At 42.8% G+C, this 284360-nt stretch overlaps 18 protein-coding genes and 1 long non-coding RNA gene across 28 annotated transcripts in view; 9 read left to right on the top strand and 10 right to left on the bottom strand.

Moving 5' to 3' along the window:
* The window catches only part of cbx3a (chromobox homolog 3a (HP1 gamma homolog, Drosophila)), a 2572-nt gene extending 1143 nt beyond the window's left edge, over window positions 1–1429 (bottom strand). Inside the window, exons 1-4 of one of the 2 annotated variants that reach the window (XM_056415045.1) lie at window positions 1321–1428; window positions 1180–1245; window positions 303–456; window positions 1–101 (exon numbers count right to left, since the gene is read on the bottom strand). The exon at window positions 1–101 is cut by the window's left edge and continues 56 nt beyond it. In XM_056415045.1, the coding sequence (XP_056271020.1) occupies window positions 1–101; window positions 303–456; window position 1180 (256 nt within the window). In that variant the 5' untranslated portion in view covers window positions 1181–1245; window positions 1321–1428. Of the gene's footprint in view, window positions 102–302; window positions 457–1179; window positions 1246–1320 lie in introns of both variants that reach the window. The other variant, XM_056415055.1, reaches the window with a different exon arrangement.
* A 273-nt stretch (window positions 1430–1702) lies between these two features.
* Window positions 1703–7966, bottom strand: nfe2l3 (nfe2 like bZIP transcription factor 3). The gene is made up of 5 exons (XM_056415042.1): window positions 7108–7966; window positions 5265–5345; window positions 4584–4697; window positions 4019–4481; window positions 1703–3915 (listed from the first exon to the last, which is right to left on the bottom strand). The coding sequence occupies exons 1-5, from the start codon at window positions 7621–7623 to the stop codon at window positions 3146–3148; spliced, it is 1944 nt and encodes a 647-aa protein (XP_056271017.1). The 5' UTR covers window positions 7624–7966; the 3' UTR covers window positions 1703–3145.
* A 43527-nt stretch (window positions 7967–51493) lies between these two features.
* On the top strand, window positions 51494–53266 carry npvf (neuropeptide VF precursor). Its single transcript, XM_056419387.1, has 3 exons — window positions 51494–51729; window positions 52715–53091; window positions 53197–53266. Exons 1-3 carry the CDS (start codon window positions 51550–51552, stop codon window positions 53264–53266), a joined length of 627 nt encoding a protein of 208 aa, XP_056275362.1. The 5' UTR covers window positions 51494–51549.
* A 1970-nt stretch (window positions 53267–55236) lies between these two features.
* On the top strand, window positions 55237–57392 carry LOC130195131 (cytochrome c-a). Its single transcript, XM_056416446.1, has 3 exons — window positions 55237–55450; window positions 55574–55812; window positions 56553–57392. The coding sequence occupies exons 2-3, from the start codon at window positions 55644–55646 to the stop codon at window positions 56696–56698; spliced, it is 315 nt and encodes a 104-aa protein (XP_056272421.1). The 5' UTR covers window positions 55237–55450; window positions 55574–55643; the 3' UTR covers window positions 56699–57392.
* A 397-nt stretch (window positions 57393–57789) lies between these two features.
* Window positions 57790–65871, top strand: LOC130194648 (acetylcholinesterase collagenic tail peptide-like). Its single transcript, XM_056415687.1, has 18 exons — window positions 57790–58072; window positions 58685–58799; window positions 58891–59000; window positions 59135–59245; window positions 59463–59507; window positions 59645–59671; window positions 61052–61123; window positions 61221–61283; window positions 61401–61427; window positions 61506–61550; window positions 61810–61845; window positions 61918–61998; window positions 62233–62329; window positions 62580–62719; window positions 62846–62965; window positions 63573–63702; window positions 64195–64297; window positions 64969–65871. Exons 2-18 carry the CDS (start codon window positions 58703–58705, stop codon window positions 65036–65038), a joined length of 1374 nt encoding a protein of 457 aa, XP_056271662.1. The 5' UTR covers window positions 57790–58072; window positions 58685–58702; the 3' UTR covers window positions 65039–65871.
* A 120-nt stretch (window positions 65872–65991) lies between these two features.
* On the top strand, window positions 65992–68806 carry LOC130196515 (peptidyl-prolyl cis-trans isomerase FKBP14-like). The gene is made up of 4 exons (XM_056418745.1): window positions 65992–66269; window positions 67007–67158; window positions 67647–67774; window positions 68237–68806. The coding sequence occupies exons 1-4, from the start codon at window positions 66076–66078 to the stop codon at window positions 68393–68395; spliced, it is 633 nt and encodes a 210-aa protein (XP_056274720.1). The 5' UTR covers window positions 65992–66075; the 3' UTR covers window positions 68396–68806.
* Window positions 68807–69431: 625 nt separating this feature from the next.
* wipf3 (WAS/WASL interacting protein family member 3) lies at window positions 69432–76664 on the bottom strand. Of its 3 annotated transcripts, none has more exons than XM_056418713.1 (8): window positions 76365–76664; window positions 74730–74822; window positions 73838–73985; window positions 72303–72464; window positions 71472–72182; window positions 71171–71308; window positions 70436–70540; window positions 69432–70348 (listed from the first exon to the last, which is right to left on the bottom strand). In XM_056418713.1, the coding sequence occupies exons 2-8, from the start codon at window positions 74802–74804 to the stop codon at window positions 70308–70310; spliced, it is 1380 nt and encodes a 459-aa protein (XP_056274688.1). In that variant the 5' UTR covers window positions 74805–74822; window positions 76365–76664; the 3' UTR covers window positions 69432–70307. The 3 variants fall into 3 exon arrangements, with proteins under 3 accessions (XP_056274688.1, XP_056274698.1, XP_056274707.1); XM_056418723.1 differs by having other exon boundaries at window positions 70436–70537; XM_056418732.1 differs by having other exon boundaries at window positions 72315–72464.
* Window positions 76665–77525: 861 nt separating this feature from the next.
* Window positions 77526–79623, bottom strand: LOC130195568 (proline-rich protein 15-like protein). Its single transcript, XM_056417169.1, has 2 exons — window positions 79326–79623; window positions 77526–78840 (listed from the first exon to the last, which is right to left on the bottom strand). The coding sequence occupies exon 2, from the start codon at window positions 78818–78820 to the stop codon at window positions 78464–78466; it is 357 nt and encodes a 118-aa protein (XP_056273144.1). The 5' UTR covers window positions 78821–78840; window positions 79326–79623; the 3' UTR covers window positions 77526–78463.
* A 6379-nt stretch (window positions 79624–86002) lies between these two features.
* Window positions 86003–87094, bottom strand: LOC130196689 (uncharacterized). The gene is made up of 2 exons (XR_008832291.1): window positions 86734–87094; window positions 86003–86448 (listed from the first exon to the last, which is right to left on the bottom strand). It is a non-coding gene; the product is annotated as an uncharacterized LOC130196689 (long non-coding RNA).
* Window positions 86471–93530, top strand: oxnad1 (oxidoreductase NAD-binding domain containing 1). 3 transcript variants are annotated; one of them, XM_056419006.1, is made up of 8 exons: window positions 86471–86598; window positions 87111–87210; window positions 87639–87705; window positions 87804–87907; window positions 89912–90053; window positions 91397–91642; window positions 91786–91894; window positions 92092–93530. In XM_056419006.1, the coding sequence occupies exons 2-8, from the start codon at window positions 87122–87124 to the stop codon at window positions 92247–92249; spliced, it is 915 nt and encodes a 304-aa protein (XP_056274981.1). In that variant the 5' UTR covers window positions 86471–86598; window positions 87111–87121; the 3' UTR covers window positions 92250–93530. The 3 variants fall into 3 exon arrangements, with proteins under 3 accessions (XP_056274981.1, XP_056274975.1, XP_056274966.1); XM_056419000.1 differs by lacking the exon at window positions 86471–86598 and having other exon boundaries at window positions 87104–87210; window positions 87642–87705; XM_056418991.1 differs by lacking the exon at window positions 86471–86598 and having other exon boundaries at window positions 87104–87210.
* A 1354-nt stretch (window positions 93531–94884) lies between these two features.
* Window positions 94885–115410, bottom strand: rftn1a (raftlin, lipid raft linker 1a). Its single transcript, XM_056416858.1, has 10 exons — window positions 115342–115410; window positions 110036–110187; window positions 103485–103668; window positions 100076–100184; window positions 97529–98288; window positions 97219–97422; window positions 96395–96504; window positions 96107–96210; window positions 95598–95673; window positions 94885–95298 (listed from the first exon to the last, which is right to left on the bottom strand). Exons 2-10 carry the CDS (start codon window positions 110181–110183, stop codon window positions 94885–94887), a joined length of 2109 nt encoding a protein of 702 aa, XP_056272833.1. The 5' UTR covers window positions 110184–110187; window positions 115342–115410.
* Window positions 115411–118331: 2921 nt separating this feature from the next.
* dazl (deleted in azoospermia-like) lies at window positions 118332–122781 on the bottom strand. The gene is made up of 8 exons (XM_056421184.1): window positions 122719–122781; window positions 121017–121139; window positions 120440–120531; window positions 120097–120148; window positions 119944–120010; window positions 119691–119830; window positions 119026–119106; window positions 118332–118376 (listed from the first exon to the last, which is right to left on the bottom strand). Exons 1-8 carry the CDS (start codon window positions 122779–122781, stop codon window positions 118332–118334), a joined length of 663 nt encoding a protein of 220 aa, XP_056277159.1.
* Window positions 122782–123253: 472 nt separating this feature from the next.
* Window positions 123254–146727, top strand: dnah3 (dynein axonemal heavy chain 3). The gene is given in 62 exon segments (XM_056412880.1): window positions 123254–123271; window positions 123426–123527; window positions 123637–123844; window positions 124019–124063; window positions 124161–124336; window positions 124435–124627; window positions 124903–125098; window positions 125477–125602; window positions 126304–126499; window positions 126602–126781; window positions 126880–127010; window positions 127102–127207; window positions 127307–127485; window positions 127646–127830; window positions 127999–128122; window positions 128764–128917; window positions 129026–129170; window positions 129322–129533; window positions 129688–129779; window positions 130167–130281; window positions 130513–130629; window positions 131173–131352; window positions 131453–131589; window positions 131791–131992; window positions 132149–132241; window positions 132470–132580; window positions 132694–132808; window positions 132900–133098; window positions 133333–133441; window positions 133579–133692; window positions 134702–134878; window positions 134993–135084; window positions 135197–135416; window positions 135515–135649; window positions 135865–135976; window positions 136112–136353; window positions 136474–136574; window positions 136690–136795; window positions 136960–137089; window positions 137179–137412; window positions 137509–137612; window positions 137701–137995; window positions 138131–138310; window positions 138400–138523; window positions 138614–138770; window positions 138853–138996; window positions 139276–139942; window positions 140020–140185; window positions 140305–140521; window positions 140613–140795; window positions 140907–141105; window positions 141222–141735; window positions 141831–143458; window positions 143620–143845; window positions 143934–144178; window positions 144332–144448; window positions 144853–145010; window positions 145301–145468; window positions 145575–145717; window positions 145806–146010; window positions 146121–146258; window positions 146374–146727. Coding segments are annotated over 62 exon segments (12141 nt in total).
* A 3390-nt stretch (window positions 146728–150117) lies between these two features.
* LOC130196214 (inactive phospholipase C-like protein 2) lies at window positions 150118–171031 on the top strand. Its single transcript, XM_056418143.1, has 12 exons — window positions 150118–150363; window positions 157735–157836; window positions 158246–158395; window positions 158945–159105; window positions 159947–160415; window positions 160563–161777; window positions 161856–162105; window positions 162253–162539; window positions 163218–163421; window positions 165200–165275; window positions 170441–170550; window positions 170756–171031. Exons 1-12 carry the CDS (start codon window positions 150118–150120, stop codon window positions 170903–170905), a joined length of 3420 nt encoding a protein of 1139 aa, XP_056274118.1. The 3' UTR covers window positions 170906–171031.
* Window positions 171032–173707: 2676 nt separating this feature from the next.
* tbc1d5 (TBC1 domain family, member 5) lies at window positions 173708–193721 on the bottom strand. 4 transcript variants are annotated; one of them, XM_056414697.1, is made up of 23 exons: window positions 193669–193721; window positions 188058–188109; window positions 187703–187821; window positions 186803–186860; window positions 186522–186630; window positions 186237–186326; window positions 185798–185872; window positions 184950–185017; window positions 184716–184818; window positions 183802–183890; window positions 183630–183680; window positions 183407–183476; window positions 182873–183045; window positions 182627–182769; window positions 181828–181934; window positions 179399–179484; window positions 178440–178750; window positions 178214–178276; window positions 177033–177235; window positions 176775–176874; window positions 176039–176118; window positions 175675–175941; window positions 173708–174930 (listed from the first exon to the last, which is right to left on the bottom strand). In XM_056414697.1, exons 3-23 carry the CDS (start codon window positions 187800–187802, stop codon window positions 174664–174666), a joined length of 2613 nt encoding a protein of 870 aa, XP_056270672.1. In that variant the 5' UTR covers window positions 187803–187821; window positions 188058–188109; window positions 193669–193721; the 3' UTR covers window positions 173708–174663. The 4 variants fall into 4 exon arrangements, with proteins under 4 accessions (XP_056270672.1, XP_056270686.1, XP_056270697.1 ...); XM_056414711.1 differs by having other exon boundaries at window positions 178214–178270; XM_056414722.1 differs by lacking the exon at window positions 178214–178276.
* A 2486-nt stretch (window positions 193722–196207) lies between these two features.
* On the bottom strand, window positions 196208–208404 carry satb1a (SATB homeobox 1a). The gene is made up of 11 exons (XM_056421923.1): window positions 208047–208404; window positions 207209–207435; window positions 206940–207116; window positions 206728–206854; window positions 205399–205522; window positions 204056–204167; window positions 203035–203573; window positions 201538–201735; window positions 200267–200422; window positions 198555–198758; window positions 196208–197652 (listed from the first exon to the last, which is right to left on the bottom strand). Exons 2-11 carry the CDS (start codon window positions 207420–207422, stop codon window positions 196747–196749), a joined length of 2757 nt encoding a protein of 918 aa, XP_056277898.1. The 5' UTR covers window positions 207423–207435; window positions 208047–208404; the 3' UTR covers window positions 196208–196746.
* Window positions 208405–215198: 6794 nt separating this feature from the next.
* kcnh8 (potassium voltage-gated channel, subfamily H (eag-related), member 8) lies at window positions 215199–257866 on the top strand. Its single transcript, XM_056415074.1, has 17 exons — window positions 215199–215274; window positions 228915–229148; window positions 231729–231860; window positions 234680–234807; window positions 235596–235833; window positions 235943–236100; window positions 239751–239955; window positions 242297–242506; window positions 244903–245102; window positions 246304–246553; window positions 250298–250512; window positions 251195–251233; window positions 252198–252281; window positions 252318–252511; window positions 252809–252924; window positions 253188–253267; window positions 257279–257866. The coding sequence occupies exons 1-17, from the start codon at window positions 215199–215201 to the stop codon at window positions 257864–257866; spliced, it is 3147 nt and encodes a 1048-aa protein (XP_056271049.1).
* A 5916-nt stretch (window positions 257867–263782) lies between these two features.
* Window positions 263783–271563, bottom strand: LOC130193869 (polypeptide N-acetylgalactosaminyltransferase 15-like). The gene is made up of 10 exons (XM_056414674.1): window positions 270244–271563; window positions 269951–270117; window positions 268547–268739; window positions 267506–267685; window positions 266839–266956; window positions 266220–266411; window positions 265989–266120; window positions 265702–265803; window positions 265484–265627; window positions 263783–265384 (listed from the first exon to the last, which is right to left on the bottom strand). The coding sequence occupies exons 1-10, from the start codon at window positions 270774–270776 to the stop codon at window positions 265193–265195; spliced, it is 1953 nt and encodes a 650-aa protein (XP_056270649.1). The 5' UTR covers window positions 270777–271563; the 3' UTR covers window positions 263783–265192.
* Window positions 271564–276258: 4695 nt separating this feature from the next.
* Window positions 276259–283511, top strand: gpnmb (glycoprotein (transmembrane) nmb). Of its 2 annotated transcripts, none has more exons than XM_056418662.1 (12): window positions 276259–276487; window positions 277702–277857; window positions 277939–278100; window positions 278480–278653; window positions 278755–278916; window positions 279047–279370; window positions 280193–280255; window positions 280968–281186; window positions 282110–282215; window positions 282494–282714; window positions 282843–282933; window positions 283024–283511. In XM_056418662.1, the coding sequence occupies exons 1-12, from the start codon at window positions 276418–276420 to the stop codon at window positions 283157–283159; spliced, it is 1884 nt and encodes a 627-aa protein (XP_056274637.1). In that variant the 5' UTR covers window positions 276259–276417; the 3' UTR covers window positions 283160–283511. The 2 variants fall into 2 exon arrangements, with proteins under 2 accessions (XP_056274637.1, XP_056274646.1); XM_056418671.1 differs by having other exon boundaries at window positions 276261–276487; window positions 277939–278079.
* The last annotated feature ends 849 nt before the right edge of the window (window positions 283512–284360 follow it).

Genomic DNA, 284360 nt, shown 5'->3' with positions numbered 1-284360 from the left:
CAGGAGCAGGCTTCTCCTTAACGGTCTTCTGTGCTTCTAAAAACGCTGAGATTAGCTCTGGACAGTCCAAGTTATCCTCTGGTTCCCAGGTATTGTCAGCCCTAAAGAAGAAGGGCGAGGGGTTACCATTTGCACACCTTATCAAATCCATCCAGATGTAAACAATATATTAAATAGCTCCCATGCAGAACAGCAGCTTATGCATACAACCAAAGAGGTAGCTACAGACAAAAGCAGAGCACAACCCCATACCAGGGAAGCCCTTACAACTCAGCAGGGGCCAGGTGGCCCAGGCAACTTACTCTGTAAATCCCTTCCACTTCAAGAAGAATTCTACTTTTCCATTGGCAATACGTTGGTCTAGCACTTTCTCCACCACAAACTCCTCAGGCTCGTCTTGTGTGTCCATTGCATCCTTCTTGCCCTTGGTGTTCTGCTTCTTGCCCATGTTGTGCACTAAAAACAAGGAGTGTAAAAACTTCAATTGTTTATAATGATATTGTAATGCCATCATAAGTCACATGGACATGTATAGAGCTATTGTTCTTATCCACATTTGAGTTGAAAGAAAAAACGTAGACAAGTACGGAATCCTCCACAGAACAAGGGGCCGTAAACCATATCGGTGTAAAAACTTTATTAGTATCGCAGAGTATCCAGTAACATAGAGCTATATGAAATAAACAGGTTCACATACATATTAGTAATGCTCAATTACAAGTCATTTCCAGGTTGTGTCCAAAGAATATATGAAAGTAGCCAAATCGCAACATAACGGTATGTAGGTTAGCCTGCGTGCTAACTAACGTTAGCTCGTTAGAGGATTTCAGGCCTGGGCGGCTCAGAAAAAAATCTTGACTTTTCTTCGTCGTGTGCAAAACATACATCGATTACAAAGACAGATACAGAAAAAAAAGTGCACATCAGTTACGTTGCATTTTCAATAAGCAAATTGCGAAGGACACCAAACTCGCCACGGTAAAGAAGCTAAAGGCCCGAGGATGAAACAAAACCCTGAAACACAAATGCATACTTTTCGCTAGCTTAGCTGTGAGCTAATACTATTTTAACTTAGACTAAGACGTAAAACTGTAGTGCACTCAGCATATACCAACAATGTACTCATGGAGCCAGGCTTAAATAGTATAGTTGTTAAGGTAACGTAACGGTGTGGCTTACTTTCTGCGCAAACTGCGTTTCCTGCCACAAGGTCCAAGTTGCAAAAGAAAGCTATCGTTTGCCTGCCTGGATCAATCGATTAGAAATTACGCCAAATATTGCATTAACATCAATTAAAGGGAATTATTTGTGCATACACACCTTTAAAATAAAGAGGAGCTGCTTCAGTGATGTCGTCTAACCACGCGGTCAGTTTCCCTTTATCTCGTATGCAGCAGTGCAGGAGGCGCCAAAAGCTAAAGCAGTCGTAGGTCTTCTACGGAAGCCGCAAACGTAAAGGCACTTCGCTTTTTTTATCGTAGCGCCTTGTCGCTGGTCTTAGGTTACTATATTTGAGCCCTACGTCTTTCTCAGGTTGTGGTTGAAGAATCAATTCAAAGACTATTGGTGTTCGGTCTAAAGTTTTCTACAAACACTTGCAGCCTACAATCTGCCATCAAAAGATACTTTAGCTCGAGGATACACTGCCATAAATGCTCGTTTTTCAAAGAGGGAGTAGAAGTAACAAAAGAATGAAACGGGCCGTTTTATCTTTTTCCATTTTTAAATCAGAAAGAACAATATCTGCAAGAGCATCTCAAATTCGCTAAACAAAATCATACTATCAACAGTCAACAATCACCATGCAATCAAAAACATTTGCCCCCAAAACATGACATTTTAACAAACAGAAAAGTAAACTCTTGGTCAAACCAGATAATTAAATAAAAGATTGAGGGACAATGAAAAAAAATTAGTCATGAGTTACACTATTACTTTATGCTTGTTTCTCACTCATCTGACTGTATAAAGATAAATGCCAATGAATAAGGTGGCAACTTTTACTAAATACTTATTTAAATTCTCAGATAATCTCAAGTATATAAAAAGCAAAAGCCAAATGACAACCTTATTTAATAGAGTTGGTGATTGTATTTTTTAAAAACTTTTTTTCAGAAATTGGATGGTTTAGGTCCATTTTCATAATGACGAATTTGTAGTCAATGAGTGCATTTAAGTCCCCCTAAAAAGGAATTTTTTTTTAAAAACTTAAATCTATAACATAAACCAAGAGGTGAGGTAGAATATAATCTTGCCTAAACTCTTTAGTATTTAAAATGAAAGGGTTAAGAAAAAAAGTATGCTTGAAACAAATGACTCAATAAAAAACATGAAGTGGTAGCCTCTTAAAAATAAAATAGTTATGATGTGCACTCACAATAACTAAAACATGTATCTAATGCAAATGAAGGCCTTGTCAATAGAATCATTGGTATATTTTGTCCTAAAGACATAAGGAAAACATTTCAGTACAAATTTCTACTGAACAGTACATGCCCTCAAATATCTAAAACAAAGTTGTAAACTTTAGATAGGCAATGTCCCAATATTCTCACCACGTTGAGATCAACTTACCATTATGAAAGAAAGATACTGCCATTGACAGTCTCATGATGCATGTAAGCATTTCAGGAACCTCAGAAACTTTAATAAATACAATCTTCAACCTCCTTATAGTGAATACATTGAGAGGGAAGATCACATGAGACGGACATACACAAAAACAAACAGAATCCTCCTCTGAGATCCCTATCCAGTAAGGGTCACACTGCTGGCCATGTTGACTCTAGGCATGTCTGGTTGTTAACAGGCACAAGACTGGGAGCATTGCTGGCAGCTTAGCTGATCCCTTAAACTGCCCAGGGTGCCTTGTCCATCTTCACAAAGCATAAAATGTCCAGTGTGTAAGCTACATTTTTTTTCCCCCGCATGAGAACATTTATTTACAGAGATTTTTGTATTATTTCTGCTCCGAGTGTCTTTTCTTTTTGCGGCGTTTGCAGATTTAGGCTCCCAACAGCGGTGAATCCATACACACATACACACGCACGCACATACACACAAGCAAAAGAGGAGATCCCAAAACCAGAGTCAGGCAAGCAAGTCCAAAAATCTAAAAGGTCATGTCTCAGCTGGCACAACGGCATCATTGCTTTTTGTCCTTCTTCCTCTTGTCTGTTTTGTTGCCTGTTGATGTGGCAACAACAGGCCGCCTTACAGGCTGCACTACTACCCTCCCATTAGCCCCGCACTGCAGGGTGAATCTATCTGGGTTCAGGGGCCGTCCTGAACTATCTCTCAGCCGGGCCAGGACATCTCTAGTCAGCTGCTTTATCTGCTGGCCCACAGCACCCATTGTCTTGGCTGTGAGCTGTTTCTCCTTCAGTAGCCGGCCTCTCTGGGCCTGCAACCTTTCCACCTCCTCCTGCAGCCCTGTGATGGCATCTAGTTTGCGCTTCCGGCAGTTTTGCGCTGCCAGTTTGTTCTTTCCCCGTCTGCGAATATCCCTCAGGAGGGTCACCTGGTCGGGGGTGAAGCCGTGGCCTTCAAGGACCTCTAGGAACTCCTCCACAGGCATGTTGACAATCTGTAGGACAGAGAAGGGGATGCACATGCTACGGGCGCGCAGCTCATCGCGACTCAGATCCCTGTCGTCAAACCTTGAACCCTCATCATCGCTGAGAGGCTCCTCTTTGATACCTTTGTGAGGCAGTGTTACGGACGGATGGTTGAAGAAAGCAGGAGAGGAGTAGCTGTGGTCATGCCACACACTCTCACTCAGATCAACGGGTGACCACGTTGTGTTGTAGTCCGTGATGCCTTTTGAGGGGACTGAATCCACCTCGCTGCTGTAGCCTGTAGCTCCACACTCATCCTCACAGTACGAGCTGGATGACGACGACATCTCGGATGAGCCTGGACGAGTGAGGAGTTAATTGATGCATTAGTATTTAAAAAACAGACAGTTTCTTGACCGAATAAGCCATGGCAGTAAAGACATGGAATAGTTTGAACCAACCTGGGGAGACTGGACCTCCAGAGCTGCTCTCCAAGGAGAGACCCGAGTCAGAGTCCAAGTCCTCGAGGACCTGTGGGTTTATGCTCTCCAGAGAGCCCATCAGCTGGGTGTCCAGGCCTTCCAAAGCGAGCTGATTGATCTGGTCAAACACCGCCTCGTCCAGACAGCCACCCAATGCACTATGCGATGACACATTTCCAGTTAAGTTACATACTGAAGCAAACGGGAGAGCGGCCAGGCCCACTGCCATCCCTGGGGACGGGTCCGAGTGCGAGGAGCCTGTGGATTCCAGTCGAAAGAGGGTTCTTTGCTGTTGGGCGACGGGCCTGGACTCAGCTCTTTCAGTCGCCACACCAAACGCTCTGGTCACCATTGCATCATGCAAACTGACATCCTGGCTTATGGCGCTGGGGATATCTGTGTCCAGGTCTGACAGATGCTCGGTAACAAGGGAGTCCAAGTCCTAAATATGAGACGCACATTTTAGCCGATTTAACTCTTAGCAATTTAGAAAAAAACGAAAAAAAACTCTGCAACATATCACTCATTACAAGACCAAACTTACGTCAAGGTCAGTAACAGAAAGAGAGAGTAAATTGCTCCAGTGCTGTTCAATATCAATGGTAGGAGGCTGATGGCGGGCTGGATTAGACAGTGCAGTGATGCCTTCAAGAAGACTCTGAAATATGCAAAATAGCAAATACATAGAATAAAGCACCGACACAGTAATTGGTATGGTTATGCTATGTCTCCAATGTGAATTAAAGTATTTGTGTCAGAGTTCAACATCATACCACAGTACGGTATATGTGAATAAAACACAAAATGAAAGAGAAAAACTGTTGAAATCTCCAATTTATGCTGTTAAATCCTCTTGAAAAAGCTTGCTGTAAAGATTATTAGGATCGTCAACTTTCCCTGTAAGACGTTGAATAATTATTGTGCTTCAACATCCCATAATGTTACACTGTTCAACCACAGCAGCAATTTGAGTCATGTGAGCGCATACATTTACGGTTAAAAATAGGACACGATCATTTTTAACACTGTGACTGTAAGTCTTATTCAAGTGTGACTTGCGTGTTGTCACAGACTGACAAAAATATTATTGTGCACGACAAGAAAAACAACATCGCTGTGTTTCAGTGAACTGGAACTTTTAAAAGCAAATCTTGCAATGTCCACATTTTTAACAGGATACAGTGACAAATGAAAGAAACTACAACAACAACAAAAACGATTATACCTCTTGTTCCAGTGTGGAACTGTGAGCCAACTGAGTGAGCGCGGCAGGTTCTTCCTCCTCTTTAACTCTAACATCATCCTCCTGGTAGAGAATGGCAGATGGAGGAAAAAGGGATAACATAATTGGGGATCAGGACAGTCAAAGGTTAAAGAGAAAAATATTGTATTTGTTAACCAACATACAGATAAACAGATAAAATGCATGTTATTAGCGGTTGTAGCATCAACGAAGGGACCAGAGACCAACTGTACAGACTACATGAACACAAACTCCTTTCATCGTCCTATCAACTGTGGTCAATCTTTAACGACACATGTTAGAAATGCATTAGCAGCTGTATTTCTCTACTGAAGTGGGGCTTAGGATTCTTTTTATTATACTAACGGTTAAGCTAACTCCTCTCAGAGATTATCCAACCCTGTTAGACGTTGTAAGACACTCCTAATAGACGAAGTACAGCATGTCAAGCGAGGCAGCAGCAGTCGGCCACAGACACAATATACTTGATATATATCAACAGACAATAATTATTTTCTGTGCCCAAGTAATAACAGGGGGTGAATCCTTACCCATTCTAAAAGAGAGAAAGACTACTGAGTTAGTTTTTACTTAATGCTGGAGGAAAAAAAATATGACAGCCGAGCTCCGTTTAAACTCGTCGACTTCTACTGGAGTAGCTGTTCCAGCTCCGAATGGCCCATTGAATGTAGATAGGTATTGGTGTTTTCAAATAGCACCACTGTAGTCCTCTCCTTTGAAGCATTGTAAAGCCAAAAAATACAACATCTTACCATACATGCAGCCAAGCTACTACTTATTTGCCAAAAGAGTGGGTAAAAAATAAAAGATGTGTCAACATCTCATTATCCATGCAAACAAGAACCCTGGGAGGGGGTAGTGTTCAAGTATGGACCACCACTTTTGTGTAAGCAAACAGGGTGTGGGTCTAAACCTCTCAAGGCCCACAGCTGGTGGTTGAGTCTGAAGAAAAGGGATATAGTTACACAATTGGCGACATCAACTGCCCTCAGGACATAACATTCACAAAGCAGCTGTTTCTACCCTGAGCTAGAGAAACTGGATTGCTGGTAGGAATATAATGGCAGTCACAGATTACAGTTGACAGTTAATACAACATCTGAAACACATTAGAAATTTGTTAATACTGGAAATTATTTTCAATGTTTTTATTAACAATAATGACAAGTGGGGGAACCTTTCGGCAAATAGTAGTTTCTGTGTGGTCACCCAACACACTGGTTTTATGAGGGTCTTATCTGTGAAGTTAATACCGTCCCGACTATTCACACATGGCTTAGGTCCCATTGTGAAGAGTGACAGGTGCAGAAGACAGTTAACCCAATACTGTACCAATGTTCGGCTGCATTTGGTTACAAATTACCTGTTTAACTGGGCCGGTTAGGTATTCTTTAGACAGAGTTATCAAATCACCATGGGGAAATCAAACTAGGATAGAACATAAAGATTGAATTGTAATGTGTGACCCAGGACAGGAAGAGACATACCAAAGTAAAAGTGACTGAACAGATCAAGTTTTGTCAACAGATCATTTCATTTCGTGTGCGTCTCGTTTCCTGGTGCTTCAGAAAAAGGCCACAACACAACAGCTTACTGGTTGGATGTGCACCCATCGTTGTACAACATGGGTTCGTGCTAAGGGTTAGGCAGTGGCTAGCATTAGCTGGTCAGCTAACTGGGGATGTCTGTCAACACACTTTACTTTCGCTGGAGAGACAACAAGCTCGATCACATAGCGTTAGCTTCGACAGCAGTCTGAGAAGTACGTCGAACTCTCCGGTACATTTCACACACACACACTTGCCTCTTTAAGAAACGCGCAAGCTCCAGTGCTACAAGGCCTTTGTCCGAGTTCATGGGTGGTTTGGCAGCCCTCTTGGCCGCTGCCGGGCAGGTGTTCACTATCATCCCTGGCTTCGTCCCTGGGCTTCTCTAACCCCGAGCTGGTGGAGGTGTTGTTGCTGGTCGAAGGCCCACAGTCAGCCTTGTCAGTGGCGGAGACTTGGTGCACGAGCCATGCGTTCAACTGTGTGGGGAAGCGCCGCGAGCCGAGGGTCCTCACCTCGTCGAGCAGCCGGCGACTCGCAAAGAAATCGTCCAATTCGGGACATTTTGGGTGCACACTATATCCGTCAAGAGTGTCTCTTAAATTATGAAAGGGTGTCTGGGTGTAGCCTAAGCTAGGACCCAAGTTAATCTCTATCAGAGGCGTATAATAGCCGCTCAAGTAGCTGTCGATATCCACACGAACTCCAATCAAACTGAGTAAGATCGTTAACTGTATCAGGCCTTCTGAGAAGTACTTTTTCGCGATTTGCATTTTCTAAATGCTTTTAGGCCTGCAGATAACGGTGAAATACTGACCCAAATAGTTCCTCTTTCGCGAGTGGACAAAGGGAAAAGCCTAACAAAAGAGCACGCCTTCCCCTGTCAGACAAAGAGGTCCGCCTGTGCCGGCGAAATCGTGAGATAGGAGCGCTAGTTAGCTAGCTGTTAGCAGTTAGCCATCAGTTTAATCACCGGTTAATTGGAACCTGTTGGCGCAAACATAACGAACACGTTTGTCCGGCAGTTGCTCGTCGGCGACACTTGGCAATCAAATCCTTCCTGGCGTTGCTAATTCAATAGAAAATGAAACATCTGAAGAGCTAACCGCTGTCACTGTGTGGCGTGCTGCTACTGGGGAAACGTCGCTTTAGGATTTGCATAGCTCATGCAGATTGGACCAAAGCGCTCTCCGGAACCGATTGTCATTGGACGAAAAGAATGTCACTTGTAATTTGACCAATGAGAGAGGGGGACAGTTGTTAGCTATCGCAGCCCCCACCTCACTTACAACAACACATGTTTTCACAGAAATAATAGCAGAAACTATGCGGATTTCGCTTCAGAAAAAGATCTAATATTGCCCCTTGTCGTTTTCATTTCATATTTCCAACAGTTCAATGATCTCTGAGGATTCTCTCAGGAACATAGTTAAATTCTATTTCCGGGACGTTTGTCCGACCGACCTGCATTTGCTATATGTTTGGCCTACTGGTAATCGGCTGAATTACAATTTCAACTAGTTCATCTCTGCTGTCTTTAACTTGAACCCCCAAACAAAGGGGAAAGCCAACAGTGGACTTTTATATTCGACAACAGACTTACTCTCTGGACTAAAAACAAATCAGTTCATACTTGGTGGGAAATATAAAGCGTACATTCAGTAAACAATTTAAGAAAGGGTCAGTTCATGGAATACTATGCATTGTTATGGATTAAAGATATACACACACACATATATATATATATACATTCAGTCCATTTTTCTGATACAGCATCTACAAATATTGAATGCAGGATTATATTTTATATTGTGTTGTTGCTACTTTTTCTTGCAAAATCAAATACAAAATCTCTAGCACTATTATATTGAAATCAATAGTGACAGAGGGGAGACATCTGGAATTCTAACCGTCAAAAGTATAATTTTGGGTTTACATTTCACAATCATAGCCCTAAAATAGAACAAACTGTTAGATTGAGCACACAAGTTATTTCATTTGAGCTGAAAGGTTAGTCCCTTTCTAATCAACATGATGATGTTGATGATGTAATGAGGTAATCTTATCCTTGGCCTTGAATCCACCATTTGGATGTTTCAAGGTCTGTCTCTGGTCAGTGGTTTCGTAGTCAAGGATGTTGTCCATTTAATCTGAATTGTATTGCATAATAAGAACTTTAATTTGAAATGCACATAAGCATATTCATTTAAAATAACTCCCTTAATTGTTCACATACTATACTATCCATGCTCATTTCCCCTAATGCCCATACTGCAATAGAGACACACAATGATCTTGAGATAAAATGGAAAGCTCAATATGATATATTTATTTGTGCCATGTTTGTTTACATTTAAGCTTTACAATCATAATTCATACAATAACTATGTGTCCAAAACGAATGATAAAGGTTATCTAACATCATTGTGTTGGAGGAGCTCAGCCTGTTCTCCAAGATCTCAGGCATACATTGTGCCATTTTCAAGGCAATATTGAAAGAGATTATTTCATAATACCAATGCATGACAACCTCAAACATCCCGAGTTCTTGTCTGTCCATAAAAAAACATGCATTTTCTGTTAGTTATCAAAAGTTTATAAAAGCTTAAGTGGTGACAAACTTGAGTTAAATCAATAAAACAAAACCAGAAGATGGACACAATTAAAAACAGACTCTGATTTCACATTTCAAAAACATTTATTGTGAAAGAAAATATCTAAATACATACTAGAAAACTAGATGTACTAGTGTATATCCAGTGGTGGAAGAAGCCATCATATCCTAAGTCAAACTAAAACGCTAAACGTCTTGTTTTGCTCAAGTTGTGGCAGAAAGTTTCATTTAAATATCACAAGTATAAGTACTCATTATACCAAATGAAAACTTTTCACACACACCTTCTTGGTTTCACTTGTTTTTTCTCCTTCCATTCCAGACCCCCACCACAGCTTCCTCCTGTGGTTGAACATTTGCACACAGTCTCTGCTCACTGACTTACACAATGCACATACGCCAGGATGTCTTCTTCATATAATCTCACATATATAATGTCCATACATCTGACCTATAGGGTATTCATATGTGTTAAGAATGTATATATGATCTATAGCTCATACCTCACGCTATTCTGTGGCTCACAACTAGCAATACTTGTACTTACACCTGAACTATATATGTCTATATATATAATAATGTTTTATCTTCTGTAACATCTGCACATGTTTATACTGTATATATCTCACCATATTTGTATCCACCCCTTATTGTTTATCATATACATATTATCCAATATAAACATTGCACTATGCTTCACTGCTTTTTGCACTGTTGGTTGGATGCTCAACTTCATTTGGTTGTCTAACGGTTTTGTATATTTAATTTAATCTTATCTAATAATAGTTTTAAATAAAAGTATTACTTTAATGGTAGTACATTGTAAGTAAGTAAGTCAGTAAGTGTAGGTAAACGTATTTATAGATACCTTCCTCCACACTGTGTGTCATTTGCTGTGGGCTACTTCTGTGATTTTATGTTCATATACATTTTGGAATAAATTGCCAGTGGAAACAGGACTGACTTCAGGCTCCAAGTCACAGGGCTGGACTTTGGAGAGTGTCTGTGACATGAACCATTTGCGACCCCTGCTGTCGGACAATGGTCACATTAATTGAACATATGTTTAGGTTACTCAATGTAAACAATGCAACCATTAGCACATTAACATGTGTATTGTGTGCGTGTGCGTGTGCGTGTGAGTTAGTCTTTCGTTCCTTTGAATAGTCTGAAGAGTTATTTGTTAAATGATAACACAACAATACAACGATTAAGACTTATGAGTAGGCTGCTTTAATTTACTAATTGAAGTAAACAGCACACGTGGACTATAAACATGATATCAGGACACTGGCATTACGTCACAGTATTCAATGATTAAGCTGTTAAAGTACAAATGGATACAACACTTTCTCCTGGTCTCTACTGCACTGATATAGGTAATTACCTCTGAGTAGCTGTAGTTGAGTTGTTTTAAGCAAAGACAATTCACAGTAAGTAATCCTTTTGGAAATAGCTTGCTCCAACTTTGACATGCCACAACATCGTACGAGAAGTCTGGAAAGTCATATTAAATGATGGGAGCAATGGTGAGCGATTATAACACAGTTCAACACAACAAGATGAACACACAAATATGTCACCCTGGAGTCTCCCAGCACAAGTCTAGTGCAGACAAGGCACGCGTGCCATTTAGGATGCAACTGCAGCATTGTTAGAGGCCAACTGCAATAATGTAAACGAGAAACTGTCGCCTGAGAGTTAGGCAATTTAAAAAAAAACATTAAGTCCATCGCCGACGGAAATGTTCTTTAAGATAGCGCCCTGAGCTCTTTACGCGCTGCATCAGTTTTGCACACACAAAAAATTACAAAATGATATTTGCGGATCGCCTCGTCAAGTGTGAGCGTTACAGATTTGACTTGGTGGCACAACAAATCCAGTCTAAACGCTCCAAATCGCGTCGCTTTAAAAAATATATGAAGAGTAATCTACTCCAATTGATCTAGCTCCTGCGTGCAGTCATTGATTAATCCACGAGTATTTTCATAACGATGTGAAACACATGTAAATCAACTTTGTGAAGTTCTGACAGATTTATTAGGGGAGAGCTCTTAAATCACCCCGACATGCTCCTCTGAGGAGGACGCTGATTGGTGGAATTATACATGACGTAGGGGAGATAGTGCGCCTGCGCATATGTTTTGGGTCCTGCAAAGACTCATGGGAAATCTGAGGGAAATCGAGGTGACTTCCTTGGGACTATTTTGTCGTTATTATTATTATTTCTTAGCATGGGAATTCAAATTTAAACTCGCTTTGAAAGTTATATTTATGCACTGTGCTCAAATCAGATGTACGGCAATGGCGAGGGCAAAATAAACTGCTTCATATAACAACCTAATTGTATTTATTAATTTGACTATTTATTATCAGACATTTGGACATTTACTTAGTTTCGCTCTTCATAAAATGTGGGTGAGAAATATAAATGTTAAGCATGAACTCAATGATGGATAAGCTCCACAGTGAAATCATCTAAATGTGTATTGGTTGCAGGTTAGATGAGATGATTCAATTAGCAAAGGAAAAGAAAAAGGTTAAGTACTGTAAATCTAGTTCTATTGGACTTTGCAGGATTGATATTCCCTCAATATTATAATATTATATATATATATATGTTTTATTTCTTTAAAAAATAAGCCAGTAGAAATATGTTCTTCTAATATTGTATCAATAGTTTACAATTAATTTAAGAGTATACTTCATTTTGTTATCATGCTCATGTAAAAAGCAAATTTGCTTCTTTTTTTTAATTGACAATTTTATAATTTCCAACACCAATTACTATATAACAATCAGTGTTATTATAATACAACATTTTAAATACTAAATATGTACTTGTTTCTAATTGCTTGGTCAATCAATATACTTTTTGTAAATAGGAGCCAACCATAATGATAAAGGTTTACAGAAATTAATTTAAAATCTATTTAATTTATATCTTAATTATCTGAACTACATTTTGAACTGTAAAATATATATATGTACGTATAATTTTTGTTTGGGTAATTGTAATAATGTTAACCCATCAGGTGTAAATTGTACCAGTGATCGAATGGTAGTGTGTGTGTCGGTGTGGGTGTGTGGGACTGGACGGGCTCACCCAGCAGAGCTCCGTCCTCCAGAGAGCAAAACAACAGACTGGCGGCTCTCTGCCTCCAGACCCTGTGGCTGCTTGATTGACGTCCGCGTTTAGCCAATCAAACAAAAGAATCCCAACGAGGACTTCCTATTGGGTTGACGCTAAATCTCCGCGCCCCGCATCAGCCAATCACAGAGCTTAAATCCTCATAAAACGTATGATGGCTGCTCTGACAGACTGTGTGGCGCCCCGCAGCGGAGGCATATGGAAGCAATTTTATATCGGGCTGGCTCTCTGCAAATTGGGTTGTAATAATGAAAATACATTGCTATTTGCAAGGCCTTTTCGCTTTAGAATACAGGTTTTGTTTTAATGCTGATGGACTGGGCAGACTGACCTCGTCTGCATTATGTGTCCCACTGCTCTGCAAGCAAGTGACTGCTTTGTGTTAGTCTAGTTAGCAGGCTCTCCTCTTTATTCCAGCAGCATGTAATCCATCTTTTATTGAAACTAATATAGGACAGGTGTTTGTATTACTACACGAAGCCATATAAGACACAACATTTTAAAATGTTGCAAAGCAATTGTTTTGCCCCAAACAATGCTAATTCAGTACTGGCCACCAAGAGGCGCTATCGCCCAAGCTTTGTGAATGAAAAGGACCGACCTGTAGGTTACTCCAATTCAACTGGAGTCTTAGGTATTGGACCTGTTCACTAATTGAAATGTTGCAGCCCCACAAGGCCCTTTGCTCTTTAACCGAATGGAGATCTAATTATGGTTAGTAACATCTCACTCAAAATAAAAATATCAAAGCTTCAACCACCTATTTGTTCTGAGCTTTCCTCACTTTCTCCTCCCGGCTTCCCTTTCTCTCACCATCTCTCAAGAGTCCAAGAGGCAGAGGGGCCAGCAATGGGGCGAGGCGCTGACAGATTTTCTTTTCAAACCTTATTTTCCGCAAGTGAAAAGAAGTAGTCGTGGATTTGATGTCAGGGACTGAGATGGACGCCTTGATAAAGTTGGTCTGGCTCGCAGAGATTGGCAGCCTTAGACTTGGAAAAGAAAACAGAAAGGCCCTACATAAACAGAGGAAAATGGCCCTGGCCGAGCAGAAAAACAGATCCTGTATGAGGTGACCTGGTAGCTTTGGAACGATATCAACTCAGATGTGCTTGGCGCACACACTGTGCACGCCATCATTCACAGTGCTACAAATAAGTAAAAAAATATCCTTATGTGTAACTTTAAGGAAGAAAGTGGAGGGACTTAAATATGTTTGTGCATTTAAGCATATGGGATATGTTATTTTTCAGGCCTACCAAGCCGTTTTCTCCCTGTACCCACTCTGTTTCTGTAGGTATTGTGTCTGCTTCACTCATGGACTCCCTTCAACCTATCTCCTTCTCCTCCGTCTCGCTTACCCTCCCTTTTTCTCCCATATCATATCCATGTATTCCCACAGGAGCTGATTAAAAGGCTTTCTAGTAGGGTGAGGGGAGAAGAGGAGGAGATGGGGGGACGGCAGAAAAGAAGAGTGGTCCTTATTACCACATATGTCTGGACAGGAGAGGGTGGAGTGGAGGTCCTCTTCCAGTTAATCAATAGAGATACCGTCCTTCTTCACTCTCCGTGTGTGTGTGTCTCTCTCTCTCTCTCTCTCTCGCTCCCTGTCTCCTCTTCCCTCCACCCTCAGACTCTCCCATTAGAGATAATGTGTCTGGTATTGACACTGCAAGGTCTGGGTACTATGACAGAAATACAGTTCTGCTCGGCGAGGCCGAGGTCCACGTCAAAACACCGTGGTCAACGAAATGACCCCGCTCATCGACTTGCTTCTCAACCAGCTTGATTGTGTGTTACATCCTTTCATTGTTGGCCGTTCACGAGGAGATTTACCACAAAATCAGTGGAATTGATTTCAAAAGCAATTATCCTGCTTCTGTATGTTTGGCAACATTAATGATACATTTAAAGAGATTAGAGTGTTCGGAAATTGCCACAAGGACGGTACATTTAGTAGTGAAGATAATTTGCGTTCCTCTCACGAGAATATGAATGTAAAATATACAATTGATTGTACTGGCACTTTTTCTCAGCAAGGTACGGATGATATTCCAGTATCTTCCAGGAAACTGATGTGTGAGTAACCCCTTCTATCCCATTAGCGATTGATTTTCATGGCCATGAGCTGACTTTTAAAATTCATATTATCATATTCATATTCTTATGGTGTGATTGATACAGTAGGTTCAGTAAGTTTAGATCCTTGTGTAAGACGGTAAAACTGAGATGTCTTTCAGTGACATTCGTTCTCTCAGTTGTTCTTCATTGTGATTTTATTTATCGATCTACAAAACACACTGCATGTGACCAAGTAAGAACACGTATTTTCACCATGCTATCAACAAAAAACGACAGTAAAATCCCCCCAAAATAGTGATAGACTATCAATAGCATTGCATTGGAGATTCTTTTTGGGTAAAAGAGGAAAAAAGTGCAAGTACGGTTGCAATATAACTTAACAAAGTGAGAACAATATGGAACAACTTCTGAGTGGTAACGTAATTAACAAACGCAAAATTGCATATACCAAATATATTTAGGGGTAATGTTTGGAACACACCATTGTTGACGAGAACAGGGGGACCCTTATATGTCCCCTGGCTCGGTGAATGTCGTGCAGGGCCGTAGGGTTTCACATGCAGAGACTTCTGAGAGATGCCTGGGGTAGAAGTGGGGAGAACGACCTCTGACCTCGCTGAATCGGTAACCCTTTGGGTCACAGAGGGAGGGGCCGGCACTACGGGGGATTGGCTGTAATTGATGTGGGGAGGGAGGCTTGTGGGGGCTGCTGGAAGCAGAGAGGGCGAGAGAGATGGAGGGGAAACCTGAGGCCCCAGAGAGAGGCAGGAGTGGGAGAGCTGATGAGGGCTCTGGTCTGTGTCCAGGGGTCTGTGGGGCTGGTCTGGATCCTTTTGGAGGCAGATTGGGTGAGACTACGGTAGATCAGAGCCTCGACTATCCAAAGCTCCGACACATCTTATTTGTTGAAGTGACTAGTTAACTAAACAGGAAAGAAAACCAAAATATTGCATTAATTAAAGATAGTCCGTCTATTAAATGCAAGAGCTTGAATTTCTTTTATGTCATATGCAATTAGAAGTCATTAACCGCTAGTATTTCAGGTTAATATATCTCTTATGTTATACTATTGAACATTTGTTCAAGTATTTAAGTGTGAAGAACCTTTGAAAAGGCAAAACAACCGGAGGGGTTTCCACTTTGCCACATTCTCTGGTAATCACTAACGTACAGCTGTGCTCTCTAAAGTCCTCTTTCCGGGACTGTGAACCCGAAGCCAAACAAGTATTTGCTGTTATGATAAGACTGATTTATCCGTAATCAGACACGCAGTTAAATCTTTCTCCCCTCTTGAGGTAGTTGTCAAAGGATTGAACTCTTTGCTAGTTTTTGGCAGAAAGTCACAGTTGCTCTTTCTTCAGTCGAAGGTCAAAGGGCACGCTGAATTGCTGTGGTCTGGGGGAGGAGGGGTGGGCGAGGGAGGCAATGGCTGACAGATGTTTACAGAGGCCTGACTGCACTTCTGTGACCATAAGAAGGGAGAAGGATTTCTTGTGTGTACTACTTGTACTATACGTTCCCACTACCACCAAAGATCCCAGTCCGCTCCATCTCGACTGGAAAGGACATGTGGTGAATGCTCTACTTTTCTGCGGCAAAAACACCGGCCTCTGTGGCCGCTACCCTATCCAGATGGCCCGTGTCTATCTCACCAGGGGCCGAGGCCCAGTGGGTCCTGCGTAGGCCCCCTATACCATCCAACCCATCGATGTCTACCCGCCTCAGTGTGGACTGGTTCCTTGACTGCACCTCTTTCACAGCAACAGGATTCCTCAGCGCTCCGTGTTCGAGCAGGCTGCTCTCGAGTTACCGGCAACCTGGCGCAGATCGTGTCAAAGTTGTTGTTTTAGAGCACTGGGTGAGGAGAGGGAAAATGTGTACGATGTTTGTGAGGGAGAGAGATTCAGAGTTTCCTGTCCACATCACAGCACTCTTGAGAATTCTAGTCCTGTCACGTCGTCGAACATAAACATGTCCTCCCAAAGCTATAAACACAGGGTCAAAAAAATAGTTTGGAGGTGTATTGGTGGAAGATCAGTGTGGCTAATCCGCTCTGTGCTTTCGGGTTGCTGCTCATCCTTAAAAAATTGTGAAGGAATTCAAAAATGTCCACATGTCTCTGGGAATAACAAATGTACGACTCCCATTCGCGCCATCGTTTAATTTTTATTCCACACGTCTTCACTTCTAACACTTATTCAAAGGGAGAGTTTGCAATACAGTGAGTTACATTTGAGTGTTGATAAATTCACAGAACCTCATATGACCGGGTTTTATAGATCGTTAAGCAAGCACACATTTGAATGATGATGACCCTTATTTGCCGTGTTGACTAGGAGAAAACAGATGGTGTTATGAGGGGAAAACAATTTGGCTCGCAGAGCATGTTCCCTGCTCCAAGACCACTGGTTCGTTAGGACACTGAGACACTGTAGTGTGCATGTTTCCAATCCCTGTATATTTTAGGGTCGAAAAATAGCCATGAAACAAAGAAACAAAACCTAATTTGAAAATATAACCACTCAGCCAGCCAGATCAGCATAATACAAGTATATCATTGCTATGTTGTGTCGTGCATTCAACATTGATTTCATTTCTTTTCCCAGACATGGTAAACGGGCCCCACAGAATGTGTTGTAAAATTAAATTAAGTGTAAAGAACACACCACTTCAATAGTAAGTGATGAAATCTCAGATGAAAATTAAACTAAATTATGATAAATACCTGGAAAGGATCTAAATGGATGAAAAACGAGAAGGTAATTCTACAAGCAGGCAATCCAGAGTATTTGTCCTGCTACATGGTTTTCTTCACAAATCAATTTGAACAGGAAATGCATCCAACAAATAGAAACAAAACTTCAAAGGCATTTGTCTGCAGTTGTAAAATGAGAGGCTGCAAAAGCACACCCCTCCTCTCTTGTTTAAAGCAACTGATCCCCATGGCTAATACCCATGATGGAGCTCTCCCTGTGTCTCTTCGCCCTCCATGAGTGACAGCATTGTTGAAGTGAGAGGAGGTGTGTGTGTGTGTACTGGCGACACGGTGCTGGTTTCACAGGACTGTGACTGGTGGAGTGTAACGCTGATGAAGACTTTCTCCAATCTGCTGTGTTCATGATGGGAGAGCAGAGAGAGTGACCCCTATCCTCCCCCGAATTGTCTGACCCCACGGCGCTATCACTTTTCTTCCCTGTTCTTCTTCTTCTTTTAGTTCCCTCCCCTTATGCTGCAATCCACTCACACAACGTGTGCATCGGCACCTTAAGTCAAGTCAATTTTATTTAGCCCAATATCATGAATTTGTTCAAAGTGGTGAATGACATGCAATAAAAAGTACCCAGCCGGGAGAGAGAAAATGCTTAAACGGTGTCATTAGTATCTTTGTAGTTTTAGTGTCCATTGAGGATGTAACTGCTATATGAAAAGCATTTCTCCCTGCTGAGGCTAAACCTGTAGTTAAAACACTGTTGCATGCGTACCGAATGCGCAAATGAAAAACATGCACACGTGCAAACACGTAGCGGCATCTATTCCCTCACCTCTCAACATGCATTAACACTCTTTACGTTAGCACGTAAGCATTAGTCTCCACGCCGTGTATTTCAGCCCGCCTTTGTTTGTGAATGGTAATGGAGGAGCTCCTAAAGGGAGATGGAAGGGGAATAAATGGAGGATTTTCAGCTTGTTAAATGGGGCATTAGAGGGCTTGTGACTGGGAGGTGTAGGCTATAAAACCCAACGGTTCGGCTGCACTCATGTTTTAGTGTATTGGCTCATGGGCTGACAGCTTTGCTGTTTGGGTGTCGTTTTGGACCATGCCTTGGGGCACGCTTTACGCTGCTCATTTGGCAAAGGGGCACCTTCAGGACCCACCGGAGGCAGATTTGGGGAGAGACTGAGCTCCACGGAGAATGGCTCCCCTCCACCAATCTGAGTGATATAATACTGGGAGCAAAAGAGGAACGTGTATATGTTGCTCTTGCACTTCATTTCTTCCTTCGAGACTGTGTGTCTCCGTTTGACTTGTGCCTTTTGCTCTTTTTTTCCATTTGTCTCTTCATTGTCGCAGGTTTTTCTCGACCTCTGAGCCAGATGTAAAGCTAATTGGGTTAGCGCTAGATATGATTTGCTATCAAGGTTTCTGAGAAACAGGCAGACATGTGTTTGAAATCTGCACATCTGAGTTCTGTACAGATGCAGAGGCATATATGTGCCTTCATGCATGCACACACACACACACACACTTATTATTTTTCTCCATGAGGCCTGGAGGTAATTTTAGGGGCCCTTAAATGACATAGGCTGCCATAATGATATCCGCATGCTGACATATTTTCATATTTTCAATGAAGTATTCCTCTTGTCTGTTCTCCATATAGCACCAAACCATCTGGAATAACAACATTGCTTTAAGCTGCAGAACCAGGGATGAAAAACAGATGAGGTCAAAAGAAGGAGCGAGAAGAAGAAGAAAGGAACAGAGAAAGTTGTACAAAAGGCTCGCTGCTCTCAACGTGTATCTGCGGTGGAACATTCCCACTCAGCAGTTATTACGAGAAATCGCTGGTTTTGTCCATGCCGTATATCATTTTTATTTCTCCAAAGGTCAGTGCCATAAGAGCACAGATTTACAGTCATCGGCTTGATCGCATTCAGCTCAGACATCAAGACATACAATTCAGAGATAATATCAGTAACCCACCCTATATACAGTATAACATCATGTGAATAGCAGGACGTTCTTTTGCGAGGAGCAACCTCATGTGATCCGAATGAGATATAACTGTTAGCAACAGTGTCCAGGCAACGAGCCTGAACCCTCGAAGCGTCCATGCGAGGCATCCAAAGAATCCAAAGAATCTGTGGACTGTCATGGTGTCTGAACAGCCTCCTGGTTGCTTTCGCCAATGCACGGAACTGTCAGCAGGCAACACATCACAGACCGAGGAGAGGACATTCAGCAGAGCTGCCCATTTTCTACAAAGGATGTCTGCATGCCTGTGTTTGATTGGTGTAAACTAAAGATCAATGGGGTTATCCAAAGACAATAAACATTTTTTCCTCTGTAATTACCAGCATAAATAAATAGGACAAAAATGTACGCAAGTCCAAATGTCCATCTAATAAAATTACGAGAACAAAATATCAAAAGACAGATACACTGAGTGCACATTCTGCACAAATCTTTTAATCTGTGTTGCTTAACGTATGTGCACTAAAGATTTTTGCTTTTCTCCGGCAACCTTTGAAATGTCGCCTTTTGACCCCAATACAGAAAATCAGAGACAAGCTGGTGAGTAATCAGACCTCAGAAGCAGAAGAAGTGAGGAGAGAGAGGGATTTCCTCCCGAAGATGATACCGTCATCCGTCATAATAGCTGTCACAGCGATATGGTTCAACAGTTCCCATGTCCCCATCTGCTGCGTATGTTTGCACGTGTAGTGTCGGTCTGCAGGAACACTCATGTGAGACATTTGTCTGTACATGTTTTATCTCATGGCATATAGAATAATAACAACACTGGTACCTGATTTGAGGAGTGGAGGAAGTTAATTATTACCATCCTTTTCTGTAGTAAAATAACCATCATGTCAATGTGAAATACTCCACGATAAATCCGCCTTTCAAAATGTTAACGTCGATTTATTATCAGCAGATGTATTCAAAGTATCAAAAGCTAAAATGATCTCTGTGAGATATTATTGTATATAACATTTTGGATCAGTAATATTGATATATTCATCCAGAACTTCACTTTTGTAGCTGGTTAATGTGAAGCTATTATTATACTGTTGGGCAATTTAATTTATAACAATGATATAGTATATAATATGTATGTACATTTTCATCAAAGTTCATTACACTATATCTGCATATCACATCTCACGTGGAGAAAAAAGTACAATATTTGCAAAGTAGAAGTGTAAAGTATAACATATTGTACCAGTTCCTCCAAAATGTACAACATTAAAGTGAACATACTTAGTCCACCATTGTTTAATCAATATAATCAGTGGTTGAAGAGGTACTCAGATCATTGACTTTGAAGTTATACATCATAATAGAAAAAATTGAAATACCATTTAGCAAAAAGACATTACAAGTAAATGTACAAAAATAAACATAATGTATCAAAAGTCATAGCCACAGTCAGGGCCATATTATTGATGTAATGCATGTATGCATTGAAGTAAGCAGTCCTACGTGTTGTACTTTGTGGTTAGTTGAGGTCGGACTCATTTTCAAAGCATAACATACTTTTGGGTCGTTACATGACAATATAATGTATCTTAGAAAGTGATCAAATCGATCATGTATAACTATAGCTGTGTCATAATGGAATAAAAAGTACAATGTTTCCATTTCCGAAAAATTAAAAAGAGGTATAAAGTAGCAATAAATCAACCTCAATTGCAATTAAGCACAGTACATGAATAATTGTATTTAGTTACTTTACGCCACTGTATACATATTGTAGATCACATGTTGTGATGATCATTGTCAAAGCTGTCATTGATCATAACTTTGACAATAATCTTAACTGAAGGCTTACACAGCCATGACTAAAACGACTTTTAATATGATACGACTCATAGTGTCAACTTCTTGCCAATAAACTGTATTACAATACAGTGAAGAACACTAATCTATTGTGCACTTCTCAGTCGAACCCTGGTTCCTCCCACACAGTTCAAGTGCTCCACAGAAGCTCACGTCACACTGGCTTGAAACGTGCAGCCGCCCCAACCAAGACACCATTGTGCTGCTTGGACTAATAAAGAGTGAATCGAACGCACACGAGAAGAACCAGAAGTGTTTTCCAGTTGAAAGTCACTTCATCACTCTTCACGAGACGAGCCTTTATCTGCTTTGTTTTAGTGGCCATGTTAAATGAGCTCAAAACAGATGGGTGCTGTCTCGTTGCCAAGCCCGGTCTATATCTGAGAGCTATGTGCCCTATGTGTGTGTGTGTGTGTGTGTGTGTGAGGGGGCGGGGGCGTGTGTGTGTGTCGGTGCGTGTGTAGGTAAGCGAGACAGGGTTTATCCCTCTCTACATTTGTATGTGGGGCTAATCACAGCGACAATCTATGCACAAATCTGTCTTTCCTCTTTGGCCGTCTAACTGTCCAGCTGTCGTACGTGCAAATATGTGTGTGTCTGTGTGTGTGTGTGTGTGCTTGTGTGTCTGTGTGTGCGTGAGTGTTTTTGTGTTTTGAGTTGCCTGGTGTGCAGATGTCGCCTGTTGTCCTGCCAGTAACGAGGGCTTTCGGTAAGGACAGCCAGAGGATCGGCGAGGCCGTGAGGTGCAATCCACAGGGAGTGCAGTCGAGCACCCTGATGTACACGTGTGTGCTGTTGGGCGGCAAAAGGTGTTCATGGTATCTCATTTCCATAGTTTAACGTGTATGTTCTTTGTCACACACACACAGTTTGTGTATGTATCCAAACCTGATCTTGGATGATGTCATGTGCAGCTGCTGCGTGGCTGACAGACAGTTTCCGCACCACAACATGGGGCCCTGTGGTCCGCCTGTCAGGCCGATTGACAGGTGAAAGACACCAATGAGAGCCAGCCGTCCCTCCCCTTCGGAGCCAGGCACTGAGTGACAGCCAGTAAGCAGCCAGAAAGAGCGTCTATGAACCTGAAAGTAATCTCTTTAACTCTCTTTCTCTTTTTCTCTTTTTCGGGCACTGCTCTCTGCTCTTTCTCCTTCTTCTTGGCCTCCACCTTCATCTTCCTCGCTTTGGCTCTCTCACATCTTCTCAGCCTCCTTTCAAAAAAGTCTCTCTTTCTTTCTTTCTTTCTTCCTTTCTATGCGGGTATCTTTCTCTTCCGTCGAAAGCCTCTGTCTTTTTTCACTGTCTCTCCTCCTCCCCTCTCTTTCTCCCTTTCACCCTGTCTGTCACTGCTCTGTGCTGTTTTCTATCACCGTGTGTCACTGAGTCTTAAGCAACAGCTTGACTGCCTCTCACCTCTGTCTCCTAGTCAAAACTGGAGTGGAAAGTGGTTTAAAGTGGAGTCAAAATAGGCACAGGGTTGTGGGAAGGATTCCGTCGCCTGTGTGTGTGTCTGTGTGTGAGTGTGTGTGTGCGTTTGAGAGGTAGAGAGGGAGTACTAGCCATGAACTCCTGTGTACTCTTCTCTTCTCCTGTCCTCAAGACCCAGACTTTTGCATTGACCAATTCTGAAGACTCTTTTTTACATACATGGGTGGGTTATTTTTCTGCAGTTGATTTAAGGAAATATTTCAGTGAGTTTCTCCACCCTTACCATCTGGGACTCCACCCTCCATTCCATGCCCCCTCATCGGATCCACAGTAAGCCCACCCAAGTGCTTTTCAGCCTGGCACTCTGCCCGCGGCCCACACAGCCATCTGACCCCGTAGCCACAGGCCCATTGCCCCAGCCCCCTTTGCACCCGTTGACCCCTCACCTCTTGACCCACTGTCCCACGCTCCCTCTGGCTTTTTTGCCACCTCAGTCAAGCATCACCACCCTCTCTGGCCTTCCACCCCCGAAATATACAGAAACAGCTTGTAAACTTTGGTTTATACAGCGCATACATTTGTGTGTTTCAGTATTTATATATATATTCATATGTATGTGTGTGTTAGTGAAGGGGTTTCCAGCCTTGTTTAACGAGGCTAGCAATGGTAGAAAATCTGTCTCCCCATTCTGTCTCTTTCTCCATCTTTTTCTCAACTTCAACTCTGCCTCCCAACCTCTTCATCTCAATATGTTTCTGTCTCATTTGTCCATCACGTCCTTTCAATCCATCTTCATCTGCGTAGCGTCTCACTCGCTCAGTCAGTCAATATCTGTTCCTCGGGAGCGTTGATGTGTCTCCCGGTGAGTCTCTCCTTGTCTGTCGCTGTCTTTTTCTTTGTTGTTTTTCTCTGTGTGACTTCCCTTTGCCATGTGAGAAACTCTTAAGGGCCTTTGTAACGAGCTTGAGTCACTTCCATGGTGACCGGCATTGACTGACAGCTCTTACAGAGGTCTCTTCATGGCAGGGCCCGGGGAGGGCATGAAGGAATGTGTGTGTAAAATAAAGAGAGTGTGTGTGTGTTTTTTTTTGGGTGCCCTTTTACATCTGAGCATGTACACACATACATGTGTGAGTGCTTTCTGCTCAGTGCTCACCAATGCCAGCGTTCCTCCTCTAGCAGGTTCGTTTTTCTTGTCGAATTGTTGCTGTGATGTTTATCTCAGGGACATAGACAAATAAACCAAGGCAGACTCAATCTAAACCGGGCCTTCTATGGTTCTTTGAGTCTGCTTGTTTATCCTGTGTTTCCTTTGAACTCCAAACACACATTGATACTCTTACATAACCCACAAAAAAGAGATGCAGAGAAAGACTGATTAGAGTAAAAACAAAAAGACACCCAAAACACCTAAAATATCATCTGATGAACAATCATGGTGTTGATCCAAAGATAGGTCAGCATTTAGTTTTGTGGTGGAGGTCATTCAGACCTGTTCAGCTCGCATGCCAAAAGAAAAGCCTGCAGGCAATATCTCGGAAATCTGAAGAAATGAAACAGAAGGAAACTTTTACGTGAGTATTTAGTTGTAATTATTTCTATCTTCAAAATGCTCAAACTGCAAAAGACTGCACTCTGCACTTTATCTTGGCTGGACTTTTTTCTGGAACAGGCCTCATTATTCTCTGTCAGCCATTCGAGCCAAATATTTGAGGAGTGATTTTAATCAAAACGATAACATCAATTGCTCTGCGGAATGGAAAACAGAATTGTTGAAATGAAAGGCTATGCTCTAACTACCTTAAGTGGACTGAATGATAACAAGAGGCGGGACAGGACGTGGTCAGAGGTTGACCTTTTGACTGACAGGAGCCCCCCGGTTTGACGGACAAACGCTGTGGAGCTCGAGAATGTCAGCTCGACTGTAAACTGCAGATCTGTTTCATTTTCCACATTTCTCCATGCCTGTGCAATGTCGAAGAGATGGAAATTTGTATCCGTATATTTCGCATCAATCCAAGTCAAACATCAACACCCTGGCAGACCGAAACTCAAAGCCATAAAATAACACATTCCATAGCACCCATTGAGGGGGCTTGAACTACTGCAAAAACATTCAACCTATAGGGAAACTACAGAAAATCCAGCGTTATTTTTAAGTATTGAAATCATCTGGAAGCGGGAATAAAGCAGGTCTTTGCCTCCTCTTACATGAAGCTTGCAAACCACATTACCAAAATACCCAACTGTCGAAAGAGCGGATTATTTAGTGGTAAATGGCTGACAATCAAAGTGGTCACACTTCTTTGAAAAGCAGCAAGGAAAACCATCTCGAACTGGCAGGACTCACAGCACACTGCAGATTGATGCTCATTCGTTTCAGTGTTCCAGTTTTTAGTGGGAACCACCATCATTTCAAAGTAATAGTCACAGATGGGAAAACCTGGCAAAGGGAGACGCAGTTATGTGTTATTTATATTGTTCGGTTGATTTCTTGATTGCAACAGGCGTCCTTTGAAAAGATCCAGCTCTTTTCCTTGGATGGAGATGGAGTGAATGAATCAGGCATTAAAAAAAGAAAAATGATGACTGTCGTGGTTTCTTTAAAGTGACAGCCTGCTGCCCCATCTCTCTGAGCTATCAATCTCCGGGGCATCCTAATTATCCATAATTGGTCATAATTGGATTTAATTGGCTGTGATTGGCTGTAATTGGGGCGATGGGCTAATCTGATTCAAGATCAGAGGACTGGGGGTCCTGTGTGGTTTGTGAGTGAGTATTCCCTCGCCCCTCTGCTGACCCAAGATATACACATCAAACGCTTGTTTGTACCACAGCTGATTGCTACCGGTCGTTGCCGTGTGATTTGGGAGGAGAACTACATAACAAGTTGTTATGTGTTTATAGGCTACAACTTCCCGGACGATGTTGTAAGTTTTTTAGGAATTCAAATGTCAAACTACTTCCTTATATCAATAAATTCAGACTGGGTATGTGTATGCATCATACATGTATGCATTCATGTGTCCGAACACACACACACACACACACACACACACACACAAAACGACCTCAAAGAGAAACTGAGAGGGTGTTAGATGGCAGGAGAGATCGTAAGTAAACAGTAATGTAATACAGCACTAATTTGAATCACATTTTCTTGCCCAGAGCCGCGGAATTCCTAATTGTGCATGAAGCTGTCCAGAAGTCATGCTGAATTATAATATCTCGGACAGAAAGAGTAAAGTGACTTGCAGCATTTGGATTTGTTCTGATGAGGGACTTTGAGAGGAGGAGAGGGGAGGGCCACCTACATGTGTTTGTATTGGATAGAAAAAAATCCCTTCTGCCCTTTCTTCTGTCTTTCTGGCTCTTACTGTCTATTGTTCCTGATCTCGATGGCTTGACCGGCAGATGGAAGCTATTACACTGTAATAATAAAGCATGGGAGGAAACCATGAGAAAGACGAAATGACAGAGATGGAGAAGGGGCGATCTTCATAGCGCTCACGGGCCAGCACACGTGTCAACCGGGCCCCGCCGATCAGCACCTGTGCTCATTTCCATCACCATGACGGCTCAGACCTACATCGCACCACCGGGAGAGAAATGGAGAACGAGGCCTCTTTTCCAAAATGAATGCTTTTTGCTTTCCCAGAGATGTGAGATCTTTGATCAAAGCGCGGTTCGATTTGATTTGGCGTGCAGATGTTTCACACTCTGAGGCCTGATCCTAAAAGCTGAACACATTTTCTTTTAAAAAACAAGATCATTTCTCCCACTATCTTTTCTGTCTCCATGGCAGGTGCTATGTGTTTTTTTCCCCAGTTTTGTTCTGCGGTCAGGCTCTGACGGTAGCCCTGTATCTCGCCCTGTCTCCCCTCAGTCACAGTGTGTTTAACATCTGCCCCGCCGGCCTGTACCTCTCACAGCCTTTCAGCACCCGTTGCTGCTTGCTCCACGTCGCAGCGCCGTGGTGCTCTGCAGTCACACCAAAAACATCCCCAAAAACAGCCCCAAAAACAGCCCCAAAAACAGCCCCAAAAACAGCCCTTATTAGCTGCAACTCAAGTGCCATTGTTGTCGTCACGATCAAACAGAAACCAGTGCTTTTAGACTAAAACCTGTCAACGATCATAGAGAGAGGAGCACACTGTGACTGTAGGACAGATCTAGCAAAGACATCCAGCACCTGCATGAACAAATAGAAATAATGATGGCATCAAAAGGTGAAAGAGTATTTGTTGAAAATAGAGAGAAGTGATTGGAACTTGGGGCTGGGGGGGGCAGAGGTTGAGTGGGTTAATGTGTAGTGTGTGCTTATGCATGAATGTCAGCATATGTGTGTGTATGTGTCAGGGGCAGCTGGTACTCGGAGGAGGGAGAGAGCCATCATCCAGAGGCAAGCCCCTCCCTTGCAGCACCGCACCCTCCCCCTCGACTCTCACCTCTAACCTCTCACCCCTCACCCTAACAGCAGCATAATACGTCTGTTGAAGGATCAGGGTAGGCAAGGCTGCATTCTGCTCGCATCAGCATCCTCTCTGTCCTCCAAATTGCCTTTGAAAGCACTTAGTGCCATGGGAGTTTGGGGAAGGGGGGGGGGGGGGGTAAGGACTGTTTTGTTCTTTTATCCATGTTTGCAGCATTTGCATGGCAGAGGCACCAACACTGAGTGACTACATGAATTGTGGAAGCTGTTGTGTGCAGCTCGTACTGCATATCCTCAAGGGTTTGGTCAAAGTTAAAAGAAAGAGTGTTTTACGTGTTTAAAAAAATTAGTTGACTCAAACTGACACCATTTGATGTAGAAGGCCACAAACTGAACGAAAGATTGGTCTGCAAAAAGAAAAGTATTCCCAGGCTCTATCACTCCACCATATGAATGTATGGAGACACCAGAACACATGGGAGAGCCCTAGAAGGAGATATCTGAGAGGTAGGTTTTAAGATCAGTCAGAGAAGGACTAGTCTCTCTCCACATACACAGTTAGCATGTTGTTAGCTAGTTAAAGCTAACATCTGTACAATCAGGACATTGTCTGTTTGGGGGAAGTAAACTACAAAAGTAATTAAGTGGCCAAACTTCTGCAAATGAAAGTGAGGCAAAAAAATTAGCTTTTTGGTCAATTTGAGGCACACTTCAGCCAACTTTTCAATGATTCAGCAATGACCTTGAAGGATCACGTAAGGCCATGTATAGCTTGGAACAAGTTAGGTTGTATGACTTCTTCTGAAGGCCAATATGTTCAAACTCAGAGGAATGAAAAACCTGTTGTCCTAGAGCTGCAGTCATTGTTCAAATAGAGATATTTTTTGCCCAAGAAATTCAGTTTTGCACAGTTTTGTACAAACAAGTATGTGTGTGAAAAATGAAAAGGTTAAAATCCTGCCTACACCACTACACACCTGACCAATCGCTGCAGTGATAATGGGATTGTCGGATTTGGAAAGCTTGTTTGGAATATTGTCTGAAGAGTGTTGCTTGTCTACAATCTGACAAGCTGACTCCTGGAATACAGAAATGTCCTATTTGGTGGTGTACAAATCTAAAGGGGCTTGTCGAAATGCATCAGAACCGAAGTTGCCTCCACTGGCAATCATAAAAACTAACATTCAGGTTTTTTACCTTGTCCTTGTTTGCTTTGTGTCCCACGTCCGGGAGTCACTGCAGTCATCACAATAAAACAACCATGATTTCACCCAATATTCCTGTCATGTTTCAACAGGCTGTTTATTAAAAAGCTTCAGCCTGCCAGCGACCGCACTGCACACTCTCAACCAATGCGCCCTCTTTTACATCACAACCTTCGCTTCCAATATCTTTTCCCCTCGTTTCATGCTATAGCTCTTATTTTCCTTCCTGCTGTCCCACTGGTGGTTTCCTAAGCATGACATCATCACTCAGCGCCTGAGTGAGGGCTCGATGACCCATGGTGCACTTCAGATGCAACTCAAGTTTGACTTGCGTGAAAGAAAGAAAAAAGGACATTCCTTCGAAAATTGTATGCATGGGTGTTGAGTCATGGACTGTAACCGGTGTGTATTTCTGTCACACACGTCAACAAGATGTCAATCACTGAGCTCAAAACAAACACACAGAAGACCACACCTCCTATTTAGAACAGGAATCAACAATCACTGGATTTAGCTTTTCCTTTTCCTCTGATTAATAGACGTCTGATTGGCAGTGAGGGCACAGGGAGGCCAGCTGCACAGTATCAGACAGGCACTTCCTGGAACAGGGTTTCCTTCCGGCTACGACAGGGGCCTCAGCTCTGATTAAAGAACAGGCGGACGAGGAACACCTGAAAGAAATAGCACGCTAATCAGACGTGCGTGTCCATTCGCGCTTACACCAACACGAGGAAAGAAACTTGTCATCAGCCGAAACACGCGTCACACAAGCATGCAGCCTGTAATCAACATGGGTTAGTCTCTCGCCAAATGTTTGTCAAATAACGGTGTGTGTGTGTGTGTGTGGGGAATGCTCAGCTGAGCTTGATTTCCCAATGGCGGCTGCTCCGGAAACCACAAAAACACCCTTCTGGCTCCATTGTCTGCCGCGCGAGGAATTCCCAACCTCTCCCGTCGCTTGATTAGCACCGTTTGCGCGATCCTCGCTCGACAGTCGGACTTTCCCCGCGTAGAGAAAAACACATGTTGTGAACGCGCTCTGAACTACAGCTTCCTGTGACCACACGTCCTCCCAATTTCCCTCCGAGGTGAGCAGAGGTGCATGGGAACAATCTGGAGATCGAAGAACATGTTGAGGTTCACAATCCAAGTGATGCGCGAGCAGGCCGGCAAGCAGCGCCTCACACACACACGGTGGACACATGCACACATGCGGGCACAGACACTACGTCAGTTTACCAAAGCTGCCATTTGTTGATTTCCGAGCAACTGCGTGTCTTTTTGGATGTGATAGTTTGGCGGGATACTGCTGGATTAGGATGATGGGAAAGTTTCGCTTTGGGCCACGTCCGTGCTGCGCTCTGCAATTCCTCCACATTCCCCCCGTTCCGAAGGCTTTTCTCTGTCTTCTCTTATTGCGATTTACACCTCTTCCTTTCAACTCTCAATCGTTTCATCCGACCATGTGGTGCTCCTTCCCCACTGAGCTGTGTTCGCTACTAACAACCCACAGCTGGGCTCACAGACATCCATTTATTCTAAAGTTAGGAGAAATAGCCAGCAGCAAGTGATCCCTAAGTCTATCTCTCACATGCTTAGCTTGAGAGACAGCATGGCCTGAGGGTTGCGGTGGCACTGGGCGATGTTGTCCTAGTGTAACTTAGGGCTTGTCGGAGGCTGATCGCTGGCAGATGCTGTTTGTGTAATGGCAGAAGGTCACAGCAGGGTAAACCGGCGGCGACAGGAGAGCTACAGGTCTGCAGCAAAGAGAACAGACGAATGGAGAACATAGAGCAGGTCTCTTCGGTCCGGAGCTGAGATCCGAACCCTGGTTCCTTCTGCTGTCAGGACCTCAGGCCTGGACACTGTCAGCCACCGGAGGCACACACACACGCACACAGTTTTTAGCTGACCGGTTCCTTGTTGGAGCCGTTTTGCACATTTCAGAGCTCTTTCCCTAGATCCAAATCTAACATGTCATGAGGCCAGAGGATTAATTGTTAATCTTAACAGCCGTCATTATCTGGGATAATTCTAAATTCCTTCATTTTCCCCTTGCCAGCACATGTGGCCTGTCCGTTTGACTGCTGAGGAGGTCCAGAACACTTTCTTTCTCTCTTAACTTCACCCTCTTTCTTTCACTCTCATTTTCTTCCTTTCTTTCTGTCTCTCTTTAGCACTCCGTCTCCCTCCTGTTGCTTCCTGGAGCTAATTTTCAGAATGATTTCATGGCCGCAGAATGTTCTAATTGCGGAGAGCTGGTCTCCTTCGCTGCGGGGCTACTTTTTAGGCCTGGTATTTCAGTGTGTGTGTGTATGTGTGTGCTTTAAAAAAAGGGGGGGTGAAACCAGGTTTTGGGGTGAGTCGGGGAGTTTTAAGGCCGGGGTACCTGTCATTTTGATGGACGTCTGAGGGACCTGACTGCCCTTGCGCCCCTGACCTCCTTCTCCAGCCCTCCACTGCGCCAACATCTCACTCTGACAGTTAAACCCAGGTGGGGGACAAGATGTGTGAGTGTGTGTGTGTGTGTGTGTGTGTGTGTGTGTGCCAAAGAAAGACAAAGAAAACAGGCTCCTTCACAGAGAAACCCCCAAAAAGAACACGATTACACTCCTCTGTTGCATGTTTTTCTAAATATTCTGATTTCCTCCTTTAATAAAATCAAAGAACAAGAATTCCCATTTCCATCACATGCATGTAATTATGTCATCTGGAGTCGAGTCCATGCATTCGGTTCACTTTTTCCCATCACTCAGTTGGAAGGTAATGAGTTTTGTCTCATGCAACAGTGTGTGTTTCTACGCGTTTCTTCACGTGTGTGCTCTCTGCGTTACACGCCATTATTTACACACGCTCTTTCTAATTTCACACTTCACACGCTTTCTGTCATCGGCTGGAACCGGGAAATGAAAAAACAGGCGGCAGCGGTTGATGAAAGTGAAATTGAAAAATGAAAAGAAGTCAGAACGCGGGGAAGGCGGGAGTGCTGTCGATGGCTTCGCCCTCGGACGCGTGATGGAAACCAATCACCGTGGAAACAGCCTGAATCAGCAGACCACATTGAAAACCCCCGCAAACACACACACACAGTAGATGCACACACACACACACATGTAACTTCAGTATTGCTTTTGCCTGAGATCTGTGCTGTTACATCAACACGATGGGTTTCCCCGGCTGCACAGAGATTCCATTAAACACACACAGCCAATCTGATACACAAGCACGCACAAACACGAAACCAACACACCGCAGCAACCGCTCAACTGTACATGTGCCATGTCTTTTTTGTGCAATATTCTGTGCTTTTGCTCTTTCTCAGCCTCAAATCTACTTGAATTATTCTCTCATTTTGGCCTCCCTTCTTCTCTCTGTCCTTCCCCTCCTCCTTCTTACCCAACATTTCCCTGTCAGATGGTTCTGGGCTCGCGGCCTTGTGGTGGGGGTCCTGTGGTGAAGGGAAAGAAGGCGGGGGGGGGGGGGGCTGTCCAAGTCTGTGCCTGACAGGAGCGGGGCTGCCTTTACACTGTCCAAACGGGCCGAGCCGTCACTCCTGATTAGCCCTCGTGATGCACAGAGCCAGGGAGTCGGGGTCTCTGGAAGCCATTACTCAGCCAGTGAGTGAGTACCCTGTCCCTTCCTCTCACCCTTCCAACCTTCTCGCCAGCCCCCCACCCCTCCCCACCCGCCCCTCTGGCTCAACTTAATCACTCACAGCTGAGGAGAGCTAGAGGAGGAGGAGGAGGAGGAGGAAGGAGAGGCAGAAGCAGTAGAAGAGCAAAGGGGCGGAGTCATGGCTCAATCAGCAACAAGTGAAACTTGATTCCCGTCTGGACGTATGACTTTTCATTCCTGTCAGTAAAAGCAAAGAACGCCTGAGCAATAGGAGCAAGTGGAGAAAATAAATGTTATTATTAAATTAGGAAAGGCAACATTTTGTAACTTGTCCTTAAAAAAATAAACTAATCCCTTAGTGCAGTTTATATCAATGACATTTGACTATTCTCAGCAACAACGAGTAGCCTAAGGAAAATGTTCCACATTTATGGAGCACTCTTTGAGTTGGTTCACTGATTGTCTGCAGCAGGTTTGGCTGTTGATCAGTCCGTCTAACTCTCAACAAATGTAAGAAACATTTAGCTTAACTGCAATCATAGAACATATGAAAAGATAGTTGAACCTTAAATTGACCAAAAATAGGCTTTACTGTTACTGATTTGCAAGTCAGCGTTAGCTAACATGTCCAGGCGTCAGCGGGTGATCAGACGGATTCGTCTGTGGAGATGAGACGTGATATTTTGCATGAGCCCGGTTGAATTGATTATTTGGACTAATCAAAGAGGCTAGGTGGTGTAAAAATGCAGGAAAAAACCTCCGGACCCCCGGCCAATTATGTATCTTTCCAAGTTTACTCCCCCACTTTAAAACATAACCAGGCGCCTATGAGAACACACACACTGACACACACTCACAACAGGCCCGTTTGCCCCCCGCCGGTGAGCTGCCATGTTCTGTGAGAGGAAAGTCTGCCTCACAGGAACAGGAAATGAAGGAGTAGACACATACACAGGCTGCCTTGTGTCACCATGGGTACCAGCCGACACACACACACACACACACACACTGGCCTATGTCCACCCTCAGCTGGAGCTTGTTAAAAATCAAGACTGCTGGGCCAGCTTGTCTTTGTCAGAACTCTGATGCCACATACAAGCTGATGGCAGGGACATGTTTTAATGTGTGTGTGCGCGTATGTGTGCAGACTGGCAACAAGACCAAAAGATGCTGAGCGATGGTGACACGTCAACCATAGGCCTCCGTGTTTTCCCACAATCCCTCTCTTCCGTTCGCAGCTATACCCATGATGGCTGCTGGGTGGGCACCACTCAAAGTGAGAAACACGAGCCTTCATCAAACACACACTAATCAGCCACACTGGCACAAACAAGCCTCAGTTAGTCTGGATCCACACGGCGATCAGACGCCCAATAGCTGTCTGGGAAGCCGATATTCAGCAATGTTTGAGCTTCGAACTTTTCTTCTGTGAGCAACTGTGAAAGTGTTTGCAGAGCTCTTGTTTGGTGAACTGTCCTCCGAAGAAAAATGACAGCATCAGTTGCCCAAGTGTGAAAGTCCTCGAGAAGACACAGTAATTATGGCTGTTCTCCGTTGGGACAAAAAGAGGAAGTAGTGTCTGCGGAAGGAGAACAGTGGGGAGGATGAATGGGATAAAAACACATTGCAATCAAACACAGGGGACCACCGTTCCTTCTCCGTTTCCTAACATCAGTCAACATTGCTTTCTTTTAATTGTCCTTCCCTAATCTAATCCAAGGTGTTGTTACCATGACAACAATGGTCTCCAATCCTTAAAAAAATATTCTTTTCACCCAAACCAAGAGCTTTCCCTAAACCTTACCAAGTCGCCTTTGTGCCTGAATCCTGACCGAACTTTAACCATAGTGCTGTTAGTTTTCCAACAGCAATTTCAAAAACAACATTTCTGGAGGACTTGTTGGGTAAAAAGGTGGACAATGCCTCACGTCTGCTTTGATACGTGGACACCCCACATGACCGGGGGGGGGGGGGATAGTGCTCAGGAGCTGAAAAGGAAGACACGTCTGATGATGGATCACATTTCCCGCTCGTCTCCACCTCTAATCTTCTGTCTTGTGCTGCCCCTTCCCTTTCATCTTTGAAGTGCTGCGCCCAGGTGTAGAGAAAAGGATGCGTTTAACTGTGTGTGTGAGAGAGTGAGACACCCACAGAGACAGAGAGGTGAATGAAAACATTCCTCACCTGTCGGTGGAGGAGCACGGTTCACCTGACAGCTTATAAAGTGTGACTGCGGTTCAGTTTGTTGCTCTTTGGGGTAATGGTTCAGCAGTCAAAGAACTGCGAGCCATAAAACTCTGAAAAGGGAGGCACTCGGGGAACCAGGAAGATTAAAGGAGGAGAGGGCCAGGCGATGGAGGAGGGGGGTTACAGAGATAGAGGAGCAGAGAAAGGAAGATTGTTTATATTGCAATTCCACATCATCTACTTTCATGTTAATTATCTTTAGTCCACGTCGGAATCCATTTAATTTCCAATCATCTGCAATATCTTTGAGAAATCTCACGAAAACACACATCATCTATATTATTGTGAACATGAGAGGCAGGTGAATGTGTTGCTCTTAAACCACAATAATAGGAGTCTGTTGCTGCTTCAGCAGCTACATTTTACGCCATGCAGAAAATCAACTTAAAGGTTAGATACTGTTACAAATTTCAAATCATGAAACTCGTTTCCTCTCATCTCTCTCTCGGGGTTACCGGGCAGACAGTGTTCCCGGCTCGCCAGCCAATTAGTGCAGAATTTGAGCATTGTAACGAGCCTGGGGGGAATAAGGCGAGTTTGATTACAACACCTAAACCTTCCTGTTGCCCCCAGCCGTCACCCCGAAAGTCCCACTGACAGCCAAGTCACAGCTGGGGACAGCGGCATAAAATACTACAGCCCACACTGGCCTTTTTGTTAAGAACAATTTGTGAATGAACAGCCAAGTGCTGTGAAAATAGGGGGTACAGTTTTTCTAGATTCTTTCAAGCATTGTTTACATATATTATAGTATGGCGCAGAATTTATCTTACAGAACAAGAGGCTTATTGAGGGAGCTGCAGACAGAGAGTGGGAAAGAGAGAAATATACAAAGCATAAGTGCCTGGTTTTTCCTACATGCCTGTTCGTGCTTCGAGCTTCATTTGGAATTCATGGCGTAAAAACCATAATAAACGCAGGGATTGAATCATTCAACGGCACTGATTTGCTTGGCCAAACACAGTCTGTGGAGTTTATTTGTCTCTGTTGCAGAGAATCAGAGGTTTGGAGAGGACTGGATTCAGTCATCCCTTTTAGAGATAGGATTCCTATCGTATTTGGAGAACTTTCTAAACAACATTGTAAAAATTGAGTGGATTTGGTGTGTGGTTGATATTTGATTTCCTACCGACATTACTTGTTTCATGATTTCTGGATTTCTTCCAGATTCCTTCTCAAAGTTTACCCACTAATAGCTCGCACACACACCACGAGGCTTTGTCCCCTGGACGTGGCCCAAACTCCTGCAAACTCCAGGAAAAGATCTGTTGGATCATCTGGGAACGCTGCGCCCCTTCAAAACGACTCCACCTGGCCACCTCGGATGTCATCGTGTTCCACCGTAACCCCGATGTGATACCGGCACCGAAGGGTTCTGTTGATGCCAATATTATCCTCAATGTCAGCTAAGATCTGCTGTCAGCCTTTTACTAATGTGCAGTGACAGGAGCCCCGCTATGAGGACCGCGCTCTGTCTTCTGATCGGGCAGCCAGATGGACAGCTCAGCAGCAGGAGGGGACCTGATATCAGTGTCAGCAATCAGATCTCACCCTCTGAGAGCTTGTTTGTGTGTGTGTGCGTGCGTGTGTGAGTGAGAGAGAAAGTTCACAGTGCCAAGTGATTGTTGGGAGCATATGTGCTGACGGCGGCCAGAGTGTGTGTTGAAATGAAGATTAATGAATAAGAGACCTGAATGCGTGTGTGTAGACGAGACTGGAGGGTCAGCAGACGCATGTCTAAGAGAGCACACACTTGAGCTTGTGTATACCTACAGTATGTGTGTGTGTGTGCTGGTTTGTAAGTGTGTGTGTGTGTGTGTGTGTGTGTGTGTGTGTGTGTCAGGTTATACTGTATCTTTAAGTTTTCAACACTTCTCGTCCCACAGCTGTGAGGTGCAGAGTGACATGAGAGAAACTCACAAAGCTTCACTACAACCGCGCCATTTAAGCGTCAACTTTTCTTCTGGGTGTGGTGTGTGTTTGTGTGTGTGTCTGTTTTGTGTGTGAAAAGAAAAGAAGAAAAATGAGATGATTATATGCACGTGTACATTTGTAACAATTTCAACGTCAATGACGAGTGAAAGGTCGTGGCTGAGCCACATCTATCAGCCAGCGGAGAGACAAACATAAGTGTCAAATAAAAAAGGATAACTGTAGCTGTAAAGAATGAATGAACATCAAGATGCATCAAGATAAAATTACAGCAAAACTGATGTTATATCTTTGGCAGATTTGGAATAATGCTGTGAACCTCTAAAAGAAGTACAACTACATCACTCACACAAAGGTTTTGTGAGAAGATGAATTTATATCATTTAATCTTGCACAATGACAAACAATCGCAAAGTGTTTTTGGAAATTATATCACAAGCTCTCTTTTAATATGCTATGTTCTTTCATGCATGCACCCTGACAAAATTAGTTTTCCCAAAGTTTGAAGGCTCATTAAACAAAGAGGATATTTTATCAATGGTTATTAATAAGCTTTGAAATGTATATCTCTTGTTTTTTGAAGATTTTTCCATTTGTGAGAAGGGCCTCACTGCTCGGTCTCCAGTATTTCTGCTTCAGATTCGCTCATCCAAACAACGTCACACTCAACTCAACTCGGATTGCCTGGTTGCCTGGCAACCTCACGGCGACGATGAGGTCGTCGCTGATCGGGTTCGGTTTTGTTACCTTTGGACCGAGCCACTCTTTTTCCCGGACAGACATGAGCGCCGTATTGAATTCTCATCTAACTCTTGGCAAGAAAGAGAATAAGCGTATTTTCCAAAACGTCAAACTACTTCTTGAAAGACAAATAGAGTCTGGAGATAATTACATGTCCAATGTTCTTCATCAGCTGTGGTAGAGCTGCTGCAGCTTCGTGTGCGAGCTTTTACCTGAATGTGAGAAACAAGCTTTCTGTACACAAATTAATAAGTGAAGTTGATTAAATCTAAATGTTCACTTTTCTCTTTTTTGTTTTTCATATATCTTTGAAAGACTGTTTACTTGGAGAAGGACGTACACTGTAAGGATTGCAAAGGGGAAACAACCGTTCCAGTCGAACTGAAGCTGTAGCCTCTCTTTTAATTACATCAATGAGTAGAAGTGTTGGCAGTTACGAGCCACAACAATGAAGTACTGCTTGATGCCTGTGTTGTGTGCTGGATCCACAATAAACATACCGTATGGGCTGATTAATATCGCAGCCTCTACAAGACAGTTTGTCTCAAATGACAAAAGACAGTAAACCGAGACAACGGCAAAAACAAATGGGCAACACCGGGGACATAAATAGCAAGACGTCAACACTCACAGCAAGACACTGACAAGAGCCTTATGAGGGTTGGAGGCACGCAACATAATTATGAAGTACAGATGTATTAGTCAAACATCCCCACCCCTCCTTTTAACCCGTGTGTGTGTGTGTGTGTGTGTGTGTGTGTGTGTGTGCGTGTGTGTGTGTGTTTGATGGGAAGTGTGCATGTGTTTCCCTGACAGCACTTCGCTTGCTCCCTCGTCCCGCCTTTCAGCCACAGCGTTGATAGATGTGACGGTGCGAGGCAGGGAGTGAGAGCATCTACCCCTTTCAGCATCAGATGGCTCTATTGAGGAGAAGCAGGGGAATGCCAGCCCCTCGTCCCACCCCCACCCTCCCTCGTCCCACCCATTCTTTCTGTGCCCCTCCAGTCAAGCGGAAGAAACCGGAAGTCCACTCTCCAACAGAGAGCCGGGGCTAGTATAGATGCCGCTTCTCACTTCAGGCTTCGGGTTTACAGACATCAAATGTGGACAAATAAATCTGCAGTATTAGTCAGATTTGGTGGTCATACTTTTTCATCCCTCACCAGCTTAACACAATGCATTCCCTCTGCTGTTGCCTGAGAGATCATCTGTATCTGTTGTGCTCATTTATTTCCCGTTTTTTGTCACTTTGCGTCTCTATTCATCCGTCCGCCCTTCCATCTATCTGTCAATCCGTCCATTTATCTGGCAGCATCTGTCATTTCTCTTGTCACTTAAATCATCCGTCCATTAGGCCATCCGTCTTTCAAGCTGCCCACTCCTCTACTTTTCAGAGCTCCCCTTATTCATTCATCTGCCCACCCTGTCTATTGTGCACGGTGACAATGCTCTGGCGGCCGCTCTGCACTTCTTTCTGCCGAGTTATTGTGACAGATTTGAAGTAGAAAATGGCGTGCTTTTACACAGATAGGGCCAAACCCACACGTGTGCCCGTCACAACACACAAACACACACACACAAACATGATGCTTCCCATGACCTTATGTACCGGTCGCATTCACCTCGTGTACGAGCCAGGTGAGCCGCTGCTCTGGAACCGGACTCTCACACTGCGACATAGACCGGTTGTGTAACTTCTGTGAAGTGAATCGAGCACTCGGTGAGCAAAATGAACAGAGAGGAATTTGTGTGTGTGTGTGTGCGTGTGTGTGTGTGTGTGTGTGTGTGTATGAGTGTATACATGGGATTGACAGGGGGTTAGAAGCCAGGGGCCCTCTCTCGGTCTCTCTCTTTAGCGAGCGAGTGAAATACAGGCCTGGTTGTCAAGGTGACAGGCCATGACAGCACACTCCAACTAAACCGTCAACAGCCTTTCACACACACACACACACACACATATCTCCCTCTCTTTTCTATAACTCCCTACACCCTGTATTACCTTTTTCTCAAAGTTATTTTCTCCACATTTCTTTTCCTCCTGTTCTCCACTCTTCCGTCTCCGTATATTTTCCTCTGACTGCAAGTTCATACTTGGCAGCTTCTCTTTGCCTTCCCTCATGCTCAGGCAGGTCTGCACCACTCAGAGCACTTAATGTGTATTTAGATTTGCCCGTGCGAAGAAGCCGGGTGCTGCTATTTGGCAATCCGTCCAGGTGAGATCCGGGTGTTGAGAGATGGGGGAGCTGAGGGAGAAATCATCGAGCAAAGGGAGGTGACACAAATGAAATGTGTGATGGAGGAAAAAGGGAAACGGGGAGTGACTGAGGCCAATTTATTATTTAATGTTTTACCCTTCAGTCATCTGTATGTATCATTCCCCGTCTCAGCTAAGTCCCTCTCGTCACATTGATGCTCTTTACCGTGTGTTTCCTTGGTGTGTCTGTTTGTTTGACAGTTGGGAGTTCTCCCACCATGAGGTACCTGTCAAAGCCTGTCACAGACCTCTTTCTGCCCTGCGGTTACATGGACACACACACACACACACACACACACACACACACACACACACACGCATGCACAAGACAAACACAGAAAAAGAGAAGGAGGGATATTATGTTTTTCCTAGAGTGAAGCACACTGAATATTGTTGCTGCACCGAGAATGCAATTGTTGATTTTCTGTCCTTAGAGCACACGTTTCAATATATTCTGCAAATTCAATCCTTTTTGGTCTGTAGATTGAATATAAACTCACAACTGTGAACACAGGGGCCAAACACAGTAGCTGCGTTTTCCCAAACTGCTTCTCAGAGAGGAGTTTATTGTAAAGTTGGAAGTAGGTTTCTCCTGGTTCCGTTGGAAAGGTTCTCCTCGAATGCTTCCGTGTCCACCCGTCCTCACTCTCACAAGCAGGAATGAAATTCCAGACTCTTTCACATACAATGTAAATCACCAAGAAATGATTTGGAACACAGATGTCGACTTTTCCGATGGGACAAGAGTTATCAGATAATAAATAAGTCGTGCATTTTGCTGCTGAAGCAGTTGTTGATCACTTGCTGCACCTATAAGAGGTCCCTGACGTACACAAGCATAAATTCGCACAAAAACGGGACCATGTGGAGAGCAAAAAGAGCAACCGCGAAACTCCCCAGCTAACGTTTGGAAAACATTTAGCTATTTATGCTCTTGTTTTTGTTCATCCGCATTCACATGCAGACATTTGTTTTCACAGATTAGCCGTATTCATCGTTTCTCGGCTCCAGCTCCATTCTGCAACTGCAAACAATGGCGGGCACATGGAAGAGGTGCTAAATTGTCATGAGACCAATATTCAATTGCTTCCTAGTGAACTAAGAAATCCAGTGACACCTATTATCTGTCATCCGACATCCACCATCTGACCCGGAGTCATTGCTCTGTAAGACTTATTGCACTCGTGTGTTCCTTCATCTCATCCGGCCAATACACATACACATGTGAGGCCCATGCTGAACACTTTTCTAACATCTGATTTGACTGATGGAACTCTGAATCATTTGTTTCTCGAGATGAATATGACGTTGTTCTCACTTGTTTGCCAATGCATGTGTGTGTTAGCTTTAACAAGTCCTGTGTTCCCATTAAACCTTAAAGGTCAGCTGAGCCCCAGGAGTGAGCCGCCTTTAGGTACCGCTTGACCGAGAGACTCCTTCATTAATCTGAGGCCTCTGACAACTGTCTGTCAGCAGCTTGGGGGGGATTTCCACACTTTCTGTCTCTGGTTGTGTTTGTTGAACTTGGGCTACATTGTTGTGCTAAAATGACAAAAATCTAGAAATGTGTTCGCTGTTTTACCTTTTTATTTAGCAGAAAAGCGAACTGTATACCCAACATTGACATATTATCCCCTTATGAAGTAGATATGGCAAACAAGTTTGCAAACAGTTACATATTTACACATCGAGCTGACACAGCGGAACATAAGCATTCATTGAGAGCCGAGCTTCTGGTCACCTGATGAGTGTTTGTCCAAAGTGAACTCTCCTTTTTGCTCTTTTTTGGTCTCTACCAACTCAATCAATTTAATAAACAGTATATCAACACCGCCGTCTGCAGCGTGCTTTCATCTTATACTCCAGGCCCAAAGTTCAAAACTCAAAGAGGCTCATTGAGTAATAAGTGGGATATGGTATGTACATGGGAAATTCCCTGGTTTGATGCTATTGCAGATAGATTGTACATGTGTTCATGGATTGCATGTTCGAAATGTGCATGTGGGTATATGTACATGTATGTATATATATATATATATATATATTATACATATATATGCTTGCATGTGTCAGCGTGTTTTTTTTTGCTCCCATGTGGGTTCAATGCCCCAGTTACAAATCCCAAACTTAGATTCTTGAGATGCTCTCTGGCTGCTTCACTGTCATGCTGTGGCGTGACACGACATCCCAGCATGAATATTCCCCAAGCTAAAGTATAGACTTGTCGTAGCTGTAGAGAGATCTGCATCTCCTATAATCTACCCATTTTCAGCTCAAACGTTACCAGATTTTTAAAAAATCCGAGCAGTCACACACGAGATGAAACTAACGTCAGCGGCTCTCGGCGTCTTTGTTTCATTTGCATGATGAATAGCCGTTGTTGTGCTCCACTGTGTGCGCATCTGTTCTTACGTGGTGCATGTGTAGATGTTTGCATGCATCCGCTCTCCCTTTCCGAACTCCCCCCCCCCCCCTGCTGTTGCAACAGTTGCTCTCCTATCAACCATTGTTGGTCAGAAAACCACCACACGTGTTCTCATTCCCAGTGCAGGAGGCTTACGAAGCCTCACACGGCTCATTCAGTCACCACTTCTATTGTGGTCGTGTTGAGACCATCTCTTCATTCATATTTCCATGCCCTGCTTCTTATATTATTCCGATTCCAGTCCTCCGACCTGCTGTACAGGGGGTCCCCTCTCCCACTCACTTTCACCAAGAGCAGATGGCCGTGGCTGGGCAAGGCAGCGTGACTGAGCCCCTATTGTCTCTGGATGTAGCGTAGCCTCCTAGCCCAGATGGCATTTGTACCTTTTGTGTCCTTGCTGACTTTCTGCAGAGTGAGACAGTGAATGCTGTCTACTCCAGTGGGTGGTAGCCCTCTGCTTGCTTTCATTAGCTTCTCACTCTCTGTCTCTTTGTCTCTCACTCTCTTGTTTCTCAATGTGTCAATTCAGTTCACTTCAAATGGGCTTTATTGGCATAAAGGTTTAGAAACACTGTTGCCAAAGCAAAACAAATTATATAAATAACTGTTGACTGAAGAGTCCAGTTTGTACCTTTATTGATCAAAGATATGTGGACACTAAATCAAAAAATGTGAACGGGGCTTTCCACAAGATGTTGGAGGCTGGTTGGAGGGATTTGCTCCATTTCAGGCACGAGAACATTAGTGAGGACAGGCAGTCCAATTCCCCCTTTTTATTTTTATTCCATGGCTTTGTCCAGGCAAGTCAAATTCTTACGCTTCTGGGAAAACAACTACTATTTTTTTCAACTTTTATTTGTGGCAATCTGTGTCATTGTCATGTTGAAACAGGAAAGGACCTTTTACAAACGGTTGGAAAAGAGCTGCAAAACATTTACAATATTATTGTATGACGCACTGTTGCAATTTCTCATAATTGGCTTTAAGGGGACCAAACGTAGACAAACAGCTGCTAACTAGAAGTACACAAGTATTTGAACCGGGGTACTTTTGACCAGATTATGAAGGTGTTGTACCCTGCAAGTTTTCACATTTTGTTAAAATGGGTAATATTTGTATTAATTTTCATGGACATTTAAAGTTTAAATAGTAGTTATATTTTTTTGCTTTTGACAAATTTAAACTCTGATTACCCAACATAAGATATCGTTATGAAAAATGCAGGTTGATGTCAAATGTTTATTTTAAAATACTAAAATACAGTTATCAGATTTCTTTCCATCATTATACACATTCAAAGTTCACTCTTGAACTTGTAAATAGTAGTTTGATCAAACAAACCCACCTCATGGTTCACTTACTGGAGCTTTCAACAGTTTATTTCATTCATCATGGAGATTGATCTGTTGACATGGGAGCTCAGTGACTATTGTGATTTATACTACATATCACGTTTATTGCTTTGTGCTGTTTTTTTGTTTTAAAAAAAGCCCTCTGATTAAGACCATGTGACATTTTAAAAGCTCAAGAAAATATTTTAAGTGCACCTTAAGTGGAGGTTGTTTTGTCACGATAATTACATAGTTTGATGTAATGGAGAGAAACATTAAAAGTGGGCAAACCAAGCCGTGTAGTTAATGATCATCATGGGGCAAAGACACATTATTAGGTGACTTCATTATTCCACTGGTTATATTGTTGCTCTCCTTTGTCTCCAAAGGTAAATAATGTCGGTTCATGTTATTTATTACTTACTTTATGAGTAGACACGCATAGCTAATCCTCCTTCTGTGTAGGAGTTTGTGCGTTTGTCTCCGTGGCGCTCCACAACATGTTGTTTTGTTTAAGGGTTTTGTGGAATTCGGCATTTGTGGCGTCTGTTCCTTGTTTTTCTGTTTAAAGCTGTACTTTTTTCCCATGCTCAAGCTAAAAGTCTAAAACCACACATACACCCACAGACACACACACACACAGACAAACATATGCATGCACATGCACATATTTCTCTCACTTGGGATTTAGGTGGTGAAGGCACTGGGAGAGTATAGTGATGATCTGACTATGTAGGTATCTGACGGCTCAAATTGTGTGTGTGCGCGTGTGTGCGTGTGTCTGTGCAAGTGTGTGTGCGCTCTCCCCCTTGTGTCATCTTCACCGAACCGCTTAAAGTCACATCAGTGCACCACCTCGCTGCTCCACTCATTTCCATGGAACAGCTAATTTACTGCTCAGATCTCGTCAGATGTCTAATTAATATACACATCTTTGCTCACACAGAACTTGGATGACCCCTCTACCCCTTACAAACACACACACACACAAACACACACATGGACAAATCCCAGTTAGCGTGCGCCAGCCTCCTCATCGGGAGGCATCATTCATGCCCTCGGGGGCCTCTGAAGCACAATGCCAGGCTTTGGGAGCGTTGGCTAAATCCCCGCCAGAGACAGTCAGCCTGGCTGCATGGCCGACTGTCACTTCAGCAGACTGTATTTACATAAACCTCTGGAAGAAAAGGATCTGATTACCCCGAAGAATATATACAACGCATCAATCAGCAGGGAGGGAGAGAGAGACCCCGAGAGACATGAAAGAAAGAGAGAGAAAGTGGAGAGTGGTGCTCTTAAACCTTGACACACACAAATATGTGCATTCAAGCACACAAACACACACACACACACATGGACACACACATGCAGGGTTTTCCTGGCAGAGGATGTGGGTCCAGAGCAGAGTCTGGTGTTTCGGTTTCAATCTTCCCCTCAGCCCCAAAACAAGTACACCAGCAGGCAACTGAAGATGATGTCACTATCCCACAGCTGTCCCTATCACTCAGTGCTGCACTACACCGCGTGTGTGTGTGTGTATGTGTGTGTGTGTATGTGTCTGTGTGTGTGAAAAGCTCTTCTGAGGTAAAATAGGACTCCCTCCCTTTCTCCCTTTCTATAATTCTGTCTTCATCCAAAACTCTGGGGAACTACAGTCTGTGATGAAAGCTATGGTCCAGATCAAGTTTCCTGTCCGTGCATCAGACACACACACACACACACACACACACACACATTGTGTACACTCCAATTCTAGCTGCCGGGAATGGCACAGGGAGAGTGGGAAAGGGAGGGGAAATGAGGGGAAAGTAGGGATGCTTTTACAGTACACCCATCACAAACCATCAAAGGATAACAGTATCTTATTCACACATAACGGGCCACACGCACACACACACACACACACACACAGTAAATAGTTACAGAGCTTGAGCGCATCTGGAAATAAAGAGGAACTTAATATGTAGAGTATCATACTTGAGTGCATATTAAGTTCCTTTTTTAAACAATATGTTTGTCCTCCTCTGTTTCAAAGGAATTTACTTGCTTTTCTCTGAAAAAGAGGTGGCTAAAGGATTTTTTATATATTGGTGAGGAATTCAGTAAAGATAAATTAATTAATTAAACAGCTACATTTTTCCTGAGAAATAAATAGGCTGTGCTTTTTAGTATATATAATATGTTATTTCCATGGGCTAAGATAGATAATCAATCTGAGGAGCTCTTTCCATGCACACACCTTTAAAGCTGGATACCACATTTGAAATGTTTCAAAAATAAATGTTACAGATAACATTTATGAATGTATTTTTACCATAGATATTAAATATAATCACACTTAATAAAGCATAACTACTGTTTGCTCTTAATTTATGTCGACTAATGCATCAGAGGTCCAAGCTTCCTGGAAATGAAACATGAGTGTTTATACTGTAACTGAAAGCGGCTAAGTGCCGGCACTTCAATTCTTGAACTGAAGCCGTTTTTTGAATGGAGGACTTTTAGAGGGCTATTTTATTATATCTTATTTAATTACGCATTTTGTGAGACTTTCCCATCACTACAACATGGATACCATGTCCACATACATAGGTATAACTACTATAGTGCAAAGTATACCCACATTTTGCATTACTTAACTTTACAAGATTCTTATTCAGCCTTAGTTGGTGAAATAACTGAAGCTCATTATGTTCAAATGAAGGGAAATATGCAAGATCTTTTTTCTAGATTTTCCTGCACCCTATTTGTGTAATGACAACACAATGTTCTCAAAAGTTTCATATCTCAGTCAAAGACTATTATTCGGCAATTTAAAAGTGTTTCTTTGCACTCTATGAGGCTCCTCGGGTTTATTTTCGACCCTTTTCTTTGACCTGCCAAGTCTGACTTCGACAACTCACATGTTTCTGCAGCTAAATTCTGTACAAAGACACATTGAGAAATGATCAGAACAGCAATGATTAATCAAAGTCTGTTTTTGTTCTTCTCCCTCTCATGTTATTGCTGAGCCCCCCCCCTCCCCCACACACTCCCCACCCCCCTCACCCCAGCATGCAACATAAAGTAAGCAGTAAATTAATCAAGGCAGCGCATGCATCCTGTCTGTGACTCAGTGTATGAAAGTCTCATGTTATCAATTAGTGATAATGTTGAACAGTCCCATCTCCATCTTTACGGGCAGAGTGGACAAACCTTTTATTTTTTATTCTTGAGTTCTATTTTTAGTTCAGTCTGATTTATTCCACGAGGCAAACATACAAGTGGCTTGAATGAGACTAAAACATTTTTAGCGTTTGTAGTATGGATTTGTGTGTTTACAAAGATGCCGTGTTTACTTTCCCCCTGCTTTGCTTTTTCGCACTGTGCAGGGTTCAGCTGCATGGCGGAGAGAGGTTGGAGGTCGCGGTGTAGCTCTCTGTGTGGGTGTCTTACAGGACTTCTGACCTCCTCTGACCTGCTGAGCAGCGGTCAAACTGCCGGGCCAACTGGGAGCAGAGAGAAGGCCCAGAGGTCAGGAGAAACACTAAGAGAAAGAGCATCTTTATGTATTCACAACATGATCCTCTGCTTCTTATTCCCTTTCTCCCATCACTGTTATATGTGTATATTTTGCATTAGTGCTATGTACACAATCTAGGCCATTACTTTAGCAATAAGAGCTTATTTTCTCACGGACACAAGTGCCTTTTGGATTTATGCACCAGGGTTTTAGCATGTTCCTATAGCCCAGGGATCACTCAGCAGAGACGTGGCCACGTAAACATTGAAATCAGGTGACAGAATGGAAAACAATAAAATGACAGCGACTTCATTTCCCCAGCAAAACAGAAGAAATGTATCTGCTGTCGTCTTGTTCCATGTTATTATCAAACGATCCTTCTCTTCTAAACAGTTTTGATTTGTCTTTAGACACAACACATCTTGTTCCTCTATTTCTTTCATCACAGTATTTTGCAGCCGCAGCTCAATCGCTCATCTTCTCCACCCTCACGCATTATTTATCTCTCTACACTAGAACGGACCTCCAGCATTTAGAGGTGTGTGAGAAGGAATATATCTGACAATAAATAAAATAATGAAAACATATGCCGTGGCAGATTTTTCAACTAAGCTTCTCACACACACACACACACACACACACACAAACAAACACACACATCTCACACACACACACACATCTCTCACAGGGCCCCTTTTCCTCCCCTCATCCTTCCCATCCTCCACCTCCCCTCTCTCATCAAGGGTCATTTTACTCAGCTTCCTGCCTGCCTCTCCTGGATTTCCTCTCCATCTCTGATTGGTGAATTGCAACACATCTCTGATTGACCAGTTCTTTCAGCACCTCCCCTCGTGAACATTTATGAAAACACCTCCCTTTTTTGAGGGACACTCCTTCTTTCTCTTAGGTCGGCCTCCTCCTCTGTGTCCCCACCTCTTCTCAGGTGCTCCTCCTCCTCTACAACCCGTGAACTAGAGTGTGAGAGTGCCTCCTCGTGGACGACATGTTTCGCAATGAACGTCATGCGGTTTAAAGACTCGTTTTATGTTGCACTAAATACAACAAAAGATGAATGTCCTTGACGAAAAGCATTATACTGACTTAAAATTGAATAACTGCTTCACAGGAAATAAAAGGTTCAAGAAACAAATTAGAAAAGAGGCACTTCCAAACAAATCTATAAACTCTGGACCATGGATTTGATCAGCCGTACCTAGAGCGCCATCTAGCGGTTGTTTGTGTAAACTTTGACAGAACTCAAAATGTAAATCACATTACATTTTTACGTAAACTATGGGCAAAAAGCGAACGAAACAATTCTTGAGAGTTTTTGGCACAAGTAAAGAACTGTCGAAACCAAAGCCGGAGAGAATTAGTATCGTCTCAAATTGTATTGATTTTTTATTAGAATAAGTATGTGTCAAGCCCAAACTGGCTTTTCATCAGGTCTAATAAACATCCAGTTTGGGCTGCAAACTTATTAATAATCATAAGAAGCATTCAACAGAGACAGGAACCGCAATTACTTAATTATTTGACTCAGCACCTGAACACAACATATGTTTTGCATACTGATTAGCTGATTAAATGCTAAATATATTATGCATCTGAATCATATAAAATCATAGTCAAGTTAGTCCAGAAAGTAGTTCATATCTTTATTTTCTGCAGACCGAGCTGTACAATGGTGCCATGTCAGGGGCAACACAGCAGCAAATGTTTGGTAAACTGGTAATAAATAACAAAGAAAAATGTCCGCGCTTGAGCTTGAGTCTTATTCAAGACACTTTGAGAAGGGTAATCATCCTGCAATGATTCAAAAGTGTCTCAGGTGTGAAGCCTATAATATATTTGATAATCTGATGATCCAACCTAACCAAAACCAATAATGAATTAATCCTAACTAATGTTTATTGTTTTTATTGTTTTATTCTATTATTCTTTTATTCTATGTCAATGTTTGTTTTTATGCACCTTTCACCAAATTCCTTGTATGTGCAACCTATTTGGCAAATAAACGATTCTGAGTCTGAAAAAAGTGTTTTGCACTTCTCAATATATTTCTTCTTTATGAAGAACAAGGGCATTATAGTTAATTTTTAGACAATGATAGATACCGTCGGGGAGCTGTTTTATGGAACCAAATCCAGAGCTGAACTTAGTCCCCAATGAACACACTGTTTACTCCTGTTTGAGTAATTTTTGCGAAAAACTAAAGTGTTGCTCAGCCGCTTAGTCCCATTATCTAGTCTTTTGGATTAATGCCTATCTGGGTCTGGCTGAAAACCACGAACAGACCGGGGACACTGGAAAAGTAGTAGTACAAAGTCCCTCAGTTACTTCTCTTATTGGATGTGGTATCGTGAGAGACACAAATCCCTCATCGTCCGCCACAACATTGCAACACAAAATTAAAGCGGCCACACAAACAGCGGCATGAGGCTGTGTCTGTCTGACCGTTGCCACATACATCATAATTCAGTGATCCCGCAGAAATGGATTTGATCATTGATAAAGCTATAACCCGTCGCAAGGGCATGATGAATGTGTCTCCTTGCTGAGTGTACGGGCATGTAAAGTGTTGTGATGATGACCCGGCTGATGCCTCAGTGAGGGGGAAGATAAAACTCTACATAAATCACTTCAACGGGGGGATAACAGCACATTCCCACAAATCATCCTGGGAATCCGAGGGTGTCCCGGTCCTGGACAGGAATTCTGGGAAGGCTGCCAGATACCATACAGGGAGACAATCAATGGTGTCATTGTGACCGGTTTCATTCTGCTTCCTGTTTCCGTCTCATCTTCGGCCTGCTTTTTTTTTGTCTCCCCGTCAGTCTTCCTCTTTTTTTTGATGTTATATTTTTTCCCAGGAGTTCACAAAAAAAGGAATTATCAGACAGACAGATGAACATTTCAGGAAATTCTATGTGTCATACAAATGAGATGAAACACGGGTGCACAATAAGTCAAAAGCATGTTGTACTGTAGATGGGAGGTTCAAGGTATTAAATCAAACCTGCAGGCCAGTATTTCTATCAAGCTAGCTGTGTCTGTTTTCAAGAGGACAGCATGTAAAAGCAGAGAAAAGGGGAGGGAGAAGAGGCCCGAAGGCAAGAAAATGTAAAGATGAAAAGGCCGCCAGGGTGGCGGAGAACAAGGTCTTTGAGGGAGTGCTCGAGGAACTCGCTGAAAGAACAAAGGGAGAGCTTGAGGTATAGGAAGCCCTTTGCGGATAAGACTCTGGATAAGTGTCAGAGACAGGATCGTAAATCCAGAACCCCATGGTCCTCAAGCTGGGGCCGGGGTCAGGGAGTGAGAGCACAAAGAGAAGGGCTGGGGAGAGGTGGGAGATAAATGATAATACTGAAAGATAGACCGAAACCACAGCCATAAAAAACATCTTAGGGTTGATATTGAATCACTGAAACCAGATGCTTCTCTCTGCGATTGGGATACTTTTCAAACCGCTGTGTTTAGGGTAGGACTTGACATGGCAACATGGCAAATGGAAACAATGTCAGGGTCATGACGCATAGACCAAATTAAAGTTCCCTGCAGGTTGTCAATATAATCCTTTGTCTCACGACAGACATTCCTCAAATCCTGTCTGAGTCATTTGTGCGTCTAAATACACTATCGACACGTTCAGGAACAGGAATGGTGAGTGACGTCGTCGCCGCTCCTGTGTTATAAAATTCTTGTCAAAGCCGAATAAGCCAACGGTTGCTAGATACAATAGTTTCAATCGATGAATTTCAGTTCGAGCAAAGATAGATGGAGAAAATGCCGTCTGTCATTAGGTTTGGCTTAGCTCCAAAGTACGTCTGACAAAACATAACGGCAACACGTAGGAGCCCACGAGTATACCATTTGAAGAAAGTTTAAAGAGAAATGTAATGTCTTCTGTGGCTCTGGAGGAAAAGTGTCAAGCATGATGTCATCAGGGCTTTGGCTTTGACTTTAAATATATATATTATAAAGCCTGCATTACACTCTGAGGAGATGGAGTTGATGTCGGTGTTTGAAGGCATGGACGGTGTAATGGGAGAAAAGGCTATGGAGTTGCATTATGGGAGGAAATGAATCTGCTGCATGTATTTGACCTTTTTTAATCTGTTCTTTTGCCCGTGATCAAACTCTATGTAGTGCCCCTTTATGTTTTTACTTCATCAGAAACAGCTTTATCTGCCAATATATGTACAAGGAATTTGACTCTGGTACTGTGGATGTTTATATGGGGGGATATCGCACCAAATTAGAAAATAAAAGCTAGACAAATTACTTATTTAGATTTTTTTTTATAAACAAGAAACATAGCCATTTTTAACAGTAAATGTATATATTTTGATCAATTTTGAAGGTGTATGTATTCTTGGTTTATGGTCTTATTGTCAGATTCATTGACAATAACAAATATAAACAATACCTTTGTCCTATAATTATTACTGTCAATGGCCTTGTTTTAGGCCAGATTATTCAGGCCTTCAACCAGTATGTGCTCCTTTTCCCATTATAACCGTTGTAAAACCATTAGTGCATGTGCACATTATGTCATTTTGTCTCAAAAGCAATGACGTCAACGATATAGATAATGAAGGTGTTAACGTATGTGCATCAAACAACTGGGAAGTAAACAATTAAAACAAGGAAGAAAGTAAAATCTCATGAGCTAATCAATGGTAGCTGATCTTTCAATAAAATATAAATGTGTTCCTTGACATTGCCAGCAGGATATAATGAGCAATGCCTGCAGGAAAGAGAAAATGTAGCCTCTATTTTATGCGCCTCTATGCATGTTGTAAAGCCCTCTGAGGCAACTTTGTGATTTTGCGCTCTACAAAATGAATTGAATTGAACAAGATTATAGCACAACAGCGTCGTGCTGCCATTCCATTTTTCTATTGAACAAAAATACCAACTGGTTCATTAATCAGGCCAATTAGGGCATGCATGCCTTTTCAAATATAGTCCCCAAAGCCTGGTAATTATTGAAGCAGGAATGTGTTGAGTTTAAATTAGTGGTTGAAGGTATATGTGCATTGGTCAGTTTTTACACATGTACATATGTGGGTGTGTGCATCACGTGCGACAGGTGACTTATGTTGTCAGGGCTCTTTAATAACAGTGGGTTCAACTCGAAATAAGACATGGGTCCTGGTGCTGTCCGGAGAGAACATGTCTCCTGCCGTTACCGTGTTGACCACAGTGTTTCTGCCGGCGCTCCTGATGCTGGGGGGTCTTGGAGGGGCAGCGGCGTTTGGCTCGCAGGTCTACGGGAAATCCATCAACAGTGATAAGACTTTGCTGAGCAGCAATGATGGAAGACACACGATGAAGAAACATCCACACCAGCAGGTAAGAACTGTTTAACTAGAGCAGCTTATTCCACTGGGGGGCGGGATTCGTCTTGTTAGGGGTTCCTTCACAGCTGAGAAGACTTGTGGATTTTAGTCAATTGATAATTGTAATAATTTGAATAATCTTTCAAGCAAAAATAGCAAACAATCGCAAAGTAAGCTTTTGAAAGGTAAACATTTTATAGACAAAACAAGTTAGCTTAAGCACTACTTTCCTTGTGTTCTGCACTGCATCTGTCAAGATCATATATAATCAATTATTATTAACTACAACTATTTTTCATAATGCCATACATCTTTTTACAAGGAAGTGTATGAGACCAATATGGAAGAAAAAAATCTTTACATAAAGGGTGTTAACTATTTGAGTTATTATTGTCGTTAATAATAATTGATTATATATGATCTGCTCTTCAGTTTTAGCACATTATTATTCTACATTGTTAAAGTGCAACTGTGAATACATCATTGGTTTTTCATACATCATTTCATCATTACAATAAAATGACAGGTGACAAAGTCAGTCAAATGAATCCTTTTTATTGGAGGTTATTTTTATAGTGTTTGGAATGTATAAAATGATTTATATATGAAATAACAGAATGTAATTATGTGGCACTAACTTAGAGAGGAATACAAGTAGTAAAAACCAAGGCTGCAACGAACAATTATTTTGTTTTTCGATTCATCTTTTAAATATTTTTAGTCCGTTTTTCAAAACAATGTCAAAGAATAGTGAGAAGTCTAAGAAGACTTATTAACTTATTTAAATAGCTTATTTTGTCCAATCATCTGTCTAAACACCTAAGATATTGCATCATAATCCTTTATGATCATAATAATCATAATTGAGAGGATGGAACAAGCAAACAATTACCATTATTTTTAAAATAGATGAACTGATTTTGCTGATTAATTGACTTAATCGACTAATAGTTTCATTCATTAGTCAGACCTAGAGTCCAACATGTTTTTGTTTCCAGACAAAGAGTGAAATTCACCGGAGTTTGGACCTCGAGAGCTTCAACATACTCGTGACCCCCAGAACCAACAAAATCAGCCTCCCGCACATCATCAAGCTCTACCCGACCACCGCCAAGCCTCTCCACCTGCACGCCAACATTCCCTTGCGCTTTGGACGGGATAGTGTTCCTGGTGACGACGGGGCCCCGAATGTGACCCCCAACTTGCCCCAGAGGTTTGGCCGGTCCTGGGGGGTGATTGGAATGTGTGCCAAGGGCCCAAAGGTCCGAGAAGCACCAGACCCAGTGATGCCTCAGAGGTTTGGGAGAAGCAATCCGTATAGGAGGCTACTTAGGACTCTGGTCAATGCAAAGTTATCAAACACTGGCTTGCACTGGTAGGCAACTCTTAACCCTTTATTTCCAATCAAATGTAACATCTGTATGCATCTATGAATTGTGTTTGTTATAAATAACATTAACTATGGTTTCTCTTCCCACAGGGCTGAAGATTATGACTTTACAACCAGCTCAGAAGAGGTGGAGATACAAGAGAAGTCTTTGAGAGGATGAAAAAGGATTAGAAAGGCCAACACAGATGTCTACTATAGCGTGTATATATTTGGGGTTTTACTGTGAAGACAAATCATAAAAATGTGCAAGAATAGATTAGTAAGTTCAACTATTTAAATGTGTGTGTCCCTTTTAATAAAGTTATATTATCGGAACAGTGGTTTGGATTTAATTTTTTGCATTTTTATTGAGTTCTACTTACTTTTTGATAATACTATTTATTAAATCACAAGATAGTTGCCTCATAGTAGTGTACAGTGTTTGTATGAGGCTTCTGGTCCTCAAAGCACCAAAAGAACTAGACTCCTTGTCTTTATGAACTCCTGCTCTAGGACAATAATACATCATTAATACTTTGATAACACTTACATAGGATCTAACAAAGTAAACAGAAATCTGTATTTTCAGAAGATTTAAAAATAAGATGGTTTGTATTTCTAGGACGATGCTTACACAAAAGTAGTACCTGTTATATTATTTATATTCATCGAATATGCATTTTATTTTTCTCTCTTTTTTAATTTTTTTTTAAATTGAGCAAGCTGCAGATGTAGATGAAGGCACAATCTGCTAATTCACAAGCACAGATCTAATTGCTAGATAGCTGAAGCCATAAAGTGTGAATGAAGCACTTAAACCATAAAGATAATGCAACACATTCTCATCACTACCAAGAGAGGGAGACAAATGCCAACTCAAAGTCTCCACATTGAACTTGCTCCAGGAATCCCAAGACAACACAGATCACAAATCATATGCTCTTCAATGGACCGAAGGGAAGCATAACATATACAGTTTTATGGATTTCATAATATTATCCTCTATCTTTGTAGAGGTAAACAAGAGAGATTAATAAAGGTGCCGATGCCCAGGGAATTACCTCTTCCACTGTCCATTCGACTGTCCTCAATAGTTATAGGAGCGAAAGCTGCTTATCAAGAGTCTAACTATCACAACATGACACATTTTCAATCTTACTTTGATAAATTAACTGCCCTCCTCCCTCTACATGGATGATAAAGTCCTTAACAACATGAAAAATGGCCTGCATGTTCGTAGCCCCTGGTATTGTGCTGTAATTACTAAGACACACCTAAATGAAACAGCGGCATCATCAGTTGGTCCCCAAACATTTTTTAACTTAATAATGTACACAATAAAAAAGGGCTGCTTTGTTTTTCCTGTTGCCATGTTTGTGTAATGGAGTAGAATACATAAAGTAAACCTGGACCAAAGATGTTGCCATGCAGTCACATCCATGCTTGCAACAGAATGGCAATGAAAAGGGCGATGGCTCCTTTTTTATTACAGCAGTCATTTTGATTTGATAGGAAAAGCACAGGTGTTGCTAATAACATTAACGATGGCTCTGTTCTGTGAAAAGTGTCCCAGTAATGCCATTACACTGTGACAATTAATTCAGCTATCGTTAATTTTATTACTGACACCTGTGCTTTCACCGAGGTGACATGCTGAAATGTTGCTGTGAAAAAAGGCCCTACATGTCACATTGTGATTGAAGAGTATGTTCAGAGCTCTTTATTATCTGTGTGTAAGACATGGTTGGATTTTGTTTATACTGCTTAAAGTTAGAATCATGCCAATAGTTTTAACATGGCAATTTCAGTATGAATCATATGCTATACCAACAGGAGGAGGTTGGTGTCAACACAAGGCGTCTCCAGCGTGACCGAGAGCCAGTTAGAGCTCAGTGACACAAAGAAAACCTAGAAACGTGTTCCACTGCTTCAAACCACAATTATGTCACAAAATGAATCCAATAGTCAAAATCCAAATAATCCCCTAAAGCAAAAGTGACCCATTCCAACTCTGCTTGATATTAAAAAAAGGCATTTAATTTGCCACATTAAGTAAAAGTATCCCTATACAATGTAAACATACCTGACCTGCATGCCTTTGGAAGCCACGTGGGTGTGACCCGCATACTGTGGCTGCGTCGATCGTCTTCACCGAGTTGCACAATGTGTTTTAGCCTTTTTCAACCCGACCGCTCCCCTTTCCTAAGTTTAAAAGATTTTGCTTTGAGTTTTCAAGTCCAATCGTGTGCCTGAAACCGCGTTTACAAGTGGAAGCTGAATTCGAGCTCACACACAACAACAACACCCACAACAACAACAGCAACAGACCAAGACTCGGAAAAGTGGAGGAGAGTTTTACCTGCAGGTACTTGAACTACACACACATGTTAACTGCTCCTGTGTTGTGTCATGTCTGAAATACTTTCAGACGTTTCGCTTATTTCTTTCACTGTCTCATTCTGTGTTTCGTTTATTTTCCCACCCACAGATTAAAAGGCTGTGACTGACTGCAGCACCCATTTCACTGCCATCGTTTCCTCTCCTCACAGCTGCTGGACATGGGGGACATCGACAAAGGGAAGAAGGTGTTTGTCCAGAAATGTTCCCAGTGTCACACAGTGACGGAGGGGGGACGCCACAAGGTGGGACCCAATCTGTGGGGTCTGTTGGGAAGGAAGACGGGACAGGCACCTGGTTTCTCCTACACGCAGGCCAACATGGATAAAGGTATGGATCCCTATGACAGATTGGTTCATAAATAGCTATACTGATCAAGACAGGCAGAAACACGAGAGCACGTGTGCAGCCCTGGGTAGTCACTCTTTTGAAGTTAGGGAGTCAAAACTGCTTTTGAGACATCAGTTCACACCTGAGAGTTGTTGACGCCTTAGGCACACACACACCTTTTTGTTAACGTTAACTGGTTTAATTGTTTGCTTTTTTCTTTGCTTTCCAAAAGGTCTCGCATGTGCAATGTGCAAAGGGCAACAATCAGCAACAATGTTAAGATGTGTGCATTATTACTGAGAATCCTAATTTGGTTTTAACACTGTATATCTATCTGTCATTCCTGCCATGAATATAACAAATGTGCATCTGCACATTCAGATATGTGCAGTAAGTGTGTCATAGTCTCTATAGTGCTGAGAAGCTGGTCTTAGTTCCTTAGTTCCTCTCCCAGCAGGTCTGAACAGGCAGACTCTCTCTGCCTCTAAACTCTGCTCTGACATAAGACAATACAACGTAAACACAGTCACCAGAGGAGTGAGAATGCATATGTACCATTTACCTACACAAATTAGTTAATGTAAACATATTGCAAGCCTTTATGTGTTAACGTGTGTGTGTGTGTGTGTGTGTGTGTGTGTGTGTGTGTGTGTGTGTGTGTGTGTGTGTGTGTGTGTGTGTGTGTGTGTGTGTGTGTGTGTGTGTGTGTGTGTGTGTGTGTGTGTGTGTGCACACTTTAGGTATCATATGGGATGAAGAGACTCTGAATGTCTACCTTCAAAATCCTAAGAAGTACATTCCTGGTACCAAGATGCTGTTCAGTGGGATCAGAAAGAAAAAGGAAAGAGTGGATATTATCGCCTATTTAAAGGACGCCACCTCCTAATACACTGGAAACACAAAACACACACTGTACAGTTAGGAAAACAACTGTGTTTTTAGTTTTTATTTTGAGCTTACAATGAACACAATTAAACACTTTTATGTATTTAGGTTACCACATGGCTGCCATACTGTTTTTGTGTGTGTGTGTCGGAGACTGTTTTTAATTATCTCATGAGTCAAGTTGTGGGTTTTCCAGATATATCTTAGTCAGGCCTTCTTAAAGAGGCAGCCCTCTATTTGGATTTTCTAAAAATAGAGTTGTTTACCCAATTATATCCCCACCGTTTGCACAGAAACTGTGTTATTATCTTTTGCACTTGTTTACTCTCAATTTGTTGTTTAGTCTCAAAATGTTTGTGTTAAATGTGCTGGACGGTCTATTTTTCCCCTCCTTCTTTCTTTAAGCCAGTCGAGGAATCACTTTTATTGTTTTAAAGTTTCAGTTTTAAAATGAGTGTTTTGTAATCCTATTTTTTTTAATAAATGCATGTCTTGTGACTTAAGAATAATATGGCCAAACAAATGTGTAGTTTACTGGAAAAGCAATGGTTTTCTTTTGGTTAAAGTATAGCACACGAACAAATATGTTGACTTAAGTCTAATAACGGCCTGTTGAATACATGATGTATATGATGTTCTTCATACTGAGTTACTGTTTTATACTTTGAGTTAAACAGTAAAACATTTTCCACATGTATTGTTTCTTCCATTTTGTAATGACATACATCAAAAACCTGATGAAATCATGAGTATAAAATATAATGACGTAGGTCTTTGAATCAACACATATTTAACACACCAGACAATGAGATGTTAGGGATGAAGTGGAGTTTAATTACGTCTTATATTTATTTGCACAGCCGATGTCTTTTATCTTTGTTGTCAGAATACGTCAATAATTGGGAGTGACGTCATGTAACAATATCGAATACATATTGTTTCTATTATTTCTTCCATTCACTAAAATCGCCAGCAGATGGCGCCCTTCCCCCGCTGAATAGTCCATCAGCACCGAGGACATAAAACGTGCCAGGCGAGTGTTGCATGCTGACTTCTGCCGTTAGTGCCATCCGCTCTTCAGCCGCACTTGAAGTCGACCCAGAAGACACAACAGTTGATGAGCCTCTGATCCAGACCCGCCGGGACTCCGCGTCCACCGCTGTGTTGGCTCCACTCAGTGGCCTCTGCCGGCCATTGAGCGAGGGGAGACAACAGAAAAACCGGCCCTCCCTCCTCAACTGTGTCGTGAGGGAAAGAAGAGGGTCGATAAGTGAATCCGATTTATTAGCGGTGCAGGTTGGCCACAGTGCTCTGGACTGCACACCGCGCCTTTCAGACAGCGTGTCTACAAGTACGGCACAACCTCAAGTGGAAGGTAAGCTGCATCTTGTGTATTAAAAGCCATGGATGGAGATGCTTCCATTTAACGCGTCTTGACTATCAGGGCATTGGGCATTATGTCCGTTTAATTAGAAGGAAGAAAAAACAGAAGGGTAAATGTTGAGCAGTAATGAAGATATGAATTAGCTGATTGAATCCTGTGCTGCATATTTTCATCAATGTAACTCAACACACGATTATAATGTTGTAGGTTTTCTAACATCTTCCCGCAGAGCAAATATGAGCATACTGGAAATATGTGTGTGTATGAACCTGAGCCCGCCGAAGCATGTTCCTATGACTTCTGTCATAAAGTGGCAGAAGTCATAATAAGCCTGAGTGACAGCACCCCCCCCCCCCCCCCCCCCCCGCAAGGTCTAATTATGGTGCAAAGCTGTAGGGGGTTGGTGCACGGCTGCATCTGCTGCAGTGTGGAACTGCAACAAGTTTATTATGAGAGAGAGAGAGAGAGGTCTGAAGTTAAGGGTCAAATAGTGACACCCTCCAGCGGAAGTAAGGACAAGTGACAGCTGCCAGTAACTGCATTAGGCACAGCTAAAAGTGTGTGTGTGTGTGTGTGTGAGACCGCTTTTGTCCTGTGCTTTAGAGAGAGTAAACCATCAGGATGGATCTGGTCCAACTTGCGGTGTCTTTCCACATTCTTCTGTGTGCTGCGTGGGCCCGACACTCTTACATGGACAGCATCCTCTCGGCCCGCTCAGGTAAGTGAACACTGACTGTCTCACAGAGGGAACACATGTTGCGTGGACCTTTCATCACTGACATCATCACAGCATACTGTGTTTCCCTCAGCTCTCAGGTTTCTGGATGAGCCTTTGACATTTGACCCCTGCTGTCTCATGTCACCGCCTCCGCCACCACTCTTCCCTCCACCACCTCAGCTCTGGAAGCGGGGCAGCCCCGTAGGCATTCACACACACACACACATAGACACACACACCTGCTTGCATAAATACACCTCATTTACACACGTGTCTGCTCGCAGGTCTCTGATTGAAACCCTATTCTCTTGGATGTTGTGTATCTTTGATTGAAGGATGGCATTAGCATGTTAGAGCCAGGTGTTTTTGGAGGAGGGGTACAGGAAAAATCCAAACCTGTGATACCTGGGTGTTCACCTGGACCTCCAGGACCCCAGGGCCCAGAGGTAAGGCCTTTTTTTTCAAGAACTATGGGGTGCATGAAACCTCATAGGGCTGCACCACTCTTCAGATTAAATCACAGGACATCCATCAGCAGTATAATCAACCGTATTCTTAAATGGAAATGAAACAAAAGGACCTTTATAGTATTGATTTTTCAACAAATGTGCCATGGGCTTTCAGAAAATTTGAGCGGGAAATAAATGTGGTGTCATTTCTCAGGGTCAGGGTGGATTACCCGGAATAAGAGGACCAAAGGGGGAGACGGTGTGTGCTTTTGTCTTTATTGGTCTTGAAATATGTCTCTTGTGTTTTTTCCCTCTAGAAGTATTTGTGCGTGTGTCCTTGTGTTCCTCTTTGCTCTAATGAGTACATCTCCTCTCCCCTCATTTGTCCTCCTCCAGGGGGAAATTGGACGTCCGGGGTCAAAGGTGAGCCGCTCCTCCCCTCCTGCATGTCTCGTTCTCTCGCTCATCTGTCTCTGGTCCATCTCGCATGTCCTTGGAATAATGAGATCTGGATTTCTCTCTCCCTTGTCCCCTCCATGCATCCTCGATCTCTGTGATGTGATTTGTCTCTTGATGTGCTCAGAATATCCTCTGCAGCTGCTAAATGGGTCATGCAGCATTAGTCTCTGCAGCCGCTGGAACCGCAGAGCAAAGCTAGATCACATCCCTGGATGTCTCCAGTCATCCTCTGGCTCCTCACCTCTCTGTCATCCCCCTCTTCTTTCCTTTGCCTTTGCCTCTGCCTCTTGCTTCTCTCTCTCCTCCTTTCCTTGGTCTGGCTCCATTCGCCTGTTTACTGGACTCCAGTCCTGCTGATCAAGGCTCTCCAGCACTCCACTCCTGCACTTTAATCTCCCTAAGTGCTTTCGCTCTCCGCGATAAATCAGTCCCCACCGCGGCAGGTCCACGGTGTCTCTGCAGGCGGCTGCTTTAATGACACGGAGCTGAATGAGAGCACGCTGCTAGCATGGCAGCAGCTCTGGGATACTCGCCCAGGTGTCACCGAGATGTGAGGCTGTGGTGTAAAAGGCATCCGGGTCGCCCGCATGCGGAGCAAGACGAGGCCTTGGTTACTGTCGGCTAAACGGAAAATCTCCTTGGCATTGTTAAGGCGTTGCATGCAAGTCCTGTGGGATCAGGAAACCACGGGCAGTTTGACATGCTTGTTTGTTTGTGAAGCTTATTTAACCTGGTGAGTCTTTATCACAGTATCTCTTTGTCATGGAAAAAGGGAAACTAGCACCTCAACATGCATTAAAAGCTGCAGGTCATCAGCATATCTGGCAGAAAAGCAGAAATCAGTCAACATTTAAAGAGATAGTTTTATACCTTTTATTTGTTTTCTTCCCAATAGTTCCATCAGAAGACAGATAGTTGGCAGGCAACCAGCTGAGACTAAGCCTGTGGCCAAGAAAGAGTTTGGCACTTAAACCCCACGGCAAAACTACAACTTATCTTTTTGATTGACTTTTTTACTCATTTTGTTTATACTAGACAAGATATAACGTGTTAATAAGGTTCCTGTTGGCCAACTTTGTCACTTTGATCAGACTTTGAACACATTTTGTCTTTCGCAAAGTCCTATATTCGATCTAAAGCAAGACTAGTTTAGCTTCCTGTCCTCTAGAGCAAGACTTGTTCAGCTTCCTGTCCTCTAAAGCAAGACTTGTTTAGCTTCCTATCCTCTAAAGCAAGACTAGTTCAGCTTCCTGTCCTCTAAAGCAAGACTAGTTCAGCTTCCTGTCCTCTAAAGCAAGCTTCCTGTCCTTTCACTGAGGTCTGGTCCTGGTTGTGTTTCTGCAGGGTCGTACGGGGGCTCCAGGCCTCCCGGGGAAACCAGGACAATCAGGATGGTCTGGTCCAGAGGGACCCACGGTAAGTGTCATGGAATCACTCCAGCTGCCGTCCACAACTGTTCATGGAATATCACAAACACAATATGGACCGTGGTGTATGTGTGGGATTATTTTAGGGGGAGAAAGGGGATCCAGGTCTCATGGGATTACCAGGACTAAGGGGACCACCAGGGACAAAGGTTAGTCCCATCTTTACAGCATCATGCACACAATTATGGATATGTTTGGCAAGAAACAAAAACTATCTTAGTCGTTCATATTATTATGTGCTGTTACATCCCTATGTATCTTTTCAGGGTTTCTCTGGCTACAAAGGAGAGAAGGTGAGTTCTGAACGACTTCTCACGGTGCAACAATAGTAAATGCTTCATTACATTTGTATCTCTGTTCTTTTGTAAAAGGGGGTTCATGGTGACCCTGGTGCAGGAGGACCAAAAGGCGATAAGGTGGGTAGAGAAATGTCATTTTCTTTTATCGCAGGTCCTTAAATTCTTTGTGAAAATGTTGTGTTGTGTAATTCCTTACAGCTCATGTATGCTTGGCTTTGCCTATGAGCAGTTCACTGGTTAGAATCCAAAGCAGTGACACTCTCCTTCTCTGGAGCCCCTCCCTCAGAGGCCGATTGAGGTTAAACAATCAAAGAGTGCCCGTTCTGCTGAGACAATCACTTTCCTCACATCAAGCCCTCATTGTGTCTCTCTTTAGGGTTCCATTGGTTTTCCTGGGATGCTCGGACAAAAGGTAAGTATGAGTCAATAACAACATCGTCAAATAATCTGATTTAAAATGATAATTCCTCAACACCTTTCCCAGGGTGTGCAAGGACCGGAAGGAGAGCCAGGACTCACAGGGAAGAGAGGACCTAGTGGGCGGCCCGGAAAGAGAGGCAAACAGGTGAGAGAAGACACGGTTAGAATGATGCTCACCCTGACGGCATCACTTAACCCGGAGTGGTGCTCTGTGCTCCAGCGCTAAGTATAGACTTCTGTAGGGGCTGAGGGGTCTTTAGCATCCTAGATCTTCTCCGCCTACACACGTCCATGCCTCACACACAGTGTGCCAGTGGCATGAAGTAGGTCACCTTCAGTGTGTGTGTGTGTGTGTGTGTGTTTTACCTGGTTTGCATAGGGCACAAAGGGCCATAATGGAGCCCCTGGAGTCATTGGCCCCCATGGACCTTCAGGTCAAAACGGCCATCCAGGACCACCCGGTCCACCTGCCTCAGGTACAGTAACTCACACACTTGTGCACAACCATCCTTCAAACAGTGTATACAAAATAACCAGAAGAATGGGAAAGACTGTACCAGTCACACCAGGGGCCGTAAGAGAGACCCCACCCCTAACAAAAACTAATAAACAAGACACCAACACTGGACTACCCGACTCCATCCTTAAAATAATGTAGAATATCACAGTGTAGAATAATCATATGTGTGTTTAACCCTTATTTTTGTCTCTTTCTTTTGTTTGCAGGTCTCTATGTTGTCGGGGAAAGGGGGGAGGAGGGTCCTCCGGGTCTACCAGGCCACTGTGACTGTGATTCCATTCATGGAGCGAACAATGCTCCTTTTGGAAGCTACACTCAGCGAGGCGGCCTCAATAAAGTCCCCGCAGTAAGACGCCCCCGACATGAAACAGCTTCCTTCCAATATTTCTATCCAAACTGAATCCATGTTGTTCACACTGAATCAATAATGACTTTGTCAGCTTTTCGCTTCCTGCTGTACGTATCTGTGCAGATATTTGTGGTGAACAGTGAGGAGGAGATGGACCGCCTACGTCTAGACAACACGATCGCGTTCAGGAAGGACCAGAGGGTGCTCTACTTCAAAGATAAAGATGGATGGAGGCCCATACAGGTAATGACTATTCAAACAAATCAACTCAAGGTCAAGAGCTTTCTCACAGTCTTCCTCATGCAGTGTTTGGAGTGAGCACAGTTGAGATGTTGTTGTCAAAACATCCATGTGTAGCGTGACAAGTGAGCACATTTGATCTGCTGAGGACGACCATGAGATGCAGTTGAAAAGCTAATGTTCATGTTTATTGTCATGCATAACAAAAAGTACAGTTGCGCATTCAATGCAATGAAATGCATCTGCCCCGGCTCTCTGGTGCTTTTTAAAAACTGTATATAACGAGAATAAATAAACTAAGAACTATAAGAAGACATTCTACAATAATTAATAAATGCATAAATCCCTGGGGGTCATTAAAGTTCTTGTGCATTAGTCTGAGTGCTTGCTGTTCAGCTGCGAACCACCTGGGGGTAAAAAGCATCCTCGAGGCATCTGGTCGCAGCTCAGAGGACAGAGGGGCTCGGAGCGTGTCTCCGTGAGTCGGCACCATCTTGTTTTGAGTCGAGACGTCTTCGGTCTATCTGGTTACAGGAAGCTTTCCCTTTCCCACCTCATAAAACCTCAACGCCTTGACACTAAAGCCACCATTTCTCCGCTGCTTGTCCAGCCCTTGCAGACGTTCCAGTCCACGGAGAAAGTCCCGGACAGAGTCGGTGTGTGTGGGGACGGAAAGGTGCAGGCCCAGCACGCAGAGGAGTGTGATGACGGGAACCAGGGAGTCACCGACGCTTGTCTCGGTGAGTTACACGTGCACACAGAATGCAAAGGTAGGCTACAAGTGGTTCTAATACCTCTGTACGTATAGGCTAACGTAATACAGAGTAACAACGATGACAATGTTAGTCCCAAAAAAAAAAACATTCCTCAAATAAGCTACGGTTGTTATTCTTGCTGCACAAACGCCACCCCGCTGTCACCAAGCCAGCTGCTTGTGAGACGCCCCGCAGAGCCGGCGCGCACCGCAGGGGCTGAACCCACACGGCGGAGGATGAAAGCAGGAGGCACTGTGAAACCTTTCCTTGGTCTTTCATCAATCTCGCCCACTCTTTCTCCTGCCGTCCTCTCACTTCCTCGGCTCAATTAAATTAGCCGCAGAACGCTGTCTTGGCATCACTGAAACACACGGCAGTGCCAAGGCAATCAGTAACGTCTCCTCTCTCCTCTCCCTCCCTCCCTCGCTCCCTCCCGACTGCCACCACTGCGTTTTATTCTCCTTTCCTCCACTTCAGACTGTAAGTGGGCCTACTGCGGAGACGGCTACCGGCACGACGGCATCGAGGAGTGCGATGGGAAGGACTTTGGTTATCAGACCTGCAAGTCCTATCTTCCTGGGTACGTGAGGCATTCAGTGTGCACACACACACATACAGTATGCACACACGTTGCCACTGTGGGTCTTTGAATCTATGCCAAGAAAACCCGATGCAGTTCATTTTGATTTGCAGCATATTTATACTGCACCCATCCAAGGATTGTAAAGGTCAATTGAATGAACTACTGTACTTTTACATTTTCGTGTAACTGAAAGCATCCAGCAATGATGGTGCATTCACTTGGCGCCACTTGCTGCACATTGCTTTAATCAAACAGCTGTGCCTACTTTATACTTACAGGAATAGTTCAATATTTTTGGGGAAATGACATTCTGTTAACCTAGCTAAGAGATGTAAAGCCTTTGAAGGGAAAACTGCTACAGCAGCCAGGTACCGTCCAAAGGTTTACTAGCAGCGCCTCTCATTTTATATCTTCTTTGATTAATTCATACAACAAAATAATATCCTGTGACTTCACTGCTCCCTACCAAGAAGAAATATGTAAATACAACAAAATATAGCGTGTTAATTAGTGAGCTAGTTTTGTTTGTTGGTTTTGTATACCTTTGGAAAAGATCCAGGCTAACTATTTCCAATTCATGGTAAATGTTGAACTATTCCTTCCATTGAGAAGATGTATGGCTACACAATCATTAATTTGTCAAAATAATTGTCCGTGTCTTTCCGCAGGTCCTTTGGCCAGCTCAGATGCACCGACTCTTGCCTCATTGATTCCACTGGTTGCAAGTATTTCACCTGAACTGCAAAGTAAAAAAGAAAATAAAGGTCAGATTGCAACATTGCAAATTATACTTCGGATTTGTACTGAAGTCTCAACTCTTAGAAAATAGCTGAAGGACTGAGGGAGCGCTCTTGTGCCTGCTCCGAGCCATGAAAAGTCCTGGGAGTCGGCTTTGAATCGTCCGTCTCCTCCGGAAGTTCAATTCCTTTACGGGCCTCAGGAAGCAGCTGCTGAACATTTTAATGATTTAATGATTGTATCATATCAAATAGTCACAATGTGTATGGCTCAATTAAATTAGCCGCAGAACGCTGTCTTGGCATCACTGAAACACACGGCAGTGCCAAGGCAATCAGTAACGTCTCCTCTCTCCTCTGACTGTTAATGCAGAACAATTGTGTATTCTGTACTTCTTTTGTAACGAGAGAGAAATAACAGCCCATTCCAAAAGAGGCCAATATATTATTGATACTATATTGATATATACACTGTAGTATGCAAATCAGGGGTGTGTATAAATATGTTTATTCCTGTGCATTGTATTAGGACACATGTATTTATGAAATGCAATGCTGTGATATTGCATGTAAATATTTACTCGTGCACAGCGGACTGCTTTAACCAGTGCTGTAGAAGTATGGCCTTTTCGAAGTGAATGTTAGAATACAGAAAACAAAAGTCACACTGCAACAACAGCAAGAACAACTCCTCTGATTGTCGCAGCAGCATGAAGAAACTGCTCGGTCACATCAGAATGCCTCCACCGTGGATTCAGTAGTGTGACTATGTATAATCTGCCTGCGTGACTGTAAAGTTCATAAATCACACTAATAAAGAGATTTGAGATGAGACTTGGATCTGTGACTGGTGAGAGGGGTCGACTGTGGGCGTGGCTTTCTTCTTCAAGGAAAAGGAACCAACCAGAAAAAGACTTCCTGCAACAAAGTTTCTGACGAAACGTCACTGCCACGTCGAGAGGACACGCTGCACGCGCGTCGCTGTTTCTTCTTTCAAACTTATTTAAACCTCGCCCTGGGCCGTTTCGGTGTGGCGGCATGCTGCTGGCCGTGCTGAGCTGGCTCTGCGCCTCCCTGCTGGTGGCTGTCGGCGCGGGGAAGCTGCCCGAAGCCGAGGTGCAGATAGAAGTTCTGCACAAACCGTTTATCTGTCATCGAAAGTCCAAGTACGGCGACATCCTGCTGGTGCATCATGACGGATACTTTGAGAATGGGACCGTGTTTCACTCCAGGTATGTTTCGGTAATGCTCTCGATGTGAGATTCAATGTGGCAATGTTCTTGCATTAAGTCACACCTGGTGGTTCCTGAGCATTGCTAATGTTCTACACCTGGTGGTTCCTGAGCATTAGCTAATGTTCTACACCTGGTGGTTCCTGAGCGTGAGCTAATTAATTCCAGAAGTTGGCAAACTGTCTCACCTCGTTTGGATGAAGCCAAATGCTGCACTCGCTCTCTAACAACTGCTTAGCTTAGAAATTAATTGTAAAAACTTGAAATGCTATTTCCCCCTCTTTCCCTGTTAGCAACGTTACTGTCCAAGTGCACACGTGTTAAATTTGCTTTCATTATGGTCACGTGGTAAATCATTTAAGAACACATATGTTTTCCCTTCCCTCGTGATTTAGTTTGATGTGCTACAGTTGTTACAGAATCATCTCTGAAACAGTAAATCATCAGCAAAATTAATTTTTTTCAAACATGGATTGAAGTTTCTCTTAAAACACCACAAACCCCATACAGGCCACATAGCTCTTTGGTCTGATGTTTGTGAGAAAATATTGTTTTGGGTGAACTGACCCATTTAATACCTGATATTTAATAAGAGTAATGAACATTTTCAGCAAATTCTTGAACATTTAATGAAAAAAATGTTTTTACACTACAGAGTTAAAATTGTCTCTAAAGGGGGTCTGCCAGACCTTCTCAGAGACCTGTAACTCTCTTCTCCACGTCTGTTTGTCCACCAGTCGAAACGAAGGTGACAAGCAGGCGGTGTGGTTTACACTGGGCATCAGAGAAGCGATCAAAGGCTGGGATAAAGGCCTGCAGGACATGTGCTCTGGAGAGAAGAGGAAACTTGTCGTACCTCCAGCTCTGGCCTATGGGAAGGAAGGGAGAGGTACATTGATGTCCATGCAAACGCCACTGCATGCTGCCAGACAGATGCACGCAGTGTCTTCGGAAAAGGTGCATGAGGGTTTGGAAGATGAAATATAATCCTGTATGCTATGCATGTACATATATTATACTTGTTTGCCTTGTTTTGAATGGTTCTCTAGGACTCCCACGCTGAATGAAGGTTTCATTCAGCAATATTAGTCCACTGTTTGTCAACACGGAGCATGTGAACAAAGCTATGCTTTGTCCTGGTAAGCACACACTCCCCAACAATAGCACCCAGCTCGTCTTTGCCAAACTAACTTTTACTGTGACCACGACAACAAAAAAGGCATGAGTTTGCTTCTCATTAACACTTTCAAGATGTCTAACTCATGTACTCACAATTTAACTCACAAGGGACATAATTACTGCAGTCCTTAATCACAGAAACCTCCGGTGATGGCCAGTCTCAGTTTTAGCTGACCTTTTGCCCTGTGGTGTTGTCAGGTAAGATTCCACCTGAGAGCACACTGACCTTCTTCATCGAGGTGCTTGAGATCAGGAACGGACCGAGGTCACATGAGTCCTTCCAGGAGATGGACCTCAACGATGACTGGAGGCTCTCCAAGCATGAGGTATACACAAGTGTGTTCAGAAAACAGGGCAATGAATTAGCCACCACCCACCTTCCCAACCTTTTTTGTTTATGACCCTATAAAGCTAAACAATGCATATTCACAGTCCCAGGAGCAGTTCTCATCTCGGATTGTGTTGAGTTTTTTATCGATTTAATTCTTCTATCCGAACTGGTTAATCACAATCATAATAAATAGACCTAATGAATGGACCGTCCCAACTTAATTGCTTATTGGAGTTGGAAAAAGGCCAATAGGGCCAACTGTCGATGATGGAAAATTAATGAGATTTAGAAGCAGATTAAAAGCTAAATCCGAAACCACAAGTAATGTGCAAGTATATTGTTTTACAGTATTGGTGATTAGAAGATATGTTATTGAAAAACAGTAATTTTTGTGTGTTTTTTTTTAATCCTCACCTTTCTCGGTCTCATTAATCGCTCGTCTCTCTCGCTCCACCAGGTGAAAGTGTATCTGAGGAAGGAGTTTGAGCGTCACGGCTACCCTCCGAATGACACTTTACATGAGAACATGATGGAAGACATCTTTTCCAAAGAGGACGAGAACAAAGACGGCTTCATATCCTCCAGGGAGTTCACTTACCGACACGATGAACTTTAAATCCTCATCCTGTCCCACGAACCACTCTCTCATCCAGTGTCTTCCAGTTTAATGATTTGTTGTGGAAATACTTTGGCACAGACTTTTAATGTTAATAAAGTATTTCACTTTTATAGAGGGAGTGTTTTGGTCAGGTGTGTGACATGTAAACTCCTCCTGTGTGAACCTTTTAACCAACAACACTTCTTTGCATTTTTGTATGTTTACTTCTGCAAGAGCACTCTCTATCCGGTCTTGCATCCATGGTTAGGTCAAATTAATTTGAAATGTCATAGTTTACTGACTATGAATCATATGGAAATTCCTGTTTTTAGTAATGTAATCTGTTGGAGTAGCAAAAAACTGAATTTAATCTGAATTACTGGATTACTTTAAAATCAAGCAATGAAAATAAAAAAATTTTTTAATGCAGTCGCAAAGATTTTATTTAAAAAAAAAAGTTGTCTTGAAGTATCTGCTTGTTGTTGCCGAACTAGATAAGTTTCCTTAATTGGCTGTAAGATTCCCCTTAATGGTCTTTATTTCCTGAACGAAATGTAACCAGATCAATGTAGTTCACCTTCTAGAGTCCATTAGGAAGGAAATGGTGCTCTACTTTTTTTTCCCGCTATGATGAACAAATCAAACCTTTTGTATGTGAAAATGTGAACTTTAGTATTTTTTTATTCCCTATCAAGCAGTGCAGGTGATATTTTTTTAGGGCAGCAGTTACTATGCAGCTGTAACCAAGAAAATAATCACTGGTTAAGTAAGCCAGCAAACACAATACTCTGGTGCTGATGAACATAATGGAATCCATAATTATTATTATTGGAGACAGCCGTTTGTCATGTGACAACTGTGAGAAAGGTGCATTGCACCTGCAGACACTGCAGAGTCCATTCTGAACGGGTCTATGGTTCATGCTTCCATACATGTAGCCCACTGGTTCTTTAAAGGCTCAGTTCTAAAGCTTCACGGTTCTTTGATGTAAAAGCATTCGGGTGAAGGTTGATTTTAAAGGTAATTTACAACTGACGTGATCAATAAAGTCAACTTTCTTAACAAAATACTGTACTTTATTTGGTGGTTGGTGGTCACAACTTGTAATACTGTACACATTGAACCCGCAGGTGGCACTGTCTTCACAGGTGTTAGTATTTCTTAATGCAGGGAGAAAGGAAACATCATTCATTATTTATAACACCTCAATGTAACTTAAAACTCATCCATACTTCTAAAATGTCCGTATATGACCTTCAACACTTATAGATTCATTTGTTTCTCATCAAAAAAATTATACAAACACAGAAGAGCACCACTCAAGGTTAACATGTAAGTATATTCACATTCAGCGTAAGATGATGTTTACAGTCTGCTAAAGGGGGCTATATACACACGGTCATTGTCAAAATGAATAGGAGCTCTTAAGGAGCTCCTTGTGCAGAAGCTGCTGCTGGAACACAGCTTCACGAGTTACATGCAGACTTTAAAAGTGCTACTGTATAAAAGGACAAATCATGACATCAAATAAAAACATGCTATTCCATGAAATGCTTACAAAATGGCCAGAACCATGTTAAATATAACTGCTGGAAGACGTGTGTGTGTGTGTGTGTGTGTGTGTGTGTGTGTGTGTGTGAGAATGTAATTTACGAGTAGGGGGAGCCCTCCTCCTCACACACATTCAAAACATTCCACACTGGAAAAGATCAGAGTTCACATAGTCAGTATAAGGCGGGACCCTGTTTGACACTCACACAAACACACACACACTAAACACAAACAACACACACACACACAGAGCCTGCAACCACATAAGCCCATGACAGTTATGTTATTGTCATGAGGAGGAGGAGTCTTACTGCCTGATGCATGTGTGTGTGTGTGTGTGTGTGTGTGGGGGGGGTGATGGACAGGGTGAGGCCTTGACTCATCTGAGGTGTGTCCTTATCCCAGGTGGTTTGGGGTTCACTGTATTAGAGCGGAAAGAGGAAGTCAATAGAACATACTGATGATCATGGGTGGAGGAGAGAAATCGTGAGTGTTCTGTGGAGCTACCTCTGTTTTCTTTGCTGGGGTAGCTCCGAGGAAAAGGCTTGAATTCACCGGGAGGCGGGAAGTCCACGACGGGGTGGAACTGGAACTTGGATTCAAAATCATCTGCTAATATATTCAGTGAAGGTTCAATCAAAAGCTGCCATTTTGTCCACATTTTAAAATAGAAGGTCATCCAAGGTCTGCCTCCTTAATAATATACTCCTCAATTTTACATCTTACGTCTTTCCTCCTTCCCTCTTCAGTACTTTGACCCTGAGAGTTAAACTTTTCATCAATACAATCAAAGTAAAGTAACATTATATAAATCCTATTAAATACAAGTAGATACAACAACATCATGATGTATTATAAATCGTTGTGATGCACTAAAACAATAGTGTGAACACTTTATTTTATCCTTACAAGTTCTTAACCCGTCGCTACTTTAAAAACAGCAGTCCATATTGTCCACATGCAGGTGTGTCTCCTCATCAATAGGATACATATTATTATTATGAGCACTACTAGCATTATTATTGTGATTTACGTTTTCTTTATATATTGCAATAATATTATTGCTATAATCTAGCGGTAAACAATCTGATATTGTGATAGCCCTAATTTTAAATAAATTACAATTTAATGAAATAACATTATTGCACTTTTACTTTTATATCAAGCCATTCTGGACAAGAAAATCCACTAAAAGTCCTCTAAAATGTAAAAATAAATATTGCCAGATATATAAAGACTCACCCAGGCTGTGCAGGTGTCCATTCCTGAGACTTAATGGAGGCAGGGGAGGTGGTGGGGGAGGGGGAGGAATTCGGGTGGACAGCTCTGTAGAGGGGGAACGTGCGGGGGGAGCTGGAGGAGGAGCCAGCCGACCCACACCTGTTGCCGTGGGTGACAGCATCAGAGGAGTCGGAAGGGTGTCAGACGTCAATAAAATGTGCAACATGAAAAAATCATCCAAATCCGATGTGCTCTTTTATCATAACTGAGACTGCAAGATCATTTTCACACGAAAGACAATTCCTCCTCTTGGCGCTCCTACCTGCACTTCTGGGCACAGCCGGCGGCCGGCGGGTCGGAGCGTTGCAGGGGTACGAGGGGGGCAGAGCGCGCATGGCTGGGGAGGGCACTGCTGCCACCTTGGGCGGGGGAGGGGGGAGCGTGGACGGGCAGCTCGGACTGAAAGAAGCTGGTAGAGGGGGGGCAGGAGGTGGGGGGGGAGGTCCCAGTGGGCTGTCCCGCAGGATGGGGAACCTAGAAGGTTCAGAGTGGACTGGGGAGGGGGTCAGAGGGTAGAAACAACCGGATGAGCGGTCTCCTGGAACAGCAATGGGAGGCTGGAAAGGTGGAGGAGGCAGAGGAGGAGGAGGAGTAGAGGGCTGGGAGAGGACGGTATGGTAGGAGTGCTGGATGGGGAGCCAGGTGGGCTTGGTGACTTGAGATGGGGGTGGAGGAGGTGGGCAGGTGGGCAGGGGCGGAGGCCTGTTGGCTGGCCGCTCCTGGAAGGCATGGGGTGGTGGGGGAGGCGGCGGAGGAGGAGCAGAGGGAGGGGTGGGTGGAGGCGGTGGGGGAGAGGAAACGGGGAAAGAAGGTGGGTGCTTGCTGCTGTGAGAGGGGGAGGGAGGTGCAGAGGACGAGGGGGCGGAGCCTCGGAGCTCCGTCGCCCTGTGAGGCTCGGTGACGCTGCTCGTGTCTGCTGGCGTGGGCGGGTTCCACAGAGGCTTCAGGGAGGCCGAGGAGCTCGATCGGGACACTTCACCACACACACACACACACGCACACACACACACACACACACACACACACACAGGGGGATTCATTTGAGTGGTCATTATAGTATGTGATTAGATTTAGATTTACATGTTGCACCCGCCTGGGGTCTTGCCTGCTGGGTCTCTTTGTCCTACAGGCCTGAGCGTGGGGAACCCTCCAGCAAACAGCCCACCCAAAGAGGGTCCCATGGGTGCCACCCCTCCTGATGAGCCGGGAGAAGCAGCAAGGAGACTGGATGCTTCTCCAATGCTGGCCTCGGGATCTGGGGAACAACACAAGTACACATTCATTACAAAGGATTTACGACAATGACTTCACTGTCCTTTTGGTGTCTTTTATCATTAGAGGTTTTTCACATTATTACATACAGTTATAAGTCTTTACATGTTCTGCAGGTTTTATAATCGTGGGAATTGAGTTCCTCATTAACAACCTGAAGACCCAATCGTTCAGGCAGGAACATGAGTAGATTTTGCAAAACTCCGATGACCTGATCTCCCAAATCTTCCCGAGGGCTACATAAACATCATATACATAAAAAAATGTTTTTTATAAATCTAGATACAATGCATGTGTAGCCTATTGGTGGAGAGTTACAAGTTCCTGGGTGTCCCTATTGACAGCAGACTGAACATCAACGCTGTGTACAGGAAGGGGAGGAGTCTACTCTTTTTCTTGAGGAAACTTGGATCCTTCGATGTGTGCAGCAAGAGGTTGGAGATGTTATACCAGTCTGAATGTTCTACATTCCTGATACAGGAGAACATTCCTGATACAAGGGAACGTTCCTGATACAGGGGAATGTTCCTGATACAGGAGAACCTTCCTGATATAGGAGAATGTTCCTGATACAGGAGAACCTTCCTGATACAGGAGAACCTTCCTGATATAGGAGAATGTTCCGGATACAGGAGAACCTTCCTGATACAGGAGAACCTTCCTGATATAGGAGAATGTTCCGGATACAGGAGAACATTCCTGCCCACTGCAATAAGACTGTACAATAAATCACCTCAGGCCAGATCCTCATCAAATTAATTATTATTAATAAACCTTGCACCGCTTTTACTTTATACTTTAGATATACTGTATAAACTTTCATTTTTAATAGATTTTTTACATTTTAATTTCCTTTATTAATAAAATTATGAAATGTATCATGCCCTGCTGTTTTATTTTATTTTATTGTATTCTATATTGGTAAAAAATGTTTTGCTGCTGCGGCAATACATTTCCCACTGGAGATGAATAAAGTCAAATCTAATCTAATCTATTGTGTTGCCCACTATGCATACATTGCTACAATGCAGTAGTATCTGCCTGCATCCTTATCTGTTGTAGGACATTCCTTCCTGAAGAGTCCACTTGGTGTGTGTCTATTCTTAAAAAGGTCAAAGAGGAACAACACACTCCCCACGAACTACATTAAATAATAATGCTCTCTTTTTACCCGTACACACGATACCACACCACAGCTATAACACACAAGCATACACCATCCAATCACCTTCCTCGGAGCTCCACTGTGATAGTTACTAGAAGTCGGTGACTCCGGACGGATGTGAGTATCGTTTAGTGTCTGACCCGAGAGCGTCGCTCGGCATGTGTGGAGCACGGTGAGGATGTTGCTCTTACTGTCCACGGCGGGGGAACTGCGGTCATTGACCTGCGTGACTTTCTTGAGCCTGGCTCCTTTATGGATGTCGGCCAACAGGGCCTTCCTTCCTCCTCCTCCTCCTCCTCCTCCTCCTCCAGACTGGAGCTTAAAAGGCTCCAACGGACACTGTCATATAGGGAGACAAAAAAGACCTTTAATATATTGTGTCCAATATGTGTTCTGCAAGGGTCCACTTCAGGATACTAACTGTAGTACAGACTATTTTAAACATGAATTAATAATGTATATGGTACTCATAAAGACAACAAACCGCGTGTTGGCTCCACGTAGTGCTTTTCATTTTCATATGATTCTAAATTGAGTTCCTTTGGGTTTCAGCTCAACGGACAAAGTGAGATATTTGAAGACGTCTCCTTGGACTAGTTTTTGCATTTATTTTCTCAAAGTTTTTACTAATTTATAACAGCTTATTAACATGTTATCAAAAAATATATATATAAAAGAGAAACGGCAAACAAAAATAATAAATACTTGCTCCAAGTTTTGAGTTTTACTTGATATTTTAACATAAAGAAGAGAGGAATAACAACTGTATTGCATTAAAACCACCTTCTCAACTTCACCTCTGCTTCTCTGTTCTAAAGATACAAAGCATTCCGTAGATTGTTGTGTCCTGCAGTGTGGCCTTGTTCGCTGGCTGTGGCGACTCATTTAACATGAGGACGAGGACACCGAGCGCCTGCTGTAGAAACATAACACTCTCCTGCTACTCTGTGTTTCGGTGTGTGTTTGTGTGTGTGTGTGTGGGGGGGGGGGGGGGTGTCTGTGTGCATTACCTTAATCAATAATGTAAATAACCTACAGGTGACGGTTGATGCTCAGTGAGAAGGACACATGTGGGTGTCTTACCGGTGGCAGGGCAGCGCTGGGCGGTGGTGGAGGAGGGGGGGCCAGGGGAGGTGGAGGCGGCGGGGGGGCAGGCATGCTGAGGCCTTCAGATACCTGCAGAAGATAATGCGTACCCCGTGACTGAAAACACGTCGCCGTCCTATTCATGCACTGCAGCCACTGACGACCTCCGAAGCTACTGGGTGAAGGGCCGCGCTCGGTGACCTCCCGCCCTGCACAGGAAAGGCTTTCACCAGCGTACAGTGCAAAACAGGAAACAGCGAGCGCTCCATCCTCTCTTGAGAAATCGGACACATCCCCCAACCCCTGTCCTCCTGCTCTTCCCACAATGCCCTGTGGCAGGACTTGGGAGAGGGAACAATGGAGAGTGTTGTGTGAAAAGTAATGGACCCCGAGCCTTCAGTCGCTCAGTGACCGAAGGCCTCCGCCGCAGTAAGTGAATGGAAAATACATTCAGGGATCTCCGCAGGAAAAAGGCGCGCACTGGCATTCTTCTCCCAGTTTTTGGACTGAACATGTAACAGGGTGGTCTTGTGGTTGTTGAAGAGCAACTGGTTCACGAATCAAAGCGAGATGCACCGGTGGCCAACCAACGGTTTGTGTCCCCGACTATGTCACCGTCTTTCAATCTCTCCACGTGTTGTTGACATCTCAGCGAGTAAATGATCCACAGCAACAGTCACTGAGCTCTCCACACTTTTCTGACATCATAAATTCTTGACGAGCTCTCTCGCATGGCTGCAAAACACTGACAACACGGCGAGGTTTGTGCACACTGAGGCTCTCCGTGTACTTTGCACATGACCAATTTAATAAAGCGCAGAACAGAAGTGGTTTCTGCTGAACCTCGATGTATCTGTCCCCCTCGGTCTTTGCCCATGTGTACAAGTCGTGCCTCCCGTCTATGCAGCTGGCAGACTGTCCTGTGTTGCTATTTCTATCTTCATATCTGTGTCAAGCAGCCTCTGTGACACACCACGAGTGTATCTTTTAAAGGGGGCAAAGCTGGACACTGAGCTGAGCTCTAACAGGTGAGTGGAAATGCTCCTCTCACACCAGCTGTTTTCCTCTGAACTCTAGGGCGTCTTGTTCCTCCTGCTGTCTTCCTGAAGCGGGGAAGATGACACACACACAAGCAGCTGGAAGTGGCAGCTGCTGCAGCCTTAACAAGTCATTTCTATACTTTTTTATGTGAATGACATGCAAACAGATTGAGACCACGAAGCTCCGGCTGATGCTGTCCTGACTGACCTGAGGATGACACTGAATCTGTACTGTATGAATGAATGGAGAAGGTTTTCATGTTGTTTATGTCTGTGATTGTTGTGTTGACAGTCGCCTGCTTTTTATGCCGCAAGCCATATTCTAAATATTTGTAATTGTTTTCAGTTTTATAACAGACTGTAGGTGTAAGAGAGAGTTAATTGACCTCCAAGCATAAATAACAACATTTTGTAGTATAACACATTTGTTTTTGTTCCCCATGCACAGAGTAACAAGACAAGGAACTTTAATAAACACGTATAGGCTACTATAGAAACCCTCTCCTAATAACCATCAGATATTTAAAGAAATAAGAATTACGACCCGTCAAATAAAACTGTGCGTGAATAACAGACAGCAGCGGTGTCCTACCTTAACCAAATATCTGAAATCCACCTGTTAGAGCGCGAGCTTCAGTGCCATGGACCGCAGCACACTGACCTCACAGCGCGCTCCGCGCCGCCGTATTTATAGTCGAGTGAGGACAACACGTATCCGGCGTTTGGGCTGAAGAAACTCAAAAAGTTCCACACATTTTTCCTTCTACACTCAAGTTAGTATCCATTAAGTATACACGCTGAAAACATTACGCGTGGTCGCGCACACACCGGTCTCTATCTGGCTCTGGCTGTGTATTCCATATTGAGCGCCCTGCAGGGAGACAGCGCAAGGCCGCACCTCACCGCCCCCCACACACTCAGCACCAGGCCAATGGGAGAGAGAGAGAGAGAGAGAGAGAGAGAGAGAGAGAGGGGGGTCGGGGTCTTCGTCCCAATTCATGGAGTTGTCATGAAACTTTGACTTGACCTTGACGTCATAAGTGGGCACGCTGACTGGTCCGGACTGGTGGGCGAGGAGGTCTGCAGCCGTGTGTCGACTTTTATGAACTGGATGGACTTTCATCAACTCAGAATATTTCAGTTCCACTCATTTCTTATTTTTCGACAGTTGTACATTTTCGCCCCCTTGTGTTGAAAATGTCCCATTGCAAGTCATCCTCATTCAAAGATGATCAAAGGATCAGACGAAGAAACAGTTTCACATATGTCCATTATTATTAAATATCGATGAGATATGAGGCGATTTATTTTAAATGGTGCATTACTCAAACACACACCTCAAACCTCAACGGTGGCAAAAGAATGCAGCGATACAGGCGCGCTCCTCCCGTCGAGTTACATAACATTAGAACTTAAGCCTGAGTTTGACAGACACTTTGTATACATGGCATTCATGCTTGTTCAGACAATGTGATCATCACACATTGGCCCTGCTCTTCGCCTCTCCAGTGAAATGATGACGAGGCAACAACACGACTGCCAAGAGGAGCGGAGTGCCCTTTTACTTCTGAATTCATGAGACTGTCTTGTAATGTAACTACAATGTTTGGTTTCTGCTCCTCTTTCTTCTATCAGTGTTGATTTAAAGATGGCGATGGACAGTCTCCAGAGGGACAACACTATATTAACCTTGTCCAAGTTGAGCCATTGTGATTTGATAAGATAATAAAGCACATGCACGTACACACATTCATGCAGTTATCATCTTTATTTATCATATGTTTCCTTCATTTCAGTATTCACAGGTGGTCTGAAATACAGCAGTCAGTCCTGCAAAGAAAACTACATCAGAATCATACTTCTTTAGCCTCATGGCCATATCTCAGCTGGATATCACAGAGCTTCTTACTTCAGCTGGACCCAGATGTCATAAAACATGTTGGATTTCATCCTTCATTCAAAGTAGTTTATGCATTATGTTGTGCATCTGACTAAAAGCTGCTCACAAGCGTCATTTAATTTCTTCCGCTAACCGATTTCACACATAACTAATCATTTCACACCTTCATAAATATCCTTCTAACCCTTTAGAATCAACATTGTTTTGTATAATGAGCATTATACATATCCTTCAATATCAAACATATATTATTATTATTATAGAAATAATGTACACATCTTATAGACAATGTTTTCCAGAAGCATATCACACACACAAATTGCATTCGAGGGCTGTGTTTTCTTTAAAAGGTTGTGGGTCATTTTAGGAGTTGTCCATTGATGCCACAGTCCATGACTGAAACAAGGACAAAAAGACATTCGCTAAATATTGGGCTATTATGTGTTTACAGCAATAGTAGTATATCTCTTTGAGCTTTGATTATGGGATATTGTTGGTAAAATGGTTCGATAACCATCCTGCAAAAAAATAGAATCCATTTCCGATCATTTATCATTGTGTCTGCGGCCTTCTGGCAAAAGTCCATCAACAAAAATGTCCAAATTTCCAACATTGGGCTAAAAGTAGAACGCTCCTTCTCCTCTTCATCATCACCACCTCAACCGACACACAGCAGACCTCTTGGTCTCTCTCAAGAGAACGAAGCATCTTCATGAGCTCAAATCCCTCTTCTTTTTCCTCAAACACCTTTCAAGACCGAGCCGTCTTTGATCGCCTACTCCTCCTCACCATCACCGCATGTCCTCCCTCCCTGAAGCCACCGTCTCTGTCTCTTTGTCCTGCAAAGGAAGGGTGGAGCGCACCCTCCGCTTCTCCTTGAATCGCCCCGAGCGTGACACCTTCATGTTCCTGCGACACGTCTGCTCGTTGAAGACGGACTCCAGGCGGGAGTCGTCGTAGGTGTCATCCCTGGAGCTATTGCTGGACTCTTGAGAAGACGGGGACAGGTCGCTGCCGCTCTGGTCTTTTTGCCTCTCTGCAAAAGGGTCAAAGTCCACGTCGAAGGTGATGGATGAACTGGTCTCCTTGGAGCCTCCGCTCTTCTTCTTAGGCAGGAAGGCCTTCCACCACGGGATCCTCTCTGTCATCTTCGACTGCAGGGAGGGCACTGGAACAGGAAACACATGCTGTCAGTAATTCAGCTGAGATCTTCTCCTCTGCATCAGCATTATTATTTTACGGCATGTGATGTCATCTGTGAGGTCTTCCTGCTCCTCTCTAATTTCTAGTAAAATATCAAACTATCCCTTAAAAAACGGTGTCTGCATGTCTTTGATGTAATTAAATATTGCACTGACACATTAATGTCCAAACAGTCATCATGCTCCACATCGTCATCATCGCCCTCATCATCACAAATCCTTTTTTCTGTTTTTGAAAATTATGATTTGCCCGTTCTCAAATGTAATGTGATATGTCTCCTCTAGTCGAGATTTTTCACTGGTTAAACAACTGCTTTCCAGCTAACCCTGAGAATAACCAGTATTGTCTTCTCTGTAAAACTGGTTTATTGAGTCGTGAGAACAGAGGAGCAAAGCTAGCAGTGATTCACAGGTGAACAATGCGCAGCACAAGCCTCTGGTGAACTCTTACCTGAGCTTCTGTTGTGCAGCGTGTGGACACTCAAAACGACCCGGAGCAAAGTGTAAATGTCACACTTTGGATTGTTTTGGGATGTAAATCCACGGAGCAGGTCAGTGTCTTCTTCTTCTTCTTCTTCTTCTACCTCTACTTCTTCTTCTTCTTCAGTGGTGGAGCAGTAGTGATAGCGGTCCCTCAAGAGGCCGGAGCAGCAGTATCCATATTACGCACGAGCCAGGTGTCTTGCCGCCGTGCATCTGCCACCTCCTTGCATATGTATGTGTCTCCGGTTGCTCTAGTCCAACGCCTCTCTACTCCACTCTTCTAATGCAATTCTTAAGAGCATTACAAACGAATTGACACTTTTATAAAGGAGCGGCTTTCTTTCACTGAATCAGCAGGTTTCCGCCTCCGAAACTCTCCTCTTGGAGTACCTGTGCTCACTCCTGACTGGATGAACGCTCAGGGTCTGTCACGTGAGCTCTCGCTCAGGTGAATGTATTATGATGGTGGGCGGGGCTTGTGGTTGCATGGCAACACACCCCCTGGGAGCTTGCTCCTCTTCAGCGACATAATTTTCCAAAGAAGGGCCCTTTGTACGACATAAACCCAACCCAACCCAGAGAGCCAAATTATGCTCCGATTCTGGACGCCCAGTTCTTGAAGGCACACTGACATGTACGCTGGCATGCCAAGGAATGAAAAGGAATGGTATAATCAATTATGTTATTAATAGCCACCAACTAGAATAGGCTGAAGGCCACTCAGCAGCATGGTGGCACCAAGGTTTAATAGAGACCGGAGGGGGCGTGTGACCGGAAGAAGTCAGGGGACCTTTAAAATAATTTTACTGCAAGACGTGTTATTGTTGCTGTTGTAACTTTATATTATGTGAGGGGAAGCAGTTTGGCCTGGCGCCAGTTTCAACTGGCTATACTTGCCAAGCGTGACTCTACAAGATGTTTCTGCTGGCCCTGACATGACTTTAAGTCCAACTGCATGTGGTCAGTTTCATGGAGCTGTCTGTCTACCTGTCTGTCTGTCTGTCTATCTGTCTGTCTACCTGTCTGTATGTCTGCCTGCTGTCTGTCTGTCTTCCTGTCTGTTTGTCTTCCTGTCTGTCTGCCTGTCTGTCTGTCTATCTGTCTGTATGTCTGCCTGCTGTCTGTCTGTCTGTCTATCTGTCTGTCTGCCTGTCTGTCTGTCTGCCTGCTGTCTGTCTGTCTGTCTTCCTGTCTGTCTGCCTGCCTGTCTGTCTGTCTTCCTGTCTGTCTGTCTACCTGTCTGTCTGCCTGCTGTCTGTCTGTCTGTCTGTCTACCTGTCTGTCTGTCTGTCTACCTGTCTGTCTGCCTGCTGTCTTCCTGTCTGTCTGTCTTCCTGTCTGTCTGTCTATCTGTCTGTCTCTCTGTCTACCTGTCTGTCTGCCTGCTGTCTGTCTGTCTGTCTGTCTATCTGTCTGTCTCTCTGTCTACCTGTCTGTCTGCCTGCTGTCTGTCTGTCTGTCTTCCTGTCTGTCTGTCTGCCTGCTGTCTGTCTGTCTGTCTTCCTGTATGTCTGCCTGCCTGTCTGTCTGTCTGCCTGCTGTCTGTCTGTCTGTCTGTCTTCCTGTCTGTCTGTCTTCCTGTCTGTCTGCCTGCCTGTCTGTCTGCCTGCCTGTCTGAAGGACACAACAGGACATTTTCCATTATCATGGCTTCAGCGCATGTTGCATCATCATACAGTTTGTATAGATACATACAGATGTCTACGGTGTATGAATGTAACATGAATGTAAGTTGCTTTGGATAAAAGCATCAGACAAATGACATGTAATGTAATGTAGTGTAGTGTCAAGATGATAACTCTCAGTTGTGAGTAGGATTTATTGACAACAAAGAAACAATTATAAAATGTTAACTATGGTTTGTATTACGCTTATTGGGGAGCATTGTCTCATAAATGAACTGTTCAAGTTTTTTTTTACATGTGTTTAATATTAATTTTGAGTTGCAAGGTTGAACAATCCGTCCTTTATCTGTCCATAAATGTGACATGAATCTCTAATAAGCTGTAACAGTCATTTGATATTAAGTTTATTGATGGTCATTATAATATTGTAAGAGGTGGAAAGTGCTATGAAGCTCCAACTGGACCAGCTATTAGAGTAAAGAGCCACTTTCACAGGAACGCATCAATATAAATAATGCAAATGTGCCTCTTTATTCATATGTAAGTAATTTTGTCTGATAAAGTTGTACTTTAACTTTAGTTAATTATGCAATACATGGTTTTTAGTTTACCAGAGCATTTGTGTTTTCTTGTGTTTTTGTGTATATCTACTTTTACTTTCATAAAGGATCTGGTTACTTCTTCTTCCACAAGTTAAATTAATATTGGTCCACTTGTCCCTTTCTTGATTGTCTAAAAGACAAAGCATGTTTTATGAGAAGAAAAACTTATTTTTCTTAACGTGGTGTTGTGTAAATTATTCATTTCGATGGCTTATAAGAGATACAGGTTATAATTTTGTCCACAGCCTCATTATGAAAACATGATATAAACCCAACAGTTTGACATGTCAAACTGCAAAATGTCAGTAATACAAATGTCATCGAAATAAGAACATTATGGAGGTGCACATCTTCAAAACACGATCATGTGTTTACAATACACACTCCATATGTGCACAAACAATGAAGCAGTCACCACTTATAAATCTAAATGATGATCAGAGCTTTGTAGTGGATTGGGACACATTGTTCATGATTCTAATCACAAATGGGACAACCAATTGTGTAAAAGCCAACTTTATAAGTGTCAGCTGAGGACAAGACTTCTCCCCGAGCTGACGTGAGGCTGGTTGGTCTCGGTGAGCCGTTGATTATCAAATGAAACAGGCAGGAGAGAGGGGGGAGGAATCAGGTAAGGCCTTTCTCTTCCTCCTCCAACCTTTAGAGGGAAAGTTGTTGTGGCAACATGAAAGTGAGCCATCTCTCTATCTCTATCTCTCTCTCTCTCTCGCTCTCGCTCCTTCAGCAGCTGGTGGCATGCATACCTGGGGAACTCGTATCTCCTATCATAGCCAAAACTGTGGAGTCCTTTCCTCTCTTCACACATAGAATGCTTCCTTTTATTGTGCATTATTATTATTATTATTATTATTACTATTATTATTATTATCCTGCAAACAAAAGTGCTATGGACATATAAACACATGATGACCCCTTAATTAACTCAGATTACCATTCTAGTGCTGGAACAAGTAATTATTTTAATTGTGAATTAATCAGTTGGATCTTTTATGATAACTATATTAATTGCTTTGGAAGTAAAACATCAGAAAAATGCTCGTCTGGTTTTTTTTACCACCGAAAGACGGGTTTGACTATTGTTAGGCCTATCTTTTAAAAACCCAAAGATATTACATTTTATTCGAAGAAAAAGACGTTTAGACGCTGGAATCTGTTCATCTTTCCCGTGTTTGACATTTGTTCCCTGATGAATACTTTAAATAATAGATTATTAAACTTCAATACGTCCTGCTGTCCTCCTCACCCGCCACCCGCAGCCCGCATCAGTATCAAGGTCACCGGATGTTTCTTTATATCACCTCTCAGTTTTACTCCGCCTCGCTCCACAAACACACACAACACATTTAGTGTCTGGAAGTGAATCATCAACTTCAACCACGCCATGCAAATAAGGAAAGAATTCATGCAGAGACATGTCTCCTTGAACATGTTCCAGTTTTGACTGAAGGATTTCCTGAGGGTGAAAGCTGAGCGCTTGTCCATTGAGACTGAGAGGCATGCGTACACTGTGTGAAGAAAACAAAGTGACGTCGCGAGACATTGAACCAGTGATTGCGTAAGGCAATGCTCTCCACCCGTATCTGTTTCTGTCTCTTTATTCCATTAATAACTTCAAAATACAAATATGTATCTGAACATGTGAAGTCAAAAACAAACATATATATTGTTTTCCTATATATTGCAGGTACGGGAAGTAGTAACTGGAATCATTATGGAATAATTATCAGCTTAAAATCAATATTTTTTAATCTTAAAAGGGCCTGATCCTGATCCATATGAATAGCTTATAATTGCAGGTTCATAGGCTGAGACCTAGACACATACTAAACACAACGTGACTCAGTCAACCATGTTTATCATGTTTATGTTGACGCAGATGCCCACATATCAAACTACAGGAGCCTGTCTACGTGTGTGTTTATGTGTGTGTGTGTGTGGTGCGTATGAATGAGTCAAGTAAGTCATTGGGACGTGATAAACCTGATCATATCCGTCACTGTGCAGCATTGAACAACAGGTTGAGCCGTGGCGTGCCGGCATTGGAACGAGAGCAGGAAGGCAGCCAGTCGGACCGGTAGATCGGCTCACAAAGACCTCTCAAAGCAAGTGAGCAGCTACTGCGTCTAAAGATAGGAACACGCAGTGAACTGGTTGACTGTCGCTCTCTGACAGCACAAACACTTTCAGGGCTGATTTACACACCGGCCACCTCACAGTCAAAAGTCATAGAAAGAATCCTTAAATGAGTTTCATTCACTCCACAGATAACCCGATTGGCTTCAAAGCCAAATATGTGTGTATATATATAAATGTCTTAATGGAAGTTGTCAGCAAATCTAGGTCCAAACTCGTCTGTTCTCATGTGTTTTATTGTTGCCTGCAAAGCTTTTGATCGTGTTAATCATGGAAAGTTGTTTGTACAATTGAGTCAAAGAAGGGTCCCCAAACACTCTGTGAGTAAAAGTGTCTCAGCCTCATCTGGGGTCAGCAATGGTTTCTGACAAGGGGGGGTTTAGTCCCCAGTTCTATTTTAATCGATATATTGATGATCCGTCCAAGCAGTTGAAAGCCTATAATACTGGGTGCATGATTGGTAATACTTAATCGTATTATGTATGCAGATGATTTTGTGATTCTTAGTCCATGTCTACCAACAGAATTGAAAATGGAACACAATTGTAATGCTTTTAATACAGGTATTAAATCATGGTTAAAAGATAAACAACATTGTTGTCACACCTAACACCCGTGTAAACACACTTGTACTTTGTGTATGTATCTGTGTTTGTATTTGTGGATGTCTCTTCTTATTTTTTTAATAGCCTCCTCTGGACAGGTGTTGTAAGTCAGCATTTTGCTACAAACATTTAACACAGTGCGTCGAGTTATTGTACAAATTCTAATGCCACTGTCCATATCAAATATATCATAATGACCTCATCTGTGTTTAGAGCACATTGTACACACTCTACTGCACACGTGTGGTCTAATTACAAAAAAGCAAGCCTACAGAGACCCCAATAGCTTGTAAAGATGTCATGAGAATATAACTGAAGATTATGAGATAGAATAGTGCCACTAAAATGTTTGTGGCTGCAGGAGTTAATACTTTCCAAGCTGTTTTAAGAAATCTTATGTATCAATGTATCTGCCGGGTTAATGACTCTGAAAATGAAATAATCTTGGTTTTATTTAGTACTTAGCGCAACAAGTCTCAGCTGTAGAGACATTAGCACATCTGTCTGTTTATAAGGCGTTCATATGTCTATTTTACATGTGATTTTGTTTGTGTTTTATTCTATTTAATATTTTGTTCTATCTCGACCTTGAGCCGAAATACAAGTTTGATTGACAGGTACACAAAGTCCTAGATTCCGGCTCACAGGAATTATACTAACTAAACAACGAAACAGAGCATTTGGGTTGAGCAGGTAATGAGTTTCGATGGATTGCATTGTCTGCTGTCTGAGGATTGCACTGTTTGGCCGGTTTTCCACTGAGCCTGTCGGAGGTTTCCAACAGTGAGTAAGCTAGCTGAGCTTCAAAGCTGAGGAGGAAACTGTCAGGAATGCTGAAAGGAATCTTACCTTTGCTGGACATTTTCTTTGTGTTCTTTTTTATTTGTCTTTCTTTCTCTTAACCAACATGCAGCTATGTGCACCCACATATTTGGTTGAATAAACTGTACTTATGACTCACCGATTACCAAACCCGTGATGTGAAACTGCCCTATTTAAATTGTACCTTCCATCCTACACCAGACTGTGTAGCCTTCGCCTCGGAGACTTGTCATTATCGTTCTACTCTTCTAATTCTAGTGCTAACGTTTCCTACCTGCAGAAGTAAATAAACAACTACAAAGACCTGGAACAAGTACTCAGGCCTGATGCTCTTGTGGACTTTAGCCACTGGAACCCTTACATTTGACAAACAATCCCATTAATTACTACTAGACATGACATGTTCACAATAGCGCTATTCCAATGTTCCAGTACATAAATAAAAAAGGAACGCTTCAGTTTTCACACTTTTCTCCAACATCAAGGAAAAGTGAAATCAGTCATCATAGCTGTGAAAACATCCACTAATTTAGAGAAACAGGGTAATATATCAGAGTGTAACATCTGACCCGAGGAGCATCCTGAGCAAAGTGTCAAGCTGCTTCTCACTTCTGTTATTTGACCACCAGGTGAAGCCAAATTTAATTCTTAATCAACTGTAATTTACATTTAAGGGTATCATGACAGGTTTATAATAAGTTAAATATTTACCGTTGATGCCAGTGCTGCCAGTAGCACAGATTAACCAAAACCACGTTTTGGGTTGTTTTACACATTTTAATGTTTTAATCTAAAATGACCTACAAGTTTACCTGGAAAAAAGACCTGACATTTAAGTGAGCAACGCATTTAGACAGACACGTTTAATTACAAGATGACGCCAATCAAACAACCGCACACCAAATATGTTATTTAAAGATGAAATAGAGAATATTGCAGAGAAAATATAATTGTTTTTGGTAGAGTGGTTGTAACAAGGTTGATGAGAGCATTGAGAGAGAACCAAAACGGTCAAGTTGTGGCCTGTAAAAGAAAAACATTGAGCTGAGGACACTAATTACTAAGATTATAATATTTAATAGAATAACAACCAACAATCATTACTAAGATTACAATCTCGAATAATATAACAACAGACACTAATTACTAAGATTAAAATATGGATGGTACAACATTAAACGTGCGCGCGCGTGTGTGCATGTGTGCGGCCATGTTCCAACGGGCCAGAGGAGGGCGCTGCTGCAATACGTTGAATCACTCCCCGTCGTAGAAGAAGACTTGAGCTCCAGTCCAGGTCCAAGAAGAAGAAGAAGAAGAAGAAGAAAACATCAGTGGAGTCCCGGCACGTTAAACATGATGACCAATGATACTCCGAAGACACCGGAGAGAAATATGAATATATCTTGACAAAAAACGACTTCCGGCTCATCTCGGTAAGAAGAGGAGCTCGCAGTTTGTGTTAAATAACAAACCGGCATCGGTTAGCCGGGAGTTCTAGCGAGCTAGCTCACCACCCGGCGTGTCAAAGGAGGTCAAACTCAGTTGAAGATGATCACACGTGTAGCTACCTCTTGATCAGTAAGCAGCTGACATGTAGGATACACCTTCCTCTTCCTCCTGGCATCCTCTTCCCCCCGGTAGACGGTGGGGTGGGGGCCGCTGGCATTATGCAAGCGGACGTCCCGAGGCACGTTTGGTGATGTAACTTCACCGACATGGAAAACGCTCTGACTTGACACTATGCTGGATTGTCCCGTGAGTTGGGTGCGGGGTGTCATACAACCCAGAGGGGTGACGTTTCAGCTCAACTGCATTGTTGTTGAGGGGATCCGCTGCACGTGGGGTCTATCGGTCCACAAGAAAAGAGCACGTGACATGTGCTTCATATGACAGGCGTCGGCCTGGACACCTAACGCCTCTTGTTTCTGGTCTTTTCTGATGTCAGTCCGGGTCGCGATGGGCGCCCGCTGCTTCCTGTCCTCCGCTGCCCGACGCTTCGTTCAGCCGAGTCTGCTCCGCTGCTGCCGGCTGCCGGGCCCCACGAAGTGAGTTTAATCTGGAAAGTACCGGCTCAGTTCTTTATGTTCTGCTGCTCACTCCTGAGGCCCCGTGGCCACTGACAGCAAGGGATCGATAATGTGATCATCCAGGGGAATGAAGTTGTTACTTCACCGATCAGGTGTCAAAGTGTGTTTGGACACTTATAGTTTGGATTGTATGTGAATCAGCTCCTCAAATGATTGCCGACACCTTGAAAACAAAAGGTTACTTTCCTCTGTCTATATTGGGGCAAAAGCAGAAATGTAAATGGCCAACATGTGAAAACCCAAAATATCCGCTAAACACAACTTGGTGTGAGTTATAATGAAGGTGAACTGGCCCTTTTTACTTGTAGTTTTTAAATATTCTACGTCTATCGAGAATGTTTTTAGGATACAAAACATGTTACATAAACGACCTCTTATTTTTTTAGAAGAAATATGTCCTCCAAAAGGCAGATTGACCATCTAGAGAAAACATCGAGCAACTCCAGACAACATGTAAGTTGATATATTCTAGTTGAATACATTCATTTAGTCTGTACCCACTGCCTGTGCCACCTCTTGCGGGATCGTCTGTGTCTGTGTGCCAAACACAGGATGTGTATCCAGCTCGAGTGTGTGGCATCATGGATGAGTCGGCGACGGTGAAACGTGTGAGAATAGCTGTCAGCCCAGACTTCAGCTTCAAAGCAGGACAGTGGTGAGTAGACACTTGTTAACTTTTCAACAACTCGGACTGAAATTTTTTTTTTAATCACTTTAAGGAAAATGGTCACATTGTGTTGTGACACAAGACGGGTTACACTTCAGATAAAACCACATTGTTGAGGTGGTCAGCTGTTGTACAGATGGATTACACCCAATATTCTCATATGATGCCAAGTGTAACTGTCAGTTATCAATTTTTGACGGCTAACTGCGCATGTTCACTGCTGTTTCTAAATATGAGCCCCAATTGCTTTGCCTAGTGAGACTAAGAAGTGACTATGGCGTAGATGTTGTTAACATACGTTATGGGACCCCTCTTGTTAGGACAAATGAATATAACCGACTTTGGATTAACCCCCCATGTTCTCCCCGTAACCATGGTCACACTATCTTCGTGAAACAAAAATAAGCAGGACCTGCCAAACTAGGTCTCAGGTCTAAGTTACTGGCTGAGCTTTATGAAATGGCCCTCTGGTGTCCTTGGCAGTGCCGCAATGCTCATAGTGACCTCACGGGGGTGGCATTGGGTTTGCTTTGCCTGCTGGATTTTCCCTTTTTTTTTTTTTTAGAGGAAAAATAAGTTTACAACGAACAGCTCAAGATTAATGTTGATTTAAAAGAAAAATTGTTGTTTAGGAATGTCTCACTTCAGCTTGACGAAAAATAAAATTGAGCCTTTTCTCAAGTAAGAATGAGCCAAATAGTTTGGGACTTGAGCTCGTAGATTACTCGAGGTAACTGCCATCTGCACCGGGTGGCATGCACTCTTGTAGCTTTGACTTGAAAGCTGTAAGAAGGTGAGACTCAGTGGCTTGTTTATGAGTGCGAATGACAATAAGAAATGTTTTCTTTCAGTCTCTCTTATAGTCTTAATAGCAAGCTAAAGATCTGAGTAAACCTTCTTTTTTTCCTGTCTGTCAATGTTAATTAGTACCCTGCACATGCAGTTTATGTACATGAGCCCATACTGTAGGTGGGCGGTGGTGGTGAGGCATAACACCGACAGCCAGTTGCCCTGCAGCAACTGATAATAAATGGAAATAGATGGAAATCCTCGACTTTCAGTATTTCAGAGAAACGGGACTGTTTAGGTGTTCGTCTCCAGGTGGAGGAGGTGGAGGAGGAGGAGGAGGAGGTGGTGGTGGGTGGAACATATGTGTGCATCTTCACAGCAGATCCATATTCATGAGGCCTCCGAGTGTTTCTCTCCAGCGTAACAGTGGGTCATTGTGTTGTTGGAACATTTGCCCACCTGTTCATTCTGGCGGTTTTCTTCTGTTTTTTTTCTCCTCTGGACAAATGCCACCACATTGGGTGTAAGACTGGGCCGCTACACTTTGTATAGATTAACGAGCAGGCAACTTTCCATCTGGTTTGGGTTTGTTCTACTTGCTTTCTGGAACAGGCGGCCACCTCAATTGAGGTCAAAGGTCACCACCTTTACCCTCAGTTCAGCATGTTTTTACTCTTGAATTAACTGTTTAGAAATCTGATGAGTAAGCTATATTTTTTGTCAGAATTACATGACTTGTATGAAAAAACTAATAGTTATTCTGTTTTATAACATGTATGTAATGCAATACAACTTACATAAAAATAATATAATAACATCAAAACAACCTCAGGCATAATATGTTCATATAGTATAGGAGCCCATTTCAACCACTGGAATACGTATGTGTATCACTGAATAGTTTTAGTTCCTGCAGTGATGAACATTATGTCATGGTTAAGTATATAACATAACAGGTTTTAGTCTAGATATGGATAATCACGTTCAAACATCCACTTAAATAAATGAGTTGACTAATTAATCTTCCCTTTTTCCCCCTGAAGGGTTATTTTGGAGTTTTTCCTGATCTGATGTGAGGTTTTGGGACAGGGATGTCTATGTGTACAGATTGTAAAGCACTCTGAGACAAATTTATAATTTGTGAAAATGGGCTATCCAAATAAACTGAATTGAATTGAATTAATGAACGGTGTGTGTGTTCAGGGTGGATTTCTTCATCCCCGGCGTGGAGACGGTGGGCGGTTTCTCCATGTGCTCCTGCCCGGGTCTGCTCCAGAGGGAGGGCGTTGTTGAATTGGCCGTCAAATACACCAAACACCCTCCAGCTCACTGGATCCACACCGCGGTGAGTAGAGCAGAGGAGTCGGGCAATGCAAACCCCCCCCAAATATAAAAGTGTTTGTTTTTCCCGGCGAAATCATTGAACGTTTATTTGGATAGATTATTGCCACTGGGTTGGAATTTTGGAAAAGTATATCTCTGATGCTTCGGAAGATCACGTTGCTAATGTGTGCACGAGGGTGACGGAGAAGAAGTGTGAAGGGGAGGGCGCAAGAAAAGAGATGCAGAAAGAACGAGTGGAGCGATCGAGGTGTTGAGAAGTTGTTCTGGTGTTATAGTTGGGAAATGAAGACTGCCACATAATCACACCCTTGGTTATTCTAAAAAGGGACGCGAGGAAAAAATGGAAAATGGCAAATCAGATTATATATATGTATATTTTTAGACTTGCAGATGTGATGAGCACCGACCTGTGCTCAAAGGTTACATTAACAGCGAGTGAACCACTCCCAATTGAACATTTAGTTCATTAAATCATAATCAGTTTCATAATTTTCTTTTAGGTGTCGTTAGCCAATAGCCATATGACCCCCTGATGTTTTTCAATCATGTGTAATTGCTGTCGAGGGTTAGTTAAAGTGACTCAGCAAATTTATAAACTGCCCGCTCAGGAGTTCTGAAGTAGTATCGTGCGAATGAAGCTAAAAACTCAAGAGAAGTTTGTTTGACTGAAGTCAAGCTGACACGGTGAACGATGGTTTACGATGGTTGTGTAAATAAAGGTCATACAAACCCAAAAATATCTTTGGTGCATAAAGTTGTATTTTCTACAAGAATGTGCTCCAAACTGGATCTTATTTGATACAGTCGTATGGATGAGAGTGGTTCTGTAAATATGAATGTATCCTTCCTGCCTTTCCCTTCCGTGTCTACTCTTGTTTGTTTGCAGCGTCTGCTTCACGAAGGGCCCTAATAAATAGCGTTTAGGCTCCCACGCCTTGTGTAAATATAAGTGTCGGTACGCGGTGTTTGAGCTTGCTGAGAGTCGCGGCGCTCTGCTCTGGCATCGTTTGATGATCCTTTTGTTTGATATGGCGCTCTGCCTCCTCTCTGTGAGCAGGAATAGTGTAAGGACCACAGCAGATTAAGAATGCCAGCGTTATTATGTGTGCGCGCACATGTGTACAAGAGCAGATGATGGTTTATTTATCTGCTCTATTTTATATTCTTCAAAAGAGCGTCTCTGCTCAAATTGCTTTCGCCCCCAACACAGCCGACCTGAACGCGTTTGTTTCCTGACGCACGGACGAAGCAGTTCAAGGGATACTGCGTGTCTTTTACAGAATTGATGCCAACGGGTGTATCTCAGCTGCTGACAAAGGGAAATGTGTCTCGATCGTCTCTCAGTGTACGCTGGGCTCTCGGGTGGCGATGCGTGTCGGCGGGGACTTCGTCTTCGACCCGGCGCCCTCCGACCCCGCCGTCGATTTGCTGCTGGTGGCCGGCGGCGTCGGGATCAACCCCCTGTACTCCATCCTGTTGCACACGACCGATCTGCTGCATCTCAACCACGCCTCCGGTGGGCGGGACTACCAGATCGGCTCGGCTCACCTCTGCTACAGCGCCCAGGACACCCAGGAACTGCTCTTCAAGGTATCTTCACAGGAAGCCCAGGACACCGATTCGTAACTCCTGGGTATCTGCGAGCCGCACGCGCAACAGTGTCCACGTGTGTGACTGGGCTGGGCGGGCGGGCGTGTGCACGGACCTGAGCTCCCCACCGTCTGTGTTCCCAGAGCGCCATCATCGAGGCGTGTCGGGAGTTCCCTGACCAGCTCTCCTGTGACCTCCACGTCACGCAGCAGAGCACAGATGTCGACTCGCAGCTCCAGCCGTTCATCAAGCGTAAGTAAAGCCCACGCAGGCACACGCCGACACGCGTCCACTTTTCAGGGATGATTTAGTGACCGTCACATTCCGCCGCAGCCTGTCCTTGTTGATTTATCTGCGTCGCCATGCCGAACGGGTTCTATCAAACCTCCACGTGGGAGACAAAGAAGTGAGTCTTGATTAATTGATTGACTTCCCGTGCGTCTCCACAGACGGGAGAATCACAGAAGAGGAGTTGCGGGCTCATGTGGACCCGCGGAGGACTTTGTGTTTCCTGTGTGGACCCCGGACCATGATCGAAGCACTTTCACAAACCCTCGTGGACTTCGGCCTCCCGAAAGATAGAATCGTCTTCGAGAAATGGTGGTAGATCCTTTTTTTTTAGGATTCTCAGAAACCTCCTTCGGAAATTCAACCTCTGATCACTGCAACAGGTGCCTGATCTGGGCCTGGCCGCTGGGACCGCCCACTCTAAAGCGAGCAGCTGACTCGCATTAGACCAGAGATGAATTTAACTTCGTATAAAGGAGGAATGAGCCAACTGTAAAATCTCAATTTAAGCAAGACATCATTCAGCTCACTGCTGAATATTGCAACAAATCTGATGTGTATGACACACACCATTTTTTCACAGCTGTTACACATCTTCTGATCTCATTTCCACTCTGTATTTGCTTGAGTGAGGTGTTGTTAAAACTCATTAAGAGGTGACGTGAAGACTTGCTTTTTAAAATTTGAACCTGGATGTTCAGGCAGTAATTTACCTATGCAAGCAAGTCTTGAAGCAATAATTTGTCATATTTCAGAAACACTTCCTTGCCAAGCGTTCGATGTGTAAAAATGACACATTGTAGATTTATGGGGGGTTATGCTTGAAACTATATTTAGGAAGTCTCTACACCCAGACTACAAATAATCCGACACAACAAAATGAAGATTTATTTAAACTTCCAGCTTCATATTTATCGGACAGATATCTAACTCTCGGCAAGAAAGTGAATCAGTGCAATTCCCCAAATATAAAACTATTGATTTAAGTCACCAGGATACAGAAGATCAGAGCGAACTAGCAGTCAGTACTTTTATTATACAAGACTGACATCTCTCAAAATACCTCCGCTGACTTGATCATGTCATCAGAAGTGTTATACTGTGTGTGTATGTATATATATCTTTTAATTAATATATATATATTATATTATCAGTTATTTATTTGCAGAGCTGAAGATTTTAGCAGAGCTGATTTGGCTGAGTTTGACTGAGTTGCATTGAAGCGATTTGTTTTTCACATTTTATTCTCATGCAAACTTCACACCAAGTGTATTTTTAGGGTGGAAAACCTCCCAGTCTCCCACATATTGGCCGGTGTCGCTGCCTCTCACACACATGCACAGGGCTTCTCTGGCAAACATACATTTGACTCCACCACAAACCCATAAAGGACTCTGTTCTCGTGGTGTCCCATGGTGCACGGTAATGGAACCGCCAGGTGGTCTCCGAGGGGCTCGGATCACTGAGCGTCTGGTTGTCGTGTCCCAGTGGGGGTTATGTGGTCGACACTCATTTGAGGTATTTTTGCGTTTCCCCGTCGTACGAAGGAAACTGTTTGTGCTGATGTGAGATTTAAAGGAAATAAAAGAAATGGCGTCAATCTGTTTTTTAAACACTTTATTGACTTCTGCTTTTATATAAAGACTCACATGTTACACTACTTCGACGTGACAACGGTGTTCCAGGAAATAAGTAATAAATGGTTCTAATTCACGCTTTTCTTTCAAATAAACCTTTTAAATGTCCGTTCTCCCAAATGAAAAAAAAGATTTTCTCTTGTATGATAGTTATGGTGGTACTGGTAAACATTTTGGGTTTGAGATGTCAGCTGCTGATAGTTCTGCTAACATTAGACTCTACATAATCAACACACTGTAATCAGCTTTTATAGGAATGGTTTTTTACTGAAGAAAGTCAGAAAGAAAAGTGTCAACCACGTGTTGTGAGGAGTAACATGCTTCTGGAAAGAGAAGTTTAACTTTCTCATGCATTTATTAACGAACACCCAAACTAAATTCTGTTCACCTCCATTGAGGTGAAGAAAACCCAAACTATCTACATTTCAACGAGAGCTAATGATGTAATCCTTATTAATTTAAACAAATTAAGCCTTCAATGTTCAAGACCAATAAAATGTAGCGTCTAATATCTCAATGCGTTGTAGAACCTGCTGATAACAGAATTGTTTAACTAAACGGCTGAAATCAATTTGTATTACTACCAAATTTAAGGGATCCTTATTAAAAATGTGTCTAAGATGTGATGGAGTGCATTCAATTAAATATTTTAGAATTTGAAAATAAACCACAGTATTTAAAAAGGACAAAAGACAACATTCTGTCATGCAATTTCTTGGATAATAATGAGGTTGATATCTATATACAAGCTATAAATGTCTAGTGCATGTATCATTCAGGCTCTAAGCATTGAACGACAAACTTTCTGTCAACTTTGACATTTCTCGCCCCAATTTTTAAATAATATACTTTACGTATAAAAATACAGTGAGCCGCTGGAAATCAGTTCTCCCATCTTAACAGTCCTATTACAAGAAATAAGTGAAATACAACGAAGGGCAAGAAGGTAATGCTTGGACCCGAGACTCGCTCTAGGTTGTTCTCCATCGGCCTCGAACTGTTGAACTTCATCTACGGAAACATCGAACAGCAACACGACCCGACGCAGAGGACTGCACGACACCGTCCCGGACGCGGGAGCTACAACCTCAAAGACTCGCAACAGTGTAAACGCCCGAAACCGAGCAGACTGAAGCGAAGGTAACGGGAAGTGATGACTAGTAACAGTGTGACTGACCACATCTGGGTTGGAACAAAACAAAAAGAAGATTTTAAAAAGGCCTCATTTGTTCCGTAAACTCAACAGGCCTCCTCCTCCTCCTCCTCCTCCTCCTCCTCCTCCTCCTCCTCCTCCTCGCTGGCTTTGTGCCCGACGAGTCAACAGACGCCGGAAAACAGCTGCTGTTTGATGCGCTCCTCCATCTTCAGCTCCTCCTTGACTCCTCCATCATCTCTCTTGCACACATCTGTCCATCTCTCCGACTTCTCTTGCTCAGACAGAGGGATGTTATCAATGTCCGTTTCCTCTTCCTCAACAGACGCCCTGCTCCCCGAAAGGTAGAAGAAGCCCCTTTGATGCCGTGCATCCTCTTCCAGCTGCTCTCTTCCGCTGTCCCTGCTCTTCCTCCGTCCGGCCTCTTCTTCCTCATCCTCCTCCTCCTCCTCTTGTTTTGTGTTTCTTCTCAACCTATCCATCTCCGTCTCCATCAGCGGGGACATGTTCTCTCTCTCCTCTTGCATTTCTACAGTCGACTTTTTCTTTGTCTTGCTGCGACCCCGGAGGTTCAGCTTCTGAAAAACAAATAGATGTGCGTGAGACAGTTTTGCACTTAGTGGCGTGTCCTTTTATTTCCATCTCTCCAGACACCTGCCAAACCACAACAAAGCCTCTCTCCTAGATGCCTCTTTCCTGTACAGTGATCTCTTTGTACAGTGACTCTCTGCCTATTATTTCGAATTAGCTGTACATCCCGTATTTATTAAGGCAACTTTTTAGTGGCGCCTTGTGTGACATTAAGGTTCTATCCTGAAGGCACAGCAGACACGAGTGACAGGTTTGCTGCAAAGATGGAAGACAAAGGGGAACAAACCTTGAAGTCTTTTCTCTTGCGCTGCAAAACGGGTCTCTGAAGGAAGAGGATTTGCTTGGTCGACAGACTCCCGTCACTGCGGAAAGACGAGAGCAGCACTTTCACGACTGTCACCGATTACGTTCTAATCCGAGGAGCTCACATGTCGCCACTTGTGTTGAAATCGAGTGTCGGTGAAGTGACAGGTTACACGACAACAGCGCATCAGCGGCTGTGTCTTTGTTTGCGGCGCCGTCGGATTTCAAAAGCGGTTTCATGTCGGGATGAGCGTACGTACGGTGGAGATTTGTCAGATCTCAAAAATAAAAAATTACTGTTTTTTCCCCTCTTTTTTTTATATACGCTGTCAAGCCTAATCCTAGAAAGAATAAAAGTGTTTCAGACAAAAAAATAATGACTACAAATCAACATGCAGGTGATGTTTTTCAAAGTGATGGAATATGAAGGGAAAGCAGAGGACAGGTGAGTTATGGTTATAATAGGAGTATCGTGGGGTGTCGTTCTTGTACCTGTTTGTCTTGACAATGGGTGTGGGTAACACGCACATCAGCCTCCATCCATAAGGAGCCAGAGACTGGAGCAAGGGGATGTAGTCCGTCTTCACCGCGACGCCCTGGACATGAGAAGCTCACTCAGACCCGTGCAGGGAGGCTCATTTACGCTCAGTCACAAGCACATACTTTCCATCATCTCAACTCGTATGTAATGTTCGACAGAAAAGAGCTTCAGACTTCATTCACAAAGGATTTCTCAAAGTGCACATCTTCACCGGAGTATTAAAACCCCAAAAGACCCACATCAACAACGGTCCACTGCTCGACCACGATGGCGTCGTAGGAGGCGTTTGTGGTCTCCTCTGCGGATCTCTGGAAGATGAACACACTGTCCACAGATGAAACCCCATTTTCTGCAGGAGCGGGACACATTAAAAAGGTTAGAGTCAGATAAACAGAGGAGGATGTGTGTGTGTGAGTCAGACAGGAGTTACAAGCTCATCTCCACTCTCCAATCTCCAATCTCTCACTATTGATCCCCTGTTCCCTTTTGCTAAAGCCGACTTATTGCACGGGTGACTGAACAGTGACTTATAGTATAAGCCGTGGATTTATGGCCCATCAGTCCATGCGTATCATCCATAATCCAGCAGCCGAGCAGCGGTTTCCTCTTCCCAAGAACTAGTGGAACCAGTGAAAGGCGAAGCGGTGCGGTGAAAGAGATACTTTAAAGCTGCAATAATCAATATGTTTATGTTAATAGATGAAATAACTATGGAAAAGTGGTGGGACTGGTCACCCATCTCTACAGTTCCTTGTAGGTTTAAAGAACATTTTAGCTTTTTTCAGGCCCTCGACTTCACTGCTTTGGTTCAATCTTACTGATCTCATCAGCCTTGCAGCCGCAGCAATATTTAGGAAAACCAATGACCATTGTGAATTCGTCTGGAAGGATCCAATAATTAATTTAGCTGCGCCACTGGGCCCGACTTCATACTCACGCTGCTTACATTAAAGTTGCTCACTTCATGGTACATTTGACACCTTTTTATGATCTGACAGGCTCTAAATGTCGGAGTAAAAGCACATCATCAGCAGTAGTTCACCGCTGTGGCCGTGAAACACACCGTTATCGTCTCCCGGGTGGAAAAACCCGTCGATGAGGTGCGCGCCGCTGGTGAAATGCTGAGTCATGTGGTCGAGCCAGTGTGTGTCAATGTCCGTGATTAAGCCGGCTTCCTTTTGTATTAAGAGTGGCACCCGGAGCGAGTAGAACCTCACGGAAGTGTTCACCTCCCCTGTGTGGTTGTACAAGGCAAAGAGCTGCATCCCTAAAGGCACACAAACAAACAAACAAATCCACAAATAAGACACCAAGGAGAACTTTGCATTATGACGACGTGGCGAGCGACCCCACGTACAAAACCAGTTCCTTACCGCCCTGCGCTGGAGGTGAAGTTGCACTCTTATCTTTCTCTGAACCCTTGAGCCGGATATGGTTGTTGTTGTTGTGCGTCGTCAAACTGCTCCGCCCGTCTGTGGAGCTGGACTTCCTCTTGTGGTGTCCGTCCAGCTCAGGAGAGCTCGGCCAGCTGTCGGAGCTTGAGCTTTGTCCTTCTCTCTGGTTGGAAAGGTTCAAGTGTTTCTCTGCGGGTTCTGGTAGATGGCCGTCCTTCGTCTGCCGTATTATACCAGCAGCTTCTGGAGCGCTGGGACACCGCTGGTCCTCTTGGGCGTCTGTCGGGTTTTGATTTGAACGCCACTGAACTGCGTCTCCACTGGGCTTGCTGTGACTTTGAAGTTGCTTTGCAGATTCTAGTGACTCTTTGAGGCTGATCTGCAAGGTGTGGATTTGCTCATTGGACCCTTCTCGATTCAGCTCTGAACTCCGTCTGGGTTTCGGCGGGCTGAAGTCTGGTTCTTTTGGGTTGCGGTCCCGTGTGTTGTTTTCTACACCTTCAAGATGGAACCCTTGAGGTTCAAAGTGGTGATGGTCGGCTTCGGTGTCGTCGTGGTGTGGCTCTGGAGGGTCTGTCGGGCTGTTGTTGGCGCTGAAGGGGTGTCGACGGATGGGTGAAGGGCTTGAATGTAAGGAGGACAGCTCTTCGGGATCCCAGTGGCCCAAGTAGCAGGGTCCTCCACCCGGCTGCTGGAGAAAGCCCACGAACATCACTCCTTGCTCCGCTACGTCCTGGATCTGTAGGTGGAGCATGCAAACACACACCAGAAATTCCAATAAAAAAGACTTGATTGACGCATACATATATAATCATATTATAAGTCATTCACAGCACCACTAATACATGTGCACAGTCTATGTATAGTCAGACAAACAAAGCCTCATTTACACACAAACAAAAGGCTGACGTACGCACAGTAGATATTCTGCAAAATAACAACCTACCTAATCATCTGCAAAGATCAAATATTCAAATGACAAAAGGACCTCATTATCTCAACGCATCCGTGTGTGTACGAGTGTGCCGCTCTCTCCCCTGGAGCTCTGGCGGTTAATTGTCAGTTGATATTTGGGATGACAGTTTGAGACGGGCTCAACGGGAGAGAAATCAGATTGAAAACTACCACCAAACAATAATGAGACGCATCTTCCCCCGTTACCCCACTACTGTTGACACTTCACTCATCCACACACACACACACACACACACACACATCATATTAACAGTCTCTCTATTACCATCCGACTAACTCGCAATTACACAAAGTCACGCCATTTTATCTGATGAGTGTTTTCTGCAGACAGATTGAGAGTGGGTGGGATAGCAAGTGCTGGAGAAATAGAAGTATAGAATATCAAAACTGAACACACACACACACATGCACACACTGTCACTGTCACTCTATCTGCCCGGTACCGCTCGTGGGTTCTTATCTTGAACCCTCTCTGGCAGCTTGTGATCTGATTGGTTATTCATATCACGCCGCCGAAGACTATCACATTATATTCAGTGATGTGCATTTCCATCCAATCAGGTTTCCCTTTGTGCTCCATGTGTGTTCAGATGCAAATCTATTCAATAGAGCACATTTTCATTTCCCATTGTGGGACCGTTGCAGAATTCATGAGCACAGAGACTAAAAGTGAGTTTTACAGCTGATAAATGCCAGTGATGACGTTGGGTTGGCAGGGTATTTTAGGGCCAAGTCTCATTATGGTTCACCATCACTTCTGTGACCTTCCATTTATTAGATCACTCCTCCTTCTGTTTCCTAGTTACGGAATAGTGCACAGTGGCACAGGAGCTGCAATGAGAGGGGATCTAGTGCCTTTTTCTGATTTATTACCTCCTCCATGTATTTTTTTGAGAGGAAGGGTTACCATATGGCAAATACAGGCAATTAAAGGCAGTTGCCTGTAGCCCTTTGAGCCCCGTGATGTTCCTTCACTGTCACACCAGTGTTGCATCAATATGGGAGACACAAACAAAAACAAGTACGGAGACTGAGTAGCAAGTAGAGTATTATATAGATATATATAGATTTTTTAAATATGTTTTAAAAATATTCCAACGAGGTCTACTAAGCTCACTTCTTTCGAATGACACAGCCTCAGATTTTTTTCATTTTTAAACTTGTAGTCTTCAACACCAACTGAAACCTTTGTTTTGTGTACCACAGCGATGCCTTGCCTCATGCTACCTTCAAAAACTGACACAAATAACACTGGTACCAGAGGTGTAACTGCAGTTGAGGTATAGGAATTGGCCTTAGGGAAGAACACTTTGATGGGTGCATCCCTACTCTTACACAAATAACAAGTGTAGAATTTAAATGTTTTTCTTAAAGCATTCAGTTTTCCGTCTTTGTAGTTGTATGATTTCTGGTGATATTAAGCCCTCTTGATAGGTACCATTACATACATGGTGACCAAAGATCCTATTTGAACTACCCTGGTAATTGCATTTAAAAAATATATATTTTATCCCCCAGACACAATGATTGATTGCAAAATACTGAACTCACCCTCTTGACATAGCTCTGGATCACCTCTGGGTCCGCAGCCTGATGACCTGCCACACACACGTCTGTCTCCAGACGATGTCTTGCCCACCTCAGTTGGCTTTTTTCTGAACTATAGGGGGAGAAATTAAAGTATTTAAACACATATTCAGTATAAAGCATCCATCATATGTCCTTTAGTTCAGTTCAATTCTGCTCCTATGAACCAGAGAAAGTCAAATGTGATCATACAGTTCCATTAGGTTTCCTTTGGGGTTGTTTCATGTCCATTATCACCGGAGCAGTTCCATCACCCAGTAACATCCCAGTCTAAACGAGAACCTGGCAGACATGCTCATGTTCACGAGCAGTCATTGACTCACAATGATCACAGCAGAAACATAATGGCAATTCTGGTACAGTCAGAATTTTCCATTTAAGCGAAGCACACATTCACCACCATCACAATAGATTTATTAGAAAGAGAGAGGGACTGCATTTCCTTCTGCTCCCACTGTGAGACACGATCATGTGAAAGGAGTATTCAGATACGCCTCTTCAGATTTGGATTGAGGTCAGTGGGAAGGCCGTGGTAATATCTTGTGCTCTGAGGCGTGAGCGACATTCTCAGCTAGATTTGATACAGTAGACCTGTCAGACTTGGTTTGCTTTCATTTTTAGGGTTTTTGATTAAAGGGGATGGCAGTGATGGGGAGATAAAAGGCGGAGTTAAAGGGGACGGAGGGGAGCGAGGAGGACAAAAGAAGGGGGGGGGGGGGTGCGGCCATCTCTGAAGAAAGCAGATGAAAGGATGGAGAGATGGTTTCTCTCTTTCAGCGTGCCGTTCCCCTCTGGCGAGCGCTGATGATGCAATCAGCCGTCTCCACGGTGACAGGTGCCAGGAAGCAGCAGGACCACTTGGCAGGAGGGGCATCAAAGGGGCAGCCCGGCACCTGCCTGTGCACTAGAGTGTGTGTGTGTGTGTGTACAATAAGCTATTCCTTGAATTCACATTGCAAAGAGTACACTGAATACAGGAGGATGCCCCAAAACTGTAAGCTCAGCAAAGTAATTCATGCAATTGAAAATAGTATGTGTATGTTACACATGTGACCATAGTTGTCTGAGTACAAAGAGACTGATCCACGGGGGTCCCCATCTATATAAAATACATACATTTCTTCATCTAAACGATCAGAATGGTTTGTAAGATGATGTCAGATATGTTGGAGGGTGTGGATTACTTCATGTATTGTAGATCACTGACATGTGGTGTGTAAAGTGCTACAAGGACATACAATCCCTTTGAGCTTTATGGTACTTTATCGCGAAAGAAATTGTATTTGCAAGTATAAATAGTTGGTTCAAATGCTATTAATATCAAATAAAGATGCAGCTCTGTGAGGCTGGATTTGGCAGTGTTGTTTTGAGAAAATGCTAACATGCGGATGTTTAGCAGGTATGTTTATCATGTTAGTTCAGCATGCGAGGATGCTAATATTTGCTCGCTAGAGATAAAAACAAAGTACAGCTGAAGCTGATGGAAACATAATGAGTAAGTATTGGGTCATAAACCAAATAATTGACCAGAGTATGGCGCTCGATGAAAGGTCATCACTGAAGTTATTACAATTCAACCTGAGGGGGGAATTAATGTCTGAACCAAATGTTGTGCCAATGAGGTAGATGTTAATTTATTCCACTGAATAGATGAAAACGTTGACCTGACGGTAGTGCTAGATGAAAAGTCAGGAGATGACCAAAGTCGCAGGATTCATCCACATGGAAACATAAATGAATAAATCAATCCCATAGTTAATGAGATATTTCAGTTTGGTTGCCGCTTGTATGGCTAAATGCTTATCCAACTGGGAACTGAGGGGAAATAGTGTCTTCCAACTTAAATAAACATCCTACAATTTAAACATTTAGAACATTATTTTGATTTTAAACACTGTAGTGAACCACAGGACAATTTTTGTGTGAAAAGACAGAACAATATAGAAGATAAACTAACTAATTATAGCTGTAGAGTGATATTATACCAATAATACATTCAACTTGATTATTAAACTAAATCTTCATCCATCTGGATTATTTTTGCTTGTTGGTTAAATGATAGTAGAATATGTTATATATTAAAACTGAACGTCTTATGTCCAGAACTACTTAGAACAGATATATTTATTTTAATTAGGATTACCTAAACTACTCTTTTGTTCATCATTCTTTATTGTCCTTCATTTATTCTTTTGCTTCTTTTTTTTTACACTTTGCTGTTATTGGTCATGCAGAGCAACATGATGCATTTGGTTCACCTCAAACAACAATATTGAGTCATTAAATACATACATGTTGTCCTAATGTCCACTATAATTGACATTCATAAAAGGACTATTATTTAAAAACAAATAACTGAAATGCTTTCAGAACTAAATATATCATTAACAAGCAAATATATGAATATCATAGTAAGAAAGACAATAATTAAGCAATATTTGACTTAACCTTCGGCTTTCCCTAAAATGTGCTGGATAATCTTGTGTCTAAAGGAAGAGGAAGTTGTCATCATCCCACCCCGACACATGTGGTATCACTGGAAAGCTCAGGATGTCCTCTTTAGACTACAGCTGGACTTGAGGAGAACTCAAATGAGTCTAAGGAGAGATGCAAAACCAAGATGTCCACCACAAAGGACACAAATGAATGGGCTGTGTCTCAGGAGGATCATGAGAAATTTGGGGGGAAATCAGAATGAATGACGTGTAATACAGACTTTCTGTTTCTTGAAAACATGACATGAGATAAAACTGGGCCAAAAATGGGAAGAATGTACATTATTTATGACCCAACTCAGAATGGAGCTACAAATGATTCTACCAGCAGGATTTAGGAGGTCTCTGTATGCAGAATATGGTTTATTTCAGTAACTTCCACGAAGAGATGCTGAGAACAAAGCTCAGCTTGCTCGCCGTACCAAAACCGCTATTAGGAAGGAATGCAAATAATGCCCTGTTCAAATATGACTGAATATTAGTTTTCACCAGAGAATAACTGGGTTACAGAAGAGATACGATGTTATGTAATCGAGTCAGACATTATAGCATAGTACCATGTATAGTCAAAAGGGAAAGAATTGGGACAGCAAGCTAAAGTTAGACATTGTTTTTGTGGCTGACTCATCTGTAATTCATTTTACATCAAGAGACGGAGGTGAGGTGCAGAACTCTGCTCGTGGTAACGGGTCTCAGATGGCTTCCATGTCAATACAATGAAGTTGCAAAAGGCTACTACCTTCTGAACAACTGAATCTGGCTGCAAATGAATCATCTCATTTATTTGAATCAATCTGCAACATGCATCCTCAGAGTGATTTATTCTATAAAAGGTGGCACACTCAGGCTGAAGACGGGCGTATGTTTCATTTGTGTACCTCGGCGTCTCTCGGACCAGCACGGCCCGGTGCAGCTGGCGCTGGATGTGTGCGTGACTCGGGCCGCAGGGATGGACAAAAGGGTGGACGGCGACCAGGACGAAACCCTGCGCGTAGAGTTCCCGGACCTGAACCGGTAGCTCTCTGACCGAGGAGAGACAAAGCACCGAGGACACCGCCACCTCTGCAGGAAGGGGAACAGGTGAGAGGGGAGGGAGAGAAGAGAAAAGACATGGGAAATGATCAATATATGAACATAGGGGGAAAAGAGCCAGGGGGGGGGGGGGAGTAGAGAGGAATTTAGAAGTTTAAAAAAGCTGGAACAGAAGAGGAAAAGGGGAAGAAGGGACAAAGGGTGTGAAGAAACAAAAGACAGAGCTTGTTGCATTCAAGCAATTCCCCCTGAACAACAACAACAACAACATGGCTATTTCACGCTTAAACTAATTACACCACCAGAACTATTAGCCTCACTGTTGCATGTGTGTTGCACGGGTGTTTTGGAAAACACACATTTAAAGAGATACATACATGATGGAAACACACACACTCACACACACACACTCATTCATATCACAGACTAAATACATTTGCGCTTGCACTAATGGGCAGTTGAATACTCTCTCTCTCACACACACACACACACACACACACACACCAAACGTTTGTAAAGACAATGCTGTCACGTTGGCTGTGTGGCATTAGCAGCAATCGCTACCACAGAGCCGGTTTCCTTATTACCAAACACAATTGGAGAAAACCTTTACTTCAGTGGAAAAATGGTGAGAGGAGCTTATCGTACGCGAGCCGACTGTCACGGCAAATCCGCGAGGGACAGCGCAATGTTTGCGTGAACCGCCCTCTGAGGGGTCGGTGCATTGTGGTGAAGCTCCTGCTCTGTTCACAGGCTTTTTAAGGGAACAAGTGCTTGTATGGCTGTGTGTTTCTGTACCACTGAGTGAAGCCAGGTGTGCAAGAGAGAGAGCGAGAGAGGGAAATGAGATGAGGGAAGTGAAGAAAAGGGAGACACAGAATGAGAGAGGCAGTTAGCAGAGAGGGAGAGAGGGGGGGGGGGCGGAAGAGAAAGAGATGAGGCTGTCTGTTTGTGCCTGAATGCTTGTCATCCTCTCCTATTCAATCTCATTTGCATGGGTCTGGAGAAGAGAAATAACCTGAATAAATTAACTAGACCCACAAACACGCACACACAGAGAAGGAAAAAAAGATGTGCAAGCCATCTCATTTTCAATTTGTTCCCCATCATCTGGCGTGTTCACACATACAGACACACACACACACACTCTCCCACACACATATATGAGAGGCTGGCCAGGATGCAGATACGAGCACATGAACACACACACACATCTCTTAAACAATGGGGTGGGGGCGGGGGGGGGGGGTATATTACAATTTTAAAAAACTCCCTGAGAAAATCAGACCATCACATCGTGTTGGCATAACTGCTCAGAACCAAGAGACTTTCATCAAGCAAACACTTACGCGGGTGTCTGTGGGGACTTATCAAAAGCAGTACACTGGTGATGATGATGATGACGATGATAATAATAACAGCTCCAGACTGGGGTGGGGTGGGTAACAACGATCCTGTCACCGTAAACAGTCATTAGCCGTCATTAGCTGAGCACGGCTGGCACCGACAAGACCCAGGCAAAGCATCGCAGCTAATTCAGGCAAGGCATGCAGAAGTTATTAGGGTGTTACGCAGCGCTCTGGGCTGGGAAGAGACTTCATTTATACCGTCTGCCACAGTGGGATTTAAAGGGAGGCTGTAATTCCGCCTCAGAATGGGAACATGGGAACGGCTCAGGGCAGAAAAGCCGGGTGGAGGTTTATAGTGCCAGCTCGTGAGGGCGAGGGGGGTTATGTGCAAAATGCATGTAACTTTGAGGCTGGGAATAGTTAAGACGTGGAAGTTGCCTACATGTGTGTGTGTGTGAGAGAGAGAACACGACTGGGAACACATTTACATTCATACATTACATGCATGTTTAAAAAGGGAGATGCAGACAGCCGCGGGTGCATTCTTTCACGGGCACGAGACGCTGCAGAGCGGCTGTCGGGGGCCGTTGATCCCCACTCTGCTATTTCCGTCTCCACCCGGAGCGATGACCACATCACAGCCGCCGTGTGTCTTGATGGACGCCTCGCTGTTTGACCCTGGGTTTCATACGCTGCATTCTGGGTGTGAGGCTCCTCCCCTTCTTGTAGCCGGTTGGAAGGATTTATTAATTCCTTGCACAAAATCCCAGAATTTCTGACTTAAAAAGCTTATTCTGCGGTGTGTGTGTGTGTGTGTGTGTGTGTGTCACAGTATCTCAGTGTATGGGCCATCTTTCTTTTCGCCTGAGAACGAGAAAGAAAGATGTTGCACTAAGCCTGCTAGGTGATGCATGGGGATTACTCACAGCCACCCTAGAGGCTTATCCCCATGCTTGCTGGAGGTTCACGTTTATTTAAATAGCCTTCTAATGACTAGCAGAGTTTTTAGGAGAGAATATGTGCCAGAACAGTGACTATAAAATAATCAGCTTCCTGGAGCCAGAAGCTCCCCACTGCTTTTGGGAATGCACCCGCAGGCTACGAGAGTTGTTGGTCAGCGTATGAGCTTCGTCGCACGGGGTCCGATGAGAAGGCCCGCGTTACAGGAAATGTCTTAAAAGATGTGCTTGCAAGTGCAGCAGAAGCAGGAGAAGACCGTGTGTCACTTCAGGTGCATACAGTACCATGAAGGTGTGCTGCTGCCTATCTCTGCCATCTTTGCCTTTCTCTCAAACCAAAAAGACTGAAACTGCGTCGTTAGTATATTTAAAAAATGGTTTGAAGTCAGATCAACAGCTTTAACAATCTTTCAGGAAAAATGTAGTATGCCTGGAAATGTGTCAAGCCGCAAAGATCTCGCAAACTGATGGATGTGTGCTTCGGCTGCTCTCCGAGCCAAATACAGATTCTGAGTGCACAGATTAACCACATAAAGCAGAGGGAATGTATCTCGGTCTTTGTCAAGAGAGGAGCTATCCATCATCGCACTCAGGTGTTGAGACACATAATCACAGACATACTGTGCACCTCCAGTCACAATAACCTTGCCCACAGGTATACAGAAGCAAAACTTCACACAAACACACACACACACACACACACACACACTGCTGAGCATGAGGCACATGTTGTAAGTTTTAATGAGCCGAGTGGGTCTCCGTCTCTGCAGGTCGGCAGAAAGTCATCAGCAGCGCTCAGCTTCTCGCTGTGCGCTGCAGAGGCCGTGCGTTAGTCACGCAGCATCACACCTAACTTACTTCCTCACACGTCCTCAAGATTCCTGACTCCCGCTCGCTCGTTCTCACACCTCCTCGCTCTCGAGACACTCCGCTTCCCTCCTCGCCCCAGACCTGACTAACACTCGCTGGTATCTCTGGTTTTTCGTGCACCGTTTCGTTCTTTCACCTTCTGTTCTCTGTCACAACTCCTTGACTTTATTCTCCCTCCCTCATACTTTCCCCGACCTCTTTTCTGTTCCTATGCCGCCGCTTCCTCCGTCTCTCCTGCTCATTATCGGAGCACGGCTTCGGCACAAAGGAGGGTTAAAATGTCACACCTGGCTGTTATATTTCTCTACATTCATGTCAAGGTAACCAATCAGTTTAAAAATGGGACTGATGAAGATCATGGAGCGTATTGTAAAGGTGTCAAGGTGCAGCAGATTGGTGATTACAAACTTATTTGTAAATTTCTTTAGAATAAGACTGAAAATCAAATAAATGGACCATGTGTGAAGTGAACATATTTGTTCCCATCCTCCGCGTGCGAACCACAGGATCGCTCGGACCCAGAGTGAGTAAGTTGGGCTTGGTCACACGGAAATATTTTTCCGCTAAAGCACTCCTGCAGTTTCAGAGCAAAGCTCATAAAAACAAAGGCTGATGCTATAATATCAGCAACACTGTTTCTGGTGAGTTTCATCACTCGCCAGTCAAAGGTCACATGGTTACACATCACACCGAACTCCTCTTCATTCTCAACATGAAGCTCCTCTTCACGAGAACACGGCGGAGTTTAATAAACAGCCATCTAGTCTCACATATCTCAAGAGGGGTACCGGGAAAAATATATTTGTTTTTCATTAGTGTGTAGGAGTCGTCAAATCACGCTGGCAGGGAAATAATATCACTAATGGAAGCCAAATTGAATTAAAGCATGGATTTGACCGTGGATTTCCTCAATGTCATGGACTGACATACAGATTCCTCTATCAGCCTCCTACATACACACGTGCGTACACACACATACGAACACACACACACACATACACACACACAAATACAAATAAATCCCTTTGCTGGGAATGAGGTCTCTCAATCTCCACAAACAATCAGATAATCCTTCAGGAATCCTTCACTTCTCTTGGTCTCTCGATCACAAATGGAGAGGGGGGGAGGGCGAGAGAGAGAGAGACGGCATACACCCACCCACTCACACACAAACACTCACACACAAACACACACACACACATACATACATCCACAATAAATTCACAGAAGCTGAGTTTATCCTAAAATAGAGTATACCCATCTTAAGCAGCTCAGGTGGCGTCAGTGAGTGTTACCATATAAATGACCTGCCTGTCGGTTGAAAGATAACACTAACTCTGTTGACTAAGAGCTATAAAGTGTTTTATGGGATCGTGAATGAGCCGCCGTGTGTGTGTGTGTGTGTGGTCTTTCTCTATCTACACCATAGTGTGTGCCGCTGCTGCCCATGCAGACAATGTATCTGCTCCTGCTTTCAGCAAAGAGAAAGACGAGCAATCCTCACGTCCATTGTCTGCTTTGGTCACCAGCACCATTCCGAGTTGCCAGATCTCTCTCCGCCAACACTCCGGTCGAACCAATTTGCCAAACATAATAGAGCTGGCTGAAAATGAAGCCGACTGGCAACCGAACATTGCCACTTGGCCTGCTGTCTTCTGTTACTGTGTTGCATTCGAGCTGCTTGCACCTGCTTCAGCTCGTCGGGGTGATGGAGAGCACAGAGCAACATTAAGCCATATGGGGAAAGAAGTGATTCCTTTATATCCGCTACAACACAATCTGTTTGTCTTCCTCGCCTCTCTATTCTCTCGCTCAGTCCCTCCCTTCTATCTCTTCACAGTCCACACCAACACAATGGCAGAATTAGTATTTTTAGAAACCAGATGCCTCCAGAGGATTCTCATCAAACATTCTCAAGATGCAGCATGCATACACACACACAAACACACACACACACACACACACACACGCTCCCATGATATCAGACACACTATTGTTTCTATTCACAGAAATACAAACACATATCAGCTTTAGTGTGTTGGCACTGTGCGAGGGAGAGGCAGGGGGAAGTTGGAGGGCACGGGCTCGAGCGTTACAAGATAGCTGAATCTGAGATTTGGAGAACTCTTTGAACTCTCAGCAACAGGAGCCGCACAAAGACACAACTTCAGCTCATAAGCCACTTTTCGCCCTCAAGATACTTACAGTATGAAACACACACACACACACACACACACACACACACACACACACACACACTTCCACAGAGTTGCTGGCCTAAACATTTCATTTTAACTGGTTAAAGTTGGAACAGCAACCGTGGCTATATTTTATGAGTGGAACACACAAACGCTCAGAGCTCAGGATGGCGACGCGGCGCAGGGTTCAACAGAAAACAGGAGTTGACAACCACACTTATAAAAGAACAAGGTGCTCAGTAAAAACAATTCCTTTGAATTACGGCCAAATGTGAAGACACGTTCCTCGGAGCTCGTTTCCCCCGCGAGAGTGGAACTGTGAAAGAAATGTGAATCAGATCTGCTGCATCTAATGATAAGATTTGTTTTTTCATTTATTTCTGAAATGGACCTCCTCTATCTCTCTCTCTCTCTCGCTCATTCACTGTTCCCTGCAGGACATAATAAACACTCAGGAAGGTACTGTACTGTGACTTATTATGTGACACTAATGAATCATCATCTCTTTTTTTTCATTTTCGCAGCATTGCATTGTGGGATTCTTTTGCATAAAATAGCACGTACGATACGGATGCTACAATATTTGTATAATTGTGGACATTTGTCAGGGCGGCTTTGGTTTGACTTTGCCAAGATCATCCGCGTTATCATCAATCATCAGTCATCTCAGACATTAGGGGAATATGTTAATAGGCCATAAAAGAATAGATGACCATCAATAAAACATGTATCTGTTCCAGTTAAAGCTATAAACAAATTGGTTAAAATGCAAGATTATCATACTTACGTTTTTGCGTCAATCATCTTTGACGGTTACAAGAAAACAAGTTACTCATGACTATTTCAAATATGAAAGTCTGGAAGAAGTCGAGTCAAGTCACATTAAGTTCACGTCTCACGGGGTTTTAAGAGCCTATTAAGGGCAAAGGGAAACCGTTGCACATAACTGGGCAAATGGATCATCGTCTCGCAGGAGAACAGTTCTGCAGAAACGACATTATATGGATAATCTTGTCCGTACCTTCTTTTCCCAACAGGAAATCCAGGAAGTGGTAGGTGTATGCCACGCCCACTTTAGTCTCTACCTGTGGCCGTCGAAGGGTGGAGTAGATATTGCCCGGGCTTCGCCTCTCTTCTGCCTTCCGCAATTTAGGAAGCCTACACCCCATATCTCTGTGGGAGAGGAGAGGAGAGGACTGTTTAAAAAAAAAGATTAGATATGAATAGACAAAAACCGAGGAGGGTTCTCACAAAGACTCGAGTGGGAGACATGGAATTGATAGAGTTTCTAAATATACAGACCAGATTAGCAATTCCAATAGAGTGTGTGTGTGTGTGTGTGTGTGTGTGTGTGTGTGATAATCAGACACAAGTCTGAATGATATTACTCACATGCAAGCTCAAGCTGTGAGAACTAAAGTGTGTATCTAACTCTCTTTCTCTCTCTCTCACATAAACACACACACACACACACACACACACACACACATTGTAATAGACTGAAATATGAAAGTGTCAGCCGTTACCTGCTTGGTGGCTGTGATACGGGCATCTCCTAATCAAATCGGGCTGATTGGGAGCGACATGTTTGATCAGAACGAATTAAAGCAGAAATGAGACTGATTTCCTGCCCTGTCAAGCAAAGCGGCATGAGACGAGATAGACGGGGAACGGAGAGGAGAGGAGCGACACTAAACATGTTTCACTGCTAACGAATGTATATATGTTGATCCAAGGGTGGCCTTGAAGCCCAAAGAAATATAGGTTTTTGAAAGAGTTTTTCAGACTCTAGATTGGAAACACAATTTGGAGGCAGCTTGAAAATTCCTTTTGAATCCCTCCCCCTGAATTTCAACAGGCAATGTACACCCACATATTTGAGTCGCAGGAAAAGAAAAACAAGAAGCGGGGTTGTCGTTCGGGGGACAAATTAGCTGGGTTGAAATGACACATGGGTGGAGTGTATAGACAGGAGAGAGAGAGAGGGTTAAAGGACAAGAGAAAAAAGGGGCGGATCCAAATATTGTCAAGCTAATCAGATGTGACAGCGTCGGTACCCTCAAACCATCCCCACACTTGTGCTTAATATCCCCCCGTCTGCCACGGCTTGTAAGAGCCACACGGCGAGGTGCGCATCTGCATGTCTCTTTGTGCGAGTGTGTGTGCGTGCATACATCTTCCCCAGAGGCCGGTCGATATCTGCATCTCTGTATCTGTTCAGGGAGCATGGAGAATGCCACCGTTCTGTCGCTCCCTTGGGCCAAGTGCACAGACATTAACTCGGCTAACGATCCTCACAGACAGACATTAGGCCCGGCGTGTGCAAGTGCACGCGAGTGCCAGTGCACGTTTGGTGACTTCCAGCTTTGATTGCATGGGAGACGATACTAAAAAAGGGGCAGCATCGAGCATACATGTTCATGCCTCATCTGTCTTGAGACGGTACATTCTGTCTTTTAAAATGTTGCAAAGAATAAGCAATTAAGAGTCATTATGCTTTCAATAGTGCACGCTCTTTCATAATGGGGACAAACGAGGAGAGACGGGGTGGTGGCGCTTAGCGAGCAGGAGGAGAGAGTTTCCGTGTATCTTGGATCATTCCTCCCACCACCTCATCTCTTCTCTTGACCCGTCTGCTCCCTTCTTAAACTCTCACACCATTAGCTCTTCAATGTGTCATCCCTCAATTCTCTGCTCTTGTATGACCCGTGCCTTAATCACCTCTTTGTCTTCGGCCTCTGCTCTGCTTCTGTCAGCCATCCTTGATGAGGACAGCTCCCTCCTTTCTACCGCTACAATGGCCTTGATTAGTCTGACAGTAATCTAGTCGGGTTTTTTTTTGTCATTCTCTCCTTTTTTTTCCGTCCATCCAATCAGAAGCAAACTCCCATCCTTTCCTAATTCACTCTCAGTGAATTGTGACTTTTACTTTCACCCTCATCTCTACATTTTATTTTCTCAACTTCCCCCGCAGTGTTGCCCCTTCAATCCCTTCCCCCAAACTGCACTCTCTTTATTCTGTCATTTAATTAATCACTGCCCGATGTCCATTTATCCCTCCATCCTCCCCGTCTTTACATTAGAATATTACATTATATCCAGTCCTTCTGTCTAGGGGGCACAGATTCACAGCCAAAGTGCTCCCCTGCCGAGCCTCCTAATTCTCATTAAACTATTACAATGTCTCCTGCAGACAGACAGACATACATGTAGCTCCAGGGTTATGACTAAGTTGGTTTACGTAGAAATATCCACTCCCAAACATTTCCCCTCCAGGGCGGTGCTGCTTTGATACGCTCTGTCTGCAAGAGGACAAGGGCCAGGTTGATGGGGGGATGTTGAGCGGGTTTAATCTCTGGCTGGTTAGGAAAAAAAGAGGGTCACAGGTGGAGCATTGGATGGTGGAGAAAAATGTGGTCAAAAAATGATAATAATGATGGATATTTGACAATGGGATTGCGAAGAGCAGCATATGGGAAAGATAGGAATGTCTGGAGTCACTTGCGTCAGTGAGTATTTCCTTTGTTACACTTGCTCAGCCTTTGCGCTTATATTTTAATACGCTTTCTACCCTACCCCAATGCAAATTATCAACATCTTCAAAACTCATAACAATTTGGAATAACTCGCATACTATTTTGCTCGTGGCAGTTGATTTTATTGCTCTCAAATAAAACCTGATTGGTTCGAGTCCTGGTATCGACGAGCCTACAGCGCGACGGTTTTATCCAACGTCTCATCATCCTTCTCATCGTACGCTGACGGTGTCGAAACAAAAGGCCTCGCTTAAACCGCTGAACTCTGCTCGGTTTAGAAGCAGATCTCTGTAATTGGACACAACATAGAATAAAAAACAAAAGGTGGTTGTATTACCAGAGAGAATCCAGCGCCTTCAAGACTCAAGGCCTCTTCGCATCTTATGAGGCCTTTTCCTCTACATGTTGACTTCAAACTGAATCTCTCGCTTTCTCCGACACAAACACACAGACAGAGAAAAAGCCTTGACAGCCAAAACATCAATTTAACGGGGAGAGGCGGGGAGTGGGGGTGGGCGGGGGGAGCGAGAGACGGATAAAAGAAACCAGAGAGAGAATGGAGTGAAGCGGAAGATAGACAGGCAGAAGCAGAGGGCTTCTCATTAGAGGATCTCTTGTAACCGAGCGTTTTGAAATGACAGCGGATTTACGAGAGAGCATAATCCGTCTGCGCTGTGCCACTGCTCTGCTACCTCCAGTGCCACTCGGGGGTTGGCGGGTGGGGGTCTACTTTCCAAGAGGCAGCATTCATCTGCTGCAGAGGGACACCAACAGACAGGCACAGGCTTGGGGGAAATTAACAGTAACTATAGGAGGCTATAATTCACATTTGTAGTTTCTTCTGTCTGAGAAATCTCTATTGTCCTCACATTTACATTGTACAGTATATAATAAATATATATTTAAACCCACTTATCGTAATCCACTACTGTGCTGACTAGCTACAGGTAGCAACAGCTGTTATGATGATAAATCAGTAAGCAATAATCTGCATTCACATTTACAAAAGGGGAATGGCAAAAGTAGTGTGACATTCAGCTGTGTTACATGAGAGAAGGTCAGAGTAAAAATGATATGTACTTGCTTTAAAACAAGTGGTTTCAGGGCCTTTTCCCTACCAGAACTAAACCAGTGTGGTTGACACACATATTAGTTGAAGAAGAGCTTATAGATATGTTTCTATGCCAACTGAGGAAGAGTGTACTGTTTCTCATCTGATACACTAAACTGATTTGTAGCAAGTCAGCAAATAAAACTGTCATTACTGGCTTCCAGTCTCTTTTTTCCAAGGACTTTATGGGCCTATTTGGAAGCCAGATTTCTTGCTGCTTGGGAGTCCACCGTCTATGCAAAAGATATTTGTAAGCCCCTTCAACAGTTTGATATCACTTTTTATAGTTGCGCGATTGTTTGACAGCAAAACCCCAGATGTGAATGAAACTATTGATTTATTATTAATTCATCATGACTGCATTATATTTGGGAGTGTTTCACTGCATTTCCAAATTGGAGGTGACAGACTGAGTCCTGGGGAGTGGCATTCCCTCCCACTGGGTCGGAGCTCCCTCAGTTTCTAGGATGTGGTTTAAGGGGCATGAACAGAATGAGGAGGAGGAGGGGCGACAGACGAGGAAGACAGACGAAGAGCAGACTGGAAGCATGTCAAGTTGCCTGGAGGGAGGTACGTTTCCCCACAGGCAACAAAGTAGTTACCTCAAACGGAGTTTTAATGAGGCTGTATGGAGGATAAAAACAAATTATGACGTTGATGCATTGGTCTGTTACGCAGCCTATTTTACTCCAAGAAGAACAGTTTATCAACAAATGAAGAATGCTTGGACTGGGGCATCAATTCACTAAACCCTGAGGTGCGTTCTTACGGTACTTGAATGCATCATTTAACATTTTAGACATTTACTCTCGCGGAGAAACAACTTATAGAAAATGGCCTGTGTAATAAACTGTGTGTCACTCACCGCTAATGAGAGCCTTTTCAAGTGCTTCCAAATACATGTATGTTGAGCATCCACACATGACCATGGAACTAATTGATGCCCCTTGCATGTTGTGGGTGCAGGGGAGCTTGAAATGACATGTTTCTAATCTCTCCCCTCCGTGGTGCGTTCACTCTCCCCCCGCACTCACAGTATCGCAACAACACGTGGCTGTTCGGCGCTGGTTTAGTGAACGGGAAATGATACATGGCAGGTCGCTTACGCACCAAACCTTCCACGTTCTCTGACACACTCACACGAACACACACACACTCTCACACACAATCACACACACACTACACCCCCTCTTCCATCTGCGCTCGACACATTTACTCGATCACGCATATCTCGAGTTCACTGCAACCTGTGACAGCGAGCAGAGGGGCTTATTCATTTGGTTCCGCCGCGGATAACAAATGGCACAAAGCGTCACACAAATCAAACCGCTGGCTGAACGTCTGAACCAGGAGGATTTCTCTCTGTCACAAAAAGGGTTTTTATTGTGAAAGGTTTCCCGATACTTTGTCTATGACTCCTGCCCTGACCTTTATTATAGGAGGGCATATAGACGATATGCAGTGAACTCTCTTAAGTTGTTTTGTTGTATTATATTGTGTACAAAGCTGTAGTATAACATTCCACAGCGAGGACACTCACGTGGCGCAATAAGAGATACACATAGCCTACAAGGACATATTACATTTAGTTAACGTCACTCATATTTGCAAATAATCATATATCAATAATATTATTTGTTTGTAAATGTGTAATTATTCTTTGTCAAGAGTTATACTCACCAATCAAGTCGTTCCCGGTTTGCGTGAAGTGTGTACACCGGGCTGAGCTTCCTCACACTTGAGACTCGGCGTGCGTCCCGCGTCTCTCTCTCTCTGTAATGTCTCTACTGTGTGTCCCTGTCACGGCTGCTGGAATGAGACTCGCATCAGGTCAGGTGCTGCGATCCAATGGGAACGACACGTGAATCCTCCATTTAGAAACTACAGCTGAATCCCACGGGCTTGATGAACACTCCGTCCTGCCGCTCTGTCTCCAGCGTGTGTGAGGAGGAGGAGGAGGGTGCTTTACACTCATGCTCTCTTCTCCCAGTTGTTTCTCACCCGCTGCTCTCCAGGTTCTAAACTCTGAAACATTATGGTACTGATCGCCGGCATTACAATTATTAAACGACCTCTAATGGTAAATTACTTGGCAAAGTAGAGAAGAAAATGCACAAAGAACCGTAGAGATAAGATACTGCCAGTGTTTTCAAATGTTTATTTTTGCCGAGTCAAAGTGGTAAGTTCATGGTTCAGTTTTACATGTAGTCTCCCATCAAGGTTATTGGTGGAGGAGTTTGTGTTTTTCAAAAGGTCTCCTTTAGTGAATTTATATTTCATAAATTGCTATCCAGATCTATCCATAATTCAGAACCGTCTGACTGGGGTTTAGCTGGGTGGTCACGACACCCTGGGGAGCTGCGTCACACCACCAGACTGTGACAAAAACAAAACGCTCTGTGACCAGATGATGGGCTTGTTGCCAGGGAAGACAACCCTGACTGCACACCAGCAGGCTTATGGAGGCTGGGGTGGTGGAGGAGGGCACACCATAGCTCCACGCTCCAACTCCATCCAAATTAATATCCCTAAAAATACAGACTCACTCCTCAAAAGGATGGAAAGAAACCCGAGAGCTTCACAAGCTTTGTTAATAACATATTTAAACTTTATTTATTTTTCAAACAAAAACATCCAAACCCTGCAAAAAAACCACAAACAGAACAATGCAGTGCTCGGGCTCTTTAAACCAAACAATTCTATCGATACAATCAGACGTCTGATTATGAGACCCTAGAGGTCAAGACCACGGCAAAACTATGTGGAACTGGGTCAAGAGAAACAAAAATGTGACGTACACCAAATGTGCATGTCCAACAATACAAAGATACTGGTTTAGTGTATACACTTCACAGAAAACAAATGAAGTGCACTTCCTAAAAATAATATATAAATATATATATATAAAAGCATCATTGTTTACTCTGACAATGACAGTAAAAGACGTTGTGCAAAATCACCTGCGACTAGATTAAAACCCCAAAAGAGACACAACCAGTATAAAGTGAACCATGTACAGTGAACAATTTCCCCAAAGAAGCAGAGAGCACTATATTTGAAATCATGTCCTTAATTTTCAAAGTGGATTAAAGCCGTCTCCCACTGTATTCTCTTCCAAATATAAGTTGATTGACAGGTAATGGGGAAAAAAGTAGTTAAGCCGTGATTGTACTTTAGTGTGAACCGTTTGAGACACACGGACGGATGGGACGGTTTAGAAACACCACACATACAGATGATCAGTGAGCTGCATCATACTTTGTGGAACTCACTTGGAAAGTCTGTCGTTTGAACAAGACAAGCCATCAGTCACTGGTGAGTCGCAATAATGGGATAAAATTGCGGTTCATTTACTGCCTCAATCGACAACCAATTAAATAGAGCACAAAATAAATGAGTGTTTGAAATTAATGGAATGACAAAGTGCCCGTATACTGTAGTATTCAAGTTAAAGACATTTCTGAATCAAACCTGAACTGGAATTAAAGTAGCATTCTACTCCAACTGCTGAAAGAAAAAGATTGCTCTCAAGACATTGTTACAATATATTTATAAATGTACCTTCGATGTACAGAGCCCTTGCTGTAGCTAAAAAAGCCCCTCCCAACCAAATAAACAAATACCAAAAATAAAATAACACATACATGGGCACAAAGGGTGAGCTCAAGTCTTTTTCGTGTTTTCTTTTGGATAAATAACAGAAGAAAATACACAAAAACTGCTGGTATGGCGAGGGTGCTCTGCTGTTCCTGTGCGAATGTCACTGTGATCCATGAGGGTTAAAAGCAGTTTGACCACACAAGAGTGGTCAATACCAGTCGTGGTCAAAGTGATGGTGATCAAACGAGTACAGGTAAAGTGAAAAGCTCCTGCAGTCTGGTGTTAAAATGAGTCTCAACAGTTGAGGAGAGGGCATTCAGGAAACAGTGAGGGGCGTTGGGTTGCTTCCAGGTATCATCCTTTCTGTATTTTGACTCACTGTGGCGTGCATCTGAAAAGGGGCAGAGGACAGAAAACCATCACAAGTTAAGAACAGTTCCGTCATTCAATTACACAGCATATCAGAAATAGTCTTTTAAAAGCTGTGTTTGCCAGATAAAAACAATTGCGTTATGAAGCAGCTAAACAGGGATGTGTGCAACAGAGCTCAGACAGAATGCAGGTTTCTCTTCAAACCACACACATTGCGTGAAGTATTTGCACATATCCATAACCTTCGAAGGGTGTGAAAGTTTGCAGATGTTTGGTCCCAACGTGGCACATTGTTACCTCAGCCTCCTTCCCTATGGACAAAGTCACTAAAGGCCACCAACATATTTTTTTTGTCTATAATGGGAAAGGTTTGGCCGTCACAAGTATTTATTTAATGGCTCCAGCACTGATCAGCAGTGATAAAAACACCCCAACACCGTTCCAAATAAGTAACTACTATAAATAAATAACCACCATAAAATGTCCACTTTGTTAACTAACCCCATTTTCCTGTTTCTCGATTTAGAAAAGCAACACCAGAAAATAAACAGAAAAGCACAACTGTTTATTGGCAATGGGAACGGGTTCCATCCACTATTTTGAGCAGGTTTTCCCACATATAAACTTATTCAAGTTAAATATGCTGGTATGAGGGCAATTTGTTGGAAGTAATTCTTACTTGGCAGGAGGCTCAGTGACTACAGCACAGTCATCATAGTCTGCACTCCGCAGTCAACAAAGGTCTGGAAAAAGACATTAACATTTGTTATTGCAAACAAGCCGATGTTTCAAAGACACAAACAGCTGCCATATCACAGGCTGTCTAAAAAGGTGCATCCTTATAAGAACTCATGTCAGTGCACAGTTCGTTCTTCAGGATGTGAACAGTGGTCACACAACACCACCTAGTGGTTTGCTTAACCATTGCAAAATTGCAATTTGAGGACAATTTCGTGCCTCCAACAACACTGACAAATAAAATATTCTACTTAATCACATGGATTTTGAAAGGCTCCATCAACATTTTCATCCCACTGGCCTCACAAGGTTCTCAAATGAGAAGTGATTTACGTTGTTTTGAAACATAAATACTGAGATCGACTTCTATTCCCACTAAATTTAGCAGATTGACAGACCGTGTCCTCTGGTCTGCCATCCAGTGAGGGCGAGTGTCCTATGTGTGGGGAATTTGGGTCTACGGTTAACCAGATGGCAACAGACAAAGCCAGATTTGCTTCTATAGGAGATTGCGGGTGTGGAGTGAGGGGCATGCAGAGACAGGTGAATCCAAGCCAGGCTGAACCTCTCATCTCACATGCTCAAGAAAATATGCAATGCCTCGGAGACCATGCATGGGATGCCGTTAACGATTTAGTATAAGTGTGTGCGTACCTGGTAGGCGTAGGCATTCTGAGCGTAGTTCATTGGCATCTGTGGGATCATGACCCCTCCAAAGTTGGAGTAAGAGTATGGCTGTAAAGAGACCGATGGAAAACAATAAACCTCAGTACAGAGAAACAAGTTTATATAGCAAACAGTGCTGAAGATGTTAAAACATACATTTAATATCATGAAACTGACTAAAAGCCTGCAATAATAAGGTACCGTATCTGATCCAAGTGACCTTGCAAGAATTGCACTGTAACTGCTAATGTCTCTATTGTCCAATTAATTTCCCAACCTGGATATTATTAGCAATTACATTAATCATGCCATAGACAACTTTATGGTGATATATTTTCTGGTAAATTGAAAGTAAATTGATAAGATTGTTCTCCACCATGCAGCTCTATTCTTGGCTGTGATAATGAGCCAACATCCCCTCAGAGAAAATGAAATTTAATTCATTTTTGAGAATAGAGAGAAGTGTCTCTCTGTGTGTGTGTGTGTGTGTGTGTGTGTGTGTGTGTGTGTGTGTGTGTGTGTGTGTGTGTCTGTGTCAGCATTACAAATGAAACAAACATGGATTTACTTGGCTCGATAACTTTGTTTATTTTGACCAAATATTTCCGCCTGCTGAAAGGAAATTCTTGATAGCTGGTATGTGTGTGTGTTACCTGATTGTAGGGGTTTCCTCCATTGAGGATGGGCGAAGGCTGAGCCATACCCACTCCCATGGGTGCGCAGCAGCCGCAGTAGAAGTACTGAGTGGGGCTCATCCAGGGAGCCGGGCCAATCAGACGGGACGGCATGGACCCTGGATGAAGACAAACATGGAAAAAATCTTTTTTTTTAAAGTGGGGAGATCTTAGATTTTCGCCAACAACCAACATTCAATGAGTTTCTTCTTTAGTGAATCAGAATACATACGGGAGCTTCTTTCTTTCATGATGGCAGGGCCCAGCTTGAGTTTCCGACCCTTAAAACTGATCTGTTGCTATAGTAAAAAATATAAAATAAATATTACTCGGTTGGAAATAAAAAGCAATAGAACAGCAGTCTGACAGACTGACATCCACTCACCTCAACGATTGACTGAATGTTGACATCTTCATTGAAGTACACAAACCCATACCTAGGAAGACATAAAAAAATGCAGACTAAAAAGAAACACACCGACTGGATACCAACACCCAGAGAAAAATATGTAATCAATTTGAGCTCACAAAAGTTATAAAGTAAGCTCATGAATATTCATAAACACTGATATGCAAATAAACAACCACCCCAGTTCACACCCACACAAGTTAAGTGACAAGTACAGATTACATACAGCAATTTTTATAATCAGGCTTCATGAATAACTCACTGGAAGTCACATGACTGTTGTTATAATACACAAATACATAGTTGTTTATTTTCTCACCCTTTGCAGATCCCTCCACGGTATGTGATAATTTTTACTTCCTTAACAGCGCCATATCTTGCAAAGAAGTCCCGCATTTCATTTTCATCCACCTGGAGATCAAAATTCATGTTAAAGTTATAATCAGGATTTTAGTTGCGCTACTTTACCCTCTGCGTTTAAATCAACACGGTGGGGAGTAGGGTTTTTATTCGGAAACATTCACAGGTGCTAGGGCATTGAAATTCCAATTTACAGTAAGACAAAACTTTTAAATAAATGCATTATTATTTCCGTAAATGTGTGGCCAGCAAACAGGGAGTGAGGCCTTTTCTACTGAGAGAAATACTTGACAACAGTGTTACCCAAAAGTGGGAAAACCCAGATTCTGATAACACATTGATGCTTTTCCAATTATTTTTCTGCCTACTAGTTGAACATTTTAAAATTGTATAGTTTCAACTGAAAATAAAAAAATCTTCAGAAAAAACAAAAAAACAAGCTGGCATGAGAGCTTAAGGTCCCAGATTTGGAACGGAAGAGTCAGTTGTTCCGTTTTTACAAATAGTTTATATGACCTAAAAACATCTGATCTTACCTTCATGTCAATCCCACCAACAAAGAGGGCGTTGGGCGTCAGTTTGCCCTCAGGAAGAACGTAGCCATTAGACAACTTCAGGGAAGGTGACGTCTGGCTGCTGCTCCTGGGCTTTTGGACATCCTAACAAAACGTTTGAATTATTGAGTTGCATGGTAGGAAAACGCCACAACACGTCCACACTGTTGTTTAGGCATTACAAGTCAATGAATATCCATGGTTAAGTACAAATTATACATACAAAATGAGGGACTGTTCTATGGCCTAAATGAATCGTGACACGGAAAAATCCCGATGTTTAGGAGATTTATGATATGTAAAATTTATTCTGAATAAAAACCTTGCTCCCCACCGTATGCGCATGTTTAGCGTTGGTTGCACAACTTCATGGGAGCACACATCGAGTTAGTAGCACAACTTCATGTGGAGCACATGGCGAACACCAGCAAATGCGTCAGACACATGGTCGTGGAGGTACATGATGCTAAGTGTTAACGTTAGCTTCGTTAACTTAATGCTAAATGTACCTCAACACGTAAACCTCGGTAGGTCCAGAGCATCAACACAGTTAAGGAAATAGCATTGGCAAAAGTTGGTGAGATCGTTATTGCTTGCTGATTTTAAATATAGCGAAACTAACTAATGTTAGCTACCAGTAGCTAGTGCGCCTTTTTCGGTGCCCAATGCTAAGGTTGCTAATTAGCGAGCTAGCGCCAAGGCGAGCTCAGTAACATACTTATCAGTAGGTTAGTTAGCACGTTGAATAAAGTCAACAAATGGCTTCAAGTACATAACGCGGTTGTCCGGATGTACTTGTAACAGTGTGTTGCAGCGCAGTGTCATTGAAACTTACCATATCTAAAATAATTTAAAATAATAATAATAGGTTCAGCAGGTACACTCTAAAGCGGCGCTTCTTCTGCCCGACAGCAACCACCTCACAATGGCCGAAACCACGCCTCGTGCACATGACTAATCTAACTTCCTATCACATGTTAGATGTATGATTTATATCCAGTTCGATTGTAACTATTTAACTCTTAACTCGGTCCTTATTGATTTCCCACAATCTCATGAAAATGTATCAGAACATATTTGATTTAAATGTTTTACTCTCCTTGATCTTGTTGCACATGCTTCCTTTTACCATGCAGTGCATAAACATAAATGCAACATCATGCAAACTATAACATGGGCTTTAAACAATACTTCAAACTAGTCTTCCTACTGATAACGTTGTTATGGGTTAACATAATTGTGTACAGCTGGTTCCGTCATATTAAATCGACTAAATCAAACTGCCAAGTATTTACAATTACTGGAGTGCCTCTTCTTGATTATGTGTGTACATTTTGCAGAATGTGGTCTTCTAAATTCCATATCAATAAAATTGACACAAACGAGGGATATTTAAAATCTAAAAGGTTGTCTAATTTCATATTGTATGGCCGGCTACACAATGGTTTACGACGTGATAGATGATGGAAATGTACCCCCCCCCCCCCCCCTCTAACACATCTCAAGGATGATTATATCTAAACATATATATGACGTGTACACATATACACGGAAATGCTAACACACCTTTATCTACATAAACTCAGTTACAGAATCCAAAGTAAATAGAGTAGAGTGGCAACCCGCAGAGGGCGACTGCAGGACAGTGATCCTTCCAGGTAAAGTGTCGGGTCGGTCCATTAACCCAACCCGGAGTCATGTTCTTTGTTGTCTCGCCGCCCTCTCTGATGGTGTTGGTTGTGACCATTTTTCGACAGGAACGAGGTGGTTGGGTTGCCACGGAGACGGTTCAGGATGAGATCAACAGGGATGTGAGGTTTTTCCACCAGCGTCAGTTGACGGGACACACTGAATCCTGCTGTGACTTTAAAGAGTTAACTACGTAATGTCTACATTGTGCCGGTTTAACCTACGTTCAAACTCTGCTGGGCATCTTTCGCTGCAGGCGGACACATAACACGTGTGAGCTGACGCTGCGAAATGAATGAAATCCTGCCGATATCCGTCATAACTTTACACGGCAACCGGGAGACGGTAGCGGTCTGTAACGGATATTAACGGTAGGCCACAAGCGTGTCTTTCAGCGTGTGTTTAACTCTTTAACTGAAGTTACACGGAAATGAAATGGGAAAAAGTCCGTCTGTTTTTAATTGATTCATTCGTGGTGTCTGAATGTTTCTTCTTTCTCTCTCCCACTATGTCAGAAACAGGGGAACAAGATGGAAGGGCTTCAGCAGGTAACGTTAACCTCACGACCCCGTGAGCGTGTTTCTGTTGTTTTCACAAACTAATATCGTCAACGGTGAAAATACATATTTTTAATGTGCACTTTTGTTTGTTTATTGTTGTTTTACAAGCCAGGGGTTTGTTTGTGTTGTGTCTCAACTATAGATGGAGGATGACTCCATCTTCAATATGAGTCAGAGCAGGGAACATCCTTTCCCCCCACCTTTTCCCTCGGATTGTCATGCAGAAACATCAGAGCTGTATCAAGTAAGAATATTAGTCACTGTATTATATAAACAATTGCTTTACAAAGACCTGGTAAACGCATGAACCTTGATGCTACCATACGTCATCCTAACTTTCACTTATTTTACAGATAGTCTCGAGGCACAGTCATTACCCACCCATCCTCCAAACCAATTCTTGGACACAAGCAGCTCCTTTTAAAGAGCTACGTCACCACCGTACTCCCAGCGAGTCTATTGGAAATAACTACCGTCCCCAGGCCCAGGATCTTAAGATAAATAAACTCCAGCACAGACAACACACTTTCCGTCAATCCTTGACAAAACCAGCAGATCCTTGTATCCTTTCATGTTCCCCTAAAATCAAACCCCGATTTTTCTGACTAAGGGAAGCCTGTCTGAATTCTTTTTGCAATGTTCTTTCCTTTAAAAACTAAATAAATGTTTTATTATAATTAAAAATATGCGTTTGAAAATTCTCAGAATGGATTTTGATCTTAATCAGGATGTTAGCATCAACCCCATCTGGAAGGAGACAGAGAATAACACCAAGACGAAGGTTAGTATTCCCTTAAAGTAAAACATTCAAGCAAGAGCTTATCTTCTGATGTTCTTTTTCTTGAAGCACTTCATCTGATTGGTTCATGCTTTCACTGGGATACATCTTATCATGCTTCACGCTTGCCTAGACCAAGATCTAGATCAAGTAATAAATGAATGAAAACTCCCAGCAGCCGACCCATGAGTCCTCAAGAGCAGCTCGACATCCTGCACAGCCGAGAGGAGGAAATGAAGGCCACGCAGACAGAACCTACGGAGCGAGACCTGGAGGCAAGTATCGATTAATTCAGTTATGGACATGTCAGTGGCTGATTACTTTTGAGTCACCTTTTTCTGGCACATTATTGATCTTAACTTTTCTCACACAGAGGTATGCATACTATATTACCAACGGTGTCCCCAGCTCTGTGCTATCACCCCAGCCATGCCAGCAGATGATAAACATCATGTGCCTGATGCCTCCTGAAACTGAGGATGATAGTAAAAATCTCAAGATTATAAGGGCAAACTTGGAAGAAGAGGTGAAAAGAGAATATTCCCTCAGCCTCAAGCAGAGCATAGGTATAAAACAGTAACGTCTTTGTGAATCTTTAATGACAGGATTGCTTTACTTGGACATTCTAAGCCTATGCCAGTATCACCAACTTAGCTTTTCTTAATGTCTGCTGCTATGCATATATGTATTAAACATAAAACATAAGGATTATTTAAAACGCATGACCATATGGGTTTGAAAAACTAGTCCCTGCTTTTGTTCAATAATATTTCATTTGCCTTGCAAATTACATTTGGGCAATCTGTTCAATCTATGTTGTCTTCCCTGTGGTTCTTGACAGTGGACTACATTCTGATGGACCCATCTGAGCGCCAGAGACTGTCCATATCCAGCATCCCCAAGCCTTTTCCCAGTAGGGTGATCTGTGCGCCAGTGCCTTGGGCAACTACATACAAGGAGGTCCACATGTGGCAAAGCCAACATCTGTTTACTATCACTCACTTGATGGCCCTGCTACAGGATGTCTGGCTGGAAAGGTAATACACAAGTGTGCTTTCAGTGAGAGTTAGATTGTGTTTGACATATTCATTCACATCCTACGAAACAATCTGAATATCAACTTCCTTCATGTTCCGGTACTGTGGCAACATTTTATTTCCATAAAAACAAAGAGGGTAAACAATGTGTATATTAAAATTTCACAAACGGCGCCTCAGCATCGAAATATAAATATATTTAGGAGAAGTCTCCTGCACAAGCTATTTTCTTCGGATTCTGAGTTTATGCAGGTAAAAGCGTGCTTGTACGTATGTCTCTTTGTATACACATCCTATATTTAATAATAATAATAATTTTGAATGTGAAAAAATATATAATAGATACAGAGTAAAATTAAACGATACAATTTATTTCAGCTTCTCATCCTTGAGATTTATTCGACTGGAAGATCTTTTCTCCACCAGTCACCCTCTCCTGCCATCTCAGTTTGAAATGTTAGTCCAGACACAGTGTCGAACCACAAGAGAGGTACTGGACCAAAAGTGAGTACTGCCAACCTGCCAATCTTTCAGTGAGACCATAATGTGATGTCCATATTTAATTTGGTAGAATGTCCTTTCGTTGGCTTGTACGAACACCACCGGGAGAGCTAATCCTGTTGTAGGTGTCGTCTCATATTACCACCTTGTCCACTTGTCAGAGTCATCAGGCTGCCTTTCAGGGGATTGCTTTACACACTGCTTCACTTTAAGATTCCATTGCATCCTTTGTTGCGTAGCCTGTTGTGTAGCCTGTTACAACATGTTGTTGCCCTGTGGGATGGTTGGCTGCATGGCTGAAATATGAGCCACTGCAATTTGTAGAAGCTAGCTTCTATTTGTTTATTTCCATGTTAGTAATTTGCACCTGCTTGGATACCATTATTCTGCAGTGTCCCAGGCTCCCGAGTCCCATGCCATGCCTCTGGATCCAGAGGGCATTATGTGTCTCTATGGGGTTGTGTTAACGGTAATAAGAACCAGGGAAAAACTAAAGCTTGTTAACTGCAGTAACTAATGCAGTTGACATCAAGGATTTGAAACAGTGCAGAAAGCGCTTCATGTATTTTAATATCACGCATGCTCTTGGAAGCAGATTATGATTACAGCAGATCGAGCATTTATGATCATCATAGTTATGTGACATACACATTAAAAAACTATACAAAATAGCGCAAACTGAGCTGTCCACTTTATTCTTTCAGGTGGCTGCCTCGCTGTGCTTCGCTCATTGAGACCTTCAATGACCTGTGGTTGCCCCTCTCAGCCCAGAGTGGGCAGGATGCTCAAGTTAGAATCCAGGAGTTCTTCAGCTGTGTGGCCGCTCTCATGTCATTGCAGCTGCGGAGCTTGGTGATAGAATCATTACAGGACCTGTTCTATTTCTTTACTACACATGAGGTTTGGACAACACTTGTAGTTTTATACAACTTTATCTCTTTGCAATTATGGGAGAGGAGAGGAGTTCCCGAATCCACCCTCACTGTGTTCTGTGTTCTCCAGGGAGGCAATGACTTTGGCGAGGTGTTTGATGAGATGAAGTATGTGAAGTCTCACGTGCTGCTGGTGGAGCTACAGGTGAATGAGCCTCACATTGACTTTAGTCCAAGTTTTCAGCATTATTGGGAGCTCATCCACGGAGGCTTCATGGAAATCATCAAGAGTGCTGAGAAGCTCTTACGGGTACAGTTTCCCCTCAAAACCTAGTATATATTACACATTAAACAGTGCTGTTTCTGTTTTTAAACAAGCACAATTATAATGTGATTTACTTTTACCAGGTGGAATGTTACATCTTTCTCGATATAGATAACTTATATCTACGCACCGTCAATCCTAATGAGCCGCTGGTTACAAACCTAATCGACAAAGCCAAAGACGTTTTCCACAAGAACATCGTGGGACCTAAGAAGTAACGACACGTGTAGAATTTATGCCTTTCAAAGACTCAGATGTACTAGCAAGTGTAGAGGAGTTGCTAATACTACATCTCTTTTTTTCAGGTATTTGAGCATATATCAGAAATACAGCAATCTACTGGACCATACAGGGAAGCAGGAAATCTCAGCTTTTCTCAAAGAAAGGCACTCGTTAGAAGAATTTAGAAAAGTAATGACGCCTTTCCATCTAAAATCTACACAGAACATTTTCTGTTTTTAATTGGTCTTTGCTGTCTACCAAGTTCTCTCTTCCTATTTCAATTCTCAGGAAATTGAGAGCATTAATCACTTATGGAAGGAGATTGCCTCACTGCATGTCACAGTGCCCTTGTCCATGTTCTGTCTGGATGCTGGCAAGCTGAATGGTGACCTGTGTGACCGTGCTCAGAGACTCAAAGAGAAGATCATCATGTTTGAAGTGGAGGAGAACCGAGAGCTCAATAAAGGGTGAGGAGAAATTCCTTAAACCTTTCTAAGATGGACAGCAGAAAGTGACGGATACATTTAAAAACAAATTCTTTGTTTAGTTTAAACAGCAAATCAGCTCGATGAGTACTAAAATATTAAGAGAGAGAACGTCATCTACAAGCAAACATTCTTTTCCCAGAATCTGTCAAAAGTATAAGGAGATTACCGAGACCATCAGAAGCAACCCAGAAACCACAGTGGAGTTGGTGTCTCTCAACCAGTACCTTAAAGAAACCAGTGATGTGACCATTCACAAACTGATAGATGAGATTAACGAGGCAAAATACCGCCTCATCTTCCTCATGGACTATGCCACTCTACCCTGTATGTAAAACAATTTCGTTAAAAGAAATGACATGTGATCTAGACAAATGGCACCATTCAGTAGATGATTTACTTTATATCTGTAACTAAATCTAGGCTGTATCGACATGTAGCAACGTTGTAATGCAATATATTCATTTTTTTCTGGCTATTTCTTTCTTATTTTAGCTGATGACTTGGGGCTGAACACCCAAGTTTTCCAGTGGCCCGATATGATCCTGATTCAGCTTGAACACACCAAGACTTATATGGCCACCGTGAGAGAACAAGCTAAGGACCGCCTCCAAACAAGGTTATTAAACACCTTTTCACACTCTCTCAACACCCACAGCTGAATGTGATGTTTTCCAATTGTTGGACTCTCCTCTGCTTCACCAAGGCACTAAAGAGTGTCCGACATGTGAATTGTTTGACTCAAGAATTGCAGTAAATTAGTTCAAACTAAGATTTTAAAATATCCCTTTACAGCTAAAAGTCACTGACATCTATCTGAACAACTGCTTTAACCCTCCTGTTGCCTTCGGGTCAATTTGACCCGATTCAATGTTTAACCCTCCTGTTACCTTTATATTTACTGACATATTTTACCCTTGGGGTCAATATGACCCCAGCTATTAAAATCTCCAGAAAATTATTAGAATTAATATTGTTTTCCAAGTTTAAGTGTGAGGTACTTTATGTTTGTTTGTTGACTACCGAAAGAACACCGACATTAAACATTGAATTGGGTCAAATTGACCCGAAGGCGGCAGGAGGGTTAAATATTGAATCGGGTCAAATTGACCCGAAGGCATCAGGAGGGTTAAGAATCCCAGAATCTTTCTCGAACTGTTCAGAAAGTGGGTCAGTCTTCTGTGATGCACCAAACTAACTTTCATGTCTCTAAAGTCAACAACTGAAATTAAAACTGTTATCTCTATTTGATTATCTCAGGATATCCGATTTTAAACAGAGGCTACAGGATGTGGAGAAGGAGATACGGGCCTTTAAGAAGAAGGACGGGATGAACCTGGAGGAAATAAAGAACAATGTGAGACATCTCACTCAAATCACTGCCAACCTGGAGGCTGCTGTCACTGAACTAGAGGTAAAATATGTTTTTGATAGCACAAATACGCACATGGTTATGCTTTTGATTTACAAGTTAAGATACACGTGCAATATGGAATATGTTTATACCACTGATATTCTACAGGATATCAACAATGAGCAGACTTTGTTGGAGTTGGAACAGAGCCAGTTCTCAGTGCTCCAAACTCTGATCGCTGACAAACAGCCATATGAACAGCTCTGGACCACAGCGCTAAACTTTCAGACCATGTCAGAAGAGTGGATGGATGGTATGTGAGTCACACTGTAAAAATAATGCCCATTTGTTCAGTTTCTCATAGACATTGTGTCACAAATAACGACTAATGGCAAATAGCAAGTGCAAGCAGGATCCATAGCTGTTTTCTCATTTGTGTCCTTCATTTATAATTTGACTCTTAGGTCCTTTCCTTCAGTTGGATGCTGAGAAAATCTCGGATCACCTTGACATGATGTGGAGAACCACGCATAAACTGACTAAGTCTTTCTCTAGTCTTACTGGGCCTTGTTTGGTGGCCAAAAGCTTCAAAAGCAAGATAAACGAGTTCAAGAAGCACCTACCCATCCTGGCGACCATCTGCAACCCCGGCATCAAAGACCGTCACTGGGAGGCGGTCAGCTGAATTTATGTTTGAGTTTCATTACATCATCCGATAGAAATACTGTGTCAGATTAACTTTGTAAAGGCCAAGTGTCCTGTGTCTCCTTGAGATCCATGAAGCTGTGGGAATAATGTGAATAATTTACGACACTTTTGTCCGTCTCCAGATCAGCAGCATTGTGGGCTGTGCTGTCGAACCGGGTGTGAGCAGCTCACTGCTGAAAATGTTGGACCTTGGACTTTCCAATTTCTCTGATAAGTAAGACACGACTGACATTAAACTGTGTAGGAATACATTAATGTACTTGTGTCAAAAGGAAAACCTCTTAGTGACCCTCAAAGAAATTCAACAATATCAGAAGGTAATGTTATGTTATGCCTCCGCAGCGGTGACAGACGTGGCCTGAAGCCCTGAAGGTTGTTTAGAATTGATTAGAATGAAGTTGTCAATGGTCAAAGTCACCGACCCTACAAAACACCTTTTTGTCCATAATTCAAGAATTGATATGTTAATTATGACAATACAACACTAATGTCGAACAGGATCAAATTATGATATTCTGGCCAGCTGTGGATGTAAACTGCAACATGACTGGAAGACAGATGCAAACAACATTTAGGCAGTAATTCTACTTTTATGTCCTAGGTTGGAAGAGATTGGAGCATCGGCTAATAAGGAGTACTCTCTCGAAAAATCCATGAAGAAGATGATAAGTGAATGGGATGAGCTCCAGTTTTCTTTCACTCCGTACAGAGATACAGTATGACAAACACAAATATACGTTGCATATATTCACAATAGACATACCACAGAGGGACTCTTGTTGTAACTTCCTCCAAAGAATTACATCTTCACTGTTTAAATGTGACAAGAAAGGTACATGTTGGTTATGATATGTTGTCGTCACTGTCCTCCACTCTAATTGCCCATGAATTTCCATGCAGAACATTGACATCAGCTTGTTTTAAATACATTTTATTTTTCATCCCAGGGTACCAGTATTGTGTCGGCAGTGGATGACATCCAAATGCTTCTTGATGACCACATTATTAAGGCACAGACAATGCGAGGTTCACCTTTCATTAAGCCAATAGAGACGGAATGTAAGGTAAGACATGACACCACATGTCACTCTTAAATGCCTTTCGACTTTAGAACCGTGTATGAAAGAGCCATCATACATAACATTAGTTTGTGTGGTTTTGGAAGTCTCTGCCAACTAAAGCCACAAAAGTAGCTTGTGTGTATGCGATGTCGCCTGAGCAGATGGATATGCAACCACAATTTGATGGCCAGAACAAATAAGAAAATTGCCTGTTCTGCATAAACACAAACCCAGCTGTGCCGCTTTATACAGCAGTGAAAGTGGATTCGTCATCAAATTACCATAAAAGATTTGAAACGACCAGTTTTAGGAATGCAGGATAATATAAACACAGTAATCTTCTGGATCCAAATGCATTTTATGGGTTATCTTATTTTTCCATTTGGGGGCTTCTTGTTTGTAGTCGTTTATTTATTGCGAATGAGGTAGGCTTTTCTAGGATTGTTGCATTTTGTAAACAAAGCTTACTTTGATTTATCCATGAGTCACAAAAATAGCTTGTTGTTGCGATAATTCTGTTATTCTCACTATTACTTCTCTTCACAGCATTGGGAGGACAAGTTGCTGGGTATGCAGAAAATCCTGGACTCCATGTTGAAGTGTCAAGGTACTTGGCTTTACCTTGAACCCATCTTCAGCTCTGAGGACATCATTGCCCAGATGCCTGAGGAGGGACGCAAGTTTGCCATTGTGGACAGCTACTGGAAGGACATCATGGCTACGGCGGTAAAATGATCTTGAAACACAACTTCTTGTTATGGTTTGTGAAAATTCACCCTCACGCACAATGCTTCACCATGTCGCCTTTGTGTTTTCACTGGTCCAGGTTAAGGATACACATGTGCTGGTGGCTACAAGTCAGCCTAACATGCTGGAACGGCTACAGGAGTCCAATGTGTTTCTAGATGCCATCCAAAAAGGCCTCAATATCTACCTGGAAAAGAAGAGGCTCTATTTCCCAAGGTTTTGACCACTAGTACAATACCTAATCGTACATTGTAATAGTGTTGACTTACTAAAAATTACTTCTCAGGGAGGTTAAACATCTAGTTACAAAGGGGAACTAAATATTACAGACACACACATCAGCTGTTATATTAACCTTCTTTTTAAGGGTCTTGTCAAGCGATTATTATCTCCCCTTCATCTTCATCATATTTCCAGGTTCTTCTTCCTGTCCAACGACGAGCTGCTAGAGATCCTCTCCCAAACTAAAGACCCGCTGTGTGTGCAGCCTCACCTGAAAAAGTGCTTTGAGGGCATCGCCAAGCTGGAGTTCACTAAGGACACGGAGATCATTGGCATGATCAGCTCTGAGAAGGAGACCGTGACCTTCATAGAAAAGATTTATCCAGCTCAAGCCAATGTATGGAACAGAAAGCGTTTTTATACATTGTGTCGTAGTTATATAATAGATTTCTACATTAAATGTATGTATTATATCTACTTCATATTTTGATATTGCTTCACACATTTAACTTTGTTGGACATAACATGGTGGAAGTTTCTCTTTGATTTTTAGGGTATGGTGGAGAAGTGGCTGCTGCAGGTGGAGAACCTGATGCTCAGGAGTGTGCGGCATGTCATCCATGAAGGAGTGATGCAGTACGCAGAGGTATTTGTTTATATTACTTAGTTTTTTAATCTATAATTCAATTGACTGGCAATAGATGTGAGCAAGTCATTACTAAACTGGGGAGTGGTTTTAGTTATTTCTATTTTTATTAAACCTTCCATTAGTTCTTTGGAGCAGTAATACAAAGTAGGATGATAAAATTAAATCCTTTATTTGGGTTCAGATCGGTATAAACTGTGTAAAAGATGTCATCTGTTTGTGCTGTAGTTGCCCAGGAAGAAGTGGGTGTTGCAGTGGCCTGGCCAAGTTGTCATTTGTGCCTCTTCCATCTTTTGGACTACTGAAGTATCTGAAGCCATGCAGACCAACTCGCTGCCGGTCAGTATATCCACTGATAACGTCCACAAAGAGAGACAACTTCTATGCCCAGAGATTTAATAATTATTACACTGTGGTCTAACCTGTCGACGGATTTTCCATTCCACCTCCAGGCCTACGTGGAGAAATGCAACGCTCAGATTTCTGACATTGTGGAGCTGGTGCGTGGGAAGCTGCCAGGAGGGGCAAGGATGACCCTTGGTGCTCTTATTGTTATAGATGTTCATGGTAAGATAAACCTGTTCTTTTAAAGGGATCAAATATGATCTCTTGATTACATTTTGCTTGCAGAAAATCTCACACTCTTTCTCTCTACTAGCTCGAGATGTTGTGGCGAAACTGGCAGAGGACCGCATCTCCTCACTGAATGACTTTGCGTGGCTCTCTCAGCTGCGTTACTACTGGGAGGATGGAGAAGTGATGCTGCGCATGATCACCACTTGCTTGAAATATGGCTATGAATATCTGGGCAATTCCACCCGTCTCGTCATTACACCGCTTACTGACCGCTGCTACAGGTGACTTCTATGTGATCCCTTGGCTATGGATGGAGAGCTGCAAAATAGAGAGCTACTGGCACTCTGAGATTCATGGATGAAGAGTGTCTTATAAATGGAATCCATTATTATTATTAAATACAATATCGTAATACAAATTAGATTCTAACGTACTGTAACTTCTAAAGCTGGTATCAAAAGATGTGGAGTTCTTTCATTGCATTATTTTTATCAAATAATTTTGTGCTACACCAGAACTCTAATGGGGGCTTTGAAGTTAAACTTGGGGGGAGCTCCTGAGGGTCCTGCAGGCACTGGCAAGACTGAGACCACAAAAGATCTTGCAAAAGCTGTGGCAAAACAGGTACGCCAAAATGTTTTCCAGTAAAATACTGATCTGCATTTTATTTGTGTTTTTGTTCATAATACTGACATTAATACTGCATTTGTTGTTTCTGCAAATTTCTGCAATTTCAAATGTCTCGTCTCATCTCATCTTAGTGCGTGGTGTTCAACTGCTCCGATGGTCTGGACTACAAGGCCATGAGTAAGTTCTTCAAAGGACTAGCACAGTCCGGAGCGTGGGCCTGCTTTGATGAGTTCAATCGTATTGAGGTGAGCACACAACCTTTGTTTTACTTGTCAAATGTGTGTACATCCTTAGAATCACATGACTGAGATACTCTATCTGCTTTCACTGAATAGTGGCTCAAGTTTCATGAAGGAATAGTCTATTTATATCAGGTTTAGTATTGGTTTGTGTTGTGATAGTTACAATGTTAATGATAAAACGTTAATGGTCTGTTTGGCCTCTTAGATTAAGAATCAAGTTAAGATTCAATATAGATTACTACATTCCTATATAATTACAAGACAAGTTTTCCTCCAACACAGACACCTATACAGACCTATATTTAGACAAATTTGCAACTCAGCAGGATACAGAGACACTGTTTTTGATTTGGATTATATTAATATGCTTTAAAATGTCTCAACACAGGATAATTGACAGCTTGCAACACATACAAAACACTGCTGCTAGAGGTTTAGAAAATTAATTGAAATAGATAATTATAACTCTGCATTGCACTAGCTTCATTTTTTAACAGAGACAAGGCCAATCACCTTTTTATTAATCAGAATTTCCATTATTGTATATCCTGTCTTGAGCTCTCTCGTCCTCTCTTCTAAAATGTACCATGTAAAAGGGCACCGTACGTTTGCAAAACATGATTTTACATCTACATGTTTTATTTTTAATCGTGGCATGAAAAAACACATGGGATTGACTGTTTTGTATCAAAGCAATACGATGGCAAACACACCTGCACTTATGTTGTTGTTTCAACTACTTTACAGCTCACAGCTCCCACTTGAGGAGATTAGTTAGTCTGCAAAATGTAAACTTGCGAGTGAAGTCCAATCCATTTCAATATGGCACATTCGCATCCTAACATTTGTACCTAAAGAGAGATTAGGCTTATGATGCTGGCCTGATGATGATGATGAATACTATATTGTTATTTCTCAATCACAATGCATTCCAGTGATTAAAGCAGTTACATTAATTCACTTTACAAATGAGTTCACATAGTTTTCGCGTGCGTTTGTGTGTGTTTCACAGGTGGAGGTTCTCTCCGTGGTGGCTCAGCAGATCCTCTGCATACAACAGGCCATTGCCAAGGATCTGAAGACCTTCATGTTTGAGGGGACAGAGCTGTCACTCAACCCAACCTGCTCTGTGTTCATCACCATGAACCCTGGTTATGCCGGCAGGGCTGAGCTCCCTGACAACCTGAAGGTACATCCTTTCAGCATTATAGCAATGTCTTAAACATTACTCAACAGAGCAGAATCTGATGAGTAGAACATGAGAGAGCATTAGATGCTGAGACGCATCACTCTTGTCTTGTAGGCTCTTTTCCGTACAGTGGCTATGATGGTGCCAGACTATGGTCTCATTGGAGAAATATCATTATACTCCATGGGCTTCATTGAATCTCGCAGGTATGTGTGTATGATGTCTTACACAAGATTATTTTAGTAAGTATATTTTTTCTGGGCCAGATTTAGCTCCCAGTTGGTTCCTTCATCAAGCCTCATACATCTCAAATTCCAGTCTGGCCCAGAAGATCGTGGCCACCTACCGCTTGTGTTCGGAGCAGCTGTCCTCCCAGCACCACTATGACTATGGTATGCGAGCGGTGAAGTCTGTGCTGACTGCAGCAGGGAATCTGAAGCTGAAGTACCCTGAGGAGAACGAGAGTGTGCTGTTGCTTAGAGCGCTGCTGGACGTCAACATGGCTAAGTTTCTGGCACAGGACGTGCCACTGTTTCAGGTGACATATTTTGAAGCAAATACAATAGTCATTTTTAGTATTTGTTTTTCCTTTGTATCGGTTTATTAATTATTCAATTCTCCCTCTGCTGCCCACAGGGTATCATCTCTGATTTATTCCCAGGTGTCGTTCTTCCAAAACCAGACTACGATCTGCTCCTCAAGGCTCTTAATGACAACATTGCTAAGCTCAACCTCCAGTCTGTTCCATGGTTCATTGGCAAAATTATTCAGGTACCAATGAGGACTAATACTTTGTAATACTCAAGACAAGAGATGTTTTGCTCGTTGTTTTTGACATTTCCTCAGTTGTAAAAAAACATTCCAAATGTGACCCAGTTTATTTCCTGAATGACATAAGCTGACAGGAAGTATACACGGAGCTGTGATAAAACTGTATACTTATACCACTTAAATGTACTCAGACTGTGATTTGTGATGATGGATAGGTGTATGAGATGATGTTGGTACGCCATGGCTTCATGATAGTCGGAGACCCTCTCGGAGGAAAGACTTCTGCATATAAAGTTCTTGCTGCTGCCCTTGGAGACCTTTATGAAGGTTGGTATGCCAATGAATGTTTATCATTTAGTTGCTCTATATTGTCGTTTTTTAATGTTTTAAATGTATTTAGTTTGAATTATAAATTAACCCCTAGAAAATTATTCGCAAATATTTCTCGTTTCACCTTTTCAGCAAAGTTGATGGAGGAGTTTGCGGTGGATTACTGCATTATCAACCCCAAGGCCATCACCATGGGCCAGCTGTATGGCTGCTTTGATCCAGTCAGCCATGAGTGGTCTGATGGTGTGCTGGCCACCTCCTACAGGAATCAGGCCATTTCCACTTCAGAAAATCGACAATGGATAGTCTTTGACGGGCCAATTGATGCTGTCTGGATTGAGAACATGAATACTGTGCTGGATGACAACAAGAAAGTACTCACCACTTTTATGCATTTAATGACATTTTGATGCATACATTTCTAGTTGTTGTAAAGGATTTCCCTCTAATGTACAGCCTTTAAATGAGATGCCTCTGTCGTGTTCACTCTCCAGCTTTGTCTGATGAGTGGTGAGATTATCCAGATGAGTAGCAAGATGAGTCTGATCTTTGAAACTGCTGATCTGGAGCAAGCCTCTCCGGCTACTGTCAGTAGGTCAGTAAAACAGAGATGCTGCACCAGCAACTGTAGTATAGTGTAAATATAGAAAGCACACATTGTATAGGTTAAAAGTCACTGTATTGTGGTTTTTGTAACCATTTGCCTAAAGATGTGGTATGATCTACATGGAACCGCAGCAGCTGGGCTGGTCACCTTTCATTGATTCCTACATGAACACACTGCCTGAAAGCCTGAGCAGTGAGCATAGAGAGCTGGTGAGATCACACACACACACACACACACACACACACACACACACACACACACACATACACACACACACATGTCTGAATTGGCTCATTGATGGTAAGTTTGTGTCACTTTGAGATGTCATACAATGTTGTGTTATACCTGCTTCTTTGATTTTTTTGTCCTACAGATAATGAACCTGTTTGATTGGCTAGTCAAACCCTGTGTGGAATTTATTGAGAGGGAGTGTCGCTTTGTGGTACAAACATCTCCCATTCACTTAACCTACAGTCTAATAAAGCTGTACACCTGCCTGATGGGTTTGTAATAATTATATTTAATTGACCATTAATGCATGTTTCTTTTTATCGGTGTGAGTGTTTGTGATAACATTCCTGTCTATACCCAGATGAAATATCTGCGTCGGGAGCCGATGGCACCCAGATGTCCAGCCAGCAGATAACCATGTGGCTGCAGGGTCTGTTCCTATTTGCCGTTGTATGGACTTTGGGTGGAACCATCACTGGGGACTGTCGTAAGAAGTTTGATGTCTTCTACCGCTATCTGATCATGGGCATGAATGATGAGCACCCTCGGCCTAAGACTATCAAACTTAAAAAGGACAACATCTTCCCTGAGAGAGGTTACAGAATTGATTTACATATATAGTTAAGATACCAATTACAAAACCTGCTTCTTTAATAATGGTAATACCTGACATTTTCTTATTGTTTTTCAGGCACTGTCTATGACTACTACTTTCATAAGGCTGGACAAGGGCAGTGGAATATATGGACTGATTCAATTTCAAATGAAGAAAATGTCATCCCAGCAGCAGCCAATGTGAGTGTGTATATATCACAGAGTTTACCTGCTGCAAAAGAGGTCACTGTGAATGTCCACGTTCACTGAAACTTATTAACCTTACCAGGTGTCAGACCTCATCATCCCAACTATGGAGACAGCACGTCAGCTGTTTTTCCTGCGTACCTACCTGGCACATGAAATACCCATGCTGTTTGTTGGGCCCACTGGCACTGGCAAATCTGTCATCAACAAAAGCTTCTTGGTAAAGCTGCCTAAAGAGCAGTACACACCAAACTGTATCAACTTTTCTGCCCGAACCTCAGCGAATCAGACCCAAGACATCATCATGGCCAAACTGGACCGGAGAAGGAAGGGCATATATGGACCTCCTGTGGGAAAGAAGTGTATCATCTATGTTGGTAAAGATAGACACACATGCAGCATAATCCTATACTGTTGGATTAAAAGGATGTTGGATGTTGGATCATAGAGTGTTTTCTAGTCATTCACTTTTCACGTACAAATTGAGCATTATCGTTATCTCCTCTACATAGATGATCTGAACATGCCAGCGAAAGAAATCTATGGCGCCCAACCACCAATTGAGCTGTTAAGACAGTGGATTGACCATCGTCACTGGTATGACAAGAAGGACACCTCCAGAATAAACGTAGTGGACGTGCTGTTCTTGTCTGCAATGGGGCCTCCTGGTGGTGGGAAAAATGACATTTCAGGTATGTTTGAAATAATTGTTTATTTGGTATTAGTAATGTCATTAAAGAAAGCAGCTGACGAAATTGACAATTTTAAAAAAAAATGCTAGGCCGCTTCACCCGCCACTTGAATATCATCTCCATTGATTCCTTCGATGATGAAACACTGACCAAGATATTCAGCTCCATCGCTGACTGGCACTTCAACAAGGGCTTTGATGCTTCTTTCTACAGGTAACTTGTAAAATATATATTGTAATGACAACTATTGGTTGAATTATTTAAATTGTCTTTATACTTACTGTATTTTAACTTGTGTCCAAGGCTCGGTAAGATCATGGTCCAGGCCACCATGGCAGTCTATAAGGACACCGTGGACAGCTTCCTCCCCACGCCGTCTAAGTCACACTACATCTTCAACCTGCGGGACTTTGCTCGAGTGATACGTGGTGTGCTCTTGGCTCCACATACACACATGCAGGTAAAAGAGGAAACAGGCGTGACATGTTCAAGTCAATTGTTCTGTGTTTCTCTTCCTCATGTATGTGAACTGTTTATATCAGGATGGAGACAAACTGATCCGCCTGTGGATCCATGAGGTCTATCGTGTTTTCTATGACCGACTCATTGACGAGGAAGACAAGGAGACATTCTTTGACATCGTAAAAAAGAGAACCTCATACTTCTTTAAGCAGAGTGTGGAAAAGGTACATATGTGATAAATGCGCACAAACACTCTCAAAAATGGCCTCAGTTAGTTAAAGCTAAATTTTTTCACTTCATCAATCTGCATTATTTCTCACAAACTGAACAAAGATGACTGAAATGTCATAGATTAAAATCCCATTGCAAAAATATCAGTTTAGTAGATTTGGTTCAAAATTGTCTAGACAAGGCTACTGCCTTGTCTAGCGTGGTGTGTTGCAGTCTGGATTTTAAACTGTATTGTCTGTGTTTAATCCTAAATCTCTCCTGTTTTTGTCCAGCTCCTGAGCCATCTAATCACAGATAACAACGTAGCATCCGAGAGCATCCGCAGCTTATTCTTCGGTGATTACGCCAAGCCTGATGCTGATGTTAAGGCCTACGATGAAATCACAGACTTGTGTGCCTTACAAGAAGTGATGGAGTTCTACCTGGATGAGTTCAACAACAGCAGCAAGACACCAATGTCCCTTGTGATGTTCAAATTTGCCATTGAGCACATTTCCCGCATCTGTCGGGTGCTAAAACAAGACAATGGCCACCTTCTGCTCGTTGGCATTGGCGGTTCGGGGCGTCAGAGCGCCACGAAGCTGGCCACCTTCATTAATGATTACGTCCTGTCCCAGATTGAGTTGACCAAGAACTACAGCTTGTCGGAGTGGCGCGATGACCTGAAGCGGATTATGCTTAAAGCAGGCATAGAGGGGAAGAACCTGGTGTTCCTGTTCAATGACAGCCAAATTAAGGATGAGGCCATGTTAGAAGACATCAACATGCTGCTTAACACCGGCGACGTGCCGAACATCTTTGCTGCGGATGAACGTGCGGACATCATAGACAAAGTGCAGGGAATCGCCCGGCTCGAGGGCAAAAAGATTGACGCCACTCCGCTCTCAATGTACAATTTCTTCATTGACCGTGTGAAGGCTAACCTTCACATTGTCCTAGGTAGGCACCTTCACGTGTTCTTTTTCTTTTTCTGATTGGAGTTTTAGTAAGTAACTACACATTATTGTATTCAACAGCCATGAGTCCTATTGGTGATGCATTTAGGAACCGTCTTAGGATGTTCCCCTCACTTATCAACTGCTGCACCATTGACTGGTTCCACGCATGGCCAAACGATGCTCTGGAGATGGTGGCCTACAAATTCCTAGAGGATGTGGAAATGGACAGTAATATTAGACTGGAGTAAGGACATAAAAAGGATGCCAAAAAGTAGTACTCAAAAGTATTTGCTTAAAAGTGGCACAGGCTTCATTTCCATCTAAAAGTTTGTAATATACCCACCTTTCTTTCTGTGATCTCAGGGTGGTGGAGATGTGCAAGACCTTTCAGACAAGTGTCAGAGAGATGTCTGAAAGGTACTTCTCCAGATTGAGGAGACACAACTACGTCACACCCACCTCCTACCTTGAACTCATCCTCACTTTCAAGACTCTGCTCAATTTAAAGAGGAATGAAGTGGATACAGCGAGAAGCCGCTACAACGTTGGTCTTCAGAAACTCGAGTTTGCCGCATCTCAGGTGATGTACCCTGTCAAACAATACCTCCTTGAATGTTACCTTGTTTGTCTGACCAAATGAATGATGCAGACCCATTACACTATGTCCACAGGTGTCAGTGATGCAAGAGGAGCTGACAGCCTTGCAGCCAGAGCTCATCCAGACCTCAGCTGACACAGATAAGATGATGGTCAAGATAGAGGGCGAAACCGTGGAGGTGGACGCGAAGAAAGAACTTGTGTCTGCTGATGAGAAAGTTGCGAATGAAGCAGCAGCTGCAGCTCAAGCCATTAAGGTATTCATGTATTTCGGGAGAAATTAAATATTTTACAGCTGCAAAATGTCCATAATATATGGAGTGTTCAAATCGAATCGGGTATTAAGACAACATTTGTTTGTTTTTCAGGAAGAGTGTGAGGGAGACTTGAGAGAAGCAATGCCTCCTATGATGGCAGCCCTAGCAGCCTTGGACACATTAAAGCCATCAGACATTACAGTCGTTAAGGCTATGCAGAACCCACCAGGTCTAGTAAAACTAGTCATGGAGTCCATCTGTATCATGAAGGGCATCAAACCTGAGAGAAAACCTGATCCTAGTGGTTCAGGTGAGAACACAGCTTTGACTGAATGATTTGTATATGACATTATTCTCATTGACAGAGGTATCTGCTCAATATGAGATATGATAACTGCATCACTCTTTCATTCTAATATGTTGCAGGTAAGATGATTGAGGACTTCTGGGGCCCCTCAAAGAAGCTTCTTGGAGACCTGAAGTTTTTGGAGAGCCTCAAAGCCTATGACAAAGACAATATTCCTCCCCAGAACATCAAAAAAATCAGAGACAAGTTTGTCGACAACCCTGAGTTCCAGCCCTCCATCATTAAAAATGTCTCCTCGGCTTGTGAGGGTCTCTGTAAATGGGTGCGAGCGATGGAAGTGTATGAGCGAGTAGCCAAAGTGGTAGCCCCAAAGAAAGAGAAACTGAAGCTGGCTGAGGAGGAACTGGATGTACAGATGAAAATGTTGTCAGTGAAAAGAGCTGAGCTGAAAGAAGTGGTGGACCGACTGCAGAGCCTGAACGATGACTTTGCAGCCATGATTAACAAGAAGGAAGAACTGGAAGACAACATTTACTTATGTTCCCAGAAGCTGATCAGGGCAGAGAAGCTGATTGGAGGACTGGGTGGGGAGAAGGACAGGTGGACAGAGGCTGCAAGGCAACTTGGGATTAGGTATGTTAAAAGATACATATACTGTATATTTATGATGTGTAATATGCCTGAAGTTTAACATCCATCCGAATGGTACCTTATTTTCCCCTCTGCAGATACACCAACCTGACAGGTGACATACTCCTCTCTTCGGGGACTGTATCTTATCTTGGAGCGTTCACTGTAGACTACCGTATCGAGTGCCAAGAGCAGTGGCATATTCTGTGCCAGGAGAAGAAAATCCCCTGCTCTGAGGACTTAACCCTCAGCAACACTCTGGGTAACCAGGTGTCCATCAGGGCATGGCAGATTGCTGGACTGCCAGTGGACTCTTTCTCCACAGACAATGGTATTATCGTGTTTAACTCCCGCCGGTGGCCCTTGATGATTGACCCTCAAGGTCAAGCCAACAAGTGGATCAAGAACATGGAGAAGGCCAATAAACTTGCTGTCATCAAACTGTCTGATGGAAACTATGTGAGAGTTCTGGAGAACTGCATCCAGTCTGGAACCCCAGTTCTTTTGGAGAACGTCGGAGAGGAACTTGATCCGGTACTTGAGCCTGTGTTGCTGAAGCAGACCTTCAAACAACAGGGTGTGGAGTATATGAAAATCGGAGAGAATATTGTGGAATATTCGAAAGACTTTTTGTTCTACATGACCACAGGACTGAGGAACCCTCATTATCTCCCAGAGGTGGCTGTTAAAGTCTGCCTGCTGAACTTTATGATCACGCCACAAGGCCTACAGGATCAGCTTTTAGGGCTCGTAGCGGCCAAAGAGAAACCTGAGCTCGAAGAGAAGAAGAACCAGCTCATTCTGGAAAGTGCGGCCAACAACAAGCAGCTCAAGGAAATTGAGGATAAGATCTTACAAGTGCTCTCCTCCTCACAGGGGAACATCCTTGAGGATGAGACTGCCATTGAGATCTTGTCATCCTCCAAAGTCCTCTCAGAGGGGATCTCAGAGAAGCAAAAAATTGCAAGTGTCACAGAGGAAGAAATTGACGACACTCGCATGGGTTACCGTCCTGTGGCTGAGCACTCCTCCATTATGTTTTTCTGCATCTCAGAATTGGCCAACATCGAGCCGATGTACCAGTACTCCCTGACCTGGTTCATCTATCTCTACCTGTATTCCATTGCCCAGAGCTTGAAGAGTGATGATATAGAAGAAAGGATCGAAAACATTGTTGAGCACTTTACCCTCAGCATCTACAAGAATGTGTGCCGCTCGCTTTTTGAGAAGGATAAGCTGCTTTTCTCCTTGTTGCTCACCGTCGGCATCATGCAGGGTAAAGGCCGGGTCGACGACCAAGTCTGGCGCTTCCTTCTAACAGGTGGCATTGCTTTGGATAACCCAAACCCCAACCCTGCTCCAGAGTGGCTGTCTGAAAAATCCTGGTCTGAAATTGTCAGGGCGTCCAAACTTCCCAACCTGGATGGTTTCTTTGAACATGTCCAAAACAACGTGTTCAAATGGAAGGAGCTCTATGATTCAGGAAAGCCCCATAAGGACCAGTTACCTGACCAGTGGAGTGGATTGGTGGGGATGGACAGATTGGTTGTCATCAGGTGCTTCAGGCCAGATAAAATGGTTCCAGCAGTGCAGGACTTCATCGTGGATAACATGGGACAGGCTTACATTGAACCGCCCACCTTTGACCTGGCAGGGAGTTACTCAGACTCCAACTGCTGCTCTCCTCTCATCTTTGTGTTGTCACCTGGATCTGATCCAATTGCAGGTGAGTAATCAAAGTCTTGTGACCTTTCCACGTTTTAACACATGATAGCCCCGAACCAACTGTAATCTCGGATTAAATACAGAGGGAAACTTGGTTCAGAAGTGACTTGTGGTTTTATGTTTGGGTGCCAAAAGTTCGTTACAGTATTGAGTTGTTTGCAGGTCTGCTGAAATTTGCTGATGACCGAGAAATGGGGGGCGGTAAGACCCAAACCATTTCTCTCGGGCAGGGACAAGGACCCTTAGCAGCTCAGATGATTGACAAAGCCATCAAAGAGGGGACCTGGGTGGTACTACAGAACTGCCACCTGGCCACCAGCTGGATGCCTGCTCTGGACCGGATCTGTGAGGAAACCATCACCCCAGAGAACACACATCCTAGCTTTAGGTAACGGACTCTACAGTCACTGAGTTGAACTGAAACCTGTTCTTGCATGAAGCAGACGATAAAGGCAAGTATCTTTTCTTCTCCGCAGGTTGTGGTTAACCAGTTATCCATCCGACAAGTTCCCAGTCAGTATCCTGCAGAATGGGCTGAAGATGACCAACGAGCCTCCGAAAGGAATCAGAGCCAACCTGTTGCGCTCCTACCTGAGTCACCCCATCTCGGACCCTGCCTTCTTTGGCAGCTCCAAGAAGCAGGTCATTTGGCAGAAGTTCCTGTTTGGTCTCACCTTCTTCCACGCTCTCGTACAGGAGAGGAGGAACTTTGGACCTCTGGGTGAGACCTCTGTTTGACCCTCGTGTGAAGAAATGTCTTCTTTTTTATTTAATGGAAATTTGAAATGTGTTGGGAATCATTTACTATTTATTATTGTTATAATATTTTATATAAAAACAACTCTTTTGCGGTTGTTTGTCCATTTTCTCGCAGGTTGGAACATTCCCTATGAGTTTAACGAGTCTGACCTGAGGATCAGCATGAGGCAGATCCAAATGTTCCTGGATGAGTATGAGGAGGTTCCACTGGAGGCCCTCACTTATCTTACAGGTGACAATATATAGTTGTAAACACAGCATTGTATTGCATATATTATAATAATACATTTGATTTATACAGCACTTTTCATACTACTCAAAGACACTTTACAAAGCATTTAAAAAACATCATTAAAGAGCTATTCAATAAAAACATAGAGCACACTATCACACAAGCAGTTGTGAACAGGTGGGTTTTTATTTGAGATTTTAATATGGAAAGGTCAGTACAGTCTCGGATGAGTTTGGGGAGCGAGTTCCAGAGGGAGGGGGCAGCTATGGAGAAGGCTCTGTCACCCCATGTCCGGCGTGTATATAAAATATATATTCTGTAACATGGCTCAAACTTGGCAAAACCTCGCAACAAACATCGCAACAATCTGCTAATTTGTTTTAATGATCTACATCTCTTCTCAGGGGAGTGCAACTATGGTGGCAGGGTGACGGATGACAAAGACAGGCGTCTGCTGATGTCACTTCTGTCCATCTTCTTCTGTTGGGACCTGATAGAGAAGGAGCGCTACCACCTGTGTGAGGGAGATCTGTATTATGTCCCAGCTCACGGCCCCTATCAGGTACCGTCTGCTCGTTCCTAATTAATGCTTCAGTGTAAAACTGCCTTCAAGCCTCTGTCTTCTTATGTCCATGTGGTCAAAGTAAATTCAGGCTTGCATTTCAAATAAACACAACAGCAGCACATTTCACTGACGACCCAGAGGAGGATTGATGAGTTTCAGCTGGAATGGAATCTTGATTGTTTTTGGCCTCGTGGGCACCGTGTTGAAGACCGCTGCGAGAACTCTTCTTTCATCATCCTACCTGATAAAGAAATGTGTTTTCTCAAAAAGTATTTTCTTTTATCCAGACGTATGTGAACTACACACGCAGTCTTCCAATTTGCGCCGATCCTTGTGTGTTCGGACTTCATAGCAACGCTGACATCACAAAGGATAATCAAGAGACCAATCAGCTCCTGGACGGAGTCCTGCTGACTCTGCCCAGGCAGACGGGCGGCGGTGCCAAGTCTCCTCAGGTTTGCGTTGCCTTATTTTGAATCTTGGCTTCTGATTATTTCTCTGAGGAAACACTATGTGCAAATGTGTCTCATATTCATGCTTTGTTTTGTCGTCTGTGGTTAGGAAGTCGTAGATGAGCTTGCGGAAGACATTCTGTCGAAGCTGCCGGCTGATTTTGACTTACAAATAGTGCTGGATAAATACCCAGTCACGTATGAGGAGTCCATGAATACTGTTTTGAGGCAGGAAATAATACGCTTTAACAGGTAATAACAACTTGTGCTGCTATGCAATGAAATATTAATGTTTGGTACACAATTAATACTTAATGACATTCATCTCCACGCTTGACAGACTCACTCATGTGGTGCGCGTCAGCTTGGTAAACCTCCGTAAAGCTTTGAAGGGCCAGATCGTCATGTCTACAGAACTTGAGAACGTGTTCAACAGTATGCTGGTGGGCAAGGTGCCCGCTGTGTGGGCAGCCAAGTCGTACCCTTCTCTCAAGCCATTGGGGAGCTACGTGACTGATCTGTTAACCCGGCTGCACTTCCTACAGGTAAGAGTTTAAAAGCTATTACCTTGTGGTTGTATGGAGAATGGATGACATCTCTTTTTAAATTAAATATTCTTATACCTATGCATATCATTGGATGTCTGTCCTGACAGGATTGGATAGATAACGGCCCGTCGACAGTCTTCTGGCTCTCTGGCTTCTACTTCACACAGTCATTTCTTACTGGCGTGGCTCAGAATTTTGCCAGGAAGTACACCATCCCCATAGACTACATTGGCTTTGAATTTGAGGCATGTAATCATTTTTGTAATCTTTCTCTGTTTTTTTTGGTCATATTCAATCATAATAATTGAATACTAATTGGAATATATAGGGTGTATATTCATGCTCAAAGTTGTGTTCCAGATAACCAAAGAGGAAACTCATATGGATGAGAAACCGGAGGATGGGGCCTATGTTCAGGGTCTTTTCATGGAGGGGGCTCGCTGGGACCGGGAGAACATGGTCATTGGAGAGTCTTTTCCCAAGATTCTCTTTGACTCTTTACCCATCATCAAGCTCAAACCAGGAGAAATGTCCAAGTTTCAACATGAAAACCTCTACGTTTGTCCAGTTTACAAAACGAGCGCCCGCAGAGGGACCTTGTCCACCACCGGCCACTCCACGAACTACGTCATGTCCATCGAGCTGCCCTCTGACAAGCCACAGAAACACTGGATTAACCGCGGGGTGGCGTGCCTCTGCCAGCTGGATGACTAAGAGTTAGCCTCAAACGATTCAATATTCAATATTAACCTATTAAAACACTGCATATGCCAAAGCATTGTATGTCTTTATATGCCAAAGAAGCACAGATGTAAACTGAAATGAGTAGAGGATCTTAAGCTTGGTTGAAGGCATACCTTAGTAGCATGGACCACATTTAATAAACTTCAAAGACTGTTAAATGTTGGAGGACGCGATTGTTGCATATCAAGCATGATTTATACTTAATCAGAATGCAGCATGGACGTTTTTCTGATAATTTTCTGACTTCTGGAGCGCTAAACTAAACCAAAAGTGCATCATTATACTTGATATGAGCTACACAGTAAAAAGAAGAGTAATTTTGTGGTTGTAGAAAATGTATTTTCAAACTTGAAGATATTATACTTTGTGTTGAAAACCTGTTATTTGCAATTAGTTTCATACGGATTTGAACCAAGGGGACATGTCTCTGCACTATGATGCACTTTACTCAATATGTCTAGTTTCCATATGGCTCTTACGTTTCAGAATGGTTGGTAGGTTATTGCAAAGATATTTTACACATTATTACAGTTAAAATAAGATCAAAACAAGTGGATTTTGTCAATACTTGCAGCGACCTCTCGCCTCAGCAATGTGTTCCGATGGTAAACGCAAGATGGCAGCAAACTGCCATCTTGTGTTTACCCAGTATGGGAACATCTGCTCACTACATCCTCACTGATGCCATCTTTATTTATGTATTTATATATTAGCAGCTACATTTGTTATTTTTTAAAATAAGAAATATGGTCTTAATTTTGAGAAACTGACACTAAAATATAAATGTTGGGACAGGAGTTGCCAAAATATCTCGACTGGTGCTTTGCTAATGAAATACTGATCTCTAAACATATAATCTATCACCAAAGAGGGTTTTGTTTTCATGATTAAGCACAGAGAGAGGCTTCGTGCAAAGTAAGAGCAGAAACGGTTGTGATGAGTACCTTTCCATCACTGATGGCTGGGAGTGAGTTATTGCCTTTCTCTGCAGGCCATTATAACACAGGCTGCAAATCACCACGGAGCCTTTTCACGATGGACCTAATTCAACCACATTTAAGTGAGGGGAATGTGTTTACATTGAAACCCCAGTGGTATAGTTTCACAACCCTATAAATGTATATCACATGGTTGGGGAGTGTTGCCTGGCTAATGCTGTTAATGTCAGCACTGCTTGATGCACTCTGCAGTCTGCACTTGCGGATTCAAACATAATTCATTAGACATCTTACAACTTCTGCATCAACAGCCACCCGCGGAACGAAAATACTGCAACATTAAATTACAAAATGCAGTGGATGCAGGCTCCATGTGGAAGATGCTATAACTCCTATGCTGTGTTGAAGTTACACAAAGTGACGCTACATCTCGTGGCTGCATCTCTGCTGTAAATAAGGGACCCTCCGAAGTTATGACCTAAGAGTTCAGTCTGACTCCAGCTGCAGTTGATAACTGTTCAAAAACCATATGTCATCCTCTATTTAGTCCCTTCAGGCCTCCTTCAGCTCATGTGTAAATGTCCTCCAAAAGGAGAGCCTCCCGGAAAGCTACGTGATTATTTCCCTCTCAAGAAAATGAGCAAACTGAACCGCCAGGAGAGGCAAAACTAAATTATGTTCATGTTGAGCTGACAATGAAATGTGAGCCTCCTGTGTCTTCAGACAAAGTTCTTCCAAATGAGGAACTCATGTGTTTTATTATGGGGGAGTTACAGTGAAAACGGTGGGAACCTTCATCACATAAATCACACAACACATTGGTTGTGTCACCGGCCTTGATTTGTGTAAGTACTGGTATATCTGTTAGTCAACAAGCAAAATCATTTCAGCTATTTAGAGCGTGGTGTTTGTCTTGCAGAGTCACATAAATCCAGTAGTCCATGCAACATACGACCTGGATGCACTGCTCTACTTTCTTCCTGGAAAATTGTGGTCTGGTAATTATTTCACTTGAACTCATTCGTTTTATTTGGCGTTTATCCTTGAGGAAGGCATCTTGGCAATTCTCCCTGAGCAATGCATCACAATGTCCCCGGGAATCCTTGAGGAAAATCATGACCTTGATTTCTATTGAATTTAGAGGTGCAGTTGATGACGCAGAGGACTGTCTCAAATGTGCGTTTCAAAAGAATGTTAATTTGAATGCAAGTCTAATCTGGAAAAATACCTTGACAACAGTTTACTTTCTGATACAATCAGGATTTATGCAAATGTCAAGTAATTAAGAAGGGTTTTTAATATCAAGTCTTACGATTGTCAATCATTCAGAGGTTTTTATTATTAAATATGCAGTTCTAAATGTAACAATGTAGTAAATAGATGGTTTCAATACAAGGCATTTCGTTTCTAAGTGTTTATAAATCACTAATGAAGACATTTAATTGTCAGGTTTGTATTGATGATTGTTAATAAGTATTTAATAGAGGGGGTTTAAATGACATGCCTGCAGTTGCATGTGTATAAGTCATTAATGAAGGTTATCCTTTATTAATGTCAATAAAAGTAAATAATAGAGGGTCAATTAGGTATGCGGTTATAAATGTAAAAATAGTTGTAAGTGGGCCTACATGAATACTGGTCAAGATAGTCTGCAGCCTTTTTCTAGAAATAACAGAGATATTTCACAACCTGGCAACCCGAGAGTTGATTATAACTAATCTGTAAAGCACAAGCAGACAAAGTGATTTAACCAAATCACACTTCGTTGCTGGAGGGCCGGAGGAGCCCGGACCACCCACCCGTCTGACAGGCGGGTGACCGATGACGGCTTTATTAGCCCACCGCGCCGCCGCGGCACTCATAAACCCGGCGGATGCTGCTGAGGAACACTGGAGCGAGACAGGCGGCATGCAGGGGCGGATTCAAACGTCCAGGCCCCGAAGCCATCCTGATACGGTACGTTGTTCTGTAGCGCGGCGTGAAGACGCGGAGGAGGAGCAGTCAGCCTCCGCTGCGCGTGCATTCTCTGGGGCGCAAGCGCACACGCAGCTACCGCGGAGGTGTGTTGAGTGTCGGCGGTGGACGTGTCGAAGGTGTCGGTCACTGCTGTCGCTCAGCTGTCTCTCCTACTGTCACCCCCCTCAGTGAGTGTGTGTGCGCGTGCGTGTAAGAGAGAGAGAGAGAGAGAGAGAGAGAGAGAGAGAGAGAGAGAGAGAGAGAGAGAGAGAGAGAGAGAGAGAGAGAGAGAGAGAGGTTGTTTTCCTCTGCGCATGGTCGCCTGTCGTTCACTTCACACGATGGCACGCCTGGATCCGCGTGCACCTTTGTTGTTGCGTTCGGAGCCGCGGCGTCGCTTTCAAGAGGTCTGAGAAATAGCCCCTCCCCTTCCCCCCCCACCCGACCCCCTAACCAAAGTGTCACCATGGCTGAATTCGGAGATAACAAGAGCGCCGCCGTCGGTCCACCGGTTGCTGGCTGGAAAGCTGCGTCGAGAGCAGCCGGAGTGAGCCCGGAGACGCGCCGAGGGGAGCGGGTGTCAAACGGGAACTGCGGCGTGTCAGACTCCGTGAAGAGGGTCCGGAACGAATCCAGCTGCGCGTCCCCGACGTGGGAGAGCGCGGGATCAGATTCAGCCTCTCAAGCGATCCCTCGACGCAGCAGTCTCAAGGTAGGCCATCATTTCCATCGGGGAGTTGGGGGGGGATCATCTTGCTTTGAAATATAGGAGGAAACAAACATATGCATGCAAGAAATAAAAAACAAACAATCAATAAAGTGACTATGAAAGCACTTGAGTGTGACTCAACACACTCGTAAATACACGTGGCTCTTCCCCAACACCTCTGGAGGAACTACAACTAACAGTTGAGACTGTGACTCTGCTTCCTGTCAGCTTCCTTTCCATCTGTCGAATAGCAGACTATTCAGTCACCTCATCTGGAAAGTTGGACACATGAGTAGAGGTAATTTGTATGACGTCAGAACGCATTTAAGATGATAGTGAGTTCATATGCAGCCTAGCTGTCAGACATTTACACCCCAAGCCTGGAGTGTGACCTCACAGTTTAAAACACTCAATGTCAGAGGTGTCACAGACTACAGCCGGAAAGTGAATTCACCTGCTGTCGTCTTTGATTAAAATGATGAATTGCACCCCTCCCTGTGTGGCTCACAGTTGAATAACCCTATCTAATTAACCCGGCTGCCTTCGCTGATCTGAGCGCTCATGTCAAGTTTATTAATATTGAGCCCTTGACACAAATATCACACTCAGCAATTTAGTTTAGTTTTTTTGTGACTTTCTTTTGGTAAAGTACTATCATCAACATTGAATCAATAACTTGTCTGCTGACTTTGTCTTTCATGGCCATAAAGGCATGTGGGAGGTCTTGTATTGAGTTGCTGCTTGTCTCCAGAAATACTGCCTGTAAAGACATGATTATTCAAACATGGCTTCGTCTGTGTCTCATTGGCTCCCACTCGGCAAGCAGGAAGCCGGCCAGTTGGCCAATTTCCTTGCCGGTTTCATGTTGCAATATTGCTCTTAAATCATAAGCAGTTGGTGATGAAACCTAACTTTCTACCGCTCTTTCACTGAAACACACACACATACACATACACACACTCACACATGTTCCTGACCTCCTTGCACACACACAGGCCTGCTCTTGTCTGTTTTCTATGTGTTACGACATTGCTGCCCGACACAGAGGATTTAAAAACCCTCTGTTTGCTTCAGTGAAGTTCTGGCCTCTCATTACGGCTCAGAAATTGTGTTAATTAAGTCCTGGCCCTGCATCCAGACAGTGTGGGGGGAGCGCTGTACACTGCATATGCATCCTATTGAAGCATGCATATTTGGTATGATGATATATTTGACTACTCCACATTCAGTGGGCACAGTTAATGCTGAGAATGTGCAGCAAACCATCCATCACAGCAGTAGGCCTATATACCATAAACATCCCAGACACCTGAGGCTTAAGATCGATGGAGCTCAGAGTTATGAATCCACCTGCTGTTTCCCAAACTACTCCTATGGCTCAGGATTCCACACAACGGGAGTCTGGGGTGGTATAAAGGCAGATAAACAAGAAACGTGACAATCCAGACTCCTTTCACACGAGTCATGTGATTGATGTCCAGTTTGTGTGTGTGTGTGTGTGTGTGTGTGTGTGTGCGCTCCCGTTTGTTTCGGCTAAAGTAATAAGAGTACCTTTTAACTGTATTTCATCGATATGTCCTTCATACTCTCTGCTGTCCTCTTATTTGTTCGGTCTCGCTCCCTTATTCCTCAGAAACACATGGTTGGCATGTGTGTGTGTGTGTGTGTGAGAGAGAATGTACCACAAACCAAATATCCCCAAAGTCTCTGCGTTGGAGATATTAAGAACATCAATATAATTATTCCTTAAAGGCACATGAGCCAATACTTGTCTCAACTCTGAAAGGAGACAGCAATGCTTCAACTTATCTGACTACTTAAGGAATTGTACAAACATGTTTGGATATTTGCAGACATTTGCAGTGTTTTTGCAGAGTGTTCGATGAGAAGATTAACACTACTTATGTCAGTATGACATTGGGGCCAGGAAAAGATTAGCTTCGCTCATCATAAAGAGAACTAGCTCGCCTGGCTCCATACAAAGGCAAAACATCTGCACAACACCTGTACAGCTCACTAATTAAAACATGATATCTTGATTGTTTGCTTTGCACAAAAAAGCGGAAGTGTCGAGAGAGCCAGGCTGTGTCCAGACTTATGCTCAGCTAAACTAACCCTCTCCTGCTTCCAGCATCTAATCTAGGCAACAGATATGAACAGTTAATCTCACAAGTGTATTTCCCAAAATGTTTGCTTTCCTTTAACTTTCATCTCATTCCGAGACATGTTTTACTGGACGGCTTTGTTTTAGTGTGTGTACCCTCATCAGTATTCAAGTCTTCGGGTTGTGTGCACATTATATTAATGTCTTCTTGTGTGTGTGTGTGTGTGTGTTTCTCCCTCCGACTGAGGGAGCCGCATTAGCCAGAGGCTTTAACACACAGCTGGGTTGTTTGAGTCAGAGCAGCCCTGAGCACCTCCTGCAGTTCAAATCAACATATTTAGCCTGCTTTGAACTACTTTAGCCTGCATAAGCATGACCCCTGCACAGCACAGGGAGTGGAAACCCCTTCTCACTGATTGTGATGGAGCCCCAGGACATGCTCCTAGTCTGATCCCCACTGGTGATTCATGATATACATGCAGCCATGCATGTGTGTCTCTGAGTTCGAGCCTGTTTTTGAGTTATGACTGAAGCGTGTGAAAAGCCCGCTCGGCGCTTTGATCATTGAGGCCTGACTCCAACCGCCCCTTCATGGTCTCAGTGGTCCTCTCTCTCCAGTAAGGGCAGCTGTGACGTCCGTCAGCTGAAGTCGTGGTTAGGTCTCTGACAAGACGGCATTTTCACGTCGACCTTTGCTTGTTTCATTTTGTGTGGCTTGTGTGCTCGATTGTGTGTCTGTGACTGCGTTTGTGCGTGCGCAGGAGCGTTCACGGGACTTCAAAGGTTCGAGGCGTAAAAGAGCATCTGCAGCTCTACTTGTTTATAGGCAGACTGAGCAGTGCAGTTCCTGTGAATGCTCACCACACTTTTTGTTTCACAGCCTTCATACATTCAGCCGCTGACAGAAAGACTAGACCACATAGTGCTTCCTGTTTGATGCTCATGTCTCGTCCTCGACTGCAGGCACACGTGTGCAACTGCGTGTGCGTTCTCATCCTTTTCAACCCACATGTCGGTGAGTTTCCTCGGTATAAGAGTTAACTGGTGCATAGGAAGAAGCGTCATTGTTGTCGCTATGGTTACCTGCAGTGTAATGGCCTTGTTCCGTGATTCAGAGCAGTGTGATTGAATGGAACTATACAAATATAATGGACACCTGCCAGCCAATCGGGAGCAATTATTCCTTCGCCTTGATATAATGTAGGAATAGAACTATGTGCACACACACATACGGCTGGCTGCCGGCCCCGTGAAGCGAGTGTTAAGATTAAGGAATTGCGTTGAAACTTAAATAAACCTAATCGCTCCATATTTTTAAATGAAATATTAAATCTTGAGAGTAGAGTCCCGAACTTTCTTATTGAAGGTCTATTTTGCACGTTCCATACATCATCTCACGTTTCCACTGAACCACCCTCCAACCCCCCCTCCAGGGTGAGAGCCACTGGAACAAACTGTGCCATTAATCATCCTTCATCTGCCGTGAAACCCACAAGGCGAGAGGGAAGACAGATCTGCTTCCCCACCCTTCTCACTGCTCTGTCTCTTCCATTTAACAACCACCTCTCTTTCTCACATGTCCTGTTTGTCTTAATTAGTGGATCAAAGATGACACCCACTAATGACTTTCATCTTCATTCTGCTGACTCTTGAGATGCTGTAATTAGTGGTACAAGCGTGTTGCATCCATATCAACATACACTCTCATACATCATGCCATGCATGTTGGCTAATAAAGGCCATGCTACAGGCGAATACCAAGGGCTCTGTACGCATGAAGACAGAGACAGTAATCTACCAAAGAGCTCCTTTATTTATTTCTCTCCATCCTTCTCGTAGCTCATCTGTGTTTTTTTCTCAAGTTACAATTTTTCTTGTGATGTGTCTCTGTCTTCTTGTGGGTCCTTCTCAGATAACTGCATCTAATCTGCGCTGCCACACAGTCTTCCCCATTTCTCTCGCCCTTCATCCATCCATCTGTCCCTCCAGTTCAATCAGTCAACATGTTCCATCAGGGACATCAGTAATCTCAGAGCAATTTTCCAAATGTATTCACAGTAATCTTCGGTTTTGAATAAATCACTTCATGGGCTCACATATGTGTTACACCTAAAAATAAATATAAAGGATCAATAATTTGAATTTGGAACAATGAGGTTTTCACCCAACAGTGACATCTGCCGTTACTGTATTACTGCATCGAGCATTCGTTCCTTCTTTTTCTTTGTCCTTGGTGTTGTCGCCTCACTTGACCCTCAGTGAACGGGAAGCTCTGTGACGAGTTGACACGCGGCTTCCTGTTTTGAAGCGCCGTGGTGGTTTTGGAGACTTATCTTCCTCTCAGTCAGAAAAACAAAAAAAGAGCATTTGTGATGGAAACATGAAACATAGAGTACATTCTATCAGAGATTGAAGTGAAATGGATTTCATTTTTATTTGATTAGTGTCTAGACTAGAGGCGGAATTTGTTTTGTTGTGTGTGTGTGTGTGTGTGTGTGTTTGTGCTCTAATCTCCTGAGACAATGTGTGCCTCTTTTCCATGGAACATTCATTACATTTACCTGAGTATTTGGTTCATGTGTTTATCCTCTTACAGGTTAATCTGTGCACTCTAGTTTCATCTTGTCAGGATGAGAGTCTGCAGTGACGTCAACGTTGTTTGGTTGTGTCTCTCTCTTTATCAGAACATTTCTGTCGCAGGCGTAACAGAGGTCCACGTGCAGGACAGCCTCCACGGCCCCTGGGAGAATACTGGTGTTTCCCCCGCTGCAAACAGCTTGTGAACGGCACGCACCGTGTGAGGTTTATTCAATTTTTTTAAGGGAAGGCCCATTTGTCCATCGCTTGTCTATTAATCAAGAATGACGTGTTTTTTACTGGTCACATAGTGCATGTCTGTGGAGACCATTTTTTTTCTGATGAGAATTTCCTAAATGGGTATTTTGTGCACTGTGACTGATGCTGGTGCAGCCACACAGGGACCATTACCGCTAATGTCACACACACACACACACACCTACACACACACACACACACACACAGGAAGACATATAGATTGAGACCAACATTGATCTCCGGTGCCTGTCACCACATTGTATGAAGGGATGAGAGAGTGGGACTGATTGGAGTGGGACTGTTTCCTCTGTGAAGGTGCATGTGTCTATATGTGTGTGTTAAGTCAATAAGTATTGGCTCTTCATCACTGAGGAATTTCCCATGAGCTTTCTTATTTAAATTGGGGTCTTTTTTTCTCGAAATAAACGCTGTTGCTGTGGTGAATCTGAGTCTTCTTCTTTGAGTGGTGTTGCTGAAACACTCCAAAGAGTGAACGCCACTTTATAGAGAGAACACTGAATCAAGTCAGTGTTTCATTCTGTTCAAATCTTTTTTTAGGGGCTAAAACTGATTATCAGAGGTTTTTTTTTACTAACTAATAATTATTTATGATCACAGAGAATGAAGTATTGACTTCAATTCTACTGGGAGATCTTGGGTCTTCTGAGCCGCAGCAACATACACCCCTCTGTGGAGTCGAGACACTGGGGTTGGTGGCGGCTGATGATCCTACTGAGACTGGAAGGCTGATAAAATGATGAAACAATGAAGCTGATGAATATGCAACGACCGGGTGGTGATGGGGAGGTGAAGCAACTTGTGTAACCGCAGCATGAATGTCCCAAAGGCATCGAGAGAATCATATTGAAAAGAGACAGCTGGTAGATGATAGGCTAACAGTGTAGGTCTGTCGCTGTGCTATTGGATGGATTTAAACAGCTGATATTAGGCTTGACAGCCCCAGACAATGACAGGAAGGGATATATGATAAATATACTAACTGACTGCTGGATTTTATTTTAATATCTGCTCTCACTGTATTTTTCTGAAATATTTTTGATAACTTCCGTAAAGAAAACTGAATGTTAACAAAGACTGATAATAAATACATATATTATTTATTTTTAAATAGAATGAAAGCTTAGTGTATTAATACATATAAAAAAGAAAGCATTGAATCAAAACAATTAAAGATTGAACAATTATTTGACTAAAGCTAGGGTTGGTAATGTTCATCAACATTAAACATTCTTTCATAACATTTTTTAAATTTAGTTTTCATCACAATAGCAATCTATAAATCATATTCTTAAAAAATAAATCCATGGCTGTCGCTGTGTCTAATAGCCTCTTCCATAATTAAATGTTGCCTGATGATTGGACGGGCTACCTGCCTGCGCAGACTACCTGCCTGCGCATGCGCACTCTGCATGTTCAGTCATCGCACCTCTCCGGAGTATTCCTCAACCTGCCTGTCCTTTCACAACAAGGCCGGTGGTTCTCTCATTGATGCTTTGAACCTGACTCCTCAGGTTGCTCCCCAGGCACTATGCAGAGGTCAGATCTCATGCATGTACCTGTATGTATATGAATATTGGAATAAAGTTTTGGTTTGATCGATAATGAAAGTATAGTTATATACAGTATATTTCAAGATATTTTTTATTTTCATAAAGAAAATCCGGAATCTTACTAGAGATTTAATTGAAGAATTACATTTAAAGATTAAATTGTATTACTTGTTGCTAAACTGGTTATGATTTACAGGCCTAGAATATGTAAGTAAGAGAGTAGCATGTTGAGTGTGTTGGTGTTCTCAGTCATATAAAGGGTTGAATCAACTACAGTTCTGTCATCCTGCTTCGACCTTACATTTACTTCAATTAGGTCTTTGATTGGATTTTATCAGTACTCTAATATATCCATAATTAAATAACTTTGCCCACATATTTGTTCTCTGTGGGGGTGATATCTGATCGATCAATAAATCAGACGGACGAGCTGCGATGGTGAGCTCAGATAAACTGATTGAGTCTGCCAGCGTCGTGGCGGAAGGGCAGAATTAGAATGCCGCTGCCTCTGTCTGGTCAGGTATGATTAATGGTAAAAAAGCAAGGGCAAAGAAAGGCTTTTAGTATCAGGAAAAACAACAGATTGGGAGGAGGAGGCTCTAGGTAGTAGACCAAATAATCTGTGTTTATATATTGTTATATAAACGGACATGCCTTTTAATCCATGGAGATCCATTCTGGATGGGAATTTTTTTTTTGGCATGCCCAGGCAAAGAATACTGTTCAGAGGGATAACTGTCTGTCTCTCTCTCTCTCTCTCTCTTTGTACTCATTTGTGTTCTTATTGCACCCCCTCCCTCCTCCTATCTTTATCCGCGCCGTCTTTTCATCCCCCCCCCCCCCCCCCCCACACCGTCTCATCAGGATGGGTCACGTGCTGGTCGGGATAGGAAGAAGACGGTGTCCTTCAGCAGCAGCCTCTCAGAAAAGAAGATCAGCAGCGCTGCAGACTGTATCCACTCCATGGTGGGTCCGCCACATTGTAAACCTTGACATGGAATATAAGATAAGATAATTCTTTATTAGTTCCGACGCGGGGAAATGCGCGGTTTTACAGCAACATAGTGAATAGTGCAAACGAACAAGGAAGAGCAATAAGTAGAAAAAGAAGTACCATAAATACGTAATCACACAGTAAAGGTAGAATAAATAAGTAAAGAGTTTATAATAGTCAGACTGAATGGTTGTTGATATTGCAAAGTGGATTGCGAAGCTTATTTATCTTGAGTTGCATATGTATTTATCTGTGCAAAGAGTTTACTTTTAAATAAAAGGCTCCCGAGCCTGTCGAACCCGACGGGGAGCTGGTTCAAGTGAAAGAGAGTGAGCGTTACACTGAAAGTCAACGGTTGACAACTTCATTTATTCGTTTCAGGTTGAGGGGATTGAGCTGAAGAAAGTCCGAACCAACTCCCGTGTTTACCTGCGTTACTACCTGCTGGACGCGGGCCTCCAGGCTCTGTGCTGGGAGCCATCCAAAAAGGAGTCCGACAAAGCCCGCATCTCTCTGGCCTCCATCAGGGAGGTCAGTGTCCAGAGAAAGAAACGTTTAAATTAAGGCTTTTCAAAGAGAGACTGTGGGCCTCCTCTCAAAGCTGGGAACAAGGTGCCCCCTGACCTCCCACATAGTTTTCTTTCTGATTATGTTATTTGGACCTTTAGACGCTTCACACTTCACTTGACCATTCACACAATCCTATCCGAAGGCATCTATTGGTTCATGACTCTGGGGGAGTGGGAACAACTAAATTCTCCCAAACTACTGTATCACTAAACAATTTCTTTAAGCAATTCACACACATCGTGTTATAACTAATCTTCTTTTGATAACCAATGTAATACCAAATATCATATGTTTTCACTTCTAAGCTTCCCCTGAAGGTGTTAAGAGTCCTCTTTCTCTTTAAATACCTCTGGTCTAAATTTACCCTCCATCACTTTATTAATGATCTCACCGAGTCTTTTAGACAAAAGCAATATGGGAATATTTACAACCCTGAATCATAAGGAAGGCCACCAGAGATTTTATTTATGTTTTTAACTTGTTTTTGCATCACCTGTGGTCTCACTCTAGGTACGGACCGGTCGTAACACAGGAACTTTCCGCACCAGCGGAGTTTACGAGCAGATTTCCGAGGACTGTGCGTTCTCCATCATCTATGGAGAGATGTATGAAAGCTTGGACCTGGTGGCCAACTCTGCTGAAGTGGCTAACATTTGGGTGACGGGCCTGAGGTATGACACAGCAAGAACTGGGAGCGGTCTTCCATGTTATACACCTGTAATGTAATATATAGTAGAAACACACAACACACATTTAATTAAGTGAAATAATCTTCTGATTCTCAGGGCTCCTAAACATCAATTCAGCAGTACACTACAGCACTAGTCTCCAGTAAAGACACTCAAAGTACAATATCATATAATGACAACTGTCAATAAAGTGTTCTAGGTCAAACTTTTTTGTTGATGTTTTGGTTGTGGAACGGACGAGTTCAGCCATGAATCTGAATTGATCTTGAGCTAAGTTCTTCTGGACCACCCTGTGCTGAACTAATCAAATAAAGTGAATGAAAAGGCTTTCATGACAGAAGCATAGTCGGTTTTATTTATACAGCCAAAAAAACACAACTGACGGGCTCTTGTGAATGTCTTGGTGCTCGTGCATATGTTGTACTTCTTCATGTGGAGACACACACATGACATGAAGATGAACACAAAATTAAAAGGATTTAATTTATGTTTGAACTCAAGCTTTGCACATGTGGGGTAGAGACTAATCTAGCTAATTAAGTTAGGACCTTGACGTCAGTCCAACATGATATCTCCTTGTGTCTTAGGCTTTGGTTTTCCTCCTTTATTGATTATAATGTGGGGAACAGAGAGATCTCAGGGAGCTGATTTCGTTTTTTGCTCCTTTGAGATTTGTTTTTAGTGGAGGGATGTTCTACTGCTACAGGACATGTATTTGATGTGAATGTCAGCTGAAAGAAAAACCCTATATAGTTGTGATGGATAAGTATAGTAAGGAACATATTATTATTATTTGCATCTCCCTTGTCCATTCTTCCTCCAGGTATCTGATGCAGTATGGGAAACATGCCCTGGACATGCTCTCCAGCAGTCAGGACAGCCTTCGTCTGGGTTGGCTGGAGCAGTTGTTCTCCTCGGCGGCTGATTCGTACGGACAGGAAGACGTGGAGGAAGGGATCCGCTTGCAGTTGGCCGTGAGGCTGATACAGAGCGTGAACCCCGGGGTCGGCTCCCGCAAAGTTGAGCACAGGTTCAAAGAGCTTCAGAGAGTCCGGGAGAGGATGTGTGGCCTCGCTCTCGATAACGAATCTGGCGTTGAAGATCACGTGGAAAACAAAAGACCGATCGGAAGAAATGAGCGAGTCACCATGCAGGAGTTCATCGAGGTCTTCCACGACTTTTGCACACGTCCGGAGATCTACTTTCTGTTGGTGCAGTTCTCGAGCAACAAGGAGTTCCTGGACACCAAAGACCTGATGAGGTTCCTCGAGGCTGAGCAAGGCATGACTCAAGTGGGTAACATGAACTCACAGTGCACACAAATAACAGAAAACAAGTCAGACATATACTTTGAAATCCCAGTCTTTATTACATCATTACAACTCTTTCCCGTTTTGATTCTTCATCTTTGATTTCCCTTCTCTTACTGTGACCTCAAGGTGAGTGAGGAGACCAGCTTGAAGCTCATCCAGTCCCACGAGCGATCCGAAGAGGGCCGGCAGGAGGGATACCTGTCCCTGGATGGCTTCACCAGCTACCTCACCTCGGCAGAGTGCCACCTGTTCGACAGGGAGCATGACGCCGTGTGCCAGGACATGTCCCAGCCTTTGTCTCACTACTACATCAGCTCCTCCCACAACACCTACCTCATCGAGGACCAGTTTCGAGGTCTGTCCGACATCTCCGGCTACATCCGCGCGCTGAAGATGGGTTGCCGATGTGTGGAGGTGGACGTTTGGGACGGCCCCGATGGGGATCCGGTGGTGTGTACGGGACACACTCTCTCGCCACCGCTGGCCCTGCGTTGCGTGTTAGAAGCGATTGGAAAATTTGCGTTTGTGGCCTCGCAGTACCCGTTAATTATATGTCTTGAGAACCACTGTTCACTTCAACAGCAGAAAGTGATGTGGCAGCATCTCATGAGGATACTAGGGGAGAAGTTATACACAGAAGCTCCACTCGAAGGGGAGTCGTACTTACCGTCGCCACATGCTCTCAGGCAACGGATTCTACTCAAGGGTAAAAGGTTGGGCCCAGATCCTGATGCCGAGGACGGGGAGGTAAGTGAGGAGGATGAAGGGGCAGAGATGTGTCAAAAGTTGAAAGCGGTTGGCAGTGGAGTGGCAGCACCTGGAGGAAATGAGAAGGACATGGTGCAGAAAAGTGTCTCTTTCACGGCGGTCACTCAGTCGATTCCTCTCCCCAAACGATTCCAACTCTTGAAGGAGCTCTCTGCCCTCGTCACTCTTTGCCGCTCAGTCCGCTTCGTTGACTTCCCCACATCATCCGAAGGCCGAAACCCTTGGGAACTGTGTTCCTTCCATGAGTCTCTGGCCGTGCGTCTCGCTGGCGAGAGCCCTGGAGAATTTGTCAACCACAACAAGCATTTCCTGTCCCGGGTGTACCCCAACCCCATGCGTATTGACTCGAGCAACATGAACCCTCAGGACCTGTGGAAGTGCGGTTGCCAGATAGTTTCTATGAATTTTCAGACGGCAGGACTGATGATGGACCTGAACACAGCCTGGTTCCGGCAGAACGGGAACTGTGGTTACGTTCTGCGGCCCGCCATCATGCGCCAGGAGGTGTCTTATTTCAGCGCAGACACCCGAGACACGGTGCCCGGTGTGTCTCCACAGCTGCTCCATGTGAAGGTATGCCGGGATTACCACACGAGTTCTAATGGACTGGAGCAATCCGAGAGACTCCCGAGTATGTTTCTTCCTCCGCAGGTGATAAGCGGCCAGAACTTGCCCAAGCCGCGTGGTGCGGGGGCCAAAGGAGACGTCGTGGACCCCTACGTGTGCGTGGAGATCCACGGTATCCCCGCCGACTGCACGGAGCGCCGCACCAGGACGGTGACCCAGAACGGGGACAACCCCGTCTTTGATGAGAGCTTTGAGTTCCAGATCAACCTGCCGGAGCTCGCCATGGTCCGCTTTGTGGTGCTGGATGACGATTTCATCGGGGATGAGTTCATAGGTTGGTGTCAGGGTCAGAGGTCATTGGAGTCACTGTGAACGGACTCACACCCGAGGATTTTATCGTTTCAGTTTGTAAGAGCGGATGAGACCGGACATGTTTTCATTTTGAGTTCTCTTTTCAAATGAAACGTCCCTTCTGCCACAGGCCAGTACACCATTCCTCTGGAGTGTCTTCAACCGGGCTACCGACATATACCGCTCCAGTCTCTGACCGGGGAGGAACTTCCCCACGCCCAGCTCTTTGTCCATGTGGCCCTCACCAATCGGAGGGGGGGGGGGAAGCCTCACAAAAGGGGACTGTCTGTGCGGAAGGCCCGCAAGAGAAGGGACTACACAGCTCTGAGGGACTTGGGGGTCCGGGCTGTCGATGAGGTTTTCAAGATGGCTGCTCCTCCGCTGAGAGAAGCGACGGACCTGAGGGAAAATATGCAGGTGAGTAAGAGTGAAAAAATGACTTACTACAAATGTTTAATTCGTCATTTATCCAACAAATACTAGTTCCAGCTTCAAATTTGATTATTTGCTGCTTTGAATACGGGTTTTGGGCTCCTTGTCAACGCAAACATTATGAATTATATTATGTTTGTTGTTTTTAACACTTTTTTAACACGTTATAGACCCAAATAATCAGCATTGCTCATGCTCATTGGAAGTGACTGGCGAGTGAAAAGGGATATCTAATTTCTCTGCCACTGGTGCCAAGTTTCAGTCAATAGTTGAAAAATAGCTGATCTAACCAACAAGCCAGGCAGCAATTTTGTCTGTGTGTCACCGTGGGGCAATAAAACCAGTAATTATGTTCAGTCAGTGTGGTGAGACCGCTGGCATCCGCATCGATGGATTACAACCTGAACTACGACAACGGCACAGCTGCAGGAGATGAAAAGACAAAAAGCTAATAATAAGAGATAGGGAGAGAGAGAGGGAGAGATAGAGAGAGGGGGGGAGAGAGGGAGAGAGAGGAAATCAAGTGGGAGACAGAGGGAGATTTTACAGATTTTCTGTTTTTCCATCGAGGTCAGGAAATAAGACCGAGGAAGATTGGAAAACTTTGTGTTCATTTAAATGTGCAGGTTATTCTATCTTTTGATCCTCTTTTTTCCCCACCAGAACTCAGCAGCAGTGTTCAGGGAGCTGTGTGGCGTATCCGCCGTGGCTAACCTCATGCAGTGCGTCCTAGCTCTGGGCTCCAGGGTGTCAGGACCAGACGGGGCACCTTTACTACTGTTCAACCTGCTTGACCACTACCCCACACTGGAGCCTCAGGGGCCCCTACCGGATGTCCTTCGTCGGGTTGTCTCCACCTATGAAATGGTGAGAAAAGAAGACACAGTTTTTATACTTATAGTTGTTCACCGAATGGAGTTTCTCATCTCTTAAATGCATCGAAAGGAAGGAACGCAACAGATATCACAAATGAGTGAACCGCATCCCGTCTCCTGTGTACTTGACCTAACAATGACCCCTTCCTCCCAGACAAAAGCTTCCTTTTTAACCAATATATTCTCGAGCACAAATTGGGCTCTCATTGTTATGAAGCAGACAACGTTCCCGTTTGTTCTGGGAGGAACAAGGTCCGGTAAACACATGGGCGACATTCTCCCCGTGGCCTGAATGCACCGTGTGTTTCCACCCGAATAATCTTTCATTGACCTAGGAGGAAGTTATTCAACAGACTTCATTTGTTTAATGATGTCTAAGAATAACTCCAGCCTTTCAAGAGAGAAAGGGGGACAATGGGAAAATAGGGGTCCGAGTGGTCAATTAGTCCTAGTCAGCTCATCAAATAGCCAATAAGGCGGATTGGTTTTTTAGGTGGGTTGAGGTTGCTCAGCTTTAAGGATAGAATGACCGCCTCGCTTTCTGTCCTCACTTTAACATATTTCCCATTGGTCTCTCTCAGTCTTTCAGCCTTCCACTCATCCCTTCTTTCACTCATTTATCTGTCTTAGTTCCTGCCTCCTCTTTTCCCTCTGGGTCTTGTTAGACTGTGACAGGCCACCTCTATGTGGTCCAGCACTCCAGCCTGTACTGCCACCTTAAAGTGTTGCTGTGGTAAACAACATTGCGTCCCCCTTTTTTTGCCGTTCGTCTGGCTGATGCAATACTTTTCTTGATTGATATTTACTCAAAGTGCACGTGCTTGTGTTTAATATGAGATATTCCTCAGGAGTCTCTTGGGTAGGTTGATGCACAGTTAGTATAAATTGCCAATATAGAGAAACTGTCGAGAGAGAGAGAGAGAGAGAGGGTTTGTAGCCAGAAACAGGCTGTACAAACGGATCTGTCTCTAGACTTATTAAGTTATGATTAAGGCGCCGGTGTATAAGCCGTGACACTTTAATTTAACTCGGGTTGTTTGTCACCGCTATGCAACTGCACAGACCCGCGACTGTATTTGTGCATTGGTGTGTTAGTAAAAATGTGTGTTTGCGTGTGTCTCTGTGTGTGGTTAGCCACTTCACGTTGCCAGCCAAGCGGATCAGATTTGAAAAAAGCTTGCCGAATATCATTAGCATAGATTTTAATATTGTTCACCTAAATGGATTGCACACCTCAATCATGATGCCGGGAGGGAGAGGCAAACCACAGAGGCAGGAAATAAGGATGACTGTCTGAGTCTTGTTGAATTGGATCTGGTCAAATTGATGTACTGTAGTTATGGCTCCGGAGCTCAATTCTCGTGGGAAAAAAACACCAAATCAAATAGTTCAGTTTTAAGGGTTTTTACTGAAATTTCAACAAAAATGAAGTAACACACACATATATTTATCATGAAAAATAAACTTGGTCAAAGTGGGCAGTCATCATGTCGATCCAACTTGTGGGTTGCTCGCCATCTGATACAAAGTGGTGGTCATCTGCGTCTGACCACCTAAAAAACCTGACCGCTGTCTGGTACCCAATCAAAACAGGAAGTGACCTTCCTTGACCCGGATATTTATCAGGACTCTGGTCCTGGATTGGCCAATGAAATGATTTGCCTCAATGAGCCAATCAGTGGGTTACACATGTGATGTACACACAGAGAATCCGATGAGGAGCAAAGGGGTGTGGTGCTCCACATGCTAACAGATGTCTCCTGTCTGCAGATGGTCCAAGCGAGCAGAGCAGTGATGGAGCTCTCCGATGGAATCTACGGCCGGATCCTCCAGATACAGTCCGCGGGTGTGTAGCCGTGCGTGTGTCACTGTGTGTACGAGATGTGTTATGGTGTGTAGAAAACCACGTCCATGTTCCCAGTCCACCCATAGCCTCTTCGACAGGGCCGTTGTCCACATTGCAGCCGCTGCTTTTGCCTTTCACTCAACTCCCCTCATTTCATTCCCTCTCCTCCTTTGCTTTTGCTTGTCTTCTCTTCTATTATCCTTTTTACTTTCTTTTAATTCACTGTCTATGTCGTTCCTTCCCTCATTCTCTTTTGTTTTTGCTTTGACACTTTCCTCTCCTGGGTTCTCTCATGTCTCTCTTTTCATGTTCTCCCCTTCCCTCTCTCCTCTTCTTGAATGTTCTTTCCCATCATTCTTCCCTTTCTTTTCCTCTGCCCCCTAACCCATTTACTTTCCTTTTTTATTATGCTCTTTCCTCTAATCTCCTTGTATCTCGGTTTTATTTATTTCCTTCCTTTCCTCTTCTTGTATCCCATTTATTTTCTCTCCCTTGTATTTTCTGTCCTCTGATGCTCTTTCCTTTCCTTTCCTCTCCCACCATATGTTTCAAATCCCATCTTCTGCAGGCATTTGCCAAAGTCAGCATGTGTCATACGAGGTTACCTGTAAATAAGTCGTCATACTGGCCTGGTTCATCTGTACGTTTTGGATTTATGGGGTTTACATTCGTGCAGCTCCCGTCATCGAGCTTCCTTCCGTCTGTCGAGCGAAGCTGACCTGCTGATATCATTTCTGTGATGGTTGGCAGAGGCTTGTTTACTTCAGCAGGACCGCCTTGATTATATGACATCAGTCAGCCAGCCTGTCGTCAGAAAGGCAACAAACAAACAGCAATACTCAGTCATACCCACATCCCCTTCCCCTCCTCCGCTCAGTCCTCCGCTGTCACTCAGGAGACACTGTGAGTGAGATTTGGAAGTGTTAACCAGGGTCTTGGAGAGGGAAAAAATAAACAAATTCACAAAATGTATATATTCCTGTAGGTAAAGGATTTTATAAAGCTTCAGTAACGGACATGATTTTATTTAAGCATCTATGGTTTCAAGAGTTAATGTTAATTTGGTCTGGATAAATACAATAGAGTAAATATTGCATGCAATGTATCACTGCATTTATAGCTGATGCTAATTTATAATGCCAATCCCTCGAAGGGCCCATAACATAACACACATAAAACACGTTCAGAGAATTCAATATGTGGGACATGTTGTTGACCGAATAGAACCAGTGTGGCTCGAAATGCTTTTCAATCCTGCCATGAATAGAAAAGTGGAGATGAAGGAGAAATGAAGGTAAACCTGAGGGTGAATTGATATTTTGAGAGGAAGATAATGGTTAACTGGGCGAATTGTGGAGAAAGGGTGTTTAACAGAGATTATTGTTGTTTTCATGTTTGTTCCCAGACAGCTCATTACATCCTCAACTGAAGTTCATTTGAGGTTTTCTGGAGTCACAGCGTCTCTTGTTCAGATGAACTTACTTGCACTAACCTATCTCTGATCAAATGTGAAATTCAAGTATCCCAGATCAGAGCTTATGAACAAAGCACTTCCTGTGTGTACGGAGTAGAGTCGGCAATCAGGTGATCCCGAGGCGGGGGTCCTCCTCAGCTGTGTTGGGTCGGCAATGAGGAGGCATAACCAGGTCACTCAGAGGGAGCCGTGGGACGGCTGGTGGAGGAGATGAATATCTGCACCAATACATCAGAGCAGTTAAACGGAGCTGGAGAAGAAAGCCGTGGGAAGATGGAGAGCTAGAGGCAACGCTGGGAGGAAGACAAGAACCCGAGGGAGAAGAGGGAGTATCAGAATGTCTGTCAAAGGACCGGTTCATGCACATTTGAAAAAACACTCATTTGATCTCCTAGTTTCTGTGGTGTATAGAGTCATGCAGATAGTTTGGGTTTTATTTCTTCCCAGGCTTTGAGATATCTGTCTCTTAACAAAAAGTAACTTCACGCGGAAATATTTTTGCAGTCCTCATTTTCGAAATTAAATCACACCCATTAGTGACGCACGAGCATACCGTTCACACATCCAGGGTGAAACCACTTCACTGAGTGAGAAGTTTCATCACTGGAGGTCGGATAGAAATAACAAAAAATTTTAGGGGGTGTGAAATTGATTTTTATATTATTTTCAGTCTTGTGTCTTTCCAAAAACAATGTCCTTGTTATGCTGGGTAATCAACGCAACACACTGTTGGACTATTTCTTTGCTAGTTAGTGGTTCCAATGAAAACAATAGACAGAGAGCTCAGTGGTTTATCTGATGTTTCCTGGAAATGTATTGATAACTACTCATAAAATATAATTCTCCTCACTTCAGTAAAGTGTTTCTGTAAAGCTGGGCAAATCAAGTATTACAATAACACTAAAGGTATGTGAAAGCACATTGATATTTGGTTATAAAATAGATAAATAAACAACAAACATTTGGAGAAGTTTCCTTTAATATTGTCTGTTTGAGAATTGTGACGTAGTTGCTGAAAGCCTCATTGTGGAGTCGAAGTTGCGAGAGTGACCTGTTGGACAAACTATGTAATAGTTACAGTATGTCATTTGGATAATGGATTAACATGCACCATTAGCTTGATGACTCACTGACTGGTCTGATGAGTATGAATTATTATTATTATCCATCATCACCAAATAAGGGGATATCTTTTGGAAGAACGCTTTTTTCTGTAATTTAGGTGAACTGAAGCTTTAAGAACGTCAGGGCCCTGACCTTCATAGGGGTGACGCTCACATCTGGATTTATAGATTTTATTTATAGATTTTTCAGGACCATACTTTGTCTGTATACTCACTGCCCGAGTATTGGCTTGTTAATAATGTTCCCTCCACTGGCTTCACTTGGTTACACAGGGAAATAGACTGCACGTAAACACACACACACACACACATTACATTGATACGTTGGCTTTGAGTTGCCTAGCAACGACGCTGTAAAGGTTATTTTTTTAGCAACTTCTGTAGGTGTATGTGAACGTCGAGCAGTGACAAACGTATGTGTGTAAAGGTGTGTGTCAGTGTTTGCAGATGTTTAGTGACAAAAAGTGATTTTGTGGGAGGAATTGTCAGTATGTGTGTGTGTGTGTGTGTGTGTGTGTGTGTGTGTGTGAGAGAGAGAGAGAGAGAGAGAGAGAGAGAGAGAGAGAGAGTGGGGGCTCGTTGATGGCTCGCAGTGGTGTGTGCCCTGTGTTAACAGTGGGACAGTGGCCCGGGGCAGTCAGAGGAAGCCAGACACACACACACACACACACACACACACTCACACAAGTCATTGCAAAAACTCCAACTCGCCCGACTTTAATGGCGCTCTCTCTCTCTCTCTCTCTTCCTCCCTCTGTATCTCAGCCTTTCCATCCACTTTCCATCATTCCTTTGGATCTGTCATCGCTCATTCTGTTTCTTGTCTCACTTTGTGAAATCTGATGCTCAACATCTGAGTTTCAATAAGTAGAAATGAATTCGAAGGGTTCCGCAATTAATTGAGGGTGGCAAGAAAGACTGAAGATCAGGCCCGACTGATGTGGAGCCTCTTCATTAGGCGTAGGCCCATATGAAGACTGGAGACTCCCCAGAGTTTATGCTGGTGTTGATGGGGAAAAGCAGGTGGAGGATGAACTCACTGGCCACTTGGTTTGAGGAATGCCGGCGACAAGATGATAGGATGACGTCAGAATGTGTGAATTTGTGATCAAGTGGAATAAAGGCAATAGGTGAGCAGACACCTTCCACACTGAACTGAAGTGAGCATATAATTGTTTGTTTGTGTATTTTATTCAGTCAATCAAATCAAATACAAAACAATATTATCCTATATAATATACAAAAGAGAAAGACTGAAAAGGTATAGGTAGAACCAAAAAATGCTGATAAATTCCTATCCTAAATTGAAATCAAAATAAATCAGAAAATTAATATAAAATAAAGAAGAAAATGAAACAACAAAACAATAAAAAACAAAATAAAAAACTAAATATATTTATATATACTACCACATACATCTTCCATATTAATACGTTTTTAATTACATTTATAACTCTCAAGAATTGTTTTATAAATAATTCCCTTGAAAACCAAAAAGGAGTTCACCAGTCTTACATCCATTTCAACATTATTCCATAATTGGACTCCTACAACAGAAATACATCTTCTTTTAATCCCTTTTTTAGCCTTTTGTACCGTGAACATACAAACATCTCTCAAATCATATTTACACTCATGTATTGAAAATAAACTTTGTACACAGTAATATGTCACTGTGATAATCACTGTGTGTCCTATAGTGTGTATGTGTGTGTGTGTGTGTGTGAGAGCAACCTACTGAATCTCCGATACTCCTAATAGCCAAAGTGCGCCAAGCCATTCCACTTAATGCTGGATTTTCGACACGCAGCATTGATGCGTTTTGACATTCAGAATATTCTTCAGCGGTCACGATGAATGTTGAATATTGACGCGTCTATTTTTTTGTGAACAATGTTTGCTGCTCACACACACGGCAAGAGGCCAGCAAATAGAAATGTTGTTCAAATTCAATTGTTCGTCAAAGATATACAAACCATCCTCGGCCAGTTTTCAGATACGTCTCCGGCTATTTACATGCGGTCAAGTTGACTAGGCTATTTGATTTAGCAATAATTTGATGGCCAAACGGAAATAAAATGGAGTAACAATGATAATAGTAGGAGTTAAAAAGTATGTGTTGCGGGTATCATGACTGTCACCAAGGAGACCGTGGTTTATGTTCCTTGTTTAGGTTTAGGAACAATAGACATAACGTTAGCCGACAGTCGGCTACATACATACACACAGTTTATAATGTGCAACGATCACCTGAGTGCTTTGCTCTACACACCCGGATGTAAACAGGTGCAAATAGTATTGTTGTTATTCTTCTCACACCTGAATAGTAATCTCATCTACCATTCTCTTCTCTTAAGAGTGGCAAATAAAAGCATTGCCTTTTATCAATAAAAACAAAAAACTCTTTTGGATGATGCTTATGGTGAATAATTACATACACACAGGAAAAATAAGTTGACCGTGCTATATTTTTTTTCAGGTTGATCTCTGAGATATCTTTTTAATGAAGTTTCCCTTAAAAGCATCGCTCTGTAACCTGCTCTGGCTGTGTGTATTTTTGGCTCTAGCCATGGAGTTTCATGAGAAGCTGCAGAGCCTGGCGGCAAAGGAGGGGCTGAGGGGTCGCAAGGTCAATCGGGCGCTGGAGAGTTTCAGCTGGAACATCACCATCCTTAAGGTCAGCAACACACGCTCGTACAAAAACAACACCAACAGCCTTCGGGGTCGACCACGAGAACATGTTTTCGGCTTCCGACTAGTTGCTCATCTTTTTGCTCTCGTTTAACCTCCCCATCTGCCCCCCCCCCCCTGCCCCCATCTCTACTTGCTTCCCTGCACTCTCTCACTTCTCTCCTGATGTCGCTTGTTCTTCTCTCTCTCAGGGTCAGGCTGACCTGCTGCAGCACGCCAAAGCTGAAGTCCAGGAGAACATGAAGCAGGTCCACGATGCTGCTTTGACTGGGAACCTCACCAAGGAGAGTGTAGGAGTGAGAAGGGTCCGCTCACAAACCCGACGGAGCCAGGAGGACTAGCGAGTGCAAGAGGACCCTCGACACAGCTGATGAAAGAGGACACGAGCAGATTGCCCTCGTAACAAAACCCTGTTCATGTCATTATAATGTTCCAGTGTCAGACTTTTTAAAATGCTGAGAGCTATAGCTAGTCCTTTGTTTTTGAAGGGGGCGAACAGAAGAGATGATGAATGCCTGAAAATGTCTTCAAAATGCAGTGACGCCCCCCCCCCCCCCCCCGTCGCAGATAACACTCGAGCGCCGCAAGATGAGAGAGGACAGGACTCGGCAGATAAATGAGGAAGATGAATGTCAGAATCAGAATCAGAAACATGTTTATTCATAAGAAAAAAAAAAAAAACACAAACAAACTTTTAACTTTTTGGTGAAAAGAATCACCAACGCACACATACAGCGCCTGGTAATGTAGTTGGACATTAAGCCAAGGCTAAGTTATTTGTGCTGCATTCAATTGTAAATACAACAAATGCATACCAACCTCCGCTTATGTGCAATGTGTCTGGAAGAGGGAGGAAAATATGTCGTCGCTCAGTATAAAAAGTGTTCAAAATCTTTTGAAAAACTGCCACTGTCACACGTTAGCAGGGTGTGCTTCTCAAAGCCATCATCCAGCACGTTATTTTTTTCTCAATTCTATAAGTCGGAGATGAGCAGGAGTCTGAATGTGTTCAGTACTTTAACAGTACCTCGTTTGGACCAGCCCTTTATCTCTCTCCATCTTACCGCCATGAAGCATTTATAGGTCCTGGATTGCTGCTCTTCATCCAATCACTTTGATGTCCTTTCTCTTGCCACGAAGCACTTAACCCTCTCAATATTATCACATAAAATTCTATATTTTTCTATTTTCCTTCAGCTCTTGTGCTAATTGAACCGGTTACCCGCCATATTGATCAACTCCTGATCTATAAATGTCTGCCTCTAGGGATTAAATACTGTTATGTTGAAAGTGCTTACTATGTGTGCAAAACACTGTACAGTATTTTACTATGTAGTTTCAATCCTTTTGCTGTAAAGAATATTTTACATAATCTATTGATCCTAAATGAAATCATTCCAGGCATCGGTGCAGTAGATGAGGCTCGACCTGTTCAGCTCCGTAAAAGGTTGCAGTTCACCATTACTTTCCTTTAACGTCGGGAAATAAACTAGTTTTGAAATGACTCGCGGTCTGTTATTGTTTTGACTTGTGCATTCAATCACGCTGACACATGAAGCAAGTTCTGCTTTGTGGAGAGGTGACAGCTGAGGACAGGGAATTAGCCCTCACGCACTAGGACCATGCGGAAACCACGCCCGCTCAGGCTCCCAGTCCCCTCCCACATCCTCTCGTGTCGTCATCGGTGTCGTTCAAACAACTGTCCGCCAGAAACAAAGCTGCAACGGATGTCAGCGTGTCGGAACCCAAACTTCAGACACAATCTATATTAAGTTAGCTAACTTAGTATGAATATACTATATAGTATGATATATTCTACTGTCAATAAATTCCTAGTATAGTATAGTTAAACATGAACAAGTCTAGCTCTTGCAAGGCATGAAGTAACATGTGTTATCATATGCTATACTTAATTTTACTTTTACTTATTTTTCTGATATTTTTCTGTAATACTACACATTATACTTTGCCATTTTGTAAATGTTTTTCTTATAGCAGACTATATTATGTTCTTGTTTTGACATCTGCTTTGTCATTTACAAAATAATTATCATTTTCTATATTATAAGTACTACTGATATATTTATGACAGTATAATTTTGTTTCATATTATGCTGTTTTAAAGAACTTGCTATAATATATTTTTCATAACATACTAAACTTTGACTTTCAGTTTACTTTATTTGTACCTTTAGGTAGACTTGGTTTGCAATGGGCGAGCGAGTCAGTGGTTAGCAGGTTGACGGTTCAATCCCCGCCCTAGTTGATGTGCCCTTGAGCAAGACCCTTAACCCTGACCTGCTCCCTGTAGCTGTGTCTATGCATGAATGTAACATTAAGTCGCTTTGGATAAAAGCGTCAGCTAAGTGAGATGTAATGAAGTGAGGCATTCATCTCGACAGACAAAACGGACAACGTGGCATACTATTCATACATTCGAGTCCTTTTAGGTCTTTATGACATAGCCTACTATACTTTCGAACATTTGTAATGACATTTTTCATGAAATACTATACTAACTGAAACAATAATGAAAGTAATAATACCCTTTTACTGACGTTTCTTTACTTTGAGTTGGTAACAATTTAGCCATCTTAACATGCAGCCTGACAGTTAAAGTAAAAAACACTTCAGGAAACTTTAAATGTTTTAAACTTACCCATTTCTGTGACATTGGGATGCAGCATATGACTACAAGTCTACAAATGATGGTCAGACTTTGTAGCCAGTTGCATCAGATCCAATAAGAAAAAAAAATTATGAAAAAAAGAAGATGACTGAAAATAGCTGTTTATGAATTGCCTCAAGCAGCAACACAAACTACTCGTTTCCAACTATATTCCTGCCGGATACATTTGTGGAATAATTAAATAAAATTGGCTGTCAGTTTATAAATATTCAGTCACTATATGGTTGTCTCTTGAGTGGTAGAAGATCATTTTAGCAGAGTCGATTAGTTTTGTTACGTTTTAGTCTTTGGCATTAACAATAAGAGTAATGTTTCTCAAACATCAACACCTTCAATTTACTCTGAAAGTAGAATGGAACATTTGTAATTGTACAGTACCGGTACTCATACAAGTTTACGCTATCTTCAAAGAGAGCACACCATTCCCCAACAGGTCCAATAACTTCAGTGTGTAGTCAGCGCGATGTACTTTTATTGGTCTCGAGTTCATCACGCTGAATGGGCAGCTATGGGACATTCTTTGCGTGCGCTGCTTTACATGGTTTCCACAGGACACGAGAACATCTCAGTTATAATGTGAGAAAAGCAAACTGTCAATTACCACATAAAAATGTCCACATTGGAATCAATAAAAAAAAAAGGAGGAAAGTCAGGAAAAAAGATTTACTCCGTGATTTAATAATTGTCATCGAGGAATTTAAACTAAGTGTTAAAAGTATTCTCTTAAAAATAAAAAAATAAAGCGAACAAAAAGAATATGATCACAGAGTAAGGTTTTGTTGAGAGACAAATAATGGTCAGAGGCACTGGTTCAGGAGGGGGGAGACGTCATCCTTTTCTTTGAGTATCAGAGAAGAAAGCTCCCTCTGTACGGACATACACATTTACAGACGGAGGTATGGCCAGATCTTCACATTCAGAAGAATCGGAGTATCACACTCCCGATCGTTACAGTAATCTCGCGAGGAGAGAGAGTCCTCCCCAGGATGGAAGTTGCAGTTTGAGGTCCAACAGAGTAATCGTGTCGTGACAGGGTAAGCAGTGCAATGGCACCCTCTCTAGTAGAGTAGGGTGCTACATTAAATATCACGTGTGACAGGACCCAACACATCGAGGAGACGGGCGTTAGGTAAATGACATAACATACAGCATCAGCTTAGACAAGGCTGAAGTGGCACAGATGACAGGTAAAGAGACAGAGTAGAAGGGATTCACGACTGGAAGTGTCACCGTTCAAATGTGCAATTTCTTTTCTGACGGCAGCTCCCGGCAGAGCTCCGTCAAAAGCTGCAGATTCCAGCCTCTAATCCCATGTCAGTTTTTTCTTTTTTTAAATCCCATCCTATGAATGGGATACGACACAGGTTTAAAGAGGAGCAGCGGGAGGAGTGGTTGGCTGACTTGGCTCATTCACAGGTCGCCTGGGTTAACAATGGTGAAGTCAGAGTCCTTGCTGTGGGTGGAGCCCTCGTCTGGGCTGGAAGAGCCCGAGGCGGTGCCGGCCATCAGGGGGTCATGGAAGGTCTCGGCCGCACCCTCGGGCTCCAGTCGCCTGAGGGGAGGGGTGCGCTCGGCTGCAGCCTTTCCTCCCCCACCGGCAGCAGCCAGGTCTCCGTCCTGGCACACGAGGATGTAGTCGTCCCAGTTCTTACCCTCGGAGCCGAGGCAGGACGCCACCTGCACATGAGAGATGGTAAGGGTCGCCTGCGTCTTTTCCTTGGTCGTGGAAAATTCTACCCGCTCACTCGAAATGATTGCTGGTCGCCGACAATGCTGTTTGGACACAGTGTTGTTGCTTAAACCTGAACCAAAGCGCAACTGAAAACAACAAGTCAGTCAAGTCTAGAAAAAGCTTTCCCACATGACACAAACCCCAGACTGCTGTTTGACCTTCCCATCCACCACGACCTCCTCCCTGGATGTACTTTGTCGCTCTTTGTAGGACTCGGCAGGAGATAAGGGGGCCAGGTGTAAACAGCCGAAGAGCCGCTGTGTGACTGCTCTCACCCAGGTGCAAATATACACTCTGTTAAATTATTTACACTATTTAATCTAGTGCCAAGGCTGCATAACCACCGTCTGCTGCGCCTTTGGCCCGAAAGCTCAATGGAGTCAAATGCAGTCATTTAGTTGCTGAATGACGCAGCATAACCGAGTGATCCACTCACAGACAGCGGGAGCAGCCTAATCCTGCAAACAATACAATTCTGGTACAAATATTGGATCATTTCCGCAGATGTGACAAGTTGTTGGCATGAAAATGATTGGAATTAAAGATTTTGAACACTGGATCAAAAGGTCAAATAATCAGACCAAACAACTGAGATGAGTCCTGTCTGAACGGAGTGTTGTAGATGAAAGATGCCGACACTGCAGAACTCTAATACCAGAAGGCTTAAAGATGAATTAACGTAAATTAACCAGTTGCTCGGGTGGGGCCGACACCTGCTCCTCCTCTTCCTCTTCCTTCTCATCTGTGCTCACTATCCTCCCGTCCAGATCAGAGTCCCGGCTCTGTCTGTCGTTTCCTTGTTGTTGGTGGTCAACGCCGGGTTTGTTGGCCCTCAGAGCAGTCTCAGCGGCGGCCATGGTGGTGTAGTGATCGTCAGCGATGGAGATCACCTCGTTCTCCTCGGCCTCCAGCTGGCTTTGGTTGAAGCGCAGCGCTCCCTGAAGGATGTCCTTGACCTGCCAGGATCCGGGATAACACGTCAGTGGGATAGAAACAGACTTCCTATCTCCACATGTGAGTCTTCTTCTCTGCCGAGTACAAAAACAGACTCACCTGCTTCAGTCCAGCCAGTGACACCAGGACCTCATCCTCTTTCTCCAGGTGTTCTTGGAGAATCACTTCTTGGATATTACCTGTGGACGTGTCATCAATTAGTTGAATCCATTACTGTAACAAATGTGAAACATGCTTTGAAATCTTGAGCTGCATCTCAAAAACTCCCCATTTGCAACCGAGTGCGCACAGTACTTTGTCTAAAATGTTATGCATTTTGTTGCATCATCATCATCAGAGGTCCATAGCATGTGCAGTTATTTCTTGCTTAAAATACAATTTTCTTGACAGTCATAGATAAAGACCCAAATAAACAAAAACATTGCAAAATTCCATTAAAAACATATATATTTTTTAAATGAAACAATGTCCAAATTAAAGTTGAATAGAAGCAAATTTACTACAACCTGACCATTTGCACTATTATATACTGTACAGTGTATATTTGTTTTTATTATTGTTTTGTACCTTTACTGTACTATAAATGTATGTAGAATAAAGTAAATATAATCCAATTAAAATATTATATTTTGATGAACAAAACAGGCACGTGTGTCCATTAATCAAATTCTCTACACATACCTAAATGTTATATGTCAATATGTTATTTAAATAAAATGCTGGATTTATTTATTACACAATGCTTTTCGTATATTAAATAATGTTTTAGATGCTGAAAATGAAGATGGGCATTGATCATTTGTTGCTTGATCACATTTGTAATCGCTGTACTCACAGATGTGAGTGTTCATCATCTTGGCACAGTATTTGCTCATGGCCTCTAAATCGTTGATCTGGCCCTGCAGGAATGATACCTGAGCTTCCAGGTCCTCCTCCTGTTGCAAAAGCAGAGGGTAACAAAGGGGGGCTTGGTAAGTAGAGGGTCAAGAAACCCAGGTAGGACTTCGGGTTGTAACTGGAAGAGAAGATTAAGGAGTGAGGCTCAGCCATGCAGACAGCGAGCGTTCACGTCAACAGATGGCAGACTGCTCACCGACTCCTTCTTGCCCATGGTCTTGCTGTTGGAGCGAGAGATGTTGAAGAACGACTCCTTCTTGGTGGCGGAAAGGGGCGGCGATGAAGTGCCGACATCACTCCCTCTGGAGGGGGGAAGAGGCGGGGAGGCGGTGGACTGAGGCCGCCCACCAGAGAGGCTTTCTATGCTGGGGGAGGAGCTAACTGCCCTGGAGCTTTGGCCTGAGAGGAGGGAGGACAGAAGAGAACATATTAAAAACACAATACAATATGTGCACAGCTTTCATTAAAGAAATCAGATACATCATCTCCAGATGTCACATACTTCTACAACAGTAAAATGTTGCTGGAGCAATACCAATATGAAGCAATAAATGGAATAATTAAAGGAATTGTAAAAAAGCAAGAATAAGCGGATTTATTCATTTTGCAATTTAATTAAGGATTAATAACTAAAATATTAAATGGAATAGCTCAATGAATTTAACTTTTTGAACTGAAAACTTTTTGCAATTCCTTTTTACATTTGTTGTCTTATGCTTTTACATTTACAGTATTACAATTTGTCTTGGCTTTACATTTAAAGATGTGCAAACCGTGTGCCACCTAAAACATAAAGGAGACCCAACCCACAGAGCAGCAGCACCGATTGGTCAGACTCTCCGCGTTCCCGACCAACATAAGACAGCTTGCCAATCAATGCTCCTGCTGGTGCTCTGTGAATGATGTTTAATAATCATTTAAATGCACATTTATTAACTATAACGAAACATGATTCGTAGCCTCCATATGAGGAAAGCATGTATAGGCAAAGAAACATGCACACTTACAAACCCACGACACACAATAACATTTACATAAACTTTATCTGGGACACACACACTAGAAGCTCTTGAGTGTTCAAAGCAGTGCTGACAGCAGATGCCACAACACAACCATAACATTTATGTTATCTGTAAAACATCCACTGACGGGGGCGAGCTGTGATCTCCCTCTGCTGGTCAAAGTTTCCCATTACATGCAACGGAGACGACGGTAATGCCCATGTACTGCAACATGGACCAAACCAGCTGCTGGTAGAGCAGCAGGAACAGTGAATGACAAAATGTGTGTGCAGACATGCAACGGCGACACAATCATGGATGAGGGGGGGGGGGGGGGGGGCTTTGTCACACAAGCCGTTGCCATGGTAGCAGTTACCTTGTGTGTCAGTGTGAGTCTGGGATGGGAGAGAGTCCTGAGAGACTCCACCTGAAACTACATCTAACAAATAGGAGAGTCAATGCTGATGCCTCCACACACACACACTAACCAACGTTTGCAGATATTCAGATAATCTGAACTGGTGGTATATCTGGACATGCAGCTTCTCCACAAAGGAAATGCCAGCAAACAAAAGGGCAAATTCGTGAGTCCTGCTGCTCACCTTTGCTGAGGTGTACGGGCATGCTCTCGGACTTGAGCAGGCGGTAGTGCTGAGTCTGGGCGTGGCTCTGGGGCTGCAGTGGGGCCTGGCCTGGCGGGGGCCCGGCCAGCGGGTGAGACGGGGCGGGCGCTGGTGCTGTTGCGGGGGAAGTTGAGGCGGAGGACGAGGAGGAATGTACCTCGCTGTTGATTGGCGAGATGCCGCCTGACCCGCCCGATATCGCCGGCGAGATGAGCTTCCTGCCGAAGCTCAGCAGGCTGCTGGAGACCTTGTTGATGTTGAGCGGGGCCGTTTTGGGACTGGGACCAGAGCTGGAAAGACAGAAGTGCTTTGAGTTGAATAAGGAAAAAGAAAACACCTACAGACGGAACGCTTTTAGACGTTTATCCAGAACTGGTGGGTTCTTGTTATTGTTGACCTTTTTCAAACAACAAAAAAACAAACATTGACAGAAAAAAACGTTATGTGAAAGCTTCTTGCATTCAGAAGCTTGTTACCGGCACTCTAAAGTCACAGAGCACTCTGTTCTTGTATGTGCTAACAAGATGGTGCTGTGCGCAATAACTGACAAAAAACAGAAAGTCCTCATGGTGTTCGTGGTGAAGGACGCCCAATCTCATGCAAATGTTAAGCTTCTGCAGTATGATTTTCATACTGCATTTACAAATGTTTGTCTATGTATTAAAAGAAACTGAGCGTGGGGAGAAACAGTCTCAATTCTGGTTGTAGTTTCCTGGCCAATTCATCAGGAGGGTCAAACCAACGCTTCGTGAGAAGAGTTGGAGTCGTGTCTTAAGACAGATTTTTTATAAATACACAACTGTTTGTAAGATATGAAGGGTTGGTGAAGTGTAACCAAATTGAAACTACAACCAGTATTTTTAGCTAAAAGTGGACGATTTAAAAGATTACACTGACTTTCTTTCTATGGGGGAAGAACAATTGTGTTTGTGTTTTACCGTGTCTTGTTCATAAGGTCAGCTCCCCTTGTTTTGTAGTAATCCAGGTTCTGCTGGAACTGGTAGTTGACCGGTCTCGGATAGTTCTATAATAATAGGAACAGTATAAACATTTTATTCTTTCAGGAAAAAAAATGCCTCTAATGTGCGTGATAAACAGAGGAAACACGTCAACCCCATGCTTGACTACATAAACAAGCAAATATGAGTGCCTTGATGTGTCCGAGTCAGTCCATATGAGCAACGAGCATCTTTCCCGCTCCCCCATTCGTCATTCGGGATGCTGCCTCCTCCCCCAGGTGTCGCGTGATGTGGACGAGCTGTGACATTGTCTTTCACCTGGGGGGGGGGGGGGGCACTGTCAAGTTAGATCAGCAGCTTCCTGGATATTACATCCCAAAAAGTGGAGTGGACAGGAGTGTGGCGAGTTGCGCTTTTATATACGGCACAGGTCAGTGAATTTGGTGGAAGCAGGACGGCGGGGTGGTAGCTAAGGTCAAAGAGGCAGTAACCTTAGAGTTCACACATATATATCCTATCTCTAAATATTAGAATATCATGAAAAAGTATAACAGTAGGGTATTAAACAAATCACTTTGTGTAAATTAACTGGAAACACATAAATCTTTTTTTAACTTGGTCTGATGTCAAAAGATGGTTTTCATATAAAAAGGAAGGAAGGACTCATCAACTAGGGCGGAGCTTGAACCACCAACCCCCTGATTGGAAGATGGACATGCTAACCACTGACCCACAGTCAGTGTCCCACAGTCTGTCTGTGTCCTTGTCAATAAAGTGGGACAGTAAAAATATGCTGGCGGCTGCAAGATATGGCACACAAAAAAATACGGCCATTTTCTTACTCTGCTACATCCTGAATACAAATGTTTGCGCTTTAGCATTTTTTTCAAATCAACCGAGGTAACAGAACTGAAGGCGTCGACACTAATTCTTGTTTTCACTCTGACCATCTTGCGTCACAGCAGTCCAACATCACACATGATAACATTACAGTTACATTATTGTAATAGGAAGCGGTTACGACAGCTGGGAAACAGCATTTCACCATGTTTGTTTGAAACATTTAAAAATATACCTGGACACAAAAAGGCAAAATAACTAATCTAGCTAGAATTATAAAGCTAATTTATGCACCTATAACAAACTGTATTATTCGGGACAATGTTTTTGAATGAAGCCGCAAAATGGTTCATGCAATTTGTGGCAAGAAGTAATCCTTTTAGCAGACTTAATTAATTAAAATAAATATTATTATGTCAGACGTCTCCTTTAAACCACCTTGAGTCTTTAATGCGTCTCCAAATCCTGGTCGCCATTGAATAAACCCCAGCACACATTGTATAGTCGAGGAGTCATTCTTGATCCACTCGACAAGACAGACTTGTGTAGCACTGAGAGTAACACACATCAACGAGGACGCTTTAATCAAAGATTCAAAGATTTAGGTTTTTCAAAATCAAGATTAATACGTCTGTCTTCATATTTAATGATGCAAACAACCGTAAAAATTATTTGGAGCAATTGCAGTTATATAAATGTAATTTACAGTGCTGTAAGATTGCTGCTAGAACGCACCGTTAATGCGAGTGCAGGCCTCCCTCTGTGTAACGCAAGAGGAAGGGGATTTACATCTTGAGAACTTAAGTGATTGGTCTGGTTCCCACTAGATATTCATACCAATGTATCTGGGGAGAAAGTTTTTGAGGTAGCCGTGACTTCCTACAGTACTGAGCTTTGTGGTTGAGGCTTCCAAGTACTGCAGAATGTGTTGCTTCAAATGTTCTGGTCACAACGGGATTCCTGCTTGCGAGGAAGAAGTATTAGTTATCTGTGACGGTCTCGACATGGAGCCGTGATTATCATTTAAATGTTGCTCATTTCCAAAAAGCTTTATGTGCGTGTTACACACAGTATATAAAACACAAAATGTATACATCTGTGCAACTTCCTCTTTCTTGTTCACCAGATTAAACGGTTCATTACCTGCACCTGTGCTTCGTGTATTTACAGTAAGTGCCTTAAAATCATATGCAACCACTAAAACATTTGCAGCAAACTTTGCAGACTAAGCATTTTTTCACAGCGCAAAAGGACTTTTTGGTCCACACTACACATGATGTTCAGAGAATTCAGCCCAGCGTTTTGTGGAGGCAAGTGTTCACTTCTGCTAATATGCAAAAACATATAATAAGAACTGAATAATCGTCACTTTCTCTTCCCCATTTTAACTTGTGACCAGTTAGTCAATGAAAAGTGCTTAATACACCACAACGGGAATTTCAGGGAAATTAAAGACGAACACAGACAAACGGTAAACCACAAAGCTGTTGATCAGGGAAACTAAATCAGCATGGACAGTAACGACAGTACAATGATGTGCTCACTACTTCCGTGAGTGGTTTGCTTACTTTGGGATCTCGGAGGAATAGAGCCTTTTGTAGCAGGGAGTTGATGTCTCCTAGCGGAGGGTAGTGCATGAGCAGGCCAAGGCAGGTCTGGAAGTTACTAGCAATGACTGAAAGAGACAACACATGCAGTATTAGTGATTCTGTAAACCTCAGGACAGATTCCAACATAGCATGTCATTGCATTTGCACCAGGTCAAATGAATTCTGAAAATTGTCAGTGACAGAAAAGGATTCCTGAAACTTGATTTAGATGGGGAAACTAATATTTAGCACAACGTTGCCATGACACATAGCCAGCACTGAGAGACTGAGTCCCCCAGCACACAATCTAATGTTCAAGCGTTCCTAAGAATTCTAGCATTTCTTGTACCTTCAGAGGAAAAGCCCCACTCTGGTGAACAGCCTCCAGTTTCTTCCAAGGAAACTTGGCACTGCAGTGCTACTGATCAACATCACTCTCTTTTGTGTTCACCGTTTGCAATTTATATTGTATTTTACCTTCAAAAAGTCTACTTTGGTATGAAATCGAAAGTTCAGGTTGATTAAAAAGTCTGCTGAAGGACTGCATGCATTGGTTCTATAGCAGCAGGGATTAAATGTCTTACTTTAGACACGTACAGTAAACCGAGACAATGTAGGATATTAATAATACTGTGTTCTTTTTAAAGCAATATGACGCTGATCTGATAAATGAGGGTCAGTAAATCACATTCTTCCAGTTAAGTGTTTCTTTTGAAATCACATGCTACAAAGACAATACATGGCGTTGTTGGATTATTTCATAATAAATGGAGCGTACGAGCGTCCCGGATGTAGAGCAGCATAGCCACAAAGATGTAGTCGACCAGGTCCAGAGTGACGCTGTCAGCAAAGAGGGCGTCCCACATCACCAGCAGGTCCTGGAGCGGGAACTCGCGGCCGAATAACAGACGTACCCACCGGCTGCAGGACAGAGACGGACAAACAGAAGGAAACGGGGTAACTGTATGTGTACAGCTGGGGGTCCAAGTATCAGACGCCCTGAGATACAGGTGTAAATACTGACATGCCATAAATTTGCGGGGCAATCTCCAGCCGGTTGAGGTGCATGTGCAGTTCAATGTCGTTCTTCTTCACCAGCAGGTCCTGGATGCGGTTGACTTTGGTCACTATGGCAACAGACGGCCCCGAGTCCTGGGGCCGAGCGAACGGGATGCTGGTCAGCATCTCCTCCTTACCCTGGAGCAGCAGATCATTGTGTAATTAGCATATCATTACAGAATGATATGTGTCCATATGATCGACATTAATGGATAAGGAGCAAAAGTAGTAAATACAGTACTTAAAAAAAATAAATGTAAAAGGGAATGGACCATCAGAGCTTTGGTCCAAAGTGTATTGCTGACAAAGTGCTAGCATTACATCACACTTGGTGTTACCCTGGTAACTACTGGTGTCGTCAAATCAACCAGTCATGAAGTCTTGTGGATTATAATTTAAAGGATTAATAGCCTTTCGTCAGCATACCAAGATTACTGTCACACCTTCTGTGCAGTCATTGTAGCACAATGTCAAAATCAGTTCTTCAGATCACACTGACCTTTCTCACTTCCCTCTCATAGCTGGAGAACCACGGCTCTGCTGTCGCCATCAGCTGAGAGAACAAGGCACTATAGAGAGGTGTGTGTGTGTGTGTGTGTGTGTGTGTGTGTGTGAGAATGGATGGGAGACAGAGAGAAATAGATAAATGATGAGCAAACAAAGACGCAATAGCATTTATACATGTACACTCGTAACTTGTCCCATATTAGGAGAGTACTCACTAGGCATCATGCTCAAGAAACTCTGGGTTTAACAGACACTTCATCTCCTCACTGTGGGGAGAAAATGTGATCTTACTTCTGACTGCAGCACAAGCCACTGAGGTAAAAGCAGGTCTTACGGTGTTTATGGCAACTAAAAGAGTAAAAGAGTTCAGGGTTATGAGGAAGTGACCTGGGGCTGGCGGTCTCGCTGGCATGCTGGAAGGCTTGATTGTCACAGTGCAGCACAAACACGATGGGAGCGAGCAGCTCGTGCATCCCCTACACACAGAGAAGAAGAGCGGGTAAGACGTCAAAGGGCAGGGGGAAGAGAAATGATGGTTCATTTGTGGTCAGCCTTTCTTTAATAGTGATGCACAAGGTTTCTAATCGGTGATGACAGGTTTAATTTAGATATTGTTAGCCACTGCCTGGCCATGTGTCACTTCCAGTTTGCAAAAAAGATGCTTTACTGGGCCTCTAGTCATTCGCTGGCACGTTACAGACACTGATAATGATTAGGTTACAAAGGCCACCACACACACACACCTGGCTCATCAACACAATGGCTCAGTAACGCATCAAAAGGATATCTTTTTTAAGGAACTTTAAATCAACTTCTGCAATTAAAGGAATACTTCACCAACAAAATGACCATTTGTAATTAAATTACTCACAACGTGTTACCTTGAATCCTTCAACCTTTGTTTTTCCAACATGACTCCACAGTAAACAAAGAATACAAAAAATGGTATTTAAGTAAATGGTGGCGATGTTTAAAAACTACAAAACAGTCTCACAGTTGCGAACTGTTTAAGATGGTACGATTTTAGCAAAGATTCATGTATGGGAAGTAGTGACCGTACGACTGGATAAAAAAAAGACTGGATTATTCTGCACGAGTTGTGTGAGAGTTTGTAAACGGAAGTTTTGAATTCATTTTGCTGCTGTTGAACGTGGCCCATTTACTTCAATTCATCAAGTAGTTCATCAGTCTTCTTTCAGAATTCAAGGTTGGGCGAGTAATAAATACAAATGGTCCATTTGTGGGGGACGTAGTCCTCTAAGCTCTGTGAATGGGCTGTTGGAACAATGTATCAATTGTACCTGTTTATACAGCAACTGCTCATTTTCTCTGGCAAAGCAGAAGAGAATGTCAGTCAGCTTGGTCCTCACGTCGTCGTCCTGGAAGTAACGAATCTCTGGGAACCTGATAGAAGATGAAGGTAGAATTAAAATAGAAAGACAGAAAGGAGGGGTTCACTTCATGTTGATGTCAGAAAGCATTCGGGTGTCAGGCAACAAAATAAAACAAATAAACAGAATGATGGTGTTACTGACGTTCTCAACACGTCCTGCTTGATCATCCCCTTCAGATCGTTATCTTGGAAAAACCTGTTCCACAGGCTCTGGACAGCAGAGGACAAACAACAAACAAAGAAACAAACACTATTCAGAAACAAGGGAGCCACTGTGACGCCTCAATAACTAGAAATAGTGACCATTCCCTGATTGACAGGAACAACCAATTAATCAATCGAGGATAGACGGAGAACACTGCCTGTCGTACAATAACAGAAGTGGTTGTGTGATCTGCTTTTCATATATCAAGAGTGTCCCTAAACATCCCGTTTCTAATTTCCTCATTATTTCCTTTGAGGTTTCCTCAAAATAACTGTTCTCCATATAATGAGCAGCTACTTCCAAATTTCTGACCGTTACTTTCATTTTGGCCGAGATTATATATATATATATACACACACATACACACATCTATACATATATACATACACACACTATATATTCTTGTCTGCAGTTTTTCATATGTTGCTGACCTGCTGTGTTCTGACCCCATTTTCTCTATAGTTTGAACTAAATTACATATTCCTGAGTGCATGTCATCAACACATCAGAACTATAAAATGGTAAATTAATTGAGATGAAAAATGAAAAAATACTGTTTAGTTTCAATATTTTAAACAGTTTAATTATAAAGCCATTGAATTGATTTTGGAATATGCAATTAATGCCTTAAAAATGTGTTAATGAATAAACATTCATGAATGACTGAAATGGTTTATAATTATTGCAACAACAGTCCGGAGGGAATGCATTAGGGCCACATTTTGCATGCAAATATGAAGCAACCAACTAACCAAGAAGACAGAGTCACACAAGCACACACTCACCCCCTCATCCTGTGACAGCGGGTTGTTGACAACCAGATCCTGCTGGCTTGCAGCTTTGCGAGGGTTAGTGATGTGCTGTGACAAACACAATTAAATAAAGAAAACACCAGAAAGATGTCAATAACAGCCATTCACAGATCAGTGATTAGTCAATTGATTCAAGGGCAACACAGCCAGAAATGCATTGCCATATTGTAAAGCGGAATAAACTGTAAGCAGTTATAAGTTCTATTTTGCTTAAAATGTTGGAGGTAGGCGAGTAATTCCTCACAATAATTATTAATTGAACACAATACATAGTTATTTCTGACTATTTATGAAGCCATAATGCTCCACAAATTGCTGCAGAATCACAAAAAGCTCCTGCAGCTTGTGCAGGTGACTGTATAACCATGTTCTCGTCGTGCTCAGGGAAGCGGCCACACGGAGGCGCTCTCACCGTCTCTTTGATCTTCTCATAGTGGGCCCGGTGCTCCTTGGTCTTGTTGATCCACTGAGCCTTGTCTTCTGGAAGAGCCTCGAGATACAACTGCAGACAGCCACCCCGCAGGTTAGTGCGTGCTCTTAGAAGCATGCAGACAATTGACATGTAAAAAAAATTAAACCCGAGGCACCAAAGAAGGTCTGAAAGCTGCCAAAACGTCTGTCTTTTATGAGCCAGCGAAATTGCCACAGCCACTTTAACAAAATTCGAGAGGACTGCTTGAACCACTTGGCAAGTTACCTTCCAGCAGACGCTCCGGAAGCGGCTGCTCCTCAGTCGACCATTGACGCCCGCCTGCCTAATCCTGGCCAGGTAATTACTGTTGAGGAACAAGTCGTCCCACTCTTTCCTGTGCGGAGGAGGGGAGGCAGAGGACGAGGAGATTTATGAGCTTCTCAACCCAAATTGGGCAAAGTATTCCATCTTATGTGTCATCCAGCCAGCAAACCAAGAGGCTGGAGCAGTGAGCTGGGCCAAGAATTTATGGTACACCCACACAAGAACATACTGGAGACACTCACCTGTACGAGAGGAAGGTTGACTGAGACTGTGAGTAAGTGCTGCTGTCAAGAGAGCCTCCTGTTAAAATAAACACACACAACCACCAGGGGGCGATGTAAACAACTGGTGCAAAGGAGTGAAACAAGAAATCAATCATTTTCTAAGCTTAATAAACCAAGATATAACATTAGACAACTGCCATAATAAGGCGCTGGCCTCTTAACTGCTTTCAAATTACCCATCAGTTATTTTTAAGGCTTTTTTTGTCTCCGTCGCTCAGTGAAGCAGAATGGGCCAGTCGCAGGGAAAGTGACGGCATAGAGTAAAGCACCCTGCTCCTCTTCCTCTTTATTGGCAGTAATAAGTCTAATTTGGCCTGCAGGTGAACATGCATTCAAGTCGGGGAGCTGTCTATCAACATTAGTTACAGGAGTAGATCATTCCACAGGGACACTCGGCATGAATATTCATCAGTTCCACAACATGCCAGCCTCGAGATCTTCTCTCCTTCACACGTAAACATAAAACCCCCCCACAAAAACACCCTCAGCCCGGGAGCGTCGCCTACCATGTCTGTGACTCACACCTCACAATGAGCTCCAAATTATGTTTTCATCTCTTCATATCTTTAAGATACTGTGACTCCCTCTTCTACTCTCTGACTCGTCGACCGCTCAGAGCCTCAGTATCCATCACTCTGAGTGGAAGAGTTTCAGGTTTAAAACAGATTGCTTTTACGAAGGGATTAAACTAAATATATATATATATATATAGATATAGGCATGCATCAAGGACCAAATAAAGAACAGAAGTGTTTTTTTAAGGAAATGTTTTCAGTCAAGGATATAAATAAAATCTTTGCCACAGGTTGTGTTTGAGAGTTTAAGTCCTCGTCTAATGTGCGGTGAGAGTTGACGTACTGCTGCGGTTCTTGTTGAAATTATTGAGCGGGTCAAAGCCGGTCTCCTGCTGCTCATCTGTCTGGAGCGGGTGGCGGGTCTCGAAATTAGGGTGCTGCATGGCCGCGACCCAGCCGGATCTGGAGCAAGTAGTACGAGACCAGAGAGAAAAAACAAAGGAAATGAACTGGAATTAAATCCGAGGTAAGTGAGAACAGCTAGAGCGGGGGGGGGGGGGGGGCAACATTAAAAGATGCAACATTTCCCCTTAAATGTTCCTGGGCAGGAATGTTAATCTGACCTCTTGCATGTACAATCTGTCTACTGCCCGCTGCCCACAGAGAATACAGTTGAACTGTTTAATCCTTCAACTTACTGTCACAGCCTCTTGATTCTTCTCTGCCAAGACTCAGAAGAAAAGAATGACTCTGCAGGAAAAGGCATAAACAAGAATGAATTAAACACTTTCAACCCACAGGGAAATAAAGAAAATGTCTTTAAAAAAAGGGACAAAAACAATTTGGTGTTATGAAAGGCAAATGGTTCTCGAATAAAAACGAAAAATAAAACTAATATGTACAAACTATAGATAGAGATAGATATATACTTTATTAATCCCCAAGGGGAAATCTGTCTATCCACTGTACTTCAACTGTGTGACGCCTTTGCCACGTAGCTCAATGTAGCGGAGCGTAAACTCACCGTATATCTTAGAATAGCTCTTTCATAAATAATGTATGTCTAACTCCTTCATTACTATAGTTCCAGAAGTCATAAATCAAATAATGTTTGGCATTTTTGCATTAAAAAATTAAAGACAAACATCTGAAATGTCCAGATGTTATGCTTTTCTTTGCATTATATAATAGTGAACTGAATATTTGGGGGGTTTTGTACATAAAAACAGACATCCCCATGCACTCTGAAATTTTCTGACATTTTCTCGACAAATAACTAATCAAGAAAGCAATTAACAGAGTAACGAAAGTAACTGTTTTTTCATACTAATATTTGTTTTAAAACTAGGGGTTATTATCATTCTTATATTTGTTGACATTCTTATTTCATCTTAATAGCAATCAATAAATCAAATTCCCCTGACAAAAAAAAAAAGAAGACAAATAATCTTGTATATGTGGCTGTTGCAGGACTGTAAAAACACCGTCCAATCTTTGGGGCAAGAATGTAAAAACTGGACCCGTTTGATGTCAACGTTCATTACGATACGTTGACGGTCATAATGATCCTTTTGGGGGAGTGGCTTTAGAGGAGGTCAGGTGACGGGCTGTGGCGTTGACAATCTGGCAACTTTCTTGCGAAATAGAGGGCAGTTTGAGCTCCCGCCTCTCGCTGCTCTCACTGGAGAAGAGTTGGCAACACTGGGCTGTTTTATGTCGGTGGGCTAATGTTTAACCCTCCTGTCGCCTTCGGGTCAATTTGACCCGATTCAATGTTTAATGTCGGTGTTCTTTCGGTAGTCAACAAACAAACATAAAGTACCTCACACTTAAACTTGGAAAACAATATTAATTCTAATAATTTTCTGGAGATTTTAATAGCTGGGGTCATATTGACCTCAAGGGTAAAATATGTTAGTAAATATAAAGGTAACAGGAGGGTTAAAATTTAAACGTCATATTGACCCGAAGGCGACAGGAGGGTGAAACATTGAATCGGGTCAAATTGACCCGAAGGCAACACAAGGGTTAAATCTCGTGCTGCTAGTTTCTCAAAAGATTATGATTGTAGCTTTAATAGCAATAGTAAAACAATAAATATAGGGTGCAAATTACCATCATTATGAATCTTTAACAAAGCTAAAGTCATTCATATATTTTTAATAAGTGGTCTGAATAGTTTGTAACGACGCCGTTAAAAGTTACAGAAACCACTGACACCTAAACAGACGTACAACAAAGAACCATTCAGGCCAGAACTGGTTGTACTGAAAATAAACAGGACAAACGAGGCAGACGTTTGCAAAACAGCAGAGAGAAACATGTGCACGCATGCACCAGCACATAGCTTACAGTGAGGCTCCAAATGATTGAACACTAGGTCTAATAATCAGTTGATCATTTGAAAATCACTCAAAACTTCTGAATATTTTGAATATTGCGAGTCAAACTTAATAAGTTTGTCACTTTTCAAGCAAAACTTCAAAGAATATTCTCTAGTTCCAGCTTTTCCAATGTGTGATTATTTTATCTGTACGCGTGTTTGGATTGTGGACAAAGCAAAACACATGAGGATGCCACCCTGGGCTCCAGAAAAACATGAATGGAATTTTTTTATAATTCCCTGACATTTCAGTCGTATAAAATTATTAATCTATAAATACAGACACTAGAAGATGTTAAAATGTATCTTTAATAATTTTAGCGCAAATGTTGCAGTTGGGCAACAGACAAAGGATAGGACAGTTCACCTAAAAATAAACATTGGAGTAGTTGGTAGCAGGTTAGCCCTGGTCCAATGCCAGCCTGCCAACACGGAGAGAAGTCTAACTTTGGCTGTGAGACATCACTATCTAGGCTAAACAATTCTTCCTCCATTCTTTATCCGGCTTGGGATTATTCCACGTTTATGGATACGTTTAGCCTAATACTCAGGCCTACAGAATAGCACGCTTCCACAAAGCATTACGTTTCCTTTCGCTTTATTAATTGTGGAAATAACACAACAAAGGCATCTCTTAAACCTATTAACCACGGGAATGGGACACAGCTCGATAAATCAGCTACACAGGCCATCAAAATAGAAATAATTTTATATGCATAATGTATGTGTCTGTTTTCTTAGGAAACATCTGTTCTCTTCCTAGACTAATGCTCTCTTTAAGTCAGAGGGTTTTTTTCTCCCTCCACTCATAAAAAGGATATTATCCCATTAAATAATCATAACTAATCCACAACTATAGGGAAAGACAGAGGAAGGTATCTCCAATAGCCTGTCGTCTTAGTTTTACTTTGAAAGAGTGCCATGAAAGATGTATCAAACACAAATAACAAGGCTCACCTCACACAGAATATCAAGTCATATTATTGCTGTCTGACTAAAATTGCATGGCACAAAGTGTCAAAAGATATGTTGAGGAACAGTCCTCCCAACAGGCCTGCAACCACACCTACACTTTGCCCCTTCTTTACAAAAATAATAAGTAATGCTCAACTCAAGAGGCCTGCGCCGACCTCTCCCCGTCCCTTGTGCTTTTGAGGAGGCATGTCTTGTGCGTGTCCGCCTGAGTGAGGTGAATGAAGGACGACGCGGGTGTAAGAGTCACGGCCGTGTCGTGTTAGCACAGTCTTCTTGCCTGCAGCGAGTCTCCTCTTAGCCTCCTGCTGCCTTCATTACTTCTTCCCGGAGTCAAACGACATCCTAACTTTACTACATAATAATCAAGGCAAATTAGCTTGTGCATAATTTAATGCACAGCACCTGGAGACGCCTCAATAATTCAAAACACGTATTCTTTCATGAAATAATCAAATCAATACATAATGAAATGCATAAATAAATCAACAGACAAATAACACTGCGTCCATCTGTTCAACATTTACGACAGCAGCCTGAGAAGCTCGATCCAAACTGCAGCCATTGCGTCACCTTGTTACGGTCTCGACCACTTTCTCTTTTAAAGTTAAACATGATTTAAAAAACAGGAGCAACAGCAATGTTTCAGGCTGCATCAAGCAAACTGAAAGCAGCCCTGACCCCTTTCCTTCAATAATCCCCCATGTCCGCGACAAAACATTTCACTTCCCTTTAACACACATTCAAATCAGAACGAGACCACACATCTCGCAGTATTTGAGCCTCAAACTTCCCCCCACGGTGCTCACACTTGATCAAAGCCGGGCAAGCATCACATTCTTGAGGGCCCTAAGAATATTTCGGTGCCTCTGATCAGCAAGAGGGTTCACCTCAGCACAACAGCCAAGTTGGCAACATGTACGTTCCTCTCTTCTTTAAAATGAAGAGGAAGGGTTTGCTCATACTTCGGCTGAACAACGACATGCTAGAGATCCCTCATGCAAGCCTCAAGACAATAAGAAAAAGCTTCAGCCCGCTTCATTCTCATTGGCTGAAGGCACAAAGACTAAACTATTCTAAAACTAAAACCAGATTAAACTGCATGAAAGGGCCAGCAGAATTTACATTTTGAGGCAGACTCAATTATTGTAGCTACACTGAAATAAACAGGCGACAATCTGGAAATGACAATTTATTGACAAATAAAAATAACTAATTTGTTGAACCAGTACCCTAGTCTGTGTTTCCAAGAGCCATTGTCAAAGCAGTCTTATGTCAAATAGATTCAGAAAAATAACCAGTACATGGGCTCTTCAGAGGATGAATATTCAAACAGGATCCTGCAGACGGCGATGAGGGGAGCCGTCACTGGCAGCTACAGCCGGAGCTGCAGATTGCAGTTTGGTTAAAGTGAAAGAACTCCGCTAAACAAACTCACACGTCTCGACTTTAAGCACACAGCAGGAGCCCCGGAGCCTTCACAGTCACATGCTCCACAGGCTGGGAACAAGCGTGACCGGAACCTCGGCAAAATACTGTGAACTTGCTGCGTCTTGACTGATTCGAACACCGAATACATGACGAGAGATTAAATGGGACACATATGCGTGTCTGTCTTTGAAAACGATAGAGCAATGGTTCATGACCCGTGGGGCTTCTCGTCTTGTCATGTTTGAAAGTAGTTTAAAAGCAGTTTTTACAGAACAATGTCGTTGCTTTTAACAAGCGCTATTATTCGTGTCTATTTTTTTTGTGATGTAATTTGTCCCCGTTTGTACTTGTGTCGGATACTTTTTACTTTGCTGCTCATCTTGAAATATATTGTATCTCAATTGGACCTAACAAGTGTATATACAAAATAAATAAATAAATCTAAAGTAATAACAAGGAGTGACAAGATAAAACTAAGGGGACGTAATAAAAACAAAACAAGATATTTTCAGACTTTATTCTAATCTTAACTTTGTTTGTTTGTGAATTGCTGGATACTTTTACCACTTTTAAAGAAGCACCATTCAGTAGAGCTGCTCACAGCTCACAGACTTATGCAACCAGTGCCGAGAGATCGTAAATATAACCCTTCTAACCTCAAAAGGTTTGGACTCGCTGCACCAGGGGAAGACCTGCATTGCAAGAACCAAAGGATACATATTTAAAAAGTGCAGAAACGCTCAGTAATTTGCAGGAACAGACAAGCTCAGAGAGATGTCCTACAACCTATTTCCTCACACTCTACTTGTCAATGCAGACATGTGTAGTAAAGGTCACCCAGCCAGGTCAGCTCCACCTTTGAGCCAGTGACCCTCCTTTCTCCTAGTGTCTCTATTCAAGAAGCTTTTCCCCTCTAATAAGAAATAAAGCCTGCAGAAATGCATGTATACTATCTTTGAACAGTTATGTTGTACTTTACTGGTTCATGGAAGTGTGGAGAGAGCTGTTTGACTTCAACAGGCAGTGTCACCAAACCTCTGCAGTGCCCTGAATCCATCACCGAGCCCGGGGGGACCGTTCGGCTCTCGGCTCGGCACCATAGTTGATAGCTAGCACCGACAACGCGTGAATTATTTTGACGACAAACGCACGCAGTTGACCGTCTTTCGTGCACAGCGGGTGGTGACGAGCAGAAAGAGTATCGAAGCAGGGCAAAGCGCCAGAGAACCGCTACGCTAGCTTGTGTCGGGCTAAAACATGCCAATTAAGGCTCGGCGACTTCAATAAACCTACAACGTCGCGCGCTGGTTGTCGGTGATGACTTGACACGATGACGTGTGACGGAAAGCAGGTGTGACAGTGTGACGTTAGCCTGGCTGTTAGCAGGTTGTAACCGACCCGAAGCACGGGCCCGTCCTCACTTCCGACACACAAATGCTGCTGTAAGCCACGAGAAACACACACACAAACACACACACACACACGTCATAACCCGGTGTGGGCTCCTAGTGTGGTTCAGGTACCTGTTCCGCTCACGCTGAACTCCTCTTTCGGCTGTGCCCCCGGGACTGTCTGCTGATTTGTAAACAGTAGCGGGTCAGGCGGATGTGCTGAAGATCAGCTGACTGATCACGTGACCTCCCGCTCCCTAACTGTCGCTCGCGAGGCTTCGGATTTAAAGAAAATTGAATGTACAACGTCGACAAAAAATAATCAATTTTGCGGGCAGAAATTACACATTCAAAGCGGTAATACATGTTAAGTAAATCATGCTTAATAAGTAACTTTAACTTGTTGGGTTGCCAGGTTGTGGAGGCTCTGTGGCGGCAGGGGTAGGTCCACCTCCATCAGGACGCTTATTCATCAGTCAAAGGGCATTTTATAGAATAATTGTTTGTTATTTAAGAAAACCAATACGATTTTTTAAAACCTTGCAACCCAATTGTTATTATTCATGCATATATTCAATTACTTATTAACATACCTTTTCCGAAGCTACAGTAGGCTATAGCTGGGTATTTTAACTGTCGGTGGGATAGTCAAAAAAAATACATGATTTGAAGTTGTGCATATTTACAGTATCCCCACCCCCAAGGAGAAATAAAACAAATTAAAGTAGGGCTTAATAACATGAAAGTTAATTAAAACAGTTTTATGGGGACTTAATTGCAGACACTTCTGTGGTCAGACAAGTCAAATTTATGTGAAGAGTGCTTTTATCGAACATCTGTATCACAAAGTGCTTCCCACAGAAAAAAACATAGATAAACGAAAGCAGTAGGACGGTCGTGATACATGAGGCATGTGATATAAGGCAGTAGTCCATGTGGAAATATGTAGGTGACATTAAAAAGCATTCATGAGTCATGTGCATTTGTGTGTGTGTGTGTGTGTGTATTGTGGCAGGGGTTTACACAAAGCAGTCATAATGACCATCATTGCCATTACCATCATCATCACAACAGGCATGGCATTTCAAAGGCGCCATTATCATCATTACTGTAGCTAATATTGCTGATGATGAGGTTTTCATGGCCTCTTGTTGGCCCTGACTTTGGTATCGTCATGGAAACAGATGACAGAAAAAGAGCATAGCTTTATTAAATTACTCTATGAAGCTCTTCTGACCAAATGGGGCTTGAATGTTGCAATGTCTGAGTATAGTGTGGGAGACGCAGATGTGAGTCATGGGCAAAGAGGGAGACAGAAACCTAGCAGAAAAAACAGTTGAGACGGATAAAATAAAAGAATAATAAAAATAGACTGAAGATAGAAAACACTGTCAGTACTGAGCGGCGTGTGATCGTACAGACACAGATCCACTGGTACAGAGTTCGCTGGTGATCGGCACAGAAGAATATTGTCTGATGGCCGAACAATGACAGCAGTTCACCAACAGAGACGCAGTTATATAAGAGGACATCATCTAACTCTAACTCCAGTAGAGACAGTACACATCAGAACCATTGGTTTAATCTTTAATGGGTCCTTTACTTGTCTGAAAATAGCAGTCTGACGAATGAGCTTCATCTCTTATTTACTTGTTTCCAGTCTTTCGAACATGATAAATCATATACACTGTCCCAAATCCAATTTAGTGCATTGCCAACCTATCCCAAATAAATATCTTTCAAAGTTTAAATGTCATCCACTAATATTTTGCTACTTATGCAGCCATCTTTTTATGAAGCAGAAAGACAAAATAGTTCTTTACCTCCCAGCCTCTGTGGGTTCTTGCAGATTCTATCACATGAGATTTTAAACCTGAATTTCTTTGTGAAAAAACTTCATAACTACCTTTTATCAATGCATGAGAAAAGTTTCAACTTTCTATTTGCATGTTAATTTATACATGGAATGTTTTGTATTATGTTTTTATTAAAAGTGATCGTCCAAGCTTCTGGACTCTCAAAACATTTTAATATATTTCACACAGATTGTTTGTGAAATAAACATTTCCAACTGTAACATATTTAAGTCATGAACATACATTATAATTATGAATTAGCCTTTTTTTCTTTTACAGATGAAAGTGCTCTCATTTAATTTGAACATTTCATTTAAACACACTGCACGGCTTCAGTCATATATTTCTCGCCCACAATCTTTCTTCATGAAGAAACATTAAACATTGTGCCCTCCACAAAGCACACGTTGTGCCTCCGCTACAGTAAATCAGTAGCATGTAAATCAGTACAATATGACAACCACAAGATGTGTAAATATAACGCTCCCCAAAATAACTAAAAGCTATTTGACGGATTTATAGATTCATGCATCAATAAAAATTCTGCATGTAAACTATGATGTGTTCAAGAGCAAATAAAATCTCAATGCAATTGTGTGATTCAAGTTGAGAAAAGGGAATACAAATGGACTCATTACAGAAGAAATACTATAGATGTCCATATATTGATCAGTTTGGTAACTCAATATTGTAGTGATTGATATATTACACACTGCAGTCAAATATGCAGAGGATGCCCTGTCATTTATGGAAGGGTTCATTCCAATTGCTATATGTCATTTACAAATTCAACTATCATTTATTTTAAAACAGAATCAGGAAATGTATATTTAATACAATGTGACAAACAACAACAATGTAAGATACAGTAACAGTGAGATTCCTGAAGGAAACAGTTTAAAATGACTGATCCAAAACACAACGCAAAAACAATGGACATCGCAAAAGAAAAACAGACTGGCAGTGCCACTTTCTACAAGGCATTTCTGGTTTGAACATTTCTCTAACTGTAGATCAGTCAACCAACTATAATTACTCTTTTTTAACAGTGATATGTAATCAGTACTTGGTACCATTCACACATATATCGACACAGAAATGATGTGTAATAACATTATCTGCACAGCCAGTCACAGTTATATTCTGTCTTAAGTTGCAGTAGAGATGCTGAAATCAACCGAGAGCTGTCTAAGCTTTCTATTGCAGGTGAACTGTGTAGTATGCACACAAGCATCTGTATAAGCTGTGGTATAAACATATAGTCAGCTTTTAGTCTTTCCACAGCCTTTGAGGACACTCATCTCTAAAACACCAAAACAATGTGAGTCAGTCCTCATGTGTCACTGGATTTGGGTTAGATGTATCTCTCCTGCTCCTCCTTCATCGAGCAGATGGTTTGAGTGGCAACTTCAGATTCTTTTAAAACAGTAATGTTGCTTCCTTCATCTCTCCTTGTTTGTTTTTCCTCCTCCTCCTTTTGTTCTGTTTCAGTCTTTCTATCACCTTCCCCCTTATGTTCCTCTGCAGGTATGTCCGTCTGCGAGAGGTTTGGGTCTGTGCAGCCATGTTGGTTGTTTCGAATCTGTTTTGGACTCTGGCTGTCATGTTGATGCCGGTCGTGAGCCTGGCTATTGAAAAATCTACGGATGGTGTGTTTGGGCAGGCCCAGCTGAGCCGACAGGGTGTGGACGGCTTCCTCGTCTGGGTTGAGGCCCACATCCTGAACGAAGCTCTGCAGGATTCCCAGTGCTTCGTGGGAGACCCTTAACCCCTCACCTTGGACCTCATCTGCACCTTCGACCTCAGTATCTGCCTCTGAACAAACCCTGACCCCCCCTCCGTCCTCATCTTTCACACCAGGCCACTTCATAGACAGCTTCTCCATCTCCTCTTTGCTGTTTCCGAGGATTTCATTAATCTCATCATCACCCACATTTCCATCCATCACCTGCTCGTTGCTTTCTGTGCCCTTGTGCCTCACCCGACCAATACAACCCCAGTCCCCTCCCAAACTGCTTCTCTCTCCCTGTCCCCCCTCAACCCAGTCCTTGCTGTCCCCTCTCTCACCATTACTACTGCCCCTGCCCTGCAGACGTACTCTCATGTGCCCCCAGTTGCCCCCCGCCTCCGACTCAGCTGGTGACGCAGCACATGGTTGCCGTGGAGACAGGTGCGGTCCTGCCTCTGGCTGCAGGGGTTGATGGGGTTGAAGATGGTGTTGAAGATGATGTTGCTGTGGCAGCGGAGAGTTGCGTTGGTACTGACGAGAGTAAAAGAGATATGAGAAGTCATTCGAGAAAAAGCTTTTGGTCTTTTGGATTATTTTCAACGGCAACTCATTTCCATTGTGTTAATGTGGATATTAATGTGTTTAAGTTGAATGGGAGATGATGTAAAGTGAAGTCAGCCTAGAAGGAAATATATTTTTATGATTTGAAGTATTAGGTCTATTTCAAATGTTGAACTTATATAAGCTATTTAATAATTTCACATGTGAGGAGATCTGTAATGCAACCATCAAGGGTCAATGTCTTTTGAGGCTCTGAAAAAGTGAATATAAAGTATTTCTGTCTTGCTATTAATGTAATAGTATTGCACATGACACACTACATTCACAACCCTTTTTTGGTATTAACTGTGAGTCTGTGCTTTAATCAAGCCATCCATCTATGCATAAGCTATGGACGTGAAAGAAAACTAATCAGCCTCACGGATCATCGCTTAACGTGGTAATCATTTTCTTTTTCTGACATTTGTGGCATTAGGCGTGCTGCTTTTCCATTGGACACCCTAGAGATCGTTTGGCATTCAACGTAATATACTCTTTCAAATTTTCAAATTTGCTTCACAAAAAATAAGGACAGGCTAAAATAATAACAACACATAATAATAATAATGTACATGTTGATGATCCCACAGTGGGGAAATTCCTCTCTGCATTTAACCTATCCTTAGTTATTTAGAAGCAGTGGGCAATTGGGGGGTTCGGTGTCTTGCTCAAGGACACTTCGATATGCAAACTATGCTAGGAAAGTTAGGGGTAGTTTTCTGCCTTTGCTGCTCGTGTTTTTTCAAATTCATTTCAAACATCTGTTTCTACAGCTGACGAGCAAGAACTACCGGCGTACAACAGTCTGTGTTAACATTGTTTTCCCGTCTCACCAGTGTATTGTCGTTGCTGAGCAGTGTAAGCCTGTCAGCGCACTGCTGCTGTGCTGTCGTGTTGCTGCTCTCCTGTTCATAGATAGCATCTCGTTCAGTCTGGGCCAAGCTGAGGAACCGGCGGATCATACAGAGATTCTCCCACAGGGTCCGGTTCTCTGGGTTGGGATCCTCCCTCCATCGCAATAGCTCACACAGCCAGCCCTACAAGAAGAACGGTAACACTTTACTTTATGTGACCCTATTTAGCATGCATAAGCAGTATCAACATGTCATGAATAGTTTGTAACACACTATAATAAGATCACAACAGGTATCCATAGATAGACTCATATGGATGCAGATGATAAATAGAGGTGCTACTTGATTATCCACTTATCAGGTTAAACTAACCTTACTATACAACATATCTTTAAACACTGTGAGCACAAACAAAAGGGCATTTTTAAGTTTCTCAGGCCCCAAAAATCTAATAATTTTCTATGTTCTATAGTGGTCCAGTGGTCTAGTATAAGGCTAACATCATGTCCATGTATGTATGAGCTTTGCTTCAAGTCATAAACCCACTCTTTCGAATTCGAATTAAGGAGATATACGTGGTAATAACGCCACTGTTGAAGTCTAAAATCAACTTTCCCTTGGTCTATAAACTATACACTCAATTGATTCAAAATGAGTTCATGTTTTAAAGCAGAGCCAAAATATGACAATGATTTTTGTATGCCTCCGAAGGGAAGAAACTTGTGGTAGATTGAGGAAAGCCAAGCTAGTTTCAGGTTCATGAACTGTAGCATGATTCCGATTGCAAGCAGGTTGATATGCACGTACACACACAGACACACACAGACACACACACACACACGCCTGGCTGTAGCCCAAGTCTAGCACACAATGCTATCCAGATGCACATTGCAGATAGAACAGAGATCCAGCATGGTTCTGCCTGCCAAACAGCCGGGTAAAACAGAGCGAGAACGAGTGAGAGAGAGAGAGAGAGAGAGAGAGAGAGGGGTAAAGAGAACATAGGGAAAGTAAAAAGGGAGGCCAGCAAAGAGATAGAAAAAAAGACCTCAGGGGTTTTGGACCACCTGTCTGTACTGGCATGACCGCTGAATGACCTCCTCACATCTTATGATGAGTAGAGAGAAGGAAGAAAAAAAGGGAGGAAAGAAAGAATCAACCAAAGAAAGGAAGAAAAAAGGGAATGTGAGAATTGGAGACACACAGAAGAGGAAGACAAAATTAGACAGCTGAAATCCCCCCATTCCATAAAGGGAAATTATCCTCAAAACAAAAGGCAATAACAAGCTTATGAGGCCGCCATAAAAATGAGAACAATAAACTCTCAAATCATGCATGTGTGTATGTGTATTTGTGCATTTGTTTGCCTGTGTGTGTTTGTGGTATTGTGTGTGCATCCATGTGCTCATGCAGTATGTCTATGTGTAGAAGTGGTGTGTGTGTGTGTGCACGTGTTTTTGTTAAAGCGATAATTTAGGACACAAAAGCAGCCTGATGCAGCGATGATAGTCCTCTGCAGAGTACAGCAGCTGGGTTGATTATCTGGGTTTCCTCCACACACACTACTTATCCCTTGTTAAGAGATGGATTCATCAAAGCTAAATTTAAACAATCAACTACAAATTGGGAGCAATATGTGTGTTTAAGATTAGACATGCTCATCAGATTCACACCAGCAAGCAAGAAAGTACCTGACTCTTGGAGGCGGCCACCTTTGCAAACAGAGCCTGAGACACCTTGGCTCTCTTCATCTCGTGCTGGATGTCCTCGTAGATGGAAGCACTGACATTGAGGACACAACTCTCTGTCCTCAACCCTATGTCTCCTGTAACTGGGGACAGTCTTGACTAAAAAGAGACATAAAGCAGACAAAAAGACAAGCGAGCCACAGTTAGTGTCTGAGTTCTGGGCATTTGCAGCAAATTGAAATGAATCCAATACAGATTAAAGACAATGCCGGCTTGGCCAGGCACTTTTTCCAATGAGTCTCGTGGAATGGGAAGCTGGTGTCTTTAATGTAGCCCTTGGGGTGCCAATACAAAGGGGTGTTGGATCTGGGGTGCAGCATGAACCACTGCACATCATACTCTCTCCCTTGTAGGAGAAGCAGCTGGACCTTTGTGTAAATTAAAGGAAACATGTGGCAGTCTGCACCCTCTTCAGGTTAACAGAAGGAGTGTCAGCAGAGTCGTGCACAGGGAGTCAGATTAGAAAATACCAGGAAACAGGGGAGAAAACAGTAGAGAGGAAAAAAGAAGCTATGATGAAGGACTCGAAAAAAGAGGAAGCTAGAGTCCGTCTACTGCGCTCACACAGTTGATATATTTGTCCTCTTCTGCAGTATTGGAAAGATATAGAATAGAGTAACAGAAACATCCATATTGTAATTTGTTCACAAGGGTGTGTTAGTGGCCAGTCATTTCCAATACTTTTTCATTTGATTTAAATGCTGTTCTGTCTAGAATGATAACATAAAAAGACAAACAGACAGGCTGCTCTGTGAAGCTTCACTTTAAAACAGCTTGCTAAGTTAAAAATCTTCCCATGCTGATGTTTGTCTGAGGCTGATAGAAATGTCATTAGTTTTGCACATATTTCATCAAAAAACAAAGTTCTGACCTGATGATACCATTGTTAGTACGGGAACATAAATGTATATACCAAGTTTCTTGGCAATATATCCAAATGTCTACCTCATGGTGCTGTTAGAGGAAAGGTCAGGGGTCTGTAAACTTCACAACGACTCCCTAGGATAATGATTTATAATCTGTTGTTGATTATGTCCTTTACTTGTCTCTATTCGTACAATATATGCAAACGAGTGTCTTTCACAGCAGTCTATGCTTTTTATTAACTTAACAGGAGTCTCACTTCGATATGTCATAGTTCTTTAATGGAGAGACAGTCAAATAATTTCCCAGCAGCACTGCGACTTTTTGATTTAGTCTCTCTTGCGGCCGACCTGTGTGGATCTTGGTGGGGTGTTGTTGCAGCTCGGTGTAAATCCAGTCAGGCTTCTGTCTTTCTCCTCCAGGTAGATGAGCTCCCTCTCAGCCTCGGGCAGCTGCAGGAAGCTGTACATGGCCCGCAGGTTGACCAGCAGAGACTGGGAGGCTTGGTTAGGATCCTCCTCCTTCCGCAGGATCTCTGACAGAAGGCCCTGGTAAAGGCACAGCAAAACACACAAGCCCATTATTTAGTTGTTAATATGAGCCAACAATACACAAGGATACATGCATGCAATGCCAAATTCACTGCTGTGTTGCTGGTGTGAAAATATTCTAGTTCTAGTTTATTCCTTAGCTGTGCATTCAAATAAAACAAAACTAACTGTGAAATATGGATTTTCCTATCATAAACATGCACAAATGGAAAGTATAAAGTTTATCATTTGAATGAAGGAATCTCCTCATATCCGACTCTGGATCACATTCAAAGAGCCAAGTTATCAAGTTCCTGCGGTTTAGTGTTTCACAGATGAGCCAGTTCCACAGTCAGTGCTAAGAACGCTATTCGCCTGTAGAGCTAGCATTATTCTGTGTCTATCTGTATAGAGAGGAAAGCCCTCAAACTTCACATGCAGATTGTAGGGCTTCCTTCCTGAAAATAAATCAGATTACACGCTGGCAGTAAAATGAAAAGGGAGAAAACAGCCTTCTTATTCAAATCATGGATCATCTTTGGATCCACCCAGCAAACCCCTTCTTCCAAATAGATGGCAGCTTTACGTGAAATGACAAATGATAAATGCGCCCCTCACATCTATATGGCATCTTGGCATCATGCCCAACTTGTATGGCTGGCACCAAAGCACCTTGGACTTGGCAATGGGGAAATATGGGGGTGTATAATAACTAGCTCTGCCCATTGTGATGAAAATGATAATGACGGTAATAATAATAACAATGGGCTTAGCCTGTCCTCTGAAAGCAGGGTGTGGTGGTGAATGTAAGATGATAGACTTAGATAATGTGGTATTTTAGTGTTCGAGGCGATGGCGGAGGGAGATATGGATATGAAATAAGGGAGAAAATGGGAAAGATAAAAAGATGGATTGACAATCAGGGGCAGAGATATTAAATAGATAGAGGAGTTGCCAGAGTGAAAGGTGGCAAGATGGAGGGACAGTGAGACAGAAGAAGAGGTAGAGGGGGAGACAGCTTCTCTCCAAGGGCTTGTGATTAGTTGGCCCAGCAGCTGCTTCAGTGCTGGCACCAGCTTTGTGCTGCAGAGGGCTGGCACAAACACACACACACATACATACACACATGCATGGGGGGAGGGGGCACTGCGGCAAAGGCCATGCCAATGTGCCAACCATCAAACACACATATTCACAATACACACGTACCTACAACCGCAACACCAGGAGACACGTCCAAAAGATAATCACCAGCAAACAGTTGCAACCTTTGACGACTTTCAACACCCCCCCCCCCTCCCCTCCTTACTTACATACCTGGGTCCTGTTAAAGGCCACCCGAGCAAAGATGGCTTGGGAGATGCCAGCTCTCTTCAGTTCCTCCTTCACACAGTGGTAGATCTCAATTGGCACGTCTGTTGGCCCCACAGAAGACCCAGACAATGCCTGGGTTTGCAGCCCGGCTGCAGGACCTCCCCCCGGGCCACACTGTGCCTGCTGTGGGGCTTGGGAATCGGGGGCTTTGGAGAAGACCATGGCGGGGGGAGCTCTTCCTACAGGCGGGTGGTTGAGATACTGCTGTGGGGACGGTGAGAGACCCTGGCCAGCTAGCATGCGGCTAACAGCATACTGCTGGTTGAGGAACTGGGCCATCACCAACTGCTGGTTGACCATTTGTGAGCTGATAGGCTGGGTTACCAACCCGGGCGGTCGCAGGCCGAGGGGGGAATGGCCACATATGTTGGCTACTTCTCCATGAGAGAAAAAGAGGGTTGAGCTTTGATCGGCTGGGCTACTTGTGATCGACTGCTGGGTGAGGGTGATGTGTGTGGACTGGTCGGAGACGCTGTCAATCTCTGGGTGCAGAAAAAAAGGAAAGCACAGACAGATGTTCAATTATTAACACACCAGAGTGTGCCCCAAATACGCACCAGATACTCATTCTAAGCAGCGTGTGGTGTGTTCACACTGGAAATGTGTCAAAATGGCGTATACTCCACACAGACAGCTTGCAGAGCCTTCTAAATGCGGTGAACTTTTGAGTGTGCCGCAGACAAACATTATTCTCCCACAATGCAATTCACAAATTAAACAGAGAGGCTGTTCACAGCTGGAAATTTTCAAATCAATTGTGTGTGGCTGTGAGACAACCCTGACAACATCTTCATCTCTGAGATTTTGACACATTCTTGTCAGTATGAAATGGTTTGTCTAACTGATAAAACAGTACACTATTGGGATTATTACCTAGTAAATACACGATAGCATTAGTAGTATGGCTTGCTGTAAGACTTATTCGACACACTTCATGTTTGAAGACTTGACTGAAAGCCCTCACCCTTGAAGCATTTGGTCTTCTTGAAGTGCTTGTACCATCGACCAAACTCGTGACACTTGGCAGCTGAGACATTTGCATAGTAAGTGCTATTTACAATAGATGATATCATACTCTGAAACAGAAGGGAAAAGACGATAGAAATTCATTACATTTTCCAAGCTCCTGCTATGGGCGGCCTGGGTGTCTCAGCTGTTCACACATCTGATATTAATGAACTCAGATCTGTGTTATTAAAAAGACCCCCAGGTAAATAGGATAATAAAGACAGATGAGTGCGTCAGTGTGTGGGATCTTTTATGGGAATATGTACAGCGTGTGTGTGTGTGTGTGTGTGTGTGGTGTGTGAGCATGCGTGCAGTTGTGTGTGTGTGCAATAAAACAAAACACTAGAGGTCATCAGAGACTACTGCTCTCTGTCTGTCTCTGTCACACACACATACACACACACACACACACACCACACACACACACACACACACTTTTTCCTCAAAGACTGTTCTGTGCAATCTTTACATTTTATAATCTTTCATCTTCTCATATTTATTTTAATCTGCTTCTTGCAAACAAGAGAGGTGGTACAAGAAGTGATAGGAGAGAAAGACAGAGGGAAAGAGAGATGGGGGAGGGAGGATAGGCTAGTATCAGATTTGCAGAGAAGGGAGGAATTTGAAGACGAGAGGGATAGTTAGCAATGTGTAGATGTCCCTCTGGCAAAATAACAGATAGATTAAGTTGATAATTATGAATATTCATTAAGAAAAGACCTTCCCCAAATACTGCATGATAAATGTGAAATTATTTCTGCAGTTGTGTCTGCATTTGCTTGATTAAACGATCAAGATCTTAAAACCAGATTTGGATGTTACTGCTGAATCAGTTAAGAATGCAGAAAAAGCCAAATACCAAAGAGGCGGAGTGATAGATAGATATAGAGTGAGAGTAAGATGGCGGGTGAGGCAGGCAGACAATTAGAGTGACAGGCAGACAGGTTGGCAGTTGAAATAATCAAGATAGGCAGCGGGCCCAGGCAGCAGGAAGGCTTTTTAAGAGATAACCATCTCTCTTTATCTGTTTCTTTCTCCCGCTCTGCCCCCACACCGTATCTCTCTCTGCATCTGGACTTCTTGTCCAACTATTGGACCACACACTCTGCATCGTGCGTCAAAAGAGGCAAAACCACACACATACATTTGCACGGCATTGAAGGGCAACTACATGACATGAACACTTCAGTCCAATTTCTCTTCTTCTCTCTTCCTGTATGCATGCTCTAAGTGTGTGTGTGTGTGTGTGTGTGTGTGTGTGTGTGTGTGTGTGTGTGTGTGTGTGTGTGTGTGTTGTACCTGGGAGAGGGGGCACTCCTTGGCCAGGGAGCTCTGGTTCATGTCATTGAGGAGCTCCTTCAGAGCATTTCTCACTGTGGAGTGACTCCACTGCTCGGGAGGCAAGTCCTCCAACTTGGGACAGCTGAATGAAGAGCAAATTGAATAACATAAGTTTGATCTATTAAATGGGTAGTCCAGTGATGTAGTATTGCATTTCTATAAAGTTGGGGAACTCACAAACACATTCCAGGACACTTTCAGATCGAGCTGGTATGACTGATTTAAAAGACAGTCTATGGCTATAATTTATCTACAATATCATTGGTCAATGGTCACATATATATATATGTATATATATAGATATATATAATATAATACAAACTGTCACTCTTAGCAGCCAGTAAACCATGCAAAGGCAGACAAGTACTACTTGTGACGAGTGAACTGAACTTGTGTAGAATTGGTGGAGTGCTTTAAAAATAACACTTGTTTACTTGCTCAAATGGAGCAACTCTGAGTGATTGATAGGCAGGTTTCCAGTATCACACACATTCAAGGGTGTGAATGAAATGATGGGCTGTGGGGGAAACTAAAGCACTTATTAAATTAAATAAACTCATTTGAGCACAAGGAAGACATACATGATGCCAAATCCTTCTTTCTTTGAGCCAAAACACTTTTTAATGGAAGACATGTTGACATGTCACAGTAGGAAAAGCACAAATAATAAAATTAATGATGTCTGAATTCAATTTAGCTGCTTCCTTCATGAATGTTATTAGTAACACCTGTGTTTTACTCTCTTTTCTCCTGTAAAAAAAGTCTATATTCAATTTTATTTTGTATCTTGTGATAATATAAATGCTGCACTGTCCTCTGTCTCACGGTTGAACTGACCCAAGACCAAAATGTATACAGCGCAACTCCTGATCTACTGTCTAAAAAAAATAGAGGACACTAATTATTAAGAAATGTAACCCAAGGAAACACCTTATGTCATATGTCAGACATACACCATTCAAATCCTCATAAATATTCATTGTGAAAAGCAACTAAAATCACTCGTTAAAATGAATCCAATAGCATTGAGAACAAATTAAATATAAGAGTGTAATCATTTCCTGCTGGGTCTGATTTGGTCCATGCCCTTTGGTTATTTTCTTTTATTGATACATATTAGAGATGGTGGGTGGCTGAAGTCTTTCCCTGCATGCACTGAGCAAAATGCTGAGAAATACTGAAGCAGTTTTGAGTCTTATGCTTCCATTCATACATAAAGTCTGTACACTGCACACGGACAAAATAAGTTCGACAGATATATTCATAGATGTGATGCCAGCCTCCTACCTGCGCAGCTGTATTTTAAGGGTGATAACGTGGTGAACATCCTGCAGCATATCAGCCACTGTTGCATCAGGAGCATCTGTTACACAAGACAGAGGCACCGGGTTCCATCTTCCAACCTGGATGAGACCTGAACACACACACACACATGTGAAAAATGTGAGAAAACGGTGGACTTGTGTTATTGAATGTATGTGCCCGTTTGTGTGATGTACCTTTGGCCTGTGCAGCAGAGCTGTGTGAGTAGCCCAGTGTCAGCAGGGCCATCTCTATCAGCTGGTTAAACAGCAGATCTCTCTTGACCAGCACAAACTCAGCGTGTTCTTCTTTCCTCTCTCCCTCCTGAGGGCTTTCCTTGTGCTCCACCACACAGAACACAGGCAGCAGGCTCCCTGGGGTGATGGAAAGGACAGCTATTGAACATATCAGATGCCACGTGGGAGTCACAATCACTGTACTGAAAATATCACGTTTCAGCCTATACCTTTGCTGTGCCAGCTCTTGCTCAGTGGCCTCACTGCGGTGGGTTTCAGACAGGGGTTTTTGGCCAAAGGACTCCCCTGATTGCTCCTCTCCTGGGCCGAGGGTCCCGCTCCGTTTTGTTCCAGTCGAGCCAGCTTGGCAGGAGGGGGCCGGGGGTCTAAAACGGAATCACTACCACCCTCGGGTTTCTTGGCTCCATTACACAGGGCGTCCATCTGTGGTCTTACACTAATACAGAGACACAAATGCTTAAAAATAAACCAGTGAATGAGATAGCCAAATAAAAATCCCTCATGTTATCCTGATAGTATCTGGTGGTCAATGGTGAGTTTATGGTGGCCTCTTATTATGCTCCTGGAAACTATTACATATAATTCAAAGTAGATTTTCCAATGAAAAACACTGCATGTAGGCTGCATGCGTCCAGAATTTATTCACAGCAATTAATTTAAAAGCAAAGATAAATACAGCAAAAAGTATATTAGAAAACCTGCTGAGCGTCTACAGAGGGTGTGAAATACAGCTGTCTCAGATATTTACAGTTCCGCCTCTAACAAGAAAACTATAAAGCACAATTGTTACACACACACCGATCTGAAGGATATCCGGATCAGTAATAGTGGACGACCTTCAACCAGATGCAGCGATAAGGACAACCCTCTGAATCCAGTAAAAGTCCAGCGAGTGATAGAGCGCAGCTCCCCATAATAAACCTGCTGTCATCTCCCCGGCGCGCCGCTGTAAGCGACAGCGATTCCGTTCATCTTCAGCACCTAAATGCGCGCTAATCGTCCCACGCACGTCTGATGGCGCTGAAGTTTGATCGAGGCGAAACCAACCTGTTTTAGTCGGCACAACGTGCATGTCCGACCTGCCATCATACATCGACAGCCCGTCCCTGTAGACATCGGCTGTATCCATATGTTATCCTCGCTTCCATTGATCTCCAGTTGAGGATCAGACCCGTTTCTCTCGGCTGCCGGTATGCGTCCTCTCACTTACACTAATTGTCTCTTTAGCACCGACAGTATGTCGTGTTTACTGGCTAAGTAGTTTGCCTCTGATCCCTCCTTGTTCTCCGACCGCGCTTCGCTTTCCGGTTTACCGATAAATGGCCTCAGCGCAAGTTCAGAGCGACCTCCCATCCAGAGCACATGCTGCTACTGTAAAGCTCTGGAGAGAACAATACACGGCTCGGAGCTGCTGGAGTACATCCCCTATTACATATTCGGCTACAGCACTGACTCCGGGACAGCAGTTGTTGGTTACACTTCAAAGCCCTATGCGCACGCGAGGAGAGGGAGAGAGAGAAAGAAGGGGGAGAGAGCTACCCACACACCCACACACAGACTCATAAATACGCGGACCCAGCTGCATTAGCATATGGTGTAATAATGAATTCACTAGCGCGCTCCGTAAATGTATTAAATGTGACAATTGCGCATAAATCTATTTATTATTTTCTGCCGCATGCTGTGCACGCACTTATTATTGTCTTTAGGGTATTGGAGCTCTCCATGGTAACAAAGTGGAGCAGTGCAAGGAGGAACCGGCTGACTGATATTAACTTTTGAACGTTGATGTTTAACTGTCACAAGATTATATGGCTTATGATTTAGATAATTACAGTTTTTATTTTATTCAGCAAAGCTCTACATCCCTTTGCAATTACAGCTAGTACAGCAAATAGTAGCATATGCTATATATTCAACACCAAAGTAGCCTATAATGAGCTATGTGTGATACTTTGGGCTTCATATAACGATAAATAGAGTGTATATTAGAATAAAGTATAGTAGTATGCAATATATTTTAGTAGTACTAGGCTAATGATGTTATACTATAATGGCTACATATACTGTGCATATAGCTGTAATAGTAATATAGTATATATATATATATATATGTATATACATGAACCATCTATTTTATACAAAACTATATATACTATATATATTTGTGTTTGTATTCTATTTTGTATATTATATAGAATAATATTGTATTGTATTGCAATGATTGACTGAATAAAATACACAACAACAATATATATGGCTATCTATAACTATATACTATATATACATTTATACAAATACATGTATGTATATAAATATGTACATATATATATGTGTGTGTATCTATGTATGTACATAAATATACATATATACTGACAAATTACCACTTTAGTATAGTAGTATAGTATAGTATAGGTAGAATATAGTATAGGTATGATATTGGAGTTGTATTATGCAACAATGTAGCCAGCCTTACTCTATATAATATTAACTATGACACAGCATTGTATTTCTTCCCATATAACTGCTTAGGATAGCAAGCTTAAGTGATATTTATATCTATAAAATGATAATTTTTACTTTAATCACAAACCAATTTAAAGTATAAAATATCTCAAAGTAGGACCAAAAAGCATCCAAACCTCTAAAAAGACACCCAAGAAAACATGTGCATCACTGTACCTCTAAGTTTTGATGCTTCGCTGAAAATCACAGCTTGTCTTCTGTTCACAGAAACTTTCAGCCAAGTATCAGCCGATCTCCCTCGCGCAGTCCACTGCAGATGCACCTCTGGAACTGGGATCCTTAAAATGGTGTCTGAAATCTCAGTGAAGGTATCACAAAGCAAAGGGGCAGCAGGTGTGCCTAATCTGTGTCTGTGAGAACAAGAAAGAGAGAGGAAGAGTCAGAGATCCTTCACTCTGGGAGATAAGATCCACTTGCCCCATGAAATGTCACACCGGTGTGATCACAAGTCTTTTCTACAGAGAGAACGAGCACATATTGATGGGTGGATGGGTGTTGCGCAATCAAAGTCTATGTTTGGGGGGAGAGAGCATGCTCTACTACTTTTGACTAATTAAACAAAGTGAATTAGCTATCTCCCCAGCCAGAACGAGTCATGCCTGGTTACACATCATTCATCGTGACTAATTCAGAAAGAGAGATGTCACTCAGCTGGATGGAAACGTGTGCGTGTGTGTGTGTGTGTGTGTGTGTGTGTGTGTGTGTGCATGTATCACTCCAACTGCTTCTCGTAGTATGATGGTGTATAAGTTCACTGTTTTGTGTGTGTGTGTTTCGGGATATGTACTGTTTAGTGTGTGCCTGTGCCTTTAAGTGTTGATATGTTCATACCCCTCTCTCTCTCTCTCTCTCTCTCTCTCTCTTCCTGCACTTTTATCACTGGCTTGAAACATCGTCAATGAGGCTGGCATGCTAAATGATAATTAAGACCATTACACGCTCACAGAGCATGCTACCAGTGCAGCACACGGCTCCTTCAATCGGAGCCTCCTCTCAGGGGACACCCCACTACTCACACAGTCGTGTATCTCTCCAAATTAGGTTAGATTTTCATTCCACCTCATTCGCCATGGATGTGATGTGGTTATTATAAACTCATGATATGGTTAGTGAACCTACTGCCATTAGATAGGTGGAGGCATCATGGCGGTGTTAAGGGGAAATAGATTGCCAACACTCAGCATTGCACATCTCTATTTCTCATGTCTGTGTTCTAAAGTATGTTCGAAGATGCACACAGTCGCTGACTACAATCTGACAGTTATTGAAATCACTCACAAATGCATACTGTGTGTGTCGGTGCAGACTGACAAACTCAAACACTGGACCTGAACACACACACAATCAGCCACCTGAGAGTGTAGACAGCCATCTGGCTCCTTGGCCAGTAGTGGAAAGTTACTAAGTACTTCAATACAATGTTGAGGTACTTTTGCTATACTTTGGTATTTAATGCAAATGTTCTCATTCATGTATTCACGCCCTCTTCAGATATATTTTCCAAACTTTTGAAGGGGACCCCATCCCTAGGTTGGGAAAGACTGAAATAACTGTAACTATATTGAGGAAAAAAGATTTTTCAATGTCATTGAAATGTTCTTATCATTATGTCATATGCAATAACATACAGTAACACTCTTTCTTTTAGTTTTGAGACTAAGTGCATTTTATAAATTACTTTAATGGATGACTTCTACTTTTTTTGGAGTGGAAGGAAAGGACTGGAGTAGTTTCATGGCTCTAATCAGAAACACCCAATCCGGACACCTGTCTCTACAGACATATTACATATCCATACAATATTCATATCTGACATTGTTCCAGAAACAGACTTGAAAGCTATCGTCTCTCCTCAGGTTTCTCCTGTCCTGGGGTGTGTCCCCGCTCCTGGGCCTATTGATGTGACATAGGCAGGTATCAAATATTGTCTGAGAAAAACACAGCCTCAGGTTATGGTGGTTATTATGTATGTATACAGATCCCACAAAGAAGTTCACGTCTGAATGCAGGGACCTCCAGATTTCAGATGAGATCGTGAGCTGGCGATCAGATGTGAGATGTGCCCTCCTTACCAAGTAGATTGCACAATTGATGGGTTTTGTTTTGTAGGGAGCAGGACAATATGTGCATTGAGCTTTTGTTTGAGATAAGGATGAAAAGACCGGATAAAAGACAAAAGATAGAAGGTGGAATCATTGAGTTAGAAGACAGCGTAATATATCATGTGCCATTTTTATATTTGCTTGTAATAGGATGGCTTGTGCAGTGTGTTGTGTGAGCGGTGACTATTATGTGTGTGAATGTGGCTGTGTGCATGTTGCATATACAACATGGAGTATTAGCTCTGTCAAACCGCGTACAATGAACTTATAGCTGTATCTTTAAACAGCCATGCCCACTTCCTGTATAGCACCCGAGGGCATCGTAAAAAACATTAAGTTAAAATGCCCGCACAGTGTTGGCTTTGCAACGCAGCGAGGGAGTCTTAAAGCATAAATGCATGACTGTATGCAGGCACAAGGCCAGATCTGATTAGAGTTTAACCAAGACTGTTAATAACTAAACCAATAAACACAGAGAGAGAGGAATGAAGTTTAGATCACAGCAGAGCAGCACGTCACTCACACACAACCACATTCATGCATCCAGGTGAAAAATAACATGACGGTTATTGTCTTTATGCACTACTGTTAATATTTCTTTAATTTAAACCTATCAGGTGTAAGTTGTGCTTATCAAAGTGTATTATGTATATTTATTTTGTAGCAGGATGCTAGCTGTGTATGTTAACCCTCCTACTGTTATTTAGTTTTTCTTGTGTAGCATAAAAAGATTACAACTGCATTTCATAACGCAACCCACTGTTCTAACAATAAGTGAATTTATATGTTCACAATAAAATAACTCTGGCGACACCTAGCGGTTGTGTAAAGAACGACATGTGACCAAGAGGACACAAAGACAACAGCTGTGAGCAAAACAAAGACTGCACCACGTTACCCTGTGAATGTCTCATTTTCCACATCTACACATTATAACGTGTGTGGATGTAATAATTCACATTTTTGATGTAAGGATATACTTAAGCTCCCTTCTTTTATTGTTACCTTTTTCTTATATTTTGGTATCCACTGTTTCTAGTGTAAGAAAATGGTCTTTTTTCATTTATGTTTTTGTGCCTCTTGATGTTTTAAATTGCATATGAGTCGTAGCTATTTGTCAAAAAGGAACTTTGTGATTTTGTTTTAAAAAGTGCGATGAAAATAAATACGTTGATGCAGGTTTAATAAAGCTTCATGGTAATGTAACACTGTGAGCAACAGTGACTCACTTTGACTCAACTGTCACTTCACTACAAACGTAACTTTGGAGTGCACACACAAACAGACACACAGACATACACAAACACACACATATACACACACACACACTGTCGAGCAGTGATCAGGATTAAATGATGCATTAAGCACTTAATTACTCAGGTGAAGCATCACTGTGTGTTGGCTGTCTGTTCTAATTTTATTAGCTGACACATTTATGGAAGTAAATCTCTCGGTTTCACGCTGCTTCACCTCAGGGACACGACTCACATGCTTCTTTTTCTCTATCATGTATGTGTTTTGTATGACTACATGTATAGGCACATTGAGTGTGTGTGCTTGTTTGAAGCCACTGAGCTGATATATGGTTCACAGCCGTCAGCCTTAGACCACCGGGTGACCTCACTTTGTCTAAATGACATAACAGCTGTAACAGCTGCTTCACGGTTGTGGAGGCTGAGTGGGATGCACCGCTCCTCACTTTTGTTTTTGAGTCCTGTGCTGTGGCACTGATGGTAATGGGATTGGCCTAGATTCAAGTTTGGTTCTCTCTGATAAGTGTTGCCTGCATTTGTGTGTTTGTGTGGATGTTTTCCAGGTTCGTTATCTGCTAGAGGTGTTTTTGAAACATGATGCGTGTAATTGAAAAACTTTGGGTGCAATCCCATTTGTGGATTTACAGACTGGAGTTTGCAAACTGATATTTTAGAAGTACTTGAGTTCATTTCTATATCGTTTTCATTATTACCTCAAAATTGCCCGTACTTCATTTCGGTGAGGCTTGCACATGAACCAATTTGGCATCCTGCCGTCTTTCAACATATCAAGAAATCTGGTCCTGAACACACTGAGCTATACGGTGTTGTGGTAGCACCGTGAAGGGGATCCAGACAACCTCTGTGGGTCAAAATGTGGTTGTTTCTCACTTTCCTGTAAATTGGGGGAAAGAGTTATTGGTTTTGAATCTGTTTTAAATGTTCTGTTAGCTTCATCGAAAATCTCACAGATTCAATTTTTTAAAATTGTATTTCTGTTCTGCAATGAGCTGATTTGTCACTTTCAGAATAAAACGTATTTTGTTGGAGAACTTTTTGAGCTGAACCATGAATCTGCATATATATTTATATTCAAAATATACCATTCTCTGGTGTAAAAGTGACTGTGGCCAGTACAGATCTTCAGGTTTACATATGCATTTGACTAATTCACACCCCATTTTAACACATTTTGTGTCAATCTTATTAGGAGCATGGATGGATGTATAATCTGGACGTGTGAGGATTAATGACGTCAAAGTCACATGTGAAATACAATAAATTGAAGCTTGGCAAGTTACTGTCCACATGAGGGCGCTACGGTGCAACAAACAGGTCTGCTGAACGTGTCTGTGTTGATAATGGTTGATTTTCTACTCCCGCCCTCTTAGACAAGTCTTTCATGCATGTCTTACTTTTATTTTACCACTAGATGGCGCTAAAACCCGCGTGTTACTTTGGCCAGCTGTGCGCCTGCTGATGGTTCGCACTGTGTGAGCGTGGAGAGAGCAGCGTGGACCCGTTGACAGCCAGACAGTCAACACAACATGGGAAATGAGCCATGTGTCTTCTTGAGGCAATTACTGTGCACCGTGTGCGACTAGTGTGTTTTGTTTCACTTATATTCATTAACATGTGCAATGCAGGTCCTGTGCATTAATGTTTTTGATTGGGGGTGATAGGAGGACAAAATGTTGTGGATACCTTCCTCTCCCTCCCTTTTGCTTGTTTGTTAGTCTACTTTGCATAATGCCTGGACAACGATTTTTCAACAAAAAAAGTTTTTTGCAGCAAAAAAAAGTTCACCGTTTTCCGAAATGTATTTGTTATGAATTACAAACCAACTGACTAATTTCTTGAATTCACCTTTTGAAGAAGAAACACACTTCTACAATAAGCTATAAGATGTCGATAAAAGTTATGTTCCTGACTTCAGAGACTCCCCCAGTTGTCGTTTCGAGTGATTGATGTCCCCCCCCCCCGGCATTGCGCGCTGTGGACAGATGATCAGTGAATCCAACGGCATAATAAAGGCATCGCTGACAGAGTCCCACTCTCTCACGGTCGGCCCTGGCTACTATCTGAACTGCACCTGTGGGCTTCATCTTCTCTTGTCATTTACACACGCAACTGAAGCTCCAGGCAGGCGGGGGCGCGCAACGCGTGCATGCTATCCACCGACTGGGGAGCGCACTGTGCCGAGTTTACCGGAGAGCTCCTTGTTCATAGTTCCAGCGGCTTGAATGGAATCAACTCACACATTTGGACGACTTGCACGATCTCTTCTTTGATGGGGACTTCAGTATCAAGCAGGGAAAATGCCTGTGATGAAGGGATTATTGGCGCCGCAGAACACGTTTCTGGACACTATAGCCACAAGGTTTGATGGCACTCGTAAGTTTAATTTAATTTATTTAACTTAGACACTCGGATATTTTTTGCAGGTATATTTTGGTTGAAGTTTTCGGTAACCTCAGGTGTGTAAGCGGACTCTAGCCCATTTCCTGGAGATCCTTGAGTAGATAAAAGCCCACCAGCAAACATCCAAGAAAGATTTCGATTGGTTGTACTTGTTGTAAAAGGGCTAGACAGCAGGGCACCACATATCTTCGACCCGTCTGTTTTGGGCTAAGACAGACTTTAACTTCTCGGTTATTCTAAATCGTTTGATGCCTCAGGACCAGACACAGAGGTGAGCCGCCGCAGACGCTCCCACAACAATTAGCCGGCTGAGTCTGTCGCTGTCTGAGGTGCTGAGCTTTCAGCACCTCAGGCAGCGACACAGGGATAACTGGACGCTCACGCTGGCTCCAAGCCAAACACAACACAGTGTTGCAGCCTCTGTCATCTATTTAGGGACCCTTTTGTGAACACACCTAAATGAATCTCACTTTTCCACACATGATTTTCCTCCCCGTGAAGTTAACCTTTCTTGTCTCTGCTCTTTGGCCCGACAAGTCCTGCGGTGAGTACGGTCTTCCTCTCGCTGCTCTGAAACCAGCAGTCGCATTTATCAAAATTAATTTGTCGACGTGGCTTTACAGCAGGTCTTTCCCCGGCCTGAGGCACAGAGGCGGCACCGAGGCATTTATAAACGACAACTTTTGTCTGAACTCTGGCCTTTTTATCTAGACCTTTTTCCTAATGATCATTTTCTTTTTCTCTGTGAGGATTCTTAGAAATCAGCAATGCTTCACAGCTGACGTTTGCTTCACGTTTGGTTAGGCTGAGCTGCCCTGCTTTCATTCTCCAGGCCTAAATCTCTCCCCACTCAGTTTAAATTCATGTTTGGGCTTTTCAGGTTTTTGTGTTCAAGCTTATAGCTTTGCATTGTTTTCAATTGTTTGATTTTGGTTTTCATTCCGCGTATATTCCTATGATGTACCTATTATGATCAACATTTATATCTTCTGAATACACTGATTATTTGTTTGTTTGGTCTGTAAACAGTGACACATAACCATGAGGTTCCTGAAGACCAGTGTAATGTCACAAAATACTTAGTTTTGTTCAACCATCAGTCCAATAAGATATGTATTTTAGTGCTAAAACGAAAATAAAATGTACACATTTTCACATTAGAGACCATGAAACAAGTGAATCTTTGGCATTTGATTGTCAAATTATTTGCAGATTAATGTTCTGTCGACCAGCTCGACCAATGGACTAACGTCTGCAGCTTTATTTATTGGTGTACTAGTGCATCTAGAGGGGGGTCGGTAAAGTAATATTGTTTGGGAACTAATTGTTATTGTTGTAAAAAACACACACTTACGGTAAGTCTTGTACCATTTTTTGTGTTTCAAATTTTAAAAAATACTACAACTTCTTCATAATAATAATAATTCCAATACTTTCCACTTATTTTTAAAATCCTTATCATAGACATCAGGGATAATAATCCATCTTGCATTTAGTGGCTCATTCCAACCCAAACTCACCACCCGACCCCACTCATACCTTTCTCTTTGGGACATTCTCCATTTTGTCTGGTAGGTTCATACCTCTCATTGAGGCATTATAATAACCACAGATCTCCACCCTTAGGAGCAGGCCATGTTGAGTGGCAACACACATTCATCTCCCTGAGCAGCAGCTCTCTTCTAACACAAGCGAATAGGAGTGGTACTGCAGCACAAATGGGCTGTCCTTGAGCTGTCGAGACAATTAACATTGGATTTTAACTGCAAGATAGGGCCGACTGGAGGCAGCGGAGCCAGACTGGACGAATTGGTTCTGATGGCCTGGCAAGTAGCAAGTATAAGGAACATACTGGGTTCACTGCTATCTGATCCCCTTGGACATCATCCAAAGCCCGAACAAGCAGTACCTGGAAGCAGTGCATGATAAATGGGTGATAAAGTGAAAGTTGGCAAGTCTTTATCATTTCTTTACATTTAAAGGTGTCCTTTTACATTGATTCAACTTTTTCAGGGCGGTATCCATGTTCACACCCAAGTTTATCTCAACAAAGTTCTCTCAAAAGTGTTTGTCTACTTATCGGTTGACAGACACAAACTCCTCTGATCGCTGTTTAAGGATCGGTGTTTCCCTGTTTGCCCCTAGCGTAACTAAAATAACAGAATCTGTCTGTGGCTCTGCACTGTGAGGACTGTGTGAGAGTGCTGTGACACCTTCTGTCATCACTACAACAGTGTGCCATCCAGGTGACTAATCTTACCACCTGTCCGCCACTAAAGCAGCAAGCTGCTCATTACAACAACACCCATTGTCACTGAGCACATATAGTCATTTAAAGCATGTGTACATTTAGGGCAGCAAAAAAAAAATATTATCATGAGCAAATACAATTATTATTGTTATGTTCAACAGTCCCAAACCCAAAGAAATGTTGTTCAATATCATAGAAGACCAATGAAACTTAGAAGCTGGAACTTGTGAATGTTTTTAATTGTTGTGACTACATTGTTTCCCTTCATTTAACCCTCCTGTCGCCTTCGGGTCAATTTGACCCGATTCAATGTTTAATGTCGGTGTTCTTTCGGGAGTCAACAAACAAACATAAAGTACCTCACACTTAAACTTGGAAAACAATATTAATTCTAATAATTTTCTGGAGATTTTAATAGCTGGGGTCATATTGACCTCAAGGGTAAAATATGTTCGTAAATATAAAGGTAACAGGAGGGTTAAACATTGAATCGGGTCATATTGACCCGAAGGCAACACAAGGGTTAAACAAACAACTTAAAGTTGAAACTGAACAATTTTAGGGAGAAAGCCATGACCTAAAATATATTACAGCACATTTGATATGAACATAATTTAAGATTGAAAGTATTACATTATGTCTGCATTTTTCAAAGTAAGAGTAAATATGTTGAATACATTTCTACTTGGCCTTCCTATCGTGGAAGAAGTACTCAGATATTTTATTTAAGTAAAAGCAGAAATACATCGTAAAAGTCCTGAATTAAAAAGTAAAAGTCCACCGAATATGTAAAAGTACACCGAATATCTCTTTGACAGAGCTTTATTCTAATAGATATAATGTTATTGTTTCTAACTTTCTAAAGTAGTGAGGTATACATTAAATGAAAATGTTAATACTCAAGTACAAATACATGAAAACAGAACTTAAGTACAACACTTGAATACATTAGTTACACGCCACCACTGCTTATCATTGATGTGTATTTCAAATAGATCCATACATTTATACAGGCAGAAAACTATCACTCAACATCTCAAACTGAAATCATTGCTCCGGTCTCGTCACCAGTTCAGACAACTTGCTGACTTGCCTTTCTGTCAACCAATGACGGCCTCCGTTGGAGTGATGGAGACAGTATTGGTCTGTCTTTCTGCCAAATTAAGCAAACGGTTTGTTGGTAAATTTGTAGCAGAGGACTGTGTAACTTCCCCCAGTGTGTGCTGTGTGCTCCCCATCCTCCACCATGTTCTAGCTCTCAGCACACAGAATTTCCACCTCCAGTAGGCAGGTAATTACTGTCACAATCACTGAAGCCAAGACTCAGAATAGCTGCGTGTAGAGTCCGTATTTTAAAGCGTGTATGTGAATGAAAGAGAGACAGAGAGAGAGAGAGAGAGAGATATGCATGTGTGTAAAGAAAGAAATAGACAGAGAGGTAGAAGAGCAAGAAATGAAATGTGTGTGTGTGTGTGTGTGTGCGTCTGCGTGTGCGTGTGTGTGCGCTCAGCTGCTTCTGGTTATTTGGAATAAAAGTAGTTAATTAGAAGTTTCCTCTCTACTTTAAATGCAGCACATCTAAATGAGCTGTTAAAAAGCGGCTGTGGAATCCCAAATCGTGATGACCACTTAGTGCCAGGTGAGTGTTTAGAAAAAAGAATCTGGGTATCGCACACAGTAGAAAGGCCATCACCACCTGCTGTCTCAAAGAAGACAGAGGATATATCGTTGTTGTCCCGATCGATCAGTCTCACCAGAAACTGTATGACCTGGAGGAAGACCCAGGGAGCTAATTACTGAGTATGAAAGACCACAGATGCTTGGTTGAGGGTTACATATGTCACACAGTATCAGAAACATCAGCAACTTCATAATTCCCTTAGCACATTGTTATCCGATTCTGACAACTTGTGAAAAAGCAGGTTGAATGTTGTCCTCAGGTAGAGAATGAATGTGAAAGAAGTAATGGATGCAGTTATGAGCCGGTGAGGGAGTAATCAATCATCATTGACTACAGTGGTGCAGGTTGCAAAGGGGGTCTCGCTTACTGGCAGTGGATTAGCAGTGCTGTTCCCATTTTCTCCAAAGCCCACCAAAAATAAGCAGAGAGAATGAGGCTGAGCTGTATCCTGGTGGATGTAGAATACAGAGGACCCATTTTCTATGAAATTGTATCAAAGTACTGCCCCGGTGCCCAGTTACACCAGAGAGGAGCAGAGTGAAATGAATGTACGCATCCTCGTGAAATAAGGGGTGCAGGAAGCTTGGTGACGTAGAACATTATTAAATTACAACCGGTGAGCTAAATTGGTAACAGCTAGCTTAGCTATCCTGCTACTCACCGCTAAAATACTTCACCAAGCTAACTGGCTACCAATCGGAAAGCTAGCTATCTCGCACAATAACTGGAAAAAAGTCAATACTGCTTATTTTCATGCAGTATTTGTATGAATAACAGTTTATTTCCTTAACCACTAGGAGGAAGTGCAAAAGACTGTAAACACATGTGGTATTTTAGCATATTCATGATTTGTTAGCAAATGGTTGTGTGTTGACACATAAAGCCGACACTGCACTCATTTGAGGCCGTGACGATCTGACAGAGTGCTCCGTTTCAGAGTTTGAGGAGAGAAATAACTGGTGCTTTAGCTATATACACTACCGTTCAAAAGTTTGGGATCACTCAGACAATTTCGTGTCTTCCATGAAAAATCACACTTTTATTTATCAAATGAATAGAAAATATAGTCAAGACATTGACAAGGTTAGAAATAATGATTAATATTTGAAGTATTAATTTTGTTCTACAAACTTCAAGCTCAAAGGAAGGCCAGTTGTATCGCTTATATCACCAGCATAACTGTTTTCAGCTGTGCTAACATAATTGCACGGGTTTTCTAATCAGACATTAGTCTTCTAAGGCGATTAGCAAACACAATGTACCATTAGAACACTGGAGTGATAGTTGCTGGAAATGGGCCTCTATACACCTATGGAGATATTTCATTAGAAACCAGATGTTTCCACCTAGAATAGTCATTTACCACATTAACAATGTAGAGAGTGTATTTCTGATTAATTTAATGTTATCTTTATTGAAAAAACAGTGCTTTTCTTTGAAAAATAAAGTCATTTCTAAGTGATCCCAAACTTTTGAACGGTAGTGTACGTGATAATAAAAAGAAAGTACTTTTCTAGACACTCAAAAACACTTTACATAAGACATATAGACAAACAGAACTAAACTAAATAGAAAGACAATGAGCAAACAAAACAAACAAACAGAGCATGTTGGGTAAAAAGGAAAACAACTGTCGTAGCCATGTTGTGGAGGGTAGGGTGCAGGGGGTAGCAGGTGAAGGCGAGTTTGAAGAGGTGGGTTTTGAGGGCTTGCTTGAATGACGGATGTGGATGGGGAGGGCATTCCAGGGGGGGGGGGGGGAGCAGCTGAGAAGGCCCTGTCACCCCAGGTCGGGCACTTGGTCCTGATGGTCTTTAGAGTATTCACCAAATAGTGTCACGACCGGGTGTGATGGGTCAAAGACTCCGGCGCAGAGGAGCAGACAGGAGTCAAGGTGAGGCAGAGCAACAGTTAACTTTACTGGCAGAGTACAAAGCAAGGGGAAAAACGTGGACTGAAATGAACACTTGAATGAACACTTGAAACTCAGGCTTGAAGGCGATGTGAACTCGGGGGGTATATTACAAAGACAATATGGAAGGGGGACAAGGCAAAGCATGAAAGTATATATATGAGGAGAAACCACAGGTGTAGGGCCTGAACAATCAGGAGACACTGGGAAGACACACACAGGAAGCACACAGGTTGGTACATATAGTTGATAACTTTGTCTCGCTGCTGTATTTAGTTTTTCTTGCTGAAAAGCTGCCTGCTGCTCCAGTTTATACACTTAAAGAACAACCGCTCGCCTCAAGACAACATGTTTTAACTTGTATTAATCATAACAATTAATGTTTCCTCCAACACCATCAGTCACATTTTAAAAGTAAGAGATCCTGAGCATCTACGAACTCCCTCACTCTGAGCATCGGCTTAGTCTGGAAATGGAAATGTGTGTTTTGAATCAATAGCGACCCAGCAGTATCTACTGGCTTTGTTTTGGCATCATCATCATCATCATCATCATCATCATCATCATCATTACATCATCATCATCAAAACAGAATAGTCGAAAGGTCACTAAACTTAGTTATTACTGTGCACTTAAAAGGTGCAGAGTACCTCGTCTGTTCCACCAAACTACTGGGACTTCTGCATGAGTGTCTCCTAGTTACCCTGGACGTTCTGCCTTGTTACGCCGCCTAATTAGCGAGATTCCGATCCTAATCGTTGTCTCGAATGGACTGTCCAACGCAATCGGCAGACAGGGTTTCACCACTGGGAGACTTGGCGAAGTCCGACATTTTTAGACTCAATTAAAAAATTTTATAACAGTATTGGGCATTGTGAGAAAGCGAGAAGGAGGCTATGACAGACATTTGGAGAATGACAATAGAAGGTGAAAAACACACTGACAAAGAGAGGAAGATAATAAAATAAGAAAGTTGGGAGACGGGCTTGCAAATTTCAGGAATGTACTGCTGTAATGTTTCAATTTGTGAGAACCCGGGGCACTGTGTGAAAAAATGCCACAGAAGTGATTTAGTATTGGGATTTTCTCATGGATTTCTCTTTTCAATTTCAAGGTGTGAGAGGATTACCCCTGAATGGTTCTGTGAATGTGTGCAAATATGTCCTATTACTGGATCTCTTCCAAATGTATAAACGTGTGTAATATCTGACACAATTAAATGGATACATACAATGTGTTGATAAAGTAAAGGGACTTTGGTGTGCAACATTAATTGAATAACAGTGTTGATTAGATTTAGTATACAATACACTGTACAGTTGTAACCTTGGTTGCTATGGTGTGTGTCAGTGGTTACTATGGAAACTCAAGAGTGACTTTTTTGTGGTTATGCGACTACTTTGCAGCGGTTTCTGAGAGGCTGCCATGAATTCTAGAAAAGGGGTTAGGAGGTCTTTCCATCAGTCTCTCCACTTCCCTGACAATTTTTACTTCACTCCATCTCTATCTTTCATCATTCCCCTTCTCATAGCTCCATCTCACCCCATCACCCTGTGTCCCCTTCCAACTCTCATATGTCTCTCCCTGTATATTTCTCAGTCTCCCCTTCTCTTCCCCTGACCCTCCCACCCCCCATCGTCCACTTGCTCACCTGTGTTGCAATCCATTTCCCCCTGCTGTGTCTCGGTTAGTTTCTGCTTCCCTCTCTCTCGCTTTCTATTACTTCAGTGCTTTATTATGCTTGTTCACCCATCATATGAATTGTTGTGCTGTAAATAGCTCAGTGGTTACATTGGGTGTTGTCATCAGGCTGTCTAGGAGCTGGTGAATGTGCATGTGGAGTGTTTTTAAATTAGTTAATAATCACAATCTGGGACGAAGCAGTGTGTACACAAGGTAACGAACACCACACACACACACTGTTCTATCTGTTTTGGAGAGTGTAGTGATGAAATGTACCAGATGGTGTAAATTCTGCCTTAGATTTTATTCTGACCTACCTATTGTAGAACTGACCTGCTGGGAAAGTAAACTCCAACAAGTCCTCCAATGCAAACCACATTGTCATTGTTTGATGTGTGTTCTTTCATCAGGCGCTCCCTGTTTTTGGGATATAAGTCCAACATGCTCACAAAACTTGTACATACCGGTGGCGTGTTTTTCATTCGATAAAATGCACACGTCACTCTATTTCCTCACACAAAAGCGATGTTTTTTCGTAGCTTTTGCACCACGAATAAAGGCATTAACCAATGACATTATACACTGTATTATTATTACTACACTATAGTGTGCAAAACCTCTTGTATCACTGGATAAGAAGACAAAGTTCACCATAGTAAGACATATTCATGGACCAAATGTTATGCCAACACACACGATAGTGTGCACCAACTGACTGACAGACCAACATACATTGCCATCCCCAAAGCCTTGCAGCTAGCTCGACCTAAAAACTACTTGATTAAGACTTGAAAACATTGAGGCCAAAATAGATACAGATGCTGACGAAGGCATGATGACAACTGTAATGTGGTTACAACGCTACTTCTTCCAGTCATTACTTTGCCAGGAAGATGTGGACATCTTGTATTTTGCGTCTGTCCAAACAGCTCATACTGTTCAAACATAACTACTAACCACTGCAAGTCATGCGGGACTCTTGCTGGTGTTTATAATTACACATGAAATTATCTCTTATTTGTAGCTTGCATAAACCACTTGTTCACCAACAATTACACAGCACTAATGTTGACTCTTATTGCATTAGAAGGCTCTGGAACCATCTCTCTTCTCCCTTCTTCTGTCCCTGCCCTCTTTTCCCCCTGCCCTTCCTCTCTCTTTCTTCCCTTCTCCTCTCCCCTTCTTGTGTCCCCATGGGGTTTCTCCAGCAGTTGTCATGCAATAGTACAGAGCATTAGGGCAGCTGATGTATGGGCTTCCACAGCAGAGCAATTAGCCAAAAGAAATTCAGAATGGAGAGACTGATACAGGAGAGAAAGGGGAGGTGATGAAGAGGTTGATACAAACGAGAGAAGAAACAAAAGAGAGACACGAGGGAGGTGGTGGAATGGTAGTGAGGTGAAATCTGAAAAGGACTCACAAAGGGATGATTCAGACGTTTCCTTGACCGGAGTTTCGGGTGCAGATGGAAGATAGTAAAATGATGCCCTTAAAGAGGCGGTGGGGGGAAAGGTGAACATGTGCAAAAAAAGAAGGAAATAAATGAATTGGGGAAAGGAAGGATAGTCTGGTGGTATTTCAAGCGAAGAGAAGATATGAAGAGTAATTAGGTGGAGAGATCCAAAATGTTAGGAGGGACATAAAGAACAGCTCGGAGGGAAGGAAAGATGAGCAAAGGACAGTGGGAGTTATTGAGAGAAAAGGGGAATAAAGGGAGGGAAGGAAAGAAGGGTGCAAAGGTAGGAACGGGGCTGAGAAAGGAAAGAAGGAGGGCGCAATGCTGGTGTATTTGCAAAGGAGGAAGGAGGACAGGAAAGAGCCAGGGTAAGTAGGACAGTTGGAGGGTGAAGGAGAACAAAAGTTAGAGAAAAGGATAGATGAGGTCATTTGGTGGAAAAGATAAAGCAAAAATGACATCACAAACAAACAAGTGTTCAAACATTTCATTAAGGTTCTAAAAATGTATTTTTAAAAAGTAAGCATTTCTCTAAAACATTAAGTATGAATATCTTAATAAACATCAGTTGAAGTGAACATTTACAATCTGTAGGCTGTACTTTTTAAGCGAATACAAACACACAGCTCGGCTTCATGAGGTCGGTGTAGGACTGGTTGATTTTCAAACCAATGAGGAAAAAAAGAGAATAGTGAAATAACCATAATGTTTCCAACTTTGATCATAGTGTTATGTTCACATAAGACACCATCACTCATAAAAAAAGCCTGCATTTTTTTTTAAAATTCCACAATGAACCAGATCAGCCTTTAAATTCTTGTTTTTCTTGATTGACATCCTGGTTTTAACACATGGAACCAAGTGTTAGTGTTAAATCACTATAACACTGCAATATGGAGATGTGGTTATACACTATGCCAGTCTACTTACTTGATTGCAATGTGTCTTCTTGTAAAACAACATGTTTTCAGGTGAGAACAGTGTTTTTTTGCTTGCGTGACCATTTATGAAGTCAGTGTATATTTGATCATCTGCATCACAAAAATAATATCCAAGAAACTTTGCCTCTCCTCCATACACATGAATTAAGTACCCTCAAACAATGCACTGCACATCTGTCAATTATATCCAACCAAAGGAATCCACTCTCAAACACAGTTGTATATTTTCGCTGTAAACATGTGTTTCCCGTCAACACCATCTTAGTGCTCGAGGGAGCTGCCACCAGTCGGCTTCTCTCTTGCTCACCAGGAGCCTGAGGGGCCTCAAGTCTGACAGCTGGTTCCTAGGCTGAGACCCACTCTGACCATCTGTCTGGGCCATGCAGTCACAGTAGAGCTGCTGACATGACATTCTCGTTGCATTGTTCCTTTTTCATAAAGAGGCATCACTGTCAATGTGTTTTATTCCTCTGTGTTGATTCCAAACACATTGTTAAAACATTACGACAGTTTAACAGGACTTGTTTTTTTATTTTCATAACTTCCTGTCTGTGATTTTAAGACTGCATAACAGTAAACTGCTGAGCGAACCCAGAAACATCCATGCTAAAAAGAAATCAGATAGAACAAGAATGAGTATGTAGAGGATCAGACCTCGAGCGAAGCCACATTTGTCACGGCGGGATTTAGGGTGGACCCAAATGCACGACTCAGGAGACAGATAATGCTCTTAAAGATCTTTTACTTTTACTTAAAGTATTTGTCAAGAACGGCACAAACTGAATAAACAAACAGTGGACCGCTCAAGGGCTTGGTCTGAGAACACAAAACAATCTGGCAGAGGACAAGTGGAAGTGAGGGAGCTAAATAGTGAGGGACTAATGAGGGGATGGGCTGCAGGTGAGAAGGGCGTGAGGACCAGGTGAAGGGAATGAGGGACTAACTACAGTTTCTCAGCTGCAACTAAAGTGAGAGCCTCAGACAGACCAGCAAAGTCACAAATTATTTAGAGACGGAATGATTTATGGTTGCTTTTGGTTCTTTCATAGCCTTTGTTGACACTGTAGCCAAACATGCAATGATGCTATGTTCCTTTTTCTGAGAAAATACTTTACTCAGTGTAAGTAACAGAAATGATGAAAACAATACCCAAGCTTTAATAAAAACTAAATGATAATTGATTTGCAAATAATACCCCTTAATATGATCGTTCGACCCACATTCCTGTCAGTGAGCTCCGGCAGGCGACAGAAGCAGTTGTTGGTCACTGAATGGGATCATACAAAAGGACATGTTGCCCATTCCTCTTGAGGGACGGATACAAGCGTTTCGTTCTCTGCTGTTGAATTCCCTCTTCCAATCTAAGGTGGTTTCCTTCAACAAAGCATGACGTACAACATAAAACAATTACACATTGGGGTTGGTGGAAAAGGGAACTATTGATGCAGAAAATTGATTTTTGTAATGAAAGGTAATTGAAACAAGTCGCTTTGCAGATTGTCTCCAGCAATGATTATAAACAAGCTCACGTCGCTTTGTGTTTTTCTGTATATGAGTGTGTGGCTTAATGGGTGTGACTCCATTATTTACTGTGAATCTATTAATATCTCTAAATGTATTACGTATAATATTTAATGCTGCATGTACCTTTGAATAGCATTGTGTGTGTGTGTGTGTGTGTGTGTGTGTGTGTGTGTGGTTTAGGGGGCTAGTCCACAAAACCTACACACACATTATAGAATCTGCCAAATCATAATGATCCACTGTCTCGTATAATAGGCATTGCACTGTAAACATAAGCTTTCTATCAGCACAGCTCAGAATCATTCTGCGCTTCATTGGCACTGTGGGTGTTTGTTTGTGTGGATGGATGTGTGTGTGTGTGTGTGTGTGTGTGTGTGTATGTGTGTGTGTGTGTGTGTGTGTGTGTGCCATCATAGATGGATTCAGGTATAAACAGCTGGTCCGCTTCAACCGCGTATTTAGAGCTAGACATTAATAGTCTCATTAATTCTGATCGACTTATTTTTTGACTGTCAACACTCCAGCACATTCACCACTGATTCTCCACTCATGCTTTATTATCTCACTCTTTTCTTTACCCATATTTCACCTTGACACGTAACCTCTCTACGGCAACTCTCACTAAAAGTGATTCACGTTCAGTTTCTTGACTGGAGGAAATGCGTTTCAAGAGTAGGATTCTATTGCTCTTCAGCAGATACATCAGTCATTTATTGAGGTAGACGACCTTCATGTTGCAGCCCACGCATACCTCTGTCTACCTGAGGATCTCATCAGCCTGTATATCGGTGTGGTGAAAAAGTCACATTTTAGCCCCAATGTCTATTGAGAGCAATTCAGCATATTTTAATTGACCAGTTCAATTTGCTTCCATTATGATTACCTGAAGTTTAAAAAGTGGGTGGTGGGAGCTGAGAGGGCAGTGCTCTGCTGGTGGTCCAGCATCCTTGATTAGCTCACTAAAAACATTAAAGCTGCTCTGATCAATCAAATCACCAACACAGAGTAAATTACCATCTCTGCTTTTCCTCTCTGTGTTTCAATCTCTTTCAGGTGGTTGACTCTCATTAACTTATGTTTACTCATATTGTGGCAGGCAGCTGTTTTCAGCAAACATCTCTGTTAAACCCACTGCACCCTCTGCTCAGCACTCTATGTAGCATTTAGCAAAAGAGACCGATATGTTTTTCTGGAGTTGGTGGAAACCAAGAGACCAGCTTGCGATGGCATCGCCTCATTTAAAGTGTGGAAGGGGGGCAATGACACCTTCCCCACTTCCGCCCAATTTTCAGCACCCTTATTAAAGTTTCGCGGTTGCATCTTGAACGGTTGTGACACTATCGCGGTGACTATCTGTCCACAGCCAGATAGAAATATAGACACCTGGCAAAGAACTGAAGGCTGCATCTGTCGTAGTTCCCGCTCCAGTTGGTGTCTCCAGGACGACATTTTGGCGTGATGACGAACACACAGACTTATGAGGTGAAAACAATGCCAGCGTTGCTATTGTGGCTGGTAACGAGATTAACCAAGTGACTTGCATTTGTCGACCAGAAACACAACTCCAAATAAATGTTAATGTGTGCTGAATGCGAAAATAGGAAACCATTTCAGCTGAATATATTCAGCTGAAATGATGCCAATGTGGCCAATACAAAAGTATAGCCGTTGTAATGCTTAATCAATTGAAGCTTAAAAACACAACCTCTCTTGGTAATGTCAATTACTATTATTATTTGTGTAAATGAATCCTATTCATACGTTGCTTTGACTGACATTTGAAGCGCTAAAGGTCTATGGTTGTCGATAGGGATTATTATTGAGACCTCCAGGGATTCTTGAAAGAGCAAAGTAATGATTCGTATAAAAATTATAGATTGGTCTGTGGGCAGTTTTTTTAACTTTTCCTTCTTACCTAAAGTCAGAAAAACACTTGGGATGTTATCTTTTTATGCCACTGCAACTGTGTTTAAAAGTGAGCAAAACTCACCCATTATTCCTTTAAAATCAGGGACACAATAGAGATCCATGAGCTTTTCTAAGTCAGGATAAGCAGGAAAGATACAATTATGTTCCCGTACTTCCATTCTCCCACAACGTAAAGACTGATGTAATTACTTCAGCACCTCTTTGTTCTCTCAGACTTCTTCCCTTTTCTCCTGCAGACAGCAACTTCATCCTGGCTAATGCACAGGTGTTGAAGGGCTTTCCCATCGTCTACTGCTCTGATGGCTTCTGTGAGCTCACAGGCTTCTCCCGGGCCGAGGTTATGCAGAAGAGCTGTGCCTGTAAGTTCCTGTTCGGGCCGGAGACCAGCGAAAGCATCATCCTCAGCATTGATGACGCCCTGGAGGAGCGAAAGGAGTTTAAAGATGAGATCATGTTCTACAAAAAGACAGGTAAGCAGTGGAAACACATTTCAGCTTTTAGTTGTTAAATTGGTTGAATTGTTGTGAACGTGTTGCTGCTCTCTGGTGCTCATATCTAGTCACTTTAGCATAAACACAGACTATGTCTTCCTGTTACCAATTAAGTGTTGAACCCAAGTAGACAGGCACAGAAAGCCATTAGAGGACACACAGACACATGAGGTTATCACATTGGACTTTGCTTGTGAATGTTCATAAATGGATGGCAGTTCTCCGTGGCTATTTCTGGAGAAGCCACATTTAAATTGTCTGAGAGGGACCCACAGATAAATGAAGTAATGGCTGGATTAATGGGAGTATAACTTTTTTATTGGCTCATTCTCATTAAAAGGTGATTACACAAAGCAATCAGTCACATAGGTCCTCCAGTTATCATTTAGATTTGACACACATTAAACTTGCATGGCTATCAGCTCATGACTCCTCGACCTAAGTCTCCTTTGATTACACTGAGCCAGGGTGCGGTTTGGCTCACTGATTAGCCAGCTGGCGGGGAACAAAATGATGCCGAAAATAATGAGCACATCTCGGCATCAGTGGATCCATGTTTGCTGTGATGTGGGATGGTGCCATGGACCCTCGTGTGACTGTTATCGTTTCCTTCACATTTATGCTTTATGTTCTTGCAGTTATGTTTTGTTTGTTTAACCACGACAGGCAGCGCTGCTGTGTGTTGGGGAGTGTCTCTGCAGCTGCAGTCTCAAATCAAGAGAAACCAGTTGTTTGTCAAACAGTATCAACATCGCAAGCTTTCTCATTTCTGCAGAGACAAGGATTGAGATCTAAAGTTCATTCATGGTTTTGGAAATATGTCTTTCACTACTGGTCCATTCAGTCGCTATTCTGGATCTAGTTGATCATTTCTAACGGAAGTTACTTTTACGATTCAATCTCAGTGACTGAATGCGGTACGGGTACCCCTGGAGGTACGTGAAGGCACACAAAATAATAATAATAATTTAAATTAAAATAAATTCTAAAACCCTTTGAGAATAATTATTTAATAAATATTCAATAACATATAAGTGTATGTTTATAAACTGTATTTTATATATTATTTTTTAAATCGGATACAAAAATGCTTTGGGCTGCCTACTTGGCTGAAAAAATATTTCAACAGGGGGTACATCAATGAAAAAAGGTTGTGAACCACATACACACACGCGCAGATCTCCATTTCCATTCTGTTCTCTTTCGTCGTTACTTTTCTTCTCCCCCTGCCTCTCTTTTCACCCACATGCTGATCTTCCTCTCTTCCTTCCCTGCCTCTTTATGTTGTCTCATCCCTCTCTTTCCGGTCGTCACAGCGGAGTCCTGGAAGTAAATGTAGCTGACGTGCTTTGTCCTCCGTGTGTCAGCCTGAGCAATCAGCAACCCGAGCTGCATGCTCGATAGTGTTGCCTTGTCTCGCTGGTGTGCAGACATTCACACACACACACACACACACGCGCGCGCGCGCAAACGCTGTGATTGAGTCATCACCAGGCAAGGAAGATGTAGTGAGTGGGAGTGAGGGGAGGGAACTCCGTGGGAAATCCCTTGTAATCAGCCGATTACTTCTAGTCTCTGTATAGCAAAGAGTGAAAGGTAGACCATGAGCGCTGCTCTGAAGACAAAATATATGTAAGTATAATCTACTTATTTAAGGGTAAAGAATAGGAAAATATTAGCTGGCCTTTAAATAAAAAAAATACTTAAATAAACAAACTATCAAAAGGAAACATGAAAATATATCCCACATCTGATAAAACTAGAAGGAACAAAACACCAGTGACACTGTGGTGCAAATGGCACATGCAGCATGATGCCGATTGCACTGAATCTCAACCCCCAGAGACTAAATGAAGGAGAACAGAAGTCCGATCATGTTGTTTCCCAAATGAAAAGGTGTAGCCTATCATGTAAAATGTGGTGAATACATTAGGGAATAAGCATTCATGTTTGAACATCTGCCTTTACGCTGATAAATGCTCGACTATGTTCATTGTTCAAGTCGCTTTATTGAGCTTGGTGGAAACCAAGATAAAGAGAGTTTCAATATGCTTAAAGATGTAAAAATGCTCCGTGGAGTAGAGGGGAACTGCAGTGTTTGGTGTTAATTATCAGTGAGTTGGTCATCGTCATTTAATCCACTGTTAATATTAAATATTGATTCGCAGTATGAACAAGAAGTATGATGAACAGAATCATAATACTTGACATTTTCCAAAACATAATCTGTTACCTTTCAATCTTTCTGATGAATCACACACAAAAAAAGTGATACGATAATGACCACAAGCACACGAACACATGGTGCAGAAACACACACGCCGACCTGCCGTTCCTCTGAACAGCAATCCATTTGGGACGGGACCTCAGAGATGGGTTCATCTTTGGCTGAGCCTGGGGAACAATGACATGGTCTATTTCATTATCTGCTTCTTCCCAACAACCTCAAACTTTAGGCTTACTAATAAGTCTGGGGATTAAAACTCTTCTACACACACATGGATAATGTAATCAGAGATGGTGCTTAAACACTTTAATAAGAGTGTTTCTCCCTTTCAGCTGTGCTGTTCTGGTGCCTGCTGGACATCGTGCCCATTAAGAATGAAAAGGGAGTTGTGGTGCTCTTTCTGGCTTCCTTTAAGGACATCACTGATACTAAAGCCAAAGCCATCCAAGAGGACAAGAAGGAAGGTCAGTATGTGAATGCATGTCTTGTGGAAGATGGGTTGTGTTGTTGTTGTCGAATGGATTCTAATGCTCCACAGACTGTAACAGTTTAGCTCCACACCTTCCTTTTTGTTATTAGTTGTTTTCATCCTGTCTCACTAACTATCATGTCATTCCAGATCTTGCTTCCCATCTCGTCAGTCCAACTCCCTTCACCTGCCTCTGATCACTTCCTCGTCAATCCTTTAATACCTTCACCTGGTCTTCATGCCCGTCTCACCTGTTGCCCATTCCCTCGTTAGTCCCTGTCTACTTAGGTTCCCTCACTTGCACTTGTCCTCTGCCAGATTGTCTTGTGTTTCCAGCCCAAGCCCTCACACGTTACTTGAGTCAAGATATTTCGTAGCGTTCTGTTCTGAATCACGTTCTAAGTAAAGATAATTATTTGCAGTGCTGTCTCCGGAGTCGTGCTTTTGGGTCCACTCTAATAGCTCCGTGACATTACAATCTGGGCATTAGGACCAGGTGAAGGTAATAAGGGATTGACGAGGGAGTGATCAGAGGCAGGTGAAGGGAGTTGGACTGACGAGATGGGAAGCAGGATCTGGAATGACATGATAGTTAGAGAGACAGGATGAAAACAACTAATAACAAAAAGGAAGGTGTGGAGCTAAACTGTTAGACAGACGAGAGAGGGGAAGGTCAACTCATTATCAAAGCTCTCAAATGTTTACTCTTTGCTTTAGCATGTGTATTTTAGTTATGTTAAGGCAAAGTGCTACGAGGTTACAAATGTGGACACCTTTTCATATTGGACCACATTGCTAATGTAGTGCTGGCTATTGTGGACAAAATCAACCCTCACTGTCTGTTGTATTACAACATCTGTATGGTTGCAACAGTGTTTTCCACAGGATTGTGTGAGACTGTGGTGGTTCGACCCCTAAAAAACATTTGTGAGCTTTTTATAGTTAAATTCATCAATCTGGCGCACTTTGACAGCAGTAATTTAAAGGCTAGATCTATATGATTAATACATTAAAGCATTCATAAATAATGACATATCTCCTCTCTCCTGATCCAGAAATCGTTGAAATGTTCTTTATTTATAAGACCACAATCCTTCCATTCCCCAAAGTGATTGGAATGCCTCAACATAACCAGAGAAAACATGAAGACAAATAACAAACATACCGCTGCTTTGTACGAGGGGGTAATGGATTGAAAGAGCAGATATTGAAGGAAAACATGAAATAGTGAACATTTTCCATAATGTTCTGTTTTGTAATATTTGGTGACATGATGTTAAAAAAGTAATTGAATTAGCATTAAATGTCTTTCAAAATATAGCTGCGGTTGTAACACAGCAGTACATAAACATAATTATTACGAGACGGAAATGTACAGCCGGATGAGCCACACATTGCTAGATTAGATTAGAATGACACACCTTTGTATTGTATCCTTCCCTAAAGAATTTTTTAAAATCACGTTCTTCATAAATTTAAAAACAGAGAGCAAAGTTGCAAATTATGCCCTCAAAATCAATTTCTTCAAAGCTTATCGGCTAAAGCCTTAAGCCTCCTACAAAGCAATGTATGGGTGCATCTGTGGAGTCACCAAACCTGACTTCTCTCATCTGCCTCCCGTGGGTTTTCCTTACTACTCTCATTATTGTAAATAAGGGAGAGCAGACAGAACCTGGACATATGCAGACACTAGGACATCAATGGGGCGTTTTCATGGACACTGAGGAAGCCTTTGAACTATGGACAGACACCTCGGATGTGATCCAGTTAGCTCTCACAATGTGGACTAAGTGGGCATAAGAGGGAAACCCAGTCTCTGGCGTCAACAGTCCCCTCTCTTTTCACCTCGTCTCCTCTCCTCACCTTGCTCTCTCCATCCTTTCCTCACGCGCCCACTCTCTCTCCGCCACCTCTGTTTCCGATCCACAGCTGCTTTTACAGTACATTCCCACCTTTCCTACATGCCTACGGCCTCCCCCCTTATACACGACACCCACCCCTCCCCACCTGTTCTCCCCTCCTCTACCCCGACAAGAAGGGCTATAAAAGCGGAGGGATATTCATTAGGTCTAAAAATAAGCGCGTCTCTGTGCTCCTGCCCTGCCTCGTCCCCCAAGGCTGCGCCTCGTTATGGATGGGTCCTGTTTGTTCGTCTAGTCTGGGGTCCACGCGCACACTTTCCAAAGGACACTCAAACGCAGTTACCACTTCTTTTCTCCAGCTTTGTTATTAACGTTTTTCCCCCTCAAGCCAATCTGGCCTGAGTCATTTGCGGTGTGTTCAGAAAGGGGTTTAGGACCCGGCAGCAATAAAGAGCCTTTTCTCATTACCCATCTGCTAAGTCTGAACACTTCACTCCTACAACATCCAATTTATACAATACACTCGGAGGAAATACGCACGCAAGCACACACAAACTCACCTCAGTAGCAATCAACCATGGAGAATCTACTATCCTACACTTAAGGGCCTCTCTGCCCCAGTAGCAACTTATCAAAGCTGAAAATTGCTCTGTTTATCTGGAGTTAGTGTTTTTACACAATAAACAATATTTATGGTTGAAAAATGTAAAGCACAACAGTTAACCCGTGTTCTCTATGCATATTCAAAAGCAAATTCACTCAGAATGTGTGCAATTTGCTCAGATACTACACATTCTTCCTGTTCAATATTCATGTTTTTCTGATTCAGGGGGGGATATTATGTATTTCATCAACCATAATGACTGATTCAGTGATCAGGAGTTAACATTGGGGGGTAAAGTATTGTCGCGGGGATGTGCACTCACGTTTGTGTATTTGTGTGTGTTTACAGAGCGACGGCGCGGCAGGGTGAAAACAGGCTCTCATTTCAGCTCAGCTCGTCTGAGAAGAAGTACGGTGCTCTACCACATCTCCGGTCACCTCCACAGCCGAGAGAAGAGAAAGATTAAACTCAACAAGGTATCAACGGGCACTTCAGACAACAGGGCAAGAAGTAACAAGAAGTAACATGATCCTTCAGAAGTGGTTGTGGGTGGACTGTAACATAGGAAATGAGAAGATCAATGCCGCTATTGAAGCCTAATGGACACAATCAAAGGACAAAAGGGCAAAGACCTGCGGACAGATAGTGTGTGTTTAGGTGGAGAGGCGCTCTCATGTCAACAAAAGGTTTCGCACTGGCTGATGCTCTTTGTCACACAGTACATTCAATGAGCAAGAACAGCAATTATTTTTAGCATTAATCATAACAAGCCAAAGATATTTGTGACCATAAGCAGAACAAAATATATTCATTTGGACAAAAAACAAATGTCTCACAAAAGTCATGATTTTAAGACATAATGGGTCCAGCTAGTGTTGCTATAATGTCTTTGGCTCTCACTAACCGTTAGTGTAATGCATGCTTTCTCATGTTCAGAGCCAGAAGTTTAAACCTGAATGATTATTGGCCTCTTGGAGGTGGCACAACAAGCTTTAAACTAAATTAATATGACAAACTCGTTAGGAAAAAAACAACTTGAGGATTCATTTAGAGTCAAGCTGTCAAATGAGAAAGGTCCAATAAAAAACTACATCTGAATAGATGTACCACCTGGTTGCATATAGAAAGCTGGTTTATTTAAAAAAAATGATACATCTTGTCTACTAGCCTTCGATGGCTGCATGATGGGGTTGGACCACCAAAACAAAGTAAGTGGAGGTAACTTATCGCTACTTTATCGCTCCTGTTCTCTTATCCTGTCCAGAATGTGTTTGGGGATCCGCCGGCTCTGCCAGAGTACAAAGTAGCAGATGCCAAGAAATCCAAATTCATCTTACTCCACTACAGCACGTTCAAAGCTGGTTGGGATTGGCTGATTCTGCTCGCCACCTTCTACGTCGCTGTGACAGTGCCCTACAATGTGTGCTTCATCGGCGATGATGATGACCTGACCCGTAGCACGACTGTCAGCGACATCGCAGTGGAGATACTGTTCATCATAGGTTCGTTTCAGAATTGAAGACCTGAGAATCAGGAACTAGCTATTCAATCTAATTTTAGCACAATTATATAGAAATAACAAACCCCACCTCCATTTGTCTTTCTCGCCAGACATTGTTTTTAATTTTCGCACAAGTTATGTCAGCAAATCGGGCCAGGTGATCTTTGACGCTCGGCAGATCTGCATCCATTACCTGACCACATGGTTCATCATCGACCTGGTGGCCGCGCTGCCCTTTGACCTGCTCTACGCCTTCAAAGTCAGCGTGGTAAGTAACAATGTGCTTGGTGCTTAATCCAGTCAGCTACTGTACATTCACATTGTTGATTTAATAGTCCTTTGGTTCTAACTCTTATTCAATAAAAGTTATAAATCATATAAATCAAACAATATTATATATTCAATTTGAATTTCTGAAAAAAAGGTCAAAAGAAACGTAAATATATGGATACACATTTATGGAATGAATCATGATTGATGGATTGCCCAGTAACCATCTCTAATCCCCGTCTAGTGAACCATTATTAAGTGCAACACCTCCAGCACATTTGCACATTTCATGAGAATAGATTGAATGGTTTCCAGCGCTGCTCAAGCGACTCTTTTTTGCTGTGTATTGATTCCACAAACTGTTCAAGGGCTGAGAAAGCAATCTAACCAGCATCATTAAAACCTGTTTTCTTTGCTCGTTGAATGCATGGCCCCCTTAAGAGTACTTGAATTGAGGAAGAAAAAGAGATCTGGAGCATTGAGGTTGACGTTCTTGTCTTGTCCGAGGTCGAATGATACCACCAACTGCACAATCAGGGGTATTGATGGGTTGCTTATGGAAGTTTTTGCTTGCCAACCTCTACGGTAGTTAAGGTAAATAGATTCTACGCACTCATTTACTTCACTGTGAGTCAAAATGTCCAATATATAGTATTATATCTTATACAATTGCGAGCAATCAAAGTTTGTTTATTATCATATTCTTCCTGGGATGCATATTAAAACACATATAGTGATAAATCAGATATGAAGGAAAAAAAATGCATCCAACAGTCACACTAATAGAAATTAACTTGATAAAATGTAATTTGGACCTGACATCCCGATGATACATATGATATAAATAATACAAACAACAGCATCAAGATGAAAAAGACTAAAAGGAACAAAGTCTCTTTTCTGAAGTTGCTATTTAAATTACGTGTTAAAACAAGCAGTTTTAACTCGTACAACAAATCAGTTGAGGGACTGGATTAATACATTACTCAATATGTGTTTAAGTTCTTGGCAATATAAACTGCCTTCCTGAAATGTGTCTCGTGAAAATAGTTACTTAAAGTTACATTTGTGTGCAAAATGTGTGGGAAAACAACAGAACCTAATTTAGTAATAAAAACAAAAAAAGCAGGAATTATTGTATTGGACGGGGTGAGGTGGTCACAGGGGCCAGCTGCTCCAGGCGAAGGAGCCTGTTTGATTCCAGGCTCTGCTAATAGAAATAAAATGCTTTGCCAGTCAGATGGGATTTGGGTGTAGAGCTACTGGGCCACAAGTTCCCCCGCTGCCACCAGGCAGAGCGCCAGTGGCCAGAAGCTGCTGAGTGTTCTGCGTGGCGTCGTCTCTCAGGACGCAGCATTCAGACTGAAGTCCCCTTTGAGGACAGAAGCCATCTTTCACCAAAATAAGCCAAGGGGCCCCAGCGCTGTATCGATCTCCCTGGTGTCCATCTTTCCTTTTGTTTTTGTCGTATCTCTGTCGTCTTTGCTTTTTTCCCACACTTTACTTTTCCTTAATATATTACTATATCCTGGATCGACCTCACTGTTAATTTTCTTCATTTTTTTTGTGTCTCACTAAAACATAGTTATAGGATCATTTGAATAAACATATCCCTTTGAGAGAAAAAATAACTTAAAAATTTATATTTTATGTTTTTAATCAAATTCATATTTAATTCATATTTATCTGCTTGTTTATTTTTCTGTTGGGCTAGTTTAAGGGTGCTGAAGTAATATGTTAAGGTACAAAATTGTGAATAAACAAAACAAAATAGCATGAGAATGTAGTTTTTTTAGAGCTGATCCTTCTCCAAAAATGTCTGCATGGTATCGCTTCCATTGGAGAACAGTGTTATGCATGCGTATTGGCCCAATAGACTGCATCAGTAAATTTAAATAAACATTATCAGTCACATTTCTCTAATTGGCTCGTAGTGAGGCTGCAGGGGCATAAATAATGAGCCTTTCTGTTAAGTCATGTGCACAAATATTTTTAAGAATTAAAAAAAGTAAGTCAAACAAGTAGCCAAATGTAAATGTCACAACTGATGAGAAGAAGACATGTGAGTGGCAGGGTGAGGTGGAAGTGGTAGTTTAAGGAGATAGTAGCAGGCGGCGTATGTATTGCCGGCTGCATTGCATTGTTTACTGCTCCTGCTGTTGGAGGAGAATGGGATGTGGCGCAGCCTGCTCTCTCCATAGGTGTTGATAAATGGTGGAGAGGAGATGGAGCTTCCCCCCAGGGCTCAGTGGGAGGCTTCATTACCCCTCGTGCTGCACCAGTTCTCTATTTCTCACAGCCAGTGTGAAAAACCCACCATAAAACATACTGGAGACACAGACACGCAGGACTGTCCTCACATCTCCTCCTCGTAGCTTCGCTTACATTTTGTTCTCTCCTCGTTTTTCATCCATCTTTTGTTGCCGATATCAAACTTCCCTGTCTATTATTTATTTTTGTTATTGCATTATATATTCCTTTTTCCTTAGTATATTCGTCCCACTTTTTCAGTCTTCACCGGTCCGCAGTCCCCACCCCTACACACACACACACACACCACACAAATACACAAACAACACACATTGGCGTGAGTGTGTGTGTGTGTGTGTGTGTGTGTGTGTGTATCTCCAGTGGGAATAGTCAATGGCAAGCCCCATATGATAGACTGTCGGTGGAGATTGCCTGCGGAGCAGGTGCACAATAGATGACATTCACATCACAGCTACAGTGGGAAAAGTATAAAAGGAAACTTTGAGGGAACATTGTGTGTCAAGTCTAGCGAAGCTTCGCCAAAGTATTTCAGCTTGTTCGAGTGAAAGAACCAGTGAGCATTGACATAAAATACTGTATGAGGATGGCAAGCATTGGAGATAGAATAACATTAAAACAAATGTAAAACACACCTACTGTTACTACACACAACTGATTGCTCTATTTTGTGGTTTTATAATCAAGGACTCGTTATATCATCAAGAAATCTTTTTAATGTTGATGTATTTGCAAGCATTTATCGAGCTCTAATTATAGAATATGAGAGAATATGAGCAGCCAGTAATGTTGGAGAGGATGTGAAGCATGGTTAAGAGCTTTTCACCACTTCAGGCAGTGTTAATAACTTGTGTGTGCTGGTTTATCACTCTTCTCCTGAGATTAACTGTCTGTAAAATGGGGAGACGTTTGGCTCCTGCTCCTCACTTTCACAGTTTCTGGTTCACTCTCTTCGTATCTTTGTATCCTCCTGACTTTTCCTTCAGCAGAACATCATCAATTCTCAAGAAATGAAAAAGGAGTTGTGTAGTTGTGGTTCTTGATCTCTGAACACGACACATGTTGCCCTCAGGAAATATAGTTGTGTAGAGGGAGGTGAAAAGAAAGAAAGAAATCTGAAACTGGGGGTTCAGTGTCTAGCTCAAGGACACTTCAACATGCACCTATGGGGAGGGCGGGCATCGAACCGGCTACCTTGTGGTTACGGGACGACCACTGATGACCCCATGATGACCCCATGACCCCATGAGCGACAGCCAACCCTCAAAGTCAATACTGTGCTTTCGTTGCACTTTCAATGTAGGCCTCAGAAATGATGACCCTGTATAAGAAAACATCCTTTGAATAAGCTCACCTCGGGTGCTTGACCTTTGTCCCCAGGTGTCCGTGGTCCACCTGTTAAAGACGGTACGTCTGCTCCGTTTGCTGCGGCTGCTCCAGAAGATGGACCGCTACTCGCAGCACAGCACAGTGGTCCTGACGCTGCTGATGTCCATGTTCGCCCTGCTGGCCCACTGGATGGCCTGCATCTGGTATATTATCGGCAAGATGGAGATGGAGGCCAACGCCTACAACTGGGATATCGGTGAGTGAAGGAGAATAATGACGAAAAACATTCAGTTCACTGGTTAATGTTTGAAAACGAAATGAAGAAATGTGGTGTCCTCCACAACATACATTCAGGAAACTAAAAGAAGAAGAGATCAAAGCGATACAGACGGTGTCTATTTATTATCGGGTTCTAGGCAAACCAAGATTGAGAACGCCATTGAACATCATTTGATCCGCACGTATGAGTACGTACTTCCTGTTAAGCAAAGGATGTCAGTTCCCCGTTGCCCAGGACACACTCACATGGAGACTGCTGAAGGAATGTGGCCATACGCAGTCAAGTTGAGTCATGGCAGCTCAAGGTGTCCTCAATGCGTCTTGGCGGCATTCACATTTGTGATTGTATGACCCAAGACGCATGTTCATTCATTCTTAGTGTGAACAGGGCCTTTGTTAGCATCTGCTGATTCAGCACAAAACATGACACATACATGATGCTCGAGGAATGAGGGCCTTGCAGCATCAACCATAGTGACGATGGACACTGAAAACCAGTCGAGGCTTTAGTTGACAGATTTTATCGAAGGCGGGGGCTTAATCTCAGTCCTTCAGCAAGAGTGGCAGTTTTAAAAGTGATCTCAATTAGGCACTTATAGCATGTAGTGGTTTGCGGTTGTGTTTTACTTTATGCGTGCAGTCATGAGGCCCGACGAAGTGTTTTCCTTTCATCTCCATTGTTCCATCCGAGAGATCTATTATCCAGCATTTCCGGGATCTGCATTGAATCAATACAAAGGAAAGTATAAATGGTTCATGACTGAGGCTATAAAGATAACATGTGGTTTTTGATTTGCCATATTTGTTAGCACATAAAATGTAGGAAAGCATTTGTTTGTGTTCCTGTGTGTGCGCGCGCACACACAAGCAGTGAGCGAGTGGCATGATTCTTCTCGCAATTCCCCTTCAGCCTCCAGGACTCTCGTATAATGAGGCATCCTGGGATGATCTCTGGTCAGTATTGATGAGCTGCACTGCTTGCAATTAACTCGCCCCAGTGCCTCCATAACTGGTTCCGGGTCAGCATTGACTGGTTCATGAGAACAATGCAGATTTTTCTCCACCAATTACTGCATTTCTGTGTCATAAAATAACTGGTCAGTGCATGAGGCAGGACTAATGTGTTGTATCCTAAGTATGCATTTCTGATGCTGAACTGAGTGCTGAAGTCAGGCAGCTACGAGGGGTTTCTATGCAATTACCATTCATCAGTGTCTGCAGGAGAGTCTCCTAGGATCAGCTGCATGTCTGCACACTGCGCTGACCAGGGATCAGTTTCAGTTCCTAAGCATCTGATCTGCTCCCACAATCCTTCATTCTAGATGTTGCACGGAGGAAAGCACTGCTCACTACAACTTCCATAACTAGGAAACAATTTCAATTCAATTCAGTTTCAATTCAGTTTATTTGTATAGCCCAATTTCACAAATTACAAATTTGTCTCGGAGTGCTTTACAATCTGTACACATAGACATCCCTGCCCCAAAACCTCGCATCGGATCAGGAAAAACTCCCAAATAACCCTTCAGGGGGAAAAAGAGGGAAGAAACCTTCAGGAAAGCAACAGAGGAGGATCCCTCTCCAGGATGGACAGGTGCAATAGCTGTAATGTGTACAGAACCGTTAGCTTCGTCTGCATCTGTATGCTTCATTGCAATGCGCTTTAACCCTTGTGTTGCCTTCGGGTCAATTTGACCCGATTCAATGTTTCACCCTCCTGTCGCCTTCGGGTCAATATGACCCGATTCAATGTTTAACCCTCCTGTTACCTTTATATTTACTAACATATTTTACCCTTGAGGTCAATATGACCCCAGCTATTAAAATCTCCAGAAAATTATTAGAATTAATATTGTTTTCCAAGTTTAAGTGTGAGATACTTTATGTTTGTTTGTTGACTCCCGAAAGAACACCGACATTAAACATTGAATCGGGTCAAATTGACCCGAAGGCGACAGGAGGGTTAAATATTGAATCGGGTCAAAATGACCCGAAGGCAACACAAGGGTTAAGATGAACACTGCAGCTTTTTGTCAAACAAAAAACAATCATGTGGTGCATTTGGAGTGATATAATGGAGACTTTCAGGAGGCTACGAAATTGGAAACTTTGGAAGATGGAAGGTTCTGTATAAAGACGCCTTTTTATTGCTGCAAATACTCAGAACAGATACGTTGTCTTTATATTCTCCCAAGTTTGCCTCTTGTATACTCACTCTTGTGACCATGTTACTGGAAAACACAAACGAGAGTGCATTTGATACCAGCTATAACCATCCGTTTCTCTTCTATCCATCATTATTCCCATTTAAAAAACAGGATGGCTCCATGAGCTGGGGAAGCGTCTGGAGATGCCGTACTATGCCATAGGCGGCGTGAACGGGACCGGCAGCGGCCCCGCCATCCGCAGCGTCTACATCGCCTCCTTCTACTTCACCCTCAGCAGTCTGACCAGCGTGGGCTTCGGCAACGTGTCGGCCAACACCGACACCGAGAAGATTTTCTCTGTTTGCGTCATGCTAATAGGAGGTACACCGAATGCACACATCAGCGTTCACGTGCATGTCATGTTGAGTAGTGTTTTGAGGTCACATTAAGGTCGGTCCACAGTGATTTGGAAATGACGCTTTTTGTGTGTTATTTAATGATACAGTGGAATTATATTTACATAAACTGCTAATCCATGATATCTTGGTTTAAAGATTAAAAAAAAGGAATATGGACAGAATCAGATACCAATAAGACAGGGAGACGGTTTTATTTTCTTCCAGTGGCAGGTACTGTATATTAAACAGACCTTTGCAAGATGGTCTGAGACAGTTAAAACTGGATTGTTACTCTATGTTTGGATTTTGGGGATGAATAGAAAACACCGTGCCGGGGTTTTCCCTGTAGACGCTCCCCACACTGGTTTAGCTAAAAAGTGAAATGTCTCTGGCTGCCTGGGGGTAGTGGAAGTCACAGACGCAGACCACACATAGATACACACACAACCATCCCTTGTGTTCACGCAAAATGAAAACTAACACAAAACATATTCATAGCAGAGCATAGGTCAAATGCAATGGGTTTGTGAAAGGAATTTAGTAACTGTAAATAACTAAAGAGGATAAATGGCAGTGACACAACGGTGACTCTCGACATGCTGTCTGTGTTCAGATGTGTGCAATGTACCTGTGGCGCAGCTGGAAAGTGAACGAGATTAGGAGAATACATTATCTGTGGGCGTCTAAAAGGCAGGTATCTGTCAAGCCAATTAAATCAGATCCACTCAGTCCTGACAGTGATGTTCCCGTTTGGGAGGCTGCAAGACATGAATGTAAATACAATCTTTAGCTGGTTGATCGGTTTATCGGTTTATTTGATCTCGGAAATTCACATTATTCGCAATCATATTAAAATGGCAGAAATGTTTATTTTGATTATCTAAAGTGGGTTTTTGAAAATCAAGATTTATTTATTTGTCTGGATGTTATCAGGTAAGTGGAGACTGACATAGAGCCTTCGATATGTAAAACTCAGCGCTTATCTAAGTGCAAATCTTATTACTGTTTAACTCTATTGTCAATATGTACAGCGGCACATTAAAAAATTAAAACATTTTAATTAAAATGCAGGAAGAACAAGCTTAGTACATAGATCTAAAATTTATTTTACAAAAATACAAAGAAATTAAAGTCACAATACAGAGCAACAGAGTTTGAACAGACACATGTAAAAAGACAGTTGGCAATACACTTACTGTGTGAATGCATGAATTAATAGATCTATAATATCACTGCTCCATCTCCAGCACTATGGATCAGACTACATGTGTGTATTTTGTTAAATTAATATGTTGCTTGGATGCATTCTTATTCTTTCAGCTGCACACCGGCGGGGTGAAACGGACTTGGGAGCAAATGAAAAAGTAAATATAAAAACATAATTTAAAGCAGAAGGTTTACTTCCATAATTTATAATCACCCACAGAATACATTAAAGTAACTGCAGCAAAGTAACGCTGCATCCGGTTTGCGACCGTAAGACACGACTGACATGTCACACTGCAAAGCACGGCTCAAGAAGCTGACACACGTAAGTGAATATATGATATTAATATATAATGAGAGAATATATGCGGATCTTTTTTTATTTGCTCCGAAGTCCGTTTCAAACCACCAGGGTTACAGATGAAAGAATACGGCTAAAATATTATCACACGCTTCATTAGAATACATCTGCAACACATAAACTCAACATAATACACACATGTATATAGTCAGATATTGTGCTGGAGATGACACAGTAATATTATAAATCTATTAATTTACACATTCACACAGTAAGTGTCTTTTTGCATGTGTCTGTTGAAACTCTGTTGCTTTTAGTGTGTATTGTGACTTTAATTTCTTTGTATTTGTGCAAAATACATTTCCGATCTACGTACTGAGCTTTGATTGGTCAGTAGACGGGGCTTTTATATGAGTTGGTCTCTTCTCTCCAACACAACCTGCTCTGAAGCAGATTCGGTGTTCAGCACAAGTAACCATGGTAATTTATCTCGGTGAGAAGTGAACCTCCTTCGTGGAACTGAAAACCCAGAGTTAACCCTGAATAATCTCACATCCTGCTTCGTGAAACAGGCCTCTGGTCTGAGCGTATCCCAGTCATCACATTAACGTTGCACTGCTCTCTTTACTGTTACTGAAACAAGCCCTGCTGTTTCTCCTCCCACACTTTGGCACTGTCGAGTTTACAGTAAGCCACAGACAAAAAATGTGTCCCTGCTGGAGCCAAGCTTCTGGCAATAAAACAGCAAAGGGTTTTTCCTATTTTGGATCGCTGTTTATTTCACACTGTTTCATTCATGCTTATGCTCCGATACCGCTCCGCTGTCGATCTCTACCTTATCCATTTCCTGTTCTCTCTTTCTACACCTGCAGCTCTGATGCATGCATTGGTCTTTGGTAATGTAACAGCCATTATCCAGAGGATGTACTCGCGCTGGTCCCAGTACCACACCAGAACCAAAGACCTCAAGGACTTCATACGTGTCCATCACCTGCCGCAGAGCATCAAGCAGCGAATGTTGGAGTATTTTCAGACAACCTGGTCGGTCAACAACGGCATCGACTGCAACGAGGTACCACACACACATTTACACTTACTTTAGAATAAATCCTCACCATCCTTTTCTCTTTTTTTGCCAGCATGCAGGGATCAATAATTCATTTGAAAGATCACATATTTCCCAATTCTCATCATCCACATACCCATCATACAAGGGTAATATGATCAATACTAAATGATCCTCATCAGTGTGAGAACATGTGACCCTCAGCACTGACTGCCAGGGAGGGACCAGAAGACAAGAACAGAAAATGGTCTTACATTGTCATTTGTGTATGCCAGGATATTTTGTAACTCGGGGGGTTTGAACCCTTGAAGAAGTTTTTTCTAGCTTGTTTGTAGCTGAGGTCACACTCACGTTAAGTGCAACATGAATGTACGGAAATGTGAGATGTGGGGGATCTGGGTGACATGATTCCAGGACCATGTCAACACAGGAAACTGGGACAACAGGACATCAAACCGACCAAAGTAAACAACATTATGGCATGAGGAGTTTTTCGAGAAAAGACAAACAGAAAATGAGGGGGAAGAACAACATTTCTTGACTAACGCAGGGAAAAGGAGGACACCAGTTAGCCGTCTAATAGCAGCTCGTCCCTCCAGGCTGTGAATGCCTGCGAGACAGCTGTCAGAGCCCAGACCAGCGCTTAGATGGCGTGATGATGATGAATCCCAGACAGATGAATAATAGATGGACTTGTTGATTAACGTCCGCCTGGCTCTGATGACTCATTGATCGACATATGTGACGGTGAGCTCCAGATTGTAGTCCCGACAAGGAGACGGGCAGATAGGTGAACGGGGCCTTTTCAGATCCAATTTGCTGTTATGTGTGAAACAATGAACAATCGTCTCGGTTTTGTTTTCAACAATGTCCTGGAACAGGGAGGTTTCTGACTCTAGTCTGAAGTGTTTCTTACTATCTTAGATGTCTAAGAAATATAGGGTGTTGTGTAGATTGTAAAAACGCTCTGAGGCAAACAATTGACTTTGGGTTATGTGAATAAACTGGACACTAAAGTTTCCTGTGGTACAATGGCTTAGGAATCAAATCAAAGGCAACCAAGGCTGGAAATGTAATCACTGAGTTGCAGCATGGCTGTGCTTCCTCAGCTATTGTGCTCTCCTCAGTCTAGCCTCATTCTCTCTCTCTCTCTCTCTCTCTCTCTCTCTCTCTCTCTCTCTCGTTCTCCCTCCTATCACCTGTACAGCTGCTGAAGGACTTCCCGGACGAGCTGCGATCAGACATCACCATGCACCTTAACAAGGAGATCCTGGAGCTGTCGCTGTTTGCCACTGCCAGTCGCGGCTGCCTGCGCTCCCTCTCGCTGCACATCAAGACCTCCTTCTGCGCTCCCGGAGAGTACCTCCTCCGACAAGGAGACGCACTCCAAGCCATCTTCTTCGTCTGCTCTGGATCCATGGAGGTGCTGAAAGACGGCATGGTGCTGGCCATCCTGGGTACGATAAAGGAATGGGAGGGGAAGAAGGATTATAGTTTTACAAAGAAACCCTTGGCAGCAAGTTCATGATAACTCTCTGTTTGGCTTATTGTGATAAAGCTCCTATATGAGCACCATTGTTTAGAACTAGGAGAATCACTATAGCCTAAAGGCCGCAGCTCACTCTCATGGCCTATTGTTATTAAACTCCCGGAAAAGCCACCCTATAGAAGTTTATTTTTAAATATTGTTTTCAAGCAGTTATTATTTATTTTAATGAGGTGAGAATTGTAGTTATATGTTATGTACACTATTCAGAGCTATCCCATGATCGTCCAATCCCATACAGGTTAAGCCAGTCCAGGATATGTCTAGCAGGTTATGGTCAAGTCGATTCTGCAGCATTGTAATTCAGTCCTGTCCAGTTTTATCAGTGTTGTACGGTTCTGTCGAGTCCATTTCATCAGTGCAATTCACCGGTGTCAGGTCATTTCTCTTTCATCTAGTCTGGGCCAGTGCTGTGCGGGCCAGTCCAAGGGTGATGAAATCAGTCCTTAGAGGCTGCTCAAAGCCTCTAAGGACTTTTAGTTGCAGTGTTAAATTAATGATTGATTTGCAAAGGCAGCAGCTAATTACTATGTCATCTGCCATCATCTACATGTTTGTATTGTACAGAAACAGAATCATTTAAAACTTAAAAAGTGTATTTTTAGTGGGGGGATAGCCCTGGAATCATCATTCACAGATTGCTGTGGTGCTAAAATAGAAATTCTTAGGTCGCAACAAGATGCGAACACCCCTCAGTCTAGTTGTATTTCCAACACTCACGTCTGCTGTGTAACACAACCTCTTGTACTGAGGGACCTTAATGGCTTTTGCTATCTGACCTTCATGACACAGAGTTATAGACCAATCTGGCACAAGAGTGTGTGGGTGTGTGTGTGTGTGTGTGTGTGCACGTGTGTGTGTGTGTGTGGAGAGAGAGAGAGAAAGCAAGAAATATCTGAATCTCAACCTCCATTCATCACACTGTCTCTTTTGGTGCAGCTCTTTATCTCAGTTGTGTGTGTGTGTGTGTGTGTGTGTGTGTGTGTGTGTGTGTGTGTGTGTGTGTGTGTGTGTGTGTGTGTGTGTGTGTGTGTGTGTGTGTGTGTGTGTGTGTGTGTGTGTGTGTGTGTGTGTGTGTGTGTGTGTGTGTGTGTGTGTGTGTGTGTGTGTGTGTTTTTGTCTTTTGTTTGTTTCCTTGCTTATTTTTCCTTTTGGAAATAATTGTCCATATGTTGGAGCTGCATGGGGATGGCATTTTGGCATTTTTACTGGTGTAAAGAGTGGTGTGTATGTGTGTGTGTGTGTGTGTGTGCTTGACAGGCGGAGAGCAAGTCTCTTGGCTGTTGACTTGTCTTTCTCCAAGTCCTCTTCTTTATCCACAAGCCTGGAGCCAAAACTCAGAACCTCCTGGTAGAGAGTGGTTGAGAGCTAGAGAGTGTGAGAAGAATGACCACAATAGAATATCTAAAACAACTGGATTGAAGGTGGAGAAGAGGGAAACAGATAGCATGAAAGAAAGAAATAGCAGGAGGGGCCGCAGGATGAGGGGAACGGATAAGGAGGAAAGTTGACAGTGAGATTGAAATACAGAGGAAACTTCAGCCCAGTCAAGATGTGGAGGGGAAGGAAAGAAGAAGAGCAAGGCGGGGGCAAATATTGTAGAAAGTAATGAAAGAGGAAAAGGGGTGAAAAAAGAAAAGAAGAAGGAAAGGAAGCTAGGAAACAAACTGGAAGAAAAGACAGAAAACACAAAGTAGAGACATTAGAAAGGGAGGAAACAGGGAACATAGTTAGAAGGTCGATAGGAAAGAAGGAAAATATGGAGGAAAAAGGGAAGGAAACGATAAAATGAAAAGTAGGCATGAGGGAAGTAAGAGGATTTTTTTTTTTAAATGGAAGGAAGCAAGAAATTATGGGAATAAAGGAAAGTAAACAAGGAAAGAGATAGGAGAGAAGAGAGACAACGGAACGAATGGAGAGGAGAAGAAGTGAGGCAGATATGAGGAGGAGGAGGAATCTAGAAACAGAGGGAGGGAGAGAAGTAATGGTTGAGGCGAGGAGTGGACTGAGAGATATAGGCACTAAAGAGAGAGAGGGATGGTGAGGGTGGGAGGGGAGAAGAACAGTCACGACTGACGCTCCATCAGCCTCGGTGTAATAGAGCAGCGTTCCCAGCGACCATAATGAATATTTGATCACTGCTTAAGGGGCATTAATACTAACGTGGTGCTCCGCACAGCTTCGTCCTGAATAAAAACAGGAAACGTCTGTCTGCACCACTTCAATCAAACAGTCAGATTCACTAAGAACAGTGAGAATGAATGTGTTTCATGAATAGTAGTCTCCTCATATTCTGTACATGTACAGTCTACTTCATTATCTTATTTTGGGGGTTTTATGGTGTAAAAATTCCCCAACAATAGCTCATGAGTTTCATCTCTTTTGCTCCATCAAGTTCTCGATGCGTTCAGATGACCGAGGTGTGCTTTTAACATTTCATCAAGTGGCGGTTGATTGGCAACAGATACAAGAGTTAATGTCGAAAATATTAAGAAATGCTTGTTATCAGCTGTGTTTATTTAAAGCTGTCTTTTTTTTGATGTATAGTAAAAAACAAAGCTCCAGCAAGATGACATATAAGTTCCAGTTGCCTCATCCACAACAGTCCCAGTTGGCAAAACACCGACATGATGTGGAAGGACTGTCTTGATGCCAATTTAATTTCCTCTTGTTTTCCTCAGTTATAACTCACTAGTTTTAGTTGAAAGAAATAGGCTGTGATACAGTTTGGATTCACGAGACACTAAACATTAATGACTGACTTAACACCAACAACACATAATCAAAAAGGCTATATATGGTAGACCCAAGAGAGGAATATGGCAGAAATTCAAACCAAACTTTCAGTCATAGTGATCCGATGATAACTTGAATACTATTGTATAATGTATTACTTCATAAATCATTTCATTAATACTTTGTTGGTCAGTTTTAAGAGATTAATAAGAACTTGTTTTGGGGGGCCAGGCTGGTGTTTATGCTCTTCTAGCATGACCCGTTTTAGTTAATCAATTCATCATTTGACCACTTAGTTGAACCAAAATGCTTTTATTTTGGGGTTGACTGTAGCTCATGGGGAGAGCGGGTATCGAACCAGCTACCTTGTGGTTGCAGAACGACCACTCTCCCATTAGTTGCATGTTGAAGTGTCCTTGAGCAAGACACTGCACCCCCAGTTGCTCCCCGGGCGCTTCACTGCATCCCACTGCTCCTTAATAACTACGGATGGTTCAAATGCAGAGAAGAATTTTCCCGAGGCGATAAATTAAAGTTTAAATTTCTTTCTTATTTAAATCGTATTAACATTTACAAATGCAGACTTGGTGGATTGTAAAAAAGAATCATTTTTTAAAGTAATTTATCATAGCAAAGAACTTAATCACTTTTCCTGTGGACTCATTGGAAAGTGACAAACCTGTGGAATTAATAAAGCTATGACATGAGGGGAGGACGACAGGCGTTCTTCCAAAGAGCTTCACGCTGATCTAAACCCCGCCACTCACTCCAGCCTGCACTCTCCCAGAGAAGCTTTTTCATAAATGGAAGATCAGAAGCGTGTCTACATTAGAGAAACTACAGAGACTACATCCTCATCCCCTCTGACCTGTGCTGTGAGACATTACTCTGACCCACGTCCACGTCTCTCTCTGAGCAGGTAAAGGCGACCTGATCGGGGCGAACCTGTCCTTAGATGACCGAGTGATAAAAACCAACGCGGACGTGAAAGCTCTGACCTACTGTGACCTGCAGTGTGTTAACCTCAGGGGGCTGTACGAGGTGTTGGATCTTTACCCTGAATACTCGCACCACTTTATCCAGGACATCCAACAGGACCTCACATACAATCTTAGGGAGGGACAAGAGACCCATGTAAGTACATCCAATGAGTATTGATTACTCAATGTAAATTAATGTAATTATCAAAGTTGCTGCTCTCTGTGCATGGTATCAATACAGTATGACTGAGGCTTATTCTTGTTGTTTTGTGCAGATTTTTTTTCAAATGAGCAGCTTGGTTAAACACATTTTCACCTTGATCTCATGTCCCTATGCAATGGAAATTATATTGTGTGGAGTAGATATAAATGTGGTGTTGATTATGCACCAGACTCTTGTGTAATGTGGTTGTCCACTCAAACTTACATCAAGTCATAGTCACACACACACACACACACACACACACACACACACGTATGTAAACTTCCTGCCGCAGGGCTCTTAGGTAAAGCTAATGTGCAGAGGGGCAGCTCACATCTCAGGACCGTGAGGAGGCGGAGGATGTGTTTGTGGCTGAGTGGGGGAGATCGCTTGAATATTAGTGTTCGATTTATATGAGCGCAACGCACTTGTGTCGGTGTGCTGAGGTGAATTATTTTCCATCTTTGGATCACCTCAAGCAATATAGTCTTAATATATATAGTGTATTGTCTAATTTACTGCTATGTGTTGCGAAATAACTCCACCACTTAACACTGATAGAAGAAAGGCCACATTTTGATTGCTTTTTTCTGCAGTTCATTTACTGTACATTTCCTCTCTGGCTCTCTTCCAGATTAAAGCCCGACTCTCTGCAGCAGCTCTAGTTACTCAGGTAATGCTCCGCTAGCACTGTAACACTCTCGAACACGGATTGATGATTACCAATCTAAAGGCAATACCTCGCTGTGAGACGGAAACCATTTACTCAAAAGGCTTGTCCGACCTCGGTCACCTTCCCCTAATTGTTGATACCTGCCCGCAACATTTTAATCAGCCCGCATTATAGGAAATAAAAAAACTCCAATTAACATTCAACCACAGAGCAATCTTTCTAAATCTATGAAAAGTCTGCAGGGTGACCTGCCAGTCGACCCGCTGATAATGGACTCAATCTCTATTGTGGAATTAATGATTCTGATGGAGAGATTCTTTGTATTTGTAGGTATAAGAAGGAGAAGGATCAATTCTGACTGTGTTGGCAGTCATTAAATCATTCTTCCTCAGAATAAAGGGTGATATGCAGTTGGGTCATCGGCTGCTGATCTATAGGTTACTGTTACGTGTTACTTCATTATTTCTCTTGTTACCTAATTGTATCCTCAACTTATGGTTGATGAGCTTTATTGCAATGTTGCTCAACGTGCAGCCCCATGACAAAAGAGGGAACAAGACTAATGTCAGAGTTCACTTGTGTTGCCATCATTACTCTGCAGGTCACAGTTTTAGTCTAAAATGTTTGTCAGGGGATTTCTGGTCAACCATATTACTCATAAATTCTGCTGAGTGGTCTTGCTTTTTGCATTTAGGAGTAGTGAGTGCACGCTGTATTGAAAACACCTCTGTGTATTTCAAGGTCATGGTATTAACTGTGCAAATACATCTTAGCGTATTCAGCATCTTCAGCGCAAGCAGATTAGAGAATACCGATATTAACTGTTTTTTGTTTTTCTAAAAGAGGCATTTGACATAATCAGGCGCTGATGCTTCAGGGGATTAAAAAACAGTATCATGTCGTGTCTGATTCATGTCCAACTCATCGATTTTGTTGTTGTTTTGTTTTTTCATTGTATTTACAGTCTGGGGTGAGAAGGAATGGAGGAGTAGTGCAGGGCTACCCACGCATCATAGAGGCACAGGAGGAACATGAGGAAGACAAAGAGGTGGAGAAGGAGGAGGATGACGAGAAGGAGGGGGAGGAGGAGGAGGAGGAGGCTGTGTCTGTGTCTCTGTCATCTGAGAGGAAACGGACGGTGAACCTCGGGGACACGGGTGGGAAGTCTCAGCTGAGCCGATCCAGCCAAAAGACCTCGGGACAGAGTTCCAGGAGGTCTCGGAGGAAGATCCAGGAAACTACTGTCACCACTTTCGACTCGTCCAACCTCAGCCCCAGGTGGGTTTGATCGCCATTGATTTGTGTGTCTGCCTGTCGAGGCCTGTCTCTCTGTGACTCTGTGTCGGCTCGACTTTTGTACAGTACATTCAATCCAAACTATGACACTTTTAGACCATGACACTTTTAATAATACAACAATGTTACAATCACCATATTATTAATTGAGAACATTCATATCGTTTTTAAATGATCCAACAATGATTACACCATCAGTAACAACCTTTACCTTCCTACACATACAAACACACACACACACACACACACATACACACACACATTTCTTTCTCTCTGCAGGATAGTGGACGGTACTGAAGACAGTGAGGGGACGGAGGGTTCCCCGGCTTTGCCCTTCTCTACCAGCCGAGGTTGTCCTGTAAATGAACCAACCAGTGCCTCAGCGTCCACAACAGGTCCTCTCATAATACACTTCTCAGCAATTTACCTCTCAAATATGACCTGATAATATCTACAATCCCTTCAGCCACTCACATTCTTGGAAGTGAAAAATGTCCACCTCCACATGTCTGCTGTACTGTTGGATAATGAGGAGCATTAATGGGAATGTGCACTTCCTGTCACCACCTACAGTATTTTTCAGCTGCAATAACTGCTGAGTGTAAATTTGTATCTCTTATCCTTGGAGGGATTTGTAACTTGCTGATTTGTGTCACAGATATACTGCAGATCAGCACAGCAGAGTTAGCAGCTAAAGCAGAAGAGACCAGGGGACAACTTCGACACCTCGACAAGCAGGTGTGTGTGTGTGTGTGTGTGTGTGTGTGTGTGTGTGTGTGTGTGTGTGTGTGTGTGTGTGTGTGGGTGTGTGTGGGTGTGGGTGTGGGGGTGGGTGTGGGTGTGTGTGGTGCTAAACCAGCATGTCAGACACAAGACAGGTAAAAGGACTGAGAGACGTAATGCTGACATTGCAAAAAAGCATCTGCTCGAGGATGTGGTGTTATAATGAGGCCTCATAGAGTGGTAGAATGTTTCAATACCTAGACCTGACATGTAGGTGTTTTCATGAGCTTTACATTTAATCACTGCTGAATCTCAGGAAATCCTGACCCCAGCATCTCGGTTGTAGCTTTTTCTTTTGACACCAGACCTACCTTGCCTTGTCACTCACCTTATATAATATCGTATTTGGAGGTTTTATAGACTTTGGTGGTTTATGGTCCAGCTTGAAATAATCCGTTCACACAGACACACACAGCCTCTCGTGCTGTATCCTATGGTTTTGATTGGCGGGAGGCTAAATTGACATTAGACCTTTGGCAGGTGAGAAGGAGCGTTTGCTTCCTCCCGCTAAGCCTCAGTCTGTGTCCTGGGATGAGCAGATACAGGAAGAGAGAAACAGAGACAGGAAGAAAAGGAAATGGAGGGAGAAAGGGGAGAAGGCAGATCATTTTATGGAAAGCAGCAAAAAGCAAATCATAGAGGGAGGGAAAAAAGACAGAGACAAGGGCACAGCATCTTCACAGGGACACACATTGGCTCTGTTGTCCTGTCTGTGTCTCTGCGGGTCGCCAGTGTTTGACAGGAAGTCTCTCAGCGTGGTCTTGTAGGTTGTTAATCCTCTCTTGGATCCATCCACACAGATCACCATCGGAGATGAAACGGGTTGTGTTGGTTTAAACCCTGTCTGCTTTCTACACAAACTCAAATATGAATGACGGACGAGGACATTGTTTTTTTGGCACATGCAGGAAGGAAAGTCTTATAATGTATTTAATTAGCAAATAATTGTTTCTGTTATTCAGTAATGTGATGAAATCAAGCACAGTTTATGATCAAGTGCATTGGAAATCAGCAAATGTTCTCCTCCAGTGTTTGCTGCTACATCTTAACTGTGGGTAGAAATCTATCAGACACCCTTAACTTCCCTAAAAACATATGCAGTTCGGTGGATGGCAGTGTTATTTAAAAAAAATAAACAAATACAACCGTACAAATTATTGCAAGCTCCTTGAGACCTGTATCCATACCTGTAAACAAACTGAGATATTGCCATTTAAAAAAACAATTGGAAAGGTCAATGTTTTTGCTGATTCTGACCCGACACACACAAAAGTGGCAGCGTTTTAATCAACGTCAAAATGTGTGAACACAGAAATAAGTGCTCCCATGCTCTGTGACCTCTAATCTTTGCCCTTTAACTGTATGCTACATCTATGCCAATGGAGGGTTTATTCTAGTGGGAGATGAATGAGGCATTAGTGGAGTCAAAGAGAGGCCTAACATGGCGACCTTTGTACCGTGTCATGGAAATTGTATGTGCAGCTACACGGGAGAGCTGGAGAGCTTTGCCTGAACAGTCTGAGTAATTGCACTTGTGATTGCAAGAAGAGGCTCGACAACGAAACTTAGGTACACACACGTATGCACAGCAGGAGTGACCTACATGAGTAAATGAACAGTGGGAAACAAAATCAAACATGGAAAACATCCGGCAAGTTTAAACCTTTGTAAACAGTATATAGGCTTAAAGCAGCAATTGTCCTTTTCTTTTTAACCACGTGGGGCAACGAGGATGTGAACACATCATGTTTGTGTTAGTCATCCACATGGGTTACTCTGCTTGTGTGGCCACCAATGAGTGTTAATAAACCAGAAAATAGCTCATTTGTTTGCCTGTTGTTTAGTGCCGACCAGATAGCCTTCTTGCATACACAGCATGCTGAGTCGGCTGATGAGAACGGCGAAACCAAAATCATAAACCTGCGTGACATAAAATGGTAACAATGAGTTGAATAACGCAAAAAACACTCAATAGAGCTGAGTGGTGATAATTCCATGAAGGTTGCTCCCTACTGGTCAATAATTGTTTTTAAAAGTTGTCACCTCGTTCCTTTTTGTTGAGGCTTACTACAACAGCTAAAGCCCAAGGCTTCCCAAATAGGAAAATTGGCCAGGAAAATGGCTTGCATATTTATATCAGGACGGTCAAGGCAGTTGTATCAATTATATTAGGATCCCTCACCATCCCTTAGTTATCTTGGAGCAGTTATCGTCTGAGCTATAGCGTTGTCATGCTCCAGTTCTGCTTTGAAATCATCATATTTTCAAAAGGCACAACCGCTAATTCCTCATCATTGGTAATCTCAGGTTCAGCCTACTTTTCCAGAGCTACTGTCACCAAAACAAAACAAAAATGATACACCTGACACCCAGGGGACTAATATGATGGATTACTCTATGTATGTGCTGTAGTATACTTAGAATCATTTACTCAGAGTCAGATATTTCTTGTATAACTCTCGTGGTTGAGTAAGTAAAAGCGTTTACGATGTGTTTTTGGAGTAACACATACCTGTCGCTGCAGCGAGTTCTCGTCCTCCATGGCTGCTGTTTTATCTGACTCTATATCTCCAAAAATGGTTGTCTGTGAGGTGGGAGGACTGGAATCATGTTGACAGCGTGTCAGATTGGACTGTCCTGTCGCTCTCAGTTTTTCTATTTTTATCAGAGCCAGAGTTTAGACTCGGGCTTTTATTAGCTACTCCGGGAAGAGGAGGGAGGAAAGGAAGATCAGAGAGAATATGCATCACTATCTATATCTATGTGTCTGATTTGTGTGCGACTCAGTATGGTAGATCAAAGTCAAACAACCTTGCTCATAAAGAATGTAAAAACGTAACTAAAGTTTACAATTTAATATTCATTGATAAGACAATGAATTCGTGACACATATTTAAAATCACAGTACGCCTAACATTGAGTGTCCATATTACCCCGAGAAGAAGAGAGAGAAGCCTCATTCGGTCTGTCGTGATCTCAATGGACTTGATCCCCCCTGGCCTCAGTCACACAGCGACTGGAGCCGTTCCCACCTGGAGTTGTGTGTCCTGCTGAGGGCTGATGTGCCTCCAGCAGCACGGATGTGCGTGATTGGCCTGATGAATGGTCATGAGTGCTTCGACTGGCAGAAGCAGATGGCAGGTTGGCAGGGATTTTCTGGTCGTGCCCTCTCTGGACACGCCATATGCATAGATCAGCTCATCACCACCACCCCCACCTCCCGTCATCAGCGTAATGACCAATTATAGCAGCACGATGATAACATGCTAAACGGCAGGCAGGAGACAGAAATATTTTTGACCCAAAATGATTGACCTGAAAATACCAAATTCCTGATGATGTGGCGTACACCCTGCGGCTTTTTGTTCGTGCCAATTGGTTTGTTTTTCCTTGAAAGTTTGTCTTGATTAGATAACCAAAAACTACTTTATGTGGCAGTGAATCCATGTTGAGAGTTAGAGAAATGGGTTTCATGAGAATAAAACTCTTCAAGCAAGGAGAGGCCTACTTTACAACCTCAAAGGAATTAGACTGCTTATGGGCAAGTCTGCCTCAACTCACTTGTATATCTATAATGTACTAACCCATATTTCAACAATTTGTAAACCTGGTTTTAATCCTGGCTGATTTTGATGAAATAACGGTAATAGCAAGTGCGATTTGATACAGCAAATACTTGTAGAGCAGTCAAGCGTGACATTTTTTTATTATAAGTAATGAGTCAAAAAATAATTGCAAACATGTAAACAAATGTACTGTGCAGGAATGTGGACTGCTCTTCTTTCCTGCTACTACAACTAGATTGTATTAAAATGCTTAGGATTGAAACTTTAAATATTTGTTATTCCTAAGCATCCACTTGGTTGTCGAGTATTTCATTTTTTTATGCCACACCCCTCCCATGGATGAGGAGGCACGAGGCATTTGTGTTTCTTCTTTAAAAATACAAATTGTTTGTGTCTGCAGGTGAGTAACCTCGGGAGGGAAGTGGCCGACCTTGGACAAGTCATGAGGAGAATGGCCCAGCTCATGGAAACCCTCATGTCGTCAACGCCACAACCGACAGGAGTCTGCCAAACGCGCTACTCCCCAGCACACCTCACATACCTGAACCCTCCGACCCCTCCTCTGTCTTACCCTTCACCGTGCTCCTCTCAGACTGCCTCCATTTGGACGGACATGCCCATGTCTTTGCCCTCTCCCCTCACTATCCCTCAGCAACATGGTGCGACATGCCACACAGACTTCCTCACACATAGATCACAGGACCTCCAGCTTGGGTACTCTGCTATCCTCAGCTCGACTCCCCCTCCGACTCGCAACTCATCTGCACTTCCACTGCAGCCTATCATCTCAGAGCATCATCTGCCTTCCTCACCCCTTAGCTCACCGGATATTTCCCATCACAAAGACGGGGTCCTTGTCTCCATCAGGTCAAGAGAACACAATCCACCATCGCCGGGCGATGGAGATGAGGGCCCTCATCAGAGCTCTGGGTGCTCTCTGCAAACTGGACTTGGAGGCACCTACCACAACCCAAATAAGGGTTTGTAGCAGCCCTCCATCTGAACTTTCCTGGACTCTGCAGGACTTAATCCAGGATATCTTTAGGGGATGTGTTCTTGAACTGAAGTTCAGGCTGATCGTTGGAGGACGTTTGCAGGGATTCAACTTCGATTCTTTTTTATTTGAAAGGTGTTTAAAAATCGTTTTGCATGAACACAAGTAGGCCACAGAAGGTTTAGTTGCGTTAGCTTTACCTTATAGAAATGTAGTGTTGCTCGACAAGCTGCAGAAGTGTGGATCAGTTATGGAGCTGTATCCCGGCAGCTCTCTGGGCACAGCTCACCCCCAACATTGTTCCATAATGGAGGACAAAAGGGATGCAGAGGGAGAGATCTTTCAGTCCTCCATTTTTTTTCTCCTGGCTGTTAATGGTTTCAGGTCAGCTAAGCTGGTTGGAGGAGGAGAAAGCATCGTGAATGGAGGTGGGGTTGGTAGACAAGGTGGGGAGGGGTGGGGGCTCTCAACATCCATCCCCCATCCTCCTATCTCTGGCATTTCCTCTCCTTTTAAACCGTCTCTCCTGACCCACTCAACCCACACATGCTGCTCTGGATTGCATGTACCAGTGCTTGGCTGGTTGGACTGGGAGCACAAAATGGTCTGAGGAGTGAGATGGGACGTATTGTGCTCTTTACCGCTGGACCTCAGGGGAAGAGGGGGTGGAGGCTGGAGGAAGTTGGTTCTGGAGGTGGGGGTATGTTGTGCCTCTGCTGTCGCCTGTCACACTGAGCACAGGGACCCTCCCTCTCTGCTTCTCTTCTCCAGTGTTGTTCTCCACACACCTACACCCTCTCTCCCTCCTTCTTTATCCTCCTCTTGCTCTCTGCATGCCTTTTTAAGCCTTTTGAGTGGTGCCTGTAGACACACATCAACATGCTGCATGTCACCCTGTGGAACTCCGGCTTGCCATGTATCTATCTATTTAAAGGAAACACGGTTCAATTGTTTATTAGCTGAACCTGACATTTACTGATGCATATTTATTGTATGTTGGCTCAGTCTAACAACTGGGTACGTTCGGGCCAATGTAGTCGCCCCCTGTTGTGCAGTGGCCTGGAGCAAAGTGCCAACACTAAATTGGTTCCTGATCCACGATGGAGGCCATATCCCTCGATTGTCCCCCAGGGAAACCGTCTCTGAGATCCACTTTCTCAGCTGTTCAGAGCAAAGGCAATACCCCCATATAAAAGCACAATAAAGAAATAAAGACGCTTTTATATTTCTATGAATGTATCAATACTAAAGATGTATTTTTTTACCTCAACTAATGCAAGAGTGTGGAATGGAAGTTAATGATGCTATTGTATATGAATTTATAGTAGTGCTGTTTGCTAATACCAGACAATGCAATCTAGGACAAAGATCCAAACTCCTAACAGATCTACTGTACTCTTTGGACTTCATGTAGGTTTGCGTCTGCTTCTCTGCACATGGAATGTACTGTAGTACAACTTTTTTGTTCCCCTATAGCATTTTGATATTATTAGATACAAAAAACCTGTTATGCTAATAAATGACAAATATGACTGTTATGCACCTGGCTTATGGTTTTTGTTCATTGATTGTCACATTTAGGAGTTTATGACCAATATGTAAAACACAATACAATGATCAGTGTCTATCAAAGGCCGTAATTTAGCTCAATTATTGTGTTTGGGAAGTCAGTGGATCCAACAAATCTAATGCTTTGTGTGTAGGTTTCTGCAATAATCTGCTGGCATCCAAATAAATGTATGATGTCATGATGAAACCAGGTATAATTTAGGCTATGCCATTTCTAAAAATATGTTAGCAACTCAATGAGGCTGTGCTTCCGGTGTGGAAGCGCAGCAACCGCCGTGTCCCACTGGTGACGTGGGCGTTGGTTGAAAACTGAGTAACTATGTGTGCTGTGGATCACATTGATATGTCTTTCATAGGTCCAGCTGCTCTCGTGTGTGTGTGTGTGTGTGTGTGTGTGTGTGTGTGTGTGTGTGTGTGTGTGTGTGTGTGTGTGTGTGTGTGTGTGTGTGTGTGTGTGTGTGTGTGTGTGTGTGTGTGTGTGTGTGTGTGTGTGTGTGTGTGTGTGTGTGTGTGTGTGTGTGTGTTTACAGGAAGTGAAGTGAGGGGAATCTGTCTGTTTCTCTCCGTGTGTGTAAATGTATTGGGGGGGAAAGTGAAAATTAAAATAATGTGCGGTCAAAAATATCCCCCACTTTGATAATATCTTGTGTGTTTTTTCCTGAGAAGAAACTTGCAGGTCGGTGGGGGCGTGTTTGCACTGAGGATGATTATTTGTGGGTATAGCAGCGCCTCCAGCACATCTGTGGGAATGCTGTTATTTAGCCCGGGGTCTTGAAGACCATCCATATTTAATGGTGTCCAGACAATCCCATCCTGGCTGTTTATGCATCATTTTATCCACCTGCTAGCAAACTCATCTTTTATTCACCACTTCCCACAATCTGTCATTAGCTAACCGAAGCCCATCTGCCTTCCTCCTTTACACCCCTGCCTCCCTCTTTCCCACCACTTGTGGTTCCTGATTAAAGTTGGGTCTGACTAAAAAGAGGAGAAGAGGAACAGAGATGGAAAGAAATATGATGAACGTGCAAAACAGATGCTAAAAGGAGAAAAGGATGACAGTAAAATAGGTGGGAAGTGGACTCATGATGTATGAGCATTCATCTTTATACTTTCATCGTGTCTCTATTGTCGTCTGTTTAATCCACTCTTTTCACATTGTTCAATGATGGCCCTGACCCAAATACAGCAACTATTCATCCCCGTCCACTCTTTTCATCTGTGCACACACAGAAATGCTGTGTGAGCACACACACACAGGCACACACACATTCACTCTTCCATTCAAATGAGCACTTTATCCCAGTGAAAAGAGCTTCTTCACTTGTCCCCAATCACAGTTCTCAGTTCTAAAAAACACCATCGCTGTGCGGGAGGTGTGAACTTCTCTCTCAGGTAAACAATAAACCTGTCTCTTTCTCTTCTTTCATCTCCATGGTCAAAATGGAGATATTCTCAAATCTGCCAGCTGTGTCGAGGTGTCTCCATTCAGCTTTTACTGAGACCTGATAGGCTGCCTGCTAACAAAAAGAAAAGCTGAGCTGTGCGCCAAACCAAGGACACATTGTGTTTGTGTTTGAATGTGTGTGTGTGCTTCTGGTTGTGTGTACGTCCCGTACATATCAAGTGTCTGTTTGCATATAAGAGAGCACACATCCACGTGTCAGATATGGAGAAAGTTCTCCACACGAGGGCTTTACATGCATCTGTTCCACTCTGGATGAGACTGTGGCTCCTGCTGCACATCCAAATAGATACATTTGCATTTGGTAAAATGCAGGAAGGAAGGGGGAAGCTTGCAGGATATCTTGTGTGTTTGATAAATGAGTCTGAGTGGCTCCCCCGGGTGCAACAATACAAGTGGTGGTGGTGGTGGTGGTGATGGTGGTGGTGGTGGAAGAACAATACGCATCTCCGAGATTGATGGTGATTCTTTTCTGGTAAGTGTAGGCCTGGCTATGCCAATCGAGCGAGGATACAGCTGCTAAATTACCTCCATTGTTGCTCACCTGTCATAGGGCAGTCAGGCATTTTCAAAGCAGCAGATAAGAGGATCATCAGCATGTAGAGCTTTGTGAAATAGTTGTGTTCCATTGTGTTGGATGTAGCAGTGTAGTCCCGTTCTAAAAGTCTCGACTAAAATGCCCACTAGAATTAGAGGAAGATAAATAGCAGTCGTCTGTATGTGAACACCTGGCAGCATTTTACTCTTTGAACACAGACAGCCGCAGACGAGGTACCTTTCCATTCTGTTGTACAGCGGTGTGTTTTCCAAGTCCTCCAGTCATCTAATCAGAGACTGCAAGCGCATTAAACTATCTGTCAAGATGATAGCAGTCTTGTCTCTGTGTTTTTTCAGCTACTAATACCTTCTTTTTTAAACAGAGAGGGGAGGGGAGAGAGGGGGGAGCTGTTTGCATCATACAAGCAAACAAGACAATATTGCCTCTTTTATTGTCGACGGATTATCAACTCTCAGGATCAGATGACCGTGTATTAAAAACTCAACACTCAACACATGGTTTTCTACTTTTAATCAAATTTGCGTTAATCAAATTCAAAACATCAATCTGAATCTAATCTAGTTGGAATGTAAGAAAAATCTCATTCATTCAGATTGTTACCACCCTTGTTTTTCAATTTATGACCAAATAATGTAATCATATTCTCACCACCTGTTTAGCAGACTTTATATTTAAGCCACGCCAAACAGCATATAGGTGGGAAATAAGAAAGATTGCTGCTATTATTTTCCTCTTTCAAGTTTTAGATGTTTCTTTTACACAATTCAGAATGTAAAAGATGCCCTTATTAAGTGTTTGTGTCCAAGGAACTTTCTAAATGAGACACTCGGAAGCCTTTTTTGTCTCTCACCATAATTGCTGCTGCTAGCCATGTTTGTGTCACATTTGAATGCCCTTAATCTTTACTCAGTGTCAGTCCTGACCCATCCACAGAGACCTAATTGCACAACAAGCACATAACAAATGAATGAAAACAACAGTGTCAGTGTAAAGAACACCCAAGGCTCTTCGAGACGTGCACAGTAAGTACAGCCAGCCCCGTCCTGGATGAAATAGCCTCATGGATCTTAATAAGGAAGCCCCGGCTCCATGCACCACAGCAGCTGACATCCATCCCAGTCCCACCGGTTCATCGGAAGACGTGTGTGTTTGTGAGAATGCGACATGTCTCAGGTCCTTTTTCACTTCCCTTTTGTTTTCACAGGTCCTTTGTGTTAGTGTGGCATTGGGTGCTGACTCCTTGACAGGTTTGATGCATGTCTACCTTTGCCTCGAAGCTGCAAGAATACTGTATTCTGACCATATAAAACCCTGTAACGTAGAATGTATTGAAGTGGTAGCACATCCCTTTGTCAGAAACTGAGCTTGCATATCCAATAAAATACAGCAATTACCAAAAAGCACTGGTATTACATCAAATTAAAATTTTAAAAATTGGTTTAAAATGTTAATAAGGGCATGAAGTATATTACGTTCATTTAACAAAAAGCATAGAAGTAATATAATCTTGAAGTTCATTGTGAAGTTACTTATGATGAGATTGTAACCCCAAGGAGTTTTAACAGTAATTCCAAAACACTTTATTTTTGATTAGCAAAGTAAAGTGGCGTCATTTCCCACCACAGATATAGAGCATTATTAAAAACCATTGTATTTAGCGCTTGTTTCTCAGAGACCCCAAACTGGAATGACGTCTCAGATGAAACTTGCCGATAAGCAAATCTCATAAATTAATCATATATCAAAACAATATCTTGTATGTTTCGAGCTGTTTTAGGGGTCCAGTTGTTAACAAGGGCTAGACTGTCATTCCTTTCCCTGTCTTTTTCTGTTCCTTTAGTTTACTTTATAGGTAGAGGCTAATATTTCTTGCAGTCTTCAGGGGAAACATGGATTGCCTTTCACAGTGATATTAGCAACGCAATGACCCCATGGCCTCTTGACATCCTCTAAGAGCTAGAGTAGAGATGTTCTCCTTTATGTCCAGCAGCTCAGTAGCCTATAGAGTTATGTAACTAAGAGAGAAGTCGTATTAATCAACAACATATTTTTTTGTCCGAGTGTTTGACCTTTGCCTCGAAGCTGCAGACATACCATATGACTGTTTTATTATTCTAAAAGGTGCTGTGTACTTGACTGGGCTAAGTGCACCATGGGTTAAGAAAAGCACAAGTGTGACAGAGAATAGGCGGTTATTAGCACTCAAGGCCCGGGGACAAGCTGAGCGTCCTCCTGCATGCCAGTTGACATCCTAACCTCTGTGGCTTGAATATCGGCCACACTTATGATTGAGATATGAGTTACAGCAGACACAAAGACACATGGCACTGGATGTTTATCACATCATAATCACGGCATCATCTCAGTCCCACGCATTTTAGAATATTACCGTTACATGATAGGCCGACTGTGTGGAATAATCATGTTTATTAGTCGGACATCTTTATGGATATTCTCGTGAATCATATTTGTGCATAACAATAACAAAGTGATCAGTTGGGGCTTTAGGAGATGTTTCAGGCAGATGGCTCCCTCTGCTGTTGGCAGCTGATAATATATGAGTCTACACTTTTGGTCAATATGAATTATAAATAGCATGATCCCAAACGCATGATGAAACCACACAACAGGTTTGAATAAAACATGGTGTGTGCTTTCAGGCTACCTGCTAGTCGTCTCTCTTACTCTCCTGTTGAGTTCAGTTGCACCGAAGGTTTTTTTGGAGAAAAGTGCACGTAAGGATCAATGACTAATGGTTATATTCCAGTAATGCGCTCTCTGGATTACTGTCACACTGTCACGTCTTACACTCAGACACTTAAATAGAACAGCGACATCATTAAAGTGATTATAACAGCTGTGATTTTCCTACTATGACTAATTGAATGATGAGCTCTCTAATCAATAGAATAATTAAAAACACCTGGGTTTGCAGGGACAGTACACAACCATAAGTGTGTATGCACCTGAAAAGTAAGTGATATTCAAACATTTCTTTTGATAATAAATCTACTTTTAAGTCCGTCATAAAATGACTGTAACAAATTTAACTATGTTTTACCTGATCCCTACCAGTAATTGAACTGTACAGAAAAAGAAGAACCCATTTTTCTAATCTCTTCATATTCAATGTGATCAATTGGTTTTAAGTCACACTTTTGTTTTATTTTAACTCTACTTTGAGTTAGAGAGAGGGGAAAGGTGCAATGGTGGTGTCAAGGTTAAAGTTTTGTCCAGAACAAATTCTATTTATTATCATGATATACCATGGTCCTCTCTAGTACAAGTTCTCCCTCATAATTTCAATCCAGGTAAATTTATGCAGATCATGTGATTAATGTCAGCTGATCTTTCCGTAATGTGCACAAGAACATATGAAAGATCATGAATTCATGACAGCATTTAGCCTACTGAGATCATTTAAGATAATGTTCTCTGCATGTAAGAATATAATCAAATATACATAAATACAATGAGTATTACCAAATAAACACTTTTGAATAAATCAACGTAATCGTATCTTGTATTTTATTTCTTTAGATAGTCTTTTTATTATCTAACAATAACTTGAATTTGCTATCCTTAAAACAGGAGCAAAAAGCTAACTGGCTAAGTGCAGAAAAAAGGCGTCTGTTTTTGTGCTCCATTGTACTCCTGCATGCCACTATGCAGAGCACATAGCATAAGATAACATACATTAATAGCAGGACTCCCTCGCTGCTCTGTGTCAGGCCCCGTTAGGAGCGACGAGTTGCTCAAAGTGCCACTGTTGTCTCGGGTGATGGGTGCAGGGGCGCAGGAAGAGACCCCCTGTCTTTGAGTGGGCGTTGACTTCTCTCGGGCTGCTTTGTGTGAGAGCTCCTTCCTTCACAACCTCGAGACATAACTGGGACTGCTGGTGAACCAGCTGACCGCTCAGCTGAAGCAGAAAACAGACACAGCGAGTTAGCCCAACGCCTGCTGTGACCGTATACATCGAAAGAGATAGATAACAAAGACGTTTAACTCTCCGTCTTGCCTTTATGAACTTCCACTGGAGTCTGCTGGTGGTTGGTCGGTGTGTGGGGCACGGAGATAAGATCACCCGCTCGCCACTGGCGTCCAAACACAAAGCCCCCATGGGACCCCAACGCACTTCAAACTCAGAGTTCAGATCGCAGTGCTGCAACGACAAGAGAGATCATCTGTGCCACTGCGTGCTGCCTGTCTGTCTTTGACAACTGTTGTTATGGTTACCTGGCTGCCCGTCCCACTGCACGGCGCTGCGTTCAGGGCCCCACCCTGTGGTCCCAGCCCACGGGGGTAGTCTGCACAGCTGCCAGTGCCGACGTTGTACAGCTTGGGACAGGCAGAATCAGAATCAGAACCATTTATTGCCAAGAATGTTGGACATCTTGGTGGGTGGTGCATAACTTTGGACAATAAGAAAAACACATCAGCGTGTGAGTGAGTGAGTGAGTGAGTGAGTGAGTGTGTGTGTGTGTGTGTGTGTGTGTGTGTGTGTGTGCGTGCGTGCGCGTTACCTCGCCTGACAGTGTAGGTCTGTCCTGGGGGATGTAAAGTTGTGGATAAACTGTCGTCAGGTACCAGTGAAAGTTACGACAGCCCAGACTCCTCTTAAGCCGCAGACGCTCTGTGATATTCGGGTTCTCAGACTGCACAGACAAAATAACAATTATGTACTTAGATTTCTTTTTTTATATTTGGTACACTCACCAACCGATCTCTTGGTGCCCACACGAAAAAATACACACCTGCCTGATGAAATGAGCAAGTGTGTCTCTCCTGTAGAAGATGTTCCTGTATGCGTCCATCCAGGTGTCTGCTGTCCGGATCTTGTTCCTCTGAAGCTGCTCCTCTGGGAAGCGGAAAGGCAGGTGGTGATGGTCGAGGTGAGCAACGCGTGAGCAAGGAACCACCTCCATGGATCCCCCGCATGACCACACCTGGGATAGCGCGAACAGTAAAAACAGGTGTTGTTTGTTTTGCAAGCTGCATATTGATTTGTATTTCAACACACTGCACCATTTTCCAATTCAATCTGTCACATAACGTGCTACAATTCCTAAATATAATGTATTATGGTCATTAGGGGAAACAAGTGGCTATGTAACATTTTCTTCTCTTATTTGCCCCCCGTCCCAAACATTCCCAGCACTTGAACTTGAGATTTCCATTTGCAAAAGGCATCATGTCCCAGAAAGACATTCCTAAGGCCATAACAGAAGGCAACTAAATCAGTCAAAGCATCCCTAAAAGAAATGCTTCAGTGGTTGAGGTTGAAAAACAAAAGCAATCTGTCACCTCTCCGTAATGTGTGAGATGGTGAATTGCAGATTTGGATGGAAAGTTAATCTTTTTTTAATGCGTTACCCTGATTGACAGCTCAATTTGTTCCACTCCCCACAGCAGCATCCCAGGGTCGTAGGCTCCCACACTCTGGAAGAAATGCCTGTCAACGGCCACGACTCCGCCTCCTAACGCCGGGCTCCTGTCGTAGACAGAATCATCGTCACTTTATTAGCTGAGAACAAACACAGGAATGCGTCTCTGTGTCACAGGAGCCGAAAGACAATACAAACGTCAGAGTACTACAGTCTTAATTCTCAAGGACAAGCAGATCACAGCACAGAGCCAGGAGCAGGGGATCCTTAAGTTACCTTGTGACTCCTTGTCAAAGGTCATATATGTATACGGGTTAGGAGCACTTCAAGCCAAGAGAACCGTACTTTACATATCGGCCTAATGCGGTTTAATTACACATTGCAAATATAAGAGAAACATGAACACATGTTATTTTATTTTATTCTTTTCTAACTTGTTGATTATCTCAAGACCCCTCCTGTCCATCTTGCAGCCCCTTTGGGGGGTCCCAACCTCAAAATGGTGGGTTTTCAGTTCACACATCTGCACACATAAACAGAAAATAAGATATGATAAAAGTTGATCAGTGCTTCCACTTAGCCCTCACTAAACATTACTAAGAGGTACATACTGGTGTCATGAAAGCACAACTGACATAGTGTTGCTGTAAACTCACTGCACAGGTCGAACAGCTGAGTCTGGGTCTTTATCTTGCAGCTGAGGGTTAGATTCCCAGTAGAAGTCAAGTCTCCAGTCAAACACTCCCCTGACTGGCCACTGGGTGGCATTGTACTGAAAGGTCTGCCAGTCTATCACATCCATTATGGGGGACACCACTCTGGTCCTGCAATGAGACCACACCCACGTGTTATTCAAACGTATCCTTTGTTATTGACATTCATCAAGTAAGGAGATTCAAAACGAGGTGTATGTTCCGAATGAGAAGCATGTTCCTGTCAGTCAACGATTGTGAAGAATAATAACATTTTATATTCCTAACCACCCTCCCTTGGTTATATGTTCACTTATTATTCAAAGCATATGCAGTAAGGTACTGAGAAAAAGAAAAAAAAGTGTCCTCATTAGGGTGTGTGTGTGTGTGTGTGTGTGTGTGTGTGTGTGTGTGTGACTGACTGTAAATATATGTTAGAATATGATGTTGTATGTCTTGAAGTCAAGTCCAGAGACAAGCTGTCCTTTGTTGCCGTCTGTTCTGGTTCACACATGTTCCTCGAAACGTTTCATCCAAGAGACGTGATGTGATGCTCAGAAGAAATGGCATGAAGAGATTAAAGAGAGCGATAAATGGGCGAAGGGTCAAACATGTGGCTGGTTGCAGCAGACTGCAGGTCTGAGAGTCCAGCCTAATTACCTGCAGTATAACAAGAGCTCTGCTGCAGGCAGCCTGAGACACAAGTATGTCAAATGTCATATCGTATATTCCATGTCGATTACGCAATATAGTAACTCATAACCCTGAGCCCTCCGTGTTCTCACCTCTCTCACGTGGTTCTGCCAAACAGCAGAACACAGTGGACAAACGAGCAGACCGACTTAGGCACAGATGATGGGTTTATATATTTTTGACATTAAACTAACAGAGCAATTTGTAATTATGTTAAGAATTGGGCAGTGGAATAAACAAAAGTTGTGCACCTCTGTTCATTACTCTGTTCATTACTGATGAAATAGTATGGAACTTACCTGTCCAGCAGTGGTTCTCTCCAGCAGTGGTTCCAGCCAACCCCTCTGGCATTCACAGTGGGAGTCCATGAACACCAGCACCTCTCCCGCAGCTCTGGTAGCACCCAGAGTCCGGCACCCCCCAACGCCCAGGCGCTTGGTGCTGCGGATCAAACGCACCCCTTCCAGATGAGACACATATTCACTGAGCACACTCTTCATGTGACCTGAGAAATGAACCGAGACAAATACAGGCATGCGGTCAGCACAGGTCAATCGGATGGATGGATAAAAGGATGGATGGATTGATGGATGATGGATGGATTGATGCATGGATGATTGAGCTGGGACTGAACACCCCCCTGTGTGCTTGGATCCTGGCTGACTTCGCCACAGGTGGTCAGGTGGGCAGACACCTCAAATCCTCACCCTGAACACAGGATCCCCAGGGTCGTCCTCTCAGCCCCTACTGTACTCCTACACACATGACTGTGTGGCCAGGTTCAGCTCAACACCATCATCAAGTTTGCGGATGACACAGTGGTGGTGGGCCTGATCTCCGACAAGGCCTACCTGGAGGAAGTTGCTGCACTCTGGTGCCAGGACAACAGCCTCATCATGAATGTCACCAAAACTAAGGAGCTGATTGTGGACTTTAGGAGGTACAACAACAGAGGACGTACTCACCACTGGTGATTAACGGGACTACTGTCGAGAGCGCGAGCGGGTATAAATACCTGGGAGTCCACATCACCGGGCATCTGACATGGTCAACAAACACAGACACTCTGGTGAGAAAGGCAAGGCAGCGCCTCTACCACCTCAGGCAGCTGAGGAAATTTAAAGTTTCCCAGAGGATCCTTCAGTCCTTCTACTCTGGAGCTGTAGAGAGGGTCCTGACAGGAAGCATCACAGCCTGGTTTGGCAACTGCTCCGCTCAGGACAGGAAGGCTCTGCAGAGAGTAGTGCGTTCGGCTGAGCGCACTATTGGAACTACACTCCCCACCCTGCAGGACTTGTACACCAGGAGGTGCAGAACCAGAGCCGGCAGGATCATGAAGCATCCTCACCACCCCAACAACAGACTGTTTCAGCTGCTGCGGTCAGGCAGGCGCCTCCGTAGTCACGCTGCAAGAACAGAGAGACTGAGACGGAGTTTCTTTCCTCAGGCCATCAGGATTGTGAACTCCGACCTCACCAGGACCCCCACATAGACCCACACAACTGCCCCTCTTAGGCACACACACACACACACACACACACTTACTGTAAATATTGTGTTGTTTTTTATTTGTAAATAGTGTGTACTTGTTGCCCTTGCACATTCCTGCTGAGCATTGCCACTTTCATTTCACTGCACACCCTGTGTGTGTATGTGACAAATAAAACATCTTGAATCTTGAATCTTGAATGGTCGTGCACAGATTGAGCAACTCACCGTGCTGGCTAAGGTCGTCTACCAAAAGGACCTCCTGCAGATGCTGTTTGGGTGCAGTGTCCAGCACGCTGTGCACGGTGCGCAGGAGTGCGGACCAAGCCTCGTCATGGAAACAGATGACAACACTGGCCGACGGCAGCGACTCGCTGTACTGCTCCCCCAAACACCTGGGAGACAAATGCACACGTCTTTAACTTTGAGCGCGGTTCAATACCAAAGTTGGCTCATTTCAGCGCAAAGAGTTTGCAGGATCTATTCAGTCGTGCGCTATGGACAGCGCGTCGCGCACTCACTCCGGATGGCGCACCTCGGGCGGCCTGCGATGCAGCGATATCCTCTCGCTGACCACCTCGTTGAAACCGTACTTCTGCAACGCAGAAAACTCCACGTCTCCCTCCACACCCTCCAATTGAAGCCGCGCTCCTTCCCCCGTTCCACCGTGCGTCGGAGGCGCAGGCGCGCGGGAGTCCTTGTTTGCTCCGGGGAGAAGCACCTTGTAACTCCCTTTCTTCTGCGGCGGGTTCTTGGTTCCCTGCGCCGATGGCACGAATAAAAGCTGGTCTTCTTGCAGAGATTGTAACGGGGCGAGATCAATACCGAGCTCTAATGCAGGGTCCCGGGAGTCCACAATCACCTCCAGGTCCGGTGCATTGGGAATCCGTTGGAGGGGGCGGCGGGGAGGGCCAGGTTGCTGATGACTGTGGTCCCGGAGCCAGTTGTTGAAGAGGTCCGAGAGCGCCAGAGAAACCAGGGTGAACCCGAGGAGCAGCAGCCAGAGGCAGAGCATCTTCCTCCGGACAGCTATAGCTCTACCCCACAGCCTCATGATGAGGGGTGCAGAGGAGAGGGGGACACGAAGTTGATCCGGTGTTGTCTTGACTTCCCCATTGTTGAGCTTTGACTCAACTTCGAAGTCGTTTAAATTCACCCAAAGTGATGAGATTCGACAGGGATTATCCAAAAAGTAGAAAAATAAGCAACTCGTGCATTAGTCTCCTGGAGTGTAGCTCCGCATCCATGGACCAGAGCACCAGACCTGGGACAGGAGTGACAGACAGAGCAGGTTCAAGCTCCAACTTCTTCTTCTTCTTCTTCTTCTTCTTCTTCTTCTTCTTCTTCGCAGATGTTGCCTCTCATCCCGCGGTCCTAAAGCCCGCGAAAATTTGAGCTCATAAGGGCTTGAAGGTGCACCTGACACATCCACCTGTTCCTACACCTGCTGAGTTGATCCTCAAAGACATCTCAGCAGTTCACCTGATACCAATGATGAGAGCAACTTTTACCAAAACACAATCTATTGGGGAAATACTACAATTCCAGCTCCCACACATGAATTGTATCCAAACAGTCAGTTTTAGGTTTGTCAATGTTGCATGAGTCTAGGATTTGAATATGTGGGACTCGTAGTTTTAATAGGCTATCATATGGGGCCAATAGAACAGTCATGGCTTGTACAGGATCCTAAAACTCTGAATTCCTAAACTGTGTATGTTTATAAGGCCACATTGCTGAGGAATGAGTGATCTTGTGTTTTTATGTTGTGTGTGAGAGTCGACTTGCTACAGGCGTCTCCCCGGTGCGTCACACATCAAAGATTGCTCTCTCCGTCCAGCTGGCGGTGGGCCTCGAGGTCCCATGACCGTCTGTCGGTACTGGGAAGCAGGGCGGTCCCGGCTTCCATCTCCACGGTTCTCCGAGAAGATCTTGGCAGCCTCGGCATCTGTTTTCAACTGAGAGGAGACAAAGACTTCAGTTTGAGTTTTTCTTTCCTTTTTTGACATGTGGAAAATGTGTTTTCCTTCTTTATCACAGTGAATTTAATCCACTGAATTGTTAAAGGGATTTAACGCCCCAACATTTTTTTGGAGGATTTCAGTGGAATCAATCTAAGACTTTCTTAATGTACTATCCAAGCGACCTCGGGGCGATATCATCTTTATGCTGATGGCCAACAGAAGGTCAGACTGTACTCAAGTTTTCTTCCCCACGTCATCAGAAATGAAGACCATCTGTGTCCGCCTGCTTCACAAGCTCTGTTCTCTGTTATGGCAGACTGGAGCTGTGAAATGGCACAGCATGCACATTATGGCAGTGCAGCATGGACGCTTAGAAGACAGTTTGGAAACCAGTCCATCCCGGCGATGGTGGTGGTGGTGGTGACTGTCTGGTCCTGTCTAAGTGAGAGGGAGGGATTAGCCGCTCACTGCGTTCCTCCCACTAAACACAAAGACACTCACCTCTGCTCAGAATGACAGGGCACCGGAGCTTCTGATGGTTGTGATTACTATACACACAGAGAAGGGAGGGGACACCTGGGGAGGCAAACTGGGAAGTTAAAAGAGCAACAAGAAGAGGGTGTTGCAAAGAGGATGGAAATGAAAGAGAGATGAAAGATCACAGTGACCGAAAGACAGAAGAGACTGCAGCTTTGCTCCGGTCTTGGGGGATAATGTTCATGGGCCTCAAGGCTGAAAAGGAAGAACGTCTTCTTGTATTTCCAGTGCTGCACAGTGAAGAGTCCCATATGTACCATCCTGCCGCCAAAAAGCACAGCAAATTGAAGTTTCCACTGCCAGCACACTTGCAGACACACACATAAACAATGAAGGAATGTGGACACACACACAGACACACACGTATTGAAGATCCAGCCCACATGCTGCAGGAATGTGCTCGCATTCCACCATCCGACTAGAAGCCAGAGCTGTAAATGAGAAGGTACAACACACACACACACACACACACACAGAGCGAGAGAGGACAAAGAGAGAGAGAATAACAGAGACGTTTGGCAGCACAATACATTTCTAGGATGTTATTCATTCATTTTTTTTGTTTTATGAGAGATTCCACTCAATATTTTGAGTTCAAAACCGTTCAGAACTGCTGAATGCTCGGCCTGTTCTCGAGAACCGCTCACCAACAACTTCACCCTCAACTCTGCGTTGGGTCCTCAGCAATATAAACAACCATGACATATTTTTGTCTCACCCATGGGATACCCATTGGTCAGAAACACCAGTAAGATAGGTTTACAGTCTGGTTCATTGGAAAAACACCAGGGGGCCGACTCCCTTTTGGTGTCCTGAGGGCCAGGTGGCCTCAGGACACCAAAAGGGAGTCGGCCCTCTACTCTTCAAACATATTGTAGCCTACAACCTAATAGTTTACAAAAGGACATGGCAGGACGTACAAAATATCAAACGTACCTGTATACTATACGTTGTACTTCTCCTTCAGAGGAAAATATTGTTCTACATTTACTTAACAAATAAATGTTACTGGTTACGCCTGAGATCCAGATTTGACTCACAAAATATAGCAATGAAATATGATGCAACATTATTCATTCAACTTAAATACAAAAAATGTATCAGGGCATAGTGCCTCTTTCACAATTCACTTGAAGTACAAATATGAATGCAGTTTACTGTGCTATTAATACTTTTACTCTTGATAGTTTATCATCTTAATATGGCCAGCTTCTTGATTGGCCTTCTTCTTCGATAATACCACCATTCCCAGTAAAGTGGGACGTTGTTTATAGAACTCTCAAATCACAAACTCCACCCCCTGATAAACACACACTCAAGGCACTCATACACATCGTGAAATAGCCCACACGGGAGTCATTTCCATATCGGTGTATTCGTGGCTCGCTTTGACCGAACCACCTCGGTTGACATCCGGGTTTGGGTCTGCTTCCTGTTGTCTCTCTGCTTCAGGGCTCTGACGATGGCCTCTCATTGACTGAGTCCACCTCAGTCAATGAGAAGCACCGCTACTCCACTGAGCGATGTTCACGTGTTTATTCAGAAATCCGACAAAAGCACTGTCATTGCACCGCAACGACAGTCATTGCTGCATGATGTTAAAACTATGGAGGAATCTAAAAGTCCCTTCAGAGAAACGTATGACGTCGTCGTGTAGCCTAGACAGTCTGCTCCATAAACAATAAATGGGAGACTGGTTTTATTAGTTTCCGTCTTTACATCCTAATGAGCTTCATTCCAATGTTTTGTTCTCAGTTTTGAAACAGACATGGATTCCAGGAAACTTCTGACATTAATAGAAGATGGATCACTTAACCCTTGTGTTGCCTTCGGGTCAATTTGACCCGATTCAATGTTTAACCCTCCTGTTACCTTTATATTTTTTACCATATTTTACCCTTGAGGTCAATATGACCCCAGCTATTAAAATCTCCAGAAAATTATTAGAATTAATATTGTTTTCCAAGTTTAAGTGTGAGGTACTTTATGTTTGTTTGTTGACTCCTGAAAGAACACCGACATTAAACATTGAATCGGGTCAAATTGACCCGAAGGCGACAGGAGGGTTAATCCCAAAAAAAGATAATCATGAAAGGAATCAACACTTACAATAATATAGCAAGTTAAGTACGTACTTAAGTAAGTTGCAGTTATATGTGTGTTCTAGAGGATTGCAACACAAGTATGCGTTGTCTAATAGTGATTTGTCAATTTGTCAATTTGATTGTATTATATTGTAGGGGAAAGTATACACGATAATACATACATTTTGTTCTGATAATAAAGGAAATTAATATATACAAATGTATTTAATTGCCCCACCAACCTCCAGCTTTCCAACATGTGATGAGAAGCTGCGGAGAGGTGCTACCCCCTACTGGGGTATAAACAGTACTGATGTCAACCGTTTTTCTGAAAGACAATGATATTAATTCAGAGTACATTTACTAGATTTCTTCCGAATCTATCAGTCACATCTCGTGGCCCTCATCAGTGGATTCGCTGAGTTTTCATGAAAGTCGGACTGAACGAATCTAGCTCAACATGTGATGTTTTGTTTTTAACATTCCTTCATGTTTCCCAACATCGCGGATGAAAACACGTGATCACTCACGAAAACTATTTGTTATGTGTTTTGTTACCTGAATGACTTTATTAGTCAAAAACTAAAAACTCTCATTACACTGAAATACAAACAAAGTATCAGACCTTAAGATCGCAAAGTATACAGTCATGGATTTGATTTAGACGGAGCTGGACTTTAAGGAACTATTTAAACGAGTTATCATCTGTAATCATGAAGCACGAGAGACGAAACGATCACCTTATATTTGTATTAACAGTGTAGCTTTTTCTTAATTCATCTGAAAGTCTCGGATGACTTTCAGTTTTCATTCTCATTCAATGACAGTACAAATTATTATACTATATTTAGTTGCTCCCCTGTTTCAAAGTCGGAAAATTCCCCTTGTTTTGCTCATCTTTTGTTTCTCATTGGAATTAATCGCCTAGAGTAAATCAGTAACAGATCATTGCTTTCATCAGCCCAATTTATGTGGCATTTAAAATGCAATTTCAACCTCTGTCTCTCTTTGTGTTGTAGGCTAAGATGAATGAAAATATTTGTCCCGTGACTTTTAAAGAGAAATGTAAATGTGATTAAGATGTCGGGTTGCTGCTTGCCCTCTGTTGTCGTTTCCAAACTCTCCTTGTGACAGCAGACCCGCTGGAGTAATGATCGTTAGTCACATGTTGGACTGTGTTGAAAAACGAAGGCAACATCAGACATATTTTCTTCTGCTTTTTGGGATGCAGCTGTGGCGCAATAACCCGCTCGGCCTCCGCATCTCACGCATCCATGCGCGGTGCGTGTCATTGTGACTCGGCGCAATAAAACTAATGCAGTCATGTGCTTAGCTTGTCACATGCGGACTTTGGCGTCCAGGAAGAATAATCACAGTATATCTAAATATATTCATATAGCCTACTGTCATTCTGATTATATTAGCCTACATTTAAAAGGCAACGATGGGACACATTTAGGCACGTTGCATCCCATGTGTGTCGCTTTGATTTGACATATTTCTCCCTTCAGGCAAGGGTCAAAATATGAATTTTCTGGAAATGTTGACAAAATGTATTTGGTATGAAATATTTTCATTGAAAATAAACAATCAATATTGTTAGTCCATCAAGTTTAGTAATGAAATCCTCTAAGATGAAGACAAAGATAAGTTATCGAAAGTCATAATGTTTATAAGAGATATTAACGCTATACCATATGTTTTCCAAATAGGCAAACACTAAATCATTGGCATTAATAACTGAATAAATAGTCTTTCTTTTGAATTAAAATATGTTTTGTTATCAGCAGGTCAAAGGGAGAGGGGGCGTGCGCAAACAACGTGTCCTCGCGCATCTCGTCTATAGTGTTTCCTGAGTCCACCAGACTAATAAGGGATGAGATGCGTCCTGTTAAGAAACATCACATGTTTTTGCACACATGCGGCCCCCAAATTATATTATTTAACATCAGGACAAGCAGGCGGGAAGTATTGAGAGAGCTGGACGAGCAGAGAGAGGGACACGATCTGTCTGGCGCTGAAGACATTATTAATAGATAGATTTTTAAAGTTGGATATAGGCTTTTTTCCGCAATTATATTCACAATATTTTGCCTGCTGAACAGTGGAAATGAAAGCAATGCGATACGTTTTTCTGCTGGTTTGTGCCTGCTTTATTTGTCAAGCTGATGGACGTAAAAGTAAGTGTTATTGCTTTAAAGTTAGCCAGCTGAACTGAAGTTATGATAGTATTTTGAACAGTAAGTGAGACCGATATCTATATAGATATTCACTGCATCATACATGTACTGCATGTCCTATTTGCATTTAAATATTCACACTGAAATAACAGATTTAATCGTATGGGCATTTTCTTAAAAGTATTATGTAGTAGTTATTAGGTGTGAAATCGGCTTTTGATATTCGCTGTTGGTCTCTCAGCTTCTGTTGTTATACCTGTTCGGTCACCCGCTCCCTGCAGAATCCCATGAGCTTAATTAAGGCGCCGGTCAAATATCTCGATACAATTATGCTTAACTTAATAAAAGCCTATAATTCACAATAATGTCCATCTGGTGTCACCTGATTCCAACGGGAAACCCGAAGAATCAAACAATTACAAAATATACTTATATTACACATTATACATTTTGTTTAATTATTACAACTGTGTAGTTTAACATGTCGATGTTTTGGATGTCAGATATTCCCACAAGTATCTGGATTGTTTTCCTTTAATTAAATCACATTAATGGGATTTGTTATTTCCATCCGCCATTCATTAAAACATGTCATCCTCTCTCAACTCTAAATTAAGACAGAAGACATGAAACAAAGGTACGTGGACTTCGACAACAATACAATTGACAAATAAAAAACATTTGGCAGATTCAGTAATATTTCTTCAAGAGAAGACCAGATACTATTATCTGGTATCAAAATCATGATCATCTCCTCCGTTACACATTTTTTTCTGTTTGATGTGTTTGGCATCTCCAGTATTGAATTTTAAACTAACATATTTAATGTTCAACGAGAGAAAATCTAATCTCATGATTATTATTTGGTAGCCTCAAGGATTTAAAAAGATTGAAAAGTGTGTCAGGTGACAAATTAAAAGAAAGAAAAGTCCAAAATTAAAGCCAATACTTTCCAACATTGAATACAAACTGCTTATCTGAAGTTTGCAAGATAATCTTCAGAAATTACCATGTATGGTAACAATTAAGACATTTCTGGAACTTAAAAAAAAAATACATCCAAAGAAAAACTCAAATTCCAGACTGTGCATTTCTGAGGAAACCTTTACCCTTAGGGATAGCAAATCCAACAAGTTTAAGTTTTCCCTGAGTGATCCTCACAGCATATTTGAAGGGACCTGTGACTCTATGTGCTTTGCTCTCTCTCTCTCCAGCATACGGTGACATGTTCCCCCACAAGCATGTAATGCCAGGGAAGTCACCATTTCCGGTTCCACCAATCCCCGGCTGGGATCCAGACACCAATCCATGGGATGACTACCTCTACCCTCCACTAAACCCAAAGCCGAAAGAACTCACGCACCACAAAGGTGAGTAAAGTCATATTTGTCCTCTGGATTCTTTCTGTTATGCTTTGAATTTTTCACATGAAAGTCAATTTATTCCTGCAGGTAAACCCAAGGTTCGTCTGACCAGCGACAGTCCGGCTCTCAATGGCTCTAGCATCTTCTTCACCGCGAAGCTGGAGTACCCTCCATGCCAGAAGGAAGACGCCAACGGGGACATTGTTTGGGATGAGCACTGTCCGGACGGTACGGAGCTCGAGGCCTCAGGTGCTGCCAAAAAGCAAGGCCAGGCCACGCCGCCTTGCATTACATCATCGTCCACGACAAAACATACGAGAGAGCGTTCATTTAATGACATTCAGTGTAACTCAACAAACAACTGCTGCTGCTGCTAGAAACAAGGATGGTGAAACTGAACCCAAACAATGAGGTTGCAGCCTTTAAAACCCAAACAATGAGCTGAAAGAGGCGAAATGGTCCAAAGAACTGAGAGGAGCTGCTCAGTGGGAGATGACTTTCTATGGGAATTGTCTCTCACATTACAACTAGTCATTTCAACCATTGTGGATATAAAAATATAAATGAGTGCAAATGAAATGTTTTTGTTTTTAAATAACACAACTTTACTCTCTTTTCTCCTGAGCAGCCAACGGACAGGTGCGTTCTGGTGACGTGTACAACTGGACCTCCTGGATGGACGACTACGGCGCTGGAAAGTGTACGGACATGAAAAGATGCAACGTGTTCCCCGATGGGAAGCCCTTCCCTCAGAGCAACGACTGGAGCCGCAAGAACTACGTTTACGTGTGGCACGCAATGGGTGAGACGCGCAGGTTTTCAGATTCACACACATGAAAAATATAAAAATGTAAAAATAAAGTAGCTGTTTAACTCTCAATGCGTCTTCTTTGTTGGGTCCAGGCCAGTACTTTGAGACATGCGACGGTTCCTCCTCCAGTTTGACCATCAACACCACCAACATCCCTCTGGGTGCAGAGGTCATAGAGGTCATGGTCTACAGGAAACGTGAGCGCAGGAAGTACAGCCCTCTCACCACCGACAACACCATCTTCTACGTCACAGGTGCAGACGCACTCAAACGTGCAGCTCATGCCACGTTCGACATGTTTCAGGCAAAGCGACAGATCCAAACACCAGGAGAACCTTTGAGAATGATGTGTTTGTCACGCCCCTTACACACTCTCTCTCTTAGATAAGATCCCAGTTGCAGTTGACATCTCCCAGAAGGCTGCGGTCAACCAGTCTGAGAATGTTTTCTTTCGTGGTGAGGACGTGGTTTTCAAAGTCCAGCTCCATGACCCCAGCGGCTACCTCAAAACCGCAGCCGCCATTGACTACATCTGGGACTTCCGAGATGGCAACCAGCTGGTGACACACTGCGATGTGACCACACACGCCTACAGCACGCTGGGGAGCATGAACGTGAAGCTGGTAGTAGAGGCAGCGTTCCCTGTGCCGTGTCCGCCCACCTCTGCCACCCCGACTCAGTGGAGCTCCCCGTCAGCAGCCCCCACAGGTAGAGGCTCTTCATTCAGTCACTGTTCATGTGGTCACACAGGAAAGACACATAGCATGCACAGCTGACATGTGCGCCAGTAATAATACTGTAAAATACATCATAAAGGACAGTTAGACCAAAAGAGATTTTACATTCCAACAACAGTATGGTCTAAAGATGATCAGCCCGGTTTACATACATTTGTAAAACCCTGTTTTCTCACTTACTGCTGCTTAACCATTGAGATAGTTTAGTTTTTTCCCCAAAGATTTTGAGATCTTTCGTGATTATTGAGGGTCTGTTTCTTGCAGCTTTGCTTTTGATAACACAAGTTGCTTTTTTAATGCCTTTGGAGGTGCAATATAAAAATGCCAGAGCATTAATATAGCAGACACAGCTATTTGCTCTGTAAAAATAAAGTGGTGTATCGTCTACCTGAGCAGAGACTGAAGTTGCTCTCCCTCTGTGTGTTGTTATCCAAGTTTCTTTGACTTTATTGAAATAGCCAGGCCGGCCGCGAATGCTTTTAGTTCATGTTTGTGCATCTCGTAGAACGGTTAAGCACATTCGCCGACGTTACGGGGCAGACATCTGAGAGATGTATCCAGGGAGAGAGGAAATCTCAAATATTGGGCAAATAAAACCCAAACTATCAGCATGGTACAGACCACAAGAGGTAAGTCATCTGAAGTGTTTATGCCGTTAACCTCAGCCAGGACACCAGATCTGACCTCGATGAACAAGACGACGCCAGAAGCAACTTTCCCTGAAGAGCCCATTGAAGTGTTACCTCACAGAACTAGACGTGTCATACATGTTTTCCTGTGTCTCTTACTTCAGAGGCTCCCACAGCCACACCTCCTGTTACTCATGCAGTGACTGTCAAGATGGAGACAACCCAGGGTGAGCTCCATAGCTAACACTGCACATGTTCATGTGTTCTAAGAGAGAAAGAGAGTGACTGAGGAAGTGGGTGTATCCGAGCAGGAGCTCAATAAATGAAGAACCGATAACTTGCATGTATAATACCTGCATCACAGAAATTCACATTATTGTTCATGAGTCTATATATATATATATATATATACACTACCGTTCAAAAGTTTGGGATCACTTAGAAATGACTTTATTTTTCAAAGAAAAGCAGTTTTTTCAATAAAGATAACATTAAATTAATCAGAAATACACTCTCTACATTGTTAATGTGGTAAATGACTATTCTAGGTGGAAACGTCTGGTTTCTAATGAAATATCTCCATAGGTGTATAGAGGCCAATTTCCATCAACGATCACTCCAGTGTTCTAATGGTACATTGTGTTTGCTAATCGCCTTAGAAGACTAATGTCTGATTAGAAAACCGTGCAATTATGTTAACACAGCTGAAAACAGTTATGCTGGTGATATAAGCTATACAACTGGCCTTCCTTTGAGCTTGAAGTTTGTAGAACAAAATTAATACTTCAAATATTAATCATTATTTCTAACCTTGTCAATGTCTTGACTATATTTTATATTCATTTGATAAATAAAAGTGTGATTTTTCATGGAAGACACGAAATTGTCTGGGTGATCCCAAACTTTTGAACGGTAGTGTATGTATTTTTTCTGTTTCAGTGCCACCCAGCACCCGCCAGCCCCTTCCCTCCTCCTCATCCTCTACTACTGCCATGACAACAGGCCCCCCTCCCACGGAGACCCCCTCCCCTACTGTTGCCAATGTGACCCCTGGGTCGAACCCCACCACCCTGGCCTCGCTCCGCGCCAGGAACCTCAACGGCAACGACTGCTACCGCTACGCCCTTGGGACCTTCATGGGAAACATCACCATTGTTGGTAGGGGCCAAACTGCATCTTTCAAGTGGTGCACGTGGCTGTGTGTCGCAGCATCTTTTATGATAATAACACCAGATGATGTCAAAGTCAGGCCATTATAAATGAAACATAGAGTGACTTTAAAATATAATTGGAAGAAGTTATATTGGATAATATTGTATGTAAATATTAGATAATAGATTTGAATGGAAATTATAGATCAGTTTGCAATTTAATTCTCCATTCCCTATTTATTTAGTAGCTAGGCTATACCATTGACATTGAAATATCTCAACAACTCCGGGACTACTACTTTATGGCGTTTGGTGATCCAATAGTGACAAAATGTCGACAATGTCTGATTGGTTTTTGAACAAATAGCTGTAAAACAAATGAGATCATCGACAGATGTACTTTATGTTCATTCCTCTTATCAAATATTAGTTTGCTAAAATGCTAAACTAAGATTATGGATTTTTTTTTGTTTTGAGGATGACGCAAAACCAATTCAGTGCGATGAAAAATTAATGTTTTCACAGAGACGAATACGATTCCAAATGTCACTCATTCCTTCTTTTCATTGTCATTTTGAACAAGTAGACGCCACAGAGAGTAAACAACTGCCTGTTGTCCCGCTCCACTGAGCAGAACTGAGGTGCAGTCTCCCAGTCAGCAGGTCAAATAGACAGTCAGTGGTAGTCATGTGAAACTGGCCTTTTGTGTCCTATTTAATGCTGCTGTGATTCATGCACTAATGTAATCGTTAAAAAAAATACTATTTATATTCACATCTTTATTTAATGGAAGATTCATATCAAAATTGTTACTCATTTATGTATGTATCTATTTATGGATACCCCCTCCCACACACACACACGTCATTTGAATGTTAAAAGAAGGTGATCGCACATTAAAAACCAACTGCGTGAATATGTTCTCCTCAGAGCCGAAGCACCAACTAACCAGCCAGTCGGACAGTCGCATTGTGGAGGTGTCGGCTTCCAGAGTGACCGACACTGACATCAGCTTCCTGGTGAAATGTCTGGGGAAGTAAGTATCTATTTATTGTATTATTGAATTAAATTAAGGTTTGATATCATTCATAGCTCGTGAAAATAAATCAACACAGAATGAAATGCCTTGCAGTTCCATTGGACTTAAGTGATGTACAGATTTGAAAACCTTCAACATGTTACATGTTTAATATAACAGTTGTTAGGCATTTGCTATGGCACATTAAAATTATTTAAAAAAGGAAAAAGGTTTTAGAAAACAAAAGGATTAGTTGTTTTGTTTCGCCCTTCATCTTTCCATCCCCTCATCCTCAGCATCCCCACTTCAGCCTGTACCATTGTGTCGGACCACACCTGTACTCAGGTGCGCAGCATTTTGTGCGATGACGTGCCGCCATCGTCAGAGTGTGAAGTGCATCTCAGGCGAACTTTTCCGGAGCCCGGCACCTACTGCATCAACATCACGCTGGAAAACTCCAGGAGCCTGACCAGCACCAGCTCCACGGTCACCATCAACAAGTCCCAGGATACACCTGGTCGGTTACACACACACCTTTATTTTGATATACGCGAGCTGTAACTAGCAGCTTTGTAGAAGTGGACATACTAATGTTATCTGTCTCTGCATGTGTGTACCCGTCTCACTGCTCTTCTGTCCCTGAAGTGTCCGTGACTTCACACACTGCGGCGGTGGTGCTGTCCTCGACCGCTGTGCTGGTGGCTGTCTTTGCATTCGTTGCCTATCTGGGCTGCAAGTAGGTAGTCCTTGTACAAGTCCTAAAGGGTGTCCTCACACATACAATGCCCAATTATTTCTTTCTCCTTTTCCCCTCTCCCATTCCAAGGCGTTACAAGGTGTACCGTCCCATTCATAGGTCACTATTGGAGGACGCCAGTGGCCACGCGGTCCGTTTGAAAGAGGCCCTCTTCCCCTCCAGCGAGGAGAGACATTACCTGCTGACCGAGAGACGCCCTGTGTAGGCGTTTTAAAGCTGAACCAAAGGGTTCTCGTCTCTTGGTTCTGCCTGGTCATTGGGTGCGGGAGTTGCTCGGAGATGAACTAGGCTCCAAGTCATGGATGTTTTCTGATCAAAATAACTGCTTTATTGCAAATGTACCAAATGCTGCTTTACAATAGTTTATATCCTTTTTGATATTAATAAACAGTTTAGAATGAAGCCTGTGAGTTGTTTCGCCAATATAAAATGTATACTAGTGACATTGCATGTTTTTCCTTAGTTGAATTAATTGATAGAACTTAATTCTTTTTTCAAACAAAATTCCACTGACAACTTGACCTGAGGACTCTAATAAAGGTTGTGAACTAACTGCTCATCTTAGACATTTCTCTCCATGTATTGTCATACAAATCACCTTACCAGCCTCTGTGCAGATCAACCACAAATGACCCACAGATTCAAGGTATGGTTTACCATTCACTTCTATTATTTAAAGTCAGGGTTAAAGCTGAAAAACATTCTGAAAAGCTTGTTTTAGTCGCATGACAATTAAATGCCAGTGCCATTATACAGCATAGCACAACAACCCAGGTACGTGAAGAACAAAAGGACCATTATGGCCTCACACCAGAATTTCTCTTAAGTAACCAATCCAAACCAGTTACAATATAAATAGTCATGTTGCAAATTCTGGTTCAGACTTGATTTGTTCAATGAAACAATAATTTCAACCCAGTGGATGTATTGCAATTATCAGATTATGAGCCACAATGTGAAGTGTGCCAGTCAGTAAAAAAAAAAAAAGGGGGAGAACACAATTTAATATATTTTTTTATTCAGAGGCATTTGACAAGTGGAGCTGTGTGTGATGGAGAGGTGATGGGGCATAAGCATTGTTGCAGAAAATGGGTGAAGGGAATATCATGCTGAAATTAGATCACTTTTCCAAAAAAACTCAGAGACCCAGTCCCTCATATCTGTCTCATACCAAGATGTTCCACGTTACACAGCCAAGAAATGCTAACAGAAGAAAATAGCTACTGAAACAGCGAGTGAGTATAGCAACTGTGAAAGACCAAAGGGAAAAAAGACAGGACTTGTATCTATTTGAAGTCTTTCAAATCAACAAAAAAAGGCAGGCCCATTTTTTTTTTTTTTAAACTGTATTTTTCTCATTTTAACTATTGAATGCAAAATCAAACACGTGATTTGACCTTTTTCAC

Source organism: Pseudoliparis swirei, chromosome 1 (genome assembly GCF_029220125.1).
Source record: "Pseudoliparis swirei isolate HS2019 ecotype Mariana Trench chromosome 1, NWPU_hadal_v1, whole genome shotgun sequence".
Classification (NCBI taxonomy): domain Eukaryota; kingdom Metazoa; phylum Chordata; class Actinopteri; order Perciformes; family Liparidae; genus Pseudoliparis; species Pseudoliparis swirei.
The sequence above is the reverse complement of the archived record's forward strand: the minus strand, read 5'-3'. Positions and strand labels throughout refer to the sequence as shown.

Coding starts and splice junctions, on each gene's coding strand:
- nfe2l3 (XM_056415042.1), bottom strand. CDS start 7,623: ATGCAAATCGCGAAAAAGTACTTCTCAGAAGGCCTGATACAGTTAACG. Junction 5,346..7,107: donor CTTGCGCGTTTCTTAAAGAG/GCAAGTGTGTGT, acceptor ATTCTCTACCAG/GAGGATGATGTTAGAGTTAA. Junction 4,482..4,583: donor TTTCTGTTACTGACCTTGAC/GTAAGTTTGGTC, acceptor TCTCATATTTAG/GACTTGGACTCCCTTGTTAC.
- npvf (XM_056419387.1), top strand. CDS start 51,550: ATGTCTCCTGCCGTTACCGTGTTGACCACAGTGTTTCTGCCGGCGCTC. Junction 51,730..52,714: donor AGAAACATCCACACCAGCAG/GTAAGAACTGTT, acceptor TTTTGTTTCCAG/ACAAAGAGTGAAATTCACCG. Junction 53,092..53,196: donor TCAAACACTGGCTTGCACTG/GTAGGCAACTCT, acceptor CTCTTCCCACAG/GGCTGAAGATTATGACTTTA.
- LOC130195131 (XM_056416446.1), top strand. CDS start 55,644: ATGGGGGACATCGACAAAGGGAAGAAGGTGTTTGTCCAGAAATGTTCC. Junction 55,813..56,552: donor GCAGGCCAACATGGATAAAG/GTATGGATCCCT, acceptor TGCACACTTTAG/GTATCATATGGGATGAAGAG.
- LOC130194648 (XM_056415687.1), top strand. CDS start 58,703: ATGGATCTGGTCCAACTTGCGGTGTCTTTCCACATTCTTCTGTGTGCT. Junction 61,428..61,505: donor CTGGCTACAAAGGAGAGAAG/GTGAGTTCTGAA, acceptor CTTTTGTAAAAG/GGGGTTCATGGTGACCCTGG. Junction 61,846..61,917: donor CTGGGATGCTCGGACAAAAG/GTAAGTATGAGT, acceptor CACCTTTCCCAG/GGTGTGCAAGGACCGGAAGG.
- LOC130196515 (XM_056418745.1), top strand. CDS start 66,076: ATGCTGCTGGCCGTGCTGAGCTGGCTCTGCGCCTCCCTGCTGGTGGCT. Junction 66,270..67,006: donor GGGACCGTGTTTCACTCCAG/GTATGTTTCGGT, acceptor TTTGTCCACCAG/TCGAAACGAAGGTGACAAGC. Junction 67,775..68,236: donor GGAGGCTCTCCAAGCATGAG/GTATACACAAGT, acceptor TCGCTCCACCAG/GTGAAAGTGTATCTGAGGAA.
- wipf3 (XM_056418713.1), bottom strand. CDS start 74,804: ATGCCTGCCCCCCCGCCGCCTCCACCTCCCCTGGCCCCCCCTCCTCCA. Junction 72,183..72,302: donor CCCAGCAGGCAAGACCCCAG/GCGGGTGCAACA, acceptor TGTGTGGTGAAG/TGTCCCGATCGAGCTCCTCG. Junction 71,309..71,471: donor GGCTGTGCCCAGAAGTGCAG/GTAGGAGCGCCA, acceptor CCACGGCAACAG/GTGTGGGTCGGCTGGCTCCT.
- LOC130195568 (XM_056417169.1), bottom strand. CDS start 78,820: ATGACAGAGAGGATCCCGTGGTGGAAGGCCTTCCTGCCTAAGAAGAAG.
- oxnad1 (XM_056418991.1), top strand. CDS start 87,104: ATGTCAGTCCGGGTCGCGATGGGCGCCCGCTGCTTCCTGTCCTCCGCT. Junction 87,908..89,911: donor AGCTTCAAAGCAGGACAGTG/GTGAGTAGACAC, acceptor GTGTGTGTTCAG/GGTGGATTTCTTCATCCCCG. Junction 91,895..92,091: donor GCTCCAGCCGTTCATCAAGC/GTAAGTAAAGCC, acceptor GCGTCTCCACAG/ACGGGAGAATCACAGAAGAG.
- rftn1a (XM_056416858.1), bottom strand. CDS start 110,183: ATGGGGTGTAGGCTTCCTAAATTGCGGAAGGCAGAAGAGAGGCGAAGC. Junction 103,669..110,035: donor TTTCCTGTTGGGAAAAGAAG/GTACGGACAAGA, acceptor CCCTTCCTGCAG/AGGTGGCGGTGTCCTCGGTG. Junction 95,674..96,106: donor CCCATTGTCAAGACAAACAG/GTACAAGAACGA, acceptor GTCTTTCCGCAG/TGACGGGAGTCTGTCGACCA.
- dazl (XM_056421184.1), bottom strand. CDS start 122,781: ATGGTCACAACCAACACCATCAGAGAGGGCGGCGAGACAACAAAGAAC. Junction 121,140..122,718: donor AGAACATGACTCCGGGTTGG/GTTAATGGACCG, acceptor ACGTTTTGTTAG/GATGTCCAAAAGCCCAGGAG. Junction 119,831..119,943: donor CATGAAAGAAAGAAGCTCCC/GTATGTATTCTG, acceptor GTCTTCATCCAG/GGTCCATGCCGTCCCGTCTG.
- LOC130196214 (XM_056418143.1), top strand. CDS start 150,118: ATGGCTGAATTCGGAGATAACAAGAGCGCCGCCGTCGGTCCACCGGTT. Junction 157,837..158,245: donor CAGACTGTATCCACTCCATG/GTGGGTCCGCCA, acceptor TATTCGTTTCAG/GTTGAGGGGATTGAGCTGAA. Junction 162,540..163,217: donor ACCTGAGGGAAAATATGCAG/GTGAGTAAGAGT, acceptor TTTCCCCACCAG/AACTCAGCAGCAGTGTTCAG.
- tbc1d5 (XM_056414697.1), bottom strand. CDS start 187,802: ATGCAGCACCCTAATTTCGAGACCCGCCACCCGCTCCAGACAGATGAG. Junction 185,873..186,236: donor ATGAGAAGATCAAAGAGACG/GTGAGAGCGCCT, acceptor TGTTTGTCACAG/CACATCACTAACCCTCGCAA. Junction 183,477..183,629: donor TTTCTTGAGCATGATGCCTA/GTGAGTACTCTC, acceptor ACCTCTCTATAG/TGCCTTGTTCTCTCAGCTGA.
- satb1a (XM_056421923.1), bottom strand. CDS start 207,422: ATGGACGCCCTGTGTAATGGAGCCAAGAAACCCGAGGGTGGTAGTGAT. Junction 207,117..207,208: donor CAAGAGCTGGCACAGCAAAG/GTATAGGCTGAA, acceptor CCATCACCCCAG/GGAGCCTGCTGCCTGTGTTC. Junction 203,574..204,055: donor GAAGACCAAATGCTTCAAGG/GTGAGGGCTTTC, acceptor TTCTGCACCCAG/AGATTGACAGCGTCTCCGAC.
- kcnh8 (XM_056415074.1), top strand. CDS start 215,199: ATGCCTGTGATGAAGGGATTATTGGCGCCGCAGAACACGTTTCTGGAC. Junction 236,101..239,750: donor ACGCCTTCAAAGTCAGCGTG/GTAAGTAACAAT, acceptor CTTTGTCCCCAG/GTGTCCGTGGTCCACCTGTT. Junction 253,268..257,278: donor TTCGACACCTCGACAAGCAG/GTGTGTGTGTGT, acceptor TTGTGTCTGCAG/GTGAGTAACCTCGGGAGGGA.
- LOC130193869 (XM_056414674.1), bottom strand. CDS start 270,776: ATGAGGCTGTGGGGTAGAGCTATAGCTGTCCGGAGGAAGATGCTCTGC. Junction 268,740..269,950: donor AGACGACCTTAGCCAGCACG/GTGAGTTGCTCA, acceptor TTCATTTCTCAG/GTCACATGAAGAGTGTGCTC. Junction 265,804..265,988: donor GACCTACACTGTCAGGCGAG/GTAACGCGCACG, acceptor GCCTGTCCCAAG/CTGTACAACGTCGGCACTGG.
- gpnmb (XM_056418662.1), top strand. CDS start 276,418: ATGAAAGCAATGCGATACGTTTTTCTGCTGGTTTGTGCCTGCTTTATT. Junction 278,917..279,046: donor CACCATCTTCTACGTCACAG/GTGCAGACGCAC, acceptor TCTCTCTCTTAG/ATAAGATCCCAGTTGCAGTT. Junction 279,371..280,192: donor CCCGTCAGCAGCCCCCACAG/GTAGAGGCTCTT, acceptor CTCTTACTTCAG/AGGCTCCCACAGCCACACCT.